Source organism: Acipenser ruthenus, chromosome 5 (genome assembly GCF_902713425.1).
Source record: "Acipenser ruthenus chromosome 5, fAciRut3.2 maternal haplotype, whole genome shotgun sequence".
Lineage (NCBI taxonomy): Eukaryota > Metazoa > Chordata > Actinopteri > Acipenseriformes > Acipenseridae > Acipenser > Acipenser ruthenus.
In genome coordinates, this window is record NC_081193.1 from 7121431 (window position 1) to 7356773 (window position 235343).

The 235343-nt window shown below is 39.9% G+C and overlaps 5 protein-coding genes across 10 annotated transcripts; 3 read left to right on the top strand and 2 right to left on the bottom strand.

Moving 5' to 3' along the window:
* Window positions 1–334: 334 nt before the first annotated feature.
* Window positions 335–53288, top strand: LOC117402608 (cyclin-dependent kinase 19-like). 2 transcript variants are annotated; one of them, XM_034921205.2, is made up of 13 exons: window positions 336–732; window positions 12797–12872; window positions 23047–23157; window positions 23527–23667; window positions 31650–31707; window positions 31981–32112; window positions 35587–35730; window positions 36710–36779; window positions 37145–37217; window positions 37310–37407; window positions 38334–38412; window positions 44361–44720; window positions 47071–53288. In XM_034921205.2, the coding sequence occupies exons 1-13, from the start codon at window positions 605–607 to the stop codon at window positions 47194–47196; spliced, it is 1596 nt and encodes a 531-aa protein (XP_034777096.1). In that variant the 5' UTR covers window positions 336–604; the 3' UTR covers window positions 47197–53288. The 2 variants fall into 2 exon arrangements, with proteins under 2 accessions (XP_034777097.1, XP_034777096.1); XM_034921206.2 differs by lacking the exon at window positions 23527–23667 and having other exon boundaries at window positions 335–732.
* A 144-nt stretch (window positions 53289–53432) lies between these two features.
* On the bottom strand, window positions 53433–67564 carry ddo (D-aspartate oxidase). 2 transcript variants are annotated; one of them, XM_034005502.3, is made up of 5 exons: window positions 67413–67564; window positions 58797–58977; window positions 58212–58320; window positions 57535–57711; window positions 53433–56039 (listed from the first exon to the last, which is right to left on the bottom strand). In XM_034005502.3, exons 2-5 carry the CDS (start codon window positions 58966–58968, stop codon window positions 55481–55483), a joined length of 1017 nt encoding a protein of 338 aa, XP_033861393.2. In that variant the 5' UTR covers window positions 58969–58977; window positions 67413–67564; the 3' UTR covers window positions 53433–55480. The 2 variants fall into 2 exon arrangements, with proteins under 2 accessions (XP_033861393.2, XP_058879562.1); XM_059023579.1 differs by lacking the exon at window positions 58797–58977.
* An 18362-nt stretch (window positions 67565–85926) lies between these two features.
* LOC117402752 (probable methyltransferase-like protein 24) lies at window positions 85927–120123 on the top strand. Its single transcript, XM_059023580.1, has 5 exons — window positions 85927–86433; window positions 97948–98046; window positions 102132–102271; window positions 105349–105577; window positions 117931–120123. The coding sequence occupies exons 1-5, from the start codon at window positions 86071–86073 to the stop codon at window positions 118249–118251; spliced, it is 1152 nt and encodes a 383-aa protein (XP_058879563.1). The 5' UTR covers window positions 85927–86070; the 3' UTR covers window positions 118252–120123.
* Window positions 120124–121170: 1047 nt separating this feature from the next.
* Window positions 121171–145020, bottom strand: LOC117403039 (pre-mRNA-processing factor 17). Its single transcript, XM_034004884.3, has 16 exons — window positions 144942–145020; window positions 143829–144046; window positions 142656–142742; window positions 141036–141165; window positions 140363–140446; window positions 138248–138387; window positions 137084–137180; window positions 136509–136648; window positions 134788–134862; window positions 134076–134121; window positions 133398–133499; window positions 126856–126971; window positions 124699–124832; window positions 122981–123057; window positions 122295–122439; window positions 121171–122085 (listed from the first exon to the last, which is right to left on the bottom strand). The coding sequence occupies exons 2-16, from the start codon at window positions 144009–144011 to the stop codon at window positions 121908–121910; spliced, it is 1734 nt and encodes a 577-aa protein (XP_033860775.1). The 5' UTR covers window positions 144012–144046; window positions 144942–145020; the 3' UTR covers window positions 121171–121907.
* A 274-nt stretch (window positions 145021–145294) lies between these two features.
* LOC117403404 (actin-binding protein WASF1-like) lies at window positions 145295–223747 on the top strand. 4 transcript variants are annotated; one of them, XM_059023581.1, is made up of 11 exons: window positions 145295–145418; window positions 190641–190801; window positions 193980–194114; window positions 206548–206701; window positions 209840–209957; window positions 213093–213170; window positions 216019–216075; window positions 217483–217655; window positions 220430–220606; window positions 221415–221977; window positions 222623–223747. In XM_059023581.1, the coding sequence occupies exons 2-11, from the start codon at window positions 190669–190671 to the stop codon at window positions 222778–222780; spliced, it is 1746 nt and encodes a 581-aa protein (XP_058879564.1). In that variant the 5' UTR covers window positions 145295–145418; window positions 190641–190668; the 3' UTR covers window positions 222781–223747. The 4 variants fall into 4 exon arrangements, with proteins under 4 accessions (XP_058879564.1, XP_058879565.1, XP_058879566.1 ...); XM_059023582.1 differs by having other exon boundaries at window positions 213096–213170; XM_059023583.1 differs by lacking the exon at window positions 213093–213170.
* The last annotated feature ends 11596 nt before the right edge of the window (window positions 223748–235343 follow it).

The window sequence follows — 235343 nt, forward strand, 5'->3', positions numbered from 1 at the left end:
AACCGATAAAACAACCACGCAAGTGCAGTTTTCTGTTTCTCCAACGACCGCTCTAAATCCAGGCCAGCTAGTCAGAGCTATTAAAACAATATGGGGCGTGACTATCCGAAGTGACTAGGTAATCACAGGGCACTCCTCAGCCACAGTGGCCAAAAGTTGGCTTCTACACTGCGACATGTGAAAATTATTAACACAAGTGTTTAGTCGGTGAACTGTATCTGAGCCCACCCCACATACATAAATGAATACTCGGTGTTTTATTTGAAAATAAAGCTGCTGGTGCCGTGCTACTATTTTTTGGGGAGGAGGATCCCAGCTCGCGCATGTGCACTGGCCGCGAAGCGCACTGCTGCTGTAGTTTGGGTGATGAGCTCGCTCCACTGGAAAGAACGGCAGCGCTTTTTCCTAATAAACTACAGCCCCCAGAATCCCAAGCGAGTTCACCAGAAACGTCAACGAGCCAGTGAACACAAGCGGAGCAGACCAAAATCCCAAACAAGGAAATGATGGGGATTAAAAACGCTTACATTATTTAATTAATGCATTTATTAATTAATATTTAATTTTTGTATTGTAAATTAAGACATATTTATGGGTTTAAAAAATGGACTACGACTTCAAAACGAAGCTTGCGGCTGAGCGGGAGAGAGTGGAGGATCTGTTTGAATATGAAGGTTGTAAAGTGGGTCGAGGTACCTACGGGCATGTTTATAAAGCCAAGCGCAAGGACGGGTAAGCAGTATATCAAACATCATTACTAATTAAACACGCACATATTTTTGTATTCATAGCATGTGTTGCATTTTGTATTTTGTAATGCTCTGATCTCACGTTTTGCTTACACTCGCCTTCAAATATACTGCTATACACCCATAACAACATGATAGTGGGTGTTTTATGTTTTGAGTTGATTTGTGTGTAAATACATATCGCCCCACCCCCATACAGATTATCAATTGTAGGTTATAACACAGCGGGGGTGCAGCCAGGACGAGTTCATTCGAACAGTTTTGAAAACATACAGTTTAGCGCAAGCATTATTTAAAAAAAAAACAACAAAAAAAACAACATTGCAGCGTGGAAAACGAAACCGTTAAATCTGAAACCATGTAAACAGTTTTGTAAATCTAATGACAGCTTGGTTAGGTCGAGCGAAGTTTCTGTTTAACTAATAATAAAAGGTACATCATTACGCTTAGAAAGAATTACAACAGTTAACGCAGTAGCTGTTCAGAACGGTGCATTTCGTGACAAACATGGCAAAAATAACATCAGCAGTCGCAGTCTGAGCTCAGCGGTTCGGTGTAGCAATCGTCAGGATGAGGACCCTGCACACCGCTCAGAACACTTGTGTTCTCATGTTACTCTTACTCTCCGCACACAGGTCAAAATTGAGTGGAGGTCAGGCGTACACGTTTTGGCATTTAATCACGTCGCGCCGTTACGACCTACCTGTTGTAATAAGTGATTAGTATCACAAGCTGTTTTTTTCAGGGGAGTGTTCAACTTGAATACATTTGCCCTTGATCCATCGTTGACGTTATCTGTGTATTTGATCTGCACAAGCCACATATAAATCGAAGCTACTGCGTCGGTTAAAGCAGAATTATTTTCAAGAGATATTACACTAGATAACAAAAATTCAAATATATATATATATATATATATATATATATATATATATATATATATATATATTCTCTATTACAGAATGCGTTTTAAAATAGTTTGTTGGACATTATTACTCGGATTCCATATCTCTTAGCGTTGGTCTGGCACTTGACGTTGCGTTACAGGCAAATGGGACTGATGTAAAGGATACTAGCCATTGTGTTTATAAATTATTATTGGTAATCCGCTTTAAAAATGCAAAATTGCAATGCTATGTATATAATTTGGTCGTTACGTATGTCCTGTAAAATATAGGTATAAAAACAACGCTGTTTTTTGTTTAGTTTGCCTGAGCTACTGCGGGTGATGTCTGTTTATTTCAGTGACAATACGCCCCTTTTTTGAAGAGAGAGTAAGCTAGTGTGGCTGCAGCTCAAACTGCCGGAATGTAAACAAACTTGAAAGCCAAGCCAGGTCTGCTGAAGTAGTGAGTGCACTGTACAAACGCTGTAGCAGAGCCACCCTGGAATTATGGGTGTGCTAGTGGGGTGCTCTAGCTTTAGCTATTAATGTGTCTGATTTTAAAAAGACTTCAGATAGCGTGTAATCTTATAATGTCGTATAATGCAAATGTTGATATTTGTATCATTTGTCACACAGGCAGATATCAAATACCCAAACCCTACCAAGGAAGATAATTATTACATAACAAGAATAACATCATATGTTACAAGATGTAGCAGTTTATTGGCCTGTTTTATTTCGTAACTTTGGAAATATTAAACTTACCTTGCAAGGTTATTCCATAAATCCACAGTATTGGTAAGTCCACAAGTTACTAGGTATTGTGTACCATTTAAATAACATGTTTTAAAATTATACCGAGTCTTCCAGTCTCTTGCTTTTTGTCTGCTTTCCATTTTGAAAGTAATGGCTTACACAACTATTTTCTCCACCATGCATATGATGTATTCATTATAGGTCTCAAATGTGCAGCTTTGCAGAAACGCATGGAACTACACTAGGTTAAAACAATCTCTGTTTAGAAGCCATGCTGTTAGATGGTCTTGCGCTTCCTGGATCAACTCACCTAGAGGGTGAAATTGTCCCCACTCCTTCACTGGCTTATTTTCTGTCAATAACCAATCAGCTGTTGAAAGACATGCTATCAGCCAGCATGCACCTTGTGTTGGGCCGCAGTGCTCTCCCATAGTGGCCTTTCTGGAGCTGGTTTTCCTTCAATGCAAGGAGGGGAGCTGAGAGGTACCGGTATAGGGATTGCTGGAGTCATTTTTTCTCAATAAATCACAGTACTTAAGCGTTCTACAACTGATTACTTCACATCTGGTAAGTATTGGCCTTAAGATGAAGTAAAAAAAAAAAAAATCATATTTATGAAATCACTATGTCATTTACATTTTCTCCTGGTTTTTAATTTTGAATGTTTATAATCCATGATACCATACATAAAAGTATACTGTAAATTGACAGCACTTCACCCAGCTCATGTTGCCTCACCTCTCCAACCCACTGCAGGGAGAACTTCTAATGAGCGACCTTCAACCCTGCTGTGAAGCCAATCATCTCTTTTCACCCACTGAACTTAAGCAAAGAATGTTGCCAAGCTGCTTATCTCAAAAAGCAAGGCCCAGCCAGGGAAAACTCTGTCTGGACTTGTGAGGCGCTTAACCTGTAGAGTAGTTGAAAGACAGTAAGTTTAACAATCCCCAGCCACTTCTCCTCCCTAACAGCATGTGTGCGTAGAAAGGCCACTGCAGCGCTCCCTGTGTGTCGGATTTGAACCATGCTGTCTAGCCTCCATTCGGTGGTGCTATTATAATTGGACCTGTCTGTCTCTTCTTCATTGTAAGATTTTATTTAGCTTTTGTTCCTAGTTCTTTTTATGCTTTAATCTGCTCAGTGAGTAAGTAAAGCCTGAATTGATTTGCAGTGCCTGTGTTGGGTCAAATTGACAAGAGTTACAGCAATGCAAAATCAGATGTCGCAAGCAAAAGGGCTGTAGGCAGACTTTAAAAAATACATTTGTTGAAATGTTTGTTTACTAGACTGGATCGTGTTTTAATTGAGCTCAGGTGTTATGTTTGGATGTCTTTGTGCAATGCTTTATGCTGCATTCATAAAGCACAAGCTGGGCCTTAACTGGTCCTATGCACTGACTAACATTTTTTTTTTGTAATTCAGCTTAGATTACTTGGCAGAAGCTTGACCAAAATGTAACCCAACTTCCTGCGGAACAGGTTATAAGGCGGTACGGTCATGGCTTTCATTTGACCCATAATGGCATTACACTAGCACTAGTATTATCATTATAAGGCGGAACACAAACAGCACAGGCTCTTAACTATGCCTCCTGACTGCAGCGTTATAAAGGGGGGAGCACTGTATAGTGTTCTTTAGCAAAAAAGTCTATAAATAGTAGAAGGCTCTCCAGTCCTATGTTGCATAAAGGAAATGTAGTAAGGACATGTTGAAAACGTCCAAGGCACACAATGCTTTTGAAGCTTCAGAGGCTGGCATGGCATTTTATGTGCAGTCCACAGTAGGGGGAATTCCTAGACAAGGGTTCCTAGAAACGGCGTACAATAGCTTTAGCAAATCGGATTTGGTGCTGGCAGCATTATAGAGTGGCCAGAGAAGCTTTTTGTCTAAGTAAACACTACATTTTTAAGAAGCTGTTGAAACTGCTAACACCACAGTTTTGTTAAATGGCACTGGCCAAAATGTCAAACCGTGTCTTTCTTCTTGTGCATGCTGAGTGCTTCTGACCCGATTCTGGATACTATGATGTTCTCACAAGCTGCCTGGATTTACCAGTTGCCCAATACTTTGCACTGAGTGGGATTCCGGTGTAAATAAATGATAATATTGCTCTGGAAAAAAACAAAAATAACAGGAATGAGTGATGATCAAGAAAGATCTTTTGTTTCAGGTGACCTTCCCCCAGTGTAAGGTTTAAAATCAGTGAATCAAACACTAGACACTAGTTGCTACCTCTGTAGTTTATTATTATTATTATTATTATTTATTTCTTAGCAGACGCCCTTATCCAGGGCGACTTACAATTGTTACAAGATATCACATTATACATTATTTCACATTATACAGATATCACATTATTTATTTATTTTTTTATACAATTACCTATTTATACAGTTGGGTTTTTATTGGAGCAATCTAGGTAAAGTACCTTGCTGAAGGGTACAGCAGCAGTGTCCCCCATCCTGGGATTGAATCCCCGACCCTCCGGTCAAGAGTCCAGAGCCCTAACCACTACTCCACACTGCTGCCCCTATTTAGGTGTTAAAGCAATAATTCTTACTTTTATTTTGATTTCCAACCTCGCAGACAGGGGTGACCTGTAATTACTCTACTGATACAAATCCGAACCCTGCCACATGCAAGCTACTGTAATGGCTGTTTGTGTTCTAAAGAGCCACTGCATTACAACAGCCCTAAGTGCAACATTGCAAAGATTCTCAGCTTCTTTATCTGCACGGATATAAGGATGAAGACAGAGTCGCTAAGGAGTTGGAATCAATGCTGTAGGCTGGCAAAGCCTCCTTGAAGGTGTTGTTAGTAAGTGTCAGTATTTAAGAGGAAACTGCTGATGTTCCAAGTACACACGATACAGTAAGATGTTGCTGAAATGGGTTTTTGGCAGGCGACCTTGTGGAACCATTCCTTTTTTTTGTTCTGGAGAAGCGCGTATCAAGTTATTCACCAGATGTTCTGTCAGATAAGATTTGAAGCATCCTGTTGCACACTCTTTTGACTGGATCAATGGGAGTTTTATCCAGGGGAAATGTAAGCACACCCGCTTTTAAACACCTTCCACAAGTCATGAGAACCTTGCACAGTGAGAAAGCTCAGTGCTGTCATTAAACCCTTCTACCAGTGATCCTGGAGAAGGTTGATACTTGATAGGCAGCAGTATAATATCAGTGTACCGTTTATGTAGCTACTGTAAAAGACTGTAAATGTGTCTGTCAAAGTTCTTCATATGAGTTGAATTGGCATGGTTTCTTTTAATTTGTAGAGAGGAAAGCTTAGGTGTCCAATGTATAATTTAACTCTTTCATCGCTGCATTGAACCATTTAATGATCTTTCTGTAAAATGATGAAGGATTTGAGTTCATCAGCCTATACCCTTCCCAGATAAGCCACAGATGGTTTTAGAGCATATTCAGTGCATGGCTTTTGGTGATAATACCAGAATGGATAAGTTGATGCAAGCCAGTAAAGTGCTCCGATAAACCACTGCTGGTATTTATCCTGGCAGGGTATACTGCAGGTTGATCAAATCAAAAAGAGAAACATGTCTTCCAGGTTGTTTAGGGCCACAGTTTGAACTGAATAGAGTTGACACGTCCTTCAACCACCACCCTTTATAAAAGTAAGAATGACACTTGGGGAAATATTAAGCATGAAGTAAGCAGAACCAGTCATACCAGTTATCCAATACAGTTCAGTGCAGGTATAAAATGAAAAAGCAGGAATCTTTATTGAACGAGATTTAAAGTGAACTCGGCACTGAAGTTTCTACAGTAGTAAAGCCAGGGACACATTGCCTGATGCGACCGTCGCATCTCTCTGGCGGAGGTCGCGTCACGTCGCAAAAAACCCCTCTGAGAGCGGGCATCACACACTGTCCGATTGAAATCGCAGGAAGGGACGCACAATTTGTGATTTTTTTTTTCCTGATGTTTGACCTGCTCTGGATGCACAAAGTACAGCGGAAATGGGGCAAGTCAATGACAATAGGCAAAAACATAAGGCTAAGACACAATTTTGGCTAGGTGGCGGCGTGATTGTGAAAACCACATATGACTGGACACATGCATATATTATCTCTCTATTAATACACACACAACATAGATACATACATTCATACATACATACGAGGTATTCCATTGGTTTGTATATAATGTCCGTGCCGACATATTTTGAAAACAAGCCCTGACAGCCCCATAAGCATTGTACTTTTTAACTATTAGATAAAATATTGACACAATATTTAAAAAATGCTGCTACAACATGTTTAGAGCCGATTGAAATCGATTGGCCGATCCTTTAAAATAGCATCGCAAAGCATAACACGATGCGACTGAAAAATCACGTCGCTGCTGATCGTATCGGGCTTAACTGATGGCCTTGGAGCAGCCCGGTGGGGTGCAATGATGGCCCTCGCCAAGTTTATACTATAAAATAAAAACTGAGTGTTGACATTCTAATAGAGCCGAGGAGCAGATCTGTGCAGAAAAAAACAAGCTGTTGATGGTAAGCAGGAATGAAACATTGTAACCTTGCAGTGGAAGAGAATTCTTTAAGAATATCCCAGTAATCGTCAACTGCACAATAAATACATTTAATACTACACGTCTGTCTTAAAATATTTAAGTATGTTTGAACAGTTATGTTTACAGAGCTCTATGTTCACTACATATTGGCAAAAGACAATGAAACCTGTCGTATTAATCGTAATAATTTCTCAAAATATTATATAAATCTCACAAATAAATAATTCTTTGGACTGTACAATTTCACTGATTGTAGATTACGTTCGGCGCAAAAAAAAATTCGAAGTGGACAGTTTGTTTTTGAGACATGCAGCCATTGAATTTCCTGAAAATATCCTCAAAATTTATGTTTGAAGTGTGTCTCTGAGTTCCTTTATTTTAGTGCAGTAGTTCCAATATACAAACAGATCGGCCAGGCATCTGTTTTTAACAACTGAATGTAAAGCTTGTGTACTTGATTGTGTGTTCGATTGTCACAAGTACTATTTTTATTTTATATGTAGAATATATTTCTTGAAAATCCCACCCCTACTATCAAAGACCACAAACTAATCTCTAAGGCTGACATTTTAATATGTCACAGTGCTCTTTCCAATTCCAGTATTTAAGTTAACTTATTAAAAAAAAAAAAAAAACTTAAGTTCCTGTGTGTTTTTTTTTTTAATGAGCCTTTAATAAACAAGCTATTCTAATTTTTTTTTTTTTTTTTTTTTTTTGTAGTTAAGTCTCTGTAATGTTAGAGCGTTATTTGCTTATTTAGGGTTTCTTTGCTTAGAAAATATTAACTGGGGCTGTCCATATCAGAATGTAATATAAAGAGTGTGTGTATGTAGATATGGTTTAAACGCTGACACCTGCATAGCATTTAAACGTTCATAAAAAATGTACCAAAATGCACATCCTTACTCTTTAGGGCCACACTTCAGTTGCCCACCACTGCCTTCAAGGATTCCAGAACATCATGCTGTGTTTATAAGCATACAATACATGTTGTCCATTTCACACAAATATATATTTTCAACATTTCTCAACCTTCACTCGGGACCACTGACCAGGAGAAGGAGGATTTTTCTTATGAGCATCATACAGTAGTATATCCAGTTCGTGCTCCCAACCTGAATCGCTGTTCCCACCATAGTAATTTCATTTCAATCCCAGCCCCACCTATGAGAATAATTTTGTATTCATTGTTTATAAATATACAACATTCAGGCAAATGATTTTCCCGCCCTGGTCTTGAAGTATGCTCAAGACCCAGATTTTGTATCAACCAGGAAATAAATAATAAATTCCATTCAAACACAGACCAATGAGTTGAAGAGTAACCCCTAGGTGCGAGTCGTACGTTTTAAACATGTAAAACTGTTTAGATAAGATAAGCTGTCTACTCTTAACATTCACACTGACTAAAGATGTGGTTGTTTGAAGAGCTTTGTTTTTGTACTGTGTGTAGTTATTTATTAACATGTGGACACTGTTGCCTCCAGTTTCCATTTCATCATTGCCAGGTCTGTGCAAGGTGTCTGTTTCTGGTTCACCTGAAGAAGTATTCTGTCTCCGAGGATCAGACCAGAGGCTTTGTTATAAGGTGTGATAGAGTGGAAATTTGCTAGGCAACGCACTCAGTCACTGATACAGTTCCCTTACCTGGTTACCGAAGGACAATTGTACAAACTGTGTTTTATCATTCACTGTTTTGGATAAAAATGGTAATGATTTTAAGGATAAATAAATATTAAAGTTACCTGGGGAAGGTGCTGGGTCACGGGGCTTCCTGTTTTGTAAACATGGAAAAAGATTATTTTGGCGGTTGATCCACGGCAACTATTGGTATGGATTGTAAATTATAGGTGCACGTACTCCTTACAATGACATGAAGGTGTTGTCGGCATGTTATTTAAAGTAAAGCTTCGAAATTGTTTGTGAAGGCAATGTAATAAAATACTTATTATGTTTTAAGGCTCTGTTATAACCGTGAACGCGCCTAATGGAAGTCTATGGGGGAACCAGGTTTCACTGTTTGATTGCATTGTTAATGTTTATACCTGCACAGCGTATGTACAGTATGTTAAATCAAGTGTGTTCACCTAAGTATAACTATTATCCAGGGAATGCCTTAGATTAAAGGATAGGCTCATTTGTTTTGTATTGGATTAGTCCAAGGGAGGTGCTAATGGGAACAGGTATAAGTACCTGGTTATTGACTCATTGAGAGAGGGAGGGACAGAGAGTGAGAAACGCTGGCTGGCTGGATGAATGAATGACAACTGAGTTGATGAGTACGCTGTGTGGGATTACAGTGATTTAAGCAGCCTGCATTGTTTTCTTTTGCATGTTTAGTTCTTTGCATTGGTGTTTTGAATTCTGTGAATGGTATTTCTTTTCATTTTTATGAATGGTTTTCATTTGCTTTTGATTTGCTATACCATCGGAGGCCGCTAATAAATCTCACTTATTTGACATTTTGTAATGCCGTCTTCTGATTGATTCCTAGACCCTGCACCAACCACTTCACCACAATACATTACATGAGGCCTAGATTTTTTTAGACAGTCTTTGTGTTCTGTAGTGAAACATGAATTCATTGTAAATGACTTTTTTCATTTGCACATCCTTTCTAAAGAAAGGCTTCACAACACACTGCTGCAGCCGGACATATAGGCCTGGCTTTTAAAGCTGGTGTGCCCTGTACACTTTTAAAATCAATCGTGATGTGTTTTTTAGTGAAACATTTCATTTAAGAGTAGCAGATATTATACCCACCCATATTGTTGCTCAATGAAGCTTGTGTCCCTCCAACATAAACCATTTTTTGCAATGTACTTAAAATGGCATATAAACAAGGCCTTGGTTTAGGTAATTTAGCCAAAAATTGCTGCTTGCTGTATCCACAAACAGACACAGAGCCATTATACCACTACAATGTTCTCTATTCCTGCACTGGTTGCTGTATGGCCCAAGGGTAATTTTGAGAAACAATTCTACGGATAGTTGGTCAGGCAGTCAGCCAGCTAGCCAGCTCAGTAGAATGTAGAACACTGCAAAGCAGGGCACTGGAAAGCACAGAGGCAGCTTGTAGCAGGTCTCCTGACTTTGGCATACCCCCAAAACAGCTTTAAAACTCTGGACACTACTTCAAGGTGAATACCTACAACAGCTGTAATTTGCTGCAGGCATCAAACGTAATCCATACAGTATTTACATACAACTCTTCATTGATGCCTTTTGCAGGCTTTTCACAAATGGATTCACTTTAACTGTACTGTGCATTCATTTTCTGCCTGCTGTTTTCTGCAATTTATTTTTAAAAATAATGTGTTAATATTTTAATTCATTTTCATTATGCCCTTGGTTGTAAATGACTTCTTGATGCATCATATCATGCTGCTGCAGCATTACATCTAGCCTACAGTACTGACATGTTTGTTCAAATATTGTACAAGGAAAAGTCTCTGGAGAGGCACAACTTTGTTTCCAGGGGTATCTAGGGAGCAGCTTACCTTTGTTGCTATGCAACTGAGTTGTTTTTGTTTGATAGGAATGGAGCTGTTTTTTACTGGTTGAGGTGAAGTTATCTTGATATTACAGGGCCAAATTAGTCTTGGCATCTGTATCCTAGCCTCTAACTGGGAAATCAAGGTTCACTCTTTTAAAACAACAACTACTAATGGCTCTAGAGGAGCATGAGGAAGTGTAGTAATTGGATTAGAGTGCTTTCAATTGTGCCCACTGAACTGCACATGAATTTGTGAATGGTTGTGCATAATTCAATGCCGCTCCTCCAGATCATGAAGTCCAAGGGAAAGCAGCGACTCGTTTGCCTACCTGTAAAAGGAAAAACAATGAATGTTTAGGTGACTTATTTGAATATTTATTATATTTAAAATATAGAGATAAAAAAATATCTTTCTAAATTTCTGCCAAGAACTACAATTCTGAGAGGCTTTGCTCTTTGGCTTGCCTTGCCTTGCCAGTAACCAATCACTTGTTGATTTTCTCTTGGAGTCTTCTCAGTTTTGTCTGCTTTTGTTGATGTGACCTCTTCAAGTAGACTGCAATCGAATACCTTCTTACCATACTGTTTGCATCTTTTATACAGTATAAGGTTGGGAAAAATGGTGCAAGTTGCACTTTTATATAAAGACTAATCTGTACTGAAATTGAAGAAGGAATCTATGAAAAAGACCTAGGAGTTTACGTTGACTCAGAAATGTCTTCATCTAGACAATCTGGGGAAGCTATAAAAAAGGCCAACAAGATGCTCAGATATATTGTGAGAAGTGTTGAATTTAAATCAGGGGAAGTAATGTTAAAACTTTACAATGCATTAGTAAGACCTCACCTAGAATATTGTGTTCATTTCTGGTCACCTCGTTACAAAAAGGATATTGCTGCTCTAGAAAGAGTGCAAAGAAGAGCAACCAGAATTATCCCGGGTTTAAAAGGCATGTCGTATGCAGACAGGCTCAAAGAATTGAATCCATTCAGTCTTGAACAAAGAAGACTACGCGGTGATCTGATTCAAGCATTCAAAATCCTAAAAGGTAGAGGCAATGTCGACCCAGGGGACTTTTTTGACCTGAAAAAAGAAACAAGGATCAGGGGTCACAAATGGAGATTAGATAAAGGGGCATTCAGAACAGAAAATAGGAGGCACTTTTTTACACAGAGAATTGTGAGGGTATGGAACCAACTCCCCAGTAATGTTACTGAAACTGACACCCTGGGATCCTTCAAGAAGCTGCTTGATGAGATTCTGGGATCAATAAGCTACTAACAACCAAACGAGCAAGATGGGTTGAATGGCCTCTTGTTTGTAAACTTTCTTATGAACTGGGTGGCTTGTGTTTTAACAGTAGCATTAAGTCCCTACTGTAGCTCCGTAGTCCCTTGAATGCATGTTCTATTTGTGTCATCAGTAGAATAAGCCTCTTGAATTTCAACAAGCTGGTCATCCGGAATTTAAACCGCCTTATCCCCACACAGCTGAGATGCATGGAAAAAGAGATCCACTCCCTTGGAGCCAAAGAGAATGAGAATGAAAGTAGCATTACCTGTACACAGTGTCAAGCACCTACTGTACAGTATACAGGATCAGTGCTTGATTCCCTCGCTCACCTGTTGGCGGAAATGCATCACAAAGAGTATAGCAACACTGACGGCAGTTAAAAGAACTCTAATGCAAAAATGTAGTTTTTATGAGTCGTTTAACAAATACTTATATTTTGTTATATACAGTACGATGCTGAAGTTTCACCTTTGTGAATTTTGTTGCTGATGAAAAGCATTGACAAATAATACCACTATCCTTGTCTTCTACTTATTCTTTTTACTGAACAGCCTTCCACCATGTAAGAGTACTGTACTGATAACATATACACTGATACACAGTCATTTGCTTCCCAGTGTCTACAGATTTATGATTGGCCATCTGAATTTAACAAAAAATGTGATTATTTAAGCAATAATACTTGGGAGCAGATGGAATTATCAGAGATTAGGAACTTTTGTAATTTACTTATTGTTCAAACCAGTTAGTAATTCCTTATGTGGAGGATATTATTGCTATTATAGATCTTGTTTAAACACAGTTATTGCAAAATATTTGTATTTTTCCATGACATCACCTCAGTATTTGTTCCTTTCATTCTCCCCTGCTCTCTGCTGGCTGAAATGAGAGGTGCCTGAGACAAATGATCAAATGAAACCTAAAAATTGATGTGCTTCAATTAGTGTCTGGCTTAACAGCTGAGAGTTTATATTTCTACAGTCAGGATCACTGATGCAATACAGCTCCTATAAACCTGCCACATAAAAGAATTTCAGTGTACCACGTGTGTTTTACTTCTGTTTCTTTGTCTGTTCAGGAACGATGAAAAGGAGTATGCACTGAAACAAATTGAAGGTACTGGAATATCCATGTCTGCTTGCAGAGAGATTGCGGTAAGTGTATACATTGAACCAGGTAGGGTTTTTTTAATGGCTGAATATTTTCATCATGCTGTGAAGACTAAACTAAAATGTTGCCTTTTGACTGCATAAATGAAAGGAAATTATATTTCTGGACAAACCACAAGACCATGACATAATGTGAGCATTTAGAAAAGACCCAAAACAAAATACAATTGAATACAATGCAGCACTTGGGCAGTGGAAAACAATAGATTTAATATAGAGGTAAAAGCGGCTGTCTTTAGAAAAGATTTGTTTGATTTAAAATAGACCCTTAAATCTGTGGTGTTCAAAATATCACCTACAGTACATTCTGGAACATGTAGTATAATACACATTGTAATAGCAGGTTCACTAGCCATGCAATGAACAGGTTTAGCTTGAAAAAGTAGTTTCTTGTGTAACAATAGTTGTCAATTTCTCAATATATACATAATGTGTAGTTTTTTGCTGCATGTGGCTCCTGAGTCTTCCAGAACAAGTTTTCTTTTCTTTTTCATTGGTACAGTAGACTAGGCTATTGGACTGACATGAGATTGCTTGTGTAGAAAAATGAATATTTGCTGTCTGTCTGCCTCCTGCTACCCATCTCCCACATTAATTAGAAAATAAACATTTTTAAAGACACTTAACTACCTCAAGGAAAAGTTAGAATTATGAAGAACATCTTGGTGTAATGCTGCATTTTTTTTCATATTTCTTTCTTTGCAAAGCAGCTGGCTATAGTAAGTGCTGTGCATGATGGCAATCTCATCCTCTCAGGTGCAATCTCTTGTGCTGCTTGGTATGTACCAGGGTTCCTGGAAAAGCAGTTAGTACAAACCAGATGGCTATTTTTAGAACAGCATTGTTAACCGATGGCAGCATTACAGCTTCCTAACCTTCAGCTCTCCAGTCTCTAATGGGTTTTGCTTTGGGAGCAGTGATACTCCTTTTTGCAAAACTGCAACCCAGCTAATTAAAGCGCCTGATTACATCACTTTGATTTCCATCACCAGGCCTCTGCAATGCACGCTACATTACTGGTATTCAGAGGCTGCAAGGAAGGCATTGACGCACAAACAGCCTTGAGTCCCTCCAGGAGTGAATATTGCATTGATTTCTACATACATTAATTATCCTCTGTTACACCATTAGAGGTAAACCGAGATTCAAAACAACTGTTGATTTAAGCATTATGTATGTGGTATATTTTTGTTGTCGTAACATGCACAATTTAAATGGCGTATGCTTAAATAAAGGTTTTATTTTTCTATTTTTGCAGTTTTACCCATACATTTTTATTATGTTTGCAGTAATCATGGGTTTTCTGTTGCTGCAATAATTACATTTATTATACCCGCCCTGGTGATGCGGTCTCACTTCAGAGTTTTACATATGGAGTCGCCTTGTTTAAATTGAGTGAATCTGGGTGAAAGCATCTATCTGTATGTCAAACATACATTTCAATATGTGCACACAGTGGATGTAGGTCATGGTTATGTAGACTTTTTACATTACTTATAGCTTTGGGTTTACAGCGGGGGATGATACCTGTTTCAGTGTCAACTGCGTGAGTCTGAACCTTTAACTACAAACCCATCCTGCTTAGTGGTACTATGTGACCTCGGTGGACAGCTGTCTGCGGTTTAAAACCAGCACGAAGTTTGAAAGCAAGAGAGTGAGTTGGTTACCCTACACCCATGGAGGGAGGGTGCTTCCAGGGCAGGGTTGAAGTGCACTGACAGGACAGTTGTCTGGAGGGAGGGTGCTTCCAGGGCAGGGTTGAAGTGCACTGACAGGACAGTTGTCTGGAGGGGGGGGGGGTGCTTCCAGGGCAAGGTTGAAGTGCACTGACAGGACACTTGCCTGGAGGGAGGGTGCTTCCAGGGCAAGGTTGAAGTGCACTGACAGGACACTTGTCTGGAGGGGGGGGGGGTGCTTCCAGGGCAAGGTTGAAGTGCACTGACAGGACACTTGTCTGGAGGGGGGGGGGGGTGCTTCCAGGGCAGGGTTGAAGTGCACTGACAGGACAGTTGTCTTGAGGGATGGTGCTTCCAGGGCAGGGTTGAAGTGCACTGACCGGACAGCTGTCTGACAGACGCCTGCTTTGTTGCCATTGAGAGTCCCTGTTGGTCTGTCAGCTAAAACTCAAATGATACAGTTAATGGTTTAGCCTTGAAAACTGAATTTAAGACCACTCACAATGACCCCTATTAACTGTGCACAGCAGATAGCATTAGTTCTTCTGATTCTTCTCCCTGTTGAAGCCCTCTGCTTGCTCATTAGATCAGCAGAGCTAAATGTTTGTTACCCCCCTGGAGACCCCTCTAAAACCTACTGGTATGAGAATGGTTCCCTGCACCCGTTGTTTCATCTTTTATTTATCATTTTATTATCTACTTGACTGCCCTATAATTTCCAATTATAAAAGAGTGTGAAACAAACGTCCAAGTCCCCAATACTGACCCTTCAAGTCAGAAATCCCTTTTTTTGTGTCCTCCGTGTTATAGTCTTTTCTCTCCCTCTCTTTCTCTCTCTCTCGCTCTCGCTCTCTCTCTCTGTGTGAGCTCCACAGAGACTGAATGCAGATGAGCCAGCACTGCTGTGTGTCGAGAGAGCGTTGACCTTTTCTTGACTCTGTTTTTACCTCGGCAGCAGCACTCGCCTGTCAGTTTATCAAGGGCTTGTTCCCTAGTTCCAGTCTTCCCACTGTTTTGACAGGCTTGGGGTTGCATTTGCTTGGTGGTCCTGTCTAGCAGCTCTCAAATATGCTTTCTAACAATACATGTTATTTTTAACTGTACTTTATGTTCTATGTCTGTTTGGTAGCTGTGGTTTCTAAGTGGAAAATTGTTAAATTGGTTAGTCTAGTGAAAGAGCATAAAGGCACATTGGCGCGTTTATAAAAAACACAAAATACATTTTGCAAGTTTGGAACTGTCTCATTATACACACTTAACTTTAAGATGGAGCAGTGTTTTGTGCCTAAACAACAAGGTTTTGTTTTTTTTTAGGATTGAAAAGTTGGATTGGGTTTGTCATGGTAATAATAATAATGTTAATTTTATATGTGGATTTAATGTATCAAATTATTTTATAAAACACCCCAATACAAAAAAAATTAAATTGATGTATAGCCAATAACCACCAGAAAAACACTGGAAATGGTTACTCAATTCATGTTGACTTCACCCCTTTCCCATTAAAAAAACAAAAACTACAAACACAATCCAAAAAGTGCAGCTGGGCAATGTCCCTCCTTCCTGACTTGTATCTATCATTGATTCGATCTGAATACTTTAAACCCACCCCAACTACTGAGTGGCAGCAAATTCCTACATTTCTATTGGAGACTCAGAATGTCAATGGCAAAGCATTCTAAATGTTTAAACCAAAACAGATTCTATGAAAGAAGATTCAATATGTTTATATCAGATTAAGATTTGTTAACCAATGGCAGCACTCTTGCTTCACTTGCGGGTCCGACGCAGCAAAGAGGCAGCCCTCATACATTTGTTAACACATATTCACAACAAATCCCATGAATTTTGTTTTAAAATCTAAATGGCAAGGATTGTCTGTGGATGCATTAGTAAGAAGACATTGGCAACCCTTAAACTGATGTGATCATTGTGCAGCCTGTATGGTGACTTCTACTCGGAGCAATGCTTGTTTAGATTTCCATTTTCTTTGCATGTGTAGAATTTATTTGCCTTGTCTGCTTGAAGCCAATCGGATGAAACCTTCAGAGCACCTAGCTAGACTTCCCCTGATCCAACTGGTTTTCCGGCTGCACTGTCAGGTTGTGTCTGTGGAGACCAAGCTCTTGTATCATTCAGGATCTCTCCACAGGCTCTGGGAATTACTGTTGACAAGCTAACTCTTTGGCAAGTCTGTTGTATAACGGTACCTTCAAGTTAACCCTGTGTTGCAGTGTGCCCAGTGTAGCCAGGACTAGATGTGCTGTAGCAGTACAGAGTGAAAGGTTGGATAGCTTGTCCTTTTGATAGATTATAAAAGGGACACAGTGATAATCTCCCTTGGAATGTCAGGGCATTCCTTGTAGCCACTTACTTTTTAAAGATTGTATACCGTTTCCCTGGAGGTAATGTCTCCTGTTGAATTGCTGTATATTGTTTGGCATTTCATTTAATGGTGCATCAGGGATCTGTTGGCCGTTCCGTTTTACGTTTTCTGGCTCCTCATTCAAAAAATGGGGACCATTAGGCAGGTCGTGTCTGTCCGCCTGTCTGCCACGCTATACTGGATGAAAACTTTCTTGATTGTGCACCAATCTTCATCAAACATATTTATACTACACAATTTCGATTTTTATATTCATATTTTGCACATGCATTCATTCACTTTCTTACCAGAAGTATTACATCATCACTTTACGTTGTATTTGACCAATGCACATGCACAGAACATACTTGGAGAGCTGTCAGAAGTCAAGTTACGTAGGGGTCTACAGTGACTCTTATGGTTTATTAGCCGGCAATATAAATAACAGACTACTTGACAGAGGGCCATTTGATTTGTTGTTTCCAACATGTAAAACCAATATATACTATAACATGCATTCCTATCATATCACTGTTGTCAACTTTAACCAAAATCATCCATCATATGAATATGCATACAAATTAATTTGTATTCTGCGCACTGTTGGTGTGCATACACATTTCTGTGTATCCACACCAAACTTTTGACAGTAAGGCAGCATTTGTAGCCGATTTGTTTCTCCACTTAATTTATAGTAAAATTCCCACGTAGTCCATGCCTATGAATATAATGCATCTACATCTAATATGACTGGTTACCGCTGTTTAGTGCATGAAGCCCAAAGTGTTAGTGTAATAAGGCCCTGAACAATTACACTTACTGAAGTCATTTACAATTCAATCCACTTTTTTCACATCTGTTTTTTTTCAGGTTTCTTCTGTTTAAAACTTGAAAATATCTAAAATATGTATTTGTCATACAAGAAACAAACAAACAAAAAAAAAAGTTAGATGAGGGCCAAGTTCCCTCAGCTCATAAAATCTTGCTAATGAACAATAGCTTTTTGTTTTGTTTATTTTTGGTATTTTGGGAAAATCAACACAATTAACATTGTTCTGTGTTTCCTTCAATTGAAAGAATTGAGAGTAAGATTGATATGTTTTCGTACCAAAGGACTGAGAATACAGCACTGCTTTAGAGGGAATATATAGTTTTATATCCTGTTAAATCTTTGTTTCAGGCAATGAAAGAAATATTGAGCACAGCTAGCTGAGTTAACCATGTATTAGCTGAGCTTAACTTGCTTTGTTACAGATGCACTTTATTTATACAGTTAAAAAGCAGTGGCCATGTATAGTGTACAGTTTTATATGCATTATAAGGTGCATTCAAATAAATTCCCACATATTGTATTTTACAATCATTTACACAAGCAAAGATGTATTTGAGGGTTCTGGGCATTAGCAATGACACAAGTCTCTGATTCTATACAGATTCCGCATCACACAGGAATATCCCCTAGAAAGTGTCCTGAGAGCATCAGATGATTCTAATGGTTAGGTTTAGGGTTAGGTATTGGGTTTGAGGTTAGGTTTTAGTGTTGATTTTGAGTTGCTGAGCTCTGGAAGTGAAAGGTGGGAGTAAATGGCGAATGCCCTCGAATCATCTGATGCCCTCAGGACACTTTCTAGGGGATATTCCTTTACGTTGCTACAGATTCCTTATTTGGACATCGCTGGCAGGGAGAAGCAGGGCGTTTTGGCTTTGTTTACAGAACTAGCAAACAAATGATCTCTCAACTTGAATACCTAGAAGGAATTCTAGAATGCAATGAACTTTGTTACTAAGGCCTGCTTCTGTGTAATGCAGCACTACGAGTTTCTGGAAGCTTCTCTGTTTACATGTATTAGTGTATTCATAGTCTCTATCATGTACTGCAAGAAGGTGAAAACTGTATCCAAATATTTTTTTTATGTGACTTGATTTCAATAAAAATATCATGCTGACACAAACCCAAGTATTGAAATCGATCTTTTGAATCCCCATTCAATTACCATTCTGTGGAGGTCCAAAACAAAAAACAAAAAACCTAATGGAGATCAGTTGCTGTGTTGTGACACCCAGCCCATGCACACGCTCACAAATATCTGTGGTCTAATACAGTAGTGGAATTGTATTAAGGAAACAAAGCGCTCCTTTTAGGGCCCTTAAAACTGCATTGTTGTAGTTTCAAAGTTCTTATTTTCTTCAAAGTAATTTTAGTGTGGTGATTTCACTGGATCACGCTATTTTTATTGTATCCTTCAGTTTGTGTTTTGCTCATTGCACGAACAGAACACTTCAGAACCAACTTGCTTTACCATTGTTTTTAAAGAAAATGATTTGTATGGTTGGAGTGGGGGAATGCAATCAAATATTAGCAGCAAAACACTAACAAGGTTCTGCAAGAAGTAGAATTCTAACTGCATCCAGGCAAAGCATATTCTCCACAGCAGAATACAGCTATGCACAGCATGTTGAATGTGATCCTTGAACTGGAAAAGTAACTAACTAAATAATAACGTTTTAAGAAAACCACGTCACGCTGATAGTATGACAAAAATTGACTTTTAAAGTTGTAATACAGTGTATTTCAAGTGCTGCTCGCAAATGATTGAAATGTAGAACAAACTGGTTTGAAATCTGTGAAAATCCTGGATGAAAGCAGGACCAGTCTGGAGCTAAAAGTAGGTAACTCATGCCAAAGTTGTCACTAAATTACTGCTCTTGTGTCGGCCATCATTTGAGATACAGTTGCAAAGTTTTGGCCCAAAATGCAAAGTTGGACAACATCAATAACTTTTGTTCTAATTGAGAACATCAATTTGAAACTTGTTTTGAACACTTTGTGAATGTCGCAGTATCATCCTGAAGTTTGATGGCAAGCATGCGCTGCAGTACTTCTTGATATTCAAACAACACAGTGTTTGGATTGGAATTTGCAGTGTTTGGATTGGAATTTGCAGTGTTTGGATTGGAATTTGTGCTTGCAGTCTTTCAGCTGCTGACTGGTACAGTACTAAGTTCCTAAGTTCGAGTTGGAATCTCTTTGTTGCTGTACCTCAGATCCAGTTATCTTGCTTCAAGTGCGCATATACAATCACACATGTCATCAATGAAACGCTGAGGTACCATAAGAAGGGTTTGATTTTACTATGAAATACTGTATATGGGTAAGAATCACTTCCCTTTATTTAAAGGTTTATTTTTATTTTAAACATAGACGCAAGAGCCTATAACCCGCCATGATGAGCATTTTACAGCACAGGTGAAAAACTAAAAAGTTTTCACATGTGAACAATTGTGCATGCTTCCAAATTGCAACACATTTGGTTTGAGGACTGTGGTTTTATGTGTTTCAAGTATTATTATTATTATTATTATTATTTATTTCTTAGCAGACGCCCTTATCCAGGGCGACTTACAATTGTTACAAGATATCACATTATACATTATTTCACATTATACAGATATCACATTATTTTACATACAATTACCCATTTACCCATTTATACAGTAAAGCCATCAGCTCAAATTATGAATGTTTTGCAAGTAAGTTGCTTAAACAGTAGGCATAGAACTGAAGGAACACTGTTAACTCACGTTGGAAACCAACTGCTAACACGTCCCAGCACAATGCAGAACATGCATGGGGGGGCGCTACAGGCTACATGATTACCTTCTACAGTAAGTTAAATGTCTCTACCCAGGGCATTGGGACAATATCTTATACAGCACTCTGTAAATTGTACTGAACAGGCTGAACTGTGTTGTCTTGACCGGATCCCAACAGAAATTGCATAACAGGACCACAGGATACATTTACCAAGCTAGCCTGCCAAAGTTGTTTCTAGTGTATTTTGCGGTGCCACACAGATTCCTGTGGGATTTCTGCATGATTTGCCTTATTAAAAACCATTTGGGTGCACTCCCAGAGAAATTATTTAGGACACATTTAGCTTTTGGACTTCCTTTATAAGCAGTGGCTCGTGTCCAATAACTGCTGCATCCTGAGGACATAAAAGTCAATACTCAAAGAAAATTAAAAATAGCTGATAATTGTGCTGTTCCAGTAAGCGATTGCAATCAATCAGAGACCATTTCTTAATGGGTATACAAAAGATTATATGTAGTTAAGAGATTAGACAGGTTCCCACACGAGAATGGCAAAAACACAGGGGTCTTATCCCAAATCAGAGCGTCCTGCAAGACAGTCAAAGTAACAAGCAGACAACCTTGAATAAGAACATAAGAACATAAGAAAGTTTACAAACGAGAGGAGGCCATTCGGCCCATCTTGCTCGTTTGGTTGTTAGTAGCTTATTGATCCCAGAATCTCATCAAGCAGCTTCTTGAAGGATCCCAGGGTGTCAGCTTCAACAACATTACTGGGGAGTTGGTTTCAGACCCTCACAATTCTCTGTGTAAAAAAGTGCCTCCTATTTTCTGTTCTGAATGCCCCTTTATCTAATCTCCATTTGTGACCCCTGGTCCATGTTTCTTTTTTCAGGTCAAAAAAGTCCCCTGGGTCGACATTGTCAATACCTTTTAGAATTTTGAATGCTTGAATCAGATCACCGTGTAGTCTTCTTTGTTCAAGACTGAATAGATTCAGTTAGTTTAGCCTGTCTGCATACGACATGCATTTTAAACCCTGGATAATTGTGGTTACTTTTCTTTGCACTCTTTCTAGAGCAGCAATATCCTTTTTGTAACGAGATGACCAGAACTGAACACAATATTCTAGATGAGGTCTTACTAATGACATATATTCAGCAACAGTTTCGAGTTTTGTAAACCTTTAAAACGTATGTTGACACATTAATTACAATGACTGTGTAATTCCCATAGACTATGCTGCTGCCTTTAATCCCAAAATATTAAACATGGGAGAACGTTAAGTACAAACCTGAAATGACAAAATCAAAGTTTTTGTGTTTTTCTTCATAAAAACAGAAATTATACTGTCAAATTATTAGTAAATGATATAACATCATATATGCCACTGGAGCCTATAAGATTAAAAAAAAAAAAAAAAAAAAGTTGAAATCAATGTCATTCTTCAATAGCATTTTAGTGATAGCCTGACCTACTGCTGTTGTGTGGTTATTCAAGGTACAGGGTATCAATCAATCAATAGGATAAACGTTGGTAAAACCACTCGCTTTTTTTTTTTTCACCAGAAATAATAATTTAAGAAATCTTCTCGTCTGTGTAGTTTTTATACTTGCTGTCTGTCCCGTCTCCGTTCCTCTCTGAATGGCTAGGGGTCAGTGTCAGTCAAATCAGTGGTTCCTTAATAGGCTAGTGTAGTTTGACCGTCAGCCATTTCATCCTGTCCTGACAGATCTCGTTGGCTGAAGCAGCGCTAGAAATCTCATTCGTTTAAATGACTGTCAATCACCAGATGTTGCACTTTCATTTGCCAGCTACAGCGCCTGTCATTCAAAGCGCCTACTTTGAAATTAGCGGGTTAAGATGTAGGTAAGCGTTTGCTATTATAGGTATATACAGTGACAGTTACTAGTTTGATTTGAAAATGGGGCGCAAGAGGAAAACACTTAATGAGTATTGTGCACAATACGGCAGGACGAAGCGGGCCAGTCTGCCTTGTGAATGAGTCCAGCGGAGCTCGGAATAAGTGCAAGTTAGTTCTGTTCAACTATCTAATGTTTTGTTCTGTCTGTGCATATTGTTTTTACTTGTAAATGTATGCTATAAAAGTCTGTGCAATATACTTTATATGCTGTGTTTTCTATGGTTTATTTGAGACATTTTTTAAAATTTTGTGTAGGATCTATATCTAGGTATAGCTTTGCTGTGACCAAACGTTATTTCAATTAGAATGTTGGCAACCATGGTTTTGTTGCATGTTGAATATGATGAAGGGATTTCGCTAAATGAGACGTTTTTTTTTTAAGCATAAAAGTCGATTTCACCCATGCTCTGCTTGAATTAAAAAATAAAGATCGAAAAAAAAAATGGTACATTCTTTCAAAAACAAACGTCGATATTAATCATCGAGTTATGAGATATTACTGCCCTGTTAATATGAATATATTTCTCAGTTTCTGCCTCTGGTACCTCCAGTTCTTCTGAAGAGTCTCTTTATCATTGCTGTCTCCATCTTGTTTTTCAGCTCTTGAGAGAATTGAAGCACCCCAACGTGATTGCACTACAGAAAGTGTTCCTTTCTCACAGCGACAGGAAGGTCTGGCTCCTGTTTGATTATGCAGAACACGATTTGTGGGTATGTGTTACAGTATCATTGCAGTTGTATTAGCTTGGAAAAGGAGCTAACGATTTTAATCAATTTAAATGTCCAATCATATGCTAGCTATGATGCACTGTATACAGTTATAAATCACAGCTCCAAATTTGTGTGCCCTGTTTTGTGACATCAATGCATTGTTACTGTCTTTCTCTTATTGCTGCATACATGCATATTGCATTTAAAAGCTGGCATGTGCATAATAGAAAATAATATGGTAAAAATATGGGAAATAATTACTGGCAGTATTCGCAAGTATTATCTGACTCAACATTTGTTTATTTTAATTGCCTTTCAATAGTTCCTTTCACATGGTTTTATCATATGCCCATTTCTGTTGCTTTGCAGCATATTATAAAATTTCACCGTGCCTCGAAAGCCAATAAAAAACCAATGCAGTTGCCAAGAGGGATGGTCAAATCACTGCTTTATCAGATTCTGGACGGGATTCATTACCTACATGCAAACTGGGTGCTTCACAGAGACCTTGTAAGTGCAGCTTTCCTACCCTCTCTGAGCACCCCTCCGTTCTGAGGGGCTTATCTGACACAGGTGGTTCGTTACAATGCTTTTAAATAAAATGTTATCCCATATTGAATGAGGTCACCACTTTTTTTTTTTTTTTTTTTTTTTGCTTACCACTTTTGATGTGTTTTTTTCCACCAGCTTTTTACTTATAATAACCATGACTATGAAACACCAGGGCAGCAGTGTGGAGTAGTGGTTAGGGCTCTGGACTCTTGACCGGAGGGTTGTGGGTTCAATCCAGGTGGGGACACTGCTGCTGTACCCTTGAGCAAGGTACTTTACCTAGATTGCTCCAGTGAAAACCCAACTGTATAAATGGGTAATTGTATGTAAAAATAATGTGATATCTTGTAATAATTGTAAGTCGCCCTGGATAAGGGCGTCTGCTAAGAAATAAATAAATAAATAAATAAATAAATAAATAAATAAATAATAATAATAATAATAATAAAGAGTAAAATGTCTTTCGCATTGACTTCAATGTTGTAATGAGTCGAGGTTAAAACATACAAGGGTATTGTTAAAGTATGAGGTTCTCGTAATGCTCATTGCGCACACATTAGACATATAACTTGCATAGCTGTGAAGTGTCGCGAGGTACAGTTGGTCGCATTATAGGTAAGGGAAGTGACAGCAAGGGAGGGGGCTTTTCCTTCAGGGGGGGATATTTTCTAGTTTAATATACAGTAGGTGTTATTTTGTTTATTCTAAATGAGCTTTTCATTCCATACAGTTATCGTGGTCGTAAATGTCAAAGAAAATACTGGACAGATCTCGTTTCAAAGTATTTGTTTTATTGCTTTGTTATTGTTTGTCTGTTTTTGTGGATCCAATTCATGTATATGATGTTAGGCCAACCATGCCTTTGAGTGTGATGCTGAATATCAATTAAACGCTCCTATTTAAAACAAAATAAAACGCTCCTATTTAAAACAAAAGTTTAATGCTTAACAAGATATATTGGCCACAGAAAATGTGTTGGCTGTCACTTTAGCAGTGACAGGCCTGTGCTTTGATCTTGTGCTTTTGAATTAGCAGGTAGGCTCAGTGCTAAATGCATATATTTAATAAATTAAATAAAAAAAACAACAGAAAATAGGATTACATTTTAATTATGGGTCTGTGTACATTCGGTCCAATCGTTTTTCACTACCGTAGCATTTGAATAAAGTCTAATTCATTTTCCAACATTTTTTATATATATATATATATATATATATATATATATATATTTGAAAAAGAGGCTACAGTTTGGAGTAAGCATGTTTTACATGGGATTGATAAATAATTAATGTATGTTATTTCCCTTTATACAATATACTGTTTTTTAATGAAGGCTGTTTTATCAATCACATTGCCCCAAACCTTAAACTATTTTTCCAAAGAGATATGAGTCTATTATATACGAAACATGTGGCATTGTCTTGGGGCAAGGCGTTCCTTACATAGAAAAGCCAGCTGTAAATAACTTGTATATCAGGTAAGGGCATTTTCATGTTGGATGCAGGTGTGTAAAATGCATTGCTCCAAATCATTCTTTATTTTTTGTAAGATATAGGGCCCACATTATATAAAAAGCTGTTCCAACAAAAACATAAAGAATAAAATTAAACAGCAGCTGGTTTTCTGCCTGACATCATGAATGCTGCCGTTATTTACTGTCCTGGATGTACTTTATTTGTGCAAATTATCTACCTGTGGGACAGGAAAACTACATATTGTAACGTGGAGGTAAAGGAAGCAATCCAAACAGGTATTCTGGTCTCAAATGCACGGTTTATTCTACAAGACCAAGCAGTTCAATAAAAATAAATACATTAAACAATAATGAACACAGGATAAATAAAAGGGTTTAACAAACAGGCAGGTAACGCACACAAAGCGAACAGTCTATGCGTGTCTGACTCGGTAATTCTAAACAACAGATTATCTCCCAGAGCTGTAACACTCCCACTCTCCACCCAGCTCCTCCCTTTGCCAGGCTTGAATACCTTCGTTAATAAAACAGCCTTCATTAAAAAACGGTATATTGTATAAAGGGAAATAACGTACATTAATTATTTATCAATCCCAATAAAAACATGCTTACTCCAAACTGAAGCTGCTTTTTCAAAAAAAAATAAAATAAAATAAAAAAAAAAAAAAAATATATATATATATATATATATATATATATATATATATATATAAATTGGAAAATGAATGTATACTAGATAAGACAATTATGGTAGAGAATTTGAGGCTTCACCCAGCAGTGCCGTCGGCAAGAGTTTCATGTTCCGTCTGTTCCGGCTTTTCCCTTGTGCCGGCATAAGCTTCTACTGCTTCCATGGCGTCAATGAACAGTGTTATAACAAATCACCCCCGAGTCATCCTTTCTAAGCAGAGAGCACCAAATCAAATGACTTCTCTTTTTTTTTAAATGATCTATTTGTTTCTGCAAAAGAGATGATTTGATTTTCTAAGCTGTGATGTGCTATGAGCAATATGAGACATGGGGAAACAAGCTGAAATCCGTTTTAGTTTTAATTCTTTAAAATCGGAAAATGACTTGATTTTTGTTGTTTTGAGTTCTCTGCTCAAACAAGTCCAATTTCCAATTTCCATTTCAAAAAGGAGAAATGATTGGACCGAATGTGCATGGACCATTATGGCAGCGCTTTCCTTATTGTTGCTTTCGAAAACCATACAAAAAAATAAAACTGACCACTAATGGGAAAGATAACTGGTGTATTTTTACATTGTATGCAGTATTAGCATTACGTGAGAATGAATACATACACACACACACACACATATATCAGTGGTGGAGGAAGAGAAAGACGGGCCCCGGTGCAGGACCTTGTTGTGGGGCCCGACCTTTATGTAATACTTCTATAAACATAAAACATGCCAAGTCAAGTGTTCATATTTAACAATATTTTATTCTCAGAATGTTAGCATGTATGAAACAGTATACGACTACATGCAAGAAGAAGCTTTTTTCACTCATCCACTTGAATTGCATTTTGTGTGCAGCTTTACTTCCAATACTACACACTCTTTAATCACAAGCTAACCAGTTTAATCACCAGTACCTCCAGGATTCCACAGAAATTCACAGAAATTCTCCCACAGAAAATAGTTATTTTTTTTCCACCCATTAACAGCTTCCATCTAAACTACAGGATGAAACTTCAAAAGACTGCTGAACAGTACCCCAAACCCTTCCACAAAGACAGTAGGAAACTGTTCAGCAATATTGAGAGACCACTAGGCTAAAGTACAAGTGGTCACGGAGTTTGAAAAAGTGATAAAACATGAAACAGTGCCTCATACCAGCCTCCATGCAAAGACAATTACGAAGGAAGAAAAAAAAAATTAGGAAGCTCATTTTAAATTCAACCATTTTTTTTCATTTGAGAGAATAACAATACCTGATGAAACAAGGGAGAATAAAAATGGGATGACTGGCACTACTAGCTACAATGATATGAATATGAAGGTAACATCTGCAAATATATATCTGAAGGATATATATCTAAGGTGTGTGTTTTTTTTTTTCTTTTCTTTTTTTTTCCTCTCCTCCATACTTTCGCACCCCTCTAGGGCCCTCTGTGCATGGGCCCCTGTGTATTTGCCCTGGCTGTGTTTTTTTTCTGCTGTGCTTGTGTGGTCATGGACTGTGTAAACGGTGTTCCTTGGTTTTCCGAGTCCTGTGCCTTGGCCTGCCACCTCCCATTGTATTCCAATGAGATGGCTTTCCTCTTGTTTTTACTCGGCTCTTTCCTGCTGAATGCTCTTTATCATCATACTCACAGCTGTACAATACTCTCCATTGCGTACTGCTCGAATCTCAGATTTCAAATATACAGCTCTGGCCACAAGTTTTATATCACCTACAATTTTAGGATTGAGACATTTAAAAAAAAAAAAAAATGATATGAACATAATTTAGGTATTTTATTTAACAAAAACTACAAAATTATATTGCAAAAGTCTACCGGAAGCCATGCCTGCTGTGGGATTCTATTGGTGTCATGTGAACACAAGACTGGCTGGGTGAGTCTAATGCCTTGGTGGAACGGTTTGAATTTCTGCTCTGCAGTTGCACAATTCTCACTGCTGTAACTTCTGCACCAAAAGCAAGTTTATTGGTCCGGTACTGAGGGTTAGCCATTTGTTTCAGTCTTTTATTTATTTTTTTATCTTTATAGAATTTCCCAGGGTCACATTATACTGCTTGCCATCGACAAGCACACAGGTTTCTGTTTGCATGGATTGTTTGAACAGCGGTAAAGCTCTCTCTCATAGGAACAATGCAGGAAATATTGCATACTTGTATGCCTTTTGTTGAACCCATTTTTGGATAAACAAGATGAGCTATAGCTACAGTTAACCAACAAAACCGTTGAGACAGTTCTAGAACATCGGCAGTGGCTCTGTGGACATGAGCACATGGGTCAGTATCTGTAACTGGAGATGTGTCACTCAGAAAGGGCCACTTGATAGCCTAGCTGGCACAGTATTCTCTGAAATATCCAACAGATATTTCAGAAGTGTTCACAGTTTTTCTCATTCAGGAATTTGTTAGTTGGTAGTGGAGAGCGGATCGTGTTAATTTATACAGTGCATATTTAGGGTGTAAGATAGGGAGCTTCTCTTTTTTTACTTGGACTTCGCAAAAGCTTTCTTTCCCTATTTTTTGATTCGAGGGAACAAAAGCTTGTGGAAAGACTTAGCATGCCTGAGAGGGCTCCTGTAAAGACAGCATTAAGAGAGAACATTGTGATCACTGAAGTTGTTAAGTTCAACTTCCCAGCTGGAGAACTGTTCATAATAACTCTGCTTGGCACATCAATGCTGAAGTAAATTGTACCCTTTTCAAGGTTATGAAGAAGGAGACGCCAGTATAAGGATCTGTTTCTGTGATTTATATGTCTTTAAAAAAGAATCTGCAAATAGCCATAACACTGCTATATTGCTAACAATGTGCCTGTAATGAGGGGCTCTTTCTGTAAAAGAAGGTGAAGTGTAGTTTACTTACAGTACGTGTTAAGAATGATAATGTAGTTGTTGAGAATAATTTTTACAACATAAATACACAGTTCTTTGTAACTCCTCCTATAAAGTGAATGAAAACTGAAGAAAATTTACAAAACTAGCATGTTAAAATAAATACGGAAGCAGTTGATTTATCTGAATTAATTGCCACTATTTACTGAGCTTTTTAGTTTTAGTAAACAAAACCTATTAGGGTTACAGTGTGCAATGTTCACATTTTATTCAGTTTGCGTTTATAAACATGGCTCTTAATCAAAAAGCTGGGACAGCTCTGCTCTGTACTGCAGTTCAGTTTGAATTGAAAATGGGTGTTTCCGAGAAAAAGATCAGATTGGTCTATTGTAATCAGTCAACGTAAAAGCCCTTCAATAAAGAACATGACTTTAAACCGCAGTGTTTGGGAGGAAAAAAATATCCCACATAAAGATGCACACAGACAGACAGAATTAACAGATCAGAAAAAAGGGAATCCTGTTTTAATCTTTCGTCATGCCAGCGTTACCGCCTATGAGGAAATAAATTATTGGATTACTTTTGATTCAGCTGTTGTAACTAATGGATTTACTGTAATAACACTTTTCCAAAACAAGAAATACTGTGGCCCCATTGTAAGTTTATGCTGTGTCGTGTCAAGGTCCTAATAAATTGGCCAAGCAGTGTACAGCTGTAAATGTTTTTCATCACCCTATAGAATTAACACAATTCGAATGAAACCTGCCGAGTAATGTTACGTTAACATATTAAATTACATACTCTTTTGCAGTTTTTTAACATGTATATAATTCATGCTGTCTGCACTTGCCGATAAGACAGAAAGGGTCTGAAATCCATCTGTTTGTTTGACTGAGGCATGCCTCTCTTTTCAGCACATTTTAGGATAAAACAAGTTTAAATTATTAAATTTATTTGTTAGCAGACGCCCTTATCCAAGGCGACTTGCAATATATCACATTATTTTTACATACAATTACCCATACAATTGGGTTTTTACTGGGGCAATCTAGGTAAAGTACCTTGCTCAAGGGTACAGCAGCAGTGTCCCCCACCTGGGATTGAACCCACGACCCTCCGGTCAAGAGTCCAGAGTCCTAACCACTACTCCACACTGCTTACAAAATAAAATGTTCCAGTTTTTATACATAAGGAATGCGTATGTTTATACAGCCAAATGACAAGGCAGTAAATGACAAGACAAAAATGTGTTAATTTATATAGCATTAGTAATTTTTTTCATTTTTTTGTGGGATTATTATTATTATTATTATTATAATTATTGTTTTTATTTTTTATCTTTATTTATTTTATTGTTCAGTCCTTGCATTAAAGACACCAAACCCAGCAGTGGTTAGAAAATGGCTCAGATGGAATCCAGGGGATCTTTACTTTTAAAAAGCTGCTGGAAAGCAGAGGCCTGTGTTTTTGAACTGTAACAGTCAGTGTTGGTGCTGTTCCCATACAACAGACATTGCTTGCAAGAAAGGCAGTGTTTGAGGTGACGTTAGATTCACTCATCATACTTTGTGTTTTAAACATTTTTGGTATTGTTTAAGTACATAGGTGGACTATTGCAGGTATTTGTAACATAAACAATCACCAATAACAAAGAAACTGGCCAGGTTGTGGAATTTTAATGGGCTGAAATTGAATTAGAAATTGTCTGTTTTGTGAAAAGTTTCCTTGTTATAATATCTATCTTATTATAAGGAACCCCATTATATTCCCACAAAAATCCTTATATTAACCCAATAAGAATCCCCTAGGAACCCCATTAAAATTCCATGATAAACGTAAGAATGCCATAGGAACTCCATGGGTTGTGAACCATGTGAATTTCATGGGTCCCAATTCACCATGGGAGTCTGTGGCAGGGTGGCAGGGTGAAAGCCCTGCTTGATGCATGTGTTGGTGTGGGGAATATTAGGTTGGCAGGGAGGGGGTTAAATTTCTCCCTGTCAAAACATGTGGGAATGTAGGTGGAGCCATGAATTGAATAAATGATTCAATGAATAATTGAGGCCACAGGTGTATAAACAGGGTGTATAAATGATCACGGGTGTTAGTGAGTAATGATTCGAGTTGATGTTGGTGAAAGGTGAAGGTGTTTCGTGTTCCGTTCTGTCCTGTCTCGTAGGTTTGTTTACGTTCGTGAGTGTTTTTGTAGACCTTTTGTTTTGGCCCTTGGTTCTATTATTTTGTTAATGTGTTTTGTTAGTGTTTGTTTCTGTGTTTTTATTTGTTATTAAACGTGCACCTTTGTGCTTTGAAACTGCAACTTTTGAGTCTCCCTTCCTGGTCAAAACAACATTGCCAGTGATGCTGTCCTGTCACGTGTGGTGTCAGAGGTGGGCTCTAGAGACTCAGACCAGAAGTGCAAGTTTTGAAAAAACTAAAATATATATAATTATTATTATTTGTTTATTGTTTATTGTTTATTATTTGTCCAAGGTGACTTACAGAGACTAGGGTGTGTGAACTATGCATCAGCTGCAGAGTCACTTACAATTACATCTCACCCGAAAGACGGAGCACAAGGAGGTTAAGTGACACACAATGTCACACAATGTGTCAGTGACTGAGGTGGGATTTGAACCGGCGACCTCCTGGTTACAAGCCCTTTCCTTTAACCACTGGACCACACAGCCTTCTTATATATATATAATTTAACACCCTCCCTGCCAACCCAATAGCAGGACTTTTGCACTGCCACATGGGAGTTTTCTCTAAGGAAAACTACTTAAACCGAAAAACAAAACCACTTAAAAGTAACTCCCTGTGGCTGTACCACGGTTTGTTTCAAAAGCCATTGTAATTGTGAGGAGTTATCCTGCTTTGGAAAACAAGACATTTTAATTTTTAAGGAGGTGTCATACTTGTTTGAACCTGAATCTTTTGTTTTTCAGAAACCAGCCAACATCCTGGTAATGGGAGAAGGCCTTGAAAGAGGAAGAGTTAAAATAGGTAAACTTGTTGCCATGGAAACCTTGGTTAAAGCTTTTAAAGTGGGGGGGGGGGGGGAGTCAAGTAATGTTTTAAACTAGGTTATCAGCAGAAATATAACAGAAACACGTACAGTACTACAAAAAATAATAGAACAGGCTGAAACTAAAACCTGAAGTGTTCATGTGAATCCCCGCTGCTCTGGAGACATCAGTGGGGGGGCCAGAGGATGGGGTGGGGGGGGCGGCGCAGTTGAATGATATTGACACCTGTTTCTTTTATTTTTTCCATTAGCTGACATGGGGTTTGCGAGACTGTTTAATTCACCACTTAAGCCCTTGGCGGATCTGGACCCTGTGGTAGTAACGTTTTGGTATCGTGCACCAGAATTGTTGCTAGGAGCCCGACATTATACTAAAGCCATTGGTGAGTACTCCAGGCCTATTATTATTATTTATTTCTTAGCAGACGCCCTTATCCAGGACGACTTACAATTGTTACAAGATATCACATTATTTTTACATACAATTACTTTTTTTTTTTTTACACATTATTTTTGCATTTACAGTGGCGGCCTTTCCCTTTGTTGCTGATTTCACTGAAAATATGAAACACACACTCTCTTCTCTCAAGCTCAGTTTCTGCATCAGGTTTTTTCAGAGTGGATTCCTCATCTTAGCCATGCACACACATGGAAAGTCACAGAACCGACCCGGTGCTAAAGTCACCAAACTGGTACCGTCCCGGTTCTGACCAGTTACTGACCGATGCTTACATCACCGGTCTGGTACCAAGCCGGTCTTGTTTGGGTCTTGACCCTCCCCGTTGCTATCTTTAAGCAGACTCAGGCAGCACCTGTACCTTGTTACTGTACACTGCATTGCTGCTTGCATAATTGGAGCAGAGATAGATCTCTTTGCCTCCCAGGAATCTACCCACTGTCCCCTCTGGTTCTCCATAACAGAAGGCGGGGACCCACTGGCAATAGATGCCTTGGCAACTGTTATATGCCTTCCCACAGCTCGCCATTTTCCCTCTGTGTCTGGAGAAAATCAGACCGGACTAGGCCAAGGTGCTCTTAGTAGCCCCTTATTGACCCAAGAGGCTGTGGTTTCAGCCCTGCTGCAGCTCCTGAGCGGGCAGCCATGGAGACTGCCCAAGCGCCGCAATCATCGAGCCTGCAGCTCTGGATCTTACCTGAAAAGCTGCATTTGAGCCATCTGGGTCTGTCCAATAGGGTTATTAACACCCTGCAAAATTCCAGAGGAGCGTCCACACGTTCCCAGTACTGGTACAAGTGGGGCATCTTCAGGCGTGGTGCCTGCCTCAGGGGTTTGACCCCACAACCTGTCCCATGGCAGTTATACTGCAGTTTTTGCAGGAGCTGTTTGACGGGGGGAAATCCCCCTCTTCATTTAAAGGTCTATGTGGCAGCTATTTCAACATTGACTAGGTTTCCCCAGCAGCTCAAAGTCCACCTCCTTTCCTGTGAGCGTAGTCCTTTTCATCCCTCGGGGGCTGGGTCACAACTGCGTCACAGGCTCAAAGAGCAGCTTTGGTATACAATATTCAGGATTCGGGTCTTTAGGAGGTAAATACCCATTAGGTAAAGGTTGCATTTCTATTTCAGGGAACCAGGGTTATGATAATAACCTAACGTTTCATACATATTCATACATGTTATTGTTCTTGCAATGCAGTATATCACGTTTTATTTAAATCACTGTTTAAATATTTCGACATTTTGATAAAGAAGCTTTTGTTTGTAAAAGTAAATGGTGATCGTAAAACTGATACTGAATACTATACTTAGATGGGAAACATTTTTAAATTAATGCAATATTTGATTGAAATTGTTATACATTTCCAAACTAGACTGGGTCCAAAACAGATAGTGTAGATACGGGAAAAATGTGTGAGCTGCAGTCCCGCACAGACCTAGAGGCCAATAGCAGTTAAGCAGGCTTCACGCTAATGCAACACCTTCTTACTGACACGTGTATCTGTGAACGTCTGCTACAACAGGGAGCAATCTGCTAGACTGCAGTCCTCTGACAGGTCAACACAGGGTTTCTGGACAAACTAAATGCATTTTGATTGTAAGGATCGATGTCTAGACCTCGGGAGGACTATGGCCCTTGTTGTTTCCCTTGCTTGAGCAACATGTCTGAAGGCTTTTCTCTGTCTCTGTCATACAGATATATGGAACATGTCTGAAGGCTTTTCTCTGTCTCTGTCATACAGATATACGGAACATGTCTGAAGGCTTTTCTCTGTCTCTGTCATACAGATATATGGAACATGTCTGAAGGCTTTTCTCTGTCTCTGTCATACAGATATACGGAACATGTCTGAAGGCTTTTCTCTGTCTCTGTCATACAGATATATGGAACATGTCTGAAGGCTTTTCTCTGCCTCTCTCATACAGATATATGGAACATGTCTGAAGGCTTTTCTCTGCCTCTCTCATACAGATATATGGAACATGTCTGAAGGCTTTTCTCTGTCTCTGTCATACAGATATACGGAACATGTCTGAAGGCTTTTCTCTGTCTCTGTCATACAGATATATGGAACATGTCTGAAGGCTTTTCTCTGCCTCTGTTATACAGATATATGGAACATGTCTGAAGGCTTTTCTCTGCCTCTCTCATACAGATATACGGAACATGTCTGAAGGCTTTTCTCTGCCTCTCTCATACAGATATATGGAACATGTCTGAAGGCTTTTCTCTGTCTCTGTCATACAGATATACGGAACATGTCTGAAGGCTTTTCTCTGTCTCTGTCATACAGATATATGGAACATGTCTGAAGGCGTTTCTCTGCCTCTGTTATACAGATATATGGAACATGTCTGAAGGCTTTTCTCTGCCTCTCTCATACAGATATACGGAACATGTCTGAAGGCTTTTCTCTGCCTCTCTCATACAGATATACGGAACATGTCTGAAGGCTTTTCTCTGCCTCTCTCATACAGATATACGGAACATGTCTGAAGGCTTTTCTCTGTCTCTGTCATACAGATATATGGAACATGTCTGAAGGCTTTTCTCTGCCTCTCTCATACAGATATATGGAACATGTCTGAAGGCTTTTCTCTGTCTCTGTCATACAGATATATGGAACATGTCTGAAGGCTTTTCTCTGCCTCTCTCATACAGATATATGGAACATGTCTGAAGGCTTTTCTCTGCCTCTGTTATACAGATATATGGAACATGTCTGAAGGCTTTTCTCTGTCTCTGTCATACAGATATATGGAACATGTCTGAAGGCTTTTCTCTGCCTCTCTCATACAGATATACGGAACATGTCTGAAGGCTTTTCTCTGCCTCTCTCATACAGATATACGGAACATGTCTGAAGGCTTTTCTCTGCCTCTCTCATACAGATATACGGAACATGTCTGAAGGCTTTTCTCTGTCTCTGTCATACAGATATATGGAACATGTCTGAAGGCTTTTCTCTGCCTCTCTCATACAGATATATGGAACATGTCTGAAGGCTTTTCTCTGTCTCTGTCATACAGATATATGGAACATGTCTGAAGGCTTTTCTCTGCCTCTCTCATACAGATATATGGAACATGTCTGAAGGCTTTTCTCTGCCTCTGTTATACAGATATATGGAACATGTCTGAAGGCTTTTCTCTGTCTCTGTCATACAGATATATGGAACATGTCTGAAGGCTTTTCTCTGCCTCTCTCATACAGATATACGGAACATGTCTGAAGGCTTTTCTCTGCCTCTCTCATACAGATATACGGAACATGTCTGAAGGCTTTTCTCTGCCTCTCTCATACAGATATACGGAACATGTCTGAAGGCTTTTCTCTGCCTCTCTCATACAGATATACGGAACATGCCTGAAGGCTTTTCTCTGTCTCTCTCATACAGATATATGGGCGATTGGTTGTATCTTCGCTGAGCTTCTCACGTCAGAACCAATCTTTCACTGTCGCCAAGAGGATATCAAAACGAGCAACCCCTTTCACCACGACCAGCTGGACAGGATCTTCAGTGTCATGGGGTTCCCGGCAGGTACATTCCATTAACTGGTTAGAGTCTTATCTTACAGATAGAAAACAGGGTGTGTCCAGAAATGGTATTTTACTTACACCTTCGTGAAATTAAAAAAGCCTCTTCAAGGGCTCAATACTGGGACCACTTGTTCTATTTTTATAAATGGCATGCCAAATAACATACCATCATTTACCATAGAAATCGATTACTGATTTGACTGCAAAATTACAAACAGGTACTAACCTAACCTAATAGCAAGAAAACTGTCTCTGTGATCTTGGGCACGAAGCAAAGGTTGGCCTCTGCTAGTGGTTCATTTAAAATCGAATTACTTCACACTACACCTTTGAAACTGAATTTGGGAACCTCTGTGTGTGGATTAGTCCTTACAGTAGCTTACTTTTAGGATCTACATTAATAGACTTGTAAAAGATGTCAGTTGAAAACCTGGGTATTGCACCGAAATAGGAGTTGTATGTCTCTGCAGGAAAGTGATCATCCAGCTTTGGCTTCCTGCTCATGATTATATCGATCTTATTTGCTGAACTGCATCTCAGACCTGCCTAAAGAAGCTACTGTAGATATTGTCTATAATTCTCTATGCCGATTTGTCTTTCAATGCAATTTCTGGACACACTACTGTCATGTATTAGTTTGGGATAGGTCTCCTCCCAGAACAGAAGATAGCTTCACTGAAAAGCTCTTGTTTTGAATTGTCTGAACTCAAGTGGTCCTCCCTACTGTATCTCAATCAGGAGTAACTGTTTTAAATGTTATGCTCTTAGGTTGCAACATCATAGCGCTTTACGTGTTCCTAGAGCATAAGCTAGACTGGGTACTCTCATTCAGAGACAGGGCAGTCAAATAGTTAGTCGCAGAAATCTAGAGGTATTTATAATTGTTACATGGCTGCAGCAGTCCATCTCATTACAGCTTTGTGAAGTAATTAGGGCTGTGTTGTACTTTTGCATTTAATTCAGTACACTTTTTTTGCCAGATAAAGACTGGGAAGATATCAGAAAAATGCCGGAGTACCCAACACTTCAGAAAGACTTCAGGAGAACAACGTGAGTTAGTTAGTCTGTGCGGTTTTAGCTGTTGTGTGGTCCTATGAATTGTGTGGTGGGGGGGGGGGTAGAGATTAGCTTATTGTTGACCACCATGCTGTGATCCCTGAGTTCACAAGACAGAGGACTAGCTTGTTCCAGCCACCCTATCACACTAAATCCTTTAAATTATAAGATGTGGTTAAAGGTTTACTCTAGATCATGTGGATTAAACAGCACATAAGACACTGGTTTTAATCTTAAGATTTCCATTTAATCAAATATCAATGAATGTTAAATGGAATTGAACTAATAGTCTATAAAACAGTTTCAGTAACAAATACCATTAACTAAGACAACTATTGAAATATTTTTTTCTTGCACAGGTATGCAAACAGCAGCCTCATTAAATATATGGAAAAGCATAAAGTAAAACCTGACAGCAAGGTTTTTCTTCTGGTGCGTATTAAATGTATTACATACACAATATATAATAAGTCAGCCTGCGTACTACATTTCTTACTTAACTTTCCTTGTGTCTGATATTTCAGCTCCAAAAACTGCTCACTATGGATCCCACGAAAAGGATCACCTCGGAGCAGGCACTGCAGGATCCATACTTCCAAGAGGACCCTTTACCTGCTTCTGAGTACGCACTGGCTCTATTACCTCACCTACATGCCTCACTTACATTGTCATTCTCGTTGTATGCTTCTTAGAGAATAGTGATTATACTAAGGTGTTAATATTTAATGGTACCCTTTTTTTCTCTTTTCATGCTGTGTGCGTAGTGTCTGTGTCTATTTGGTGTGTGTGTATTTGGGGGGAGGGGTGCTTACCATACACCTGTGGACTTGAGAATTAACAACTATTTAAAGTGTCGAGTTGTGTTGAGTTTTTGATTATTGAGACTATTGTGTTGAATAAAAAATCCTGGAGGGGTCTCCCAAGTGGCGCATCCAGTAAAAGCACTCGCTAGAGTGCAGGATGCGCTCTATAGCCTGGACGTCGCCGGTTCGAGTCTAGGTTATTCCACAGCCGACCGTGGACGGGAGCTCCCAAGGGGGCGGCGCTCAATTGGCCGAGCGTCGTCCGGGGGGAGGGAGGGTTAGGTCGGCCAGGGTGTCCTCGGCTCACTGCGCACCAGCGACCCCTGTAGTCTGGCCAGGCGCCTGCGGGCTTGCCAGTAAGCTTCCCAGAGCTGTGTTGTCCTCCGACGCTGTAGCTCTGAGGCGGCTGCATGGTGAGTCTGCAGAGTGTAAAAGAAGCGGGCGGCTGACGGCACACGCTTCAGAGGACAGCGTGTGTTCATCTTCGCCCCTCCCGAGTCAGCGCAGGGGTGGTAGCGGTGAGCTGAGCCTAAAAATAATTGGTTATTTCAAATTGGGGAGAAAATAATAAAAACTAATTGGCAACGACTAAAATTAAAAAAAAAAAAAAAAACTCCTTCTGGGAGTTCATGGTTCTCGTATTGATAGGAAACCCTGATGTCTAGCTCCAAGACTGGATGTGTAAGTGTCTGTGCGTGGACTTGGAGGAATACCTCTCACCTTGCTTTTTTCCCTCTGTGCGCAGTGTGTTTGCTGGCTGTCAAATCCCATACCCTAAAAGAGAATTTTTAAATGAAGATGAACCAGAAGAAAAGGTTGACAAGGTAAAAAAAAAAATTAATTGTTATACTGTTTCATGTTATACTATTTAAACAGTACATACAATTCCCCAATGTTCCCTGTAGATATACAGAGAGAGCGGTCGAGCGGTTAAAAAAATAATATTTAATTGATATAATTACTGCATCCATCTCATTCAAGTTTGTTTTGTTACTGATGTTATTATTATTATTAGGCTTCCAAGCCGGTTTGGTAAGCCTATTGCTATTGTAAAGATTTTTTTTTAAAATTATTATTATATTTTTTATTATTATTGTCGTTTTTCCTCCCAAAACTTTAAACTGCTCCTGTTTGCACGTGGTGTAACCAATCAACATGAAGCTTGGCAGGTATCATCCCGTGTAGATTACAGTTCAGATGCAAAATAAATTGCGCTCCTGCGTCAACCAAGATGGCGGCCTGAAGCATTTTTTTGAAAAACCTTTCAAAGTCTTCTTGGGAACCGATGAACCGATTTAATCTGACACTTTGCATCTGTCATCAGCATCCAAACCCGCTTCAAGTTGCGAAGCAGAAGTTGCTGCGATAAAATTTACTATCAAAACGGCCGCCACAAATTTTACTGAAACGCTCCCCTAATAGCAAACTGCGTTTATTTGAAAGCTGTTTGACCAACAAACTCCAAACTTGGTAGTCATCGTCCCGGTGACAATGTAATGCAAATGTCAAAATGGTGATGTTTTGTAAAACAATATGGCCGCCAGATGTACATTTACTTCTTAAATTTAAAACTGCCTCAGTTGACAAACCGTTATTTGACTAACTCCAAATTTCACAAGCACAATTGACTCTTTTTAAAAAGAAAAAAAAAAAAAAATGGTGTTGACATGAACCAAAATGGCCGTTTTGGCGCATTTTTCTTTTACAAACCTTTTGAAATCGACTTCTTAGGAACCGGTGAAGTGACTGATCTGACACTTGGCATATCATCAGCAACCAAACCCGCTTCAACTTTGCTAAGCAGAAGTTGCTGCGATAAAGTTTACTATCAAAATGGCTGCCAGATTTTTGGCTAAAATGTACTGGTACTGGGTAGAGTTCATGATGCTGTTGACCTTAACAAGGGCCCCAGGACCAGTGGAAGCAAAACAGCCCCATAACATCAAAGATCCACCACCATATTTTACAGTAGGTATGAGGTTCTTTTCTGCACACGCATCCTTTTGACGTCAAACCCACCGCTGGTGTGCGTGGCCAAAGAGCTCTATTTTCGTCTCATCTGACCATAGCACCCAGTTCCAATCGAAGTGCCAATGCCGTTTAGCAAACTCCGGGCGCTTACGTTTGTTGGTTGCTCTCAGTAAAGGCTTTTTTCTGGCAACCCTTCCAAATAGCCTATTGGCATGTAGAAGGCGCCTAATTGTAGATTTGGATACTTGGTGACCCCAAGATGCAATCAAGTTCTGTAATTCTCTAACTGTGGCCCTTGGATTTCCCTTTGCCTCCCAAACAATCTGCCTCACTGTGCGTGGGGGCAAGATACACTTGCGTCCTCTACCAGGCAAGTTTACCACTGTTCCAGTGGTTTTGAACTTCTTAATTATTGCCCTGAGTTTTTTAGCTATTGTTTTGTACCCATTGCCTGATTTATGAAGGTCAACAACCATTTGTCTCTTTTCATTTGTGAGTTCTTTGCCTTTCCCCATGGTGATGGATGACAAATGGATTTCATATGCGTGTTACCTCATTTTTATACCCCAGTGAAACAGGAAGCCATGGAAGGCCACAATAGAGTTCCTTAAGATTTAGATGAACTTAAAGAAGTAGAATGTTAATGCAGATTTAATTTTGTTTGATTTTATTTATAAGAATCTTTAGGTGTGCCAATAATTCTGACACCTATCTTTTTTGAGAAAAAATGTTATTATTGTGAGCAGGGAGACGGTGAATTCCTCCCTACTTAAGAAAAACCTGTGTGAATGCATGTTTGTTTGTTTAATTAATTATCACCGGCACCTTGTTCTCATTGTAAATTAGAGCCAGGTGCAGGGTTTAAAAGAAAGACAGACAGTCTATTCTGGGCTGCTGGTGTGTGTAGAAGCCCGACTCTGCTGGTGTGTGTACAGCCGTAATTATAGAAGTAAGGTAGTGTAAAACCTTTTTGTGTTGTGTGTAAAACTGTGTTTGTTTTGTTTTGCAACTGGTAAACAAGCTTACCTGTCTGGTTATTAAAGAAGGTTCCAGTGTGTGTCAGTTAGTGCTCGTAAGAACTAGGTTTTTGTTTCATTTTGTTTGTGTTTATTACAAAAAAAATAGCGCATCCGCGTTTTAAAAAACTTCCATCTCTGTGTCCGGGTCTATTCTTAAAAAAAGGCTTGTTTACAATATATATATATATATATATATATATATATATATATATATATATATATATATATATATATATACATATATACATACAGTACTGTGCAAAAGTTTTAGGCAGGTGTGAAAAAATGCTGTAAAGTAAGAATACTTTCAAAAATAGACATGTTAATAGTTTATATTTATCAATTAACAAAATGCAAAGTGAGTGAACAGAAGAAAAATCTACATCAAATCAATATTTGGTGTGACCACCCTTTGCCTTCAAAACAGCATCAATTCTTCTAGGTACATTTGCACACAGTTTTTGAAGGAACTCGGCAGGTAGGTTGGCCCAAACATCTTGGAGAACTAACCACAGTTCTTTTGTGGATTTAGGCAGCCTCAGTTGCTTCTCTCTCTTCATGTAATCCCAGACAGACTCGATGATGTTGAGATCAGGGCTCTGTGGGGGCCATACCATCACTTCCAGGACTCCTTGTTCTTCTTTACGCTGAAGATAGTTCTTAATGACTTTCGCTGTATGTTTGGGGTCGTTGTCATGCTGCAGAATAAATTTGGGGCCAATCAGATGCCTCCCTGATGGTATTGCATGATGCATAAGTATCTGCCTGTACTTCTCAGCATTGAGGAGACCATTAATTCTGACCAAATCCCCAACTCCATTTGCAGAAATGTAGCCCCAAACTTGCAAGGAACCTCCACCATGCTTCACTGTTGCCTGCAGACACTCATTCGTGTACCGCTCTCCAGCCCTTCGGCGAACAAACTGCCTTCTGCTACAGCCAAATATTTCAAATTTTGACTCCTCAGTCCAGAGCACCTGCTGCCATTTTTCTGCACCCCAGTTCCTGTGTTTTCGTGCATAGTTGAGTCGCTTGACCTTGTTTCCACGTCGGAGGTATGGCTTTTTGGCCGCAAGTCTTCCACGAAGGCCACTTCTGACCAGACTTCTCCGGACAGTAGATGGGTGTACCAGGGTCCCTCTATTTTCTGCCAGTTCTGAGCTGATGGCACTGCTGGACATCTTCTGATTGCGAAGGGAAGTAAGCATGATGTGTCTTTCATCTGCTGCAGTAAGTTTCCTTGGCCTACCACTGCGTCTACGGTCCTCAACGTTGCCCGTTTCTCTGTGCTTCTTCAAAAGAGCTTGGACAGCACATCTGGAAACCCCTGTCTGCCTTGAAATTTCTGCCTGGGAGAGACCTTGCTGATGCAGTATAAATACCTTGTGTCTTGTTGCTGTGCTCAGTCTTGCCATGGTGTATGACTTTTGACAGTAAACTGTCTTCAGCAACCTCACCTTGTTAGCTGAGTTTGGCTGTTCCTCACCCAGTTTTATTCCTCCTACACAGCTGTTTCTGTTTCAGTTAATAATTGTGTTTCAACCTACATATTGAATTGATGATCATTAGCACCTGTTTGGTATAATTGTTTAATCATACACCTGACTATATGCCTACAAAATCCCTGACTTTGTGCAAGTGTACCTAGAAGAATTGATGCTGTTTTGAAGGCAAAGGGTGGTCACACCAAATATTGATTTGATTTAGATTTTTCTTCTGTTCACTCACTTTGCATTTAGTTAATTGATAAATATAATCTATTAACATGTCTATTTTTGAAAGCATTCTTACTTTACAGCATTTTTTCACACCTGCCTAAAACTTTTGCACAGTACAGTATATATCTATACAGTGCCTTGCAAAAGTATTCAGACCCCTGACCAATTCTCTCATATTGCTGAATTACAAATGGTACATTGAAATTTCGTTCTGTTTTGATATTTTATTTTAAAACACTGAAACTCAAAATTAATTATTGTAAGGTGACATTGGTTTTATGTTTGGGAATATTTTTAAGAAAAATAAAAAACTGAAATATCTTGCTTGCATAAGTATTCAACCCCTGTGCTGTGGAAGCTCCCAGTTTACACAGATGAAAGAAATTGCCCTAACGAGGACACAATTACCTTACCATTGGCCTCCACCTGTGAACCATTAAAGTTGCTGTCACATTTTCTGGCTAAAAACTCAACTGTTGAAGGATCATTGGTCAAGCTGTGAATCTGAAGGAAAATGGAGACCAAAGAGCATTCTACAGAAGTTTGAGATAAAGTAATACAAATGCATAGATTAGGGAAAGGGTAGAAAATAATATCCAAGTGTTTGGATATCCCAGTAAGCACAGTTGGATCAATAATCAGGAAGTGGAAGCTGCATCACACCACCCAGGCACTGACAAGAAAAGGCTGTCCCTCAAAACTCAGTGCTCAAACAAGAAGGAGACTTGTGACAGAAGCCACAGAGAGGCCAACAATCACTTTGAAGGAACTACAGAGTTCAGTGGCTGGGAGTAGAGTAATGGTGCACCAGTCAACCTTTTCAAGTTCTCTGCATAACATTGGCCTGTATGGGAAGGTGGCAAGAAAGAAGCCGTTACTCAAAAAGTACCATCTGAAAGCATGTCTGGAGTTTGCCAGAAAGCATGAGAGTGACCCAGCTGCGATGTGGGAAAAGTGAAGTATGGTGGTGGCAGCATCATGCTGTGGGGATGCTTCTCATCAGCAGGGACTGGGCATCTTGTTAAAATTGAAGGAAGAATGGATGGAGCAAAATACAGGGAAATACTGCAAGAGAACCTGCTTCAATCCGCTAAAAAACTGAAGCTTGGGAGGAAATTCACCTTTCAGAAGGACAATGATCCCAAGCACAAGGCCAAAGCAACATTGGAATGACCTCAAGAACAAAAAGGTGAATGTTCTACAGTGGCCCAGTCAAAGTCCTGATCTCAATCCCATTGAGAATCTGTGGCACTATTTGAAAATTGCGGTCCACAAGCGTCGTCCAACCAACCTGAACAACCTGGAGCAAATCTGCCAAGAAGAATGGGCCAAAATCACTCTGACACTGTGTGCAAAGCTGGTACATACTTACCCCAAAAGACTTAAAGCTGTTATTGCAGCGAAAGGTGGCTCTACCAAATATTAATGTGTGGGGGTTGAATACTTATGCAAGCAAGATATTTCAGTTTTTTATTTTTCTTGAAAATATTTCCCAGCATAAAACCAATGTCACCTTACAATAATTCATTTTGAGTTTCAGTGTTTTAAAATAAAATATCAAACAGAACGAAATTTCAATGTACCATTTGTAGTTCAGTAATATGAGAGAATTGGTCAGTGGTCTGAATACTTTTGCAAGGCACTGTGTGTATATATATATATATATATATATATATATATATATATATATATATATATATGTATGTATGTATGTATGTATGTATGTATGTATGTATGTATGTGTATATATATAAAATCATACTTGGCTTGATTCATGGGTTAGTAGCGATCCTGAATTTCTAAAAGTGCACTCTATCGAAACTGATGGGTTTCATTTGTTGTTGTGTTGTTGCTAGAAAGTGTATTTTGAGAAGAGAATGGTGTGCTTTAGATTAGATGTAGCCTATGTCTGTGATACTGAAACTCAATTTGACCGTAGATACGTCAGTGTTTTTTTTTATTTTATTTTTTTTAAATAAACTTACTATTCACAAGTCCTTCACTTTTAGTACTTTACTCCATAATGCAGTTATATGACTAATTTTCTATCTTCTTTCTGTGTAGAACCAGCAGCAGCAGCAGACGGCCCCAGTACAGGCTCAGCAGCAGAGCAGCACGCAGACAAACGGGACAGCAGGAGCTGGGGGGGGCACAACGGGGGCAGAGCTGCAGCACAGCCAGGATCAGGTGCCTCCCAACAAGAAACCTCGCCTCGCGCCCTCCGGAACCAGCACAGGCACGGGCGTCATGCAGTCTGGAACCAGCACGAGCACGGGCACGGGCATCATGCAGTCTGGAACCAGCACGGGCGCCGTGCAGTCCGGAGCCAGCACGGGCATCATGCAGTCCGGAACCAGCATGGGCACAGGAGTCCTGCAGTCCGGAACCAGCACGAGCACAGCCGTCATGCAGTCCGGATACCAGGTCTGCTTTATACTGTTCATCCACAACAAACAAGCATGCTAGATCAGTGGTACTCAACTCTGGCCCTCGAGATCCAGTACAGTACAGGTTTTTACTCAAAGCAGGTTCTTACGTAGTTAATTGAAGCCGCTAAGAGGCAATTAACTAATTTAGAACCTGGTTGTAATAAAGACCAGACTGGAATGGATCTCGAGGGCCAGAGTTGAGTACCACTGAGCTAGACAGACAGTGATTCAGGCTCTGAAGAATTAGGCTTAAAACAACATGGATGTAAAAATATAAAACATAGAAGTGTTGGCCAAGTCTAATAATAATAATAATAATAAAAAAAAAGACTTTTATTATTTGTGTAGTTTGATTTTGCATGGCTGCCTGCAGAATCTACAAAAACAACTTGAAGTTTTTTAAATCTCTTTATTCTCTACTTTTTACATGAAAAGGGGTTGTCGCAATATTATGCCCATGTATGTTTTATACCTGTTTTTGTAAAATAGTCGTCGTCAGCCATAGATGTTTTGCAATTTTATTATTATTTTTTTTTATATATATAAATCTGTCAGGCAAGATGAGAAGAGACAACGGCATAATAGGTCATGAATTTGTTTTAATCAAATACATTAGTCACTTGAATTTTCCAACAATTTAAAAAAGTTAGTGCTATACAGTATTCTGCTCAGAAATAGGGGATCAGGCCTTGGGTTGGTTAACATTACATAACATAGTGCACACTGGAGTATTTCCCAGATATCACCTGGTAGACTTTCAATCTGTTTAGAGAACCATTGCAAATGCATGACTGTAAAATAATTCACTGTAGAAAGTGATAGATATTGACATGCTCCTCCGGTGTTCTGGAAAAGTGAAAATGAAAGGATTAGGACAGTAGGTGAAAAAGTAATGAAAGATATTCTGGACACTGGTGGGTTAAATAAATTGCAAAGTACATCTAGCTGTAAACCCACTATTTTACTAGGAAACCCAGAGAGTTTTTAAAGTGACAATTAACTGAATATAATTTTTCAGCAGCATAAATTCACATAATTACAGACATGCAGTGCACCCTGGTGCACAAAACTAAACTATAACATGAAGTATGAAGAGCCATCTGGTTTCTGGTAATAATAATAAAGTTTCAGTTGCAGTGACTTTGTCAGCTTTTTAAAACAGCGATCGGTAATAATTCTCTAATTTTATTCTTTGGGACCTACAGTAGCTACAGGGGAATAAAACCAGAGGAACAAGACAGAACTTTTTCCAAGACAGGGTTTGTACACACGCGCTCACTGTAACAGGACAGAGGGATTCGGACACGCTGTGGGCTCATTGTCAAAGGACAGGACTTCCCAGGTGTCATTAATCTCTTTACATGCTTGGAAACCTTGTGTCATGTTGTAATCTGTCACCTTGCATTGTGCGACCCTATTTATAGAAGAGGCTGAGCCTGCACATGGACAGCTGAGCTGATCCAGTCACTTCTCAGCAGAGCTATAAATAACCCAGATGATCCAGAGTGACACTGTGCTACAGTTTTTACTTCTGTACATTTGGTAGATGTAACTTGGTCAGTCTTGCCGTCTCAAAGAGGAGACAGCATGCATGCAAGGGCTATGTTTAGTGTGTAAACATTTTTTTTTATACCACACAAGACAATTAGGATTAATCTTTTCTAGATTTGAATAACTTACATTTGTAAAATAAAACCCACAGGTTGACAGCAGTGTAGTTTTCCAGTCCTTTTGTCATCTCTTATTAAATTGAAACAGTTTTAACTGTGCATGACTTACTGTGATTCCTGCTTGTAGTATGTACATCAGTCTTAATGAACCACACCAAAAATACCTAGCTAAGGTGGATGTTGTTTTTTCCCCAAAATGCTTAACATGGAAAACTTGCTTTTGGCTCTACATTTGTGACCAAAAGTTCTGAATAGAATTAACTAATGTTGCTTCATAAAGTCGAATGAAACCTGCTGAATATTGTTACACTAACATATATTGAATTACCGCTTTGTCGTTTTCCACATACTTAACGAAAACTGACATACTGTGCTACTATTATGGCTTCCAGTAGACTTTTTTGCGATATCATTTTGTTGTTTCTTTGATTTACATTATGTTTAATAAAAGATCTAAATTTATGTTCATATAGTTTTTTTTTTAATTGTGTGTAAACCCTAAAATTCCAGGTGATGCAACATTGTTGGCCATAAGGATGCAGTGCAGTTTGGTGTGCATCATTGAACTGATTTTATAATTCGCAGAAGGAACACGAAATGCCAACACATGAATGGCATCCTTCACATTATCCTGGTAGCAGGTACTAAATGATGCATTTCTCTTTGTTTTCCCAGCACTCAAGTTCCCGCCTGGGTTACCAAAGCAATGTCCAGGGGTCATCACAGTCCCAGAGTACTATGGGATACTCATCTTCATCTCAGCAGAGCTCTCAGTATTCACACCAGTCTCATCGGTACTAACGAGCAGAGTGTGTGAGTGGGGGAATGTATGTGAGAGTGTGTGAGCTGCAACTCGCCGTGGACTCCAGACTCCAGCAATATGAAGTGAAATGAAACTGCAAAGAGGAACCAAAAAGACTGTGACCCAGACAACTTTCCTTTACCCAGAGCTCAATAATAATTTCATTGAAAGAAAACTACTTTTAAACAGATGAGAAAAAAAAAAAGAAATCAGTCTGGAATTTTGTTGCATTCGGTTCAGCACGCAGGTCTGTCTAACCCGGTCCTTTATGCACAGAAGACCAGTGTGAACCGTAGCTCTTTGAATAGAAGAATTGCAGCTCTGTGTATATCTATACAGCACCTTTTCTATGTGGTAACGAGACCCTGTTTTTTTTGTTCGTAGAGTTTTAAGTTTACTACAAACTTATTGTTTTGTAAATGATTTTGTATACTAGACTTATGGGATGAGAAACACAGGAGAACGCCATTATGTTCAAGGAAACCTTTTCATGCACTGTACAGTTTTACTCTTGGATGTCATTACCTGAAAACACAACTCTTCCTCTGCAATCTACTTTTTTAAAAACGACTTCTTACAAGCGGCAGCTGATGACCTTGCAGGGAATACTATTTGTGCAAAGATATGTTGAGAGATTCCACAGCACAGCACAGCAACCGACTGCCATTCAGCAAGTACGCTGGGCAATAAAACAGATGAAGCTGCTGTGCCACACCAGGCCAAATACTCCCTGCATTACTGGAAAGCCAGACGTTTAGCCTTCTTCAAAAGCTGCCACATCAATGGTATCAGTTGTCACTGTACAAAGGGGTCTTTTTTGCTTTCTGAGAATTGTTTTTTTTATGCAAAGTTACAAATGCAACAGCCAGAGCACTGTCATTAGTACCTTTCGTGCTACTTTTTAACCTGCCCCTACAGGTTTTCACTGTGCCATTACAGCGTACTGTAAAGGACAGTATAGTGAAACCTTGATTTAAGACTGCCCTTGTACAGCATGTCATTTCAGGTCTTACCTGGGTTTTACTCTTGAAAAATATGTCTGTTTTAAACGAGCGTTCCATTAGACCTGGTCATTGTGTTTGACTTTTAGAACCACAGTGGGGAAATTAAATCAGTGTTTTATCTTTATTTTATTTTCTATAGGCCCTTATTTTTAAAGCTTTCCCTTTGTGTGCTATCTGTCCTGTTGCATGACGCCAAACAAAACATAGTCTTGGAAGCAAACCTCATCTTCGAATGGGGAGCACCGGAATAGCAAAACTGGTGCCACAGCGACCTCTTGTGACTGGTTAGGGACTAATTGTTAACAACCCTTTTAGAAGCACTGAAAGTGCTGCCTCGCATCAGCCGGCACTAACCACTGACACGCCTGTGTGAAAAACACGTCATTAAAGTGACTCCTAGTATATTTAAATAAAAACAGTGCTTGTAATGGGTCTGTACCAACAGTGTTTTATCATGAACATTGTGTGTGCATTCCTAGGTTGATTGTGTTCAGTACTGACACTTGTATGATCCCATTTCAGGCACTAAATACATATATATATATATATATATATATATATATATATATATATATATATATATAAAAATTTGTGAAATCCTAGAAAATACTATTTTTGTATCTTATCACTGGTTCCTTTGTTATTGTTCTGATTACCTGTATTTTGGGGGACTCTTTTTGTTCGTTTGTTTACTTTGGTTATGTACGTGCAGAGTTTTGAAATGTAACACTACAGTTTTATAAAGTTTAAAGTTGAAACTGCTTCCTTAACGACTACACTCGGGCGAGCATGGGAGGGAGGCTGGCACAGGAAGTAAGATACCAGGAAGCAGTAGTTTTTACATTTTCTAAATCTCTAGTATGTGTGTGTGTGTGTGGATTAAATCACATTTTTAAAAGTAAAACAAAAGAAGAGAGGAACACATTCATTGTCATCTAGAACAACGAGGGGACCAGTGATACATTTTCTAATAGTAATAGGATTTCATTATAAATACTTGGTTATGTTGTATTGACTGACTGTCACTGACTGACAAAGGCCACCCCAGCCTGTTAGTGGTTATGTCACTTGTTTGTTACTCGCTGAAAACGCTTCCAGAGCAATTGACACATTTTATCAGTATTTAATGCCAGACAGACGTACGGACGTACTGTGTATCAGTCCATGTGTGATGACAAAGGGATTCAGTCTGGTATTTCTGTGTATACAGGCAAGAAGCAGGCAATCAAGGCAACAGAGAATGGGAAAAGGCACTGCTCTCAAGTCCGATTTAAGATATTTATATCATATAAATACAAGTAATATCTTGTCTACTTTGTTGAAATAATGTGTTTATTATTTTATGTACTCTCTGTGTGTGTACGTACATACATACATACATACATACATACATACATACATACAGTGCCTATAGAAAGTCTACACCCCCTGTTAAGGGGGAAAAAAGTTTTTATTGAGAAAAATTATATATTAAAAATACAAAACTGAAAGATCATAATTGGATAAGTCTCCACCCCCCTGAGTTAATACTTGGTGGAAGCACCTTTGGCAGCAATTACATCTATGAGTCTGTTGGGATAGGTCTGTACCAACTTTGCACACCTAGATTTGGCAATATTTGACCATTCTTCTTTACAAAACTGTTCAAGCTCTGTCAAGTTCCTTGGGGAGCGTTGATGGACAGCAATCTTCAAGTCATGCCACAAATTTTTGATTGGATTTAGATTGGGGCTCTGACTGGGCCACTCAAGGACATTTACCTTTTTGTTCCTTAGCCACTCCAGTGTAACTTTGTGTGCTTTGGGTCGTTGTCATGCGTAAAGGTGAACTTCTGCCCAGTTTCAGCTTTCTTGCAGAGGGCAGCAGGTTTTCCTCAAGGACTTCTCTGTACTTTGCTCCATTCATTTTCCCTTCTATCCTGACAAGTGCCCCAGTCCCTGCCGATCAGAAACATCCTCATAACATGATGCTGCCACCAGCATGCTTCACAGTAGGGATGGTGTTCTTTGGGTGATGCGCCGTGGGGTTCATCCCAAACATAACCCTTTGCATTTAGGCCAGAAAGTTCCATTTTAGTTTCGTCAGACCACAAAACTTTTTGCCACATGGCTACAGAATCTCCTGAGTGTTTTTTTGCATACTTCAAACGGGATTCAAGGTGGGCTTTCTTGAGTAATGGCATCCTTCTTGCCACCCTACCCTACAGACCAGATTTGTGGAGTGCTTGGGATATTGTTGTCACATGCACACTTTGACCAGTCTTGGCCATAAAAGCCTGTAGGCCTCTTGGTAGTCTCTCTGATCAGTCTCCTTCTTGCTCGGTCATCCAGTTTGGAGGGACGGCCTGATCTAGTCAGGGTCTTGGTGATGCCATACACCTTCCACTTCTTAATAATCGTCTTGACCGTGCTCCAAGGGATATTCAAGGCCTTTGATATTTTTTTTTTTTATACCCATCCCGATATGTGCCTTCAGCAACTTTGTCCCGGAGTTCTTTTGAAAGCTCCTTGGTGCTCATGGTTGAGTCTTTGCTTTAAAATGCACTACCCAGCAGAGGGAACCTACAGGAACTGTTGAATCTATCCTGAAATCATGTGAATTACTACAATTTAACACAGGTGGAGACCACTTAACTTGGTCTGTGATTTTGAAGGCGATTGGTTACACCTGAGCTAATGTAGGATTGCTATTACAATGGGGGTGGACACTTATCCAACCAAGCTATTTCAGTTTTTATTTTTAATTAATTTTCTACAAATTTCTACAATATTTTTTTTAACTTGGAAGTTGTGGGGTAGGATGTGTAGATACATGAAAAAAAAAACGTTTTAATGCATTTTAATTCCAGGCTATAAGGCAACAAAAGGTGAACATTTTCAAAGGGGGTGTAGACTTTCTATAGACACTGTATATATAATATATATACACACACACACACACACACACACACGGTGGTATATGTATGTGTGATATATACTTTTTTTTGTGTACAGGTACAGTACCATGTAGAAAGATACTTGCAGGATCATACAGTACACTTAAGCACTCTGCTGCAAACGTGACATGTAGTGTAAGTCAGGTATTTAATAATAATAATAATAATAGTAATAATAATAATAACTTTATTATAGCGCCTTTCACACCGAGGTGTCTCAAGGCTCTGTACAAAATTCAAACACAAATCAACATTACAAAAACACAATGAATAACAATTAATCAGTTAAAACATTCTACAGATACAGAAAGAAATAAAATAGGTAAATATAGAGATAAAATCGATCATCATAAAAGTACAGTATATTCTAATAAACTGCAGTAGAGTGAAAGAGTTAAGAAAAATACAGCGCAGAATAAGTGTGTCTTGAGGGTACTTTTAAATTTGGCTACTGTTGTGGATTCTGTAATAAAGGTTGGTAGTGAGTTCCAAAGAAAAGGAACAAATTAAAAAGAAAAACTACAACTAAATATACTGTAATGCCAAATAACAAACTAGGGTCTAAATTAAAAAAAACACACATTTGACCTTACGAGAAATGTGTATTCTCCAGTCATTCCTTTGACGCGCATTTACAATGGCACGCTAATAGAACACAATAAATCCTATGCAAAACCTCTTCTCGAAAAAACAACTGCAGTACAATCACGCTTTACATTTTTAAAACTCGCCTTTTTTACTTTGCGTAAAAATCCAGTGTTCAAAAACAGAAGCAAGGGACCTTTTTCTAAAATTCTTCTGATTCATCCGCATATTTTATATCTATTTTTTTTACCTTTTAGAAAAAGGTAACTTTTGTAACAAGCCCCTGCGGATGAATCAGAACAATTTTAGAATGAGGCACAGGCTCAGGCTCACTAATGGGATATTTCTCCTTGTCGTGAAATTGGTTGAAGCAGGAATCTGGTGAAGGTATGATTGTCCTGGGTAAAGCAATGTCCCCCAAGCCCAGTTGAAGATGTATAACATACAGATTTGGCACATGTTTAAACATTGGCTGGTAAGGTAAGTACAAGCAGCTCTTTAGGATGTTACAAAAACACTGTTTTCTGCTTTTTACAGTGCTGATAGTGGAACATCGGCTTTAATATGAATTTTAATTTTGTACATTTTTTTTTTATTTTAATACATTTTTCTGACTGGAATAATTGAATTCCAGCAGAGGAAGACCCTCCTGGCTGTATCCACTAGCCAGTGCCATTGTCCTGAGCCTTTCTTGAGAATATAGTCACAAAACCATCTTACAAGCACAACGTGTTCTCTTGGAGCAAACAAATGCAAGGAATGGAGATTACAAAAAAACGACGGCTAAAAATTTGAGTTGTTAAGATAACGCCAAAGTATTATTTTGTATTTTCAGATCCTAGTAGAATGGCAAAATCTATTTCAAGCTGGGAACAGTGCCTTTTCAAGTCTGGTTGTTCACATCTAGGCCAAGGTGTTGCCTTGCAATTCAGGGCGCCACTCAAAACTAGTTTTACATTTTTTAAATTATAAAAAAGTGTCTGTTTTATACCTTTTCAGTCCTGCTTGGCTTGTGACACAGTTGTTGTGTTTTATTTTACCCCTTGTACTGTATAATAAAGAACGGTGAAACAGATGTGATGTTACTCACATACTACAACGTTTGTCCTGTTATTTAAATGATTTGAAATACTGTACATAATACCACACTTAAGCATTGTCCACCTCATCACAAAATAGAGAAAATGTATTACTATGTCCTTAATGCACTGTTTTCGCCTAAATATTTAGTACTAAATTAAATTACTATTTAATGTTTTTTTTTAAATATATGTCTTGTTTAGACACTAAAGTATTACAGTTTAAATAAATACTGTAGGGTCAGTAATGTCCTTTTTTAACAATTATATACAAGTTTTTTTTTTTTTAAATGTATTATAACACTTCTTCAACTGCACTTGTTCCCATTTTCCCTTGTAAAAGTGCATTGCATGTGCTGGTCTTCTCCAGTCTGACATGTTATCACGCTTTCACTGCTTTCAGCATACCGTTCCAATGACTGTTAAATGAAAAAGTCATGTACATTTATTTTATATCCTCTATTGTAATAAAATATCTCTTGCTTCAACTGTGTTTAATTATGTGTGTGTATGTATGTATTTACGTATACTTGATGTATTTATCATTTCAAATTGTGTGGGGTGTTGTGGAAAAGCTTGTTAACCCAACGACAATTAATACTAGAATATCTCCCACCCCCCCGTCCCCTAAATACAATATTAATCTGCAAGTTTCTAAAATTATATGCTCATAATATATCTTGTGAACAAGGTAATGCAATATGCTTATTATTTTTGGCCAGTGTCAGGCAATACAGGTTTTGCATTACTCCTAGAGCATGAGTGCTCGCAGTGCTTTTTGTTTGTGCAGATTAGCATGAAATAATGTTTTCGTGAAATGCAGAAAAGCAGGTCTAGTGACCACGTGTAATGTTTCTCCTTAAACCGAAAATGTGTGTTGTCGAATTACCAGAGCAAAGTGGGCTTTATTCCAGGGTGCATCTGTCAAGGACATATGCAATTGTGTGGGCTACTCCCCATCCCTTCACTAGGTTCTACAGACTGAATGTCATAGATCCTCAAAACCCTGGTTTTGGAACTAGTGTGTTAAAGGCAGCTTCCCAGTTGCCCCTTACAACACAGGCATAGAGGTGAATTTCTCCCTCAATTTTTCACCCCAGCTACTTGTTACTGGGGTTTCAAATGGTAATGCACAGGGCAGCCTCTCTGCTCAACTGTGCAGAATTCCGGTTGTTTTGCAATCGTGCCTTTGCGACAGCTTGGGTATATTCATCCTTTTGGTAATGGTTACGTTTTGTACTTGAAAGGGAATGTTAGGTTATCATAACCCTGGTTCCCTGAAATAGAAATGTAACCATTAACCTTCAAGGTCGCTGCGTTACATGGCAAAGAGAACATGCCATAGAAAGTGGCGTTAGTGTTCCGTGGTAGCGCTATGTACAAGAGGAGTCTTTTTCCATGGCGAAACCATGTTTTTATTTGTGTATCGACCTCCCCACCACCCATAGTTGCCGATGGTGAGTGCAAATTAATATATTATTATTTATTATTATTATTTGTTTATTTAGCAGACGCCTTTATCCAAGGCAACTTACAGAGACTAGGGTGTGTGAACTATGCATCAGCTGCAGAGTCACTTACAACTACGTCTCACCCGAAAGACGGAGCACAAGGAGGTTAAGTGACTTGCTCAGGGTCACACAATGAGTCAGTGGCTGAGGTGGGATTTGAACCCGGGGACCTCGTGGTTACAAGCCCTTTTCTTTAACCACTGGACCACACCGCCAAGACAAATTTTGGTCGCCCCTGGCAACCCACGGCTCACAAATTTGAGCCCTGCTGCTGTGACTTTACTGCTCTTTCAAGGAAAACACTGGACTGTTGGGCTCCACCAGAGGGAGCTGCCAACCCACAGTGTGTATGCAGTCTTTCTATAGAGATGAGCAAGGTATTGATGGGCAAACTTAATTACTGAATTATTAGGGTATTCATAACTTACACTGATTCTCATACAAATTTTATTATTGGGCAACTTTTTTTTTTTTTTTTTTAATTATAAAATTGCAAAAATTGGGCCTCACCAGCAGGGTGACCCCCTGGACAAACCTGAAATCGACAAAAATTAAACAATTCCTAACTACAGCTCTGTTCTTTGAATGTGTTGCTTTCTAGTACTGTGTGTGTGGAATATATAATACATACATTTATTTATAGGTCTTATCTAGGTAGAGCTTTTTAAAGCCAAGACCAGGTATGATGACATCATAATCCAAGGCGATAATTCTCCTGGTCTGGGAAAATGAAATGCTTCCATTGTTTTTGTAAATGAAGAGAAACTGGAAACGGTTGCTGGATAAATTAGAATTCAAATGTAATAAATACCTGTTTTACAACCATTTTTTAATTATAATTACAGTCAATCAGCTTGATATAAAATATACCCTCCGTTAGATTTACATCCAGTTAAAATGCCCTATATTCACCCTTTGTACCTTTTCAGAGAATTCAACTTTATGATAGTTATACTAAAACAGCAACAGATAGTATTTAACATTCTTAATTGAAACTAAAACAAGAAACTGTATATCTAAACAAATTGTTTCAATTAATTTGCTGCATAAAATAAGCATTTATCAACACATTGATTGACAGTAGAAAGTAAGTGGATGGGTTTCAAAAGTTGGTCACTCTACTGCAGCTGTACCAAGCAACAGCCTGCCTAAAAACATGGCTTACTTGCCTACAGGTTAGAAGCTAGATACCTGTTACCAATGCACTCTTTCACTAGCTGTGTGGCTTCCAGTGCAGTGCCCCAGTGCAAGCTAATGCCTCCTCCTCCGTGCCCGTAATTGTGGATGATGGGCACTTGACGGCTGCCATGCTGAAACATTTCCTTCTCCAGCCTCAGGCCCCCCCTAGAGGGTCGGAGGCCAACCCACTCCGTCAGCACCTGGGATTTCTTGAGGGAAGGCTCCAGAGCACAGCACCTTTCAAACATATCAGAACAGTCTTTGGGGTCTGCTGTTAAGCGCCAGTCGTCTTTCTGTCTCGTTCCGCCAAGGGTGACGCTACTGATTCCGGGGAAGATGTAGGTGAGGCCGTCCCCATCCCTGATGAAGTGCTTCAGCCAGGGCGCTTGCACCTTTAGGATCTGACCCCTCACAGGGTGGAGGTCCGTATCACCTACCAGACTCAAGGATCCTAGACCGCTGCAATTGACGATGATGTCATAGTTGACGCACAGCTGGCCGAAGTCTGTCACTCTCCCAGGCTGCACCTGTCCGTCAGCATTCTTGAACCTGTGAGAAACAAAGCAAAGGGGGAGGAGGAGGGGGGAGGTTGCAACTTAATTGGAATCCGCTTAGGTGCAATAGACACAAAGGCATCTTGAGCAAGCAAATAGCCAGACACATCTCAACTGGTACTTCATCAATGTAACACTGGACAGAATTGTCCAGGAGGATACTGGAATCATCTGTGGCACTATTGATATGATTAGTAAAGAAAAGTCATGTATTAAGGAACCGACACCACTTGAGTATTTACAAAGCTTTAGCTTGTGAGTTATTTAAAGAAGATTTGTAAGCAAAGACTATTGCCAACGTGTACAGTGTTAAAAAAATTAATGAGTTAAACTGAATATTTTCTATTTAAGTAAATTGATGATCCCTAATCCACTGAACACATGAAAGAGGCTCAGCCTGCTTTCAGTTCAACAAAACTGGGCAGCAGTACAGCAAGGCAGCTACATTAAGGGTGTACGAGTCATGAAATCAATACTCGGTACTTGTTTTTTTGTAACTCTCAGCTTTACCAATGGATTAACGATGAACAGCTGTATAGTGTTCCCTGTGTTAAATGAGCGTGCTCTACCAGAGTAATGACAGTATGCTGTCCTCTCACGGACCATGCCTTTATTATGCTTCCCTGTGATTTACCAGGCTTTGTCATGACTTCACTGTGCTTTACGACAAACGGACATGCTTTCCATGAGGCACAGAGCAGTAAAACGGTGTGTGTGTGTCCAAGATTATGGCTGTTTTTCAAACTGTCCAGTTGAATTATGAGCTTTCTAAAAGGAGGAGTGCGTCTCAGAAATAGCCACAGCCTTCTCCTGCTTCGATCCTACTGGCTACCTATTAGGGCAGCTAACTACTCCCCTTATTGGAAAACTGGGAGCTGGCCAGCAAAACGCTCCTATTTCACAGAAATGTTCCCTGTGAGGGCAGCGACTCACAGTCCTGCTACACATCATGGAATATGTTAACCATTTACCCAGTGAAAAGTGTACCAGCAATGTGTGGTGATTGGTAGTTTTCATGTTGGCAAGTCTCAGGGTGTATAAGCTGCAGATACAATTATTTGAGCAACAGATAATAGCTAAGGTTGAAGCAGCTTAATTTTAAACCAGTTGAACCTTACATCTCAATTACTGGAAGCAAACTTCAACCTAATCTATGAACCAGTAGTAGTGTCATGCAGAAGACATACATATTATGACAGATACGTATTCATATTACATATTGTTTGTTGGTGTGTTCACATATTGAGGAATTTTAATTGGAGTGTGACCTTAAAGAGGAAGTAGTGGGGTTCTGAAATTGTTGCTACAACTGTTTAAATAACGTATCTGTAATTAAATTTTATTGTTAACATCCTTACAACTTTTTACTTTAAAGTCTGTTTCAAAGCTCTTTTCAAAATGTCTAACACGATACAACAGGACAGCAGGCTGTCTAGATATTTGCAGTTGTAATGTGCCATTTCAGTTTCATGAAAAACAAAAGCATGCACCTTTTCTCAAGCCAAGGCAGATAGATGGGGCATTCACACTTCAAGGTCGTGAATGCCTGGCCAAACTTGTGCTGTGGAAACTTTTCTAGTTCAGCATCGGACATGAAACGAAACCCAAGAACAACGTCTGCCCAGTAAGGTCTCTTTTCACTGGGAGGCTCACGGAATACCTGCCACCTTTAAATAAAAAAAAAAAAAAAAAAAAAAAAAAAAAAAAAAACTGCTTCATTTTCTATTTAACAACAGAGACCCGATAGTACTGGTTGGCTTATACAGTCGTTATTTTAAATATAGAAAATGGATCTACCTGTATGTAATGAATGGAGTTTTTATTACATTTTGATTTGATTATGTTGCACAGTATGCATCTTCACATTTGTTATATCCTTGTGGGGTATGATCTGTAAATTCCACTGCAAACTACAGCAATTAAGACTTAAATATTGCAGGTGCACAGTATGTATAGAGTACAGGATACTTTGTTTAAAATAGTGGACAGCTGTTCAGCTATGTCCCTTAGGTGTTTCCACTACTGCATTCAGCAGCCTTTGTTGTTTTGATGGAATTAATATTGGACTCTCTTAGTTTTGATTTGTCACTAGTGAGTTAAGAACCACTAAACAAGAGCAGCCAACAGCACAAGATTAATGTAGTTTCATCAACCCTTGTCTGCTTACCCAGAAATTAAATAGACCCCAGCATCGGGAGCTTCTGAAGAGTTTGAAATGGAAAAAAGGTGATCAAATGTGTCCTTTAGCCAGCGCCTTTGCCGGTCCACTGGTGTATCTGTTCAATTTAAACAAAAGAGAACATCTTGGTGTTAAACTCAACGAGAAGCCTTTCAATGGCTCTAACGTGACTGTTACTGCACTGAGGCTGCTGCGGAGAGCTGGAGCCTTTTGCTATCCATTCTTAGCCTAGCTGATTAGGGTAATAATATTATGGATCCATATAGGTTTCAACCTGGACACTAACATGAGGATGAAGACTAAATCACTGTAAATATTCGAGCTGATGCAAATGTTATGAATTCCCTACAGTACGTGTAGCAAGCACATTTACTACGTGGACAAAAACTAGTAATATATTTTAAAAATAATGGGGTTGAATCTAATCACTACCTCACCCATTCCATTTATTTAGTTTAAAAATTTTCAGCCTCGCTTGGCACCAGATATGGATCTGTTCAGCTCCTCATCACCCCCCACTGGAGCACAAGGTATGAAACTGCCAGCTTTACCAGGAGTAGAAAGGGTCCCCACCTGGAAATTTGTTTACGTACACGAATCCCGCAGCTCCATCGCTCACAGTGTCAGGACTGAACGTGTCAGCTAACACTGTCACAGAGCACTTGGGAATGCACTCCGCAATACACAATGCTGTGGACAGACCGACCACCCCGGCACCAACCACAGCCACCCGCACTCTGCCCATGCTGCCTTCCTACAAACGGAGAACGATGGGAAAGAGTCATCTATTTGTATTACAGTGAACCGTACTAGAGATAAAGATTGATTTTTTTTGTTTGTTTTTTGATAACTAAACCAATACAAGTACCATATATAAGTATTAAGTCAAATTTGCTTTAAATTTTCGTAAACATACCAATCATCTCCTTAACCAATGATTGTTCAGTTTACACTACAGAGAACATGGTCACATGCATATGCTCGCACACTGTATCACAAAGTGACACGAAGATCGAAAAAACTCCAAAACATAAATATATTTAGTCTTATTCACACGTACAAAAAGGTGCTCAAATCATTCGTATTAACAATATACATGCAATATACATATGAATCTAATTGGTAATTAGACTGGCAACTTCAAATCAGATCATTATGACATGCCAATTACGTGTTAGATTCGATGAAAAATAGTATTTGCTCCAAACAGGCTCCTAGGGATTTTTAAAAAAAAATGTTATTATGATTTTCTAAAAGCGTTTATTTTCGGAAATTAAAAAAAAAAACACTCAAATACAGTAGGCTACAGTAACTTTCGGTTTCTATAAAATAAAAGCATTTAGAATCTCACTTGAGCAACGCATAAACCTTCAACATATTACATGTAGGTTCAAATATAATGTAACTTATATAGACAGAGGAGGCTATAGGCGGAGCTCTTCAGCGCGGCAGCGAGGTATGACACAGGCCCGATTTTTGGGATGGAACCGCATAACAGTCTCGCGTTTTGATTGGTCCATGTCTGTCACGTGAATATGTCGTCACACGAGTGGAAAAGCTTGCAGGCATTTTTAACATTGTGATCAGAGAGAGTGAGCTGCTTTCCACAACCTGACCACTAAAATATAATGTGGTATTAACAAACTATGTGTGATTACTTTATATGAATTATTATGTTATGCACGAATGTAAGAATTGGCTTTCTGTGGTGGTGTACTTTTTTCTTTTAAGTAGCATATATCTATAATCGTTTTTGCGATATATTTTAATATAAAATGTATACACTATTGCAGTTTTGTTAGAGGATACATTAGTTTATCTCTAATGTAATCAGTTTTACATATAGACTGCCCCTGTTTTCATTTACGTCGCAAATTCTGGGCCGCTTTGCTTTTCGTGAATTCATTTGAGAGTAACCCTTAGTACATGGATCAAAGTTAATGTATTTTTTACTCTCCCCAGATATATATATATATTTTTTTTTATGAAAAAACAGAAATAAAATGTAAATGTTAAAAAAAACGTATTTCTGATTACATGAAGAAACTACACTGCACTGAAATAGATACATGAAAATTAATTAAAGCAGTCGTTTTCCTTTATTAAAGGCTAATATTAAAACACATTTTTGGGAAGGAACATGGTATTCCGAAAAAAGGACATCTCATTTTCTTATGTAACATCCATCAATATATTGTAGTGTTTCAGGTTCTTTTTGGACAGAAATGAGACTGCAACTGTGAGTAGATGAAGGCTGTTTATTCTGACAATAATTAAATAATCACAAAATAAAATCATAAAGTGAGGTGTCACGAAATCCGCGTGTTCGGATTCCTTTACGTACTCTTTGTATTTGCTCAGCACACATTCTTATCTCAGGGGAGACGTTAGGAGGACAGAGATGGTATTACTCCTAGTGGGCATTGTTCGTGCACTGGACCCGCAATATATCCAGATGACTAATATAGCACTCAAGAAATTGACAGACTCATGTATCTAAAGTGTTTTTTACGAATCAGAATATGATCAGTACTCCTTCGGTTTATTAACAGTTAAATATTGGATTGAGTAGCTACAGGCTACTTCATATCCCCAGCTGACAGACATTCTGGGCAGTCCAGTGTCTTAACAGATATTAACGTTAACACTTTAATACATCTTTATGTATTCGTGCAGCTGGCAGGCCTGGCCACGACCACGACACTAAAACACCCAGTAGCCTCTTTCAGCACATTCAACAAATGTTCTCCTATCCTCTAAACATAGTGTGAATCCCCTACAGCAATACATGCAATACATGTGAGATAAAATAATAATTAATGCTTACCCTTTAATATAAATCGTAAAAGGATATAACTGTCTTCACCAGGCAAATTAAACTGAGTTCAATCAGCTTAATTGTGTTTTTGTTTGCAGAAGATGGACCACCTTGCCCTGTCTGGGATGAGTGTGGTACCCCATTGAAATTACTTTGGAGTTAAATAGGTTTTTCGTCTCATTGGAATACATGGAACACCTCAATTAAATCCAATCATTAATCAGGTGAGACAGTTCTTATCCCTTTTACAAATAATAGTTTTCAAAAGATCCGGACTAACTTTTCAGAATTAATAGGTGTCATGTACTAAATAAATTCAAGACTTCACATTTGTCTAACTCCAAACTCCATGATCTCATTTTTTGCTTTCCTCCGAGCCCCTCCGCTATCTGAAAAGTCAAGTGAACCAAAGTTCACAGGATCTTGGTTAATAATATAATATAAAAACACTACTGTTATATGTGCATGCAAAACACTATTTTTATATATGTTATATATGAGAGATGTTCTTAATATGTGACATCATCTTCTAATTGATTATATTATGCTAAATTAAAGGTATGTTTCTTTTAACTTCGTATTGTTTCATCATTTTGTTAATGAGTCAGTTCTGACTCCATATACAATTGTCTAACAGAGTATTTGACAAAAGATTGTCTTATACAAAATTCAAGTCAATTAGTTTCACTAAGTTAAAGTGGTAATAGTTTTCATTACAATTATTTATCCCTTAAGAGATGCACTGACCAGGCTCTGACCTGTACCTGACTCTGGGAATATGTTACTGCAAGCAGTTTCTACCTCTTAATCTACCTCTTTCTCAATTAATTCAATCGAATACTGCTCCAGTTTTTAATCTTCTTATCACTAAAGTCAAGCAATAATACTTGTCAGTTTTAAATAATATGTTTTCTCATTATAGCAAATACTTAAAACATATTCTTAATCTTATGAAATAACTATTATGAACTATAAACTGTGTCAATTAGCACTGAACCTGTTTTACTATAAAATAATCTTTCAATAATCTTTAATTAGATTATATCTCCATGACCCCGGGGCCTAGAAACCGGGTTGAACTTCCTAGGGTCATGTCTGGGGGCCCTCTTTCACAGGGAGCCATCCGTTTTCAAATGGTACATTTTCAACAAATTTACACATTTTCAGCATGATGGCATGTCAAGGTTGCATTTCCAATAGCTTTTGAGCTCCAGGTTGGCAAAAAAAGTCTAAACTGGTGTCCTTTCTAGCTGGGGACACGTCGCTTGGAGGGATCGACATGGGCCCCGAGGTGGACCTCCGTACCAATTTTCAAGTCTCGGGGACCCCTGGAACGCGAGATAAAGTACCCTGAAAAATGTCTATGGGAAATCCCATTATAAAACCCCTTTGGAGCAATGGCCACCATCTGGCGGTGGGGTGGCGTATGAACCCGTGGCTGATGTCTTTCTTTAGCTAAGACTCTTGTGCACGCAAAGAGTGCCCTTCTGAGTTCGTTGGCCCAGGGGTCGTGGAGATACGGGAACGATAAGAGACCACCCCCTTCCCTATGGCAAATCCCATTATAAAAACACCATTGGGGTAAGGCTCGGCCAATGGCGGTCGTGGGTCGTACGAACTCGAAGGAACCCATTTTCTTTAGCTAAGACTGTTGTGCATCTAAAGAGAGTACTAGCGAGTTTGTTGGCCCAGGATTTGTGGACTCATGGGGTACGACAGGAGGACCCCCCCCCCCCCCCCCGACCACGATTCCCTATGGCAAAATACATACAAAAAATGTCCATTATATATAAGACCTGAAATGTGCTCATTTTGTAGTGTATTTATGCAACAGAAGCATCAATTTAAGTCCATTCCAAGTGTTTTGTGATCACAGTATCAGCTTGAGTGTATCGGAGCATAGTTTTGCACCAAAAGCGAGCAGAGGCGAAAAAAAGCACTATATACCCTATTCTTTAAAATATCACTTTGCAGTGCAAATTTGAGGAACGCAACCACTTAGCAACTTGCAAATTGGTACTGCAATTTAAAGGCCTGTAGTGTCAGACTGGTAGTGCCTAACTGATTCAAGTGTTTTTGGAATGATTCCTGCAAAATTTATAAGAAAAAAGAGAGATTGACAAACAGCATTTTGCTTTATATGCAGAAACGGGCAACTACAAGAGGGTGTCAAACAAGCTGTGAATGTCCTAGGAGCCTACAGAGTACCTCTGGGTATGAATCCAGATGCTCGCAGTACCTGTTCTTAGATGTCCGAAACCACTGTATCGCTGTATAACTGTATACCCTATAAATATCACTTTTTATTGTGTATTTGAGGAACACAACCAATTACAAACTTCAATTGAATTGCTGTCCTATCAGAATATCAGTGTATAACTTTGCTGGGTATTGCAGTGTATGCTGAGTATCAAAAGGCCTTCACTTTTACAAAAGGCTGTCAAAATTTAAAAAAGGCCGTCAAAGTTACAAAAAATAGGTGTGCTCCTAACCCAATACTTGTCTTTTTAATTCTGTGCATCCAAATACTTGTAGTTAAAAGTTTTAAGAATTAAGCCTACTGTTTGTTGTTCTGTCCTAAACCAGCAGTTTGTCACCCAAATTTATTAAATAAACAGGGGGGGGGGGGTCATCAGATTATTCTCCATTTTATTGTAACTGAGCGAAAATTGTAAAGGGGTACTCGAGCTGAAACCTCCAGATAGAAGGGGTACAGTTTCAAAAAAAGGTTGAAAACCCCTGACTTACAGTATAAACTATCAGGAATAGATAAGGGAAATGCTGACTAATACAATACAATAGGATTTATTTGAAGTTGTTGAAGGGCACTGGTCTCTTAAACCAAGAAGTTCTGATAAACCCCTACGCCTCTGATATACCCCTACGCCCTATATATTGATGGACATTACATAAGCAAATGAGATGTCCTTTTTTTTGGTATACCATGTTCCTAAATGTTTTCTGGGGAGAGTAAAAATACATTAACTTTGATTCATGTACTAAGGGTTACTCTTAAATGAATTAACGGTCCAGTTTATGGTAAATTGTGCATGCATGACTTAGAAACTCGGCTGTCAGCTAAGCAGAATATCTCAAAAACTGGCCTGAATTCGAAAATGCAGAATTTGGGACGTTATCTAGAAACCAAAGCAGCCCAGAATTTGGGACGTTATCTAAAAACCAAAGCGGCCCAGAATTTGGGACGTTATCTAAAAACCAAAGCAGCCCAGAATTTGGGATGTGAATGAAAACATGGGTAGTCTATATGTACAACTGTGATTACATTAGATCTAAAGTAATACATCCTGTAACAAAACTGTAATAGTGTGGAAGACATATATAACAACACAGACAATACAATACAACAACAACCCTCCCATTTCCCTCCCTCCCTCCCTCCCTCTCTGTATTTACAGCGGACATGGGTGCGCATGAGTGCCTGGTCCTCGTGCTCCAGGGTGTCTACACCAGGGTCGGTCTCTCTGTCTCTCTGCTGTGGCAGGCAGCTACATACTGGGCAGCTAGCTCTGCTGTCTGCTGCTCCTCTACTAACAGAACTGGCAGTTTTCCTAAGTCAGAGAGCAGCTGGAATGTTGTGGCCTGATTGGCCAGTTTGGGGAAGTACTGTCCCTGATTTGCTTATACTGGGGACAGTGTAACAGGAAGTGCATTTCTGTTTCTACCTCTCCCAGATCACAGTGACAGCACAGCCTTTTTTCTTTGGCAATCCAGGTATTTTTGTGCCGGCCAGTTCCGATGGCCAGGCTGTGGTCACTGAGTCTGTACTTGTCAGGATCTGTCTATGTTTTGTGTTTTTGACCCTGATCAGATATTCTGCCAGGGTAAATTCTTTTTTTAGGGCCAGATAGCATTGTAATTTATTGTGTGATTCAATTTCGTTATTCCAATGTACTTTATAATTGTTTTCCAGATTTAGATTAATTTGTTTCATTTTTTGTGCCGGGAGTTTTTCGTTGGTGGTGTTCTGAAGCTTGCTGGTGTTAATTTGGCTCAATTGGCTGAGCTTCAGTACCATTCTACTGAGGGGATTCTCTTGTGGGGGCTGTGTGCAGCTCCGCAGTGCAGTGTGGTGGTAGGACTGCGGATCAGCCTGCTGTAGATGGACCCAGTAGTTGAGCGCTCGTTTCTGTATGGAGTGGAGAAAGGGGAACCGGCCCAATTCAGCCCTGCAAGCGCTATTTGCTGCACTCCTGTGAACCTGTAGCCGATTCTTTATTGAATTTGAATTTGATTGAGGAGCTGAATCAGTGTTGAATCTCGCTCGAGAAACAAGATATGAGAAAGCTGTCTGCCCTTCACGTCACCGAAACATCAGTGATGTGGATTTATTTAATGGGTGGTCTTTTATTATGTTTAGAAAGGCATTAGGTATTGTAATGAGTGCTGTTGAGACGGGTGATTTCGTTGGTTTTAACCGTTGTACACATTTTGCACTTTTTACGTTTAAGCCAGTATTATTTAAATTGAATGATTTAAAACATCGAATTTTAAGGCATAAACCCCCTCGATTTTTTTTCAGTTAAAAACCAATTAGTTTACATGAAGACATTCTGATAGTATTAACATGTTTCCAACCTTCCTGTTCTGATTCTCTTTAAACATGTTAATCATGTGTTATTTTGTGTTTGAAATATTTTGTTATTAGATTTTATAATATTGAAGACTTTGCAGAAGATTCTATCTGGCTTGGCATGCAGCAATAATAATTATTCAGCGGGATGTATGCTATTAGTGTGCTTATATTGTGCTCATTCTGAGGACTTGAAAGAACAGAGTGCCTTTGCTATTGTATTGTGCTTGACTGTGCGTGCCAAAGGATAACAGTGTGCCATACTTTCTATTTTGTGGACGAAATATCTTTGTTCTCCAATTTTAAATAATTATTGTCTAATCCTAAAAAACAGTGACCCAACAGTGACAGCATAGGCTCCACTATTAATTCTAATTATTATACCAATTAGTGGTAGCCTGAAACTTAGTTCCAGTCTCCACATAAAATCATTATTTAAATGCAAATAAAGATTATCCCATCCTACTAACAGTATGATTTTTCTTAGAAGGAGAAGACAACTGGAATTTGTATGAAATTAGACGTTTTTGTTATTAAAAAGACATGACGACTGCTAATCTTACAAAAAATAATGCATGTACCATGGCGTGGCCACTTCATGCCCTGCAATTGTGCCTCAAGCAATTAGACAGAAGCAATGTCTTTTAAAATGTCTGTGTGTACGATCAGGACCTAAAACGCAAAAGAAAGCTTCTGTGCTGCAGGATGCAAGGCCTGTGTCCTTTAGCGCAGGGCTTCCCAAACATTTTACCTGAGGCCCACCTGTTCAGCTGCATTAGGCACATCGGCCCACTAGCACTCCTTGGGGAAAATGTCAAATTAAAAACATTTGAATAAATAGTGAATTCTCATAGACTATGCACTGAGTGAAAATACAATTCTCAAACACTTTGGTTTTAGTAAATAAAATAAATTGCAAAAACTGTACAGCCGGTTTTTTTTTTTTTTTTTATCAAACTTTTAAATTAGGTTCCTCTGTGTAAGTTAACATTTTAGAAATGCAGTTATTTTTGTTGGTCATCAAACAATAAAGAATCGCATGTCTCTTATTATTCCCATTCATAAAATGCCTTAACAGGAATCACTTTGAGTAAAACCACTACAACGTGCACAAAAACATAACTTAAATCCGAATTTCTGAACACTGTGTAACTAAAACGTACAGAGCCGGTACCTCTCAAGCTGAACTCATGCTCAAAGAGACGAATGTAAAACGAGAGCCATAAGTTACTTTATTTGCCACTACTCTGTACAACCAGATACAACTTGCAAAAACACATTGTTGGCCTGCTACCCCCCCCCCCCCCCCCCCATTAATAATAATAATAATAATAATAATAATAATAATAATAATAATAATAATACAGCGGAGCGCAGCTGCGCCATTTAACCAAAAAACTTATGAAAATAAATCCATCTGCAGCGAACTTTGAATCAATTTATTTATTTATTTTAAATTATTATTATTTTCCTACAAAACATATTCTAGCGTTGTTTCAAGACGACTGGGAACCAGCCAATAATTAACAAAAATAGCAGTACCAAAAATTAATAAATCAATTACCGGTATGTAACAAGATTTATCAGTTTGATTAATAACTTGATTTAGTTAATATTGATAGATATATCAAAGTACTCAATATTTTAAATGTTAATAGCTAATCACTAAAACATATTTCACAGGCATCAATTTAATTTTTTTAATTAATGTTATCAAGCACAAAGGTTAGTACGGTATGAAACGTTTCTACAAAAGAAAAAGAAAAAAACATTCCAGCACCTTAAGACTGAGCCCGCGGTACAGATGCGTTCAAACTCCTGCAGCTGCCTTCTTGTTCTGTATACAGTACTTTTCAAAACGTATTCGTTGCTAGCGGATTAAACTTACTGTAATGTTAATAATACCGAACACTCTTTTACATCGCCAGCAGAGCGATCACATGACCTTAACACTGCCCTATTGTCACAGCTCTAGCTCTACATCCCGCCTACAGGTAGACCATCTGTTAGCTCTGATTTGTGAATCTCTGCTTTGATTGACAGTTTGCCAATACTCGCTTGCAACACTTGATTTTTCTAGTTACAGCTGCCACCGGCGCCTAATTTTAGCAAAAATTATTATTATTATTATTATTATTATTATTATTATTATTATTTAATAATGATTAGGCTACTTTTTAACGTAATCATTATTTTGTGAAAACAGAAATCGCATTTTATCAGGCTTCAGAATATCACGCAGACTCACCAGTGTAATGGATGTGAAATGTGGTTTAATTTCTTTTGTGTCATTTTTGTCTTTATTTTTATACTTTTTTATACATATATTTTGCTGACTTTTTGTGTGATTAAGTCTGGTTTACAGTTTTGATAATTTGGTGTTGTCCCTTTAAATCGCCCAAAAGGTTTGAGTCTCCGTAGAAACTGCAGAGTTTTTGATAAGTTTTTGATAAGATTATTTGCTGAAACTTTATGACTTGCAGGCGCTGGTAATTGGCTGGGGCGCTGGGTGCTAGTGTTAAACTTTTACTATTCATATTGAGTAGTTTGGTAAATTAACCCTCGTGCTCTCAGACTGTGGGAGCTGTTTAAACTTTGAAATAAATATCATAATACCTTCTCTTTGACTATTGCCGTTTCGAGTTAGTTATATTTACACCTCGGTAGTTTGTTTGGATCTACGTGCAATATCCCCGCGTACGGTGTAATAAGATCTCCTTGTGTACTAGCGGTTGTTTTAAAGCAGCAGAACCAGCGTCTTTTTCTTTTATTGATTTGTGTGCTCGTTGTCTATCCATAATATATTTATTAGCTATATATATTGTATATTAAACTCTTATTGCAAACTCGTATTTTAGCAACGTTTATACTAATGAAACTGTGTCTACTGTTGTGTTTACAATTAAGTATCTAAAGTTCCCTTTCAATTCGAAGACGACCACCATCGAACATTACGTATGGGATATGCCTGCCCATTGGGTAGGTAATTGCTGCGCTCTCTATACCAGAGCTGCTGTTAGGCCCCTTCCTGGGATGATGCACTCGGTCCCGCCCACCAAGGGATTAAAGCCAATCATCCTGAGGAAGCCATTTCTCTTTTTCCTTCTCCAGACGGTACGGTAAGACCTCTGTGTTGGGCTGAGCGTGTTGATAGAAAAAGTGCTTCTTGAGTCGAATCGAGTCAATTGTGTTTCCCTTACATTCGTGCTGAAAGCTAGCTCGGCGCTTTCCCGGAATCAACGACTTTGAAAAGACCGAGCCTTTCGTCTTTCTGTCTTTCAGCGGCCTCCTTGCTTGCATGGTAGGCGTCTCTTTGTTATCTGGCTGTAGTGTGTGAGTGACTGCCTGTGCAGTTACCCGCGAGTGGTTGTCTATTTCTTTCTTGAGAGTACACATTTCATCCACGGGGCTAGGCTTTGTTGCATCCCTGTTGTCTAGTAGACCTCGCCGGCTGTGTAGGCCGGGCCTTGTAAACAAACTGTGCTTTCCCCTATCTATCTATTCTACCGTGGTTTTTTGCTGTCTGATTCAAATCGGCCCTTGTGTCCCCCTACGCGCTGACCAGGTGTGTGTGACCACGCGGTTAGGGTAGGCACAATTGCATAGCTGCCCCCCGGTGTTTTGGTACCGTGGCACACGCATAGCCCTTGGTACTTCGGTATGTCGGTGCGCAAGGTTCTCATTGCATATGGCACACGGTGCCCAGTGCTACAGTGTCGGTGCACAGACACAGCACCACACGATGCACATAGTGCTTTTTACACAGAGAATTGTGAGGGTCTGGAACCAACTCCCCAGTAATGTTGTTGAAGCTGACACCCTGGGATCCTTCAAGAAGCTGCTTGATGAGATTCTGGGATCAATAAGCTACTAACAACCAAATGAGCAAGATGGGCTGAATGGCCTCCTCTCGTTTGTAAACTTTCTTATGTTCTTATGTTCTTAAGCTCTTGGCCGGAGCCTGGCTATCTTGATTGTGGCTTGTAGACAGCTGTGTCTATCACAAGCCAGAGTTCCTGATGTGGATAAGGCCATGCTGCTAGACGCACCTATATCCCCAGGACATACCTTTGGGCCAGTCATGGAGGAGCTCCTACAGAGATTCCATGGGGAACATGAGGCTTCCCGGTAGGTGGCCGCGTTGCTCCCTCCCCGCGCTCCCGTGTGGGGCAGGTCAAACCGCTGGCGAGCTCCTCTGACGTGAACTGTCACCAGGACGGTTCTAATCCCCACGGCTCCGCTGGGTGACCTAAAGCATCGCCTACAGTGCCCACCAGACAGCCAGAGGGAACGCAGGACGTGGCCTGCCCACACACCAGCGTCCCATGAGGCATTTTCAGGGCCAACGCCGTAGACAGCCACCCCAAACTGCCCTGTCGCAGTCCGAGCAGGGCCCCTGAAGGCTGACGGCCTCAGACCCACTTTTCGGCACAACAGCTGCAGTACTGGCGCGCTTGCACCTCGGACACCTGGGTGCTCGCCACCGTACAAAACAGTTACGTGCTTCAGTTCTGCTTGGGACCTCCTCCCTTTCGAGGTATCACGAATACTTTCATGACAGACCATCTCCAGGCCTCGGTACTTCAGAAGGAAGTGGCTGCCTTGCTGTGCAAGGGTGTGCGAATGGGAGTAGTGTTAACCGCCAAGTGGTGACGACAGACGCCTCCAACTTGGGTTGTGGGGTGGTCTGGGAAGGCAGAGGAGTACGTAAATCCTGGCTGGACCGCTGGATATCCCTGCATATAAACATGCCGGAGCACCACTTCCTCCCGGTGCTGAGGGGTACACATGTGTTGATCCGGATGGGCAACATGATAGTGGTGGCATATGTCAACCACCAGGGTGGCCTACCATTTTAGATAGAACTTTTTTTTTTTTGGTCTCATTTCAGAAAAGTTTGAGCCAGAGCAATAGGCACTTACTGTACTGGACCTGCATAGCAAGTAAAGAATGAATACCTTATTAGATATATGAAAAACAAAAACATATTGTGAAAAAGAACATACAGAAAGAAAGAAAGCGCTCCACTGGGTCACATACGTTACTAAGTAAGAGCTGGAAATATTTTGGATTCCAAATGAATAAGCATCCATATTCATTAGTCTAAAAAGGTTACAAATTGGTTCCAGACAAGATTGAATTCAGAGGTTGTATCCTGTAGTTTTGCAGTGAGTCTTTCGAGGGTGGCATGTTCAGTCATTAATTAAGCCAATGTGGCAGTGAGGCATTAGTCCTGCTCTTCCAGTTTTGTAGAATAACTTGTTTTGCTATTGTGAGAGAAAGAAGCAGGAATTTTGACTGATGGGATGAAAACTCCAGGGCAGAGAGATCACCAATTAGACATAACGCCGGGGAAGCTGGGATCTTAAGGCCCATAATGCTAGCTAGAGCATCCAAAATTGCCAAATTGGTGGCATGACCAGAGTCCATGGAAGTAGTTGTTGGGTACCCCGTCTTGACAGTATAGACATATCTCTAGCAGTGCTTCAGTCGGAAAGTTAAAACCCTGCCACAAAAGCCCTCCTGACGGTCGGAAAAGCTTTGATATTCAGGGCCATAGTCTCTAATATTCCTAAAATACTGGGCAGGGATTTGTATATTCATGCAGAACTAAACTGTATCAAGTTCCTTACATTCATAACAGAGTGTCCTAAAAAACAAATTCACCTCATTTTAATTAATATTACCATTAAAAAATGATTTTATTGAAAATGTGTATACGATGTGGTGGTAAAACACGATATCCCACATAGATTTCCGGTTTCAGAAAATGATTTTCCATTGGTAATAGAATGCAAGGAAATGTTGTAAAGGAAATAACATTTTGGGTTGTCAAGTGCAATGCAAGTAACAAGCGTGTGGAATTTGGCTGAACCCTGCACTTGTCTTTGTGATTTAAGCTACATGTAACAAAGTAATTATTTAGTTTCTTATTTAATCTTATAGCAACCACATTTTTTAGACTTTTAAACTTCGAGATGACCTCCTTTCCTGCTGTCAGACCAAATTCCTCTTTTCAAACACCAAAACCTAAGCAACCAATTCTAGCAAACTAAACCCTGGCGACAGGGGGCAGCCAGCGAAGGCTCCACCTGCAAGTAGTGGTCTTTGATACACAATGAAAGGAGCTGGTCCCAGTTCCCAGCTTGGCACTGCAGGATTTGAACCACGTCTGCATAAGAAGTAGTAAATTAGGACAATGAGAACTAAGGTTTCTGTACAGTGAAAACATGTAACTAATGCAAAAACAAATATAATACAATTGTTTTGTAAAGGTTCTGTAGCCCTTTATGATGTGCATTGCAGGAACCTTCAGGGAGGAAACAGGAGCTTGTGAAGTCAAAGTGAGAAACAGCAGAGAAAATGGAAATTTCCATTCAGCCTGTAAACGCACACACATTCATAAGCCATCAGAGTATGATTTAATGGGATAGAACGAGTAACACAATGTGAATAATAGAGAAGACTTCTCAAACCAACACAGAACTAATCTCTGAGGACCGGAATTAATAATAGGTCACGCTTTATTTTAAGGGCCACTTTTTTAGTTTATTAACTGTTAACAAACGTTTAGTTCATTTTGAGCTAAGGGCTCTGTATTAAGATCTTTATAAACGAATGTAATGAATGATGCACTGCCATTACAGATTCTGTTCCCTGTCGGTGAGATGATGTTAAAAGCTCTGTAACCACGAATGCAGATGAGCCTGGCTCTTCTGCATTATGGTTAAGCCAGCCGCTAATAAAAGCTTGATTTAATTTGCTAAACATTAATACAGTTACAATTTGAACCCATTTCAAATATATGATTGACTGGGAATTGATAATCCATAGGGCTCTGATGTTTGCAGTTTTAGCTGGCCTATTGTATATTAACAAAAAAAAAAAATAATAATGTATATTAATGTGATTATTAGCTGGTTGTTAATAGTTAATAGGCAGCCCTTAAAATAAAGCGTGACCAAATAATACATTCTTTCAACACAAAATAGGCATTTGTTTTAAATACCATTATACACAGCTGTAACAATTACTATATTCATAACATTATTGTTTTGAGATTCAGCTTTTATAAGGGAGCCCCTCTAAATCCCTTGTTTAGATACAGGGTATTAATGCCTGTGACAGAGTAGCCGTCTGCCGTGTGGGTGCGTGCATTCGCTGCTGAGTGACAGGCAGGAGATCGAGACTGAGGTTGAAGTTGATATGCCCCGCAAGCAAACAGGATTTCTTTACATATCAACACACCGAACAGCTATACCAGCAGTAGCATCGTATGGATCACATACAACACAGTGTACGAAAACGTTGGTATAGATCTACAATCTCTGAACTAATCTTCTCTGTTCAGTAATAAACTAACGTTGCTGAAGAGGTTGATCATGGCGGGTAAACGGGTAGGATGGATATGTGAAGGGCGGATACACGACGGATTACTGTAGATCCTTATCTTAGAAAAGTGGGGGAATGCCTGGTACTGCATAGTATTAGCTTTAAGGGGTAGCCTGGTACCAGAAAGTATATTATATTGAAAAAATAAACTTCATTTGAATTTAGTGAATTAATTAATTTATTTTGTTAAATGTAAAGACTCGCCCACAGTGCCCCATTTTAGAACATGTGTATCTCTTGTCTATAGAGTTTTCTATAGACAGTACATACTTGTGTGTATAAATAACTTATCCATTGTAATCTTATTGTTGACAAACATTAATTGTTAATGTTTAACTAATTATATTTATGGAATATGTTAATTTGTTTCTTGCTTGCAGATGTCAAGTGACCATTGACTAAAATACTTGATTAGAGACATTTCCTTATAAAGTGTTTTACCTATAAATAAATACAAAAGAGGAGATATCCTGTCTAACATAAGGAGGGTTTTGCCTTGAGTTCTGGATTTAAAGAAATCATTAAATTACTGATTTAATATTCCCTTGTAGGAACAAATCTAGAATATTCTCACACTACTTATCAGTGCTTTAAAGCAATATTGGTTGGGAGTCTAAACATTATCCTGAGTGAAAAGTATACCTGCAAGACTTTTTATTTGGGTGAAGCCAGTGTGTAAAACTCAACCACGTCTCATTCTAATATCAAAATGGAGGTGCTGGCAGTCTCCAATCTAATCCACAACTGGACTTTACACCAATTACAGACTGATTTAAAAAGTCAAGTGTTTCCATAAAACGCTAGCATTCAAGTAAATAAATAAGGCTGCAATGTCTTTACTAATCTTTTTTAAATCCATCTCTCAGGATCTGATTTGTAAGTAGCAGTGTTACCCAGTAATTGTTTTTCTTTATTAACATCAGCCAGTCATTTCTATATTTTTCTTGTCAGTATTCAATCTAACCACATAACTCCAAGCCTGTTTTTTTTTTCTTTGCTTTAATTGCTGGAGTCAGGTTCCCCTCTTTCTTGTCCCTCCTGGTCGAATTCCATTTGGCTTCACGCCACTAAAACCCAGTCTCCCCTGTGTGCACTCCCTGCTGAACTGCTTAATTGACTCTGTAGCTTTCCATGTTGTTGACAACCCTGAACAATCTGCGTCATCCTCCAGAGAAGCTCTTCCCTGTGCAGGTCCTCATAGTCTGCACAGCCGGCCGTTATGCATTGATTGGTACTGCATGAACACATTAGGTTAACAGGCAGGTGGCAGGCTGCATAATGGGAGTCAGTTTCCCTCCAAGCTCATGTTGCAGATTCATGTTTGAAGTAAAGGGTCAATGTGCTGGCACACAGATGTGTTTTTGTATCTAGATTGGTTCACTGTTGCTTTTGTAAAAGTTCTGATTACTATTTATAGTACAAGAAATGAGATGTAGAAGCTTGAAGCCATTTCCTGTATTCAATTTTAATTAAATTCTGCTTGAAAAGACAGCATCGCAATATAGATTGAAAGATATGTACTGAAAATCATCGCCACATAATTAAATTAATGAAACGTGGATACATTTCTTGAATACGCCTCAATTTGCATACTGCTTAGCCTAAAATCAGACTTTCTAAAATGATTCAGAGACTTTAGTCCTGCCACACCATGAAGCACCTCATTTCACATTTTTTTCCATCCATTTCTTAACTACACAAAGTAAACAAAAAGTTTGGTACCAGTACCAAAAATGCAGCACTCTTAAGTTGCTTAGATAATATTTGCTTGGAAGGAAATATATTCATAATCATACCTCCATAGTAGTCATTTTTTAAGATGAACTAAAAAGTATAAATTTTATTCTTTTATATTTTAAAATATGTATACAGCTCTCAGGAGTCTGGGTTCGTAGAACTAGTTGAGCCAGAGATGATTGTTGCAAATTCGCACTGCATTTGTTTTAATAAATATGTCCTGTTTCTCAGAGGATAGCTCGTCTTTTTTAAAAAATGACATTAAATACCCTCCCTCAACATGTAGTGTTACAATATCTGCAGAAGTTACAGTATGAACAAGATATACTATTAACACTTTTTAACAACTGTAACAAATGTAGCACGATACAATCTTCGAAATTGCAAAAAAGACTCACAGGGTAAGATGTTGCTGTCTTTGTAAAAAGCACTACCATACCTGCACTGTTCCACTACCTTTTGCTGTTCATTGACACCCCTCTGCCGGTCAGATCTGTTCAGTACATCTTAGGAGGTGTTGTATTTGGCCATTTCGCTGGTGTAAACTGGTAGAATCAAGAGATCATGAATCAAAACAGATTTACACAACACTTCATTGTTTTAAACAGCTTTAAAGGGGGTGTTTCATTTGAGCTACATACTGTAAAAAAATCGGTCTGCAACAAATTGAAAATAAAATCTGTGCCTCTGTTCTTGTTATTACTGCTGTACTGCAGGGAGGTGACGGGTAAACATGTGAACTCATCAGTTTAGTCTAATACTAATAAACTGCATCATTTACCTGTGGTCTATTTTCGTATTGCGTTGCAATTGCATACTGGCTCACTGACATTCCGACTCATGTTGGTATGGATTTGGAACAGATTTTGTTCCCATATGGTAGCAAACTGGTTCCCTTTCAATTCAAAGACGATCAACAACAATACTTTTGGGATATACATGCCGCAGGTCAGGTATTTACTGAACATTTTATGTCAGAGCTGCCGATAGGCCCCTCCGGGAAGTGACGTCCTCGGTCCTGCCTACTGAGGAAATAAGTAGTCTGTGGAGATCACATTCTCTTTTGCCTCTCACAATCAGGTAGGTAGGTAAGGTATGTGTAACTAACCTCTCCAGTTGGCTGATTGAGTCTTTGTAAAAGAGCTCTCACTTTGAATTCCTGCTAATTCCACTGCAATTTTTGTCCAAGTTCCACCCTTGTACGTCCTGTGGAGGGATGCTTCCCCCACAAGACAAACACCTCCTGTGTCTCAATTGTATGGGGATGCAGCACACCTCCTCCGCCTGCCTTCCAGCCCATCACAGGGTATACCCTGTGCTCAGGCGTCAGCCCACCGAGCCCGCAGCTGCTAACGGTCTCCCTCAAGGAGCAATAAGCGAGCAAGGCACAGCAGGCAGGCAAAAGACATCTCAGACCAGAAGAGCCAGATGGCCCAGGTCCTTGAGTACCTGGTCAGGCAGCAGGCTCTACCCACTGCACCTGCCTCAGCTCCACCTCTGGCACCTGCCCTGTACCAACCCCACCTGTACCGGCAGTTGCGGACGTCTCGAACCGAGACGAGGCAAAGAGTGAGGAGGACCAGGACGTGATCTCGACTCTTTGGAGCAGCAGGAGACAGTGGTCAAGGAAGTGACCCAGGAGATGGGCTCCAGCTCTGAGGTGACCTCAGAGACTAAGGTTACCCCTCCTTCGAGCTTGGTTCGAGCGCTCATGGAGCAAGCCTCCAACTTCCTCCAGGTTCCCTGGAAGGCAGCGCCGTTCCGTGTTCAGACCGGCACAAACCTCAACCCCCCCAGGCTTTTCCGGTTTCCCGGACTTACTGGAGGAGGTGCAATCTTCCTGGCACCGACCGGCCTCTGCATCGAGTGTCTCAAAACATGCATCCCTGCCACCCTCCTTAGAGGGTGCAGGATGACTGGGACTAGAGCAGTTCCCGCCGGTGGATTCCACCATAGCGGCCCTGGGGCGAGCCCCTCCAGTACGAGGTTTATCCAAGGACCCTGTATGCCCTAACGGTCAATGCAGGTTAACAGAAGCTCACCTCAAAAAAGCATATGCAGCCGAAGCGCAGGTAACGCGCCTGGCCAACACGGCCTACCTGGATGGCATCCTGCGATTGGCGCCTCTTTCTGAGCCGGTAGCCTCAGAGTTGAACTTCTCGTTACGCTGCTACAGATTCAGGGCCTGCTGCCAAGGGCAGGTCCTGGGCAGAAGCTTGGCAGGTCTTGTAGTGGTGAGCAGACAGCTCTGGCTGTCACAGGCTGTGTTCCCAGATGTGGACAAGACAGCCCTATTAGACATGCCTATCTTCCCTGGCCATACCTTTGGGCTAGCGTCAGGTGGCTGCGATGCTCTCTTCCCATGCTCCGGTACGAGATAGGAAGAAGCGCTGGCGTCTGCCCGTAACTAAGGTTACCTGGACAGTTCCAATCCCCACTGCGCCGCATGGAGACCTGAGGCATCGCCTACAGGCTTCCGCTGCAGCTAATGCCCAGGGCTGCCCACAAGGACGGGGGAATGCTGGACATGGGGCCCCAACGCTGCAGCGCTCCATGGAGTGCAATACTGGTGCCATTGCACCTCAGACTCTTGGTTGCTCACCACCGTACACACCGGTTACACGCTGCAGTTCCTCCTCCCTTTTGAGGGATCACGGTTACATCTGTGAGCGACCCTCTCCAGGTCTTGGCCCTCAGGCAAGAAGTAAAAACATTACTTCTCAAACAAGCCATCCGCCTCGTAGAACACACATCTCAAGAAGAGGGGTTCTACTCGAGTTACTTTCTAGTACCAAAAAAGGACGGGGACCTTTGCCCCATCCTAGACCTGAGACACCTCAACAGGTTCTTGAGGGAGAGGAGGTTCCAGATGGCCACACGTCGCCACATCCTCTAGTCTGTCCGGCCGGGTGACTGGTTTACCACTGTGGACTTAAAGGACTCCTATTGTCTCTATCCGTCCAGTGCACAGGCAATATCTCCCCTTCGCCTTTCATTGAAACGTCTTTGAGTTTCTGGTTTCTGGTCGCAGCTTCGCCACCTGCTACACCCTGAACACCACAGACACCGTCGGCTGACAGTGTCTCGCGGATGCTGGGAAACCCTACGCTGATGGAGGCATGCCCCTCGCCTGCGAGAGGGCGTAAGGGTGGGAGTGATGCACAACTGTCAAGGGTTGCACCACATAGCCTTTTGGCTACTGACCTGGGCAAAAAGACACTTGCTGTCCCTCCGGGCTGTTCATCTCGCGGGAGTGGTAAATTGAGCAGAGGACCTCTCCAGGGAGGGTCCTCACCCGTCAGAATGGCAACTCCACCCCTAGGTGGTAGAGCACATTTGGAAACGGTTTGGGAGGGCCTAAGTCGATCTCATTGCCCCCTATGGTTCTCCCTCCACCGCTGTGGAGGTCCACTAGGCATCAAAGCCCTCGCGCACGAGTGGCCCCGAACACTTTTATGCGCATTCCCGCCAATACTGTTGCTCCCAGCCTTCTTTAGAGAAGGTTTGGAGAGAAGGGCAGACAGTTCTTCTAGTGGCGACTTGTTTTCTAAAGGGTGCTTGGCAGCTACGTCCTCCTAGAAAGGACGCCCTCCCTCCTATCTCTCTATGAAGACAGTCTTTCTATTGGCCATCACTACCGCTAAGCGGGTTAGTGAGCTACAGGCTCTGTCAGTGCACAGTTCCTGTATGCGGGTGCGGGATAATGGAAACAGGGTGTCGTTACGTACAAACACCGCTTTCCTCCCCAAGGTGGTTACGGTTTTTCACTTGAATCAATCGGTGGAACTAGAGGCTTTCCATCCCCATCCTTTTTCTTCAGAGGATCGGAGATTGAATTCCCTCTGCTTGGTTCGGGCATTGAGATGTTATGTGGATAGGACGAGAGCGCTGACTCAGCTCTTTGTCTGTGAAAGGACCCTCTCAAAGCAGTGACTGCCCCACTGGATTGTGGACAGAGTTTCGACTGCATATACTAATGCCGGTATACCCCCACCTGGGTGCATAGCCGCGCACTCTACCAGAGGAGTGGCTACATCATGGGCTCTCTTTAGAGGAGCCTCATTGACTGATATTTGTACTTCAGCTAGCTGGACTACTCTGCATACATTCACCAGGTTCTACCGATTCACGTGGTAGATCCCTCCATGCCTTCATTAGGCACAAGGGTCCTTGAGGTTGCACGCTCACACCACAAAGATTAGTTCGGTGGTAGCGAGACGTTCCTCATCTGCTGTCCACGACCAACAAACCCTACCTATTCCCTCGGTAAGAGGGACCGAAGACATCACTCCCTGGACATAAAAAGCTCAGTAAATACCCGACCTGTGGCAGGCATAGTCCAAAAGGATTGTTGTTGGTTGTCTTCTCTTTCAGGGATCGTTCTGATATGGTTTGATAGAATTGCAGTTGTGTAGCTCCATACAGAGCCAGTGCATTTCATAAACAAATATGGACTGCGGACCTCGGCTCACAGTGGAAAGTAAAGTTACATGAACGTAAGAAAGTTTACAAACAAGAGGAGGCCATTCAGCCCATCTTGCTCGGTTGGTTGTTAGTAGCTTATTGATCCCAGAATCTCATCAAGCAGCTTCTTGAAGGTACCCAGGGTGTCGGCTTCAATAACATTAGAGGGGAGTTGGTTCCAAACCCCCTCAATTCTCTGTGTAAAAAATTGCCTCTGATTATCTGTTCTGAATGTCCCTTTATCTAATTTCCATTTGCGACCCCTTGTCCTTGTTTCTTTTTTCAGGTCGAAAAAGTCCCTTGGGTCAACTTTGTCAATACCTTTTAGAATTCTGAATGCTTGAATCAGATCACCGCGTAGTCTTCTTTGTTCAAGACTGAATAGATTCAATTCTTTAATCCTGTCAGCATATGCCATGCCTTTTAAACCCGGAATAATTCTGGTCACTCTTATTTGCATTTTTTCTATAGCAGCAATTTACTTTTTGTAGCAAGGTGACCAGAACGGAACACAATATTGTAGATGAGGTCTTACTAATGCATTGTAAAGTTTTAACATTACTTCCCTTGATTTAAATTCGGCACTTTTCACTATATACCCAAGCGTCTTGTTGGCCTTTTTTTTTTTTTATAGCATCCCCACATTGTCTAGATGAAGTTACCTCCTGCAACTTCGGGCCTTACAGTCCCCTGTTGGTAGCTATAGTTCTTCTCTCAGGGGCCATAGTTTCCACTACACGCCTCCTCTCCAGTCCATATTTACTATATATATATATATATATATATATATATATACATATACACACACAGTACCCAGGATAATGCAGAGTCTGTATCCTGTATGTTAAGATGGGAAATGATTTGTAGATCTACTATTTAAAAGGAAGCTAAAGAACTACATTTTAAGTGTGGGTGTTCACAAGATTTTTCTCATATGAAAAATAATTAGCAAATATACATATATATATTTCAAGTGAAAAGGTGAAGGATATATTTGTGGGTTTTAAACCACTATTCCCAGAGGTGACAGTGGTACTTTTGTTGCTGCATACAATTAAAAATGCAGCGTGAAGCTCCTGTCAGTCAATTTGAGTTTTGTCTTGACAGAGAGAAGAGAATGGTGAGGGGAAAGCTGTGCTGTCACTCACAAGAAGCAGGAGATGTATCTGTATTCCCTGACAGCAATACCTTCCATGTAGTGCTGCTCATACATAAACCATGCACCAACAGTGCTGGGGTCAGGCTCCAGTCACTTCTCTTAGTCTCTTAACCTGTCTAATGGCAGTGCAATGAGGATCAACCCACCTAACACAATAACTGGGTGATTACCAATAATTCGTACATGATAACTACTGTGTAACTACATTGAAATATGAATAACATTTAGTGACCTGAGGTAATTACATAGTAACACCATAGTACAGACCGTTTGCATGTAATTACACATTTATTCCACCAGTAAGTACCAGTTAAGAGTAAGAGCAATGGATAGTTACTAAGGTTTTACCATGTTATTACATATCCCATATTTTCTTACCGTATGTATTTGAAATGTTTTTATCCATTCACTAGAGCCTTTGGGCACATATGATTTAGACAAACCAAAACCAGTTTACCAGAACTATCAAACCAGATCAGGCTCAGACAAAAGAGCAACTTTAAGATATTTTTGTGTATTTTAGGGTTAATGGAGCAATGAAGTGGGGTGCTGTCATAGCTTTCACAGTCTTTTTACTTTGTTTCTTTCATTGTGGGGCGCTTTAGGATGGCTTTGCTATGAAGAGCACTATGTAAAAATAATTTGATTGACTGATTGATTGACAATCTGTGATCTTTATTTTCTCACGACTTGTATTCTTTACATGACGGTTCCCTCAGCAGAATGCAGCAGATTCATTGGGCTTACCAACACTTCATGACAAAGGCAACATGTTGAATAATTCGCAAACGCCTGGAAGCAGGGGGTGCTGGAGGGGCATTTCTTGAACCCTGAAGTTATTTCCTAAAAGTTTTGTAACTTGCTGGAGTAAATAGTTTCGACAAACATGGGCCTATAACTTCCACCATGGATTTGAGCATGCCACTGACCTCTCTGTGCCACAACATTCCCAACCAGCCGTGAAATAAGGCCTCACTACGAATGCAAGGTTGGGTTATTGTTCAATAAACAATGTTACCACTAGATGGTGTATGTGTCTCAATGTTAGGATTCTCCTTTTGCTGCATTGTTGTACATTTAGTTTTGTGGTCTCATTTCACACTCGTGCTTGTTAGGATGTCGCCTACAAACATTTAATATGTGGGCCACAGCAATGTATTATTCTCTGAACATATTTGTACAGAAAAATTTTAAATAGCCCAGCCCATGAGCTGTGGCTTACAGGTTAAATTAATTACCATTGTCTCTATAGCTGTCATGCAGCTTAAACGGAAACACATACAGCAGGGAATATCATCTTACACTGTCTTTAAATTCAGCTTTGTGACCATGTCATCAAGTAATGCATACTGTACCACTAATAAAATCTGTTTCCTTCAAGCTACAGTTTTCCATCAGCTGATCAGTGGTAACATTTCATTGTATTATGTTTGGGGAGATATTGTTTAGCAGTATGCACATGTATATACCCATGTATTATACTGTAATGATACCACAGGCCTCAGGGTTCGACAGTGGGTGGAAACGTAGACCTCAGATACACCTGCAGGAATTGGCATGAGCGAGCAGCACCCCTGAGCTCCCCAAGTGAGAGCTTTAACCATGCGTTGCCAATTCATCTGGAGCCTAATTCTATAGGAACATCCCTGCTTCCAGGACCATCTTCACATAAACCCAATCCTGACATCACTGTACCATAAAACTTGAACTAATCTTAACCTTTAAATAAAAATTGCTAAAACAAAATGCCATTCAGACCCCAGGGTGAAGATTCAAATATTATTATAATATTCTCTACACAAGAGAAGCTATAAGAAGTGTTGCTGTTCCCGGTGCATTTAGTACTGGGTAAATCATCAACCAGTGCTTTAACCACTGCACAAAAGAGCCAGGCTCCCTTGTGGACCAGTTAGAAAGCCTCTTATATTGCAACATCTCAGCAGTAGAAGTCAGTCACATACCGACACTCACACTACACTTTTACATTCACAACCTGACCTTGGACATGCTACTTTTCAATAGATTAACTTCAAAAGATCCCCTGTCCAGAAAATCAGAATGCCGCCACTTGTAATACCCAGGCAAATAGCACAGTCCTTCCAAACTGTGAATGCAGCACTGCAGCAGAGACTGGCACCGAAGCAGAGACAGGCAGATCAGGAGAGATTAGAATATCACACAGCTTTCCATCTGGCCAGTTCCACCATGCTGTTTTCTTGTGCTTTAAATTGTGATCTATAGAATACATTATATTTACAACATGTAATGTGCACAGTATAATATATAGCATGCCATCATTTAATACCCCGCCCAATTCCATTTACACACAACACAGACACCTCCCTACCCCTTTAGTTAACAATGCAATCCTCATATTTTGTTCTGTTAGCAATAGTTCATTGTACATATAAAGGGGCTACAGTCAATAAAATAATTCCTTCAATTTGACTTGTTGTATACTTCCATTCGCCATGCAGGTCTCACATGTAAAGTTGGCAGAGAAGCCCAAGGAAGAGCAAACAACTTATGATATAGAAGTTGTTTTTTTTGTGAAGTTGTTTTTAGTATTACTATAGTACATACTGCAAACCTCTCTGTTACTTTCAGATATCACTTGTTATGTTGAAAATAAATGTTTGCTATAACACGTGTTTCTGTCGAAACAGCTCATGTGACACCTGCCAAACCAGTGTTTGAAATATCCACTGTAAGAATGTTTAACCTCCCACCAAAAAATGCACTTCAAACAAGAAGCATTCTCTTCTCAGACTGGTGTAAATCTTTCCAGCCTTTATTAGAGGGACGGTTCTGTTCTTGCAGTGACTGTTTTCATTGTCTCTCTAAATGGTTTTCTTGTTTATGGTGCTTGGGAACAGAAGCTGCTTTCACCCCGCACTGTGCCCTGACAACAGGAACATTCAACAGATATGTGCCATCTGGATCCAAGGAGGGTCCAATCAATCGTCAAAACAACAGATTGTTTCATTTCCTCATTCTATTTGATTGTACAAACTACTGTGCTGTATCACTTCTGAGACATGCAGAACAGTAATCTGTGCGTAATCCCAAATAATACATACTGTATAATATTCAAATCACTTATTGCCACTTATTTGTGGTTTGAGCATATAAACATACCATCCTTAAAAATAGTATTTAACAAAAAAAATAAATCTAATATAGGTAGTGGGAATTAAAATATAAAACACTCATTTACAGTTATACTGTGCATGCAGTAAAAAAATATATACTTAATATCTATTTCAACTTTAAGTAATCTGTACAGGTTTTTGTCCATTTTATATGTACATTAAAGACTTTTTCACTATAATGCAATCACCAAACCATAAGCCCTATATTTTTATATCTACACTGTCTGATAAGATAACAGCCTAGCAATGGCTCTGTCTGTGACTCATGGCACTGGGTGATGCAGATGGCTACAGATTCAAACTATGTTATCCCCCACTGTGTGTATTCTGACAAAGAAGTCATCCTCATGAGAGATGGCTCACTCATCTTCAGAGAAGCAGGGGAGCTTGGTGAGCGATTGCTGGAATTGGAGCAGCAGACCTGAGGATGTTTATTTCCCTTGATTTAAATTCACATCTACAGCAGCAGCAGAGACCCGTCACAGTGTGTTGGAGATATCAGATAAATGGAGATATCAGATGTCAATTGTATCAGTGATCTGCTAAATAAAGGAAAAAGGGTGCAAAATGTACCTGCCTGCTGATTGGGTAGGATGCCTATAAGTAGTGGGCATTGCAGATGAGCGTGAGACCACAATGGAGTAACTGAACTGAACGTATTTATAAGCAAGCAGCTTATAGATCAGTCCTTCCCCAGATCTGCTTACCTGTTGAGCCCGCTCTACACAACGCAGAGACAACACAGTGTAGCTAAAATTCACAGTGAATGTTCACAGCACATTAGAATCACTACCTTGAGGCTCCAGCAGGCTGCAGTATAATCCTTTTTAAGAACTTAAGAACATAAGAAAGTTTATAAACGAGAGGAGGCCATTCGGCCCATCTTGCTTGTTTGGTTGTTAGTAGCTTATTGATTCCAGAATCTGATCAAGCAGCTTCTTGAAGGATACCAGGGTGTTAGCTTCAACAACATCCCACAATTCTCTGTGTAAAAAAGTACCTCCTATTTTCTGTTCTGAATGCCCCTTTATCTGATCTCCATTTGTGACCCCTGGTCCTTGTTTCTTTTTTCAGGTTGAAAAAGTCCCTTGGGTCGACATTGTCAATACCTTTTAGCATTTTGAATGCTTGAATCAGATTGCCGCATAGTCTTCTTTGTTCAAGACTGAATAGATTCAGTTCTTTAACCCTGTTGGCATATGCCATGCCTTTTAAACCCGGAATAATTCTGGTCGCTCTTCTTTGCACTATTTCTAGAGCAGCAAGATCCTTTTTGTAGTGAGGTGACCAGAACTGAACATAGTATTCTAGATGAGGTCTTACTAATGCATTGTAAAGTTTTAACATTACTTCCCTTGATTTAAATTCAACACTTTTCGCAATATATCCAAGCATTTTGTTGGCCTTTTTTATAGCTTCCCTACATTGTCATTTCTGAATCAACATAAACTCCTAGGTCTTTTTTAGATTCCTTCTTCAATGTCATTATCTCCCATATGATATTTCTAATGCCATTTTTTTATTGCCTATGTGCAGTATCTTACACTTTTCTCTATTAAATGTCATTTGCCATATGTGTGCCCAGTTCTGAATGTTGTCTAGATCATTTTGAATGACCTTTGCTGCTGCAACGGTGTTTGCCACTCTTCCTACTTTTGTGTCATCTGCAAATTTTTGATTAAAGATCCAATCTTCATCTTGTGTTGTTTAAACTGCATTGTGTTACCTGAAGGTCAAATATATCACAAGTACAGGGTGGTTTTTTTTCTAACACGTTGCTTGTAGAATGGACTATACTTGATTTTTAGGTGTTTGGGAAGCTTGTTGTGTTGCTGGGGTTGTATCAGATGAGCTACATGATTTTCAGATAAAAACATTTTTATAAGAGGAAGAGGAGACAATCTGAAAACATCCTATGTAAAACACTCAATGGAGAAATAGCAAATAAAAAAGCATATGCAGTTCAATGACAAATGTTTTGTCTATCTTCTTTTTATAAGCTCCTTTTATTATTATGACACATTCTTTCTAACAAGAGTAAAAATGCATTTAGAATCGTTTGCATTGAGGATCTTTGTGTCAAAAATCTTGTCCACTCCAGGAATCCCAGTCTCCCCTCACACACTCACACAGCAGCATTGTTTTGCTGGCTTTGCTCATGAAGTAGTAATAAATACTAAGAACCAGGGCTCCCAGGCAGCCTGCTGCTTATCCTGCTCTGACTGCAGGTGTGTAATGTTACAGACAAGGCAGAGTTCAGAGACTGGAAGACCAGCTGAGAGAGGGGCGGAACTGAACTAGTGCTGGGGGGAGGAACAGGGGAGGGAGTTTCTAAACTTCTCATTGAGTGGAACATTTTGTTCCTCTCTCTCTCATTCGGCACTCACTTACTCCGCAGCAATGGTCTGCATGAGAAGGACCAGGACTGTACCAGGCACTGGGGCAGGGAGGTGCTCATGATGGGAGAATAGAAGGGGAGGGAGGGCTGTTCCATTGCATGCTGATGAGCAACTAAAGCGTCTTCAATGTGAACCATGATGAGCAAAGACAAATTTAGGAAGGCCTTTGCACTTCACATCTGCCTCATCTTCACCACGCTCCTCATCGCTGTCCAGATCTACATGGAGTTTAGAAGCCCCCAGTCTTCTTCCTTCCTTGGTAGACTGCCCACACCTGACAGCCACAGTGTCCCTGACCTGAGCAGAGACCAGGGCAGGAGAAGATCTAGAGGAAGAGGTGCAGACCAGGCGGACTTGAGCAGAGACATGGTTATCAAGAGGCAGGTGTCATTTGTGAGGAGTCTGAAGCGGGACCCAGCAGGCTTGGCAGCAGTGGGAGGCACAGAGAGCCCAGAGAAGCTGGCAGACTGTTGTCCTCTCCAGCACCAGCACAGAAAGGTCAGTGACAAGAGAGGAGAGGAGGGGATACGGAACCCTGAAGTGGAATTCTGCAGGAGATAATCATTCCAGAATTTTTCCATTTAATTCTGAATACGTTTTTTTTAATGGATTAGACATACGTGCTTGTTTACACCAGTCAAGATAATTATTAGGCTTTAATATGAAAAAGCTTACATGTGTTCAGAAGGTTTTACTTTATAGCTTATGTACTGACACTTGTAATGTCATGTTACTAATTCTACACTGGATCAAAGAACTTGAAATGTCACGCCTGTTAATACCATAGAACAACAATCTCCTGTGTTTGCTTTGGATATACCCAGAACTCGAAAAAATTCCCACTTGGTAAACATAGGTCTCAGTGCAATATATTAAAGCTGTTTCATCCAGTGCATACTACATTAGCAACCCTCCAGGTTATTATAATATTGAGTGCCTTCATGCTGAGGGTCTTCAGTGGGGAAACATGATGCTTATATTGAGGTCCACTGATTTCACATGTTCTTTTTATAGTTCGGGTTCTTCTGTGTGTATGGGGGTGGGGGGTGGGGGGGGGGGGCTCATAATGCTAACGCTTGACCATACTTAACGCTACTGTTCACAGCCTACACGTCTTTAAATTTCTGTTTCTGAAAACACTGGAGGCATCCAGAGGAGATCAATCAGCAGAGGCTGCTCACTGAACTCAAGGGGATATGCATGGGCAAGCTCATTAAATATGAATGGCCCTCCCGAAAGCCATGTGGGCTGAGTATTGAGTCCCCGCTGAGTGATCTTTGATGCAGAATGTATTGCAACAACCTGACACAAGGAAGATATCAAGGAGATTTTGTGTTGTTGTTTTCAGTATAAAAAAGCATGCCTCTATATCAAAAAATTGCTGAGTATAAGTCAACATTTCCTGTTATTTTGCCAGGATTTAGTCCAGGATTTTTGGTTATGTGTGCTTATGACTAATCCTGTAGTAATCATGACATGCAAAAGACATGCTTTTAAAAAAGAAAATCAGTATACAGGTACTTAAATTATAATTAGAGGATATAGCTGGCATTTTTGTTTTTTTGGTCTCTTCTGCTTCATGGGCAGTTTGCAGCAGGTGTAAGAAGAGTAAATGATTTGGTGTGGGGAGTCGAGTAACGTGAGAGTAACGTGAACAAGTGATCTTACTTATCATAAGTGGGGTGTAATACCTATAGCATACTGTTCCTGTATGATTGTCCCACGAGAAAATAAAACTAACAATTCAACTAGGCATTCAAGTTATTGACATTGTTTTAGTTTGTTTTATCAACATTTCAGCACTATAGGTCTGAAGCGTTAGGGCTGGTGAATGCATAGTACTGTTTTGTATGTTACAGATTTGTAAATACTCAACAGGCGATACAAACATAAGCCAGCAATGGCCACAACTGAGGATTCCCCTCAGCAATGTAACTGTAACCAGCTCCTTAATCCTACGGGAGTGGAGAGGGGCAGAGATTGTTTGAACAATTTCAAGGTAGATAATAGGCTTCAGCAAAGCAAATGAAAGCTAAAGAAATATGTGTCATTCCACATCACTGCTTTGGTATGGAGCTCATGCAAGAGAATGCTGGTGGTGATAAACAGTTAGCAGCCCTTGGTGCTTTAATTGGCGTTCACTCAGTTATCTTTAATTTGACAGTCCACTGAACAGTAATGGAAAATGTTTGCTTTCGAAGTAAACAGTACCCTACCCTAACTCATTGTGTTTGTGTGAAAAAAATAATAATCAATAAACAAAAACTGACATTCATGTCGATAGAACTTTAAGATGAAAGCGATTCGCATGACAAGTAATTGTGGATTTCATCTTTCACTGCAACTGCTTGTGGTGGTTCTAAACAGGTTTCAGTAGGAACAACTGCAGACAGCTATTGAGGTCATTATACATGTCTCTGTGTCACACACTGTGATTAGGGTTAAACGACAGAATTAGAGCCAGGGGCCAGCACAAAGAGCTGTGGATTTGAAGCACTATGAGGTCCTGTGTGGATTAACCTCACTATATCCCACTCACTCCAGCAGGTTTATTTTCTTTAAAAAAAAGGACCACATTTGTAGCCCCAGGTTGTCAAGACCTCAGTTTTTAGACTGTGACAAAATAGATGTGAACTGCTGTAGGAATAGACCAAATAGCAGAAATCCTGGGCACTATTATTCACTAAGCTTTAACTGAGTCATTTGAGTTTGTATGAATTGGTATCAAGGGAACTTTCCTAGTTTGTTGAAGAAACAAACGACAGCCCAGTACAGTTTCATGGATATCAAATTGTATTGTAATCATAGATTTTTTTTAACCCTCATAAGCACATGTCAGAAAATTGGCTTTCCTGGTAACCTGGGCTCCAACCAGACCCCAGCAATAAAACAACATATAACTAACAACTGGAGTAAATGAATGAATGAAAATGTGTATATGAACACTTTATTTTGCTTTTCCTTCTTGCCATCGTTTGGTATAATGTGTTGTTTATGCTATGCAAAATGGATAAGATGCCCAATGCGCACAGCTGTCTCCTAGCAAGTGAAGGCACCACTGTATTCTGGACGCCGTAGTTTATTCTAGGAACATCCGGACACGTGAGATATCATTGGAAAGCGCCAAGCCTCCTCTTTCATTTGGTATATTGACTGTGTTCGAGTTACAGGCACTTGAACACACCTACCAGTTTGCTGCGCGTCACAGCACTGGAGCACTGAATGAGGGAGTGGTACAAAGTATGCATACGGAAATGCCTGACATCAATGGAAAGTGCAAAGCCTGCGCTTTTAAATAATGTTGAAACTGGAACGCTATCTGTTGAAGCGACCGAGTAATGAGATATTCATGCGAGAAGGTCAGGCCCTCCGATACACTATGCCTGGGGTCCATACGGACTCCAGACCTAAAACAATTTGGGAAATTCAACCAGGCTACCTGGACTACAATTATCCTTTGCACAGTGTAACAGGATGGGTGCCTGATAACTACCTAAAAGGAAACAGAAATCAAGTCACTAGAGCCACAAAAAAACTGATACTAAAGCACTGTGGGGTCTGATACTAAAGCACTGCAGATCAGGAGGTATTTAATTTAGCTGCAGTAGTCCTAAACAACTTCTATCTCTTGCCCAGGTCAGGTCAACTACCTTGTTTAGACTGGAGTAACTTAAGCTGTGCTTAAAATCATTTGAAAGGCAGTCCCTTCAGTGCAGCCAACACTTCTTATCATGCCATCCAATCTGCTTAAAAAGACCTTTATCTGAAATGGATCAGTGATAGTCTAGCCTTAACTGATTCCAGGAGAACATTCCATCAGCGGTATCTAATAATGTGAGAAGCCACAAGTCTTTTTTGCTGAACACTGTTATTAAACCCCGGCTTTGTTGATAGCTTCACTGGGCAGTGATATTTGTTCGCTCTGTTTGCTAGTGTACTGCATATGCAAGTAAATGGAAGGGTTTGAACCTTGCTTCAAGGATGCCCCTGGAACAAAAAAACACAATAAACCATTTCTGCCACATGGTGAAAAACGTATTGAAAGCCTAATTAAGGCAAACATGTAAAGGTATCATTCTTTTTATCTTCAGAGGAGCGTGAAGCTAAAATACATTGATGTAAACTTCTTCTCAAATGGAAAAGATCATTTTTCTCACCTGTCACGCTGTTACAATTCATTTCTAATTCATTAAAATGTTTTGCTCTCTCTCTCTCTTGCTGTTCAGCAGAGACAATGTTAGCCGTAACTGAGCTGTACAGTAGCTTGCCTCAGACACCTCCCTCCAGTCTACAGCACCTGGAGGAATAGCCTTTAATATCAACAGCATAATGAGTTTGACTCCTAGTTTTGGAAACTAAACTTCTGAGCACTTTGTGTCAGCATTTACCCCAGCATGGATTCCCAAAGCCATTCAAACTTGTAATTGGAAATGCATAGTATTAATATTCCTGTTCTCTTAATAATATAAGCTCTCCACAACAAAGAAATCCTGGATTTTCCTCAACCATGAAGAAGCTTGAAAGTTACAAATATCCATTTAGAACTATGTATGTGAACGAGGGATATGGACTTTTGAGAGCTGCTAAAAACGAGCCCAAACAGCTTCTCTCTGCACCACCATGGCACCTTCAGCACAGTTCACAGTTTTACTGGAGCAAAAGGAATGCCAACCCCTTTACATGAACAACAGCAGCTTTCTGTGACCTTCCTAAACATGCAGCAGGTCTGGAAACGAGGAGCAGAAGCTTTGAAAAAGAATTCTTTCATTCAATCCAAGAAAAGGACTGCTCTGTCAGTGTGCTTTCATTGTGGCAGTCCCCAGTGAAATAAAGAACTGGAGAAATTCTGCGGCATCCTTGCCAAAAGTGTAAATAATATTGTCGTATAGTATTTGGTTGGAATAAGAATTATATTTTATCAAGTGTTTATTTTGGCAAATGTTATTAAATTAAAAAATAGAATTAAAGACAGTGAGGTACCTATTTTGCTCACCAAATATGGCCTATATATATATATATATATATATATATATATATATATATATATATATATATATATATATATATATATATATATACATGAACTAGGCTATCAATGGGGTTCTGTTTGGGGGTTGGGAATAGGTTGAATATTTGCAATTGACAGTACTCCCTTGTATTGCTGTACAGCTATGGCCAATTTTGCATTACCTAGAATTTTGGGATTGAGACATAATTAAAAAAAACCAAAAAAAACAACCTATAGGAACATAATTTAGATATTTCATTTAACATCATGTAATCAAAGAAACTACAAAATTATGTTGAAAAAGTCTACCAGAAGGTATAATAGTAGTACAGTATTTCACGTTAGAATTCAAAATGTCAGATTGTTCAATGGAAAACTACAAAGCGGTATGTAATTCAATATTTTTGATGTAAAATCTAAAATGACAAAAATGTGTTAGATGAAAGCAAAGTTGGCACGTTAGAAACTGTGATTTTCAGTGCAAGGCACTACAGTGTGTAGAGCTTTTTGTTGAACAATAAGAAAATGTGTCTGGGTTTTATATTTTATTTTATGTAAAGAGCTCATTGGAAGGGTGAGTGCTGTACCTCTTACCAATGATCTTGAATGGCAAATATAGTGTTACCACAATGACAACACAGTTGCACAAGGACAGCTACAATGATATCAACTATTGGTAGAATGGTACCACAGTGGCAACATATTTGACATACCAATGATGGCCATATACAAAAAGCATGAATATTGCATTTTAAAATATGCATGAATATTTTCTATGAAAAGATCATTTTCCAGCAAGTAACCTTGTTCCTCCCTTAACAGTTGTGTGTATACGTTACTATTACAGCCACACTAGGTTTTGTTTTTAAAATGTTAAATGAGTAAACAGTGTCACTGTGACTTTATTAGATTCCAGTGGCTAATTGTCTAACGATGCATTGTTCTCTAGTGGGTGATGCCTGTATCTGTATTACTGTGGGGTGCCCCTAATGTAATTAGCAGGGCACAGCATCCTGCCCTTTCCTAAATGTGTAGGACTCTACTCTGAATGCTCCCCGCCCTTCTCTAAATGTGTAGGACTCTACTCTGAATGCTCCCTGCCCTTCTCTAAATGCGTAGGACTCTGCTCTGAATGCTCCCCGCCCTTCTCTAAATGCGTAGGACTCTGCTCTGAATGCTCCCCGCCCTTCTCTAAATGCGTAGGACTCTGCTCTGAATGCTCACCGCCCTTCTCTAAATGGCACTCGTTCGCTTCCAGCCCATTACAAACCCATTACAGAACTGAGGGAAAAAAGCACGGTTACAGCCCATTAAGCAAAGCATGGCAGACATAAAAGTCACATGGTGTGCTATTTGGAGTCACAATCAAAGAGGGCCAGTGCCTTGAAGCCTGTGAGACACAGCTATGTCTGGCTTCTGCTCCTAGGCTGTGTCTGCCTTGTAACAAGCTGCATATTCAGAGCTGGGCTTCCCCCATACTTCTTAAACTCCTCTTAAACTACTAGTGCCACAACTTCCACTTGGTTCCTTGGTATTACTAATAGTGGATCAAGTCACCTGACTCGTTATTGGATATGCTGGAGAAAGAAATAAGCAATGGGAGCAATGGGACTTGGCTAGGCTTTACAGTACAGTAGGGGCCTATTTATGACCACAATGGAATAAGTCAACACAGCAGAGCAGCAAACCACATGAATGATTTGCATGTTCTTTTGGTGGCTGACTTGCAGCATCAAGGTCAGCTGGCTCTGCAGATTGAGCAATGTTTTAAAAATCTCACGAGGGAGGGTTTGGAATGTTCACTTAATACTGGAGCAAATATTTACTTTGGTGAGGGTCCCAGCATGGTGTGTCATATACTGCAATAAGGGGAGCCCAGGTTTGTGTCCTTGCTGTGTGAAGTAGCAGATACATGGAATCTTTTCCAGGGATTCCACAGGGAGTGTGAAATGGCAATTGGCTTGGTTGAGGGATCAGAGGACATCCACTGCTGTTGTGGCGATTGCTCCTGGGAGGAAACATATCTGATGTTCTAAAATAGCCAGAAAAACACGGTAAAGTAATTGGCCATACAACATTTATTTATTTTAATCCTTTCATTTGGATTTTGATTTGTTCAACACATCATCATTGATCATTCAAAATAAAAATGGATGCAAGCATATCGTGTTTTTGTGAATAGGGCTTATTATAACCTTTTTTATTCACTAAAATAACTATTTCAGACATTGTCAATAACAGGGAAAGAAGCAATCAACAGAGCCAGAAGACAGATGGAAACGTTTACATAGCAAAATATGAATCCATTTCTGCTGCTCAGGTTTGATTCTGTGACATGCTATACAAATGTGTTTTGATTTGCAAGTAGGGGTTCGCACTGTACAATTTTGCTACAGACAGTCTGTTTTATTTGGAAAGAAAAATAAAATATATTGACAAATTTGCATGGCACTCGTGTATTTCCACCCCATTACAAACCGATAGGCTTGGTCGATGAAACACAAATGCCCCTTAAGATATATATATATATATATATATATATATATATATATATATATATATATATATATATATATATATGTATTGATTGATGTTGGAAAGCTTTGCCTTATGTTGTAATGTAATGAAACTTTTATTAAGTAGTTAGCCATGAGGAAAGTTACCTGGGAATATTTGCCTTAATTACCAGACCTCACACAGTCAAGAGAGGACCTCCTACGAGCTTGCTCCCGCCACAGCACTGTGAGATTGCCATGTAAATCACACCAGCCCCCTTTGGCTATTGTTATGCAAATATAAGCACATAGTGGTGCCATCCAGTCCATTATAGGATGGCTTTGGGCCTTTTTTCAGCAGTGTAAGCATACACGGCCAACTCTCAGCTGTCCTAAAAAAGACCAACTTAACATGTGGCTCAGCACCAGCTTAGGTCCATCTGAAAGGCAGTGTAAACTCACCTGACTTTAGGACGGCTCACGCACGAAGTGAGTGCCACTCGGCTCCTCCCCCATGGAATCATAAGAACATAAGAAAATAAGAAAGTTTACAAATGAGAGGAGGCCATTTGGCCCATCTTGCTCGTTTGGTTGTTCGTAGTTTATTGATCCCAGAATCTCATCAAGCAGCTTCTTGGAGGATCCCAGGGTGTCAGCTTCAACAACATTACTGGGGAGTTGGTTCCAGACCCTCACAATTCTCTGTGTAAAAAAGTTCCTCCTATTTTCTGTTCTGATTGCCCCTTTATCTAATCTTTATTTGTGACCCCTGGTTCTTGTTTCTTTTTTCAGGTCGAAAAAGTCCCTTGGGTCGACATTGTCAATACCTTTTAGCATTTTGAATGCTTGAATCAGATAGCCACATAGTCTTCTTTGTTCAAGATTGAATAGATTAAATTATTTTAGCCTGTCTGCATATGTCATGCCTTTTAAACTCGGAATAATTCTGGTCGCTCTTATTTGCACTCTTTCTAGAGCAGCAATATCCTTTTTGTAACAAGGTGACCAGAACTGAACACAATATTCTAAATGAGGTCTTATTACTTCCCTTGATTTAAATTCAACACTTTTCACAATATATCCAAGCATCTTGTTGGTCTTTTTTTTTATAGCTTCCCCATATTGTCTAGACATTTCTGAGTCAACATAAACTCCTAGGTCTTTTTTTATAGAATCTTTCTTCAATTTCAGTATCTCCACTTTTCTCTATTAAATGTCATTTGCCATGTGTCTGCCCAGTTCTGAATGCTGTCTAGATAATTTTGAATGACCTTTGCTGCTGCAACAGTGTTTGCCACTCCTCCTATTTTTGTGTCGTCTGCAAATTTAACAAGTTTGCTTACTATACCCGAATCTAAATCATTAATGCAGATTAGGAATAGCAGAGGACCTAATAGTGAGCCATAGGGCAACAGTGTGGAGTAGTGGTTAAGGCTCAGGGCTCTTGACCGGATGGTCGTGGGTTCAATCCCAGGTGGGGACACTGCTGCTGTACCCTTGAGCAAGGTATTTTATCTAGATTGCTCCAGTAAAAACCCAACTGTATAAATGGGTAATTGTATGTAAAAATAAGGTGTAAAAAAATAATAATAATGTAAATGTATGTAAAAATAATGTGATATCTTGTAACAATTGTAAGTTGCTCTGGATAAGGGCATTTTGAGGTTTCTCCTCTAATCAGTACTTTCTGTTTTCTACATGTTAACCACTCCCTAATCCATGTGCATGCATTTCCTTAAATCCCTACTGCGTTCAGTTTAAGAATTAATCTTTTATGCAGGACTTTATCAAAAGCTTTCTGGAAATCTAAATAAACCATGTCGTATAAGCTTTGCAATTATCCATTGTCGATGTTGCATCCTCAAAAAAATCAAGCAGGTTAGTTAGACACGATCTCCCTTTCCTAAAACCATGCTTACTGTCTCCCAGGATATTGTTACCATATAGGTAATTTTCCATATTTTTTATTTATTTTTTTTATAATTTAGTAAGTTGCCAGTTAGTTTTTTTTTATTATTATTTTCTCCCCAATTTGAAATGCTCAATTATTTTTTAGGTTCAGCTCACCGCTACAACCCCTGCGCTGACTCGGGAGGGGCGAAGATGAACACACGCTGTCCTCCGAAGCGTGTGCCGTCAGCCGCCCACTTCTTTACACTCTGCAGACTCACCGTGCAGCCGCCTCAGAGCTACAGCGTCGGAGGACAATGCAGCTCTGGGCAGCTTACAGGCAAGCCCGCAGGCGCCCGGCCAGACTACAGGGGTCGCTGGTGCGCGGTGAGCCGAGGACACCCTGGCCGACCTAACCCTCCCTCCCCCAGGGCGACGCTCGGCCAATTGAGCGCCGCCCCCTGGAAGCTCCCGTCCACGGTCGGCTTTATAATAGTCTGGATTCGAACTCGCGACGTCCAGGCTATAGAGCGCATCCTGCACTCTAGCGAGTGCTTTTACTGGATGCACCACTCGGGAGCCCCGGTAATTTTCCATTTTAGATCTTATTATAGTTTCCATAAGTTTCCATATAATTGAAGTCAGGCTTATTGGTCTGTAGTTACGTGGTTTGGTTTTGTCTCCCTTTTTGTGGATCGGTATTACGTTTGCAATTTTCCAGTCTGTCGGTACAACCCCTGTGTCAAGAGACTGTTGCATGATCTTGGTTAGCGGTTTGTAAATAACTTCTTTAATTTCTTTGAGTACTATTGGGAGGATCTTATCCGGCCCAGGGGATTTGTTTATTTTAAGAGCTCCTAGTCCCTTTAACACTTCTGCTTGTGATATGCTAAAGTTATTTAAAACTGGATAGGAACAGGTCGACATGCGGGGCATGTTGTCCGTGTCCTCCTTTGTAAAAACCTGTGAAAAGTAATCATTTAATATATTTGCTATTTTTTTTCTTGGTCTATGATTTTGCCATTTGTGTCTTAGACATTTAACCTCCTCTTTGAATGTTCTCTTGCTGTTATAATATTGGAAAAACATTTTGGAATTGGTTTTAGCCCCCTTAGCAATGTTCATTTCTATCTCTATCTTGGCCTTTCTAACTTCCTTTTTGACTTGTGTTTGCAGTTCCAAGTACTCTTTCTGTGTACTTTGGTTTTGGTCCCTTTTAAACACTCTGTAAAGTGCCTTTTTTCGCTGAATATTTTTTTTTAATTGATCTATTAAACCATTTTGGCCATTTTGTTTTAGATTTAGATTTGTCTACTTTTGGGATGTAATTGTTTTGTGCCTCTAGTACTACATTTAAAAAAAAAAAAACAGCCATCCTTTTTCTGTGGATGTTTTCTGTATTTTACTCCAATCTACTTCTGTTAGTCTCTGTTTCATACCTTCATAGTTAGCTTTTTTAAAATTGTAAACCTTAGCTTTAGTCATTACTTTTGGGGTTTTAAAAATCACTTCAAATGAGACCATGTTGTGGTCTGAGTTTGCCAATGGCTCTCTGACCTCTGTTTTAGTTATTCTGTCTTTGTTATTTGAAAAGACTAAATCAAGGCATGCCTCCCCTCTAGTCGGTGCCTTGACAGATTGCGTTAGGAAGCAGTCATTTGTCATTTCCACCATTTCAATTTCGTCAGTCGTGCTCCCCACCGGGTTTTTCCCATTTTATATGGGGGAAGTTGAAATCCCCTATTAGTATGGCTTCTCCTTTTCTACACGTAGTTCTTGAATTAGAGGAAGTGCTATTCAAAGTTAACTGCAGCAGAATAAGCACCCGGAGATCTCCAGGGGTCGAAACGTATGCAGGCTTTGTGAGTTCTTCCTTCCTTCCATATTCATTCCTGTAAGTATTAACCTCTGGCAATAGAGAAGACCAATACAATGGACACACACCAGCTTTACTGCACATATTCTAGGTTTTTGACACATCTGGAGTTGCTTGACTTCACACTTTCATATCTCATATTTAAAAGGCTGGTGCTGACAATATAACACTGGTGTCTTTTGATTGGTTTTGTGGTCTGCTGTATATATATATATATAATTAAAGGTAATATTTGTATAATTAAAATAAACTGATCTTAAAGGAGCCTAACTTCTTGGCAAAAATAAAGACAGATGAACCGTGATGTGAGCCTGATAGTTGCAGTATAGAATATGCTGTGCTGAATAAGCCCTGAATCAAGTGCTCAACACAACATGCTCGTCAGATTTCTTTACACATCCTTGAACGCTTGAGGCTCTTGTGCTTATGTAATCTCTTATGAAATATACCATGATAGCTTGTTCGATTATATTTGTTTAGGGGTAATGCTTACTGTAGCAGGCTTATTGTTAAAGAGAATCTCCGGGGTGTATCTGATCAGACAATACTGCACTTGTGTTATTTCCCTGTTCCATGAGAAAGAAACTGGATCATACAATATCCAGTGCTGTATTAACTGACTGATTGGGTGAATCTGATGCTCAGTGGACAAGGAATGTATAACTGAATGTGTTTATTCTCCTGTGTTACAGTCCCAGTGATGGCACATTGTAATTGAATGTGTTTATTCTCCTGTGTTACAGTCCCAGAGATGGCACATTGACTTGCAGCCTTGGGCCAGTCCCAATCATTCCTTGGAGGATGAAGCAAAGCGGTTCCTGGATTATATCACTAGTCCTCAGGTGGGATTAATTTTTTATGGTCATAGCAAGAAGAAGCTGGTTAAGAAAAGAAAGGTTAATGTTCCTATTCATTGGGACCCTGCTTGTACAAGTTTATACAGCTAGGTCAGGCCCAATGCAAAGATCAAACAGTAGACCAGTCTGAACTGGGAATATTATAAACATACAGGGTCCCCTTTGCAAAACATCGAAGGATGTCATATGTTCAGAGATGTTAAGTGTTCCACCTAAAATGCAGAGTCAGAGGTTTGATATTGCAAATATTTAACAAACATCAGTGGATAATAAACACAATTCTGAGGGTGGGAGTATTATGGTTGATGTAACTTAAAACGTGAGTATCGATGTTTCTTAAGAAACTGCACAGACTCCATTTCTTAATCAGTGTTAAGTTTATTTCATACATGCAGGGAAACCAGTCCAAGTATAGATCCGATTACCAGTTGTTACATCTTTTACATGACATTAAATACCCTTCTGCATAGGTGTCTCTCTCCTCCTCTTCCTGTAACACTCAACCAATAGAAAAGGTACAACACATTATTCTGTTACCATATATTTAATTTTGTGTGTGTGTGTGTGTGTGTATGTCTCTGTGTGTAATCTAGTGTGACGACCTCTGAACTCAGTGCATTCTTCAGACCCCTGGTGGTGCCCCAAAAAGGTCCATACATCTGGTTTTTGTCATCTTCCTTGTTCCTATCTCTCCGTTTTGCCTGACCCTTTGAGTCCAGTGGCATTATCTCTTATTCTCCCTCTGAACCTTTGGGTCCAACGGCAGTCCCTGGGAGCCTTTTAGCTCCTTTATGCTTTGTATTCCCAAAAGTCTTAGAGCCTGGCCCCTTCTGGTCCACAGCATTGTTATCTTGTTAGCTTGCAGTCAATGTTGGACAAGAAGCTTGTAGACGCAATGTCTCTTATCAATTGTCAGCAGTACATGCAATTTGAACCAAAGTCTGCTATCTGCAATATTAGTCTCTTTTCAGAAAAGAACACCAGTATAGCTCTGCCAGTCCACATGCATAGCAAACTGCTAATCAATTCTCGATCCATGTTTCCCAACAATGGTGGTCATTGAGCCCTTACTAGCAGCATTAAAACAAAAATTGAAAAGTTGTTTCATTTTTAGAAACTTGTATCTAATGCATAAAAGGAAGATGGGACTATATATAGCATATAACAATATTTACCTGTGCCATACATCTCGAATGGTCCTTGTTGTCACTTAATATCCTAAACTGCATCGCTCCATTCATCCTGACCTTTGGAAAAGATTCGGGATCCTGCAAACTCCCTGCTTGAATCTGTTGATAAGCTGAGGCTTTCGCCTGCCTTCAGGGGTTTAAAAGTAGCCAAGTGATTTTATAACCACCATGTGTGTGCACAGTTACCTTTTTTGTTTTGTTTTTGCTTTTTCAGAGGAGACAGCTTTATTAGAAATACATTCTCTGTCAGATTACAAGCACCTGCCCATGACTAAGCATTGCTGATTCATGCTGCATTGCTTATTACTATTCCTACATTAGTCTCTATATTACCAGCTCACTGAGGCTAGAACTGAACCCAAAGTGCCTGAAAAGATCTGGTATTAAACTGATATTATGTAGCATAAGGGATGCATATATAATGAACGGTTTAAACAGTGACCTCTCAATTCTGTTATCGCATTCTACAAGTACACAGCTTTGTCTAGCAGAGCACGGCTGTAGAGGCAGGCACTGCAGTGAAATACCACTCACTGTTGTAACAGTCCTTCTGGCTGATGGTTTGAGGCACATGTGCTCCTCTGATCCTGTGAGACCTGGAGCCGTTTCAGTCTTTGGTGGGCATGGACAGGATCATTTCATTTAATTTATCAATCCCCACCTTGACAGTATTTGTTATACCAAATATCATGTTTAAAAAAAATTCGTTTGAGACCTTTATAAGGAATGGATAAGATTTACAGAATTATTGTGTAGCTACACTACAATCAATTTAAGTAGAAGAAAAATGTATTTTAAAAACATTTTGCAACTGTTACATACATCAGCAGCAGATTTGTATTCTCTATTATTGAAAACTGTTGGGTGATGTATGATATCATTTTCTATTTGTGCAATCATCATTGTTGATGTTGAACACGCTTGGAATTATGTGCTGCAGGTTGAACCCCATTGAATCCCATTGGAAAGTTAGAGTTATTGTTGTATTTAAAAAAAAAAATTGAAATGTTTCCAACAATATACGTTTTACGTTACCCAGATGGATTGTGGATTTTCAATCAGTTTTGTGCTTGTAGGTTTTGTATAGTGTTTAGTAAGTTAAACTACATCTTCTTGTATGTGAAGCGCAGATTAGCCCTAAACATTGCAAGAACATGATAACTTGAAAAAGCCAGAAGAAATGTTCCTTGTCCAAAATGTGTAGCGTATTTGACATTAAACATCTTTTCACATTGTTGTAAAGCAAATACCGACCTACACCTCTGAACATTGTGTCTATTCCAGATTAAAATCTGTCCCAAACTAAAATAACTAAAAGTCTCCCTGGAGTCAAGGAGGTCACTTGAGTGAGTGCTGATTGAATAAACTTGCCTGGCCCAGTTTATGCATCGGCCTGTAATTCTGTTCAAGGGGAGCCAGTGTTAAAGCTTGGAGAAGTTCCTCTTTGCATAAGATGCAGGATTTGGAAGTGTATTATCAGAATTTCATACAAGTGAGTGTAATGGCTTGGCATCTCAGCCCATTGAACTGAATAGAGAGGCAATAAGAACATAAGAACATAAGAAAGTTTACAAAAGAGAGGAGGCCATTCAGCCCATCTTGCCTATTTGGTTGTTAGTAGCTTATTGATCCCAGAATCTCATCAAGCAGCTTCTTGAAGGATCTCAGGGTGTCAGCTTCAACAACATTACTGGGGAGTTGGTTCCAGACCCTCACAATTCTCTGTGTAAAAAAGTGCCTCCTATTTTCTGTTCTGAATGCCCCTTTATCTAATTTCCATTTGTGACCCCTGGTCCTTGTTTCTTTTTTCAGGTCAAAAAAGTCCCCTGGGTCGACATTGTCTATACCTTTTAGGATTTTGAATGTTTGAATCAGATCGCCGCATAGTTTTCTTTGTTCAAGGGGTGGATGCAAACCTCTACCTCACAATTTTACACAGTTAGTATTATGAACTCATCAGCTGCTAGGAGGATCCATCACATGAACTTAACCCTTTAATATCTGAGCAAGATCATAATGCTAGCAAGATCATATTGTGAGAGGAATCAGAACCAGTTTCAATCCAATGGCCTCAGTAAGTTATACTGGTTCACTCATTGTCACTCAACCCATTTTCACTCATACCATCCACTTTTACAGTTTCTAAAATAATTCATTAAAAAAAAGCTTGACAAACTAGCTCTGTTAATAGATTTAAAATGTATGGTCCTGTTTCTTCTTCTTCTTTCAAATCAATGATGTAACCATAATGGCTTGCAGCACTATTAGTTTGATTAATGCTATACTGCTTTAGAATGCCACTGGACAGTATGGATTTAAAATCCAGATACTTTACGCTATTCCATAGTAGTGATCCGTGATAAGCCCTATTATATAAACTACATATATACCACCATTAAAAGTGATGTCTTCAGTTGGCTTACACATTTGTTTTTGTAAATATAGCTGGATAAATTACACAAACAGTTAAACAAAAAAAACAACTTTCTGTTTATTGCCTAAACAGAAAGGTATGAGAAGTAACGCTCCTTGTTAGTAAAAGTATACAGTGGAGAAATATGACATATGTAGGACAAAATACGGGTTGATTGAAGATTTTTTCTTCTTATTTTTATAAAAGCCAATACTGTGATGGGGTCTACATTCATAAACAAAGCTTTCTGTACATGTCTAGATTTTTGATGTTTGTAAGCGACATGTAAATCACCACTAATATCTTTAAGGATTTTTTAAATGCACTCTGTGTTCTATATTCAGTCTACAACTTTCTGACAACATCATGTGTGTCTGTGGACACTGGTTAGAAATATATGCATGTGGATGAAGCCTACTGATCATTTTTAAATAAGTGAACTCATCACAGCTTCTGTCATTCAGCAGATTTCCTGTGGAAATGCACTGGAGAACGGAGTGATTAATAACCCCTGGATCACAGGGTCGCCCTGGCTGGCCTGTCTGGATGGGAGATACAGCCTGGCTCAGCAAATTAAGAAGAAACAATGCCGAGTGTATTCCCTGGGGTAAGAGTGGATTGCAAGGCCTCAGGTTTTTTTTTTCTTATCAAATCCTCAGCCTATAAGATACTCAAAATGTAATGTTAGTGGGATTGCTACCCACATTATTACCAGTTTACCAAATGCAGGTGGAAAGCCATGACTGACTTAAACATTAATGCTGCTATTAAGAATGGAAAAGCAGCCAATCTTGTTACAGCTGCCTATTGGTAATGAATCTGAATAAGTGGTCCTTATTAAACCCGATGAGAGATAACACAGGTGTGTTGGGGCTGGATAGATAATCCTTACTGAGCTCTCATTGTTCTCCAGGAAAAGTGGATAATGCCTCTTTATTCACTTTCTTAATACTTCATAGTTTATATGTCATGTCAAGAATCCCTTTGCCTCTTCATGGAGATCTCATCATATATGCTTAACCCTTACATTTACAGTGATAGGCCCCTGGACTGCATTGGGCAATGAGACTGGGCACAGAAGCACCTAGTGATTAGTTTAGGGCTGGTTTGAAAACTGCTCTAACATTACTGATACACCCTCCAGTGGTGGAAAGTGAACTGTCCCAAAGCTGTGAAATGAGTAGATTATTTCTCTGGTACTATTGGTTTTTCAACCAAAATGGCTTAAATGCAAATTATGGAAACATGAAATATTATTTTTTGTTCTAGAACCAGCATTTAAGTGTAACAACTAACTGTAAATCTGATAATGTGATATAATAAAATTAACTGGGTTTCTAACAGGGATATTTTACTGTTCTCTGCACTTTGTTCACACAGCTGATTTATGTATATTTGTTTCCAAACTGCCACTTTGATGCCGTTGCTGTGGAAGATAAGTGCTATTGAAATATTCATGTAAAGAAGTGGACTCATTACACATCACACGTTTACTAATTTGCCAAAACAAAGCATACTGTATGTGCATTTATCTATGCATGAGCTGTTGAAGGCAAACCAAGCTGTTTCCTAAATTTGAGAAACACATGAAGTACTCTAGCTAGTTTTAATCTTATGTACACCAGTGTACAGGGCTCTTTCAGCTTGGCCTTTTAATGTAAGCAGATGTCTTAATTTTGCCTACTCACAGCAAAGTTAGAGAACATAACAGATAGCTGGGCTTTGTTAGATTCCAAGTGTCTATTCACCTCTTGAGATGTATGCTATGTATATTAGTTCATGCAATAAGCATGGTGCTAAACCAAGTAGAAGAACTCTTTATACACAGTGGAATCGTGCTGCAATTTCTAAAAGAATAAATCAACAATCCACATGAAAGATACAATAGAATTATCTATTTCTGTTAGTACAGGTTTTTAAAATAACATTGATTATAATGCCAGTTGGCCATTTTGCAATATGGAAAAAAAAACAGAAAAAACCTCATCGGCAAATAACAATGAAAGCTGGCTGTTCGACGAACCAAATTATTAGCAACAAGATTCCAGTACTTGAATTAACTGATAAATGTGGAAACCCTTTTTTTCAAAGAAGGGTTCCACCTTTGAGAAACACCTCATAATACTTATACAGACGGATTCATGTCAATTGTATTGATACACACAGAGTCGAATCTTAGTGTTACAGGACACTGAAGTGGTTATAAGAAACATTATTTTACCATTGCTGTAGGGGTGCTTTATGGACCCACTTATTATCGTTACAACGTACAGTAAATACATACAGTAAAATGAGGTTAGCAAACTGAGGTTTATAGACAAACAACAAAACCTGTAGAACACAATTTAAACAGTTAACAGAATCACTAACTTACTTATTCATTATGCTGAATCAACTGCTAAAAAATCTTTAGGGGTCACACATTTGCCAAATCTGCCATCATGCAGGATAAATGCAGTTATTTTTTATGGATACAACGGTATCAAAAGGCAATAACAAAAACTACCTACATTACAGCAACTAAAATAATGTTAAAACACACTCATGACAAGTACTTGCATTGTTGCACATAACCTCATTGATAACTACACAGTGTAACAACTACAAATGGAACATAATACAACATACGTAATTTTACAGCTTAATCTGCAGAAGCTAATTGTTAATCTTGCTGGCCTTTTTTCCACTCTGCTCAGCGGGTGACTCGGCGGGTAAAAGTTCCAGTCTTTGGCTCTGGGGCTGTTTAAAAAAAGCTACTTTGGATTTTTAGTGGCCTGTCTTCATTTCTTTTTTCTTTAATATATTATGCTCTTCCAATGATAATAAAAAATAACAGTTTGAAAACAGCAGCTGAATGACATTGACGTAATTGATTTTCATTGGATAATTTGCCTTGCTACGGTGCATACAACAGTACTGTTGGATGACAATGACGGGTAAGTGGATAAAAAAAAAACAAGCAGAGCCAGGGAAATTGGCGCCTGTTCAATATTTAGCAGTAGTGCCTACCCAGGCACTGTTATTTGAGAGGCAGATGATGGTAAAGAAAATGAACAGACTCCCTTTATCTGCCTCCTCAATATAAGCAGTGTATTTTGCAGGAAGAGCACTCACAGGGTATAGTTACCCTCCAGGTGTAGGTTGTCTTGCATGTATGACACACTGTAGTCCAGCAGGAAAGTCGTATTTCCAGCCTCAATGTTGCAGCAACCAATAGGCACCAGTCTGATCAGGGCTGAGCCTACGATTAAGCTTGTAAAAAGTGCAGACATAGTTGAGTAAAGAATATTAGATATGAATGATGCTAAATCACTGCCCAAAATATGAGGTGACCGGCAGTCCTGCTAACCATCCCCAAAACAATCCCAGATTGAACAGGACACATTTTGCTGTATTTGTCCATTCCCATTAGAGAATAAGTTAATATACATATTTGGATTAGTTCGACCCATATTCCAAACGGGCACTGTCTGCTGACACTCGCTGGCAGACCCCTGGATCATTACAGTGTAACAGTACAGCAGATTTTTTATATAGGACTTTTAATTAGGTTTTATACTGGATTTAACAGAGTATTATTATTATTATTATGAATAATAATAATAATAATAATAATAATAACATAATTGCCCTTGTTTGGTACTGTAAGTGTGACCATCTTTTGTTTTTGTGTGTGTGTTGCAGGCTGGGGAGTGAGGACAAGCAATTGGAAGTGAGCTTGGCCAAGGCAGGCTGTGAGGTCCACTGCTTCAACCCCAGTATCAAAGTGCCACACGTTCAGGAGGCCAAGCAGCTCTGGCACCACCGACTGTCCATCGACTGGAGGGACCCCAACCCTGCCATCCCGCCAAACAAACAGCACAGCAACACCAAAAAGCTGGGCACCATCTTGAATGACTTCGGCCACAGAAAGGTAAGATCGGAGAATTTGCATTGCCAAATGCATACCGAAAAACTATTTCCCAAAGACCTACTTAGCGATACTGCAAGTAAAATAAAACAGAATACCCCGATGGATGGCCTGTGTTCATCTTGCCACTGTTCTTCAGCCAGAAAGGGCAATGACCTCAGCCAATGGCAATGGCCTTTTCTGCAGTTGAACCAATCGGAAGAGGGCTTTTCAGAAGCAGCAAAGATCTGAAGTTAAGAAGCTTGGTTCCATATAGAGTACAAACTCACAAGGCAACAAATCGGAATGATTTTCTCACCAAATTCACTCTGGAAAACGTATTCAGCAATCAAGATGTTTATATGAGTGTGACACAGTCTTGAAATCGTGAAACGAGAGGTTCCTGTTAACATAGCCGGGGAGGCACACTGCAAAGAGACTTTATTTTTTGTGCTGTTGTGAGTATTCTCTTTAATGCCACAGTCTTGGGCAGTCACGTTTTGATTTTGATTATTAAAACCAATCAAATCAATTCAACTAGCTTTGCTATGAATGATGAGGCAGCAGTCATTAGTGACTTTGAACCGGAGGTAGGAGAAGCAATGGGATGTGGTGCAAGACTGACTCCCATGGAGGGAAGGAGATGGTGCAGGTAGAGCTATGCTTCAGCTATATAACTGCTCCTTCTAAGTGCATTGTTCAGCGGTTAATAAAGCATCAAATACCTCCATACTGAAACAGTAGCATTAGTCTTTGTATGCACATGTAACTATACCACTGTTGTCTCAAGAGTAAGATATTCTCTAGCTCTGTTCCTCCATTCAGGTGAGCAGCAGGAGCTCTCCACACACACGCACCACTCGTGAATATTTCACAAGACTTCACAAACAATACAGTGGCTTGCTTAACATGCCATTGCATAGCTGTGAATAATAATAATAATAATAATAATAATAATAATAATAAACTGCGGCTGTATCCAATGTAAAACAAAAATAAACTATAGCATACATAAATAAGACATTTTTCAGATAGTAATAAAAACAGATTTTGCTTTCATTGTATATAAGACATTTCTAAATCTATCATTGTGAATTAATTCTCTGTGAGCATTTGTTATTATATTGAGTATGTTCACCTTTACTGTGTCTCACATACAGTACTGTATATCTATATCTATATCTATATCTATATCTATATCTATATATATATATATATATATATATATATATATATATATATATATATATATATATATATATATATATCTGTAGTTGCACATATCGAGAGATCTGCTTGTCCAAATGTGATGAGTGTTTCCCAATCACAAGGTACTGAATTTAAAGGCTGTCTGCCAGTATGCCACACTTACATTTTAACTTGGCTCCAGTTGAATGGGATAAAAGGGATTTCACAGTAAAAGCCATGGCCTGCTCAGCTTTGAGACAAAGCATTTTTATGGTTTGCATTGATTGAAAGACTTTCCCTTAATGAAATCTACTTACAAAGTCTGTACAAAAAATCTTTAAAAACATTTGAAATGATGTTTCAAATTGACTTGGTTCTGTATAAGATTACAATAGGGGGTGGAACAGAGCAGCTCCCTGCGCAGGCACAGGGCTGTCACTTTTCCTCTGGCATGAAGACACTAATGTTTTGCAGGAAAAAAGTGAGGACGGAAATATCTTTTGGAAATATCGTTTGGATAGCAAATGCATGCTTGTTTTTTAGCGAATGTTTACAGCTGGATAGCAAGTTACAGGATGTCACAAGGGATAACTAATTGAAAGGCTGCAGACACACGGCAAACCGAAAATGGGCATTAGCTTGGCTGCTAAAACACTCATTTTTTTAAAGGGATGTGCAGACAGACAGCATGGCAGACTGAAGCTTACTTTGACCATGTTTTGCAAGTGTTTCTGCAATTGTGTTTTTTTTCCATGCAAGGAGCTGTGATTCAGAAAGTGGGTGCCAAAGTACCCCATAGCTTTCTGACATGACAGCTGTGTAGTTTTGTATAAAACATGTTTAGAGCTACTTTACCATGTAAGGATGGCATACTTCAGTGAGTCTAGACAACATGTAGTTGATCCACTTGAAGAAAAGACATTATATCGTCTACGTTGGGTGAAAATACAGAATACCGTTTCTTGCTTGAATTTGCTATGAAATACATCATCTCTCTTTATTTCTCACACAAAGCAATATACATGAGAACTGGGCAAGGAAAATAGCCTTTCCCTTCACTTAAAAATGTTTTGCCCCCAGAATGGTTATATGAGTTGTAATTATTTATCTAAAACTCATGAAATAATGTAATGCCACAAATTGGGCATTCATTTAAAAACACACCCAGGCATGGATAAATGAAATGCAGTGATTGGCTGAACAAGATCACATGAGCGTGCAGTAAGAATTGTCTTATGCACTGCTAGAGGTGAATCACCTTGAAGATCAATCAGTTTCCTTGGCTTGATTTTCTTTAAATTCTCAAAAGCTCGACAAGGCGATGGTTCCAATACATATTATTATTACTGAAAAATGAATTATTTGAAAGCAATGCTTATTTGCTTGAAATCTATCTAACTATTACACCGTGTAACAATTTTTTTTTTTTTTTTTTGTTCCTGGGTAGTAAGTGTTATTTCCTAATTGCTTATGCCTCAAAAGTATAGAAAATGGCTATATTCCCCACAAACTTTGCTTTTGTGACCAGGACAGTGATATTTTGAAATTTACCTATTTTCCAGAACATTCCAGATAGATTCAGTGCTGAGTAAACTTGGAGTAACTCCTAGAACTTTCTAGAACTTTCTAGAACTTTCCAGTAATATAAATAGTAGTATAAATACAGGGGCCTTAAGCCCACCAGTTCAGTTTAGTTCCAGCTGCCTAAGTGGATACATATCTGCATTTTTCTGAGATGGCATCAAGAGGCTGCAAGCATCCGGCGGACGTATTTTGCTATGTCTGCGGCCAATTTATCAAGACAAGACCGAAAAAGTACTCCGTAGAAGAATCTGCTAAGATGTGTGAGGCCTACAAGGCATATTTTGGCATGCCTGTCGGGGATCAAGACAAACCCTGGGCACCTCATTTCACCTGCGAGCACTGCAAAAAAACTCTGGAAGGTAAGATGGACAATTGTTGCTCGGAATTTTATGTCATAAATTTTGTTAAAATTTTTTAAATTGTAAAAGTTTTTAATTTTAAAATGTTTTACAATTTTCAATGTTATTGAAAAAATAATATGAAAAATGTTGCGAGAATCTCTTACACATTAGTCATGGGTGAAATAAATGTATTTTTGTAGGATGGTACAGACGGGAAAAGAGAGCCATGAAGTTCGCTATCCCAAGAATTTGGCGGGAACCCACTGACCACTCAAGCAACTGCTACTTCTGCATGGTGGACCCTTCCAAATGTCGGACTGGCAAGAATGCACCTGCTATCACGTATCCGGACCTTCCTTCATCCATCGCCCCGGTGCCACACTGCCATGAGCTCCCCGTACCCACTCCTCCGGAGAGAGAGCAGCCGTCTTTAGAAGAGAGCAGCAAGTCAGAGAGCGAGGAAGACGTTGTAGATCCAGATGACAATTTCAGAGGTGGAGCTGAGGAGAGAAACCCATACTACCCCAACAAAAAAGACCTCAACGACTTGATTATAGATCTTGGTCTCACCAAGTCCAATGCCGAGCTTTTGACGTCTAGGCTCAAGCAGTGGAACTTGTTGGATGAAAGTGTGCAAGTCGCAGATCAGAGGAAGCTTCACCAACCTTTTTCCAGCTTCTTCACCCGTCAAGATGGGCTCTGCTTCTGCCACAATGTGACCAGTCTGTTCGAGGCAATCGGAATCTCCTGTAACCAGAATGAGTGGCGCCTCTTCATTGACAGCTCATCCAGGAGCCTCAAAGCCGTGCTGCTCCATAATGGTAACAAGTACCCGTCTCTTCCCCTGGCTCACTCGGTGCACCTCAAAGAGGATTACAACAGCATCAAGACCTTGCTGGACGCCTTGAAGTATGATGAGTACGGCTGGGAGGTCATAGGAGACTTCAAAATGGTGGCATTCCTGATGGGTCTCCAAGGTGGTTTTACCAAGTTTCCCTGCTATCTTTGCCTTTGGGACAGCAGGGACACCAAGGCGCACTACCACAGGTGGGACTGGCCACAGCGGACCGAGTTCTCTGTGGGGAGGAACAACGTCAAGTGGGAGCCACTGGTGGACCCCCGGAAGGTGCTGATGCCACCACTGCACATCAAATTGGGCCTTATGAAACAATTTGTCAGAGCTCTAGATAAGGAGTCGGCAGCCTTCAAGTACCTTCAAGACTTCTTCCCTAAGCTGTCTGAGGCAAAGGTCAAAGCCGGTGTCTTCGTCGGACCACAGATAAAGAAGATCCTGGAGTGCAATGAATTCCCCAAGAAGCTCACTAGTAAGGAGAAAGCGGCTTGGAACAGCTTTGTCGCAGTGGTTCGGGGCTTACAGGGCAATCACAAGGCCGAAAACTATGTGGAGCTGGTTGAGACTCTGGTGAAGAACTACGGCACAATGGGCTGTAGGATGTCCCTCAAAGTCCATATCCTTGATGCTCATCTTGATAAATTCAAGGAGAACATGGGAGCGTACTCGGAGGAGCAAGGCGAGCACTTCCACCAGGATATACTAGACTTTGAACGCCGCTACCAAGGACAGTATAACGAGAACATGATGGGAGACTACATTTGGGGGCTGATTCGTGAAAGTGATTTACAGTATAATCGTAAATCTCGAAAAACTACTCACTTCTAAATCTTTTGTAGTCATTTTTGTATTACTTTAGTATAGCTACATGTTAATTTGGATTCATATGTTGTTTTTTTCTGACTTTATGTGAACGAAAAGACACAAATTCGCCCGTTTTCTCATTGGAAATAGGTACATTTCAAAATATCACTGTCCTGGTCACAAAAGCAAAGTTCGTGGGGAATAATAGCCATTTTCTATACTTTTGAGGCATAAGCAATTAGGAAATAACACTTACTACCCAGGAACAAAAATTGTGTTACATAGTGATTTAAATTTAAACTTGTTACATAGTGATTTAAACTAAAAAATATTGGTGGTTTACATAAGGGGGAGGCACCTACCCAATTAGGTAATTTTGAGTGCTAATATTCTGTTTGCCGTTCACATAAATGTGACCTTAAATTGTGCCTGTGGTATTATTAATCATGGTTAAATGTGTTTGGATCTGACAGCACTGAAACGGCCATTATATTAATCAAGATAGCTCAGTCATTTGTCATGTGTCCACTACCAGGATAACTGACACTATGTCAATCATAAGCTAAAACCTGCTGTCCACACTACACTGGTAATGTACAGTAGCCTGGCTGTGATAGCCTGCTAATAGCATTTAGATTACCCAGAGTAACCCAGCCAAAGTGCTTATTTCCAGTAGGGTCCTGGCTTTCTCCCATTTAACATTTGTCTGGAATTACATTTATTATCTACAGTGTTTTTTGGGTTTTTTTAATGGGTTAAAAAAAGATCACTCTACTAAACATATTGACATGCCATGCATTTAAAACATAATTATAATTATGTGCCCTTGATGATTTAATCAGAGAATAAAATATTGCTTTGTTTTCAATTGTTTTTTAAATGGAAGACTGACTGACCGACTGTTTCCCCAGTGATAAACACATAAACAACAAAATAGTTATGAATATTGCTTAAAGGCTGAACAAGCAGGTTCTCACATGTTAGGAGTATAACTTGTATAATGTTTAGGAAAATTGTATTCTATATGGACTGTGTTATATATTCGGTGTGCAGGTTTATTCTAGATATCCAGACATTAATATAGGCTTCAGTGAATTACAAGCTTAGTATTGCATCAAGGTTAAAATGAATAGGCTTTTAGTTTGAAAACAAACAAATACCAATTGCTGTCTCTAGGTTTGCAACAAAGGCAATCTTCTGTTTTTATTGAATCTCTGGATTTAGGGGATCTGGTTTATTCTACAGGAGTGATGATAAGCCAGCGCAGGTGTAGTGTAATGTTTTGTTGAGACGAGGGAAGCTGCTCTATTTTGAGACGACAGTGCATTCTGTTTGTTCTGTGTACAATCTTACCAAAATACCTTGCCTTTTGATAAGTTATAAGCAGTGATAAGCTGCCTACAAACCTACTATTATAATTGCAGTGTATATAGCTTCTAAAAACATACCATTTATTTAGTCATACATATGTTTTGGGAGTGTACAGTGTATTGTGCTACCATTGCCCTCTATTATAGAAGTAATTAATCTACAGTACAATGTTGTTTCGCTTTGCTTCAAAATAAAATGGCAGTGCTTCTAAACCATCCTCATGCGGTATACAGACTTTCCACAGTGAAAAATGCTTCTGGGGGGGGAAATGTATATTTGTATATTGGGAGAGCAACTTCATGACATCATATCAGATAAATAACATGGCTGCTCTTTTCTGTGTACTAACATACCATGTGAGGGTGAGTTAAAAACACTGTCATTTTATTCTGAAGTAAAGCGAAGAGATCTACAGTGCCTTGCATAAGTATTCACTTGCCTTGGACTTTTCCACATTTTGTAGTGTTACAACCTGGAATTAAAATGGATTTAATTGGGATTTTTACCATTTGATTTACACAACATACTTAACACTTTGAAGGTGCAAAATATTTTTTATTGTGACACAAAAGTTAATTAAACAAAAAAAAGACATTTGTTGGTTGCATAAGTATTCACCCCACTGAGTCAATACTTGGTAGAAGCACCTTTGGCAGCAATTACAGCTGTGAGTCTTTTTGGGTAAGTCTCTACCAGCTTTGCACATCTGGATCCTGCAATTTTTGCCCATTCTTCTTGGCAAAATTGCTCAAGCTCTGTCAAGTTGGATGGGGACCGTTGGTGAACAGCAATTTTCAAGTCTTGCCACAGATTCTCAATCGGATTGAGGTCTGGGCTTTGACTGGGCCATTCTAAGACATTCAGGTTCTTGTTTTTAAACCACTCCAGTGTAGCTTTGGCTGTGTGTTTAGGGTCATTGTCCTGCTGGAAGGTGAACCTCCGCCCCAGTCCCAGGTCTCTTGCAGACTGAAACAGGTTTTCCTCTAGAATTTCCCTGTATTTGGCTCCATCCATCTTGCCCTCAGTCCTGACCAGTTTCCCAGTCCCTGCCGATGAAAAGCATCCCCATAACATGATGCTGCCACCACCATGCTTCACCGTGGGGATGGTGTTCTCAGGGTGATGAGCAGTGTTGGCTTTGCACCACATATAGCATTTTGCGCTAAGGCCAAAAAGTTCAGTTTTGGTCTCATCAGACCAGAGAACCTTTTTCCACATGTTTGCTGTGTCTCCCACATGCCTTTTGGCAAAATCCAAACGGGATTTGATATGGATTTTTTTTCAGCAATGGCTTTCTTCTCACCACTCTTCCATAAAGCCCAGCTTTGTGGAGCGTCCAGGTTATAGTTGTCCCACGGACGGTTTCTCCAATCTCAGAAGTGGATCTCTCCAGCTCCTTCAGAGTTACCATTGGCATCTTGGTTGTTTCTCTGACTAATGCCCTCCTTACCTGGTCACTGAGTTTTGGTGGACGGCCTTCTCTAGGCAGAGTCGCGGTTGTGCCATATTCTTTCCATTTTTTAATAATGGATTTAACGGTGCTCCGGGGGATGTTCAAAGTTTGGGATATTTTTTTATAACCCAACCCTGATTGGTGCTTCTCCGGAACTTTATCCCGGACTTGTTTTGATAGCTCCTTGGTCTTCATGATGCAGTTTGTTTAGTTATGCTCTCTAACAAACACTGGGGCCTTCCAGAAACAGGTGTATTTAATCTGAGATCATGTGACACTTTAATTGCACACAGGTGAACTCCATTCAGCTAATTATGTGACTTCTGAAGGCAATTGGTTGCACCAGAGCTTATTTAGGGGTGTCACAGCAAAGGGGGTGAATACTTATGCATTCAAGACTTTTCAGTTTTTTATTTGTAAATAATTTTGAAAAATATGTAGATTTTTTTCCCCACTTCAACATTATGGACTATTTTGTGTAGATCAGTGACAAAAAATCCTAATTAAATCCATTTTAATTCCAGGTTGTAACACTACAAAATGTGGAAAAGTCCAAGGGGGGTGAATACTTATGCAAGGCACTGTACACATGGATTTCCTTTTGAAAATTAACGACATTTATATAGGGATCAAATTACTTCTTCTTTAAAGATAAATTTTATTTATAAATTCAAGGCACAATCATGGGCTATGCGTTTGCGTCAAACTATACATTCATATATGGGATATTGGGGAAAACATATATCAATGACACTGCCTCTGTTTTGTTTTGAAAAAAATATATTGATGATATGTTATTAATATGGATGGCATCTGAGACTGATCTATTTTTGTTTAGAGATTACAGGTAGTGGACAAAAAAATTGGTAAATGAGGGACACCAAGTATATTGAGAGCAAGGGCTTCCACACAGGTGTGGCTCATGCGTTAATTAAGCAAATAACATTCCAGCATGCTCAGAGTCATGTATAAAAATGCTGGACAGGCCTGGTTGCCTATAATTATGGCTAGCATGGCTGCAAGAGGAGACCTCAGTGACTTTGGAAGAGGGGTGATTGTTGGGGCGCGTTTGGCAGGAGCTTCAGTGACCAAGACAGCTCAACTTGCTGATGTTTCGCGAGCAATGGTATCTAAGGTGATGTCGGCATGGAACTCCGAGGGAAAGACATCGTCAGCAAAGGGCAACAGTGGGCGGAAGCATACTCCAGGATCGTGATATCCGTGCATTAATTCGAAGTGCAAGGCAAAACAGGCGAGCAACTGCAGATCAATTGACTGCAAATTTCAACCTGAGGCGTGAGCAAACAGTTTCATCAAAAACGGTCCGCCGAGAACTCCACAGAGCGGGATACCATAGTGGCCCAACACCCTATTAAGTGACTTTACATTGGTGTTTCCATTTCTTTGTCCACTACCTGTAGATAAACAATACCAATCTAAACTTAAAATTTACTATGGAATATAGCCAGACTAGGATACATTTAGATTTGTTAATTTCAGTAGTGAACGAACGTAGTGGAAACTATGAAGAGTAATGATTCGACTACACAAAGACTAACGTTTGTCACAGAGTATAATTATATCTCCATTGACATTAAAAAATAGCCTTGAATCTTCAGGTGTGCCAGAAAAAAAATATTGTGTGTGAAAACATGGATTGCGATTTTTGATCAAATATATCAGTGGTGACCTTTTTGAGAGGTGAAGGTACATGCTGTACTGAACACAGCTGTAGAAATGAATGGGACTGTAATAAGCTGTTTTAACATTTAATCATCAATTTATTATATTAAAAATTATATTTTGGATACCAACAATTTTGTCAGATTTTGTGATGTCAAAAATAGAATTCTGGAATTCCAAAATAGAATTTTGGAAATCAAAACCCAGGATTCAATGCAAATCTGTAGGATGCACTTACTCCTCATCTAGTCTCCAGCCAGAATGAGATCCAGGGGCCTGCAGTCAGTGCTGATTTACAGGCTCCCCTTAACGGATTCTGCACGGTGCTCTGCCTTGGCAGGCAACAGCTGGGTTTCCTACAGGCCAGTGATATATGATGAAAATACATCCCCCTTTTCCCTTTTGTTTAAATCTAGTGCCTGCTGTCTGGCCTGCGGAGCCGGTAATTGGAGACAAACGCAAATGAAAGAGCATAGCAAAAAACCAAAAAGAATAAAGAAGGAGAATAAGGTATCAAACAATAATAAGGATCAAACACGCCCACACTGTACACCCTCAGTCTCACTACAAAGCTCTCCATTAAAACATGTTGCCTGATAAATGCACTCCTTTCCTCTTCAGTTCCTCGCCCTCATTGTTTTAAGCACCTAATTAGAAGAAGGGAGTGAGCTGGCTCCAGAGGTATGATATGGGTTATTATCAGAAGATATTTGTAGGAGGTCTCTGAGCGTGCAGACTATTTTGGAAAGAGACCCTTGTACAGCGAGTGTTTCAGTACTTTAAACCAACACCTGGATATACAAATGTGAATGCACTGGGTACTTTACCGTGTCTATTTAACTGAAGTTTGTGTGGTCTATTGCATGACTTGTTTACTGAGGAACAGATATCTTCTTAAATTGCTGGCAGCTCAAAGAGTCTATTCTGGCAAGACTAAAGACATGTGCAAACAATTGGAACACAATACAATCCAGCTGCCAATGGCTTTATGTACACTTGAAACAGCAGATTCATTTCTTCAGGGTTATTAAAGATGGCTGGAATGGTGTAAGTCCACTGCTAGGGAGTTAACGTAACATTAAGATTTCAAACTAGTGGGATTCAATTCAGCCCTTTGGCTTACCATTCAGGTGAGCTAGTGATAAAGCTTCACTCCCAGCCCCTGGTTAGTAGATATCTGTCTTTTTTGTTTTTGTCAGGCAAGCAGCTGTGTATGAAAAGTAAGAGACTTGATTGTTCAGTGGGCGCACAGAGCACCTGGATGATCTCTAGCAGGGTTCTGTTATTATTTCCCAGGATAGCACAACCAAATGGAAATAATTTCATTTCAAGCAGGGTCTAGCTGGGTGCAGTGCTGCCATCCGTGCAGCTAACTGGCACAGACAAAGACACATCAAGGTTAGCAGACTTGCCCAAAATCATTTAGTAGCTGAGCTACGATTCATACCCAGATTCAAAACGTCTCCTGTGATAACAACCCCTGGCATAAATAAACCAATTTGAGAAAAATTGAGTTAGTTTGATTGAAAAGAGTATTAGTACGAATGATAAAAAGCTTACTCATTCTGAAGTATTGAGATGTCAGCAAGTGTCACAAATATACTGTCATAAATATAGCTAGACAGACTGTTGAATTGTGCATAGCATTTATCTTTGTAATTAGGGAAACTAGTATTTTTGGCAGTATTAAAGGGTATTTTTCATATGATGCCAAATTTCTTTCTTTCATTACAGGGTAAATAGAGTCAAGGGCAAACTTTTGATGAGAGGGGCGTAATTTAGAAAAAAAGTATTTTTTAAATAAATACGTTTTATTTGGCAATGCTGGTAAACACATTTCCATACGCACACAGAAGATTTCCATTCTTAACTGCAGGACCAAAAAAAAAATCTAAACTAAATAACAACAACAATAACAATAATAATAATAATAATAATAATAATAATAATAATAATAATAATAATAATAATAATAATAATAATAACTGGATTCTCAGTCTCTCACTTGCTCTCCGCTTCACAGCGCTGTTTCAAAATGATTACGCCAAAGAATATGTTCTTGTGTGAGTATATATTTTTATTACACATTTCTTTTCATATTGTAGTGATCTCGGTTAACCCAGGCAGGCACATCACACAAGCTGAGACAATCCACACACGAGCGGGTGCGAACCCGGGACCTCTTCCACTAAAGCACAGCGCCGATACCGCTGTACAAAAGTGTTGGGTTTATGTCTGTATGTGTGATTACGTACACGCTACAATATAAAGCTACAGATTTTCTTTTTTTTTTTTTTTTTTTCCCCCAAAATAGGCAGTGTTAATCACGGGTATGTCAAACTGTATAACATAGCAAGTGTAGTAATAAAATATGTCTTTAAAAAAATAGTCTGCCCAAGTTGTCGTTAGTTTAGACTTGACTGTAGAAAGCGTTCAATAACGCCTAATTATCAACAGCATTTTGCTGTCGTTCACTCTTATGAATAGCAGGTTGACGCTCAGGACCGATGAAAACTTTATGCTAATGAGGTAATCGTTAACCTTTCTCTCAATTCGTTAAAAACATACCTTCATAGACGAAAATCGCTGGGGCTTAACGACGCATCTGAATGATCTCTTATGAATCTCTTATGAATAGCAACTTGCGTTAACCCTTTATGCATACACCCCACAAACATTTTGTTTAGGACACAACATCTGCTAAAGCTGCTTGCAAAAAAAAAACAAGTAAATAAAAAAACAAACAATTTTTAATCAATTGATTTTAATTGCTTACAGGCGTTCTAATTGAGCAATTGATTAATAAAGGTACACAACTTAAAAATATATTTGAGGTCTAAAGAGGACCTTTCTTTAACCTTTTCCTGACATTAATAATACTGGAGCTTTAATCAAAGAGTCCAACAACCAATAGTCCAGAAGAGTTTCATGAACTTCCCCCAGAAAATAGCAGCGTTTCATTTTCCAAGATTCTTATTGACCTAGTGCCCTGGGATGCTTGTTCATGAAGAATCCAAGTATAAATTGGGTTGTTATGGTACATTCACAGGCATATAAAACACTTCAATGACACATTTGCTTGCTTTCTTTCCTTTCTCAGATCGACGTTCTCAAGGCCGACATGGAGAGTGCGGAGTGGAAGATCCTAGAGAACCTGGTTCTGGAGAACGTCATCGATAAGATCGGGCAGCTGCTGTTTGAAGTGCATCTGCACTGGCCCGGGTTCGAGGTGAGCGGGGACGACAGCACGGTCGTGCGGTACTGGTACAGCCTCCTGAAGGAGCTGGAGCACAGCCACTTCCGCCTCTTCCACAGCCACAGGGATGACAGCAAACCCCAAGTGTTCCTGCAGAAGAACCTCCTCAACGCCAGCAGCAGCTACACCCTCAGCTGGGTAAACACCAAGTGGAGGCACCAGTAAGATTGTCCAGGGCAGACAAAGGGGTGGTTGAACCTGGCCTCCAATGAGGCAGGAAAGGGAGCCAATTTCACTTCTTCTTGTGACTCATCCTTGAAGCAGGAGTGTATTGGGAGAATGTTCTTTTAGGAAGAGCCCTTTGTGTCTATCAATAAAATTCAAGCATGGAAAAAGCCTTGAAGTCACATCTTAATGAAGAGCAGACTGCAGCCTTGACCAAGCTCCACATTTTGCTGTTTTTCTGCAACGACCTTCCTTTGAAGTTACCTTACATCGATTTCAGTGAAGCCAACAGGCAGCAAATGTTGCAGATGTCTATTCAGCCTGGCATTGGAATTCATGTGACTAGTAAAGCTGCGCTTCGCATCCAGCTCAGCATGTGTGTGTGCAAGCAGCACGGTTCCCTTGATGGAATCATTCTTAAAAATGAAACCTGCTTGCAATAATGCGATGCGGCAGGGGGCATTAGTTTGAAGTAGCGTGTCTCATCTGCAGAGTCCGTGGAGCAAGTCCAGAAAGCATAGCACATCATCCCCGCTTCTGAGAGAGAGTAATCTGGAAGACATTAGGGTACCAATTCAATTTTCATCTACAGAACAGTATACTTCACACTCCCACTGGAGCGGAACTTGGAGATGCCACACAGGCTATACATTTCAGGAAAGCAAACACTATAAAAGAGTTGTCAAATGAATAATCTTGATTATAAGCAGCAGTATTTGGTGAATTCTGTGTAGTGAAAGTTTGAATGCCAACAGAATGCAGATGAATGAGGCACACATGAGCAGTATGTACTATGTGACTGACGTTTTGCTACAATATTGTAGAAAACTTGAATGGAAGTACCACAGAGTAGGCTATGTACTCAAATATAATGTGCAGTTATGGCCCAAAAGTTTAGCATCACCTGCAATTCTATGATTTAGACAATATTTTTTTTTTTGTTTAAAGGTATATAAATATTTAGATATTTTATTATTATTATTATTATTATTATTATTATTTATTTCTTAGGAGACGCCGTTATCCAGGGCGACTTACAATCGAAAGCAAATACATTTCAAGTATCACAGTACAAGTAATAATACAATTAAGAGCAAGTTAAATACAATGTTTTATTTAACATCATGTAATCAAAGAAACTACAAAATGATAATTGCAAAAGTCTACCAGAAGCCATAATAGTAGTACAGTATTTCATGTTAGATTTCAAAATGTCACGATTTTTGTTTGTTTTTCGTTAAGTATATAGAAAACTACAAAGCGGTATGTAATTCAATGTTAGTGTGACATTATTCAGCAGGTTTTATTCAACGTTACGATGCAAAATTTGTTAATTCTATATGGTGATGCAAAACTTTTGACAAGAGCTGTGCACAGGCTCACCCAAAAGCCTTGAAAGGGGTTGCCAATATGTTTGAAGCAAATAAACCTCTTTACTCTTTTACTGATTGTACACTGAATGCCCATTCACTGCCAGGTCAGCTCTGTTTAGCTAGGTTTGAAATCAGCCTTCCTTCATGCTTCTCCATTCACTCAGCTTCACAGCTAACTATGCAGCACAGGCATTAAATGCAAAGACGTATTATTTCCAATAAAATATTAATACCAGTCATTCGATGGAATAGTCTGTATGTTTTGTCTTTATTAATAGGTTAATAAAAAATAAAAAAAATAAAAAATCATCATGAACCATTTACTGCGTGGCTGTGACAGCATCTGGTTAGCCTCCTGGAGTTTCCACAACACACTGCCAAAGAATGAGTGAACGTTTCACTCCTCAGGCCTAGACAACACATTCTCTTTGCCTTTGAACGATAAAATGTAAAGTGGTCCTTTGTGATTATTAAATTGTTTTTCCCTGCTCAATTTCTTGATTAAAAAAAAACAAACAAAAAAAAAAACAAAACAAAACAAAACAAAAAAAACCTCTTAACACTGAGGGTTTTTTTCAGTTCTCATGGCAACCTCAAATTTAATTAAAAAAGCTTTTGATGTAGAAAGGGAAGCCATCATGCAGGCTGAGCATTACAAAACATTCCACCACATTCAGACCCCCTTGCATTACACTGAAACTGAAATGTTTCAGCACTGCAGACTTCTAGTAAAACAGATCTACTCTCAACAGGATAGGCAGCTAAAATCAGTTTTTGGTACAATAATTACTTCATGTTTTTAATGAGTTCCCCAGTGGTAAATGTGTTAATTTAGCAACTGTTTTACTGCAACTGCAACACTCTACTTTAACACTCAAGTAACAAGACTAAACCTGTCTTAACCAAGCAAAAAATATATATCATTTGCCAACACCAATTAGTATGTGCTTTTGAATCAGGTTTTCAAGTACAATGTGCTCCTAAGGTTACCAGTTACCAATGTGTGTCACAGGTGGGTTACTTGTAGGGCAGCCCATGAACATGAAGGAGAATGTAACATTTAAAAAAAAAGGTTAAAGTGAGAACCTATTGGAAATTAAGGCAAGGTAAAAGGGCAATTCAATTCATAAATGAAACTCAAACGCTCTATATGGTTATCATTTATAGAAGTTTCTAGAACGTTTTCCAGAAAAGAGTGCATATTGAGTAACCTTAACCCAAGTTTCCATATGCACCAGTCTGTATAACTCAAACAGGACTGCAACCGATAAACTGAACATTATACAAGTCAAAGATCACATTTTTGTACAAGTTCATATTTTAGAAATATCTTAAATCTAACATTTCCTTGATCATATTACTTCACAGCCTTCCATTCTGCATAACACCCTCCTGCATCATCCTTCAGACAGGACACTCATGATGATATTTCCTCCATCACAGGGAGTTGAACAGGCCCATTCTTAGTCTTGGTTTGAAGCTAGATTTCAACTTCCAGTACCAGGTGGAAGCTAGAGAACAGTAACAGACACACTTTTTAAAAACATTTTTACAAAGGGTATTTATTGACAAATGAGCTGTACAACAACTATTTAAAAAAAAAAAACACAAAACAGACACCAGTAACCCAACTTCTACCCAGCAGTTTACATGTCTGATAAAACAACATGGACCAGCCTACACATACCTTACTGACAGGCTTAATAATGATACATCTTCCCTCCCTCTCAAATCCCTTTCTGAAATAAGTGTCTCCCGGATATATCCTTATTTTGGGATACGGGTGTATAAATCAACTGGTTCCTACTGAGCCATCAACATGAAGGTCGCAATCTTGAAGGTCAAAATCCCCTCTGAAAATTATAGGTCATATGGTGAATTTCTGGTACATCCCTACACAACTGTTTGGTGGTTCCAGTATTTATTCAAAAAGTCATTAAAACACATATCAGCTAACATTTACAGTTTTAAACACAATCTCAAATGATTAGAAAGTTACATGCGTGTGCATTAAGGGTAATAATTGTTTCTCCTGAAACACTGCAGTTTCAATTAAAAAAAAAAAAATAGTAATGCATTCCTTGGATTGTGCAGGCGGAGGAAAACAAAACCAAAAATAACCAACATTTATTTTTATTTAACTTTCCAAATCCAGACTGGATACCAATCTTAAGTCTTGCAGACAGCAGCTGGAGCCAATCTATCCATCAGGCTGGGATGGGAATGGCAGTCAACATTGAATTTAAGAGTCCAAAACATGTGTATGTATTCATTCCAACCTCACTAGTCCCAGAGCTTGATCTGACCGTCCCAGCCACACGTGATGACCTTTGAGGTTTCGTGTGGGTGCCAGAGTGCACTAATGCACACTTTGTCATGGGCTTTGATTCGGTGATACAGCTTTGTGGTTTTCCAGTCCCAGATGTTCAGTTTACCATCGGCATCTCCTGAAACAACGTAGCTGTTGAGAGAGAAAAAGAAACAATTCATAACAAATCTCCAAGTATAGTTTTGATTTATTCTTTTAAAAAAACAAACAAAAAAAGCAAGGGGTTGAAACGCACCCTTCACTGAAACCTACTGTGGTACTTACCGCTTTAAAACACTGTGGGAGGTAGAATGAAAATGATTCAATTGCCTTGAAAACACTGTATAGATTTAAATCCTTACCTCATATCTGGTGAAAAATCCACTTGGCAAGCGTAGCCAGCTACCATGTGACCCTTGAAGATTTTCTTCTTATTTAGTCGGAACCGGTTCTGGGCTCCAAAGATCAGGATCTGGTTGTCCATTGACTGACAGGCCAACCACTTACCTAAACAGATATAGTAATAAAAATAACAACATGTGATGACTGAAAATAAAAGCAGGTTGTTAAAATCAACCCCAAGTCAGCTGGTTTCACAGACCTCTATTAGTAACAGTCTTTGACTATCTAACGTTATTGAAACCAAGATAAACAGGGTCTGAGGAACCAGCTACAGTATATACCTCTTAAACAGGCAGCAGCTATTTTTTCATGGAAAACATGAGATTCTCAGTGTAGGTGAAGTGCTTTGCTTAAGGGGAGAGAAAATAAATTGCCGAAGACAAAAAATAAATCTGAAAGAATATTTCTCCCTCTAAAATGCTAAATTTACTGAATTGCAATGAGGACAGATTGACATTGCAAAAGGCCTATGTGTGGAAACAAGGCCACAGTTTCTTTGAACAAAACCTTCTTAAAACAAGTGTTCCACTTTTCTGTAAAGACCGAATGCTTGCACGCATCAGATGGGAGTACAATATCATGATTACACAATAGCCTTTTCATAGAATATATTAGTCGAAACAATAAGTCTCTCTGACTGACTCACCGTTTGGAGATAGTGTTACAGCTGGCATTGAATGCATACTCGGCTCAGCTATGTACTTGAAGTCAACAGGGATGTCCCTGTAAATCAACACAATCAGACAGATAAGGCAAGCAAAGCTGGTTATACAAGGGATCAGTGGCGATTAGTTTTTTTTATTCTGGGGGGAACTTTTGGAATCTAAATAAAATCAAAAACACAAAAACTTGGCTTCACATAAAAGGTGGCCTGTCAGATGGTTAGAGAATCAAGATCAAAAGGAAACCAAATGAAAGCAGAAGCAAAACTCCTCACCCTGGCGACACTGCTCACCGCATACCGCACACCGCAGTCATTCACCCTGATGACACTGCTCACTGCAACCCACACACCACAGTCATTCACCCTGGCGACACTGCTCACAGCACACCACAGTCATTCACCCTGACGACACTGCTCACCGCACACCAGTCATTCACCCTGACGACACTGCTCACCGCACACCACAGTCATTCACCCTGACGACACTGCTCACCGCACACCACAGTCATTCACCCTGACGACACTGCTCACCGCACACCACAGTCATTCACCCTGACGACACTGCTCACCGCACACCACAGTCATTCACCCTGACGACACTGCTCACCGCACACCACAGTCATTCACCCTGACGACACTGCTCACCGCACACCACAGTCATTCACCCTGACGACACTGCTCACCGCACACCAGTCATTCACCCTGACGACACTGCTCACCGCACACCACAGTCATTCACCCTGACGACACTGCTCACCGCACACCACAGTCATTCACCCTGGCGACACTGCTCACTGTACAGCACACACTGCAGTCATTCACCCTGGAGACACTGCCCACTGTACAGCACATACCGCAGTCATTCACCCTGGTGACACTGCTCATCACACACCGCAGTCATTCACCCTGGCGACACTGCTCACTGCACACCACAAACCGCAGTCATTCACCCTGGTGACACTGCTCACTCTACAGCACACACCGCAGTCATTCACCCTGGAGACACTGCCCACTGTACAGCACACACCGCAGTCATTCACCCTGGCGACACTGCTCACTCTACAGCACACACCGCAGTCATTCACCCTGGCGACACTGCTCACCACACACCGCAGTCATTCACCCTGGCGACACTGCTCACTCTACAGCACACACCGCAGTCATTCACCCTGGAGACACTGCCCACTGTACAGCACACACCGCAGTCATTCACCCTGGCGACACTGCTCACCGCAGTCATTCACCCTGGTGATACTGCTCACCACACACCGCAGTCATTCACCCTGGTGACACTGCTCACTGTACAGCACACACCGCAGTCATTCACCCTAACATTGTATTTTTTTCATTATTTAATTGAGATTTGAGAAGGGCCTAGATGACGGTCTTATTTAACGGATTCTGTCAAGATCCAGGCTTCCGGTATGAAGCAGAACCACCAAATTAGACAAGCACAGCAATTCACTGCCTGCCTGTTCATTGTGGCCTTTTCAAGGCTGATGACAATCAGAACAGAATTAAAATGATAAACAGCAGCTCTGGGTTTAATAATCAGCTCCAGGCATGAGGGGGTGGTGGCAATGCAGCCATCGCTCTTGGACAAGGTTTGTTTAAACTATAGATCAAACCTGTTCCTCCCCACCAGTGTGTGACCAATGCAGAATGGTCAGCTATTTGTCCTACTGTGGTTTGAAACTTACCATTCCCAGACACGAAGGCTCTTGTCGTCAGAGGTACTGACAAAGCGTCTGTTTTCATCCACGAACGTGATGGTGTTGACAGCTCCCAGATGCCGATCGTACTCTTGAACGACTTCCCCGGACCGTACATCCCACTGCAAACGAACAGCAATCAGTGCAAGCAGCAGAAGAGCTTAGAGCACAGTGGAGAGATAACATTCAGAAACACCGCACATACCTTAAAATGCAGGGCTTGGAAAGTGTAACCCGGCATAATCAGCCTGTAAACTCTGCAATTCATAGGGGTGTACGTTCCATTTTCCTAAACTTTGAAACATGTGCAAAATACAAGAGCCCCCACCCCCATTCCTAGTAAGCTTAACAAACAGAATCTTGACAATGTGGAAAAATACCTTTTCATCCAAATTAATGAAAATGTGTGATGTAATCGTAAATCGTTACTCTATATTTGTAAGTAATTTTATTGTGCAAATGTATACACCATTACTGAACATGCAACATGTAAGTATCTATAGCACTGCTGAATTACAGCATCTACACATTACAACATGATACCAGGCTATGAAAATAACTTTTTAGTGGAGAACATTATTTCAAATTTCTGCGATGACCCATTTGTGTTCTGTAATGTGGTTACTTTATAGTTTAGTTACCATAGTTACTTCATTCACTATTTATTTTACTTTTGCAACGTGCTGCAATTATTTAAGAATCTAAAAAATAACAAGTTTCTTTCTCCGAAGCAGCCCTTAAGACATGCTGCATTTAAAACACGAGTGACTGACGGCAACAATTTGATTTCCATCCGCTTATGTCGTTTTCTACTTGCTTTACTTAAGAAACAGAATGTAAATACATCATTTTATGAACACAGTATTTTATAGGGATGGGAATAAAAAAACAAATTTGGACTATTGTGAATTTCCCCACACCTTTAAATTATTTAAATTATTTAACCTGTTAAAATGGGGCGTGGCGTGTCTGTCAACCAGCAAACACACACAGGTGTTTTGAAATCTATGATAAAATCTCAACTCTGATATTATCTTGTGTAACTGACAGAGTGAATGTGGGGGCATATTGAAATCATGAAGCATAAAGGTATTCTGACAACCTTTTTGAAGCAGACTAGCAGAAGTCCTATAGATCCAATCAATGAAATCCAATACGACAACACCTCCCCCAATATTAAAGATCTAGCTACCTTGGTGAAAATGGACTAGCTGTCAAATCGCAATCACTGGTTCTTCATCACTATGGCACGACAATACTCCCCAACCAGTATTAATCAGGTATATACTAAATAAGGTATCCAAACACTAACTACACGATCCAGTCCAATACATGGGACGATATGGTTCTGATTGTCTGCTTTGTATGAATAGAATTACTTTTGTTTAAAACTGTAAGTCATATACTCATTAAGATCAGGTGGACTTCACATAGCTATGTGTTGTATTTTGTTATGTAACTCAGTAACGCGATACACATCATGTAAGGAAGTAGAATGATTGATTGATTCTATTGCTTATACCAAGGCCTCAGAGCTGTGTAATCTGGTTTACAGATGCAGCAGCCATGAACATCAATAACATGTTGGCAATGGGAGTCTGTATATTGGAAACTGGGTGCTTGGGCTGTCTAGGTTCATTCAGTCTAAAGATGGTAAAAACTCTCTGGAGAATTGTCAGGAAAATCTCTGTGTAGCCCATTCCCAACTGCTGGAGAGATGGACATGGCTAGCTGGATCATTTATGCCTTATTGGGAATTAGGTACTTCTTAAAACTCCTTACCAGTTTCTCAAAATACACAATATCAGGATGAATTTGTTAAACCTTATGCTGGGACACTCCAAATGGAATACGATAATTTAAATACTCTTCAAATTGAGAGCGAGTTTCCCCTGTTTATGTACCCTGACCTTGAGAGCAATTTGTGATTAACAGAATTTTAGTCCGTGGTCACAAACGAACAGCTGCCTGGGTTACGGGTTGACCTGTAGAGCAATACATTTGCTTTATTAAACTCTTTCAACATTCAGTACAGTAAGCAGTGTTCAAAAAAGTGTTGAAGGTACAAATAACACACACACAAAGAAAAAGAAAAACTAACAAAAACAAACTGTCCAGTAAAGTGTAGACAGGCGGAAACCTTACCTGGACAATCTTTTTATCAGACATCCCAGCCACAAAGAGGCTTTGCTTGTCTTCATCAGGATTGAACTTGACACAGTAAGGGACTTTCCGGTTTGTAAATCTTGAAATACACTGTCCTGTTTTAAAAACAAAACATGGTCACCAGGATTCTGATACCTTAGAGATATTGTGAAGGACGAGTGCTTCTCAGGATCTAGGTACTGTACAAACTAAACATGTGAATATACATCTGACAGACTGGAACCTCTGCTACATCCCTGTCAAGGGTATGCAGCACAGCCCTGCGGGTGATAAATGTGCAGCACTGCATAGTAATATGGTGCATATTCTACCTATTAAAAGGCAACCTCCTCCTGTGACTTTAACAATGACTTGCTGTTTTATAACTGCACCAAGTAATGTACTTTCTCAAGCAACCAGAGATCAATGTCTGGTATGGTATTCACTGAAGCACAACAGAAAACATTCCGCACTGCAGGCTTCCTGCTTTCACAGCCGCTGCAAAGAAGTAGATAATAGGAAAGAATATGCTTGGCTCAAGTGTGCCTGAATGACATCTGCAGTGTATGCAGGTAGGATTTTTTTGGAACAAACTGATTTTTTTGTTCCAGAAAACATACAAGTCAACAGGCTGACCTGTGTATGAAGTTCCTCTGTGAATTACTCAACCAGAAGACAAGTATCACGTTAATTATATACTAGGGCTAGATAAACATAAACATACTACCTGTATAATCTTTTTAATATTACAGAGATGCCAACTTATGAAAGGAGATAATAGTAGCATCTGTCGAGCGTAGCGAGGCAGAATTTTATTTTATTTTTTATGGCCAGTGGCTGCTAGCTCCTAGAAATTAAAAGGTTCTTAGGCTCTGGCAAGCCAATGACCTCATTTTTGCTGTTTAATCTATAATTTTGGTAAATTGTAAAACACACAGCAGTTAGAAATTTAAAAAACCCAATAAAAATACTTCAGTGAATTTTTTTTAAAATGTGGAATTCTGTTTATTCTGGATTAAAATGTTAGTAATGAAGAGTGTTTTAGGATCTCTTAAGTGCTATCAAACCTGAAATATTTAACCTCAAAACTTTATACAAATAAACTAACAAAATAACACCAAGAAAGATTTAATAATGTTTATTTACTTTTTTACTATTCTGAACTGTCAAAACACAAAATGCTGTGTAGTATCCAATAATTATTTAAAGCGAGTTAAACCTCGAAACCCATTTGCACAAACATACAGTAATGGGGAATGTCAGATTGTGCTTATTACTGGCGTTTCTTTGTACCTATGTGAGTGATACAGTCATGACGCCCATCGTGTTTCACAGAGAAGTCCGTCAGTCAGTATTCACAGCAGACATGAGATTGAGATATTCCACTTCTTTTAATGAATGACCATTCTGTGGGAAATTCCTCTCGATCTTTGACAAGTCAACCTCAATCTTTTAGATGGAGGAGAATGACATTTGTTTGATTTGTGATTCCTATTTTAATAACTGAAGTAAGGCTGGGATTTTGTCATGGAGCAGTCACAGTAAATTTGTTCAAAATCAGAGAATATACAGTACCTACATAAACATAAAATTAGTCTGTCTATAGAAGTATGAAACAAAAATATTAATTTTACACAGCATTTGGTGGGGTTTCTACAGGACAGTTTTACACACCTTTAAAAATAATGTTTGAAGTTCAAAAAGACCTGTCTTGGTGTGCATCTGTTGCTTCTGCTGTGGTCAGTTTGCAGTTATTTAACGTTTTGGTTTGTTTGTCTACATATTATTCTGATACAGCATGCTGTACGTGTTTGATGCCTTTCTGGAGCGCTGGTCACTGCAAAGTACATTTTTTTATGCAGAAAATGATTACAGCAAGAGCTGGGAATCTCGTTTCCATGTTTTTCCAGAACTGGTAAACGTTGCATTCCATTTCACTGACAATTTTGTAGTAATCATGGCATCCATGCCGTGCTAGGCCTTAAACACCTCTCTCAGCTATGCGGAGATACTTTGCTTGATTCGGGTCAAAGACCTGACAGGCATTGAAAATGCAGCTGCAGGTTGACAAAATCGGGCAGAAGAGTTGCACCTGCATGTATGTTTAAAGGTGGGGTGCAGCGAACACTTTTTTTTTCAGAATTCACTTGTATGGTACTGTTGGAATGTCAATAAAAGTATCTGTGTAGTTTTAATGTTTTAATGCTAAGTGCATAAAAAACTTTGAAGTGGATGCTGCTATTCAAAGTCTAGCAACCCGGAAGCCTGCGGTTAATGTATGCATGACGTCACACTGGGATAAGCTCGTCGAAAGCTGTGGCAGACATACGTGGAACGCACCTTGGGAAATGATCATGGGGAACAAGCGTGTCAAAAATGGGTGAAGTTTGTGAAGGGGACCAGACTTGGGATGCAAAGCCCAACACCAGCTGCATCTGCAGCTCTCACTTCAGAGGATAGCTTCATAAACCTGATGATGGTTAAGATAGGGGCTGCAAACAAAGCGTTATTAAAAAATGATGCAGTAACATCTATTTACCCAGAGGTTACCTGCAGGACAGCAGCACCAACTGCTACAAGCAGTGGGATAAATGTACACAGAGAGCGGCTGCTAAGAAAATGGATGTGCAGAGGGTAAGAACATGATCCTTTCATTACATTATAATCCTCTCTTACTGTTTGATGAAAATATGTATAAATTGACGCTATTATATAGCCCTAATCCTCCCTGTACATATTACTAAATACTGTGATAAAAGTATAATCCATGTCATGTTCAAGCGTTACCGATTTCATGCATGGGGCACCCGTGGAGCAAACGCCACCGTTCTCGTATGCATCAATCAAGCGATATTATTCAGCCGGTGAATTCTCCATCTGAATAATAACGCTTGTCAAAAGCTTTTTAATAAAAGCTAAAATAATATTCTGCTGACTGTTGAGGCTTGAAATACTGGCAAGAAACAAATAGAGAATTGGAAAAACATGAAAAAAAAAAAAATCAGCGGTGCTACTCCTCCGTCATCAGACTATGTATAAGGTTAACAACATACTCGGGTCACAGCGTGCTGCTTCGCCACGTTACACTGTCTCCATACCCAGACAGAAACTACCCTGTTCGAAACATGCAGGCTGAAAGAAACAGGAGCAAAGCAAGTGCAGAAAACGTAAACATTTAAAGTAAAATCAATAAACAAACAGCAGTAATAACTTTTACCAGTTGTTTCACAAACCGTGATTAGCACTAATCTTGGACTACCTATGTCAACTGGTCTTGCTTTGTACTTGTGAATCCAGTGATGTTGAAGCCAGAAAATAAAGGCTTGTTACATGTGAAGCCAATACAGATTAAGTACCATGCCAAAGTTTCTGATCCGTTTGATTTAAGATGCCAAATGAAGCCAATCCGGAAACGCAGTCTGTCATCCATGAAGAGCCTGACATTGAACCATTGACAAAAGATGCTGTCACTCAGTGGGAGCCCCCTGATGAGGATGCACCGCGAACTATAAGTGTCAGCACAAGAGTTGCTTCTGATGATCATATACAATATATTCACTGCATAAAGACAGATGAAAATTAAACTTAGGAGTACATGTATTAACCATGCAGAAGCATTCATTTCTGTATGTGGAGCAAGCACGTCTTCCAACTCCACAGCCATCTCTCTGTCATCTCTGGGTCTAGCTAGTGGCTCAAACATATATGCCCTAATCGGTCCTGTGTATAACTTCAGCTCATTGGAATCAGATGTCGGGGAATGTGGAGGCGTATCATCGTCCACATCATAACTCCCACGAGAACTGTCCAAACCGGCGAGACTGCTTTCAAATCCAGCATCTGCCATCTTACTGCATTTACTGACATGGATTGTTGTCCTGGTGTCATACCAAAAACTTGCATTTTTTCAACATATCAGTAATGAATATGAATTAAAAACTTTCAGGACATGTTTAGAAAGGATACATACACCCCACAATTACTTTTTTTTTTTTTCAATGCACCCCACCTTTAAATCAACTGACAGCGCTGAAAAAAATTGAAAATGTGAACGGCTACATTGCAAAGGCAACCAAGCTAGTTCAACATTATCAGATAAACCATGAAAAAAGCGTTTTTTGTTTAAGGTGTAATTTCAAGCTATGTTAGTAAAGTTCAATGTTCTCTACTAAAATCATGGAATCTGTGACCACTGTGACTTAATCCCAGCCTTACTAAAAAGCAACCAAGTAAACGTGCGATTGATAATGATAGCAAGTCAACTGTTTCTGAAGCACCCCTAAACTGGTTACTAAGCAACCCAGCCCAGAGCTTTTAGTAAGTCAGTTAAAATGCCACAATAAACTCTCAGTGAAATACAGTATTATTTAACCATTAATTTATTTAAAAACACACATGGAATTGAAATAATATTTCATAAACGTTCATAATTTAATTATTTAATAAAAATCGTAGTATTATACCTCTTGGATGTAGCAGAACCTCCAAAATAGTAGCTGCTACGGCCAAATCGTAGCAGTTGGCATCTCTGATATTATTTACCATGCATCCCAATAGATGCACCTTCTAGGACAGGGGTAGGCAATTCCGGTCCTGGAGGGCTGGTGTTCCTCCTGGTGTTTGTTCTAACTGACCAATTAAGCTTCTAATAAGTACTTAATTGGCCCAATTAAGTAATTTAGGGTACAGTTGGAACAAAAACCAGGAGGAACTGCCTACCACTGCTCTAGGATAACCACACTTTTCACCCATCAACAGAATCCTCGTCCATTGTTCGTAATAAATCAGCCTGTGATTGGGAGGTGGCTCTAGCCAGCAATGCCACTCTGTCCACTGTTGTTATTTTGAAAAGTAGCAATTAAATTTACTAACAGGCCAAACGAGGTCCTTAAGACAAGCAACATCTTCCACAGTCAGAGAACCGATTGTTAAATCACATGAACGCCTTTCACTTGATAATCACAGCATTGTTTACACCCTCTCCAATTTTACAATGTCAAGCAAATCCAACACCCAGGACAGGTAAACTAGCTTTGAGCACTTCAGCAAAAGCATACATCTTGAACTTCTTCAGCACCAAGTAACTTTATAAAAAGACCACCCTAGGATAACTAATTAAAACAGTTGTACCGCTTGCTGGCTTCACAGACCCCGATAAGCACAAATCTTGGCTAAACTAGCTGCCTGCCTTATACTAAGAAAGTGGGCCTAGATCAATCAAATAATTTTTATATAGCGCCCTTCATAGCAAAGCCATCTAAAAGCGCTTCACAATAAATAAATAATAATAAAAAAAGATACATAAGTATATTAGATTACTTTGCTGGTCTGCTGTTTTGAGATGAGTTAAGACTTTAATTCTGGTTTCTTCTAAATATATAAAATGATGTCCCCATTAACTACTTTAAATCCATAAATAATTTATTACACTTTTTTCGCATATGAAAAAAAACTCATTAACATTTTTGGCAGTGATATCAAATTACACATACATACTTTATATATTGAAACAGGTCACCAACATTTCTGGAGCAAAATAGATTTTATGGGTGTGATTTGCCAAATATTTATGGCTTTACAGTAGATCATAGGCTAAAAATAATGTACATAATGTATGTTTCTTAGTGTTACATCAGTTTCAAGATGTAGGTAGAACTACAGGACTTGTAATCCACTGGACACAACAGGTGGACTAGAAGAAGACCGCAGGATCAACATGTGTGGAGCAAACCAAACAAATACAGAACCTAGATCATAGGAATGCTGTGCTTTTAAAAAGTACATTACATTTATTTACATGCCCAAGGCCTTTCCCTTGTAAAGGCCCAAATCATGATTAACAGAGGAGGGGCAGGCCAAGATCAGGGTGTGTTTGAAGTCTTGTGTGGCTCAGTGATGCTTCTTCAGGGATTAACGCGCTTCACAGACAGCCCAGCCTTTTCAATTCATGTTACATCAAACCAAGACCCTGGGACCAGAGTCGTTCCCACACAAACACAGGCTTCTCTCAATACGTGTTCTGTTTACATATCTCCACTTCTCTACCACTTGCAACTTGGCATGAAATTAAATTCAAAATCAAGGCGTTCACGCTATGCCTCCCCAAGCTGTGATGCCTCGCTGCTGAAAAGTCTATTTGCGCTGCAGCTGCCCGTAGGAGGAGAGATCATTGCCATGCAAGGCAGCAACCTGCAAGTCCTGCTTATAACAATGTAGGAGTATGGAGCTGGAAACCACACTGTCGACAGGAAGCAGTATCATACCTGTTTTATAACAAACCTTCAACAGTCCCTTACAAACAGAATTCAGCCCCTTACCAAAGTGAACTGCATTATACTATGGTAAAAGCACAGTGGTACAAAATGACTTCATTGTAAGATATCAATGTACCATATTATGGTTTAAGTTGTATATGGTTGATAACACTGATTAACAATGGGAGATAATATCAAGTCCCCTAGGAATCAAAGCCTTAAAACAGAGTATGCAAACATAAAAAACCCTCTTTAGAGAATGTAATAAATTAGCAATGACAAACACACCTGTTTCTGTGTCCCACAGTTTAAGGTATCGATCATAAGCTGCACTGAGGAACTGAGTGCCTGTGTTATTAAAGCAGATGTCACGAACAGCTTTGCTGTGACCTGTGAAGAAAAAATAACATTCCCAAAGTCATTTAATTATGTTTTTTTTTTTAATTTATCAATTTAACTTTTTGTTTACTAAATCTTATAAACAAACAATACTGTTTAAATCCAGGTATTTACAGAAACAGCAAAACTCATTTTACATCAACATACAAAAAGGGATAACATAAGAGAAATATTTCTATACAAAACAGATGTTTACAACATGAAACGCAGCTTGTCCAAAAATATCAGTGCCAAATACAGACAATGGCCTCATGACTCTTTGCAAACAATATATACATCTGCAGGATCTTTGAGATTATACTGTTTTTTAAAACCTTTCCTCCAGAAAGTTAAAATACTATTTGAATGTGCAATGTAAATCATGCAATGGGCAACACGTTTTTTTCTTCATTTTTTCTGACAAGCAACACTTTTAGCTTCTTTTCCCTGTCACTAATGTGTATAGCTGTTGAGGTGATATGCTTCCTGACTCAGGCCATCACTTCTTTTATAGTAAAAAGGTTAATTTTAGACTTGAGGTTTTTCCACCAATATAAGATAATTTCAAACACAATTAGGGACACTTACCAATGAATGTTCGTAAACACCTTCGTTCGTTGTAAACCTCCCACAGCTTAGAACCAGGAAACAAACAAACAAGTTATTTTTTCAGGGTACTTTTTCCTTTGATTGGTTTTGATTTTTTTAAATTCTGCAAGGCCCAAGAGGCAAGTCATACCCCAGGTGACTAGAGCTGAAAGTGGCCCAGATAAAAAGCATAAAACACAACATTTGCAATTTTACAGTCTACCCAACGGAATACAGCAGAAATATTTGTATTGTATGACTTATATTGTAACACTTGAATGTATTTGTATTTGCTTGCGATTGTAAGTCGCCCTGGATAAGGGCGTCTGCTAAGAAATAAATAATAATAATAATAATAATAATAGAAGACAAAATCCTAAAGTGGCTTTGAAGTACCCTGTTACAGCCATCTTTAGAAAATTATGCAGTCAAACTTCATTTTAAACATCCAGGTACAATAGTATTACAAATAAACTTGGTACTGCAGTTTACAAACTTGTTCATAAGTCATCTCTGTTAATGTGTTTCTGGCTGCATTGTAAAATAACAGACTGTACTCAAGAAGACCTTGTGCCTCCAACTAGGCATCTGGGATAAAAGACTTAATTAAGGAGTTAATTAAACATTGAAAACAAGCTTTTATTAAGGCTATGAGTTTTGTCAGAACTGCTTTAACAAAACCTGGATGCTCAAATGATATACTGTGACCCACCTTGATTTTGCAGTCCATAGAACAGGACAGCAACAGGTGTCCAGACACTGGGAACAACCTGATTGCACTGACACCCTGAAACAAAAAGAACAGCGAGGGCTTATTAAAGATACAGCTAATTAAACTACACTAAATATATAGGAGGAAAGATAATCTTCCAATTTGCCTGAATTTAGGGAGCTTGCCAACCCAAACTAAAGACAGCCTAAAGCTGGCTGCATCATTTATTTATAATTAGCCAGGCAGTCACATCCACAGTGTCACACTAAAACTACATAAAGAACTCTGCAGTTTCTACTGTGAACACTTCACAAAATGTTGGTGTGGCCAAGTCTGATATTTATTAAAGTAAGGTTTCCTAATTTAAGTAAAACACATGAACGAAGAATGATGTCACATTGTTTGAGGTTTATTTCCATTTGTGGAAGAACTTATTATAACATATATGGAGAGGTGGTGTCCTTTTTGAAAGCCTGTTTACCATAGCTGGAAAGCTTTTGTTTAATCTGCTGTCTGCTATGTTAGGCTTGAACTGCTGCTGTCTGACCACATGATCAAACACCCCTGCATCATTAATCTGTTGCTGGGAGGGTACACAACTACGGCCAGCCAAGACAGCCTTAAGGACTCCAACTGGCTAGGATGGTTTTCAGCTATTGTCTCCAGCTAAATGTTTTACTTGGAACCTGAGTAGCTTCTCAAAGGCTACAATTCTGTACTGAACAAACAGCTGTGCAGAGCTCATTTACAGTGTCTGCAACGGAGCTTCGCATTGTCAGGTTGTCTGAAGGACAGACTTCACAAACACAGACTTGCTTACAGTATTCCAGGAGTCCAGTGCCCAGTTTTTACATGAAGGCAAATATATAATGTACTTTCCAGCTGCTCAGGAATGACAAGTGTATCCACTGCTAGGGAATGACAACTAATGCCACTAATAGTCTTAAGTTATTATATATACACTTCCTATAAGAATCCATCTGCATGCAAACCTCTAAAAGTTTCAAATCGATTACTGAAAAATGATGGGGAGGGGGAAATCACTGATAAAGCCTTGGTTTTTCTTCCTTTAAGTCTATTGCACTTTGGACTTATAACATGCAACTGCATTCAACATTGTCAGCACTACAGAGGTGAAACAATCTATTTCAATATTCTATCGTGGCCATTTACATTCATCCCCAATTACAGCCATGCTCAGGCAAGTTTATATATACAAGCTGCAATAAACTGGATTAAAAACAGACGTGAGCAAGCTTTTAGATCGAAAAATATCTGTAAACAGACTAACTTTCGAAAAATATTGTGCAGGGAAATACCCTGACAGCATATGGTGTGTGTCAGAAAGCAAGTCTTAGTATTCAGACACTGTAACTCCATGTATGGATCACTGCTCTGTGGAACAGGAGAGCGAGGCATTGCTGTACTACAAAACAGGATAAGAACTAACCGGCTTGCCACAAAAGCAGAATTGGAGAACAAAAAAAACAAATCAAGGAGAGAGTACAGGAAGGTTAATGGGATTAAACAAATGAACATCCACCACACTGATCTACAACAAGAACAACACGAAGTCTATCAGATTTAGCTCAAACATAGGTCAACATCAAAACCTACAAGCAAAAAATAAATAACCAGGAATTTCACCTAATGGACATATTGTTGTATCGATGTACAGTGTTCCCAATTTAAAATCCCCACAGATTTCCAAGCCATCTTACCTTTGTATGTCCAGACCATACGTGGATCTGTTTCTTGGGCAGGTAGCACTTGTCTGGGATATCGGCAGAGCGTAGGTTGACCCCGACGTCCTGGGGAACGTGCAGATATGACCTTCCTTGGTAGTCATACATGTCTTTGGCTGCAGGAGGCAGGCAAGGAAAAGAAATGAAATATTTGGAAGGAACCAAAACAAAAGCAATGTGCTCTACTACCTAGCATTATATATCTATTATATGCATTTCTTGTAACAAATGTCTGAAATATGGTCACTGTGATTTATTTTCATAGAATTTAGATTCAGTTATTTTAACAACAAAAAAAAAAAGTATGCAAAGTAGATGGCATTGTAATATTACTGCCACAAAATGGGTTACTGGAAAATAGCCAGCCAAATGTATTTTTTTTTACCTTTAAAAAGAATCATAGAATAGTTTTGTACCGAATACAAGCTTACCTGTCTGTCTGAATACCTACTGATTAGATTTACATCATTAATGCCTCAGTACAGCTCGATTCTGAACTATAAAATCAGCCTTCGCTATGCTGCAGTCGTGAGCAGAACAGGCTAGCTTACCGTGAAGAATTGTTTTTTCATCTGCAGGAGCCTCCTCTTCATTTTTGCCTTTCTTCTGTCTCTTGGCAGTGATCTCATCCAATTCCTTCTGTTCTTCCTAGAGGAGAGAAAAGCCTGTTAGCACTGCCATTCATCCAGCTCTTCAACAAAAAAACAATACAGATTCATTAGGAAATAACCAATGAAGTACAGGAAAGGTTTAACGATTAAACCAGCAGCGAAGAAACTTTTACCACAGTTCAAAGAAACGTGTTTTTTTTTATTCCTCTTAGAGGATATCACTGACAATGTAAAAAACAGTATTCCCGTACAGCAAACCATCAGTAATTTTTGCCCTCAAGCCAATTCAGATTAATGACTTTAACTATTTATCCCAAAACTAAAAATAATAATAAAAAATAAATAAATCACTGATCCTGCATTTGTATCCAAACCAATGCCCCCTCCTGGCAATAGGGGGGACAGAAAAACGTCATGAACGACGTTGCAGGAGGTTGTACCGATTTAGATACATACAGGATGCAGCGATGAACATCAAGCAAATGAGTAATGTAGCCATTGCGTTCAGTTCAGTTCTGTAGCAAGCAGGTGCCCTGGCTCCAAGCACTTACGTTTCCAGCTAGGCTGAATCTCACATACCTATTATACAATAAGTCCTACATGGTGGGTGAATGAGTGTTATGACAAAACCTGCTGTGACTGACTATCACTACCTGTCTAGACTTGGTGACTGAATAATGGCTTTGTGCAGAGGTAAGGTTCACTGCTGTGCTACTCATAAATCCACTGTAGACAGAACAGAGGTGTTTTGAATAATAGACCCATTTTTATAAATTATACATTTTTTCTGTATAGTGATTGTATTTGTCTGCACTACCGATGTAGGATTCTCTCTCTGCTGTAGTAAGCTGAAGCCCTGTGAAACATTTCCCCAGTGTTGTTGAGGGAAATCAAGCCAAGTTAAATGTACAATGTGTACGTGGAGGAACTTGCTGCTGTTAGCGGGGGAGGGGGTTCAAACAAAAACAAAAACAAAAAAATGTCACATAGGGAGATGTGCAGACAACACCACTGAAAACACAGCAAGTAGCTACATTTATATTCTAGTTAAAGTATTTGGTAATAGCTTCCCTAAAAGCACTGGGCCGGTCAGCAGACACTTACTTCTGAGGGTTTGGCCACATCTTTTTCATCCAGGTACTTAGCCCAGGGTCCCAGGAAGCCTTCAATGTTAGATGCATCGCTCCCTTTAACTTTCTTCCTCTTTTCCGTTTTCTTCGCTCCTGCTTCAAACACGGTTAGGCCTGACGTAAAAAGAGCAAAATGTTAAACGCTTTTCAAGCTTTAAAACCTTATTTACAAAAATAGCAGTATTTTTGTATTTTGCTATACACGTTTGGTCTTTCAGGCTTTACCATCATATAGACTCTGGCAAAGCTTATTTATTCTGCCCCCATATCACAGATTCACTTCCTGTGCCAGAGTGTTTGAGCTTTACACTTATTTTGCAGCACATCAATAGAAACACTGGACCTGCACAAAACATTTGTATACGATATATCCTCAACAGAAACACTGGAGCTGAATCTCTGATCTGCAGGCACCACCACTTCTGGAGTTTTTCATTAAGAAATATACAAAGTATTTTCTTCCTATGCTTTATAATAAAATCTATTTAATGTTTAAGCAGATTTGCACATATTCATCAAGGTATTTACAGAAAAATACAAGGTACAATATTTTTGGTGAAAGTTTAAAAAACTAGTAACAAAACAGTTTAAATAAACTGTCAGGGTTGCTTGTTACTAGTTTAAACAGCAAAAGTTGTATTTTTCCTTGCACTAAAAAAATACAAATTGCATTTTGTTCTAAAGATATTGACAAATCTTCCTCATTGTGTAAAAACTCAATGTACTCAAGCTGCACACTTAAGGAATGAATATTTATGTGGGAGATCAGAGGTCCATAATTGCCCCCTGCTGGACAGTGCTGCCAGGCCATTGTGTCCTCAGCAATAGCTTCTAAAGGAAGATCACCATTGAGTCATATCACAGACTCATTCATTAATGTAGTTTCTTAAAAGGATTATACACATTCCTCCGAGTAAATGATTAATTATCGGTACATGACAACTATCACTTCAGCAGGTGTCAGTCAGCCTATAAGTAACAAGATAACTTAACCCTGGAATGCCCCAGGAACTTTTGAAATGAGAAAAGCCACTTTATTTTTCTTTCTTCAGTTCACTGACACTGTAGCAACTTTGAAGCTTTAAAATAACAGTATATAACACAATCATAATTTAAAAAATAAATAAACATTTTATTGCAGATCATAACTAACAACTAAATAAAGGGGGGAGGGTGGGGCTTCATCAGTTTAGCACCAATTTTCAAAACGATTTGCACCCCTGCTGATACGGTTTTGTACTTAATTAAAAAATAACATACAATATAATAGCAAAACCAGAACGATTTTACAATTCTACTGTTTTCAACCTGGACAAAAAAATGAAGGCTGAAAACTGTGACAATCAAGTTTTCCTGGGATGTTTGGTTGAAAAATAATGTCCATATTTAAATTGATTAAACTTCCAAAAGCTTGCGGCTTTATTTTTGAAACTGTATAATTGTTAGTGCCGTGATGTATATAATTAAACAAGCGCTATGTTCAGGTCTAAAAGCATGTTCCTTTTAAACATAAGACTGCATTCACACTGTGAAGGAAACCTTTCATTTTCTTAGCGACTTTACTGTAATGATTTATTTAATTCTAGATAAGGGTGCACACAAAACCGAACATTTCCTCATACTGAAGTTCAGTGGCAACTAGGCTTGTTTCACATTTATCCCACATTAATTATTAAATGTTGTTTCACATTATAGCATAAATATAAAAGTATTTGCATTTTGGAATCCCCTGCCTCTCTCAGCGTTCTGTCAAACACTGTTTGGACATGTTGTACGAATAACAATCCCAACTGTTGCTGTTGTCTGTGCTTGTTTGACGCTGACAATGAGGTTGTTGCCCATGAATGTACATGGCAAACGTGAGCCATCTCAGGCACTGCTGTGTTCACAGCAGGCCAAAAAAAAGAGACCCAGACCATTTTTAGGACGTGTTTAACCTACAACAAAAATAAATATCAAGCCGCCTCAGAGCTGGCTTAAAAGTGGTTAGTGTAAACAGGGTATCAAAACATTGTGTATATACAGTAGGACAGTGGCTAAATGGCTATGCAGGATGTCAAAAAGACACAAACTAAACAGGATAGCTTACCCTTATTCTTTTCAGCCTCTTCTACTGCACCTATGTAGCCAGTTGTTAGGTGACTGTTGTCTAAGGATGGATCCAAGGCATAGCCTTAGAAAAAAAAGAAGCTTTTAACAAAGGTCTTTTGGACTATATCAATACAACTAGTAAATCTAATGAATGATTTCCTGAAGTGGTGCTCTTGAATCCCTGGTCCACATCTCCTCTTTTGCTGGGAAATAATGATCAGTTACTAAAAAAAATGTCATGGTCTAACAAGAACACAATTGGAGCTTACATGCACCCAATACCATATTTAACATAGTGAACAAAGTGTGATATCCAAAAGCTGCAAGGTTTTGGTTGGTAAACAAAGAGGGTAAGGGACCAACTGTGCCGCCTTATCCCTGCGGGAATGAAATTCCTGGCTATGGGGATAGAGTGGATAGGGCTGTGAGCACCTAGGTCCGTATATCTGGAAAACAGGTTATCCAATTGGGATAAAACCTGGTATTAACATTATGTATGTATCAATGCATGTCACTGACATGTTTCACTATTTTTTTGTTTGTTGTTGTAGTCATTAGCCTCTGCAATGCAATGACAAAGCTGCAAATGCAACTCTCCTTTAAATAGTAACCTGTTTACAGTGTGTTCGTACTAGAGCCAGATATATTCAGGATTCATCATCAAAGCTTACCAAAGGTTGAAAAGGTTCTCCTCTGTTCCTCAAACATGAAATCATTGAGGTGGGCTGGCTCTGCATAACCAGATAACATGTTCCTAGGGGCTGACATCTGCTGGGTCTTGAACGGGTTCATTGGACCAAACTGGGCACGAAAAGATTCAAAAGCACAATGAATAGATTGAAGACATTTGATTTGCTGATACTATACAAGCATGAAGGACTGTCTTCCTATCCCAGGAGACTATAGAATGCATTTTGCAGTGTTGTTGAATACACTGTATGGAGGAGGGATGCAAGAATATAAAGTAATCCATGTGTATCTGCCCGTCACATACACACCCTAATCAAGCTCTTCAGCAACGTTAGTTTATTACTGAACAGAGAAGATTAGTTCAGAGATTGTAGATCCTACCAAAGTTTTCTTACACTGGTAATGTCACGTGAGCTGTTCAGTGTGTTGACTTGATATGTAAATAAATCCTGTTTGCCTGCGGGCGTATCAACTTCAACCTCGATCTCCTGCCTGTCACTCTGCAGCGAATGCATGCTCCCACACGGCTACTCTGTCACAAGCATTAATACCCTGTATCTTTATAAACAAGGGATTTAGGGGAGCTCCATAATAAAATCAATAATTGTGTGAATACAGTAATTGTTACAGGTGTATATAATGGTACAGTAGGCACAGCGTAATCGGGATACTGATAAAAGGGATTTCTGCTTAAATGGAATACAACTCTGGGAGACGTTTCTTCCCAGTGCTATTTATGTTGTTTAATTGGGACGTCACTTCATTTAATTGGGATACAGTATTTTCAAATGATGAACAGAGATCGCTTTTCAGAGCAAGACAGGTTCACGTAGCACAGTGAAGTGAATACGTGATTATGCTGTCACTTGTGTAAATTGCGTTAACCACATTTAACTCTTGAAGGAGCTGGAGTCTCCTGTGGTTTCTCAGGCTGCTGTTGCAAAGAAAGTTGTCGTACCAACATCGCAAGTGCCTGTCCTTGTGATAAGATGTGATTTCATTATTTTTCATTTCATGTAGAAATAAAAAAAAACACGATCAATTTTGTTTAGAATACTTGTATTTTAAATTACATATTTTACATGTAATCATAATGTGATGTGATTTCATTCTTTATCTTTTCATTTAGAAACAAAAAAGTGTGACTAAGGTCGTCTCAAATGCCTCTCGTTTTAATTGGGCCAGCCGCTTATTCAGGATATTTTACATCTCCCAAGGCATCCCGATAAAGCAGCACTGACTGTATTTAAAACAGGATTCATTTATCCGACTTGACAGATCTGCCCTTACTCTGGTCCCACCGCAGTCATATACATGACAGACTATTGTACTATAGTGCATAACATAGAAACTGCAAACAAGTCTGAATATAAAATGTGGTCTTAAAAATTTAAAAGATATATATACAGCTTTTTATGCTTGCAAAGATTTTATTAAGGAAATATTGTGGTGGCTCACTGATTGTTACCTTTTTTGTATACTATGAATAAAGTCTGTGAGCAACCCTGACATTTCTCTGAATGCACTTACATGATATATTTACTGCAATCTCCACCACCTTCTGGATTTATTCTCTTAAACAGTAAATGAATGATCCTCACCTCAGGGGCAAACATAGTGTCGCATGTGGGGTTATACATGACCTCCTTGAGAGATGGATCAAGGTGCACTCCAGTCTCCACATCTTGCTATTAAAAGTTAAAAAAAAAATCACAACACAATCCAGATTACTCCGACAGTCCTAGATTTATATTAAACAGAAAATGTTACGCATACATTTTTCATCATGTGTATTAAAACTGCATAGGCTAGTTCTTGAAACACAACCTGCTTTAGGAAAATATTACCTCTGCACTCCGGAGCCTTATTACAAAGCTCTTTTTTTTTCCTCACTCATGATAAAAAAAGGCAGCATGTTACCCGAATAGTTTACAGAGTCATGTTCCCAACCTGAAAATATGCACCTGTAATGGATTTGTAAATATGTTATTGTTATAAATTGTACGTTACTGTTGGTGACATGCTTATAAATTCCTGTCGTAGTTTGCTATGGATACGAATATATGTTGATTTATTTAATAGCAGAGGTACCGGCTGCAGTCTTTTTCACTGGTGTTAGGGTTTACACATTAACTACTGTAGACAGATAATGTAATCTGTGTGTGTGCTCTGAAGATCGGTGACAAAACATTATGAAGGTTATCGGGAAAGTATTCTCTAGATGGGGAAGCACAGGAGGTTTTATTTTAATATAACAACATACACAGTCAATTACCAAAGAGTAAGACAACATACACACAGTCAATTACCAAAGAGTAAGACAACATACACACAGTCAATTGCTCAGATTCAGTACAGGCCGTATACATCAGATTACATTGCACGTTAACATACATACACACATACAAAAAACTACATAAATAATAAACAAGGCAAACTAACCAAAACTTTCCTTAAGTTATAGTTCTAGCTGCACTAGCATAACGTGAATTACAATTAATAAAAATCCTCTGGCTTCTTAAACTGCACGCGTTATTATCATTAGCTTACTACGACACAGTCCACAAGCCACACCATGTGCACAGTACCACAAATATCAAGCATCTACTAGAAAGTACAGAGCACAACCTTGTCCTAATGGAGACTACATTCTGTGTGTAACAGTTAAGGAGAAGGTAACCGCACATTCAACTGAGGCCTAGGTCGAGTTTTAAAGTACTCGACGTTTCCCATCGCTCAGACAGTGCACGTCCACGCCGCGCTATCTACTGTACCTTCACAGCCACCTCCGGAGCGGAGTTGAGAACCTGCAACGAGAGCGTTTTCTCCGAACCCAAAGGACGAAGGTGTGCTGTAGCGTCCTGGCTTGCATTGTCGGTGCTGGTTCTGGACTCGCCGTCAGAATCCGAGCCAGAATCGCTGCCGTAACCAGCAAGAGAGGCGATCGCAGCCGACATCTTGGATGTGCTGTAAATATCCGGCAAGGCAGGTCCTAGCGAGGTCAAATAAATACAAACATAACGACAAATAAAAAATAACGAAAACAGAAACATATTATATAAAACAACGAAGTAATTCATACTTTTATTAAAAGACTATTTTTATTTCAGACTTATTACAATAGATATACGAGTAAAATGTGACAGCATTAACATTTGTTTTTTATATATCTTAAAGGACGTTTAAGGGTCTCAAAGTTAATTGGGTTCTACGTTTGTTATAACAACTTTTTAAAAAAATGGTTAACTAAAAATAAAAAAAAATAAAATAAGTTTCGCATTTAAATATATCTTTATCAATCTAGTAGCATAATATTTTTTCCTCGTATCGATTTCTTAATGCTATTTAAAAGATCATGATGTTGTGCTAAATTATATATATATATATATATATATATATATATATATATATATATATATATATATATATATATACACATACATATACACACACACACACACACACACACACACACACACACATATATATATATATATATATATATATATATATATATATACACACACACATATACACATACACACTGGTTTTTTTGGTATTCAGCTGATGAAGCTGATGAAGTCCGAAACGTCCTGATAATTGATTTGTAATCAGTTATTCTAACTTTTTAAGTACCTGAAATATCCTTTTCTCTTTTTTCTTTTTTCTTATTGATCATTTTGGTACGCAGCAGTTTTCCTTTTTATCAAATTATATCTTGATAGATGTGCGTGCGTGTGTGTGTAAAAGGAGAATGAATACATTGAAAATAGTTGCCTTGTTTTTACAAATTGTCCAAATACAGATCGCCTAAACCTGGACAGGTACAGCCAGCTTACACACCACATCGCGGCAGAAGATGATATTGAAAATAAATGCTGTCCTGCCTTCGCTATACTTTAATGGACCAATGTTGTATAACGACCGTTTCTGCACACAAAGAAACCGCAGCAGCGAAAAGGGTTGCCTCACGTTTCAAGTTCGGATGCACGGGGGGCATTCTTCAACAATGAAATATGGAACGTACCACTTTGGAAATTGCAAAGGGAACATACTATTAAGTATTATTATATCAGATTTAATACAAACTAAAATGTGCTCCTTTTATATACAGATATATATTTCTAAAGAATTACAGTATTTAAAAAATGTATTAAAATGATCACCTATGCATTAAGCAAAAGCCTATTTTTTGATTAGAAAATATATATACACCCTTTTGTTTTTTGAGTTGTGTGTTGATCCAGCGTTGTTATCCAGACCATGTTCTTATGACAACAGTGTAGAATGGGACTGGATATTTAAACCGAAGCAGCCGTGGCGAGTCGGGGCAGTTTATACAGGGATGGCCGGAAGATAAAAAGGTACCAACTATTCAGAATTAATATTACTTAAATTAGTACGTAGAAACGTTAAACAACCAAATGCAAATTAAACATTTGGAAATATTGTACTGTAGATATTACACTTTACTGAAATTTAAGTGTCCCCCTTTCGGTTCTTGGTAAATGTGTTGGAATTGTTTTTAAATGTGTTTTATGGAATATGGCCATGCATGTACATTTTGTATAGACTGTTATGTGTATGAAAATGTACATGCAGGCCGATGTGGTGATTCATTTATATCACCGCTCTATACCGATGACAGATGCCGAGTATAATAGTAATAGTCGCATTGGCTTTTGTTTCCACACATAGCTTTACACGTATTCAGCGTTCCCTATACATTTATTTAGTATTTAGTTATTGTGGTATAAACAGAAAGTGTTTTATTCAACCTTTCAGTTCACAAAGTTTTCTTGTTGAAAATGATGTTTAGCTTTGTCGTTTTCCATTTCTCGCAACTGATTGCATTTCTTTTTCTGTATGTATGTATGTGTGTGTATGTATGTATGTATGTATGTATGTATGTATGTATGTATATGTGTGTATGTAACACTCTGAATATGGATAAAGATATTCTATGTAATCAATTCCACGTTTTAATTGCCGAACTCTGTCAAATAAAATGATAATTTAAGAACATTTCTAATTTTTGTTCAAGAATCCAAAATCGGATAAAAAAAGGTCTAAATATTATTTACAATTGCTTATCTGTAGGCTATATCACAGTGCCTCGAACCGAAGTAGCAGTACACATCAGAAAACATCAGTTTCTTTAAATTTTCAAAACCCTGAAATCACATTCAGGACTGTGTATCACTCCGTGGCGGTACAAATATGCACAATGAATGCCTAGTTGAAATCATCGAAATTTAAAATGATTACAATTGGTCTCATTATTTACATGTAAACTGCATGATGATTTCGCACATTAGTTTTTAAACGATTTCAGTATATTGTAAATGTAATGTCTTTCTTGTGCCACATATACTGTAGTAGAGGGCAAACAAAGGTGTGTCATGCCTTGTGTGAAACTAAAATAAATACAAATAAAGCATTAACATAAATAATTACTACACCTCTGTTTCTTGGGGATAAAAAGCACAGCCCATGGGATTTTATATATATATATATATATATATATATATATATATATATATACACACACACACACAATTTCATGTGTGTTCTGGTCTGCACACTTTAGTTATTGCTTCCTATTTGTAATAGATGGAGTGTCAATGGTAATATGATATCCAACATTTGAATATTTGTGTTGGGGTGTATTTTTACCTTTCATAAAACATCCTTGTCCTAGATATTGATGGTCCAGTAGAACATGTTTTAATACATATCTGCAGATAATGAATGCAGTTTACTGCACTGCACTGTAGCTGGTGGTATATACAATATATAATAGCCCTTCTTTAATAACATTTAAAACATGATATATTTACTGATGTATTTCTTACTACTGTGTGCATCCCTGAATAAAGCATGCACTGCACATAATGCAGCTATTCACTTAAAAAAGAGCTTTGTACAGCATATCACCTTGTAAACCAAGGAGATTCGGCATACAGTACATGAATAACAGTGAATGAAGGATCTGTCCGATGTTCAGAATGATGAACAAACTCTTTTGCTATGCTAAATGCATTGCCGGATTCACACATAAAAGGGCATGTGTGACTGAATGCACCATTTATTATGGTTAATTTATATTTAAAGCAGCCCCCACCCCCCTCCCCCTCCCCCCAAAAAAGGCAGCAAAATACACTTAGAACCCAGCTGTTATATTTACTGATGCAAAGAGCCATTCAAATCCAATAGTTGTAATTTTATTATACAGTACATCAGATTATGCAATATAGCATAGATGGCCATCTAGCAATATCAAGACAACCATTAAGGGTAAAGATGTATGGAGTGTAGGTTTAATATCTGACAGGTGCACAGCATTGGCTTAATTTACCAGTATTGTACAGTAAAGCCATGCTACAGCAATATTACTGAGAATCTTCCTTGATTTTTTTTATTTGGCTCAGTTAACAGCATTCATGACACAAAAGACATAATGCTCATGCTACCTCTGGGCCACCATGCATGTGTACTGCAATTCAACCTGGTATAGTAGTTCTGTGGGCTCCACACCAAGCGGTTGGCTGAATGTCTCTGTTGTATGTATTGCTTTTAATACACAGTGAGCTGTAGTCAATAAGGGCAGATTTTCTATAAAAAGACACTGATGCTTCTGAAAGCAAGATGGTGCAGCTGCTATATCAGTCTCCATGAAGAGACATCTGAAACCATGGCTAACTGCTGTGAGAAGAGCCTGGTTGCTTCCTTTAAACATTTAGACAGTCCAAAATAAATTGTTTACCATGCTGTCACCTCTTCACTTTTCAAGGCGGCACATGGAAAGTGTCTAAAATCAGAAATTCCCAGTTGAAAGGGATATAGTTGTCAGTGCAGAGTGCTTATTTGTATGTGTACTGTAAGACAGTTTTTAGATATATCTTGAATTGCTAATTACTTGAATCGTGATATTAGAATATAGGCTAGATTGTGAAATATCAGAATCGTAGTCGTGTCAACCTAATTTTATTGAGTAGGTCCAACATTTCATTTGTTGGGCTAATGACATATAAATGTAGCCTACATGTTCAAACCATCTATCTGAATGTAATAAAACTTGCCTGGACATTTGTTGCTACAAGTTATTCCACATACTGTTAATAAAATGTTGACCTACTTTCCCTCGGTGCTGCTTTGTGACTAAGCTATTGAAGCCATGTGTTTGAAACAGCTTGTCTGATTATGATGAACCTGAGTGTTTTTCTTTTTTTTTTGATGAGATTGTATTCCAAAGGCTGAGGATGTACAGTAGGTCCTGTCACCCTTTTTGTAAATGGTGCTGCGCCTACAATGTGTTATTGATGCATCCTTGGAATGGGATAATGATTCAGTGGACATTGCTGTTTAATACTGAGCCAGTATATTCATATTATTCATATTATTGACTCCCACAAAAATGAAAGAGGGGGCTTGTTTTAATGGGAACTCTTCTTTTTATATGTCTACAGGATACAGGATACAGTATTTAGCATTTTGGATTGAGCAGTACTAGGCAAAAACAGGCCACATTTTAATGTATACATTTGTGGGCAGTTTTAAATATGGGGAGTACTAGGGTGAGCCTCTGGAGGTGAAATAATCAATAGTTTCTGATGGAACTAATGTTCATTAGGGAGGAGACAGGAGAACAGGCTCAAGAATATTACTGACAAGTGCAACATATAGAATTGTGTCACCAAAAAAAAAAAAAATGGATCATCAGGTAGGTTTTGTTCTGGTGAAGGGTTTACTGTATTTTTTATAGTCCATCAAATCTTTTGCAAAGTATAATTTAATGCAAGTTTTCTTTTCCTACTTGCTTATGTTTTTTTGTCAAGTTATAACCCATAATAATTACCTTTGATGACCTTCAAAGTACTATGTGACCACTGTAGAATTTTTATGTACTTTAATTTTTTAGGTCCATTCATGCAGGAATGGAAATAAGACTCCTATTGCATAGCATGTTCACCTATTCCAGGTTTAGACACAAGCTTGATCAGCCCCAGTGTATAGGTAACAAGCTCAGGTGTGTCTGATTAAACACGAAGTAAAATCAGGCATGGATTGCATTGCTATATAATGGTGGTCTTATTTCCATCCCTAACATTTTGCTTAACATCAAAGATTACAGAAATTCAATTTCTACAGTTGGCTCGTATAAGAAATAGTTCAGTTGTATCTTGTATAATAATTATACAGTCGGAAGAATCAAGATCGATTTCCAATTCAGTTTACGCCTCTTTTGGAATACTGTACTTAATAGAAAACTTTCTAATATTGCCTTTTAGTGATATTGCCATATAACAATGAGGTAGGCATTTATCTGAAACATCTGTCTTTTGTCACTTGCATTTATTAATTTATGAACATATTTTTCAGAGGAGTCTGCAGTAGTTTGTTGTATTTGGTTGACTAAAGCAGTACACTAATGTACTCATCACTAAGTATTTAGATAAACACTTAAGCAAAAAAGTACAGTAGAAAAGTTATGTTGATTTTTGAAAGCTATAGGAAACTGTGGAGATACCTACTGTACAGTACACAGTATTGAAATACCACTACAGTACATTCATTGTTCAAAGCCAATGTGTTGATAGTGATAGGTGAGCATTGATGAATTGGTTGGTCAGTTACAGTTAACTGCCTGTTTAGCAGATTGCAATTTAAAGGTTTAGTGTAAAACCTTTGGATATGTACTGTATTTGTGAATTAAATGTTTACTGTGGGGTATTTTTTTTCTTTTTACTGTGAACAGGGGCTTTATCTGGGTCATATTCACACTGTAATCAACAGGCAGACAGCACTTCATCTTTCAGTACTGTACAGCAAGCTTCTGTAGTGTATTACTCATTTTGTTGAATTTTTTGTTTTTTTGAGATCATAAATCATAAATCCCTGTTTTCAACACTGTCAGGCTTAGAACCACATCATCCACCTGATTAGCAAGCTCATGCATATGAACATGTTTGTAATGTACAGTACTGTAGGGGAGTTACTGTCTACAAGTGCAGCAACAGTGGGCACAGTAATTGAGTTTAGCAGCAGAGTTGATGGAAGGATACCCGTGAGTTGTGACAGCATTTTTTTTATTTTATTTTTTTGCAGAACATATAATTTTTGCATATCAGACAAGGATTGTAGCCAGTATTAGGCTGTAGTTTAAAAAAAAAAAGAGAGAGATAAGAAACATGCATGGTTGAGTTTAAAAAGCAGAATGAGCAATGAGGTGCTTCTTATTATGTTGGGCAGACCGTGGAAGGAGGCGGGGCTTTTGCCCCTCGGGACCTGGCAGAGGGAGACTTTTCTTTGACTCTCAAAGAAAAAGATATCACCCTTTCTTTTTTGCTTTGTCCCAAAGCAAGTTGAATGACTGATTAATAGCCTGGGATACAAGTCTGTTTTTCATGCATTTTGCTTGTTAACAATCCACATTTGTTCCTCAAATTCATGCACAATTAAATTTAACAATATAGCGTAGTACAACTGAAAAAAACATACAGGACTGCAGTGGGGTGGTTCATTACTTATATACACATACACTGCTGTGCAAAAGTCTTAGACATTTTGCACATTTTTTTAGGATGCTTCTCGCGCCCTCCCTGTTGAGAACCACTGGGTAAATGTGATGGATTAGCCACTACAAATTATATATATATATATATATATATATATATATATATATATATATATATATATGTAAAACTTTTTTTTTTTTTTTAAAGTATGAGTTTTATATAGTCAACCCAACACTCCAGATTTCTGCAGAGCTGGTAGAATGCTGGGTTCAGTGGTGTTAAGGCCTGTAAAGGAGTCTGTTTCCACTTCATTAGTAAAACGGTTTTAACGGCATTTGAGGGTTCAGAGGCGCTGTCTTGTCGTCTTTGAAATCCATTCTACAAAATTACTGGATATAATCTCTGACAATTGTATCATTTTATTGCTTCTGAATTCTCAAAGGAGCTGTTTTGAGTGGGTTCAGGCAATGTTCATGGCAGGCTTGCTGTAATTGTAGGAGTCCTCTCTTTCATGTAAATGGCTTGGCTTTCTCAAAATGTTGAATTTACTCATCCTCATCGATACCCTCTCTTTTGAAACTCCCTGGGTCCCCCTTGTGGGTGGTCAATGATCATCCATCCCCCAGCCTTGCTTGACCTCTGACTGTTAGAGGTCACACCTCAATTGAGAAGGGCTGTCTTTGTACTGGAAGCTTAGATCCTTGGTCAAACTGTACTCTGTGTTCACACATTCCTACCTAACCCTTATGTAATGCACCCATTAGAGAGGTTGTCTTGATTTTGAAATAATTAATCCTGCTTGTTCAGTTTCAAACAGGGTTCATTTAATTGGGCTCACACTGAAATTACTATTATCTGTTAAAATTGCATAGTGATTTACATACCAAATAAAAGGGTTGCAGTACTGTATTTCCACTACCTTTGTGTTCTTTGAGAAGGCTTGTAAAAATACATCTGACCTGTTTATATAAATGTAGGACTCCTTTATTATTATTTATTATTATTTATTTCTTAGCAGATGCCCTTATCCAGGGCGACTTACAATTGTTACAAGATATCACATTATATATTATTTCACATTATACAGATATCACATTCATTTTACATACAATTACCCATTTATACAGTTGGGTTTTTTACTGGAGCAATCTAGGTAAAGTACCTTGCTCAAGGGTACAACAGCAGTGTCCCCCACTGGGGATTGAACCCACAACTCTCCGGTCAAGAGTCCAGAGCCCCAACCACTACTCCACACTGCTGCCCGGGTTTACTTACTATATTTTGCCTTACACATTTGACTAGTACCATGGTTTGGTTTACAGTACGACGATATTGTGCAGGTCTGTGTTTGACAGAGAGAAAAAAAAAAGTTACAGATGCTTTGTGTGTATTTGGAAGAGATTATTTATTTATTTATTTATTTATTTATTTATTTATTTAGAACACCTTTTTTTTCTTGTGAGCTTATTGTGACCAATAGCGCTATAATAAAAAGCTTTGATATGATCACCCTCTACCTTCCTGGGTACAACTGGGTTTTTGAAAGCATTTTCAGCACTGGGGAAGCCCCCCTGGATTCCATCAATTACTTCCCTTTAGGGGTGGGGATAACCACGGATAGGTGGGTGATGCTACTGTATCTACTGCAGGGTGGTTCCCAAGTGCTGTAAAATGTGCCAACCATATGTGGCAACAGTAAAGGCAACTGCATCCATCTGTTTTGTTTTTATCGTTTCATGTGCTGCAATGCAGTTTTCATTTTGAAGAATTATGTTTTAAATAAAATTACCAAAATTGGGAAATACATACCATTGTGTAGGAGATGGTGTGCAGTACAGTAAACTGTGTTTTTCTTGATTGCTATCATTATTCAGAGAATGGTAATTTCACACACTAAAATCATATCATAGAATAGAGGTGTATGAAAATCAATACCATCACACGCACACACACACACACAGCGGTCCAGATAAGCTGCGTACCTGCTGTTTTTATGCATTTTACGCACTAAATTTAATGTGTAAAAATATGCATAGCAATTTTGCTGCACAGTTTGTCTTCCTCCCCTTCTGCCTCCCCTAAAACTTCCACTCACAACTACATCTCCCAGAAGACAATGTCTTCAGTTACTAGGAAACTGTACAGAAGCATTATTCAATCTCTGGCTAGCCCTGTTGTCGTGGTAGCCAATCACAGCAAGAATAAGAAAAATTCGAAGCTACACAGGTTGAAGTGTAAAAACCCCAGTCCAGCTACAAATCCATCTGGAACCATCGTCAGAGGCAACTGCTACAAAAGGTGCCTAATATTAAACTAACTGTTTTATAACTTATTAATTAAACTTATTTTATTTATCGGCATGGCTTTATATTGAAGCTTCAACATGTTCGCTGAGTTTTAAGAATTTAATGTTTTCTATTTAAAGGGTCACAATTTGTAGTCAGTATGGCACCTTGAAAAAAAATTTGCTGAGCTGATAAAGAACCTCGTGAACACACACGTGGTTGTACAGGAGTTCAGAGTAACATTGCACTTAAAATGGAAGGCTCTTTTTTAATGCCTACCCCATTACCATTAAAGATTGTACAGTATTTATCTAGATTACTCATGACTTTAGGGTAATGTTGCATTTTACCCCCTGAAAACACATTTTTACTCTCTGTGTTAAATTTAGAGGGTAAGTTACTCCCAGACCCAAAACCTTATCTGGAGCGTTGTGTGTGTGTGTATATACAGTTGTAGTCAAAAGTTTACATACCCCAGTGGAAATTTATAATTTCTAGAAATTTTTCAAAAACAGAATTTTAGGAAAAATCTTTTGTAACTTGAAAAAGTTACAATATATGTCTACAATTACTTATTTCAGCATTTTTTTGCAATACTCAGAAAATGCCAATTCAAAAAGTAAAGAGCTATCTGAAGACCTTAGGCAGATAATAATGTATTGTCATAAAGCTGGCGAAGGATACAAGAATATTTCCAACCATCTGAGTATCCCAATTTCAACTATTGTTTCTATTCTCAAGAAGTACAAGACTCATGGTACTTTCACAACACTCAATAACAATCTGAGATTGACTGCCAAAGATATTCAAGGTGAATTGGCTGCAAGTGGGACTGGAGTTTCCATTTCAACCATAGGTCTAGTATTGCATGGTGAAGGTCTCAATGGTAGCAGGCCAAGGAAAAAGCCACTCCTAGGAAACTGTTACAAGGACAAAATCACTTAAAGTTTGCAAAACGGCATTCGGATGATGGATATGAGTTCTGGTCAAAGGTTTTGTGGAGTGATGAAACAAAAATCGAGCTATTTGGTCATGCTGATAGTTGTTATATTTGGAGAAAGTCTAGTGAGGCATACAAAGGAAAGAACTTCATACCTACTGTCAAGCATGGAGGTGGTAATATCCTTCTATGGGGCTGTTTTTCCTCTAATGGCACAGGAAATTTAGTTACAATACATGGTAAAATGGATTCCATAGCGTACCAAAAGATATCGGTCAATCATCTGAAACCCTCCGCTACAGAACTTGGTTTAAAGAGCAACTGGACGTTCCAACACAACAACGATTAAAAGCACACATCAAAATCTACTTCAGAATGGTTAAAGAGAATCTTTGGTATGAGTTGAAGGTGGCTGTGCACAAGAGAAGTCCTCGGAACTGGACTTGAATTAACTGGAACAATTTTGCATTGAAGAACGGTGTGGCAAAGCGCCCCGCTCCTGTGTGCATTTGTGTTATGTGTTGTATGTTGCGTGCGTGTGTGTGTTAATGTTGGTGTATAGTCATTGGTACACGGGATATAAACGGGTCTGTGTTTCACGTGTATTTAAAAAGTGTATATTTGTATTTAGGCACGAGGATGGCACATCACTTCACGTGCAGATAAAATGTGTATAATGTGTGGCACGGGGTTGCACGTAATGAATTCACGTGCTGGGATTCAAGTGAGTAATTAATTAGTAATTGAATCCCAGCACAACAGTATATATAGATGCACAGTTTCACTCAGTCGGGGTTGGTGTTCGGTGAGTGGAGAACGGGAGAGAGAGAAGGAGAAAAGTAAAGTAAAGTAATTAGTGTTATCTGCTCACCGTGTTTGTCCGTTTGTCTGTTCACTGTTTAGTCCATTTTGTTTATATGTTTCTTTTGGCGTCAAGTGCCGTGTCCTGTTTTGTATTCCATTGTTCAAACCTTTTATTTGTTAATAAACGCTGAGTGCAGCCATTGCACTCAGCTCATCACATCACCGTCTCTGTGTTCCTTTTCTGGTCTGACGCCACCCACTCTGGCCGTCTTTGTGACACGTGGTGTCATCGTGGGATAACCGCGCCTCCAAGCGTCAGACCAGGAGGGGTTTTGTTTAGAAAAAAAAAAAAAAAAAAAAAAAAAAAAAGAGGCAATGGCAGAAGACGCCATCAAACTGCGGGGCTGGTTCCTGGAGAATGCTGGGCTGGAGGCCCAGTCTCTGCCCATGGTCGTCCGGGCTCTGTGGATGATGGACTGTGAGAGATGGGAGGCATATCAGGAGGAACACACCCCAAACACCTTGGAGGAAGGTGTGGAGTTTGTCCTCAGCTACCTGGAGGCAACCATCAACGGAACAGCAGCCCAGGTAGCAGGACCACCAGCAGAGGAGTACCTGCTGTCCCCATCTCCACCAGCAGAGGGTGAGTACCTGCTGTCCCCATCCCCACCAGCAGAGGGTGAATGCCTGCTGGTTTTGCCTCCACAGCCCAAGTGGGAGGAGCCTGAGCGTCCACAGCCCGAGCGGGAGGAGCCTGAGCGTCCACAGCCCAAATGGGAGGAGCCTGAGCGTCCACAGCCCAAACGGGAGGAGCCTGAGCGTCCACAGCCCAAGCGGGAGGAGCCCGAGTGTCCTACGCCTGAGTGGGAGGAGCCCGAACGTCCTACGCCTGAGTGGGAGGAGCCCGAACGTCCTACGCCTGAGTGGGGGGAGCCCGAACGTCCACAGCCCAAAAGGGAGGAGTCGGTGCGTCCACGGCCCAAGAGGGGGGAGTCGGTGCGTCCACAGCCCAAAAGGGAGGAGACGGTGCGTCCACAGCCCAAAAGGGAGGAGTCGGTGCGTCCACAGCCCAAAAGGGAGGAGTCGGTGCGTCCACAGCCCAAAGGGAGGCAAGTCGGGGCTTCCACAGCTCTGGGACCCAAGCCACCAGCAGAGGGAAAATGCCTGCTGGTTCAGTCCCAAGAGCCGGAAGGGGAGGAGTTACAGGCCCAACCCCCTGGAAATTTTTGGGGGGGAGAGGGGCAGGAGGCTGGTGTCCCCCAGCAGCCTCTATTCATGCTGCTGAAGGCAGCACGGCGCGCACCAGCCCAGCCGCCACAGCGGAGGGAGCCAGCGCCGCCAGGAGCAGAGGAGCTGCCTCTGCCTCCGCCACCTCCACCGCTTCCTCCACTAGGAGCAGAGGAGCAGGAGCTGCCTCTGCCTCCACCACCACCAGGAGCAGAGGAGCAGGAGCTGCCTCTGCCTCCGCCACCTCCACCGCTTCCTCCACTAGGAGCAGAGGAGCAGGAGCTGCCTCTGCCTCCACCACCGCCAGGAGCAGAGGAGCAGGAGCTGCCTCTGCCTCCACCACTTCCAGGAGCAGAGGAGCAGGAGCTGCCTCTGCCTCCACCACCTCCAGGAGCAGAGGAGCAGGAGCTGCCTCTGCCTCCACCACCTCCAGGAGCAGAGGAGCAGGAGCTGCCTCTGCCTCCACCACCGCCAGGAGCAGAGGAGCTGAAGCTGCCTCTGCCTCCACCACCGCCAGGAGCAGAGGAGCTGGAGCTGCCTCTGCCTCCGCCACCGCCCGGAGCAGAGGAGCAGGAGCTGCCTCTGCTGCCCGTACCTCCGCAGGGAGTACGGTGGCCGGAGCCCCAGAAAGGGGAGCTGCCGGCCACGAAGAAGGGGGAGGAGGTCTGGAGACCACTTTCCCCAGCAGCAGTTTCGCTGCAGGAGTTCTTGTGGCCGGAGCCCCACAGGAGGGAGCTGCCGGCTACGAAGAAGGGGGAGGTCGGGGGACCACCTGCCCCCGCAGCTTTTTCGCTGCAGGATGGGACCAACAGGCTGTCAGCCGTGCCACTACCGGCAGGGGTGCTGACAGCATTGCCAGCCAAGGGCCCACTGAAGCCTCCCTTCCCAGCCCGAGACTTTGTTCTGGACTGCTGGGTTTTTAAGGGGGGAGGTGGCCGTTGAGGCCATGTGTGCTGCGCACAAGGGGGGGTATATGTGGCAAAGCGCCCCGCTCCTGTGTGCATTTGTGTTATGTGTTGTATGTTGCGTGCGTGTGTGTGTTAATGTTGGTGTATAGTCATTGGTACACGGGATATAAACGGGTCTGTGTTTCACGTGTATTTAAAAAGTGTATATTTGTATTTAGGCACGAGGATGGCACATCACTTCACGTGCAGATAAAATGTGTATAATGTGTGGCACGGGGTTGCACGTAATGAATTCACGTGCTGGGATTCAAGTGAGTAATTAATTAGTAATTGAATCCCAGCACAACAGTATATATAGATGCACAGTTTCACTCAGTCGGGGTTGGTGTTCGGTGAGTGGAGAACGGGAGAGAGAGAAGGAGAAAAGTAAAGTAAAGTAATTAGTGTTATCTGCTCACCGTGTTTGTCCGTTTGTCTGTTCACTGTTTAGTCCATTTTGTTTATATGTTTCTTTTGGCGTCAAGTGCCGTGTCCTGTTTTGTATTCCATTGTTCAAACCTTTTATTTGTTAATAAACGCTGAGTGCAGCCATTGCACTCAGCTCATCACATCACCGTCTCTGTGTTCCTTTTCTGGTCTGACGCCACCCACTCTGGCCGTCTTTGTGACAAACGGTCAAAAAGAATCATGCCAAAAGCTCATTGACAAATATCCTCATTTATCCTAGTTTAAAATAGGTTATTATTGCTAAAGGTGCCTCAACTAGCTATTCATTTCATTTTTAGGGTATGAATACTTTTGAATTAGCATTTTTGGGGTTTTGCAAAAAAAAAAAAAAAAGCTGAAATAATTGTACAAGAAATAATTTATTTCTTGTAACTTTTTTCCTCATCCACAAAAGCAAAACTTTTGCTACAAAAGATTTCTTTGTTTGATAAATTTCTAGAAATTATAAATTTCCATTGGGGTATGTAAACTTCTGACTACAACTGATATATACAGTGGTTTGCAGAAGTATTCACTCCCCTGCAAAGTTCACATTTTGTTGGCACCTGAGCGTACTCCACGACGCTTTCAAATCAGACTTTACATGTAGAATCTACACAAACTACTCCACATTGATAAAGTTAAAAAATTCATATAGAATATAAAAAGGTAAGATTTACAGAGAAAAACAGATTAATCTCAGTTGCATAAGTATTCAGCCCCTTTGCTACTGCAGCCCTAAATCACCTCAGGTGCAAATGATTTGTTTGAAAGGTCATAAAATTAGTGAAATGGTTTCAGCCTGTATGTACTCAAAGTGGTTTAACTTGTAGATAATTTCTCTCGGGAATTTAAAGACTTTCAAGCTGCAACTCACATAGTGATCCAACAAAGCAACCATGAAGACCAAGGAGCTTTCGAAACAAGTCAGGGATAAAGTGGTAGAGAGGCACAGAGCAGGAGAAGGGTACAAGAAAATTTCAAAAGGTGCAGATTATCCGTCTCAGCACAGTGAAGTCCATCATTAAGTGGAATATGCATCATACCACCCAGACACTACCCAGATCAGGTCACCCTCCCAACCTGCGCAGGCGGGCAAGCAGGAAACTGGTTTGGGGATGCCACTCTGAAGTCAACGATGACCTTGAGAGATCTGCAAAGTTCTGTGATGGGAGTCAGTGTTCACACATCAAAAATAAGCCGGTCCCTACACAAAGTTGGCCTGTATGGACGGGTGGCAAGAAAGAAGCCATTACTTAAAAAGCCTCATCTTAAAGCACGTATGGAGTTTGCGAAAAAGCATGTAGATGCAGGGCTGCCGAGAGCCATCATGGACTCCGGTGAAGGATTGGTATGTCCCGCTGCCCCCCCCATGGTACTACATTCATCCGACTTTGTAGTATACTGTAGTCTAAACCAAGCAATGATACTTGCAATCTTAGCAGTGTCTGAGGAAGATCATTTCAACCGATACAGTATTTTGATAATGGGTTTGAAGGAAACTGTCAACAACGCATAGAAGTTTTAATATCTCAATTAAAATCTGCAGCAGGATAGTTTACTCTTTCTCAAAGTAGTTATGTTTTAAGTTATTTACAGTATTCAAATTTTGTTTTTTAGGTAAGTTAATACATTTTTTTTTGTACAAACTCCACGTGTAATAGTCATTAATCGGAAGCTTACTTATCAAATAGGCCTAACATACGTTTTTAGCGTAAACTACATTTTAATGGTGTTGATATACACTATTTTAATTTATCCCGTGCCAAAAATAAACCTTTCATCTCTGCTCTTAACTAATAGCCTATATTGGTAAATATATTTGTATTTTAAGCAATATAACCGATAATACTCTAATTGTGTTTACCACCAGCTGAAGAAAGTACTTTATTTATTTTACACAATACAATTTTTCTAACAAACTGCTGCACCATGTTGTTTTGAGCAAATTATAGATCTTAATAATAGAGTAATTCATACTGTGGTATATATTGTGCAACTTTAGGGTTCTTTTAAAGTTTTTGAAAGTCTTTAAAAAAATACATAAAATTGCTATGCCTTTTTTTCTGCTTTTTGGTGTAGTAAAATATGAAATGCGAAAGTTCAAATCATTGTGTGAAAGGAAGTGTTTGACAGCGCCTGGATACACAATCATTACACAACAGAAGCACATCGGCTCGGTGTGCAGTACGGGAGTTTCTTTTTAATGCGGTGGTGGGAATGCAAAGAGTCTTGTGCAGGGCTAGTTGTTTTAAAATATTTTATATATATTAAAAGAAAATAATAAATAAATTACCCCCTTCATCAGGGGCCCCCTTCGAGGTGTTGGGCCCCGGGGAAATTTCCCCGTCTTCCTCATCCTCTCGGTGGGCCTGTGTAGATGATACTGCAGAGATGTGGAAAAAGGTTTCGTGGTCAGACGAGACAAAAATTTCAGCAGGACAATGAACCGAAGCACAAAGCCACACTGGAGTGGTTGAACAAGAAGACAATTAATGTTCTTGAGTGGCCCAGTCAATTGAAAATTTATGGCGAGACTTGAAGATTGCAGTCCATCGACAATCCCCAACAAACTTGATCAGAACTGGAGCAATTTTCCTGTGAAGAATGGGCAAAAATGTCAGCATCCTACTGTGCAAAGCTAGTAGAGACCTATCCAAAAAGACTCATAGCAGTAATTGCTGCAAAATGTGTTTCTACCAAGTACTGACTTAAGGGGTTGAATACTTATGCAACCAGTACATTTCATTTTATACATTTTCTTTGCAAGTTTTGCTGACATTTAACCTCCTCCTCATATAACAGTGTTCAGTTTAACCACTACAGCTTTGAATAAAAAAAGTTTGTTTGAAAAACTGCATAAATGATTTGTAATGCAACAAAATGTGACATTATTTGTAGGGGGTGAATACTTCTGCAAACCACTGTGTATATACACACACACAAACACACACACACACAAAAATTGTACTAGCATTGTCAAGTAATTAGCTCTCTATTTTAAAATCAGTGCCTATTTTAAATTTTTTGCACACTGATACTGCCATAGGATGGATGCAATGTAAAAAAAGTAGCTCCAGGTTTAACAGTTTGTTTAATGGAATTACACTTGATTTAGCCTACAGTAGATATCTCCAAATGTTTTCATTATTTTTTCTGTGGTTGATGTAGGGGAATATTTCCCTTCAAATAAGGAGATAGCTTATTTTGTGTACTCTACAGTTTACAAAGGTTCTTCAGTTACAGTAATTGCTTTGCCGGCACTGTTTATTCAAAATGTCACATTACAGTACATACAATAATATGGTTTATTCAAAGTTACGGAGAGTCCTCTTTTCATGACAGAGTAAGGATGGTTACATGAAAATATTTTCAAATCCTTTTATTATATTAATGTAAAAATAATAATTGAGACATACTGTACTTGCTTTAAACTTTTAAAGGAGCTAATTGTAAAGAGAGTGAGGCCTCATGTAAAGATAAAATAAACTGCGAGACTGACTAGGTTTATGGTAAAATCTGTGAAATACATTAATTTATCTTGTACAATCCATTGATCAAATGCATTCTGAATGGGGTACCCTGTTGCTATTAAAAATACCCCAGACGTTTTTCTGTAATTTAAACATTATATCCGCGACCAATTCTTCAAAAACATTTCAATCAAAGGTGTGCTATACCTGTGTCAGATACTGTATTGTTTACATAGTCTTGGTGTACAGTGTACCTTCCAGCCATTTTTTTGATGCCCATGCACTACTGTATATCTGTTTTATTTTTGTATGATCTTTGTAGAAGTGTACTGAGGTCTATACAATTTACCTTAACCGAAGTACACCTACTGTATTGTACTATAAATACAGTCACAGACTAGTGCATTTTGATGTCTAGTGTTTTAAATGCTGTATTTTCCTATGTGAGATTCCTTTGAAAATGTCTTTCAAAATTGTTTATTAAAGAAATAAATTTATACAGTGCATAAAATATTTCATGGTAATTTAGCCTAAACACTGCCGTAAAATTTACAAAAGGTTTTAGTTGCGCGTAGGATACAGATAATAGGATGGAGCCTTGTTTAGATACATATCATTATCAAAAAAATATCATATTGACCAAATCTGAAGGGAATCTTGAAGGCAGAAAATGCACTTTTAAAGTTGTAAAGTGGCATGAAGTGTACCTTACAAACTACAGTATGATTGCAAATTGATAGTCCGCCTTACCAACAACTATTTAAATATCTAAACAGCTCAATAAAACCGCCTCCCAAGCATGAGCAAGTCAGTGAGCTTCTATAAAACAGTGGTGTGACAGAATGTGATAGTCTGCAAAGCATGTGGTAATAAATGTAATAAGTGTATTTATTTTGTTTTTGTAATTCTCTTGGGAGAGAAACAGGTCTGTCTAAATATTTCAAAGCAAGAAATAGTGGCAGAACATCAGTCTGATGAATTAAAAACTTCTGACCAAAATACAATGAATGAGGGGGATGTTGTGGGATGTGTGGTCAAGTAAAAGAATAAGAGAAATTAAATAATAACTTAATTACGATTAGTTTGCTTACTCAATTTGGCCTTCTGGAAGTCTTCAGTTTTATCATTGTACAACATTTACCATCTCAATTGGCACTTCTATGGTTTATTTCACTGGAGTTTACCCTCTTGTTACAGTTATAGTATATTAACAGTTCTGACCACAACAGCTTCACAGATTCTACAGAATATTACCACAAACTTGAGTTTTGACTTTTGTGCCATCATCAGGCATATTGTCCAAATCCAGAGATGCTACTGATGCTTATGCTGATAAGCGTTTCAGTTTACACCAAATTATACCGTAGCTAGTAAAAAATAACACATCCCCCACCACAGCTACAGTAAATAGTGTGATTTAAAAATTAGATCACTGCGATATGAATTGAATCCACTGCATAAGAGGTGTGACACACGGACAGATTCTACAGCAATGCTCTCAATTACGTCGCTGTGCAGGCTTCTCCTAATGTCCACAAATTCTGATAACTAGTATTCTTACCAAGAATGTCGGTTCCCTGCTGAGATTAGCTCTCCTAGCATTCAGTAATTGAATCCTTTAAACCATGTCCACAAAACCTTGCCAATCAAAGTGGAATGCTGGGGGCATTTCTGTCTTTGCCGGAGCTACTGTACTGTATATCTTCTGTGGCCCAATATTTTATGTCCAATACAGGAGTACTATATGCATTGTGTTCTAGGCCATTATCCCATACTACAGTAAGGTGAAGATGTAAATGGGGATTTGCCTTAAAATATTTGCCTATTTTGTGATGGCCCTGTTTTTGTCCAGTCGCTATTATGAAATGGTTTACATTAGCACATGCACTCAAACTTGGGCAAGAACACTAGCATGTCCCAGATCTATTTTCAATTATTGGCATGATTTCTGGAGACAAGAAGAGTTTCTAGCATAACATACTGCATCATTTTGAGATGGCAGAAAGTCATGAAGCCAAACAACATGCAGCTTTCCTTCAAGAACACTTGTTTGCACCATTTAAAAAAAATAAAATTAAAGACATTTGCACAATTTTTGGTGAAAACAAAAATCATTTAATATTGCTGATCTAGCCAGAAAAAAAATGCTTGCAGAAGCTCTTAAATTAACCGTCTTTATATATTACAGTATTCTCCTAATATGCCAGTAAGTGTACACTAACATACTCAAGATATGTTGCCCAAAAGGCATGTCATATGCAGACAGGCTAAAATAATTGAATCTATTTAGCCTTGAACAAAGAAGACTATGCGGTGATCTGATTTCATTCAAAATTCTAAAAGGTATTGACAATGTCTACCCAAGGGACTTTTTCGACCTGAAAAAAGAAACAAGGACCAGGGGTCACAAATGGAGATTGGATAAAAGGGCATTCAGAACAGAATAGGAGGCACTTTTTTTTTTTTTTTAGACAGAGAATTGTGGTTGTCTGGAACCAATTCCCCAGTAATGTTGTTGAAGCTGACAACCTGGGGTCATTCAAGAAGCTGCTTGATGAGATTCTGGGATCAATAAGCTACTGACAACCAAACGAGCAAGATGGGCTGAATGGCCTCCTCTCGTTTTGTAAACTTTCTTATGTTCTTAAGATATAAAAGTGGTCATGGGTAGATTACAGTAATTTATAGTAACAGGATACTGTATGAGCAATGTACTTGAACAGTAACTTTTCTGAATGCCTGGTTCCAACCTATAGTTTATATTAACAAAGACAACAGGATATTGCCAGAGAACCTGTATACTGCACACAAGGCTTGAGTGGCTGTACTGTAATGTAATATGAGAGGGGGCCTATTCTGGATTGTAAGAATTCCCCTTTGTTTTCACGTCAACATATCCATGAATTAAATAGTTTGGCAGGAGCAGCAAATATTTTTTATGTAGGAAAAATACACAAGGTTTGTGAAAATCAACTGCTGGTTTGCATGTTGCTTCGGATTTAGAAGGTAAATTACTGTATTGGTTCCTTTCTTACCTGCCTACTGTACCTGGCTGAATTCAGTGAAACCAGTGTAACCTGCTCCTTAAGCATAATTGCAGAATTTGCAATTAGAATTAGAAAACACTGATCTGCACCCATACAATATATATTAACAGTACTGTGCAAACACATATTTTGCCATTTGGTTTTATTTCTTTTACTGACATATTTGTACACTTCACTAATGCAGACCAACTATTACACACATGGGTTCCTGGGGAGACGCCACCCTTTTCTTTGTCTATGCTGCAATGTCTAGTTTAGGTAAAAACATGTCTCAATTAGATTGCTGTTTTGTAAAAATGTAACCCCAATTTCCCTAGTTTTGTGGGTTTGTGTCTGTCACAAAGACGGCCGGAGTGGGTGGCGTCAGACCAGAAACAGGAACACAAACGACAGAGAGATGGGGTTTTGGTGAGGCTGAACGCGTGATTGCGTTCAGCATTTAATAAACAGAACAGAAAATAAAAGGTTGGAACAGACAAAAACACTGGACACGGCACTATAGCCAAAATAAATAGACATACAAAACGACTAAACACTAAACAGACGGTGCAGGACAGACAGACGAACAAACACGGTGAGTGAAAACACTTAACTATTCTTCTTCTTATTATTATTACCTCCGTCTCCAATCCCGTTCTCCACTCACTGAACACCAACCACCAGTGAGTGAAAATGTGTCTCTATATATACTGTTGTGCTGGGATTCAATTACTAATTAATTATTCACTTGAATCCCAGCACGTGAATTAATTCTGTGCAACCCCGTGCTCGCATATTATATTTTAAATGCACGTGCGTGATGTGCAATCCCGTGCCTAAATACAAATCTATACTTTTTAAATACACGTGAAACACAGACCCGTTTATATCCCGTGTACCAATCTATACACCAACATTTACACACGCAACACGCAACACATAAATGCACACAGGGGCGGGGCGCATTGCCATATATACCCCACCTTGTGCGCAGCACACATGGCCTCAACGGCCACCTCCCCCCTTAAAAATCCAGCAGTCCAGGACAAAGTCTCGGGCTGGGAAGGGAGGCTTCAGTGGGCCCATGCCTGGCCATGCTGTCAGCACCCCTGCCGGTAGTGGCACGGCTGACAGCCTGTTGGTTTGCTCCTGCAGCGAAACTGCTGCTGGGGAAAGTGGTCTCCTGACCTCTCCCCCTGTCTTTGTAGCCGGTAGCTCCCTTTGGTGGGGCTCCGACCACAGTACTGCCGGCAGCGAAGAAGCTGCAGTGGGAGCAGGTCTCCGGACCTCCCCCACGATCTCCGGCAGCGAAACTGCTGCAGTGGGAGTAGGTCTCCAGACCTCCCCCACGATCTCCGGCAGCGAAACTGCTGCAGTGGGAGCAGGTCTCCTGACCTCCCCCACGATCTCCGGCAGCGAAACTGCTGCTGGGGTTGGTGGTCTCCAGACCTCCTCCCCCTTCTTCGTGGCCGACAGCTCCCCTTTCTGGGGCTCCGGCCACCGTACTCCCCGTGGTGGAGGTATGGGAAGCAGAGACAGCTCCTGCTGTTCTGCTTCTGGCAGTGGCAGAGGCAGAGGCAGCTCCTCTGCTCCTTGAAGTGGCAGAGGCAGCTCCTGCTCCTCTGCTCCTGGAAGTGGCAGAGGCAGCTCCTGCTCCTTTGCTCCTGCCTGTGTAGGTGGCGGAGGCAGAGGCAGCTCCGGCTGCTCTGCTCCTGCCGATGTAGGTGGCGGAGGCAGAGGCAGCTCCGGCTGCTCTGCTCCTTCCGGTGGAGGTGGCGGAGGCAGAGGCAGCTCCGGCTGCTCTGCTCCTGCCGGTGAAGGTGGGAGCAGCGTGTAGTCTCCTGCCGATGGAGGTGGGAGCAGCGTGTAGTCTCCCCCTTTTTCAGGGGACTGGTGCTGCTCTGCCTCTCTTGCAGCGGACTGGTGCGGCTCTGCCTCTGAAGGGGAAACCAGCAGGCATTCTTCCTCTGCTGGTTGTGCTGGGGAAACCAGCAGGCATTCTTCCTCTGCTGGTTGTGCTGGGGAAACCAGCAGGCATTCTTCCTCTGCTGGTTGTGCTGGGGAAACCAGCAGGCATTCTACCGCTGCTGGTTGTGCTGGGGAAACCAGCAGGCATTCTACCTCTGCTGGTTGTGATGGGGAAACCAGCAGGCATTCTTGCTCTGCTGGTGAAGGTGGGAACAGCTGCCTCTCAGGCTTCGGATTCCCGCGGTCCCCCCGTCTGGGCGCTGGACGCTCGCGGTCCCCCCGTCTGGGCGCTAGTTCCTCCTCTTCATACTGGGTGGGGCATATGGCTAACGTGTGCCCATAAGCCCCACAGCCAGGGCATAACTCTGCTGCGAGGTTCTTTAAAAAAACCTCCCAGCCATCATCCTCGACCTCCTCCCTTTTGGGCTGTGGACGCCCCGACTCCTCCCTTTTGGGCTGTGGACACTCGGGTTCCCCCCACTCAGGCGTAGGACGTTCGGGTTCCTCCCACTCAGGCGTAGGACGTTCGGGTTCCTCCCACTCAGGCGTAGGACGCTCAGGCTCCTCCCACTCGGGCTGTGGACGCTCAGGCTCCTCCCACTCGGGCTGTGGACGCTCAGGCTCCTCCCACTCGGGCTGTGGACGCTCAGGCTCCTCCCGCTCAGGTACTGGAGAGGGCAGCGACTGCTCCTCTCCCTCTTGCTCACTGGAAGGCATCCCTCCCATGTCTGCAGCTAGGTAACCCAGCACCACAATGGTGAGGTCACGAACGGATGCCGGGTTGTGCTGTTGCTCCCAGTCCTCCCATCGTTTCCCATCTCGCATCTGCAGTGCGTGAATAACCATGGGGAGGTCACTGGCGAAGTTCCCCTCGGGGTGCACCAGCCAGTCCCATATTTCCCGGGACGGTGGGGAACCCGGTGGCAGTGGGGGTAGAGGGGTGGCTACTGCCCCGTTGTGGCTGTCCTCCTCCCAGCCCGGCATGCAGGATGAGGGCTGCAGCTGTTGTTGTTGCTGCTGCTGCTTCTGCTGCTTCCTGCAGCTCTTTCTTCCCATCCTCGCTTTACTATTTTTTTTTTTTTTTTTTTTTCACAAAACCCCCTCTCCTGGTCTGACGCTTGGAGGCGCTATTATCCCACTTCTGACACCACGTGTCACAAAGACGGCCGGAGTGGGTGGCGTCAGACCAGAAACAGGAACACAAACGACAGAGAGATGGGGTTTTGGTGAGGCTGAACGCGTGATTGCGTTCAGCATTTAATAAACAGAACAGAAAATAAAAGGTTGGAACAGACAAAAACACTGGACACGGCACTATAGCCAAAATAAATAGACATACAAAACGACTAAACACTAAACAGACGGTGCAGGACAGACAGACGAACAAACACGGTGAGTGAAAACACTTAACTATTCTTCTTCTTCTTATTATTACCTCCGTCTCCAATCCCGTTCTCCACTCACTGAACACCAACCACCAGTGAGTGAAAATGTGTCTCTATATATACTGTTGTGCTGGGATTCAATTACTAATTAATTATTCACTTGAATCCCAGCACGTGAATTAATTCTGTGCAACCCCGTGCTCGCATATTATATTTTAAATGCACGTGCGTGATGTGCAATCCCGTGCCTAAATACAAATCTATACTTTTTAAATACACGTGAAACACAGACCCGTTTATATCCCGTGTACCAATCTATACACCAACATTTACACACGCAACACGCAACACATAAATGCACACAGGGGCGGGGCGCATTGCCACAGTGTCACAAACTTAACATTACCTTAACATAGTTGTTTGCAATGAATTTGCATTGTTTTTGAATGGTAGTTCACCCAGTGGGTTTAATTCATCTACAATGTAACCTTTGGAAAGTTGGCCTTATGACCCATGCAGTTTACTAGCATAGTTCTGCTTAAATCTTGTAAATAGATAATAAAAATACAGTAACAACAACATTTAAATAATATTCTTTACAGTTTCCATTACTTGGCCCCTTTGTTACTGAAATTAAGTTTCATGCACTGTGGTAGAGTGGCTGATGGTCAAGGCAGACAACAGCAGGAAAGCACACACGCATGCTGGAGGGTGCAGTTTAAATGCTTTTTGCACACTTATTATACACAAAACCAAAACAAAACAAAATCCTAGCTCCCCCTTGTACAGGACCGATAAGCGGTTTGCCCATTTCCAAAACAGTCAAATTGTACAACACACAGTTGTTTAAATGCACACAGTACTTACAGTTCCCAACAGCCTACTTCACCCACCACCAATACAGACAATGACAGGCTTTTATACACAAACATATGACACTAATTACAAACATTTAATCAATAGCTAAATTAAACGATCCCCAAGTGCACCCAGGTGTTTCCCATTCAGGCTTCTGGGACCTGTAGTCTTTTAGCCTATGGCCATGACACCTATCCCGTGCACTACAAAATGATAATGCACACCATGAATACCCAGTAATTATGCAGGCAGTGCTCTCTCCCTGCTGCAACACATACTAGTACACTCTTTAACATTTCATAAATATCAGCCTTCCTGCAAATAAACATTTATAATATCCCCCAAATATAATTTCTGTAAATCTCTTTCTGTTCTTGAGCATAGCTCAGTTTTATTTGCTGAGTTCACGCTGTAGGATGAGGACTGTGGGCGTTGTCCTCCATTCATTTTGTTGTTCAATGCTCCTTTGTTGGTCATTCTTTCCACACCACAGCAATTGCCTACACAGCTCAGGAGACCTGAAGGTTCAATGGGTGTCTGATCCCATGACCGAGCCAGCTTCCTTTTACACCAGGAACTCGAGAGAAGATGTCAGCAAGTTACTGACCTCTGGGAGACAAAAGCCAGTCCTGCAGGTGTCTGATTTTAAGCTCAGTAGTGTTTGCTGCAGCGCAGTGAGGAGAAACAATCCCTGATGGTTTTGCCTCCCTTACCCACAGGAGCGCCAGAGCCAGTGCAACGCTCCCTTCAGAATTCCCAGCGAAGACCAGCAACTTCGCACAGCCAGGACGCAAAGATGTTGTTACTTTAAGTCCTTTTAAACAACATTTAGGTCGTCTTCCCCATTTATTAAATTACTGGGTGTTTTAGCTAGAGGTTACTGGAGCTGGTGTTTTCAAGTTCTTCTCCTTTTGATCTCCTTTCTCTGTCTGACCAGCTATCTCACTAAAACAAAGACTGCTCTTTTCTGTGACCTTGGGGGTTTGTTACAAACCTACACGCATGTCAGTATCTCATTGCTTCAATAACAAATGGGGCACAAACCAACGTGAGAATTCTAAGGAGTTACCTTAGCCCTAAAGTTCTTATTCACAGCTCTTATGGTCCTGCATGAATCTGGGGATAAGGATGTGCAGTGTATGTTGATAGCTTGTATCTAGAGAAAAGCTTATCCTATTGGTTTGGATATTCTTTAGCAAAAGTTATTGGGTATATCAGTTAATGAGATTTTCTTTAGCTGCATTGATCTGATCTGCTAGTTAACTGATGAAACTTTATCCTTAGCTTATTACTGATAACGATACTTTAAGCAAACAGTCACCGAAATCTCTTTATGCTGATGATGCCACTTTACCTTGCCTAATCTTTAATGTGGATCTGTGTATAATAATGTCTTGCTGACACGTGAACTTGCAGCAACGACCAAACTGTCAGGATAAATGATTCTTTCAAAGCTGAACTATGTATTCACTTCTGCCATTAGCTACATGTGACATTTAGATAGCGAGGAGTACAATAGGACTGTGACATTCTAGAGATTCTGTACAACTTCTAATTTCCTCCCAGAAGCATGTATGATACGATAAATTACCTGTCCAGTTCATTTTTCTTTCTAGCAATACCCTGATATAGATTAGATCGCAATTACTGTATACAACTGTGGCCACAAGTGTTGCAATAACTAATTTTGCTTCATAAAGTCGAATTAAACCTACTGAATAATGTTACATTAACATATTGAATTACATACCACTTTGTAGTTTTCCATATACTTAACAAAAAACTAACAAATTGAAAAATGTTACATTTCGAAATCTAACATGAAATACTGTACTACTATTATGGCTTCTGGCAGACTTTTGCAATATCATTTTGTTGATTTACATGATGGTAAATACATGTTTTTATACAGTTTTTTTTTTTCTTCCTTCAATTATGTCTCAATCCTCAAATTCTTGGTTATGCAAAACTTTTGGCCATATCTGTACAGGTATATTCAGGTAATGATACCTGAAGTAGTAAAAAAATAAATAAACACGGAGCATCTGTGAGTATTGGTTTAGATGTCGCAGTGAGGATCGGATCATTTCTGTTTGCTTGTCTGTTTGGCATTTCCAGTTATTGACAGTATGTCGAGAGTGGGAGTGTGTTTGAGTTGTTGGATTTTTCTTAGCAAGGATAGATACTGGCTCCCTTCTGCACTTAGTACTGTTGCATTTGTGTTTATTAAGTCAGATGTGGTACATATAATAAAAGTACAAACCAACTGCGCTAAATGTATGATCGACATACAGTAGAGTACAGTGCTTAATAGGGATCAACCAACACAGTCCCTTTCATCACAGTGTACGCTTTAATAACTATTATGTTTAATCGTGAAGTATCTTGAAATATATATTTTTAGACTGTGAAATAAACTGCTCTAAGATAAAGTAAACCATGCCACGTTCTAGGACATTGTATTGCAATATACTGTAAAGTAGCACATGTTCTGTACAATCCAAAATTGAAATTGAAGAGTTTTTCAGTTTTTTTTTTTTTCATATTTAATAATGGGCATTAACCTAGAAAGGCTTGAAATTAAGTCAGATTTTGTGGAAGGGATGCTGTCGATTTTTCATTATACATAGCGATTTAAGCTTTTTGACAGCTTTGTAGCTACAGTAGTAAAAAGCATTTTAAAATTCATGAAATAAACAGCACACGCTGATTTATTTATTTATTTATTTATTTATGTTTATGTTTTGTGTATCTCATACCGTGTTCAGAAAGGGGAAGTGATTGTAAATGCTGCAGTAAATGTCTGACTTGATTTGAAAGAATGCAAATTATCTGTCCTGGTCAGTAATAAATAGGCATTAGTCTACCCTTGTGTCTGTACTGTACAGTAACTCCTATAGGTGTTGCGAAGTTAAAGAATACACAGTGCACTCCATTTATAAGAATCACTGATATAAGTATCAACCGCATATAGTGATAAAAACCACTGGGACAAAATCATTCCTATACTAACCATGCTAAAATACTCTGCTTGTAAGAATCAAGCAATCTGCTTATAAGAATAATTTCGGGGCAAACTGACTACATCAATGACGTATACAACCAATAAAGCTGTATTTGAATTTGATCACATCTCGCGTGATTGGCATGTATGCAGCGTGTATACAGTATAATCTCTGCTCAGCAGCAACTCCCAGTAGAAAAAAAGCAAGTCGTGCAGTTTATGTGTGTGGAAATGGCAAGAAAAAGAAAGACGTGCAACTGCATCATACAGGTATTTTGTGTGTTCTCTGTTAGTGAAAATGTGTTTTAATAAAGTGAATACACATTCATTGAATACATACTTGTACAGCACTGTTATTGTGTGATATGCATGTAGAGGAAGGGGGATTGCGTAGCAGCGCGGTGAGTGGGGTGTGGGGGGTGGGGGGTGGGGGTCGTGGGGATTGCAGAGCTTTGCATCTCCGCTTACTGAAAAACTGTGAGATTTGCATCGCAACTGAAAAAAAGCAAGCCACAGATGCTTAAATGCAGTGGTAGTCCTGACAGTAAAATACTGTATTGTAATGTCATTTTAATTCAAAGGTCATTATATGTAATACCACATGGCAGTTAAAACTAGGCACCCTCACGAGATGATTGCTTCTCAAGTATACTGTAGTAAAATAGGATTCTGCAGCCTTGAGTAAACATAATCGTAATCATATAACAAGTTGCTTACCCACGAGGACTTGTTTTGATTGTTTTGATGTATTGTCCTCAGTGATTGAGCACCATTGACATTTGTATACTGTATTTAAACTGCTGATGTGCGGAGGCACGCATTTGCTAATTGTAATCATATTGCTAGTCCGCTTTTAAGAATCAGCCGCTTATAAGAATCAAATCACCTGGGACAGATGTGATTCTTATAAAGGGAGTGCACTGTACTATTAAAGAATGTTTTGACACAGGGTTGCTTTTTTGTTTATAAAAACACAATTTTTTTCCTTGGAAATGTTGTGTCATTTTATTTATATATATGCTCTGAGCATTTCATTTGAAGTTTTAACGAATCAGAGCAGTACAAGTGCTCTTTTCGGTTTATTAAATGCTTTAAAAATTGATCATGTGGTTGCAAGCCACTTTGGATCCCTGCTAATAGGCAGCCTGGGTGTTTCCAGTGCTTTTATAGGTTTAACACCATTAGTACTTCAATACAGTAATACAAATGGTTATCATATACTTAGCCTTCAGGCTATAAAATGCAAAAAGCTAAAGCGCCCACCACTACGTTCTAGAACATTCAGTATATCACTCTCTACAGCTAAAATATAAATCCTGTACCTTACAGCAATGTATCAATATAAAGAGGTTTTAAATTCAAATATACGCTTACCTTCCAGAATATGGAAGTGTAGTGTAGGATATATTGTAAAATAATAACTGGCTTCAAAAGGCAGAGACTAATTTCGACCAAACAGCAATCAGTTTTTCAGAGACCCTCAGAGCATGGACCACGTCAGCTTGCAAGATCAAGATGAATGGTATCAAATGGGGTCTTGCTCTGGGCTTATATAGGATTTTCGCTCCATTGAATACATCAGAAGTCCCAAGTAAATCTAATCATCACTCTGCCTTGACATTTCTTATCTTTAAGTTAATTATACATTCTGGAAGGATCTGGTCAACTCAAAACTGATTGGATATAACTTCTTGCCCAAAAATATTGGAACATGATTTCAAGGCTCTCTTTTTCCAACTCCTCCTTTTTCTAAAAAGTCAGGTGGACCAAAGTTCACAGAATCCTTGCTATAATATAATACAAGTATATGTGTATATATGAGAGATGTTCTTAATATGTAACACCAGCTCTATTTAATTATATTTATCTGAGTCAAAAATATATGTCCCTCCTAGCCGCATATTATGTTACCTTTTCAGTGTGCTGTCAATGGGCCAGTTTAACGTCATATGTGTGTTAACAAAGTATGGGACAAAGACTGCCTTTGAATAAGCATACAGTGGTCAGTTCAGTTATTTTCATTTAAATTTTAAACTAATGAACATGTTAAGTATAATAGCCTTATTTAACTGTGCCATTCTTGGACTATGTCTGACTTTTTCTAAAAGTTGCCAGCTCAAGCAAGATTCAGACACCCTATTTTCTTGCCAAAACTATTGTTTTGATTAATATGAAAGACCATTGTAAGCACTTCTCTAAATTCACCGCATGAAGTCAGTTTTCTCCCAAAGAAAGTCGCTACTTATTTGATAAGAACTGATACTGGACACAACTCCCCTAATTTATGAAATGTTCGCTACGGCTGCCAGGTTTTCTTATCATAGAAAGACCTTGGATTCAAAACTGCGGACTACAAGTAAATCTCACTTTGACTGACAAAAAGAACCTTCCATATCTAGCACCACTCTGCTTGCAAGCAGATAAGGGCAAGGCTATTTTTCTGTAGATTTATTGTGTACTAAAATTATTGAATACAGTTTACACTTTATTTGTCTAATATTCCAACCTAACAGTTCCTTATTTTTTATTGCAGTAAAACCTTTATATAAACTAAACATTTATATTCTTTAATTTAATGGATATTGTAATGTCTAAAATATGTTTTGTTTAGTTGGAGAAATAAAATGAACTAATTCTTAAATTGATTAAATTAAATGCTCACTCCTGCTTTTACAGTCCATTTGTATTACAGTGGAGCCTTAAACAAGCAAAATCACTTGTTAGTTTAAATAGTATGTTTCTTATTAGATCAAAATACTATTATTTAATAACATATTATTTCTCTTCAGAGAGTTTTGCCACTCTATTATTAGATCAGAATACTTTATTTAAAACCTATACAGTATAGTAATACTGTATACATTCCAGAGGTGTGGGCAACCAGGGCCTTTACTTGATACCTGCAAAAACTTAAATCTTGTTAGCTGGGCTCCCATCCCTACATTCCCATTCCCATCATTAGTGGGAAGACTTCAAATAAATTAAACTGTTTCTATCAAAGAGTCAGACATCTCGGCCGCATATACTCTTCACTCAAAAAAGGTGCTCGCACTTGTACAAGGGAAGATGGGTTTTAGGGTAACTCCGTGACAGTTGGCTGTCTTCCATTATATATCCAGTCACTTTATGACACACTATACAGTACCTTTGCCATCCTATAACTGCTACAATTAAAAAGGTGACCATGGCATGTACATGATAAATGGTTATTCATTATACTGTAGCACATTGCATTTGATGAGCTATCACCACTCTGAATGAGCACAGCTTTGTTTGTCTTGTAAATATACACAGGGACCCCACTGACAAATGTTTTAGTCAACAAAAATGTTGCACTGGGAAATACGTCTTCCTAATAGAGGGGGGCTGAACATTTTCAAAGTCCTGACTAGATGAGTGATTACTACTTTGCCAGGGAACTGGTAGCCTAATTGTTGGTTTGAATACTTTTTTTTTCCTGCCTGAAATTCTTAAAAGGGCAGTGTTCAGAAAATGTTGTCAGTTGGCATGAAGTGGAGGATGGTTTTCCCTGATAGAGTAGGACTCTGCATAGATGATAAAGATCATATGTTTTTTTCTTTTTTTGAATCAGTGGTTCAGTCCAAGAGGAGATGTACAGGTCTGGCAATCACAGTCTTGCTGCGTCTGGTATTTTCTTCCTGTAATTATTTCTAGTTGCCTGTATCAACCTACTGTAATCAGAAAAGACTTGCCAGTCCCTTCAGGCACTCTGAAACTCTGAAAGACCTTCTCCTATCAACTATTTGACCAGTCATATAACAGCATTTTAAAAGCTTTTGGGAATATAGAATGTGAAGCTTGAAATAACTTCCACTTGCAAAAAGGAGACATGAGCCATGATATACCATAGAAATAGTATTTGTGTGTGTACTGTTTTAAATCTTTATGCAGCAGCAACTTCAGTCATGTAGTGGCACCTCACTGCACTTCATAAATGTTATTGGCACTCATACTTAGTACAGTAGTTCTATTCAGGTTAGTGGCTCATATCTTTAGACATGATATAAATGCCTTCAGTACTAAAATTGCATCACAGGCATGCCACACGGTTGGTGCAAGACGACTAAAACAGTGACCACCTGAAGAAGCACTCTTGTTGTTCCCATGCTGGCCTACAGTAGTTTTCATCTTAAAAACACACTCCTGTAATTGATTTGATTGATGATGATTTCCATTACATGAGAGTAGATGTTAGAACTTCATTTTGATTGAACTCGGCTCTTGCCAAGATAAGCACCAACTAAGATGTAGCTTTACAGTAAATTAATGTGCATCTCCATCCATTTGACATCCATCTGCATCTCCATCCATTTGCGTTTCTTTCCATCTGATGATGTAGATATCCTTCTGCCTGGTGTTGATGGCTGAAATGTAATGTGTAGTATTTTGTATTTAATCATATCCTGATGTAACTATCACTGACACTGTTATCTGCTGTATTATTGAATTGTATTTGGTCACACTTGTACTGGCTTGAACCAAAGTCATTGTATTTATCTTGCTCTTAATTGTATTATTACTTGTACTGTGATACTTGAAATGGATTTGCTTACGATTGTAAGTCGCCCTGGATAAGGGTGTCTGCTAAGAAATAAATAATAATAATAATAATAATAATAATAATAATAATAATAATAATAATAATAATAATAATAATAATAATAACTCAAGGCGTGCTGATCCAGACCACAAGACAATGTCTGGTCGAAGGTTAGTGGTGGCAATCTCGGGAAAAATAAGCCATTGACCAACATCTGCCAGCATTACATCCTGTCAAAATGTGCCTTAATGTTGCAGGTGATGAACACAAAGGACATGAGGGATCCTCACCCACCCAGAGGTTTAGGTTCTGCGGTGATGGGAGAACATCATATGTTAATCTGATGAGTAAACTGATCCTGCTCTGTTCCATTGTCCATAGGTCTTGCTAGCAAATCTTGCGTTGTTCCACACTTGTGTTGTTCCCATTTCATCCATTCTCCCTGCTTGGCCTGAGAAATGGCCTTTACACACCTTATCCTCTCCTCCTGCTTTTGCACCTCGTTGACTACCAGCTTCATCCATTGAGGGTGGGGTTGTCTTGTGCCATGTAGGAGGAGCTGAACTGAGACAAAGACCCCCTCTTCCATGCTGAACTTGTGCCATGATTTTACCGATTCGAAGGGCAGCCTTTGCATCTTCCACAGCTTTCTTTGCCGCCCACTTTCTTCCAGTTTTCAACACGGATGCTGCCTCCCTTATGCATTTGTCACGTGAGTCTACTAATATCATTTCCAGTTGGACCTTGGCGTACTTAAACTACTCGGTTAGAGCAGAGACTGATAGCTGCAGTATTACTTTACCATAAAGTCCCACTCTGCTGAGGCAGTGTGGAACTCCCAACTATTCCCTGACGTATGAATTGACGTTCCCTGACGTATGTATTGCCTCACCATTAAAGTAGAACCTTTTATCTACAACTTTACCTTTAATTATAGAGATGCTCCTTGATTTAGTGGGCTTGAATTGCATTCGTACCCATTCGATGTTATTGGTTAATTTGCCCAATAAGTGATTAGTGCAGGCTACTGTTGTAGTCATGGTTGTCTTGTCATCCATGTATGCTCGAATTGGTGGTAGTCGCATTCCAGAAGCCAAGCACTCTCCTCTCACTACCCATTTTGATGCCCTAATAATTACTTCCATTGCCATGGTAAAAGCCAGTGGAGAAATGGTGCATCCTGCCACTATTCCAACTTCTAGGCATTGCCATGTAGTGTTGAATTCTGAAGTTGAAAACACACTGCTGTGCGTACGTGACATGCTGCTGTCACACAGCCAACCGATATCTGTAAATAATACTGCTGTCACACAGCCAACTGATGTCCTATAAATACTGCTGTCACATAGCCAACTGATGTCTGTAAATAATACTGCTGTCACACAGCCAACTGATGTCCTATAAATACTGCTGTCACATAGCCAACTGATGTCTGTAAATAATACTGCTGTCACACAGCCAACCGATATCTGTAAATAATACTGCTGTCACACAGCCAACTGATGTCTGTAAATAATACTGCTGTCACACAGCCAACTGATGTCTGTAAATAATACTGCTGTCACACAGCCAACTGATGTCTGTAAATAATACTGCTGTCACACAGCCAACTGATGTCTGTAAATAATACTGCTGTCACACAGCCAACTGATGTCTGTAAATAATACTGCTGTCACACAGCCAACTGATGTCTGTGAATAATACTGCTGTCACACAGCCAACTGATGTCTGTAAATAATACTGCTGTCACACAGCCAACTGATGTCTGTAAATAATACTGCTGTCACACAGCCAACTGATGTCCTATAAATACTGATGTCACACAGCTAATAGAATTAATCATTTTCATTTAATTTTAGATGTGTTTATTCCTGGGTGCTGGTACTGTAAGAACATAAGAACATAAGAAAGTTTACAAATGAGCGGAGGCCATTCAGCCAGTCTTGCTCGTTTGGTTGTTAGTAGCTTATTGATCTCAGAATCTCATCAAGCAGCTTCTTGAAGGATCCCAGGATGTCAGCTTCAACAACATTACTGGGGAGTTGGTTCCAGACCCTCACAATTCTCTGTGTAAAAAAGTGCTCAGATTTTCTGATCTGAATGCCCCTTTATCTAATCTCCATTTGTGACCCCTGGTCCTTGTTTCTTTTTTCAGGTCAAAAAAGTCCCCCTGAAACAGCTTCCAAGTGGCGCATCCAGTAAAGGCGCTCCACGTGAGTGCAGGATGCGCTCTATAGCCTGCAAGTCGCGAGTTCGAATCCAGGCTATTCCTTTGCCGATCGAGGACTGGAGCTTCCAAGGGGCGGCGCACAATTGGCCGAGCGTCGCCCGGGGGGAGGGAGGGTTAGGTCGGTCAGGGTGTCCTCGGCTCACCGCGCACCAGCGACTCCTGTAGTCTGGCCGGGCGCCTGCAGGCTTGCCTGTAAGCTGCCCGAGAGCTGCGTTGTCCTCCGACGCTGTAGCTCTTGGGTGGCTGCATGGTGAGTCTGCAGTGTGAAAAAAAGCGGTCGGCTTGACGGCACACGCTTCGGAGGACAGCGTGTGTTCATCTTCGCCCTCCCGAGTCAGCGCAGGGGTGGTAGTGGTGAGCCGACTGTAATAAAATAATTGGCAATTCCAAATTGGGAGAAAATAATAAAAAATAATTGGCAACGACTAAATTTATATATAAAAAAAAAGTCCCCTGGGTCGACATTGTGTAGTTTGGATGCTTGAATCAGATCCCTGCGTAGTCTTCTTTGTTCAAGACTGAATAGATTCAATTCTTTTAGCCTGTCTGCATACGACATGCCTTTTAAACCCGGGATAATTCTGGTTGTTCTTCTTTGCACTCTTTCTAGAGCAGCAATATCCTTTTTGTAACAAGGTGACCAGAACTGAACACAATATTCTAGGTGAGGTCTTACTAATGCATTGTAAAGTTTTAACATTACTTCCCTTGATTTAAATTCAACACTTCTCACAATATATCAGAGCATCTTGTTGGCCTTTTTTATAGCTTCCCCACATTGTCTAGATGAAGACATTTCTGAGTCAACATAAACTCCTAGGTCTTTTTCATAGATTCCTTCTTCAATTTCAGTGTCTCCCATATGATATTTGTAATGCACATTTTTATTGCCTGCGTGCAGTACTTTACACTTTTCTCTATTAAATGTAATTTGCCATGTTTCTGCCAAGTTCTGAATGCTGTCTAGATAATTTTGAATGACCTTTGCTGCTGCAACAGTGTTGGCTGCAGTAGTCACCACCACATCAAATGATCTGGATGTGCTCATAGTGTTAACATGTGCTGTCAAGTTGCAAATACTGTACTATAGCTGTCCTTTGCAGGTTTTGGGCTTAATGGATTAGTATTTCTCCAAAAAAGATGTGTGTACCGGTCATAAACCGCTTTTAACTACAGTATGAAACTTTGATGCCTCCGATGTGTCCCTCTGCATCAAAAGCAAATACATTTAATTTACACTATAACTAAAACTTGACACTAATGCATCCCCACTAGAGAGAAAAGAATACTGAATTTCATCTCTGAATTTTAATTACTTCTGTAAGCAAATTAGCTATTTTTTATTACTACTATATTGCAGGAATTGCACACTATTGACAATAACCGGTAAAAAACTGCATTAAAAGGCAAATATATGCAGTATTATCTGTAATCCTTGAACACAATTGAATGCTAGTTTTTATGTACTGTATGATGTTGTAATCAGATACTATTAAATGTTAGTTTGTTATAATTATGTACAAGATTGAATGTAAGAACGCAAAAGCATTAGTCACATTAGCTACGGTAAACTTGACAAACATGAGCCCAGACTGAGGGGAGCCAAGCTCTGTAGGATTTTGACCAATCGGAGAGTTTGAATAACGATGCCTTACTTTCTATAGGTTGCCTGCTACAGGGACTAGGGGCGGAACAAGGGCTATTTAACCCTGGGAAATGTGAATGAAAAGTTGTAATGAGCTTGCTGCCTGGAGTCAGACCCAGGGATCTTTTGATTAATGTATTGAAGATTATTATTCCTGAGTCAGAGATGGAGCGGTGCTGTGAGGAGCAGCAGCAGATCCAGCGTGGAAGCAGAGTGAGCAGCCAGCGATTCCTGAGTCAGAGACGGAACAGGCGGTGACACGACTCATCGGCAGCAGCGGATCCAGCGTGGAAGCAGAGTGAGCAGCCAGCGATTCCTGAGTCAGAGACGGAACAGGCGGCGACGCGTCTCATCGGCAGCAGCAGATCCAGCGTGGAAGCAGAGTGAGCAGCCAGCGATTCCTGAGTCAGAGACGGAACAGGTGGCGACGCGTCTTATCGGCAGCAGCAGATCCAGCGTGGAAGCAGAGTGAGCAGCCAGCGATTCCTGAGTCAGAGACGGAACAGGTGGCGACGCGTCTCATCGGCAGCAGCGGATCTATCGTGGAAGCAGAGTGAGCAGCCAGCGATTCCTGAGTCAGAGACGGAACAGGTGGCGACGCGTCTCATCGGCAGCAGCGGATCTATCGTGGAAGCAGAGTGAGCAGCCAGCGATTCCTGAGACAGAGACGGAACAGGCGGCGACGCGTCTCATCGGCAGCAGCGGATCCAGCGTGGAAGCAGAGTGAGCAGCCAGCGATTCCTGAGACAGAGACGGAACAGGTGGCGACGCGTCTCATTGGCAGCAGCGGATCCAGCGTGGAAGCAGAGTGAGCAGCCAGCGATTCCTGAGTCAGAGACGGAACAGGTGGCGACGCGTCTCATCGGCAGCAGCGGATCCAGCGTGGAAGCAGAGTGAGCAGCCAGCGATTCCTGAGACAGAGACGGAACAGGTGGCGACACGTCTCATCGGCAGCAGCGGATCCAGCGTGGAAGCAGAGTGAGCAGCCAGCGATTCCTGAGTCAGAGACGGAACAGGTGGCGACGCGTCTCATCGGCAGCAGCGGATCCAGCGTGGAAGCAGAGTGAGCAGCCAGCGATTCCTGAGTCAGAGACGGAACAGGTGGCGACGCGTCTCATTGGCAGCAGCGGATCCAGCGTGGAAGCAGAGTGAGCAGCCAGCGATTCCTGAGTCAGAGACGGAACAGGCGGTGACACGACTCATCGGCAGCAGTTTAGTTGCTTTACGAAAAATGTAATTGGGTGTCTTATCAGCGCTTTCACATTGAAAAAAAAAAATCCTATTTGCTCATACAAAGAGGCTGGTTAGGTTATTTACCAATTAGAAATAGTTATTAAGTGTGTGTACTGTATATTTCTAGATTTGGAGCAACTGCTTGCACGTAGAAAAACATTCCTAATCTCCTACCTTCTAGGTGCATTTCATTTTCTATCATTATATACGCTGCTTAAATTTTTTTTGTAGCCTATTTTAGGTTTTTTAAAGTGTCTGATTTGGGTTAAACACACTTTTCCTGCTGTTCTTTCTTATAAAATGTCAGCAGTCTCCCAATTATTTCTGCTGAGGTGGCAGAGAGAATCTGATAAAAGTGTGAAATCCTTAATTACAGTATAGCTCCATTTCCTTGAGTCAAAGATACAAGTGGATGTTCTGTAACCACTGTTCTGGTTGTACATATACAGTATATGTAACTTTAAATGCTGAAAAACTCAATTCACCCTCAGGTATGTTTTTCTTGCTCAAAATGTTCAATGTGGAGTACTCTAATTACAGTATTACCCTGAACGTTTAAGCTACACCATCTGGATGCACTTAAGATAATCAAGTCATTTTTGTCAAATTAGTTCAAGATTTGCTATAAAAAAGAATAAATAAACCTGTTTAGAATTATGTTGTTTTTTTGTCGTGAGTGGAGTAAAATACAACTCACTTTCAGGGTGGAAAGACTGCATTGCCTTTATATGGGGATTTATTACTACCCTGCAATCCTCAAACTCCAATGTTGAGTTGTCTAACAGTATTTATTATTTCATTAGCATTTAATTTCCTACTTGATTGCAAATTGTGCAGGGTGTAATGAGCCATGAAGGCTGTCTGTACTGGCCTATTCAGTTCCCTTGAGTACAATAGGCTGATCCTTTTTGCATTCAAGATCCTGGCATGGTGTCATAATTCAGTGTTTAGCAGTTGTATCGGTGCACCAAAAGAGTAATTAATTCTCAATCTCAGTGCTTTTAGAGGTAGCTTTCAGTTTTTTCCGAGCATGAGCGAAAAGATCTGAAGATTTGGTCACACGGGGGGCTGGTGCTTGTGTTGTCTTTGTAAGGAGGCTCAGTTGTTCAGGCAGGGGGTTGTGTGCTGAATGCTAATGCTACTGTGCAGTCCAGTGACGGTAGGTGTTTGGAATGATTATTAATATAACCCAACCCCCAATGAATAGTTGTGTACAATAACTGCAGATACTAAATTAAATGCTGTTGGTTTATTTGTTATTTAAATTAATATAGTTTTGTTCATTGGGATACTTGTTTAGATTCAGCAATGCAATATAAGCTGAACAAAACAATGCAATTAACAACCCTGGCAGTAATGTAGTGGAAATAACTACTGCCAAGTGCAGGCTTCACTGTGTTATGAAGGCATGTTGATCAATCTAAATGAATGTAAATAATCATAAAACTCCTCCTTGTTTTTTTTTGTTATCATGAAAAACATGCAGCATGTATCATCCTCCTATAAACACAGTATGCCTGACTTTTTAGAAGAATTTATTCTATGTGATTATCCAAACATCATGTATTAAGGATGCTACATCTTGGGTTTCGGGGTTTTGAGGATGAAAATGTTGCATGATGTAAAAAAAAAAAAAAAAAAAAAAAACACATGGATTTTGACATGCAAATATTTAACCAAGAGTTTCAGTGCAGATTGTGTACAGGCCCAGGGTATGTCTTTTCATATGCTATGAAGTCATTTATAGGGAGTTTAGCTTTAAGTTCAACCAATAGTGATGACTGTGAACTGTGAAGGACCTCTTCTTGGTGCTCTTCACCATCTCCTTTATACACAGCCTGCTGTTAAAGCATCCACAGAACTCCCAGGAGATGCCTAGAATTCTAGAATGATTCCCTCCTGTACCGTACAATAGCTTCACCTCTGGGCAAGTCCATTTTTTCAGCTTTAAAGAGCATGAAGAACATGATTCATTAATTTGTTGCTAGAATTTCTATCCAATTATCTTGTTTGACTTACTGTACACATGATAGGATTTTTGGCTGAATGATTTGCTTTTCAAATAAATATGCAGCTCATTTCCAACAGCTCATTGTGCCAACTGCTATATTATTATTATTATTATTAGTAGTAGTAGTAGTATCGTCATCATCAGCGGTCCAGATAAGCTGCGTACCTGCTGTTTTTACACATAAAAAAATTATAAATACGCACTCAATTAAATTTCATGTGTAAAAATATGCATAGCAATTTTGCTGCACAACTTGTTTGCTTCCCCTCCCGCCTCCCCTAAAACTTCCACTAACAACTGCATCTCCCAGAATACAATGTCTTCAGTTACTGGGAAACTGTACACAAGAAAAACATATATTTTGTGATTCTCTAGGTGAGGTTCGTTGTGTGTTTTTTGCAACGCTGCTGTCACCAAAGATTCAAGACCTCAAATCTCAATGAATTTAAGCCACTGACGTAATATTTTCAGGGTTATGTAAACCCAGCATGCTACATGAGTTGCTGACTATAACATTTTCTTGATTATGAAGGTACCTATTTTTGTTCTATAGGTCAGACTTAAAACGCTGCATGTGTGTAAGATATGTGTTAAAGACACTGATACTGTTAATATCTTGAAAATAAAGGCTGAGATGTATTGTTCATCATTTAATGGGCAAAAAAGGTCTACGTTGTAATTTAATTTAAGAAAAGCTACATTCCATAATTGGGTGGAGGATGGATTTCTATGTACTAAAGCAATGTTTTGCATACTGTAATTCTAAAGAGAGATAGATACTGTACATTCCTATTTAACAAGTACACTATTGGAACACCATGTACAGTGTATACAGTATAGAGAAAGGGCTGTCATTAAACTTGTTGGGCTGTTTTGCAGTGCTTTGGTCATTGAGTAATTTATTCTCCAATGTAGACACTATGTGAGTAAAATGTATTTTGGGTGATTAAAATGCAACATTACCTTAAAAGTATTTTAATAAATACTGTGCTTACTTTAATGCTAACTTACAGTATGGGGTATGTATTAACTACAGCCTTACATTTTAACTGTAATGTTACTTTGAACTACTGTACAAAAACTCGGTCTTACAATAAAAACAAAAAACAACAAGTATTCTTAATTGCTTTATTGACCACAAGCAATATGGCTATAAAGCAAAAGAACACAGAAACCATGTTTTTTACAGTTTGTTTTATTTTTATTCCAATGCTGCAGATGGAATATACTTAACAAAAGGCCTGCATGCACATACTATATATTTCTATTTAAAAAAACCCCAAAAAACTATACCAATACTGCTCTAATGCAAATAAAGAGACGATAATATTGTATTCCTTATTGATTGCTTTGCTATAGCAATATAAAGCATCCCGACTCTCTTCAGACACAGAATATTATATTTATTATAGAAATTTACCTTCCAGAAATTCAGTTGACAGACAAGTAAATTGGTATTGAGACTATTGAGACGCCAGGGACCAACAAAGTACAAGAAGCTTGATAAATGCAAACTCAAGCAAAATTGTTATGCGTATTCTTTATGCGTTCAATTTAAATATCATACATAATTCATATTTTTTCAATGCGTAAAACACCCAGTACGTAGCTTATCTGGAGCACTGGAAATGGGTAAATGTTTTAGATAAAACACATTACAGGTTGTGTGATGTGAATGTCTGTTCTGTGAGTTTTCCAATGATCCCCTGCCATAGCAGTCCTGAGTTTCCTTTCCTGTGATTCATAACATAAAGAGACTGGGGAGACTTTGAATTTGCCCACAAGATGTGGGGCTTACTATATACAAATAGATTCATAAGCTTACCATGTTCTAATCTGAAGACAAGTGCCAGGTTTAGAATGGCAAGCGTGACAACACCCAAGGAACTTCAACACTGTATTGCCAGGTGAGGGCAGTTCATAATTGATACCATTAAGAGAGACTGTGGCAGGATGACAGAGGTTTGAGGCTCAGAGACAGTGGAAGGGGCAAAATAATGATCTTTATTCAACAAAAAATAATCAAATAAACAGGCACAAGGGCCAACAAAAAGGTTCAAACAAAATACAGAAATGTAGGCTGGGCATTAGCCTTCACTACAGTTTCTTTCTCCAAAACTAAACAGCACAGCACACCAACAAACAACCTCACCCAAAAACTCCTCTCCCTAACAAAGGGTTTCAGCTGTCTTTTATAGTCTGTGGCTATAGCCCAATTAACTAATAATTAACAATTAAACACTTAAGGCTCCAGCCACATTCTCACATGTATTTTACTGGGAGGAATTTAACCCCCTCCCTGCCAATCCAAAACAAGAATCACAAAAACATAATGAAAACAGTAAAAATAACAACAATAACAAAACACAAATTATTGGAGCGAGCTGGCACCCCATCACATTTCCCCCCCCTTGTGCGCAGCACACTTGGCCCCAACGGCCACCTCCCCCCTTTGTCCCAAAGTCCCGGACGAGGGGATGCAAGTGGCCCATGGGGGCGGCCATGGTGGGAGGTCTTCCTTCTCCCATTGCTGAGGGAGGGTCAGTCCATAGCCCGGCGCCCTCTTGGCGGGACCGAGACCTGGCGAAAGGGGACCCAGGTGCATTGGATGGGGCGTCGGGAGCACAGGCAGGCGACCAGCCGGCTGCAGCCCCAGGCAGAGGTGTGAGCCCAGGCGACAGTGCAGTGACGTCTGGGCAACCAGGGGGAGTGGAGCAGGAGACCAGGCGACCTCCTGTGCCTGGTGGTGCTGCGACCTGGGAGTCAGGCCCAGCGACCAAAGGTCCAGACATGGAGCCTGGGTGTCCGGGAGCCCAGGCCGAGGGATCCAACCCCCAGGCGCCGGGCTGTGGCACAGGGGTGGTCGGGGCTGTGGTGGAGGTGGTCTTCTCACCTCCCCTCCCTTCTTCGTGGCCGGCAGCTCCCCTTTGTGAGGCTCCGGCCACAGTACTTCCTGCTGCCATTCAGGACTGGCAGCGACTCCAGGCGAAGCAGGACCTTCGGCGACCCTAGGAGGAACAAAAGCAGAGCAGCAGGCAACCCCAGGCGATGCGAGACAGGCATCCTTGGGCGTGGCCAACATTGCAGGAACCTCCGGCCAGGGTGGCAGTGGCCAGAGTTCCTCTTCTCTGTTGGCAGCAGGAGGTAGAGCCCGCTCCAGCTCCTCTGGTGGCGGATGCAGGAACAGCAGCTCGTCTCCCTCTAATGGCAGAGGCGGGAACAGCAGCTCGTCTCCCTCTGATGGCGGAGGCGAGAACAGCAGCTCGTCTCCCTCTGGTGGCGGAGGCGGGAACGGCGACGCTGGTCCTTCCGGCGACGCTGGACCCCCTGGCCCCTCTGGCGACGCGGGACCCTCTGGACCCCCTGGCGAAGCAGGACCCTCTGGACCCCCTGGCGGCGCAGGACCCTCTGGCCCCTCTGGCGCTCGGGACAGTAGCTCCACCCCAGGCGACGGCGGACCAGCAGCGACCCCAGGTGACGGCGGACCAGCATCCCTAGGAGAAAGCACACAGAGTTTCTCTAGACGATGCGGGCAGGCAGGCAACCCCAGGCGATGCGGACAGGCAGGCAACCCCAGGCGATGCGGACAGGCAGGCATCCTTGGGCGGTGCTGTGCCTCTTAGCCGCCGGGCAGTTTGTCCCCGCGCTCCCTTCAGCAGCCGGTACAGAGGCTGGGAGGGACCTCCAGCATCTTCTGCTGGCGGTGGAGGGAGAGACAGCCCCGGCTGTTCCCCCTCTGCTGGCGGTGGAGGGAGAGACAGCTCCGGCTGTTCCCCCTCTGCTGGCGGTGGAGGAAGAGACAGCTCTGGCTGTTCCCCCTCTGCTGGCGGTGGAGGGAGAGACAGCTCCAGCTGTTTCCCCTCTGCTGGCGGGAGAGACAGCTCCGGCTCCTCCCGCTCAGGCCGTGGACGCACCGACTCCTCCCGCTCGGGCCGTGGACGCACCGACTCCTCCCGCTCGGGCTCCTCCCCCTCGGGCTGTGGACGTTCGGGCTCCTCCCTCTTGGGCTGTGGACGTTCGGGCTCCTCCCTCTCGGGCTGCGTTCGTTCGGGCTCCTCCCTCTCGGGCTGCGGACGTTCGGGCTCCTCCCTCTTGGGCTGTGGACGTTCGGGCTCCTCCCTCTCGGGCTGCGGACGTTCGGGCTCCTCCCTCTCGGGCTGCGGACATTCTGGCTCCTCCCTCTCGGGCTGCGGACATTCTGGCTCCTCCCTCTCGGGCTGCGGACGTTCTGGCTCCTCCCTCTCGGTCGACGGCAGCGGCTCCCCCTCTCTGGGCGACGGCAGCGGCTCCCCCACTCTGGGCGAAGGCAGCGGCTCCACCACCTTTTCTTCAAGGAGGGGGATCTCCCCCATGTCTATCGCCAGGTATGCCAGGACCATGACGGCTATCTCCTGGAGGGACCCCGGGTGGTGCTCTCTCTCCCACTCCTCCCACCTCTCCCCATCTCGATGCCACAGCATGCTGAGGGCTGTGGGGAGGTCGTGGAAGAGGTCTGCTTCGGGGTGCACCAACCATTCCCAGATCTCCCGTGATGGTGGTGAAGGCGGTGTTGGTGGGGTGGCTGCCGAGAACGGGGTTGGTAGCTGCTGCTTTCTTCGCTGCCTTTGTTTATTTCCCATTCTGCGCACCGCCAAAAAAAAAAAAAAACCTCAAAAAATTCAAAAAAATTCAAAATTCAAAAAAAAATACTGCTCTGAGCCTCTAGGTGGCGCTATCCCACTTCTAACACCACATGTGGCAGGATGACAGAGGTTTGAGGCTCAGAGACAGTGGAAGGGGCAAAATAATGATCTTTATTAAACAAAAAATAATCAAATAAACAGGCACAAGGGCCAACAAAAAGGTTCAAACAAAATACAGAAATGTAGGCTGGGCATTAGCCTTCACTACAGTTTCTTTCTCCAAAACTAAACAGCACAGCACACCAACAAACAACCTCACCCAAAAACTCCTCTCCCTAACAAAGGGTTTCAGCTGTCTTTTATAGTCTGTGGCTATTAACTAATAATTAACAATTAAACGCTTAAGGCTCCAGCCACATTCTCACATGTATTTTACTGGGAGGAATTTAACCCCCTCCCTGCCAATCCAAAACAAGAATCACAAAAACATAATGAAAACAGTAAAAATAACAACAATAACAAAACACAAATTATTGGAGCGAGCTGGCACCCCATCACAGAGACTCAAAGAAAGTGTGACTGTGATCTGTTACTCAAATACATTTCTAAAAATTAATGTAGACTTTCCATGTGTTGTTCCTTTGTATAAGGGGGCAAGGTGTCCAGTGTTTATGCTGGACATGTTTTGAGCAGACTTCAAAAATGAGTGGAGGAAAATGCTTAATCAGTACTTACTTGGTACTGTTTTAAAATGCATTTGACGGGAGAAAAGGGATGCTGACACAGCATTACTACTGTAAAAACAGGAAGGTTATTCATCGGTCAGTATCTTGGCTTGGGCACAGACAGTAGCATCACAGTGAAATGTGCACAAGCCAATCATATTCCCAAAGGTCTGTGTTACTGCTTTCAGGCTGGCAGCCTGGCACTTTATTGTGAAATACACTGACCATTATTTATATATTTTTAAATAAAGTTGTACTTAATATACAGAGCAGTAGATCAAAGTTATGGGACATGTTTGTGTGTGTTTTTTTAATTATTATTTATTTATTTATTTATTTATTTATTTATTTATTTATTTATACATATTTATTTGTATCCTGAAACAATCTGTGACAGAGAGTGAATGAATCCTAGTCAATAATCTCCCTCCTGACCTGTGAGGGCACGGTGTCACAGGAACAGTGTGCCCCGGACTGGGTGGTTTGACAGTTCATTCCCGGGTCAGTTGGAAGTCAGCCATCCAGAAAGGGGGCAGAGCCACAATACCAGCAGTCATCACCTTAATGTGGTAGGCGATGTGTCAGTCACAGATTGGAGGATACTTGATTGGACTCGCCACCGAAGGAGGTGTGACTAAGGGTATTTCAGGGGATGTGGCCAAGCAATCTGTTCCTTTGTTATGGTTACGGACGGACCTGTAGAAGGAGTACAGAGATCAGATAACTGTGAATGCTGTATTTTCTTTGTGTTTATAACTGTTTATTTGTAATTATTAGGCGGCTAAACACCCGGGAGCTGTCACTGTCAAGCCAACATTAAAACCTGGATTATAACTACTGCACCAAGTCATTAATCACTGTGTATTCACCACCAGCATGGGAGCACCGTGAAAGGACGCAGAGCTGTGCCTGGACATTGACATTGTTTGTTTATTATTGTTTCGGGACTGAAACCCAGTATTATTTCACTGTGCAAACTACACATTGCTGTGTAGTTGCCAGCGCTATTATTGAACGGTGAAAAGAAAAAACGGGAAAAATAAAATTAAAAGAAGTGTTTGCACCGTGAACTCTGTCTGTGTGTTGTTGTTGGAACACTGCATCACCACTGCACCTGCGCACTACAAACCACTTTGCCACACAATCATAAAGGCCATTTTAGCTGTATTCTCTTCTGCTTGCTTCTCCACTTCAATTCTTTCAAATTCCAAACAAGTTCAAGTACGGTGACTTTCCAGATAAGGAGTTGTTCTACTGTATATACTGTACTTCTTTCAGACTGTGAATTCTGGTGACTTTGGCCTGGCAAAATAGGAACCAAATGTCTCCTGCCTCATGACTTTTTTAACACTGTTCGGGCATGCATAAGCATCATATTTTCAATGCATGAACTTTATACTTACCATATTGAAGGTAAAATAATGCAGTAATACAATACATTCAATTAAAATGTTAGCATTTTAACAGCTCTGGGGGTGGGGGTGCAAAACAATTTAACAGCTTTCGAAACAAGTGAACTGCTTTTTTGGTGATCGCTCCCTTGTTTGGTTGTCTTTTTCCAATTTGAAAAGCCTTTCATACAAAATGTTTCCTTTGCACCTACTGCCACCCAGCACTGATTGGTCAGCAGTGATAACCTACTCGCAATGATGATAACAAAACTCTTATAATTTAATGAGGTATCTACACATTGCTGTATTTTGAAACAATCATTATACCACTTTGGGAGTAAAACTGATGAGGGGAGTCTGGCTTGAACGTACAATACTTAATACATGAAGCTCTAATAAAAATAATGCTTACAATGTGTCTCTATGGTTACACAAATTTATTTTATTACTGTTGGAAAACTGAATGGCTGCCTTGCTTTTGCAATATGGAGAGAGGCTAGAGAACTTTTTTTTTTTTTTTTTTAAATCAGGAAATTGAGCAAAAACTTTTCTTTTATTCTACCACCACGAGGAATAATAACCAAATTGTGGCCAGTGAAAGTAGCAAGATTTTTTTCTAATGATGTTTCTGATCAGCTTGCTACAGTAATAGTATGACCCATCGCATTTGTGGTTGAGTCCATTGCATAGGAGATTGAGGCATTGATAAACAAATGTATTTATAAAAAGAAAAATCTAATGGTAGTTTTGTGTTTTTTCTTTAGTTAAAAATGAAAAAAATGTATTGCTGTCCTTTTACCTTGATGTAGAAATTGTATATGTTAACTATACCCTGTTCAGAGACCCACCTAGGGACCTTTTGCAACCCGTAGAACCACTGAGCTACATCACTTCTTTGGGAGACATCACTGGCACTATCAGTAGTGATTCTAGTGTGTATTATAAAATGATTACTATCACATGAAAACACTGTTTAAAAGAATATTAATACAGGAATGAGTAGTTAAACTGATACAGCAGCTTTGACCTGTTTAACACATCTTTATTATTTTTATTACTGTAGGTAGAACAGAAATCAAACTGGGGCGGGTCTTGTGCATACAAAATAAGGAGCATATAGCTAATGCATGTACTGTAATGGGATTATTAAGCCTAAACAATACTTTAATCACCAGATGACAAGGAGTTGAACTGTGTTTTATATTTGTAGTATACTACAGGAGCAAAATGGCATACAGCTAAACGAAAAAAGATCAGTGTTTTCATAGTTTTGTTTCTCTTTCTAGGTGTCCTGGCCTTTAGCTTGACCCAAGAATGCCACTAGTGAAGAGGAACATCGAGCCCAGGCACCTGTGTCATACAGTGCTGCCTAGAGGCATCAAGAATGAACTGGAATGCGTGACAAACGTTTCACTGGCAAATATAATACGGCAGCTCAGCAGCCTGAGTAAGTGTGTGCATGTTCATGTCTTTCCTGTTTGTCTTCTGCTCCTACAACAAACCTATTCCCCTTGAATATGTACACTGAGGATTTCCTGACCTGAATGGATATTTCTACAGTATATGGAGTGATGTACAGTAATCCGTCGTGTGTCCGCCTGTCACATATCTGTGACAGTGAGTGAGTGAGTGAGTGAGTGACAGACCCAGAACCAGGGTTGGATACCGATGAGTGAGTAAGCAAGTCAGAACCACCGACAGCCGGGCGAGTAACTGAAGTTTGTTTGTTATTGTTGATAAAATGTAGATCCCACTAAAGTTTTTGTACACTGTTTTGTATGTACTGTGTGCTACCATTGCTGGTAGTGTCGCGTGAGCTGTTCAGTGTGTTGATATGTAAATAAATCCTGTTCGCCTGAGGGGCGTATCCACTTCAGCCATCTCGAGCTCCTGCCTGTCACTCAGCAGCAAATGCACGCACCCACATGGCAGACGGCAACCCTGTCACAAGCATTAATACCCTGTATCTTTCTGAACAAGGGATTAAGAGGAGCTCCCCAATAAAAAACTGAATCGCAAAACAATAATTGTATGAATAAAGTAATTGTTACAGCGGTGTATATTGGTATGTAAAACAGGATTCATTTATCCACCTTTTTACATATCTGCCCTTACGTGACGGACTACAGTACTCAGTGTTATCCCAGTGGAGGTTGTTCAGAATCTCTTCATGGAGTATTAATGTTTTATTTTCCTTTGACAAACATGGTGCAAATTCTACATTGACTTACATCATAGTAGCACTATGATTATTACCACTTGTCATCCTTTTTTTCTATTAAAGCTCTTTTTGGGTCTTTGCTTGTGTTTTATACTTCGGGTTGGAATAATCTGCAGGTCTTTCAAAGATAACTCTAGTCTGTAGATGAAAGGCTGGGATGTGATCCAGATTTAAAAAAAAACACAATTGTTTCCTCTCCTACATCTGTAGACACAAGAGTCTATAAATCAGATAATTCTTCAAATAAATAAAGTGAAAGCAACAGGAACCTGGCTCATACTGATTGAACAGTCTTCACAGAGATATTTCACATAATCAATCACTAGATAACAGCCTTGTGAAGGTCTCTCTAGGTTTTCCTCATACTTCATCTTACTCACTCTCAGTACAGCACTGTTTCCCGGTAGAAGGACGCATGCATGCATCATTATTGTAAGATCATTAATACCTTCCTGACAGACGTGTTTGTGCTAATTACAGTAGTGACTTTCAGCCTGTCCTGTACTGGGGACTGTTTCTGTAAACTTTATGAAATTGGGTCAATGAAGAGTAAACCTCTTTTGGCAAATATTTCAATCCTTAAACTATGGGAAAGGTACAACAGTCATATGTTAGGGTTAGGGTTCACTGTATTAGAACTGCACTGTACTTTTGAAAATAAATATAGCCATTAAATAATAACAATTACAATTTCCCTACAACATTGTTTAAATAGCAATATAGGTCACTTTGAGATGCTTTGAGATAGTGGGATCAGCATTAGCACATCTAAATAAACGAACCTGGCATTGTATTTTCTTTTAAAGATATACACTGTACATAGTAGTTTTTATAATAATGTTGCTAGTTTTAAGATGTATTTGCTGTACTCTGCATAACCCAGCTGAGAACAGCATCACAATCCTAGCAGGATTTTCCTTATCAGTTTTTGCAGCTGGTTGGAAGTCGGGATTGTGGTTGCATGGTTAGCCCAAGGCGCCTCGTTGAATCACTGGCTGAGCTGGTCCAGCAACTTGCGGAATCTTGACTCCAGATGGCAGAATGGTCCTTATCTCACCAGAGAGACATGTCTGTCAATATAGTACACACCATTTCTAATCTGTAGCAGGCATACACTATAACAGTAGGCCAAAGCACTAGGGGGACAGAGGGGCAGTTAAAACTGACTTCATAAGGTGTACTTGACAGTGAGAATACAGTCGGCGCCACATAATCTGGACACTGATAATCAGGATTTCTGCTTAAATGGGACAGAACTCTGGGAAACGGTTCTTCCCAATGCTATCTATGTCATTTTAACTGGGACGTCACTTCTTTAATTAGGATACAGTATTTTTAAATGATGAACGGAGATCGCTTTTCAGAGCAAGACAGGTTCATGTAGCACAGTGCAGTGATTTAAGGGCTTGCGTGATTATGCAGTGACTTCCATAAACCAGGTTGAACTCTTGGAGTTGCCTGTGCTTTTTTTCCAAAAATTTGTCATGTCAATATCACAGGTGTTTTGCCTTGTGATGATATGCAGCAGTGTGGAGTAGTGGTTAGGGCACTGGACTCTTGACCGGAGGGTTGTGGGTTCAATCCCCAGTGGGGGACACTGCTGTTGTACCCTTGAGCAAGGTACTTTACCTAGATTGCTCCACTAAAAACCCAACTGTATAAATGGGCAATTGTATTATTATTATTATTATTATTTATTTCTTAGCAGACGCCCTTATCCAGGGCGACTTACAATATATCACATTATACATTATTTCACATTATACAGATATCACATTATTTTTACATACAATTACCCATTTATACAGTTGGGTTTTTACTGGAGCAATCTAGGTAAAGTACCTTGCTCAAGGGTACAACAGCAGTGTCCCCCACTGGGGATTGAACCCACAACCCTCCGGTCCAGAGTCCAGAGCCCTAACCACTACTCCACACTGCTGCCCTGTATGTAAAAATAATGTGATAACTGTATAATGTGATATCTTGTAACAATTGTAAGTCGCCCTGGATAAGGGCGTCTGCTAAGAAATGAATAATAATGATATGATTTTATTATTTTTCATTTCATTTAAAAATAAAAATAAATGATTAATTTTGTTTAGGGATAAAAAAACAATTGACTTGTATTTTAAATTGCGCATTTAACATTTATAATGTGATGTGATTTCATGATTTTTTTTCATTTAGAAATAAATAAAACAGTATAAAAAAATACTTCTTGTGCAGGTCGTACATTATGAATCTAAGTGTGACAAAGGTCCTGTCTGCAAAATTTCAGAACTATTCTCTCACTGTCTTGTCTTATTTCGCTCATCCCAGATAAAGATGTTCCAAATGCAATTCCTTTTCCATGCAGTATATCGCTGCAGTTGCACAGACTCAATGTGATTTGTCTTGCTTCCAGGTAAATATGCAGAAGACGTGTTTGGCGAGCTGTTTAATGAGGCCCACGCATTCTCATTCCGGGTGAACTCTCTACAGGAGCGCGTGGACAGCCTCTCCATCAGTGTGACACAGCTGGACCCCAAGGAGGAAGAACGTAAGTGTGTCAAACAGCTGTTCACGTGCTTCACTCAAGAAAGAGATCACCTCTAAGATGCCTTCTATTGGGTTTACTTACAGTGGATTTTAAAAAAATGTAAAAAGTAAAACTGAGTTTTTGAGTGGTGTATGTATGTGTGCTCCTTTAGTCTTGCACAGGATTTATTCTCCACTTTCACCTAGGCTTTGGTTAGCAGCCTAGTCTTCATCAATCAGTTGTCATCTTTACCCCTGAGATCACTTACCAGTGTCACTCCTGGATTCACTTAAACACTGTTATCTCCGGGTTACCCTTCGCATGACCGGGCCATAATTCACAGTACAGTCTCACTCCTGCACTCATACACTATATTCTCTATATTATGTTCCTTGATTTCCCTTTCCATACTGTCAAGACATGGTACAATGAGAGCTAGTAAAATGCAGGGCAATAATGCCAGTTTCACTTCCTGGCATGGCAACTGCTGCTTTTTGAAGAAGAATAAATAGCCATGGTGAGATCCAACTGAAGGTTAATGGTTTGATGTTTTTTGAAGGAGTTGGGGGCTTTGGGCTACTGGGCCCAGCTAATTCTGAACCTAGCAGCATGATTTATAAATCATAGTAGTTCCATTTTCGCATGTCATTGTCAGAGTGAACATCATTTCTATTCTATTTATATGGAAATGATATTTTATTATAGTACTCAACGTGAAATATTTACTCCAGTTGATTGTTGACTCTCTGCCAATTTCGGAAAATGTTTCTGATTTTTAACAGAAGAATAATTGTTCTTTCAGCCGTTGTTTTCCCCTGCTGCTCTGCTTCCTCTCAGTTTAAACCGTGTTTCTGTAAAATCAGGATACTGCAGCTGCACTTGGTTGTGCAAGAGATATTATAATATTGATCTGGAACAAATTGCATTCAGTATTGTTTATTGATCGTAGAAAACAAAAGTCTGGACTTAAAAAAACTGCTAATCAGTATTAAGTAGTTAACTAAATAGTTTACTGAATAAAACAGGCTAATCTTGCTATTGTGTAGTACAAATAGTTGTTTCATACAATTTAAGACCCATCAAAGCCCGCTCCTCAATCCTGCAAATGAAGATTGTGTCCCTGGTTCAAAGTACAGCCCTATATATATTAAAATGTAGTTGAAGATTGAGTGTCTGGTTACTGCTTGGCTCTGGCATTTGTCTGAGTGGCGTTGGCAAACAGGACAAGGTCTTTATTGTTGTCCCTGGTGTCCTTGGGTAACAAGAGGAGCAACCTGGACTAAAAAGCTGTCCCTGTTTCTCTCACAGTACAACAGCTGCTGCTGTTCACCACACAGTCGTAATACTGAAGTCAAAAGGCTGCAGTGGTACCTAATGATAGACGGATAATGTTGCCCTCAAAAGAATATTTTTTTTTACAATTTTTCATTACTCCAAGCAAAGGACAACATGTGTATATGATAGTGTACCAGAAAATCTGCAACATAGTAAGTTAAACCAGACAAGTGTCTTCTTGAATTGATACTGGGTAAATAAAACTAACTGATATACCTTAATGCATTAAAGAAATAGCATAGAGATACTGATTTAAATATATACTATCTTGAACCACTAAACTAGGTCAATTTATTCACTTTTCCAATGTAATTCAAATAAAGTTATTTAACCTAACCTAGAGTATACTTAACAGTAGAAAAGCTACCATATTCAATGTCTTTAATTTCATTTGATTTATTCCTTTTGGAAATTAAATTACAAGATTCAACTTTTTTTCTTACAATGTAAACTGCTGTACAATGATCTAATTATGGGGAACCAAATGAGTTGGTAAATGTACTTTTATTTCTCTGCCTGTGACGTGTCTTTGGAGGAGGGGGGGGGGGCATAGGGCAATCAAAAAGATCTTGCATCCAACAGGGCAATTGCAGTTTATAGATTCTGAGATCTTTTGAGATCAGACTTTCATAAGACCTGCATAGTTTACAATCAGATCTCCTGTGATTCTCTTCAATATAGTACTGTCTGTAGCGCTTCCTAAGGTGTTTGTTATTAGCCACTACAGGCTAAAGGCTAATGATCTCAAGTTGATATCCTGGCCAGATGCATTGTATTACATTTTTTTCACTAAACCAGTTCCACTTTCATATATTCTGATCTAGCTATTGAAAATTAGGTTGATAACTTTTGCTATATCTATATCTACATACATACATACATACATAGGAGGCAGTGTGGTCCAGTGGTTAAAGTCCGCCTCTGCCACTGACGGTCACCGGTTCAAATCCCGCCTCTGCCACTGACTGACTCACTGTGTGACCCTGAGTAAGTCACTTAACCTCCACTTAATCTCTCCTACAGATGAGATGTTAAATCAATGTCCTATTGTAAGTGATGCTACATATAATGCACAGTTCACAGTCTACCTCTGTAAAGCACTTTGTGAACGTGGTTCTCTGTTCCCAAGCACATTATCACCTGTTTTATGTTGGCCAATCAAAGTGTGATTATTGTGGCAATTGCTGGGCGTGGTAAATGCTAGCTTGATAAAAAACTAAATTGAAATACTTTCACGAAAATATAATATTTTTAGTGAGTATTGGGGAGAAAACGTAAATCAGTTTATGAATACAGAAAGAAAATGAATATTTCGAAGTATACAAAAAGCAGAAATATCAGACGTGGGTCAGATGAGGCAGAGGAACATACTGCAAAAGAACATACTGAAAAATAAGCAACACATTAAATTAAAACAAGAAAGTGAACTGAGAGACAAGCAATCCATTTATACGGCTTTTACACACGCTTTAATAAAAGCGCAGAATGATTGTGTTAATGAGTTTGTCAGAGCTCTGTGCTTTGCTGGACAGCCTCTGTTTATTGCAGAGAGGTGTGTATTGGTGACTTCGTGTGACAGTACTGTCTGTCCATCAGCTAAAACACTGCCTAAAGCCGACAATCTTAATCGTAAATATTTGACAGAAAATGGGGATGATTTAGTTGGTAAACTTATGGAACGCATTGAAATATCCAGTGTGATTTGACGCGTCTCCCGATGGCTTGCACTGTCCAGTTCTGTCCATTTTATGATTTCAAGGTGAATAAACCTGGCTTGTTTTGTGCTGATGTCATGTTCATACCTTCTGCAGATATTATTTCTGTCAGCACAGCGATTGCCCAAATGTTTGCAAAGAACCGGCTAACTTGGGAAAATGTGGCTGTGACGTGCACAGGTTCTGCTTCATCATACATGCTAGGGACGTTAAACATAATGAGAAACCAGAACTGCTTCACATTATATTCCACATGTATATGTGTGTATACTGAGATTTTTCCCCCCAATTTTCACAGATGTTTCAATTAATTTTTTTTTTTTTTACCGATTTTATCCCTAATTTAATATGTGTAAAATAAACTCTGAATTTTTTTTTAAAGCTAAAAACTGAAAATGCAGAACACTAATTATACACCCACGAGATTACAGTGATGGTGTTTTCAAAGGTCACCCATTTACTCTAAAGAACCAAGCATAGAACAGTTATGAAAGGAAGGGCTAATCATTCTAGTTGTCATGGCACCTGCTCATAAATGGAGCAGCCTGGTAGGGATATGCAAATATTCAATTGTGTAACCCGTGGTGCAGACCAGTTTTGGTGGTATTTTCTGTTAACATTTTGCTTTGCTTCCCTGAGCTACAGTACATCAGAGCTACTAGCTTTAGGGAATGTAAACAAACAGAAAAATGAACAAGAAACATCTTGTGTAAATGGTTATTATTATTATTATTATTATTATTTATTTCTTAGCAGACGCCCTTATCCAGGGCGACTTACAATTGTTACAAGATATCACATTATACATTATTTCACATTATACAGATATCACATTATTTTTACATACAATTACCCATTTATACAGTTGGGTTTTTACTGGAGCAATCTAGGTAAAGTACCTTGCTCAAGGGTACAACAGCAGTGTCCTCCACTGGGGATTGAACCCACAACCCTCCGGTCAAGAGTCCAGAGCCCTAACCACTACTCCACACTGCTGCCCCGGAGTCATATATTGGTATGTCATTGAAAATCATTGTGAAAAAAGCAAATAAATCCTATGTTACACAAGCATATGGGACAGTTCCACTTTAAACCAAAAAAACAAATGGGAAAAATAATGTGCTACTGTGAACACAGCCATTGTGATTGCTACAAAAGATCAAGAGAGCTGTTGACAGTACACCACAGTTGAGTACTGTGTCTCTTTGGTATGTCTATATTTAGGCAGCATTAGAGCTGTTTGATGAATTAGATATGAAGTGGTAATTGGCCACCCCCACTGATTTTATCTCATTCCATGGAAGTTTTTCCCTAAAAAACTAGAACTTCTTTAAAAGTCTTCTTCTACAAAGTACATATTTTGTCTTTCTTACAATAGGCAAAATAAAGTTCTGATTTACAGAACAGTTGCTACTGCCTTTTTAGTGAGATAACCACAATGCATTGGGTTCTTGCATCTATGTGGAGAAAAAAATGCACCAATTAAGCCTTAAGTGTAAGGCAGGAGAAAAAGCAGTAGTGTCTTCAATACTTCCCTCAGCTTATGGGTATACCAACTGCTCATATGAAAAATAGTTTTGCCTTTGATGTAATTTACATGATCAATTTGTACATCAATAATGTATAAGTGTTTTAAATTTTTCAAAGTATTAAATTCCCATTAAAGAGCTATCCAGCTCACCTACAAGTCATTAGTGTTGGTATACATTCACTGAAGTATTTCTTCATACCACAGGGTCTCCAGTGCAAATGAACTTTCAGCAGCTCTTTAGGGTAGACATTGCCGCTTATAATTATAATCAAATATGCGATTAAACCAAGTCTGAAACTATCTTAAAAACTGAATTGCAAAGTTAAGTTGCTGAGTCCGGTGATGGCTGTAAAATATATATATATATATATATATATATATATATATATATATATATATATATATATATATATATATATATATATATATGAAATAGATCAATCCACAACAAATGGACCAATGGGCCTCACCTTACTGATTCTTTTGATATTGCACACGATGGAAGTGTTTTAGTCAGAATCCCAAAATATTAGCACTCAACAATTTTTTAAGTTGAAGTATTTTAACAGAGGAAAATGAGCACTGAAAAGGGGCTGTGTTTGAGAAGTCTTCCTGATACTCATTCCACACACAGAACTGATCTTGCAGTTTAAGTGTGTTAACATTTTACCCGTTGGTGACCTTAGATGTTCATGGGATGGCAGCAAATGTAGAAAAAAGTGCTATGATGGCAATAAAAATGACATTGTACCTGCTAGACATCCTGAACCACTGTAATTCTCGCCACCACTGTAGTTTTTCCAAGATATCTAACAACAAAGACTATTCATGCGTTGTCAGTGTCACAGGGTAATTGGCTACTGTAACAGTGGGAAGTGTTACGTGTGTGGGTCGTCACTGCATAATAATGGCGCAGACATAGAGCAGTGGGTGTTGACACGCTGCACAGGCATGCAGATTTTATTCAACACAAGTGCTGACACCTTCTAAATTAGAAAGAATACTGTGTATATCTAATAGATTATGTTGGGTTGCTCAAGTTAATAATGAGTTGTAAGTGTGTTGTTATTACATTTCTTATGACTGTAGAAGAGATGAAATATAAGATAATATGACTGTGGAGCTGCAGGCAAGGATGTTTTTGCTCTCAAACAATGAACAGCAAAGCAAATCATGGATACAGTAAGGATGGTCATGTGAGGAAACTTGCTACAGCCTTCTTGAGCAAAGGGTCTGGATTTTAAAACCACTCAATCACTCCTCTGAGAAGAAAACAATGTCCTTTGGGCTTTTAGGTATTCTTGCAGGGCGTGACTGATTAGATTTATTTTTCACTCTGACTGAAAACCATTTTTGCTCAGCCAATATGCAATATCTTTATTTTCTGAAAAACGAATGACCCATTACTAAGGCTACAATGTTGTCATGGAGGTCAATGTGATCGTGAAAATTGTGAATTTGAATAGTCAGTGAAATCTAGGAAATGGATGTAAAAACACATTTAATTAGGCTCTTCCTTTATTTCCTTTAAAAAATGCAATGAAAATACAAATCTGCAAATATCTGTAAATTGTTTGATTGCGTATGAACGCAGCATTTACGTGTAGCTATGTAGGACAGCAAATGAGATAGCTGTGTGACAGCTAAAATACAAAAAAAAATGTGAGTGAGCTGTTTTCTGTAAAGACAGTAGAACAAATGCATCAGAGAACAGAAGTTAACCGACTTACAGAGGCTTTCTTTACAACATGCTGTTTCAGAAACTCTAATGCCTGGTTTATACTTCTGTCACAGATTAATGCAGTACATCAGACGAAGACAGCTATAAAAGCTGTGCAGCTTCAATATTTGCTGAATGAAGGACTGTGGCAAAGTGGTTAACAGTGTGCAGGTGCAGGAGTGCTGCAGTGATCAATAAACAGACAGACAACGATAATCCAGGTGCAATGATGTTTTATTTTTAAGTCTGATGACACAAATTATGACAAACACAATAAATAATAATGATAACAGGCAATTCAGCGCTGTATTTTGCTTTGTTTAATCCTCACTTCTAATATATACAGTGCCTTGCGAAAGTATTCGGCCCCCTTGAACTTTGCGACCTTTTGCCACATTTCAGGCTTCAAACATAAAGATATGAAACTGTAATTTTTTGTGAAGAATCAACAACAAGTGGGACACAATCATGAAGTGGAACGAAATTTATTGGATATTTCAAACTTTTTTAACAAATAAAAAACTGAAAAATTGGGCGTGCAAAATTATTCAGCCCCCTTAAGTTAATACTTTGTAGCGCCACCTTTTGCTGCGATTACAGCTGTAAGTCGCTTGGGGTATGTCTCTATCAGTTTTGCACATCGAGAGACTGAAATTTTTGCCCATTCCTCCTTGCAAAACAGCTCGAGCTCAGTGAGGTTGGATGGAGAGCATTTGTGAACAGCAGTTTTCAGTTCTTTCCACAGATTCTCGATTGGATTCAGGTCTGGACTTTGACTTGGCCATTCTAACACCTGGATATGTTTATTTGTGAACCATTCCATTGTAGATTTTGCTTTATGTTTTGGATCATTGTCTTGTTGGAAGACAAATCTCCGTCCCAGTCTCAGGTCTTTTGCAGACTCCATCAGGTTTTCTTCCGGAATGGTCCTGTATTTGGCTCCATCCATCTTCCCATCAATTTTAACCATCTTCCCTGTCCCTGCTGAAGAAAAGCAGGCCCAAACCATGATGCTGCCACCACCATGTTTGACAGTGGGGATGGTGTGTTCAGGGTGATGAGCTGTGTTGCTTTTACGCCAAACATAACGTTTTGCATTGTTGCCAAAAAGTTCGATTTTGGTTTCATCTGACCAGAGCACCTTCTTCCACATGTTTGGTGTGTCTCCCAGGTGGCTTGTGGCAAACTGTAAACGACACTTTTTATGGATATCTTTAAGAAATGGCTTTCTTCTTGCCACTCTTCCATAAAGGCCAGATTTGTGCAGTATACGACTGATTGTTGTGTTGAGTCTCCCACCTCAGCTGTAGATCTCTGCAGTTCATCCAGAGTGATCATGGGCCTCTTGGCTGCATCTCTGATCAGTCTTCTCCTTGTATGATCTGAAAGTTTAGAGGGACGGCCAGGTCTTGGTAGATTTGCAGTGGTCTGATACTCCTTCCATTTCAATATTATCGCTTGCACAGTGCTCCTTGGGATGTTTAAAGCTTGGGAAATCTTTTTGTATCCAAATCCGGCTTTAAACTTCTCCACAACAGTATTTCGGACCTGCCTGGTGTGTTCCTTGTTCTTCATGATGCTCTCTGCGCTTTAAACGGACCTCTGAGACTATCACAGTGCAGGTGCATTTATACGGAGACTTGATTACACACAGGTGGATTCTATTTATCATCATTAGTCATTCTGCTAAGAAATAAATAATAATAATAATCATTAGTCATTTAGGTCAACATTGGATCATTCAGAGATCCTCACTGAACTTCTGGAGAGAGTTTGCTGCACTGAAAGTAAAGGGGCTGAATAATTTTGCACGCCCAATTTTTCAGTTTTTTATTTGTTAAAAAAGTTTGAAATATCCAATAAATTTTGTTCCACTTCATGATTGTGTCCCACTTGTTGTTGATTCTTCACAAAAAATTACAGTTTCATATCTTTATGTTTGAAGCCTGAAATGTGGCAAAAGGTCGCAAAGTTCAAGGGGGCCGAATACTTTCGCAAGGCACTGTATGTGCATTTAGCCACGGGGATTGCACAATCACTTCACGTGCAGATAAAATGTGTATTGGTATGTGGGCACAGGGATTGCACAAATTAGTTCATGTGCTGGGATAGTTCAAGTGAATGGATTAATTAGTAATTGAATCCTGGCACAGCTGTGTGTATATATAGATGCACGAATCACTCTCTCTGGGTTGGTGTTCAGAGTGGAGAATGGGAGTGAGAAGGAGGTAGAATTTACAAAACTCCAGCGCTCATGAGGGAGGAGCACGAGTGTCCAGCACCCATCAGGGGGAAGCATGAGCGTTCAATGCCCTCAAGGGGGATCTTGGACTGGCTGATGGACCCTAAGGGAAACTTTGAGGAGGCCCTCCCAATGGTGGTCAACCTGCTATGGGCCAGAGATGGGGAGCAATGGGAAGCCTGGAAACAGCAACACCACCCAGCGTCCCCAGTAGGTAATCAACTACTTGGCCACACCAGTCTCCAGTGACCGAGGGAGAGCTGCACCAGTCTCCGGTGACCAAGGGAGAGCCACACCAGTTTTCAGAGATAGGAGACTGCCTGATGCTCCCGCCTCCACCGCTAGAGGGAGACTAGCTGCTGCTCCCACCTCCACCGCTAGAGGTAGACTACCTGCTGCTCCTGCCTCCACCACCAGTGGAGCTGTAGCTACCTCCCAAGGATCAACTCCTACCCAAGCCTGCACCACCTAGGGCTGCCAAGCCTGCATCGCCTGGGGAGGCCTGCTCGCCGTCGCCTGGGGAGGCCAGCTTGCCGTCGCATGGGGAGGCTAGCTCGCCGTCGTTTGGGGATGCCACCCGGCTGCAACTCCTGCTGTTTCCCGGTCGATGGACACCCTATATAAGGTGAATGATGCGGAGAAGCTGGGCCTGGCCCAATTTCCGCTGGTGGAGACTTCAATTGCCGCTTTGGTACAGGTGCCTAATTTAGCGCTCCTGTCTAAGGACGCTATCTGCACCAACAAGCAGTGCCAGGTGTCGAAGTGATCCTCAAGCATGCATGGCTGGGCAACTATAATAGTATTCTGGTAGCCTACCAGTCCTATTTGCTGAGGTCCCTCTCTGACAACCTCAGGCCCTCACCACAACAGCTGATAAAAAGCACCCGGGTCAATAAGAACCTGTTCCGTGTGTCAAAGCTCAGTGGGCAGGCTGTAGGTAGAAACCTGGCTGCGCTGATAGCTGCACGCAGGCAGCTTTGGCTTTCCCAGGCACGCGTGCCTGACGGAGACAAAGCACCGCTGCTGGATGCCCCTATTACACCCGGGCATACTGTTGGTCCTGCGGTGGATGAGATGCTGCAGCGCTCTCACCGCGTGCGGGAATAAACAAAGGAGCTGGTTCTCTTGCTTCCCAAGCGACCACCCCCAGTGTGCAAACCAGTGACAAACTGGCGCCTAGGCCCCAGCAGCCTCAAAGAGCAGCACAGCCGGCTGTGCCTGCTGTCAGAGGTAGTGTTCAGAACAAGCCAAGCCACAAGCCTTGCAGCAGCCCTGGGAGTTTGCTGCCAGGCCCAGGGCCCCTTTTTAGGGCACCATCTGGAGTATTGGTGTCAGTGCACCACGGACATCTGGGTGCTTCTACCGTTCAGACCGGCTACTCACTGCAGTTCAAGCATGGTCCCCCTCCCTTTTGGGACATGAATGTAACATCAGTCACGGACCCACAGGACGATGCGATGGTGTCTCAGGAGGTAGCAGCTCTGCTGGCAAAAATTGGCTATGTGCATATACCCCCTCCAGTTGGAAGCAGGGTTCTACTCCAGGTACTTCCTAGTGCCCAAGCGGGATGGCGGCCTCAGACCGATCCTCGACCTCAGACAGGTCAACCTGTATGTGAGCCAAAGAAGGTTAAAAATGTTGACGATGCAACAGCGCGTAGACCTTTTACACCCTCGGCGGCGGGCCACAGACTCGGCCGAGCAGCTTTGGTATGTAATATTCAGGTTTCATGGTCTTTAGGAGCTAAACACCCATTAGGTAATGGTTACATTTCTATTTCAGGGAACCAGGAGTATGATAATAACCTAATGATTTAATTGATGATCTTCACTATGAACTTGTTGCAGAGCGTTCAGATTTCTCAGGACACCTTTCTGATATAATGGTACATACAAAACATGTCCAGGGCTGCTTTCTTTTCAGGTTTCTATAACGGGTTGTTGATGAAAGGTGCTGTTGCTACTACTAGCTTGCATACCCTAACTTAAACCTTTGTTAAGAAAAAATGCATCCTAAGAAATGAAAAACTAAGTCTGGATGGTTTTTGAGTTAAAAAAAGAAGAAAAAAGTTGCTGATTCTGTTGTGTCTATTAAATTACTCTGTGTAAACCTAATTTAGACCAAATAAAAAATAAATAAAAATGATGCTAAACAGACTAAAACAACCAAATGCAAAAGTATGGCAAGAAAATAAAATAAACCATTGTGAAACGAAAAGGCAGTAACTGGGCAAAGCTGCAAAACAAGCAAGAGGGACACTGTGTGGACTAACTTGATAGTAATTTGAGGAAGACCGTGCTGACTAAGCACCTGGATTCAAAGGGACCCACAGCTTTGAGTCTTGGTGCAAATATCTGGAAGATGCTTTAAATTTAGATGCTTCTATGAGCAGGTCAGTTTTTTTTTATTACGGTAGCTTAATTTACTCAGCATGTATTAAAATTATCCATAGAGTCATATGTAAGTAACAGGCTACAATAAACCAGCACACCAAACTATCACTGTGCATATGTTTTTTGGGGGCTGACAGTGGACTGAGTTCTAACTTTAGTTTTTAGCTGACATAAATCTAGATGACATTTTAAATTAGAAGGGTGTCCTCAGCAGAAACTATTTAAAATGCTGCCAAACATCTCAGTCGCTTTGTAGCCAACATGTTGATTATCTACTTCTTTTGTGAGAAAAGACAGAAAACAAATGTTTCACTAATGCTTAAAGACTAAAGAGACAATGAGGCTATATATATATCATTTAAATAGTTATTTCCCTGAAATCACATGTATCATAATACATATTGTATCGTGGTCTGATACATTAGAGCAGTGGTTCACAACCTTTTTCAATGTAGGGACAACCTTGGTGTTTGGATTTTTCCCATGGCAAAAAAAAAAAGTCTGTAATTTTGACAAGACAAATGTGTCTTCATAATGTGTAAGTAATTTAGTTAGTATTTGTTTCACATTGGAAGCTGTTTCAGTTAATGGTGGCTTTTGAAGGTGATGCTTGGTATTGCATCAAAGGGAGCTGTAATATATATTAATTTAGAAACACACCCATAATAAAAGAAAACAGATAAATACTTAGGAGTAGCACGGTGTGTGATTGTGTAGAAATTGGTTTTTGGGAGAATTTAAATCATTATTTATTTATTTATTTATTTATTTATTTATTTATTTATTTCCTAGCAGACGCCCTTACCCAGGGCGACTTAAAGCTGTATACAAAAAATCCAAATCAAGAATTACAGTACAATTAAAAGCAAGATACAAAATACAATGACTTCAGTCCTAATAAGAGCAAAAAAATAAGAGTTAGATGCCAGTTAATATGCTGCAAAAAATGACAAAGTAGCATGTCCTCAAATGTGTCTAAAAAGGTGGTTACTAAATACTAGCAATGTTTTCCTGCTATCCATACTTGCCAACATTTGAAAACTGTTCAGCGGGACACTCGTCTCCGGGGGGTTGTGGGTAATACACATCATACACATGGGAGGAGTCATATGCAAAAAAACACTCATTATCATATAATAGATGTATCCCCCCCCCAACTCAACACGACACAAACACCATGACAGTAAAAACAGACATAATGAAGCGTTCTTACCTTTGTATAAGTTAGTGATCAGCAGATGTGTCAGCCGCACGAAGAGCACAGTGTGGGGTTTTCACTAACAGTACTGTGCGGAATAAATTATTTTTTTTCTATGGGTAAATATTAGGGCTTTCTTCCTATGCATTGGGACACGGGACTTTTGCCAGCAAATTGGTACTGTCCTGACCATATAGGGACTGTTGGCATGTATGTGCTATCTAGTTAGTAAACTCTCAACAACATATCATTTTGTGTTCATTTTGTTTGGTTGTGAAGCATTAAATTACATTTTGCATTTTTTTTTTTTTTTTTTTAAGTTTCCCTGCAGGATATCACCATGAGAAAAGCCTTCAAAAGCTCCACTATCCAAGACCAGCAGCTCTTTGACCGCAGGACATTGCCTATTCCACTGCAAGAAACATACGACCTGTGTGAGCAGCCCCCACCACTCAACATACTAACTCCTTACAGGTTAGCAGGAAATATAAACCTATGTTTGTGTGTCATTTAGAAATGTATCTTGATGTGTACAGTGGATGGATGAATTAGGGGGTGAGGAGGGTAGCATCTGTGTACTCAGTTATTCTTGATCAAGTGTAATTAGAAGTCTTTTTGTGAGTATGGCTAGGATTGAAGATTAAGGCCTATATTTTCCCCGATGGGCAAATTGCCCTCACCATAATAAATGTATTACATGGGCAATTTTCCTACGGTGGAAAATCAGGCCCTAAGTGTTCAATTTTAGTCGCCACAATATTATTGACAGTATACATTTATAGATTTTAATTTTGCCTACGGCAAGCAAAATTGTCTGTATGTAGTACACAGTTTTTAGGTTTTTCTATATCTGAGCACAGCCCAGCTAATAATCTCAGCCGTAACCTGGAGGTACAACACATAATTGTGTGAGAAGTTGTTCACCCTCGGCCTAGTCAACTGAGAGGATACCGGTGACTCTGTTCATTATTGTAATCCCATTAGTGCCAAGGGAGCTGCCATGATCTATTGAGTAAAGTCAAGCACTTTTTCAAGTTTGTATTTTTTCTAAAGAAGTTTATTTTCCTAATCCCTTCAGTTTCTTGATGAATAAGTGCTGCTTAGTGTGGAGAAATATAATTGAGTCAATTGTCACAGTGACTCTGAAGTGGTAATTGTTTACGGCAGGGGTTTTCAACTTTTTTTTGAAACTGTACCCTTTCTGTCTGGAGGTTTCAGCTCAAGTACCCCTTTACAATTTTCGCTTTACTGAATGGCACAACAGTTGTAATAAAATGGACAATAATCTGATGAACACATTTCTTTTTCTTCCCGTTTTATTTAATAAATAATTTATGTCACAACAGTTTGGGTGACAAACTGCAGGATTAGGACAGAATAACAAACATTAGGCTTAATTCTTAAAACATTTAATTACAAGTATTTGGATGCACAGAATTAAAAGACAAGTATTTAGTAATCTCTTTGGAAACAGTCATATTTGCTTTCTATTCGGCAAAGTTAGTATAAATAATACAAAATAGTGTGCACTGTAAATATCCGCATAATTATGTGCCATTCAAAATATTTACCTCAAGATAACTATAATAACTACTAACAATGATACACGTTTTTATTAAAGCCAACATAAAAATGATCCAAAGGGATTCAATATAACTTTCTGTCGCTTTGCATTCTCTGTAGACTCCTGTGCTTTCTTCCTTTGTTTTGCAAGTAAGCAAGGTATCCATTTCATCAAACACCGAAAACAAATTCAACCAGACGCTATTGCTGTTACTAAAATGCAGCAGCGCCTAATAAATAAAACAAAAAACGTCAAAGTATGAGTATTATGATTAATAATTATATTTACCAGAGCATTTATACTGTACTTATAAAAATTCTGAAATATTGCGCTTCACTGATTAGGAGGGTTGGTGGTCCAGTGGTTAAAGAAAGAGGCTTATTACCCCCAAGTCTCTGTTCACCCCCAAGTCTCTGTAAGTCGCTTTGGATAAAAGCGTCTGCTAAATGACTAAATAATATTGATAATAATTAGTTTTCAATTATACAACAAATTGAAAACAGCAAAGTTCATGAGCAGCACAGAGCGCTCTCCATAGGCACAATCGCCAGATGCCTGCTACACCCACCCTAATGGAAATCCTGTCCACTCAATCGAAATCATGCATGCGTAAGTACTGACATGATATATTCTGTGTTTTTTTAATTTATCTGCACCTCGCTTTGAGCTGTAAACACAAATGTAATATTTATGCACAGTGATTTAGGGATACTATATAATACTATATATTATATTTCTAATATTATTATATTTTATTATTATTATTATTTATTTCTTAGCAGACGCCCTTATCCAGGGCGACTTACAATCGTATATTTGTGTATTTCTGCGTACCCCCTATGACCCTTAGAAGTACCCCCAGGGGTACGTGTACCCCCGGTTGAAAACCCCTGGTTTATGGTATCAGCTTGTTAATGACGTTGCATGTTCACAGGGTCATGCCAGGTGTTTTAAGCATACAGACCCCCACGCTGTGCACTTCTCCTTGACCATTGGAGGCATGTCTTATACACTAATGACATTTAAGTCAAGTTGTTTGTATTGAAATCAGTCAGTGAATTTCTGTAAGTGTTATGTAAGGCCTTAGTAGACTGTTTGTGTATTTAACCTATTGGGTAGTAAATGGACTGTCTGATCATTTATGTTTAAAATAACAGTCTTTCTATTTTGTGCATTGTGAATTTTATACCTAAACCATGTGTTTACCAGGCTGGTAGGAACGTTTCCAAATTTAGCTGCAGTATAACTATAACCCCATCAAAAAATAATTTAGATTCATCGCTGTATAGACTTTCATTTTGCTTTGAATGTGATGCATTTCAAAATATCATACTTATGGCAAATCATTGCATATGAAAAAAACAATATTTGCACCATTATCAAGGAAATGTCTAAGATTAGCTCTAAATAGCTGAAAAGTTTGTTATATTGACTGCTCCCATAGACTACCTGCAAATAATAAGTACATTTGTGAATGGTTGTGTGGCAGGACAGCGTCACTGGCAATGCTTTTTCGACAAGGAAGGGAGACTTAGACACAGAAGTTGCAGTGAAGCACTAGTACGCATATTTAATAATAACAAACAAAACACTGGACATTAAACAGAACAAAACACATTACAAAAATAAAACGACACAAGGGGCAAAATAAAAGGTCTACGAAACACACGCGGCAATGTAAACAAACAGATGGGATGGGACAGCACGGAAGACAAAACACCTCCTCCTCTCACCAACATCAACTCGAATCACTCCTTCCAACTCCCATGATCACCCTATTTACACACTTGTGGCTGGAGCCATAATTAATCATTTAATCACTTATTCAATTCAAGGCTACAGCCACATTACCATGTGTTTTGACAGGGAGAAATTGAACCCCTTTCCTGCCAACCCATTATCCCCCACACCAACACATACACAAGTGCACTGACAGGGCTTTCCCTGCCACACTGCCACAGGCTGTCAAAAAAGGGACAGCTTACAGGTATGTCAGTGAGCATTTCATTGATGCCCTTTATATACTTCTAAATGTTGTTCATCTTCAGGGATGATGGCAAGGAGGGTTTGAAGTTCTACACAAACCCTTCTTATTTCTTCGATCTGTGGAGGGAGAAGATGTTGCAAGATACAGAGGACAAGAGGAAAGAGAAACGAAAGCAGAAGGTAATGTGTCTTTCTCTGTGAGTGGGTGTGCATGTGTGTGTCTGCGTCAGTGTGTGCACGTGGAGATCCTCCATCATGCCTAATCTTATTTCTTTGAAATAAATTAAGGAGAAAGTAAACATGCAATTTGTTATTTGAAGTGATTTTTTTTCAATACATTTTTAGATTTGATTTCTGTATTTGCTCCTGTTTGAAGCAAAATATCAATTAGTGTATGTTGTACAGTGCACGCATGCCAAACCTGTATTTGCTTTGTATGAAAATTAGGTGTTCATGAACTCCAATATTCAGGATTCAGTTTGGGTTTGGAGATAGTGTGATTCTGTCAAATACAGTACTTCAGATTTGGTATGGTGCGTAATTCGGCTTTGCGCACACTGGTAATAGAAAGTCTGCATGGTTAAGAATAGTACAGCCACTTAAGGCCCATATTGTGGGGTGGAATTTTTCCCCACAGCCTTATTCAGATGGTGATTAACAGTTAACTGTTTTACAGAACATGTACTCTGCTTTTTAAACGTTTATTTGACTGCTGGTCCTCTATGAAACCAGTTAAAGACAGGACTTCAGTCAGTCCTACAGAATTATATCTTTCTAGATTTGTTTTTGATTGCCCTAGCAGATTAATGTAAAGCTTATTGACAGCTGTGCACAACTGGTAGATAATAATAAAGAGAGCAGAGACGTCTCACAGTACAAAAATGCATTATTTGTTTGAAAGTAAACCTTGAACGCTCGCAGAAATAAAAACAGCAAACTACCAAGCTCAGAATGAATCCTCTCCCTTAGATTCTGACTCTGCACATAAAATAGTGCTACATGGATACTACGATATATTTTGTAAATACACTTTAAGAATTCTTATTTAATAATAATACAACATGATCTTGAAAAAGCTTAGAAGCACAGGTTTCTGAATGAACTCACAACCGTAGAGTATGTTGTGTGATAGTTATGTGGAAAATATGGTTGGCAGGCAGAATATGGTTTGCAGTCTAAACAGCCCCTTTGGACTTTTTGATTTAGAAATAGTTTCACTTTTCACTTATGGGGTTCTTCAAACCTGCTTAAACATACTCACAGAGTTCATTAGTTTTGATGTATTTTGAAAATAATGAATTTGTTTGGGAAATACTGCGGTATCACACTTGCCAGCAGTCATTTCTCTGTCTGGGAATATCTGTCTACAGTTTTTATTTTATTGTGAATACAGTTATATTTCAATGATAAAAGTCTTTTTTACCCGGCACTCAACGTCACGATGACAAACACAAAAAAGTAATAGTTTTTTTGCTACATTTTATTAAATGAAAATGACAAAATACCAGATGTGTATAATACTTATTGCAGCACAAGTGATAGATTCACTAGTCACATCCGAATAAAAGTGGCATTTGCCAGGAAGATGCATTGTTATCTGTAGCTGCCTCTACATTGCACTGCAGAGAATGTGCCAAGAGTCAGTCTGCCTTGGGTGCCTTTGATTCAGATGACTTGCTGTTCGTAATAAATGAGATGGGGCAAACAAAGATTTGATTCATATTAGAAAACAGTGTCATTCTGGAACAGCTGGTGTCATTATGTTCTTTATTAGAAAACACAATTTGCACATTCATAGGGTGATGCCCCGTGTGTGCTCTGTTTATAGATATTCTACAGCAGACGCGCTCAGTTTAAACAGCAAGCAGACGCTCTCATTTGATATCTACATAGATTATTTTCCCCTCTCTGGCTTTTGTTAAAATTAGCCAGTGTAGTTGGTGACCATGAGATGTAGGCAGTATTATTAGTTTCTGAGAGAAATAAAATAGATGGTCCAGTTATTTTTTTAGTAATGAGAATTGTGTGTGATTATGACTAATCAGGGCTCCTATTATTGGCTTCTGTAGTTACAGTAGCCCACTGGGAAAGACAGAGCATGATGTGCGGAGAGTATTTCAAGGAAGATATGTTAATTGCATGAAATCTATATAAATATGCTTATACATTAAAGATGGAGGGAAATGGAAACATTAAAAAATAATTTTTAAAGTCTATAATTTGGTGGGGGGGGGGGGTTTGAAGGGGGGTTAAATGTTTTATTTATTTATTTATTTATTTATTTATTTATTTATTTATTTAGGCACGTCACATGGTTAATCTACTGTATGGTAGACTGTTAGTAAGATTTGAATCTTGGATTTCTAAGCCTTCTTACAAGAACCAGCTTTTTCCTTCATTTTAGCAATAAACCCCTCTACAGCAGACACTGCCTTCCGGATAATTCACCTCTCCTTTGACTTGGAGTCACTATAGTCAGTTATCATAACCCTGTAACCATGGTAGCTACTGTAGCAGTGCACTCACCAGCTGCAAAAGGCTTCCATAAAAGAAGCGGATAGACGTTGAAGAGGGTTCAGGGAGAGGCTCAGTGTGAAATAAAACTGAAACAGACATGAAAGAGGATCAATAAATAAGAAGAAAACCAGGTGTGACATAGGAGTAGAAATAAAGCAATGAGACATAATGTAGTGTGGCAATAACTAGATTGAGAGCGAGACGGGAATAAAAATAGAGTAGAGGAACACGTGACTTGTAGGTTCTTTCTCCAATTGGAAGAATGTGTTTAAGGTTACAGAACACGTTTCAGTGTTTACAAGAAACCTATTCAATATGTGTATTCACACATTCTGGGTCAAAAATTAGCTGTGGAATGAAATTAAAAAAACATTCTTCAATCTATCTTTGGAGCACTCCTCCAGGATTTGTTGTATCGAAATTATTTGCATATCCAGATCGGTACCTCCTACAAAAAAAAATAACAAAAAAAAAACAAGATGCTTAGAAATGTGTGGCTATTTTGGGAACCACCAGCACTGCTGCTGGAGGGTGCATTGGTCAATGTTCTAATGATTTTCATACGATAAATCCAGGTAGAGATAACACAATCAAACATATTGCTACATATAATGCATTATATATATATATATATATATATATATATATATATATATATATATATATATATATATATATATATAATGTATATATATTTATTATGCATTACCCAAAGATCAAGTGTGTTATCATTTGGGTGAATTTGCCTGGGCACCACAGGCTCTCCTTTTGAGTTCTATAATATCTTTGACTTTTAAGCAGCTGGAACCTCCGTTTCATGTCTCACCTGAAGGCTTTCTCTGTGTCACCACAGAGCTCACACACACCGTGCTGGAGGTAGGTAGCACATGGTGCTTTCAGCTTGCAGCCCATAGACAAGTTTGCTCCTGGTTGATTTACACTACAGTGTTTATACAAACTAACACCAGCTAATCCTCAATTTGAATTTGAAAAGTGTGTGCGGCTTCCTCTAGGGTTTTAATAATGAAAAATGGAAACCAAAGACAACTTTGTTATTATGCAGTCTTTAAACCGGTTCTGTTTTTGACCCCACCAACTTGTTTTTTTACCAGCCAGATTGCTGTGCTTGAAGAGTGCTTGTGCTAATCCAGCCATCAAATCCAGCAAATGTGCTTGGTGTGCTCAATAGCCCCAGGCGTGAATTGTATAATTGAATACAATATGTTACTGTTGCATAAATTAAACAAACATACAGAGCAGCAGCCAAAAAAGAACAAACTTTACCTTGGCACACACTTTCTAAGAAAATTGATAAATATCATCTTGGGAGGCATTTAAATTGACTTCCTGTATTTTTTAACTTTGAGGTTTAAAAACTAAAAACATAAAATCAATATTATGTATGCATAAAATAAATATTAGTGCCTGGTTTAGTTTTTAACTACAACGTCAAAGAGGTCAGATTTAATCATAGTAATAGTGCATGGAGTGATTTTGGTACATGAGCACCACAAGGCACTCACCATTCCTGCATTACTGGATTTATGGGTGTTGAACCAGCTTGTTGTTCACATCTCGTTTGGGAATATGCAACCAATACCTGACACACCAATCAAATCAATTTTTTGCACACACATACATCAGTCATCTGACCTAGAACCCCGATGTTATCTGTTATACCAAGTACTAAGATGGGATCTTTCCCACTGCCTCTAAACTGAAGGCCCTTAAAATGCCACTTTAAGGACATTGTTTGCTTACTAAAGTTTGATTTAAAAAAATAATAATAATAATAATGTTGGTCTAATGGACATTTGAAATATAGATAATAGCCATTTTATAAAACAGTCTTCAACCATTTACAGTAGTTTTTTAATGTGCTCTTAGTGAACGTTACTTGGCGGAGTGGGGGGAAATCAGTTTAGTGGTATGAAGAATGTAATTTGCCAGTGCTCTTACCAGATAAAAAGCTGTTTCTTAACATTTTATAATGGTTGTGGAGTAGAAAAGAAATCCAATTATCACTCTGAGAAGGTAACAGCTGTATTTTCTCACTGAGGAGATGGCTGAGTCATAATTTCTAACATTACAGCACAGACGGCATTAACACAGGAAATAGCCCCATGAATTTAATGGTATACATTTAAATTAACACCATGGCTTAATTGTAATTGATTTCTTTTTGTGTTTTATATTTTTATCATTAGAAAGTCCATTTTTTATATGTAGTCCATTTTCTATTCAGTAAAAGTACTGTATTTTCTCCATTCATTCAACTTTTGCATGCAAACAATATAAAGTCAGGGTGCAAGCATTTATCATATACAATGTACTGTACAATATTAAAATAAGTTGTGGTTACTATAATTACTGCACCTTACAGGAAGAGGATTTTCACACACACACACACACACACACACACACACACACACACACACACACACACACACACACAATATGTCAATATACAGCTATGGCCAAAGGTTTTACATCACCTAAAATTTTAGGATTGAGACATAATTAATTAATATATATATATATATATATATATATATATATATATATATATATATATATATATATATATATATATATATATTTATGAACATAATTTAGATCTTTTGTCAAATCAAATAAACTACAAAATAACATGACAGAAGTCTACCGGAAGCCATAATAGTAGTACAGTATTTCATGTCCAGTTTTCCTTTTTTTTTTCTGTTTTTCGTTAACTAGCCTATATGAAAAACTACAAAAAGCAGTATGTGATTCAATATGTTAACTTAACATTATTCAGCAGGTTTCATTCAACGTTATGAAGCAAAATGTGTTAATTCTATAGGGTAATGCAAAACCTTTGGCAGCCAGAGCTGTACATGTATTTATTTTCAATTAAATTAAACAGTGTTATGGAGTTTGTTTCTGTTGTTGTTTTTTTGCAGTTATTTGCAATTTTTGTTTCTTTTGCAGTGCTATTTTAAGCCTCTCAGCACCCCTTCAGCTAAAAATCAATTGAAATACTGTGAACAGTATCTTCTTTCCTTTTACTGTATCATGTACTGTTTGTGCCATTTGATGTTCAGTGTTCTGTGTTGTTTTTTGTATGTTTTGGTATGTTGAAATAAGTGTTGATGTTGAGGATGACAATGATGTTGATGATGACGATGATTGTAGTAAATTGCAGGTATTTTAACTACATGGAATGGGAACGCATTTAAAGAAGCTGTATTATTAAGTTTCTATATAGCGCATGAGTATGTGATGAATTCTTATTGAAATTCCAAACCTAACATTAAGTCATCCCATACATTATCATGAAGACACAGGATTATTTATAGGAATACATGTTTAATGTATTTAATCGTTCACTTGTATTTTATATTGCATCTTATTAGTTTATGACTGGTTCATGCATCCAGTGAAACCATGCTTAATTAATTAGAATTATTTTAACACATTTCCCATGTTCCGAATGTACCTGTATTTTGAAGTGCATTCAATAGTAATAATAATATTTATAATAATAAATAATTGGTACATTTTTGAAACTATAAGATTTTTGTATAATGTATAGAAATATTCCAAACACTGTAAATGATAATCTCATACATGATGCTTATTACTTTAGAATAATTACAATGATAAATCAGGTCTCAGATTTGGGACACTGGCCCTTGTAATAAGAGATGCTGTTTGTGTCATGACAAGCCCATTTGTTTTGTAGTTACAGGATTCCAGCAGATTATCTCAGACCTGTAGGTTTTTAGGCCATCCTGGTCAGGTATGTTTGATGCAGTAAACTGGGTTAATAAAACTATAGAAACTCCTTAATGTTTATAAAAACACAAAAGTGGTGAAACAGGAGAACGTTCATTTGTCTTATTACATTTTCTTGCTAATATTGCCAGATAATCTGAATTCTACAAGTAGATGTGCAAAAAAACAGATACAGTTTTATGGCTAAAATCGCTTTCCCTTTTAAAGTATATGGCACTAACAAAATATTTCCAGTAAATCGTACCTAATGCATTGCCATCATTGCATAGGTCTCAGATTTTCCTAAATGAAAAACCACACATTAAGGTAAAGGTTCATTTGATTTATTGAACACTTCGTAAAGTTGCACAAAGGAACAAAGTCGACATTGAAAACACATCTGACCTGGAAAAAGTGGTGCTTGGTACTCAAATTTGAGCCAATGCATCTAGCTTCTAGGAGTTCTTTTGACAATTAACTAAAATACAATGAAAACATTTAGTATGTGTGTTTGATTTTTTTGTTTAGTTTTTTTTTTTTCTGGAGAAATATATATATATTTTTAAATGTGCTCAGGAAGAGTTGTTGTATAAGTTTTCAGAATTGTTTTTCCCCCACAAGGACTCCTAAACTCCCAGAAGCAAAAAAAAAAAAAATCAAATGCACTTTTTACATAATGAGTGCCTCTTTCCAATAGGAAAATGTGATATTTACGATGTGATGGTAACACAGATTAAATTTACTGGAATTATTTTGTTAGTTTAGCTATATGTATTTTAATGTGTGTTTTACTATGATTTTTTAGAATGTCACCAGGTGACAAATATTGAAATTTATGGGGAAAAAAATAAATAAAATGAAATGATACAAGCAAAATCCCACAGGAAACTAGATACTCATATTGCCTTCTCAATCCTGAACTTAATTAATATCTTTTCATGTAACAATAAATATCTGTTTTGTCTTGTTAAAGTATCCTTCATTGGTATTTATTGTCTATTAGTGTTTCACCATTATATACCAGAAATGTTTAGTGATAGGCAATAGGCATGATGAATGGAATGAAAATGAACTGACATGAATAGAAATGGCATCCGATTAACACAGTGTCCTTATACAATGGTGTCACGGTGTCTTTATACAATATACATTACATTAATAAATCAAATCCAAAGAATCATGTTGTCTATACACGGGGCTTATTTGAGTGAGGTCATAAGCCTCTCAAAAAATAAATGTGCAAACACAGTCAATACAACACACCAACCAAAATTCCATGGACATGAATTACTTGTGCTTAACCTGTCTCCTGACATCTAATCACGTTAGCGCTTAGTCCAGAGAAGACAACCGGTTTCAATAAAAAGCATATTAAGCTGTAGTGCCTGTAGTAAACAAAATATCAGTTGTCTTCTTGCATTTTCTTCCTTAGCTGAAAAACATAGATCGTCCTCAGGAGCCTGAGAAAGTGCCCAGGGCTCCTCATGACAGGCGTAAGGAGTGGCAGAAGCTGGCCCTCGGACCCGAGCTGGCAGAGGACGAGTCGGACGACCCCCACAAACAGAGAGACCTCGCCAACGGCGCAGCAACTTACTGCGACGCAAGGTTTGTTTTGAGAGCAGCTATAAAACCGATCAGCACTCACAATGCAGCGGGTCAGTCTTAGCCATTTAACGAGACTAAAGGTTTTCCTGGCATCCCTCTCTTGTGAAATGTTCACAAGGGCTCTTTGGTTCATTACCTGTCAGTTAACAGTATTCCAAAGCAGCGTTTGGTATCTGGAGGGGGTGGTTTATCTTTTTAATACTGTTGCTTTGTATAGCAGTGATGGTTTTCTTAGGCAAGATTTTAGCTTTTACAGTTTGTTTTTACTACAAGATACATTTCGCATTTTGGTTTTCAATCGTTTTTATTAATGTTTTACCATTTATGATTTCTTGAAGAATAATGTGGTGGTTTTTTTTTTTGGTTTACAGTGAACTGTTAGTTAATTGTTCTGAAAGGTTGTTAATGTTCTTTGAATTACTTTAAGAAAAAAAAAAAAAACTCTTGCTTCATACTGCACCATTTACTTATAGCCTTGGATTCTTATCACGCTATCGATTCACTTTACAGTAATAACATAAACTTAATGCACCCAGCATTGCGTATGTGCTATTGCTGGGAATACAGAGATCTAATTGATCGATTTAACACAGATTACATATAGACAGCTAAGAGAATTCTTGAGTTTCTCCAACACAACTGTGTTTGAAATGTTTTACATTTACAGGATCGTCATGTTCTTAGCTGGTTTTGTTAGTCTGTGCTGTTTTGGACAGTTTTAAGTAAATGCGTGGCTTTAGAATAAGCTTCAAATTAGAGAGTCTTGTGTACAGTTTAGACAAGACTGAAAGGAAATCTAAAAACATACTATCATGCCACTGATGTGGGTATAAGCATTACAGGGAGATTACTGTATGTAAATCTGCAGTGAGCAGGGAAGTAAACATTTTTACTGCTTCTTGAAACAGCATTCCTTGTGCTCCACTAAGTGCTGGTGGTGAAACTGATGATTCACCAAAAAAGCATTGCTGTTATAAAAAACAAGGCCATCATAAAGCATACAGATGTCAGAGTAGCATTAAGGTTAATAACCCAGGTATTCTGTAAATTCACTGCCAGGTAATAGTAGCCCACCTGAGCCTTACACTTGCAATCTGTGCTTCACATATTATTATTTATTAATTTCTTAGCAGACGCCCTTATCCAGGGTGACTTACAATTGTTACAAGCTATCACATTATTTTTACATACAGTTACCCATTTATACAGTTGGGTTTTTACTGGAGCAATCTAGGTAAAGTACCTTGCTCAAGGGTACAGCAGCAGTGTCCCCCTCCTGGGATTGAACCCGCGACCCTCCGGTCAAGAGTCCAGAGCCCTAACCACTACTCCACACTGCTGCCACTTAGGAACACATGTAAGATATCTGGAACGCAGTAGTTCCATGGAACTTACTGTATTATTTCAAACCCAAATCACAGGTTTTTTTGTCCGTAATAAATGTTTTTTGCACGTAATAAATTTGGGGGTGGGGGGGGGGGGGGGGGTGACATGTATTCAGGGGTTTTTCAGTTAGGGAACCGATTTACATTTGCACATGTCAATTAATTCTGGGCACAGTAAGAGTGCTGTATATTCAAATGCTATGTACGCAGAGTTGTGTCACAATCAATGGGCTTCAACCGAGTGTAAATTTAATCATTTGTTTAAAAAAAACAAAAAACAAAAACAGGATACAAAAGATAAGCCGCAAAACAAAATCGTTCATCATCTAGGCAAACTGGGTGAAACAACGCCCCTGCTTGGTTTGGAAGTGCTGGTCTGCTGTCAGATATCATTCTGTTCTTGTTATTTTCTAGCACCTTTTCCAGGTTAATGTGCACTGGTAAATCCTGCTTATTTAATGTGCGTAACATCAAATGCAACATAACAGAATGCATTAATATTAAGTATATGGAGGGATTTATAACACCATATGCAGAGGGAGAACAGTAGTTCCTTAACATATTGTAATGAAAAAGCAAAACAGCTAAGCAAGGGGCTTTAAATCAGATCAAGTGGGTGTGCATGAATCCTGCATATCAGCTTGAGCTTCTGTATGTCGTCCTCTTTAATTTAATTAAAATATACAACAGGCTAGCAGCCTGTATCTGCTGTGACTGATGTCAGAGGCAGCACTGTAACTGACATTATTATACATAGTCAACTGCTGAATTTGTACACCAACCTAGACTCTTCAACATATTTTCATTTGAACATGTTTATACACCATATACAGTATGTTGAGGTGCAGGATGTCCAAACCCATTTATTGGTGTTGGGGGAAGGGTGACTTTCTTTAAATAAAATTAGCCAAGTATTAATTAAGCCAGAGCAACCAATGATTGCAGGAAAAACAGCAATAACCGAGACTTTTAACAACAACTTTGATTTATATAGTGCCTTATCATGTGCAGACCTTAGCGCCTTTCACATCATTCATCAGAGAAAGATAATAAACTCCATGGTGGTGAAGGCCTTTCTAATATGAAGTTTGCACCATTTGTTTGTAAAATGAAAAGCAAAAAACTTAATATTAGAGAACCAGCAAGAAGTATTTGAGCTCCTGGTTTGATTGGCGCTAATCTTGGACTACTCTGTGTTAATTTAGGTAAGAGTAGAGCTGGTCCGGGTTTATTAAACCATCTGTAAATGTAACCGCTTGAGTTATTTATTTCCAAATAGAAACGGAGGAATTTAATTTTACCAAAGCCTTTTTTCCCAATTAAAAAAAAACAAAAAAACAACAGAAAAGGAAAAGGAAATGAGATTTTTTTTTGTTCTTTTTTGTTAAGGCAACCTGTTTACATGGATCCTATAGACGGACCCTTTTCACTAGCAGCGTTACCTTACAGTCAGATGAATGAGCTCCTGAACAGAACCGGGGACAGGATGTACGTCAGACCGCATGAGCCTCCCCCTCCTCCACCAATGCACGGAGGAGGAGACCTCAAAGCACCCTCCATTATCAGGTACAGTACAATTGATAAGACTTTCTGGTACACCCTGTGCGCTATATTGTCTTTCTTGATGTTTCACCCAGCATGAAACAGACCTATAGAAATGCTATGGTTGCACCCTCTGTGTACACAGTACCACACTCCGCTGCTGCTACTTAAGATCCATTGCTCATTCTCCCATAATCGTGCCATTCTTGTGCTTGCTTTTCCTTTTATAAATCTCACACTCAGCAGCTGTGCCTTCCTTCTCATCAGACCAGTCCACCATGCAGGAGGGTATGGACTGTATGAGATGGTAATAATAAAGTGAGATGCCAGTCTGTGAGGATTTTCATGGCCTCTGTTAACTTTTTCCATTGTTAGATAGTCCTTAAATCTTACAGTAAGATCTGTCTTTAATGGCAAAAAGTGTTTTGCTTAATGTTAATTGTGTCTTTTTGCATAGTAGAGGGCTAATTATCTGTGTATCGGCAATTAAATGATTTGCCATTAAGTGGGTGTTTCATTGTGAACTGCTGCAGTTTACAAGCCTCTATTTGATTTAATGTTTATAGTCACACTGTATTCCTCTTGCTTTCATCACAAAAATATTCACTGTATTATTTTCTCATTATATACTCCCACTTATCACTGCAAATTGTAACTGTTGCATTGCATCATCAGTGAGGAAACAACAAAGGACAGTCTATTGCAATTTTCCCACACACCCCTAGTATGCTCGCCACTCTGCCTCTTTTCTCTATATGAAAGATGTTGATGATCCATTAAGTTTTGCATGCCCGTTATTGCTACATTGTTTTCTTTTTATTGTGCATTCCAGCTCTAGTTCCGGACTGACAGACAGTCGCCCCCAGTCTCCAGCGAGAACACCAGTGTTCTTAAACCCCTCTGCACACCCTCCTCCCCCACCACCCTTACCCCCTCCACCACCCCCACTTCCACTAAACCTACCCTCCTCCTCAGAGATGCGGGGAACCCCTCCTCCCCCTGTCCCGCTTCCTCCTCCCATGCATCCACCTGCCATCCCCCCTCCACCTGCCCCTCTCCAGATTGCCCATGGTGTCCTCCACCCTGCCCCTCCGCCCATTGCCCCACCTCTGGCCCAGCCGGCCTCCCCGGCACGGCTCCCACAAGCTCCAGAGAAGGGGCCCCTTCACCCCCCGACAGAGAGCCAGGTCCTCCCTCCCCCACCCCCGCCCCCACCACTGCCCTTACCGGGGCTCAGGTCTGCTTCTCCTTGCCTCGCTCCTCCTCCCCCCGGGCCGCCCCCTGTGCCTTCCTTCTTGTTAGCCGCCAACCTTTCCTCCGAATCCAAGCGTCACCCCTCCAACCTTCCCGTCATCACCGATGCCAGGAGCGTGCTTCTGGAAGCAATTCGCACAGGTAAGAAACAGACTTTCAACTAGGAATGAACCGGCTAAACGTGTTTTATGAACCCTGGTCGCATAATGAGCATTCCAAGCTGCCCGGTATGTATACCAGGTGAAAGTATTATATAGTGCTATATAATACAACACTACACCGTATTTCAAAGTAGCAATTTAAATCCACGTTTAACAGAGGTATTTGTTTGCAATGTGAAGCCTGCCAGAGATTCAAACTTCCTAGTAGTCTGTGGTAGAAACGCTAATGTAAGTAAGGGGCTCTGTAGCTGAAAGCCCAGCCATCTAGTTTTCAGACCAACTTTGGGAAGCGTCAAAAGACCTGCACCAGTGGAACGTAGTGCTAGTACAGACACCAGATAAACACATATCTGGATGGGTCTCCGTTGGTAATTGTTAACGTTGTCTTTCAAAATCATAAATCCTATTGGAGTCCAGTGAAGCCTGGGGCAGCAGAGTTCACAGCTTGCTGTAGTTCTGCTGTAGCAGACTGAGGTTGACCAGCAAGAAGAGGTTGTGTGATAGAACCCAGTTAGTATATTATGGAAATGTGTGTTAATCAGCAAACCAGCAGGTCCTGTTATTCCCTGTGTTTTCAGAAGAAGGGGTGTATAATCGCTAACTAGTTTTCTTTGACTTGAATCAGGTATTCAGCTTCGAAAAGTGGAGGAGCAGCGGGAACAAGAGGCAAAGCACGATCGCGTGGGTAACGACGTGGCCACCATCCTGTCACGCCGCATTGCTGTGGAGTACAGCGATTCGGAGGATGACTCTGAATTTGATGAGGTTGACTGGCTGGAGTAAAACCTGGACTTTGTTTCTCTGATAAGTGCTGTCATCCATATGTGGGTCTTGTTTTGGGGAGAAAAAAAAAAAAAAGATTTGACAGTCATTTGTTTTTGCAGCTGTTTTGTACTCATTTTCTACACTACATCTTAAAAGTTTCTTATTTTTTTTTCAATGATAAGAATCTTCCTGATTTACATATTTAAAAAATAATAGTGAATACAATTACATTTTTACTGTGACTTTTGTGGGAGGGAATAAATAAATAAATAAATAAATAAATAAATAAATAAATAAATATGTTGCCGTTAAGTATTAGTGGGTGTTGGTACGCATTGTCTTTGAAGTCGGTTCTTTTACCACAGCGCCCTCTCCTGGAACAACACTGAACTACTGCTTTTTTATTCCATTTTCTGATGGCCAGTAGTTTGTGGCGCAAGCTGAATCGAGGATTTACTAGACCCAAATATGTTGCATGAGCAGCTCACATACATAATGTATTGACTGGTTGTTTAATTGTATGCGCACTTTGTGAATACTGACTTGAAGAATCCATATAAGACTACAAGCCTTGAGGCAGCTTTTAATAACATTACCACTCAGCATCTGCTAAGCATTGTGAGTCTTATGCCCTCTTAGACCATATGTCTCCTGAGATTACAAACTGAAACAGATACACTGCCTAGATTTTAAACCTGGGAAGGACGCCCTTACCCTAGACTGCCTGTATTAAAAAAAAAAAAGAAAAAAGATTTTCGTATATATTATGCCTTATTATTGTTGTTTTTATTTGATTTTGTCGTTATTTTCATTTTTGTTTATGAATGTCCTGTGCTGTACTACTTTGCCTGCACTCTTTAAGTACCAGCTGTTTCTACGTCAAAACAACTGATTTGAATATACTGTGTAACTTATGTAACTGTTTACCATTTGCTTGATTTAATAAAAGCTAAGCTTATGTTTAAAAAAAAAAATGTTATGACTTACTATTGGTGAGCTGAAATCTGAAGGTAATTTCTCACTGCTGTAAAGCTCCAAGTTCACTTCCTGTGTTCTAGGTACTGCAATAGGACACAGGGGTCTTACACTCATTTTCTGTGCTGCACACTGTGGAGACTTATTACTTGCAACACAATATGATACTCTGTAGCATTGTGGCAGGAATAAAACTGACCACCTATAAATAAAAAGGAAAACCCAGCTGAAAGTCTGGAAAATAAACAGCGAATATAGTAAGTCTTTGAAATCTCTTCTTGGAGATGCAACATTTGCAGTGCAGAGAGGACCTTGGGTGATACCTAATGAATGTTTGAAACCTTAATATACAACAGTAGAAGACCTCCGGCCCTCACACACCATGCTGGGGAGTTGCTAGTTGAAAGATGTATGTATTTATTTATTCTAAATGCACTTGAATAGAAATGCACAGTATTTTGAATTAAGATGTCAATTTTAGTACATGCCAGCACAGACAGCACTGTCCTTCGTGGAGCATTGGCTTGTTTTGTGTTCAAAGACAGCACAGTCCTTCGTGGAGCATTGGCTTGTTTTGTGTTCACAGACAGCACAGTTGTTAACCCTTGTAGCACTCAAGCATTATTTTTTAAGTAATTTATCTTTGAACTTCCACTGCACACCAAGACAATGTAGCTTTAACTAATTACATTGGGTCTCCAACCTTATCAGTGTTATTAATGTGCCCAGAAACCAGAAACTAGGCATGCTGCTTTATAATTCAGCAATGGAGCGCAGCACATTGGAGATTCTTAAGGATACCCGTGAGAAGCTTAACTTTACAAATGCTCCACCCTTTCATTGGTGCATTGTTCATGTCAGTGATACAGGCCACCCACTTTGACACAGTGTCTTTAGGGTTGGTAAACTGCTGTATTCTATTCTGTCAATAAAGTTCCATTACAGATGCTGTCCAGTAGATATTTACCATTTCGGGTTGCTTCAACCTCTTTTTCACATATCCATTTTACTTCATGTAAAAAAAAAAAAAAACATCCAAGCTGATATGGATTAATCACCATGGCATAATGTTTCGCTCTCAGCTTCCCCTCCAAAGCCTTTAAAAGCTTTGATCAAAAACTTTCTAACTCAGCCTAAAACACATAAACGTTTTATTTGTTTGCTTCTGAGGTGTGCCCACCATCCTCTTTCTAATGCATCCTATTTTCTGTGTCTGTATCACTGGTAACTAAAGATCTTGGTTTGCCCCTTACAGCAGTACCCATAAGTATTAACAGTCTGCATTAATTTCAATGTTATTCCCCTTCGTAGCATGCAATGAATGCTGCACCTCCCCACAGCGGCTCAGGGGTGTTGAAGTTCAGAGGGTGTCTTCCTATCCCCTCTTTTGTTTACTGTTCTTATTTTCGAAATTTGGAGGAAGTGGCATTTGCTCCTGTGCCGAAAAAAAAGATTATATCAATGATCTCTGGGTAAGAGATCAGTTTATTCCTCCTGACTGAGCAACATGGAGACCAGGAGTTAACACTCTGTGAAGTTCATCATCTTATGAAGAAACCATATTACAGGTAATCTTCATTTTTCTTTTGTTATGCCAAGAAAGTCAGATTTATCAATTCCCTCATACATATCCCTGTACCATTAGAACTCCTTACACATTCTCCGTACATAAACACTACAACACATAAGTACTGTAATCAATGGAATTGCAATTTTCACCTTAATGCTGTATAATCTGTAATCGTGCTGCTGATTAAAAGCAATAAAACACAAACATTGCATTGCGTTATCACATGATAATAAACCATTTTCTGCTTTATCTTGGCTCTTTACCCCAAGTGGGTAAGCAGCATGTCTCAAACCAATTAAAACAGCCCCCTGCTAATCTCTGCGCAAAGTGCTATTGAAACTCTTAAACTGGCTAGCTGCTTCTTATAGCTTTCTTTGCTTTATACATTTGTAAACTGTTTTTATTGCTCCGAACAATATGCTTCTTTAAGCATGCAAGCTGAAGTCTTCAGATCAGCCCATGTGAGACTCTGCAAGGTAGTGCCTCCAGGCTCGGTACCGGACAGTGGCGTAGCTAGGGGGTGGTTTTAGGGGTTTGCCTCCCCCTCCCCCAAGCCCCCAAATTAATTATTCAACGACGTGGGAGAATAAAAAATGTAAGCCATCTGCGACACTGTAAACCCCCCCCCCCCCCGTAAGGTCTGACCCGTGAGCTGTTTGCTTCGCTGCCCGCACTTAACAAAAAAACAGTCAAACATATGTAGTTGTGATTGTGAGGCAGAGTCCTGTCGTTTTTACACCAGATTCACCCTTCGACTACTTTGATTGGACAACTTACACGTACTTTTCAAACCGACGTGCGATGAGATGTCGAAGTGAAGATTAATTTTGAAATTATGGCCTCAGCTGATACTGGCATTAAAATTAGTGATTCAAATCTAATTTAAATCTAACAACAATAAAAAATAAAAAAATGGCGGAAATAGCTCGGACCCTAACTAAAGATGATGATAATGGCTTTTACTAGCCAGCGACTTTAACTATCCCTAATATGTTATTGGATAGTAATGTGTTAAGACACGTAACATATATTTATATATCGGTTTTTATATAAAAGTATCGCAAAGCACTGTACATTACATAGCAGAAAAAAAAGAACAAACCGCAATTTGTATAGCATGTCACACATACAACTGCCACAATCAGACAATTTAAGTAACATTTAAACAAAAGTATACACAATACAAAATCAGCATTTTTAAAATTACATTAAAACCCACTAAGATAATCAAGCCATTTTATAAAAGTGCGGTTTTAGTCTTGGCTTGAAAACTGTAACAGTCCCAGCTTCCCTGACAAACGAAGGCAGAGCATTCCATAATTTAGGAGCTCTAGAAGAAAAAAGCCCTACCTCCCGTGTTGCTTTTGTTGACCCTAGGAATAACCAGCAGCCCCACATCCTGTGATCTCAGAGTGCGGTTTGGAAGATATGTGTAAGACATGTATGTGTGACATAAACGTAATGCAATCCAGAGTTGTATTTTAACAGTAATTTTAGTGACCACTAACAAATAATATGCATGAAACACTTTGTGGATCATCTGTTTAACTACTGGAGCATAACTACAGATTGCTCCAGTAAATCCAACTGTATAAATGGGGACCAGAATGTGTATGTAAAACAAACCAAAAAAAATGTTTGGATGAAAGTATCAGCCAAATACATTATGATGATGATGATGATGATGATGATGATGAAGTCATCCAAACACAGGTCATACACGATTCACAATAACTCAGTTTCAAATACTCTCGAGGACCCCTCTCTCTATTCACCTCACCACTACTCCAGACCGTAATTACCTGAGGCAGTGCTCTCTCAGCATAGGCAGGTTAGCTGCTCTGCATTCCGCATGGTGATTTCACTAAGTGAAGCCACCTGGAGGCACTACCTACACTTAAATCACTTTAGAAATACCACCATATTTTGAGACAGAACATTTTGTATGTTCATGCATTTGGATTATGTCAAGACACACACGCATGTAAAAACATTTTGTATTTATTTATTGTACATTTTTTTGCACATATATGTAACTCCACTATTTTCCAGTTCTTCAGCAGAGTGGTCTGTGCAATCAACATGTGCCCATCTGTAGCAGACATCACCCTGCACCGGTACTGTATGTTAAAATACTTGTATTGTCAAAGATATGCAGTACAATGTAATACACTATATATGTATATTAACCACGTTGACGACGCCTCTGTCTGATTGCTCATCTGTTCTGTTTGCAGATAACACAGTAGACATCAATGTTACCTGTGAAAAGACAAAACAAATAATAATAATCAAAATGAAATCCCAACAGAAAAAGATTACACCATAGCCTTAAAGTTGTTTAAAATACATCGTATAGTAAAACCGATACAAAGCAGCAGTGATGTACAAAGGCAAAGCTCACCTCGATTTTCAATCAAAAGGCAAGCCATCTCCAGTCTCCTTCTCACTGCGTTAATGTGCTTTCAACTTGATGGATTGAGCCACTTTTAACAAAGTGTTCTGCAAACTTAAACAACAAAGTAAAAGCTGTGATGCAATTAAAATCTCATTAGAAAGGTTTGAAATATTAACAGTAAAAAGACAAAGTGTTTTACTTTTAATATCAGCACTCCACTGCCAAACACCTGCCGTCGGTGGTCTGTAGTTTCCGAAACAGCCCGGCTTTCTGTCTCTCGTGACATGTTCATGAAATTCCTAGAAATTTATATTGTCTTTAAATTTCAATTGCAATAATGTTATTGAGTGTATGTAGTCATAACTCAGGGCTTCTACTTATGAACAATAGTGAATTCCACTTCCAAACACACATCACCGTTATCAAGTTATTTTTCCTGCCCCTCCAAATAAGCTACCAAGGCTTTAGTGGCGTAAAACCTTTACAGTTTAGTCAAAACACAGGGCAGCCCATTTGGAGCAGTCATTTTTATCACTCCAAATGGGCTTTAGTGGGTTAAAACCTCAAAAATAAATATATTCGGAACATCATTTGAGTTCAATTGTTATTATTAACAAATAATTATATTAGCCTACAAACAATACTTTCAAGTACAAAAGACAACCGATTTTAAAGACAAATGATAAAAATCAATCAATCAATCAATCAATCCTTATTTTATATAGCGTCTTTCATAGTGGACCACCATCACAAAGCACTTTACAAGATGCAGTAACACCAAAATCCATAATACTTTAAATACAGAAAAGTGCATAATGCATGATATACAGTAAAAAACAATGCATAATACAATACATTGAAAAATGCATAATAATCTATATAATCTATCTATATAATCTATTTTATATATCTTAACGTTTTCTTAACCCTTCATTTTTACTGCTTTTTGTTTTTGTAATAATGTTTTTATCTTTGTAAAGCGCTGTATAAAAATAAAGATTAATTGAACATTCTGATTAAAATGCATATTCTATGGTTGCCATAGTGATACAGGTCAGTTTTTAGGCCAGAGTAGTGTCGTGTGTGTGTGTGTTTTAGGCAATTAGACAGCTTTCTCATTATTATTATTTATTTCTTAGCAGACGCCCTTATCCAGGGCAACTTACAATTGCTACAAGATATCACATTATTTTTACATACAATTACATTATTTTTTACATACAATTACCCATTTATACAGTTGGGTTTTTACTAGAGCAATCTAGGTTAAGTACCTTGCTCAAGGGTACAGCAGCAGTGTCCCCTACCTGGGCTTGAACCCACGACCCTCCGGTCAAGAGTCCAAAGCCCTAACCACTACTCCACAAATTTTATAATTAGTTTAAAGAAGGGTGTACTGTCACGTGACGATGGTAGCGCACACCAATGCAAATATCTACAAACTGCCATTTTAGAATGAAATGAATATAAACAATTAGTATTACTGTATATTGGTAAAATCTGGGAAAAAAAACCAACAATGCTGCTACAAACTGCTGTTATTTATTTTAAAAAACAATTTGAAGTAATGTTACATTCCAATAATAATTAATTTTACATTCATCACCACTTTTGTACTCATTGATCAAACAGCCTGCTGTATACATAACTGGCTGCTAAATCGATACAGGATTTTTGTACTTAGGGTTAGGGTAATACATATTAAAAAATATAATTATCGGGGGAAACAAATAGATATCATTTTATTCTCCGCACTGGCAACACAATGAATCTTATTTATCAAAAAACAAAATTAAAGTTGGAATTTAAAGAAATTAGGGAATGTGAGGGTAGGGTTTGGAGTTTGGGATTTAGGGTAAGGGAGTGAAAATTATGAAGTGAGAGTAAGGGGGTGAGGGGATTAGGGGTAAGAGTTTGGGGTGGGCTAAGTGGTTAGAGGGAATGGTTAGGAGGTGAGGGATCTTAGAGATTAGTTAATCAACAAATTAATATGATGACCTTTGAATCAGCCTCGATGCAGACGTCAGAGTTCTGTGTAATTCCTTAGCAATGCTGCCACCCTGTGGCAAGAAAATAGAACTGCTATATAAATTACATTAGTACTACGTTCAGCAGCAGCACAGTCCAAGCTGCTCCAACTAGCACTGATATACTTACATACATTAGTTTAGCTAACTTCCTAATTTACATACATATACTATGAGAATTTAAGTTGAAGTTAGTCAATTACATATAGCTCCCACTTATATTTAGACAATTTAGAGAATTTCAACCTGCTTGTTATATATGTTTTTGCTTTATTATTTATACACAATATATCCTGATTATACTAGAAATATTTTCTTTTTGGTGTATTTTAAGAATATCAAAAATGCATTTATTATTGCACAGTGGCGGATCCTAGTAATTTCATCGGGCTTCTGAGCCATGTTCTTATTTGAAAAAAAAAAAATGCTATCTGTAGAACAGCAGTTCTGCTTAATGGCCAGAGGGTGGCAGCATTACATAAGAAATACAGAATGATACATTAGATAAGGAATATAGAGTGCTATGCTTGTCTCGCTGAAGGACTCTACATACACTACTCATTGTAAACAGCAGAGGGCAATGCAACTGCTTGCCAGAGCATCATCTGTGCCGCCTAAAATCCTTCTGTCGGTTTCAATCTTGCTCCCCACTCGTTTTTTTTTAAATAAATCTGTTTGTGCATAAATTAAACAACAGTATTTTTCTAGTTGCATCTCAATCAATAACCATACCATAAAAAAAAATGTAATTATCAAATTGTCAGTAATAAGACGGCTATTATTTATTTATTTATTTATTTCTTAGCAGACTATACAGCAGGTACAGCTAGTCTGGTGGATATATATTGTTAAATGAAACTAATTAGTAGTAGTCTGTGTGAATATTAGTAGTGTATATTTGATTAAGAGAGACACGCTGTGCATGTATGGTTATACAGATAAAGGCACGTAATTATAAACAAAATAATTCCAACACTCCAGTACTGGGTGATTCAGACCCTCTTTAACGGTGTTTTGTACAGCTCTGGATAGAGTCTTTCACATTGTGGTGAAGATCCTTAACCATCGAATCTGTACAGAGAGCGACTCTGGCGCTTCAGCGCATACACCACTATGGAGCACCATTTGTACCAAAGCAATTTATCAATTCATTCACCAATTCATCAATCCATTCATCAATTCATCAGTCAAATCATCCATTCATTAATCAATTCGTGCAGCAATTCATAAAGTAATTTGTCAATTCATCCATATGAAAGGCTAGAGGGGCTTCTGGGTGAATTGATTGCTCCAAGATTGACAGGCAAATTTACGAATTAATAGAGGAATTGCCAACTGTCAATCTCGCACTATGTCAAAAAGGCCAATTGGAGCAGGTATTAAAATTTAAACCAATGAGAATCCAGTCTCAAGCAAAACAGGGCAGAGTCCCATCCAGATATTGTCCAACTTGGGGCACCGCTTGGGCCCGTAGACCCAAACCAGCTCCCCAGTCTGGAAGCCCCGACCCCACTCCCAGAGGTACCCCGGCAGCCCGGAGTTGGTCACAGCGGATCCGGGGACATCCGCTGCAGCGTCTGGGTCACAGTCGAGCAGCAGCCCAGTGGGGTCCGGAGTTCCCGGCCGAGCATCAGAAGTGCTGGGGTGCAGCAACTGGATTCCTGCACTGCTGTTCGACAGGCCAGAGGGATCAGAGGCAGTCCCAGTCCCTCTGGTGCATGGCAGTGCCGATGGAGGGCTGCATGGAGAGGGTCCTGTCACTCTGGGTGTGCAGTAGTGTGATGAGTCTTTTTGAACCCCAGCACAGCTCCACTACGACCAGGGACAAAAAAGATGAAGCAATGCCCCCTGTGACAGTCTCTGCCTCCCGGTTCAGGATAGGGTACACCACAGGCCACTTCTAAAATAGTCCATGTGAAAGTCTGAGACAGTTAACTGTAGTTTAAAAACAGGATTAAAAATGCCAGGTTCCTCTAGAGCTCCCTCACCTATTTGCACCCCCCAACTCTGACACACCCTCGCCAGACTGGTAGGAAGGGGGCAGTTTAGAGGAGTCAACCTGGGCAGTATCCAAGAGGAAAAGGTGTTTGTCTAACCCCAGCCCTCCAGCCTGACACAGTAAAAGCAATGCCAAGTCTGCCCAAGGAGGCTTTCACTGTTATATAGCAGTTTCTTTACAGTTTGCAGCCTGAATGCTGCAATCCTTGTCCCCCTTCTTCAGGAGGCAGGTAGGCCTACAGCACACTCTGCCTCAACCATCCCAGAAAAAAACTCAAGAATTCCTTCTGTATTTCCTTGTGACAAGAATGGCTGAGTGGGTGACGTCAGACCAGAAGACAGGAACACAAACGACAGAGATGTGGAGTTTGGTTAAGCCGAGCGCGTGATTGCGCTCAGCATTTAATAAACAGAAAATAAAAGGTTTTAAACACAAAAACACGGGACACGGCACTATATGCCAAAATAAAGAGACAAACAAAACAGACTAAACAGTGAACAGACAAACGGACAAACACGGTGAGTGAAAACACTAATTGCTTTGCTTTGCTTTGCTTTGCTTTGCTTTGCTTTGCTTTGCTTTGCTTTCTTTTCTCCTCTCTCTCCCGTTCTCCACTCACCGAACACCAACCCCCAGTGAGTGAAAACATGCAGCTTTTATGCAGTTGTACCGAGATTCGATTGCTAGTCAATCATTCAATTGGAATCTCGGTACAACTGCACGTGAATTAATTAAAGTGCAATTCCCCGTGCTCACATATTACTTTTTACTTGCACGTGATGTGATGTGCCATCCCCGTGCCTAAATACAAATATACAATTTACACACACGTGAAACACAGACCGCTTATATCCCGTGTACCAATGCCTATACACCAACATTTACACACAACACGTAACATAACATACACAGGGGGGGGCACTTTGCCACATATACCCCCCCTTGTGCAACGCACACATGGCCTCAATGGCCACCTCCCCCCTCAGTCCCAAAGTCCCGGAAGAGGGGGAAGCAAGTTGTTTCTGGGGGTGGCCATGGTGGAATGTCTGGCACCCCCCAATTGTTCGTGGCTGGCAGCTCCCTCTTCCGGGGCTTCAGCCACACTATCTGCTGCCGCGAAAGTGCAGCTGGGGGAGCTGGTCTCCTGACCTCCCCCTCTTTCTTTATGGCCGGCAGCTCCCCTTCATGGAGCTCCGGCCACAGTGTAGCGACCCGAGGCAAAGCAGAGGCCCCGGCGACCCCAGGCGAAGCAGGACCCTCGATGACCTCAGGCGACGGCAGCAGCAGCGGACCCTCGGGAGGTGGAGGCAGAGGCAGCTCCTGCTCCTCTCCCTCGGGTGGTGGTGGTGGTGGAGGCAGAGGCAGCTCCTGCTCCTCTCCCTCGGGTGGTGGAGGCAGAGGCAGCTCCTGCTCCTCTCCCTCGGGTGGTGGTGGTGGAGGCAGAGGCAGCTCCTGCTCCTCTCCCTCGGGTGGTGGTGGAGGCAGAGGCAGCTCCTGCTCCTCTCCCTCGGGTGGTGGTGGTGGAGGCAGAGGCAGCTCCTGCTCCTCTCCCTCGGGTGGTGGTGGTGGAGGCAGAGGCAGCTCCCGCTCCTCTCCCTCGGGTGGTGGTGGTGGAGGCAGAGGCAGCTGCTGCTCCTCTCCCTCAGGTGGTGGAGGCAGAGGCAGCTCCTGCTCCTCTCCCTCGGGTGGTGGAGGCAGAGGCAGCTCCTGCTCCTCTCCCTCGGGTGGTGGAGGCAGAGGCAGCTCCTGCTCCTCTCCCTCGGGTGGTGGTGGAGGCAGAGGCAGCTCCTGCTCCTCTCCCTCGGGTGGTGGTGGAGGCAGAGGCAGCTCCTGCTCCTCTCCCTCGGGTGGTGGTGGAGGCAGAGGCAGCTCCTGCTCCTCTCCCTCGGGTGGTGGTGGAGGCAGAGGCAGCTCCTGCTCCTCTCCCTCGGGTGGTGGTGATGGCGCTGCCGGCTCCTCCGACAGCGGGGGTAGGGCTGGTGGCGCTGCCGGCTCCTCCGACAGCGGGGGTAGAGCTGGTGGCGGGCGTCTCCGCTGGGCTCCCTTCAGCAGCAAAAACAGCGGCTGCTGTGGAGCCCGAGCTTCACGCCCTCGTCCCTCCCAAAAAAAAATAGGGGTTTGGGCCTTCAGCTCCTCCCCTCCGGACACAGGACGCACCGGCTCCTCCCCTCCGGGCCGTGGGCGCACCGACTCCTCCCTCTCGGGCCGTGGACGCACCGACTCCTCCCTCTCGGGCCGTGGACGCACCGACTCCTCCCTCTCGGGCCGTGGACGCACCGACTCCTCCCTCTCGGGCCGTGGACGCACCGACTCCTCCCTCTCGGGCTGTGGACGTTCGGGCTCCTCCCACTCGGGCTGTGGACGTTCGGGCTCCTCCCACTCGGGCTGTGGACGTTCGGGCTCCTCCCACTCGGGCTGTGGACGTTCGGGCTCCTCCCACTCGGGCTGTGGACGTTCGGGCTCCTCCCACTCGGGCTGTGGACGTGGCAGCAAGGGCTCCTCTTCTTCATCCTGCATGGGGCATAGGGCCAACGTGTGCCCATATGCCCCACAGCCAGGGCACCACTCCCCCCATCCCAGTCTTTGGGCCATTGCCTGTAGGGTCCTGTGGACGGAGCAGGGTATGGTGGTGTGGCTAGTTTGGCCACAGTCAAAACACCACAGCCCTGCTTCCACCTTTCTCCCTTTGCCCTCCTGTGCTCTTCTCCAGCCTCTTCTCCCCATTTCTTCTCCTTTGGTTTTTTTTTTTTTTTTTTTTTTTTCCCCCAAAAAAAAACTGCGGTTCCCGCTCTGGCCTGAGCCCTGGAGGCGCTGTTGTCCCGGTTCTGACACCACGTGTGACAAGAATGGCTGAGTGGGTGACGTCAGACCAGAAGACAGGAACACAAACGACAGAGATGTGGAGTTTGGTTAAGCCGAGCGCGTGATTGCGCTCAGCATTTAATAAACAGAAAATAAAAGGTTTTAAACACAAAAACACGGGACACGGCACTATATGCCAAAATAAAGAGACAAACAAAACAGACTAAACAGTGAACAGACAAACGGACAAACACGGTGAGTGAAAACACTAATTGCTTTGCTTTGCTTTGCTTTGCTTTGCTTTGCTTTGCTTTGCTTTGCTTTCTTTTCTCCTCTCTCTCCCGTTCTCCACTCACCGAACACCAACCCCCAGTGAGTGAAAACATGCAGCTTTTATGCAGTTGTACCGAGATTCGATTGCTAGTCAATCATTCAATTGGAATCTCGGTACAACTGCACGTGAATTAATTAAAGTGCAATTCCCCGTGCTCACATATTACTTTTTACTTGCACGTGATGTGATGTGCCATCCCCGTGCCTAAATACAAATATACAATTTACACACACGTGAAACACAGACCGCTTATATCCCGTGTACCAATGCCTATACACCAACATTTACACACAACACGTAACATAACATACACAGGGGGGGGCACTTTGCCACATTCCTTTAAAAGATCTTGCTGAGGTTCCTCTGTTAGAGAGCTGTGGTAAACCCAACACCATTTCTGCAGGCGCCCTTTCACTTTCTCTAACATTCCCTCCCAGTTTTTCTCAGCTGCCCTCTCATTCCCCAAATACAGTCCC

Bases quoted from the DNA above. Each gene is read 5' to 3' on its own strand.
- LOC117402608 (XM_034921205.2), top strand. From the start codon at position 605: ATGGACTACGACTTCAAAACGAAGCTTGCGGCTGAGCGGGAGAGAGTG. The intron at 12,873-23,046 runs GTAAGTGTATAC...CTTGTTTTTCAG, and splicing joins CTGCTTGCAGAGAGATTGCG to CTCTTGAGAGAATTGAAGCA. The intron at 32,113-35,586 runs GTGAGTACTCCA...TCTCTCATACAG, and splicing joins ACATTATACTAAAGCCATTG to ATATATGGGCGATTGGTTGT.
- ddo (XM_034005502.3), bottom strand. From the start codon at position 58,968: ATGGGCAGAGTGCGGGTGGCTGTGGTTGGTGCCGGGGTGGTCGGTCTG. The intron at 57,712-58,211 runs GTAAGCAGACAA...TTTTATTTAAAG, and splicing joins GGGGTCTATTTAATTTCTGG to GTGGCAGGTATTCCGTGAGC. The intron at 56,040-57,534 runs GTGCATGCTTTT...TGTTTCTCACAG, and splicing joins CTGCCTTGGCTTGAGAAAAG to GTTCAAGAATGCTGACGGAC.
- LOC117402752 (XM_059023580.1), top strand. From the start codon at position 86,071: ATGATGAGCAAAGACAAATTTAGGAAGGCCTTTGCACTTCACATCTGC. The intron at 98,047-102,131 runs GTGGGATTAATT...GTCATTCAGCAG, and splicing joins ATTATATCACTAGTCCTCAG to ATTTCCTGTGGAAATGCACT. The intron at 105,578-117,930 runs GTAAGATCGGAG...TTCCTTTCTCAG, and splicing joins ATGACTTCGGCCACAGAAAG to ATCGACGTTCTCAAGGCCGA.
- LOC117403039 (XM_034004884.3), bottom strand. From the start codon at position 144,011: ATGTCGGCTGCGATCGCCTCTCTTGCTGGTTACGGCAGCGATTCTGGC. The intron at 141,166-142,655 runs GTGAGGATCATT...TTTCGTGCCCAG, and splicing joins ACACTATGTTTGCCCCTGAG to TTTGGTCCAATGAACCCGTT. The intron at 122,086-122,294 runs GTAAGGATTTAA...CTCTCTCAACAG, and splicing joins GATTTTTCACCAGATATGAG to CTACGTTGTTTCAGGAGATG.
- LOC117403404 (XM_059023581.1), top strand. From the start codon at position 190,669: ATGCCACTAGTGAAGAGGAACATCGAGCCCAGGCACCTGTGTCATACA. The intron at 213,171-216,018 runs GTAGGTAGCACA...TTTGTTTTGTAG, and splicing joins TCACACACACCGTGCTGGAG to TTACAGGATTCCAGCAGATT. The intron at 216,076-217,482 runs GTATGTTTGATG...TTTCTTCCTTAG, and splicing joins TTTTAGGCCATCCTGGTCAG to CTGAAAAACATAGATCGTCC.